At 42.3% G+C, this 288,358-nt stretch overlaps 6 protein-coding genes across 11 annotated transcripts; 2 read left to right on the top strand and 4 right to left on the bottom strand.

Annotated features, from left to right (window-relative positions):
- Positions 1–67,385: 67,385 nt before the first annotated feature.
- On the bottom strand, positions 67,386–151,946 carry LOC139573969 (2-oxoisovalerate dehydrogenase subunit beta, mitochondrial-like). The gene is made up of 11 exons (XM_071397994.1): positions 151,712–151,946; positions 141,760–141,837; positions 141,534–141,602; positions 138,871–139,004; positions 133,593–133,748; positions 132,418–132,526; positions 126,383–126,480; positions 124,837–124,947; positions 86,970–87,056; positions 70,210–70,371; positions 67,386–67,859 (listed from the first exon to the last, which is right to left on the bottom strand). Exons 1-10 carry the CDS (start codon positions 151,905–151,907, stop codon positions 70,231–70,233), a joined length of 1,179 nt encoding a protein of 392 aa, XP_071254095.1. The 5' UTR covers positions 151,908–151,946; the 3' UTR covers positions 67,386–67,859; positions 70,210–70,230.
- Positions 151,947–161,807: 9,861 nt separating this feature from the next.
- On the bottom strand, positions 161,808–185,243 carry LOC139573966 (dual specificity protein kinase Ttk-like). Of its 4 annotated transcripts, none has more exons than XM_071397988.1 (27): positions 185,155–185,243; positions 184,710–184,815; positions 182,957–183,179; positions 182,316–182,422; positions 181,669–181,812; positions 179,656–179,799; positions 169,389–169,532; positions 168,941–169,052; positions 168,737–168,821; positions 168,091–168,197; positions 167,922–168,003; positions 167,618–167,726; positions 167,201–167,423; positions 166,981–167,087; positions 166,720–166,863; positions 166,329–166,495; positions 165,979–166,118; positions 165,389–165,521; positions 165,098–165,190; positions 164,716–164,873; positions 163,800–163,951; positions 163,552–163,676; positions 163,367–163,441; positions 163,034–163,210; positions 162,821–162,920; positions 162,636–162,721; positions 161,808–162,552 (listed from the first exon to the last, which is right to left on the bottom strand). In XM_071397988.1, the coding sequence occupies exons 2-27, from the start codon at positions 184,798–184,800 to the stop codon at positions 162,466–162,468; spliced, it is 3,315 nt and encodes a 1,104-aa protein (XP_071254089.1). In that variant the 5' UTR covers positions 184,801–184,815; positions 185,155–185,243; the 3' UTR covers positions 161,808–162,465. The 4 variants fall into 4 exon arrangements, with proteins under 4 accessions (XP_071254089.1, XP_071254088.1, XP_071254090.1 ...); XM_071397987.1 differs by having other exon boundaries at positions 184,710–184,802; XM_071397989.1 differs by having other exon boundaries at positions 166,353–166,495; positions 184,710–184,802.
- On the bottom strand, positions 171,093–176,144 carry LOC139573968 (dual specificity protein kinase Ttk-like). 2 transcript variants are annotated; one of them, XM_071397991.1, is made up of 13 exons: positions 176,005–176,144; positions 175,614–175,780; positions 175,264–175,403; positions 174,674–174,806; positions 174,383–174,475; positions 174,001–174,158; positions 173,085–173,236; positions 172,837–172,961; positions 172,652–172,726; positions 172,319–172,495; positions 172,106–172,205; positions 171,921–172,006; positions 171,093–171,837 (listed from the first exon to the last, which is right to left on the bottom strand). In XM_071397991.1, the coding sequence occupies exons 1-13, from the start codon at positions 176,066–176,068 to the stop codon at positions 171,751–171,753; spliced, it is 1,557 nt and encodes a 518-aa protein (XP_071254092.1). In that variant the 5' UTR covers positions 176,069–176,144; the 3' UTR covers positions 171,093–171,750. The 2 variants fall into 2 exon arrangements, with proteins under 2 accessions (XP_071254092.1, XP_071254093.1); XM_071397992.1 differs by having other exon boundaries at positions 175,638–175,780.
- Positions 185,244–185,622: 379 nt separating the features above from the next.
- On the top strand, positions 185,623–201,722 carry LOC139573965 (receptor-binding cancer antigen expressed on SiSo cells-like). Its single transcript, XM_071397986.1, has 7 exons — positions 185,623–185,982; positions 189,837–189,931; positions 190,248–190,326; positions 190,563–190,715; positions 191,302–191,409; positions 195,963–196,057; positions 199,583–201,722. Exons 2-7 carry the CDS (start codon positions 189,849–189,851, stop codon positions 199,698–199,700), a joined length of 636 nt encoding a protein of 211 aa, XP_071254087.1. The 5' UTR covers positions 185,623–185,982; positions 189,837–189,848; the 3' UTR covers positions 199,701–201,722.
- A 3,283-nt stretch (positions 201,723–205,005) lies between these two features.
- Positions 205,006–217,824, bottom strand: LOC139573964 (syntabulin-like). Of its 2 annotated transcripts, none has more exons than XM_071397984.1 (8): positions 217,709–217,824; positions 212,750–212,804; positions 212,267–212,444; positions 211,140–211,334; positions 209,179–209,278; positions 208,682–208,825; positions 206,896–207,048; positions 205,006–206,756 (listed from the first exon to the last, which is right to left on the bottom strand). In XM_071397984.1, exons 2-8 carry the CDS (start codon positions 212,771–212,773, stop codon positions 205,634–205,636), a joined length of 1,917 nt encoding a protein of 638 aa, XP_071254085.1. In that variant the 5' UTR covers positions 212,774–212,804; positions 217,709–217,824; the 3' UTR covers positions 205,006–205,633. The 2 variants fall into 2 exon arrangements, with proteins under 2 accessions (XP_071254085.1, XP_071254086.1); XM_071397985.1 differs by having other exon boundaries at positions 211,140–211,280.
- A 9,445-nt stretch (positions 217,825–227,269) lies between these two features.
- On the top strand, positions 227,270–233,577 carry LOC139573963 (growth/differentiation factor 6-A-like). The gene is made up of 2 exons (XM_071397983.1): positions 227,270–227,831; positions 231,922–233,577. The coding sequence occupies exons 1-2, from the start codon at positions 227,480–227,482 to the stop codon at positions 232,812–232,814; spliced, it is 1,245 nt and encodes a 414-aa protein (XP_071254084.1). The 5' UTR covers positions 227,270–227,479; the 3' UTR covers positions 232,815–233,577.
- The last annotated feature ends 54,781 nt before the right edge of the window (positions 233,578–288,358 follow it).

Raw genomic sequence — 288,358 nt, 5'->3', positions numbered from 1 at the left:
AAACTTAATTTAAAGTGCATTTAAAGTGTGATTTTTAGATTTAGTCATATTCTTTAACTTAGATTTGAGATGGAGAGGTGAATCCAACATATAAATGATTAATTTGTATACAAACTGGAATTAAAGCCAGACTAGTGGTTCCTCCTTTAAAAGTTGCATCATGCTACGGCACACCTTGCATGCTGCCGCAGCACGTCATTTAATTCTCAGCCATTTTTTCTGTTACTGCAAGTTATTGCTAAGTTGACTATCAGAGGGCATCTTTGAGAAGCATTTGATAGTATTCCGTATTGGCATTACTGTAAGTCATTGGCACAGATGGAACTATCCAATCGGAAGATACATCTCCTTCAAAATGTTGATATTTGCACAATTCAATATTCAGTTTGTCTACAAGTTAATCATTTAAATGTTTGATTCATGTCTCCATCTCAACCAAAAGTCAAAGTTAAAGAATAGGACATAATCAAATCAAACTTTAAATACACTTTAACTTTAAATAAATGTTGGTTTGATTTAGTCCTATTCTTTAACTTTGACTTTTGGTTGAGATGGAGACGTGAATCAAACATATTTATTATGAACTTGTAGATTAAATTTGAAATTAACCAAATCTTGAAACCATAGGCCTATATGTATTGTATATTTTTTGTTGAACCCTGGGTTGAATTGACACTGGCTGTTGATGACTTTGCAAATGCTCATTCAAGGGTTTTTCTTTATTTTTTACTATTTTCTACATTGTAGAATAAGAGTGAAGACATCAAAACTATGAAATAACACAAATGGAATAATATAGTAACCAAAAAAGTGTTAAACAAATCAAAACATATTTTATATTTGAGATTCTTCACAGTAGCCACCCTTTGCCTTGATGACAGCTTTGCACACTCTTGGCATTCTCTCAACCAGCTTCATGAGGTAGTCACCTGGAAGGCATTTCAATTATCAGGTGTGCTATGTTAAAAGTTAATTTGTGGAATTTCTTTCCTTCTTAATGCGTTTGAGCCAATCAGTTGTGTTGTGGCTAGGTAGCGGTGGTATACAGAAGATAGCCCTATTTGGTAAAAGACCAAGTTCGTATTATGGCAAGAACAGCTCAAATAAGCAAAGAGAAACGACAGTCCATCATTACTTTAAGACATGATGGTCAGTCAATGCGGAAAATTTCAAGAACTGTATTCAAGTGCAGTCGCAAAAACCATCAAGCGCTATGATGAAACTGACTCTCATGAGCACCGCCACAGGAAAGGAAGACCCAGAGTTACCTCTGCTGCAGAGGATACATTCATTAGAGTTACCAGCCTCAGAAATTGCAGCTCAAATAAATGCTTCACAGAGTTCAAGTAATAGACACCTCTCAACATAAACTGTTCAGAGGAGACTGCGTGAATCAGGCTTTCATGGTCAAATTGCTGCCAAGAAACCACAACTAAAGGAGACCAATAAGAAGAAGAGACTTGCTTGGGCTAAGAAACACAAGTAATGGACATTTGACCGGTGTAAATCTGTCCTTTGGTCTGATGAGCCCAAATTTGAGATTTTTGGTTCCAACCGCCGTGTCTTAGTGAGATGCAGAGTAGGTGAACGGATGATCTTCGCATGTGTGGTTCCAACCATGAAGCATGGAGGAGGAGGTGTGATGGTGTGGGGATTCTTTGCTGGTGACACCGTCTGTGATTTATTTAGAATTCAAGCCACACCTAACCAGCATGGCTACCACAGCATTCTGCAGCTATTCGCCATCCCATCTGGTTTGCGCTTAGTAGGACTATCATTTGTTTTTCAACAGGACAATGACCCAAGACACCTCCAGGCTGTGTAAGGGCTATTTGACCATGAAGGAGAGTGATGGAGTGCTGCATCAGATGACCTGGCCTCCACAATCACCGGACCTCAACCCAATTGAGATGGTTTGGGATGAGCTGGACCGCAGAGTGAAGGAAAAGCAGACAAGTCCTCAGCAGATGTGGGAACTCCTTCAAGACTGGAAAAAGCATTCCAGGTGAAGCTGGTTGAGAGAATGCCAAGCGTGTGCAAAGCTGTCCTCAAGGCAAAGGGTGGCTACAATGAAGATTCTAAATTCTTGAATATATTTTGATTTGTTTAACACTTTTTTGTTCACTACATGATTCCATATGTCTTATTTGATAGTTTTGATGTCTTCAGTATTATTCTCCAATGTAGAACATTGTAAAAATAAAGGAAAACTCTTGAATGAGTAGGTGTGTCCAAACTTTTGACTGGTACTGCATGTGACCTTCTCCTCGCTGGGTGAAACGTGTGTGTGTGTGTGTTTGCATGTGTGAATCTGATTACTTTCCCATACAGTGCCTTCAGAATGTATTCATATCCCTCGACTTATTCCACATTTTGTTGTGTTATAGTCTGAATTTAAAATGGATACAATTTAGATTTTGTGTAATTGGCCTACACACAATACCCCATAATATCAAAGTGGAATAATGTTTTTAGAAATTGTTTCAAATTTATAAAAAATTAAAAGCTGAAATGTCTTGAGTCAATAAGTATTCAACCTCTTAGTCATATAATTAGTTGCATGGGCTCACTGTGTGCAATAATAGTGTTTAACAAGATTTTTGAATGACCGACCTTATCTCTGTACCCCACACATGCAATTATCTGTATGGTCTCTCATTCAAGCAGTGAATTTCAAACACAGATTCAACCACAAAGACCAGGGTGTAAGGGCTGACGCCGGACAGGAGAAGCTGGTACGGGGAGTCAGACATTTATTTGGGAACAGATAGAACAAGACAGGAACAGCGTCAGCACACGGGTACACGGACATATGACAAACAATGCAGCAGCGGGGAACAGAGCTGGGGAACTGACAAATATAGGGGAGGTAATAAACAGGTGATTGAGTGAGTCCAGGTGAGTCCAATATTGCTGAAGCACGTGATGAGGGAAGGCAGGTGTGCATAAATGATGGTGGCAGGAGTGTGTAATGCAGGGAAGCCTGGCGCCCATAAGCTCCAGGGGGAAGAGAGGGAGCAGGCGTGACAGTACTCCTCCCCCCTCTAGGGGCGCCACCCGGCGTCCCACCTGTGCGAGCCGGCCGAGACATGGGCGCTGGGCAAGCCGGCTGGGGGTAAACTCCCCACGAACCGGCAGGGGCGTGGGAGCCTGGCGAGCTGGCTGAGGCATAGGAGGCATGAACACCTGTCGATCCCGCTGTGGCGTGGAAGCCCGATGATCCGGCAGAGCATGACGTGGGATGGGAACCTGCCGAGCCAACCGAGGCAAGGAAACCTTTTGAGCCAGCTAGGACATGGAAGCCCGACGAGCTGGCTTAGTCACCCCCGGTTCCATCAGCGGCGGTGGAATCCAAGCCCGACATCACCAACAAAACAGGAAAACTTATGGGCCGGCTGGGCGAACAAGACCTGACGATCCGGCTGAGGCTCGACGTGGGATGGGTGCCTTCCAAGCCAACCGGGGCAAGGAAACCATTCCTTGCCCCGGTTAGGCAAGGGGGAAGAGCGGGAGCAGGCGTGACACAGGGAGGTTTTCCAATGCCTCACAAATACAGTATTGGTAGATGGGTAAAAACTTTAAAAGCAGACATTGAATATCCCTTTGACCATGGTGAAGTTATTAATTACAGTTTGGATGGTGAATCAATACACCTAGTCACTACAAAGATACAGGCGTCCTTCCTAACTCTGAGAGGAAAGAAATTTGAAAGAAGTTCGCTGAGAGGAAAGAAACCACTCAGGGATTTAACCATGAGGCCAGTGGTGATTTTAAAACTGTTACCAAGTTTAATGGCTGTGATAGGAGAAAACTGAGGATAGATCAACAACATTGTAGTTACTAACGTAATTGACAGAGTGAAAAGAAGAAAGTCTGTACAGAACTTGCAATAATCACTTGCACAATGTGATTTTAATGTAATCTCTACTGCAATGCAGGGCATTTGGTTGTGCTATTAGCACAGAGATAACAAATTAAGTTGTTGAATAAATACAAAATATCTGACTTTGTATTCCCATATGAACATTTTTGTGTTTTAAGTAGTTGAAAGCGAAGTGATAACACATTAAGATGACAACTAAACCAAAAATCTGACATTGTTTTTCTATTGGAATTTGGTTGTGCAACAACATTTTGTCTTTTCAGTGGGTGAATAAAGGTTGAAATCTCGTTGACCAATATCTCAACCAAATATTCTTTGAAATGAAGTGGTGTGCCAAGTGGGATGAAGTGTTTTGGCAGCTTGGTGACGTCATCTAGCACGGGGTCTCTGAGCTTGACTTTCACCTCAGAGATCAGCGAGAGTGGTGAGACAGGCTGATGTCTTTTATGTTATGACCCTGCTGTGCTTGGAACCTGACACACTATGACTTCTCCATGACTCTGCTTTCAACAGACCAGAGGACACACACCTGTAAGTCAAACAGCTGTGTTCAACTACCTCTGCACGCTCCAGGGCAGTGCACTCCCTTTGGGCCACATGCTTTCTACACCACCATGTGTGTCACATCTGGTATGCACTTTCTGCTTTTAGCCCACAGAGAGTTGTTGTTATTGACTGTGCACACATTACTAGCAACAGATCAGAGCCATTCTGAAATGGAACTGTCAATATCCATCAGCACATCTCTTGATCTAATCCTCAGAGAGAGAGAGAGAGAGAGAGAGAGAGAGAGAGAGAGAGAGAGAGAGAGAGAGAGAGAGAGAGAGAGAGAGAGAGAGAGAGAGAGAGAGAGAGAGAGAGAGAGAGAGAGAGAGAGAGAGAGAGAGAGAGAGAGAGAGAGAGAGAGAGAGAGAGAGAGAGAGAGATGGCGCCGAAAAGGATGGCTGAAATTTTACATGCCCATAACCATTTGTGCCATTCTTTTTATTTATTTTTAGTTGTTTGTAACTTATTTTTTAAACTTATTTTGTACATAATGTTGCTGTTACCGTCTCTTATGACCGAAAATAACTTCTGGACAAAACTGGGATTACTAACCAAGAACTGGAAGAAGCTTTTTCCTTTAACGAGTCCGACGAGAAAAATATACGGAGGAAAAGAGGACGCAGATCGGACAGCCTTTGGAGAATCTGTAGGCGAGCCAGTAAACTCCCACTGCCATCAATTCTACTTGCTAACATGCAATCATTGGAAAATAAATTGATGATCTACGATTACGATTATCCTACCAATGGGACATTAAAAACTGTAATATCTTATGTTTCTCAGAATTGTGGCTGAACAACGACATGGCTAATATAGAGCTGGATAGATTTTCAATGTACTGGCAGAACAGAGAAGCTACGTCTGATAAGACGAGGGGTGGGGGTGTGTGTATTTTTGTCAATAACAGCTGGTGCGCAATGTCCAATGTTAAAGAAGTCTTGAGGCATTGCTCACCTGAGGTAGAGTACCTTATGATAAGCTGTAGACCACACTATCTACCAAGAGAGTTCTCATCTATATTATTCGTAGCCGTCTATTTACCACCACATACCAATGCTGGCACTAAGACCACACTCAATCAACTCTATAAGGCCATAAGCAAACAAGAAAATACTCACCCAGAAGCGGCGCTCCTAGTGGCAGGGGACTTTAATGCAGGCAAACTTAAATCTGTTTTACCAAATTTTTACCAGCATGTCACATGTGCAACCAAAGGGATAAAACTCTTGACCACCTTTATTACACATACAGAGATCCATACAAAGCTCTCCCCTACCCTCCATTTGGCAAATCTGACCATAATTATATCCTCCTGATTCCTGCTTACAAGAAAAAACTAAAGCAGGAAGTACCAGTGACTCGCTCAATATGGAAGTGGTAAGATGACGCGGATGCTACACTACAGGACTGTTTTGCTAGCACAAACTGGAATATGTTCCTCGATTCAACCAATGGCATTGAGGAGTATACCACCTCAGTCATCGGCTTCATCAATAAGTGCATTGACGACGTCGTCCCCACAATGACCGTGCGTACATATTCCAACCAGAAGCCAGGCAACATCCGCATCGAGCTAAAGGCTAAAGCTGACGCTTTCAAGGAGCGGGACACTCATCTGGACGCCTATAAGAAATCCCGCTATGCCCTCAGACTAACCATCAAACAAGCGAAGCGTCAATACAGGATTAAGATTGAATCCTACTACACCGGCTCTGATGCTCGTCTGATGTGGAAGGGCTTGAAAACTGTTATGGACTACAAAGGGAAACCCAGACGCGAGCTGCCCAGTGATGTGAGCCTACCAGATGAGCTAAATGCCTTTTATGCTTGCTTCGAGGCAAGCAACACTTAAGCATGCACGAGGACACCAGCTGTTCTGGATGACTGTATGTTAACGCTCTCGGTAGTTGATGTTAGCAAGACCTTTAAACAGGTCAACATTCACAAGCCGCGGGGCCAGATGGATTACCAGGACGTGAACTCAAATCATACGCGGACCAACTGTCAAGTGTCTTCACTGACATTTTCAACCTCTCCCTGACTGAGTCTGTAATACCAACATAGTCTCTGTGTCCAATGAAGCGAAGGTAACCTGCCTAAATGATTACCGCCCTGTAGAACTCACGTCGGTAGCCATGAAGTGCTTTGTAGGGCTGGTCATGGCTCACATCAACAGCATCCTCCCGGATACCCTAGTCTCACTACAATTCGCATACCGCCCCAACAGATCCACAGATGACGCAATCTCAATTGCACTCCACACTGCCCTTTCCCACCTGGACAAAAGGAACACCTTTTTGAGAATGCTGTTCATTGACTACAGCTCAGCGTTCAACACCATAGTGCCCACAAAGCTCATCACTAAGCTAAGGACCCTGGGACTCCCAAACACGACTCCAACACCATCATTAAGTTTGCTGATGATGCAACAGTGGTGGGTTTGATCACCGACAACAATGAGACAGCCTATAGGGAGGAGGTCAGAGAACTGGCAGTGTGGTGCAAAGGAGCTGATCGTGGACTACATGAAAAGGCGGGCTGAACAGGCCCCAATTAACATCGACAGGGCTGTAGTGGAGCGGTTCAAGAGTTTCAAGTTCCCTGGTGTCCACATCCACACTACAGAGGGTAGTGCGTACGGCCCCGTACATCACCGGGGCCAAGCTTCCTGCAATCCAGGACCTATATACTAGGCGGTGTCAGAGGAAGCGCATAAAATTGTCGGAGACTCCAGTCACCCAAGTCATAGACTGTTTTTTCTGCTACTGCACGGCAAGCGCCAAGTCTAGGACCAAAAGGCTCCTTAACAGTTTCTACCACCAAGCCATAAGACTGCTGAACAACTAATCAAATGGCTTCTGGACTATTACATTGACTGTTTATTATCTATGCATAGTCACTTCACCCCTACCTACATGTAAAACTTACCTCTAACCTGTACCTCCGCACACTGACTTGGTACCGCTACCCCCTGTATAGACCCTCGTTATTGTTATGCTATTGTGTTACTTCTGATTATTTTTTACTTTCGTTTATTTGGTAAATATTTTCTTAACTCTTCTTGATCTGCGCTGTTGGTTAAGGACTTTAATTAGATTTTACATGTATCTAGTTCAGCCTGGCCCAGATCAAGGTTGAGGATGGAAGACGTCACCCAGCATTAGCGAGTATGTTAAAACAAACTAAATTCAATAAGATTACACAGGGGGAGAGTTACTGCTAGCATGACGTCAACATCAAAGACAGAAAGAGTATGATTAAAAATACAATATCACTGAGGATGAAAAGGGACAGGGGGGTTGCTTGGCGTCACACAACAATTTCTAAGAGAGGATGATATGGATGCCTCGAGGATACAGCAACAGAGAGGAGTAAATAGTCAGTTGCATGTACCTCGCCATATGAAATCTAAGACCATGTGAAAGAATATGGAACGAGAGAGGGAGACGATAAAACATTACACTGAAATCTTTCACGTTTCTTTAGTCGTGGTTCTCCCCATGTTAGCTCTACCCTTGTTGTTGGAATCAGTGTTTGTTAATGTGTATGTTTTTAATAAATACCACAGTGCACCTGGTCCATTATTTTGAGGCATAAAACCTAAAGATAAACAGGACATTTGGGCATCAACCCAATTGATTCCAAATCCATTACTGTAAGCATTTCTGACTTTAATGGGAATTCTGAACACCAGCCCTTGCCTGAATACTATCTGCCTTCCTGCCAGAGCATAAACTGGAAAATCTCCTCTTGGCTTTGAGACGGCCAATAAAATCTGACATCCATCGTCTCCAAATGTTTAGGTATGAGTCACCGCTCAGTGGCTTTGTCTGGATTCTAATATGCCTGTCATAGCGCAGAGACTATTGTGCGTAGGATGCCCTATGGACTATGGAAAGCAAGCTATACTGTGCTGTGTTGCGATTGTGATTGGTAAGACACCGCTTTCCTGAATAACCAGCCAGACCCTTTGATGTGTAAAAGTAACAAACCATATGACCGTTCAATAGGATTTTGCATTTACTGCATTGCCTCAGATAATTATCATACAGTCTATACCAGGGGTCTGCAACATGTGGCTCCGGAGCCACAAGCGGTTCTTTAACTGCCTCTTTATGGCTACATGGCAATCTATAATTGGTAATTCAATGTCATCAATAGACTATAAAAGTAGTAGAAAGAACACAGATCTAATTAGCTCTACTAACACTTAAACCAAATAAAAAAGTATTTAAAAGCAGTTGAAGTGTGTTTATCCCCCTTACTATTCAACACAATTTTGTTTTGCTTCATTTTGAAATGCAGGTGCTTCAATGTATCTCAGTTTATTGCCAGGTTCAACATAGCGTTGATCCATTGAAGCTCACAGAGCACTAGTTTTTGGTGAAAATTAAAAAATATATATATATCTTTCTGCCATTTGGGTCTCTGACCCCAGGTCTGCAACATGAAAGAGTTATGATGTCATGAATTAAACAACACTCTGACCTTTAAAAAGAAAAGCACTACATGTGACCTATGTGATTCCTATAAAACACCTGGCATGCCAACGAAGACTAAACAGTCATCTCTTGCCTCTGGGGATCGGTATACATTTCCGTGGATGAACATGTCATCCAAGAAAATGGGCCAAAACATTGCAATGTAACATTTTGGTGAGCACCCAGGGAAAAACAGAAATCCTAATAATGGATTACATCAACAGGCAAACATATACGCAGCTTTCACTCTGATTAGAGACGCGTTAATGGGAGACCCCAATGGCCTGCTTAAATCACAGAGAGAGTATGAGAGCAATTGTCATCCTTACTCAAACAGCATGGGGCTGAGGGAACAGCAAAGGTAGTCTAATGGTCTAGTCTCGTCTATTCTATAATGCCTAGGAATTGTTCAGCTGCTGCCCTCACAACAAACCCCTAAAGCCATAAAGACAGGATCTGTTCTGTGGTCAGTGGCGATGATACAAGTGTGGGCAGATTTTAGAGTTGTTGGTTGATGGGTGGGAATAAGCAAAAACGTTACCTCAGTGAGACAACACCATAAAAGCGTTGAGACAATCCCATTAACTTCTTCTTAGCAGAAAGAGCCAAAGACAAGAGACAGACGTATCTCCTTGTGCATCTCCAGTGGTTGGACATACAGGACTCTGGGGGAGAGTCGAATGTCTGTCTTCATCCTAACCAGTGCTGTTCAGCATTCACACATCCACCTATCCACCAAGGCTTCTCGCTTTCCAATTCAAGCCGTTTTAAAGAGCAATTTTCTGATTCATAATGACACAATGATTCTTTTTGAGCAGACTGTCTAAATATTGTCGATGGCAAAGTGGAAATTAAATGGAAGATTTGATTTATTTCACCTTTATTTAACCAGGTAGGCCAGTTGAGAACAAGTTCTCATTTACAACTGCGACCTGGCCAAGATAAAGCAAAGCAGTGCGCCAAAAACAACAACACAGAGTTACACATAAACAAACGTACAGTCAATAACACAATAGAAAAATCTATGAACAGTGTGTGCAAATGTGGAAGAGTAAGGGAGGTAAAGGCAATAAATAGGCCATGGAGGCGAAATAATTACAATTTAGCATTAACACTGGAGTGATAGATGTGCAAATGATGATGTGCAAGTAGACATACTGGGGTGCAAAAGAGCAAAAGGATAAGTAACAATATGGGGATGAGGTAGTTGGGTGTGCTATTTACAGATTGTCTGTGTACAGTTACAGTGATCGGTAAGCTGCTCTGACAGCTGATGCTTAAAGTTAAAGAGGGAGATATAAGAATCCAGCTTCAGGGGTTTTTGCAATTCTTTCCAGTCATTGGCAGCAAAGAACTGGAAGGAAAGGCGGCCAAAGGAAGTGTTGGCTTTGGGTGTGACTAGTGAAATATACCTGCTGGAGCGCATGCTACGGGTGGGTGTTGCTATGGTGACCAGTGAGCTGAGATAAGAAGGGATTTACCTAGCATAGACTTATAGATGACCTGGAGGCAGTGGGTTTGGCGATGAATATGTAGTGAGGGCCAGTCAACGAGAGCATACAGGTCGCAGTGGTGGGTAGGATATTGGGCTTTGGTGACAAAACGGATGGCACTGTGATAGACTACATCCAGTTTGCTGAGTAGAGTGTTGGAGGCTATTTTGTAAATTACATCGCCAAAGTCAAGGATCAGTAGGAAAGTCATTTTTACGAGGGTATGTGTGGCAGCATGAGTGAAGGAGGCTTAGTTGCGAAATTGATTCTATATTTCATTTTGGATTGGAGACGCTTAATGTGAGTCTGGAAGGAGAGTTTACAGTCTAACCAGACACCTAGGTATTTGTAGTTGTCCACATATTCTAAGAGTAGTGATGCTAGTCGGGCGAGAGGGTGGAGCAGCAATCGGTTGAAGAGCATGCACTTGGTTTTACTTACATTTAAAAGCAGTTGGAGGCATCGGAAGGAGTGTTGTATGGCATTGAAGCTCATTTGGAGGTTTGTTAGCACAGTGTCCAAAGAAGGGCCAGATGTATACAGAATGGTGTTGTCTGCGTAGAGGTGGATCAGAGTATCCCGGACAACAGGCCCTCCAATTTGACACACTGAACTCTATCTGAGAAGTAGTTGGTGAACCAGGCGAGGCAGTCATTTGAGAAGCCAAGGCTATTGAGTCTAAGAATACGGTGATTGACAGAGTTGCAAGCCTTGGCCAGGTTGATGAAGACGGCTGCACAGTACTGTCTTTTATCGATGGCAGTTATGATATTGTTTAGAACCTTGAGCGTGGCTGAGGTGCACCTATGACCAGATCGTAAACCAGATTGCATAGTGGAGAAGGTACGGTGGGATTCGAAATGGTCGTTAATCTGTTTGTTATCTTCTTATGGCTGCAGGGGCAGTATTGAGTAGCTTGGATGAAAAGGTACCCATTGTTAACGGCCAGCTCCTCAGTCTCAGTTGCTAATATATGCATATTATTATTAGTATTGGATAGAAAACCCTCTAAAGTTTCCAAAACTGTCTGTGAGTTTCCAAAATATTGTCTGTGAGTATAACAGAACTGATATTGCAGGCGAAACCCTGAGGAAAATCCAAACAGGAATGAAAACTCCATGTTCCATAGCCTCCCTTTGCTGGATTTAAAGGGATATGAACTAGATTCCTTTTCCTATCGCTTCCTCAAGGTGTCAACAGTCTTCAGACATAGTTTCAGGCTTTTATTTTTAAAAATTTGCCAGAACGATAACATCTCATCAAGTGGTCACATGAGCTTTGCTCGCGCAACAGAGTTTGAACACACATTGTTTTTCCCTCTCCTACTGTGAAAGACATTTGCGGTTGATATATTATCGATTATATATTTTAAAAACAACCTGAGGATTGATTATAAAAAACGTTTGACATGTTTCTGTGGACATTATGGAAACTATTTGGAATTTTTGTCTGCGTTGTCGTGACCGCTCTTTCCTGTGGATTTCTGAACATAACGCGCCAAACAAACAGAGGTATTTTGGATATAAAAATAATCTTTATGGAACAAAAGGAACATTTGTTGTCTAACTGGGAGTCTCGTGAGTGAAAACATCCGAAGATCATTAAAGGTAAACGATTAATTTGATTGCTTTTCTGAATTTCGTGACCAAGCTACTTGATGCTAAGTGTACTTAATGTTTTGTCGAGCGATCGATAAACTTACACAAACGCTTGGATTGCTTGCGCTGTAAAGCATAATTTCAAAATCTGACACGACAGGTGGATTAACAAAAGGCTAAGCTGTGTTTTCCTATATTGCACTTGTGATTTCATGAATATAAATATTTTTAGTAATATTTATTGAATGTAGCGCTATGCTATTCAGCGGTTGTTGATGACACTTATCCCGTTAACTTGATATGGCTGCAATCCCGTTAACTTGGCTTTTAAAGATTTTAGAAAGGCAGGGCAGGATGGATATTGGTCTATAACAGTTTGGGTCTAGAGTGTCTCCGCCTTTGAAGAGGGGGATGACTAGCTTTCCAATCTTTGGGGATCTCAGACGATACGAAACAGAGGTTGAACATGCTAGTAATAGGGGTTGCAACGATTTCTGCGGATAATTTTAGAAAGAGAGCGTCCAGATTGTCTAGCCCAGCTGATTTGTAGGGATCCAGATTTTGCAGCTCTTTCAGAACATCAGCTGTCTGGATTTGGGTGAAGGAGAAGCGGGGGGGGGGGGGGGGGGGCTTGGGCAAGTTACAGCAGGGGATGCTGAGATGTTGGTCGGGGTAGGGGTAGCCAGGTGGAAAGCATGGCCAGCCGTAGAAAAATGCTTATTGAAATGATCAATTATCGTAGATTCATCGGTGGTGACAATGTTTCCTATCCTCAGTGCAGTGGGCAGCTGGGAGGAGGTGCTCTTATTCTCCATGGACTTTACAGTGTCCCAAAACGTTTTGGAATTAGTGCTACAGGATGCAGATTTCTGTCTGAAAAAGCTAGCTTTCTTAACTGACTGAGTATATTGGTTCCTGACTTCCCTGAAAAGTTGCATAACGCGGGGGCCATTCAATGTTAATGCGGAACGCCACAGGATGTTTTTGTGCTGGTCAAGGGCAGTCAGGTCTGGAGTGAACCAAGGTCTTTATCTGTTGTTAGTTCTACATTTTTTGAATGGGGCATGCTTATTTAAGACGGTGAGGAAAGCACTTTTAAAGAGCAACCAGGCATCCTCTATCGACGGGATGAGGTCAATATCCTTCCAGGATACCCGGGCCAGGTCGATTAGAAAGGCCGATTCACTAAAGTGTTTTAGGGAGCGTTTGACAGTGATGAGGGGTGGTCGTTTGACCGCGAACCCATTACTAACGCAGGCAATGAGGCAATGATCGCTGAGATCCTGGTTGAAGACAGCAGAGGTGTATTTAGAGGGCAAGTTGGTCAGGATGATATCTAAGAGGGTGCCCATGGTTACGGATTTAGGGTTGTACCTGGTAGGTTCCTTGATCATTTTTGTGAGATTGAGGGCATCTAGTTTAGATTATAGGACGGCCGGGGTGTTAAGCATGTCCCAGTTTTGGTCACCTAACAGTATGAACTCTGAAGATAGATGGGGGCAATCAATTCACATATGGTCTATAGGGCACAGCTGGGGGCTGAAGGGGGTCTATAACAAGCGGCAACCGTGAGAGACTTGTTTCTGGAAAGGTGGATTTTTAAAAGTAGAAGCTCAAATTGTTTGGGCACAGACCTGGATATTATGACAGAACTCTGCAGGCTATCTCTGCAGTAGATTGAAACTCCGCCCCTTTGACAGTTCTATCTTGTCGGGAAATGTTATAGTTAGGGATGTAAATGTCAGGATTTTTGGTGGCCTTCCTAAGCCAGGATTCAGACACGGCTAGGACATCCGGGTTGGCGGAGTGTGCTAAAGCAGTGAATAAAACAAACTTAGGGAGGATGCTTCTAATGTTACCATGCATGAACCCAAGGCTTTTACAGTTACAGAAGTCAACAAATGAGAGCGCCTGGGGAATGGGAGTGGAGCTAGGGGATGCAGGGCCTGGGTTAACTTCTACATCACCAGAGGAACAGAGGAGGAGTAGGATAAGGGTAAGGCTAAAGGCCATAAGAACTGGTCATCTAGTGCGTTTGGAACAGAGAGTAAAAGGAGCAGATTTCTGGGCGCGGAAGAATAGATTCAAGGCATAATGTACAGACAAGGGTATGGTAGGATGTGAACACAGTGGAGGTAAAACTAGGCAATGAGTGACGATGAGAGAGGTTTTGTCACTAGAAGCACCATTTAAGCCAGGTGAGGTCACCGCATGTGTAGGGGGTGGAACAAAAGGGCTAGCTAAGGCATATTGAGCAGGGCTGGAGGCTCTACAATGAAATAAGACAATAATCACTAACCAAAACAGCAATAGACAAGGCATATTGATATTAGGGAGAGGCATGTGTAGCCGAGTGATCATAGGGTCCAGTGAGTAGCTAGGCGAGCTGGAGACACGGCGATTCAGACAGCTAGCAGGCCGGGGCTAGCAGATGGGCCTTCGGGGGACGTTGCAACGGGAGAGCCTGTTGAAACCTTCTTGGACGGTTACATCGGCAGACCAGTCGTGATGGATTGGCGGGGCTCATTGTTGGCAGTAAAAGGGTGCAGGTCAATTGGCAACTAGGTATTGTAGCCCAATAATTGGCTGATGGACCTCTTCAGCTAGCCGGGAGATGGGCCTAGCTCGAGGCTAGCTCCAGGCTAACTGGTGCTTGCTTCGGGACAGAGACGTTAGCCAGGAGTAGCCCCTCGGATAGCAGCTAGCTAGCTGCGATGATTCTGTGTACAGGTTCAGAGCTTGCGTTAAGGAATCCGGAGATGTGGTAGAGAAAAAGCAGTCCGATATGCTCTGGGTTGACATCGCGCTGTGCAGACTGGCAGGAATTGACTGGGCTGAGGCTGGCTGATGTCCGAGTTAACAGTGATGACCGCTAGCAGTGGCTAACTGACTACTAGCTAGTTATCTGGCTAGCTTCTGATGGGGGTTCCAGTTCTAAAGTGTAAAAAATAGCAGATCCGTACCACATTAGGTGAGGTGGGTTGCAGGAGAGTATGTTCAGTCAGAAGATGGAAATTGAGATTTAATAAAAATATCAAAAATATATACGAAGAAAAAAAATATATATATATGGGACAATACAAGACAAACAGACGTCCTACTGCTACGCCACCTTGGATTAGAATAGGAGATGGGTCCTGTAGATGAAGGGTCCCGTGTAGCTCAGGTGGTAGAACATGGTGCTTCCCACGGGGGACAAGTACGAAAGTGTATGCACTCACTACTGTAAGTCGCTCTGGATAAGAGTGTCTGCTAAAATTATTTAAAAAATGAAACCCAAAGGAGATCTGAAATTACATCAGTTTTGTGCCCTTTAAGAGCCTGGTGATCCTGGCACCTGTTTAAAGGCCAGCAGAGGTGAGTCTGCTGTCTCCTCCTGGGGGTGCAGAGTGAGATCCTACGAGGACACACAGGTGGTCAAGGACTGGGAACTGGCACCTCTCCCAGCATAATTTGCAACAGAGGCGGAACTGCACTGACGATTTGAATTCACTACTATGAAATCACTGAGAATTCGGCACAAAAACAACTTTTTAGATTTGGGAATTTAGGAAAGACCCTGCCTAACAACCTGCAGAAAACATGGGCAGAGCAGAGGCAGGGGATGACACTCCTCTAAGAGTGGTCTGCTCTGGAAGAAAGCTCATCTCATCTAATCTAATGCAGTGTATTGATTTAGGAATCATGGACCGCGCGTGACTATCTTTTTCGCAAAAGCATACATTTCGGTGGCTTATCAATGGTAACATATTGCGTCTAGTGAGTAATAAACTGGTATAGGAAAACACAGTAGCATGGGAAGATGAATGCTAATGTATCTGTTGCTGCTGTTTAATCACACATCGATATATTCAAAACTTCGCTGTTGGATTCTAATACTGTTGATTGAGAATATAGTGCTTACATAAGACCACTTTTTACCATAGCGAGGTTCTCAGTATAATCAAGAGGTAATGAATCACACTGTGTATGGGCTTACCTGCTAATAGCTTCTGTTTTGTTTCCCAGTTTTCTCCGGAAGTGTAGTGTTGGTGTTAACCTCTTGAAGTTGGGGGCAGAATTTTTATGTTTGGAAAAATAACGTTCCCAATGTAAGCTGCCTATTTCTCAGGCCCAGATGCTAGAATATGCAGATTAGGATAGAAAACTCTAATGTTTCCAAAACTGTCAAAATATTGTCTGTGAGTATAACAGAACTGATTTTGCAGGCGAAAACCTGAGGAAATCCAACCCGGAAGTGCCTCTTATTTTGAAAAATCCCTGTTCCATTGCCTGCCTTTCCTCCATTTAAAGGGATATCAACCAGATTCCTTTTCCAATGGCTTCCACAGTGTGTGAACAGTCTTTACACATAGTTTCAAGCTTTTATTCTGAAAAATGAGCGAGATTTATCAAAACGCGTCAGTGGATAGCCAGATGTCCTTCGATTAGTTCATGCGCGCGAAAGTTGTAGCTCGACATTTTCTTTATCTCTTTTATTGAATAGTTTACCATCCGGTTGAAATATTATCGATTATTTATGTTAAAAACAACCTGAGGATTGATTATAAAAAACGTTTGACATGTTTCTACGAACTTTACGGATACTATTTGGAATTTTCGTCTGCCCTTCCTGACCGCTCGAGCATTTTGATTTCTGAACATAACGCGCCAACCAGGTTTTTGGATATAAAAATTATATTTATCGAACAAAAGGAACATTTATTGTGTAACTGGGAGTCTCGTGAGTGCAAACATCCGAAGATCATCAAAGGTAAGCGATTAATTTTATTGCTTTTCTGACTTTCATGACCAATCTACATTGCTGCTAGCTGTTCGTAATGTTTTGTCTAGTGATCGATAAACTCACAAACGCTTGGATTGCTTTCGCTGTAAAGCATATTTTCTAAATCTGACACGACAGGTGGATTAACAACAAGCTAAACTGTGTTTTGGTATATTGCACTTGTGATTTCATGAAATTAAATATTTGTAGTAATTTTTTTTGAATTTGGCGCTCTGCAATTCAGCGGATGTTTACGAAAATGATCCCGTTAAAGGGATCTGTGAGCCAAGAGGTTTAGGAATGGGCCCTCATGCTGTTTTAGGGTCTTTAATCTCTCCCCATTTCCCTCTCTGCCTCTCCTCTCTGGCTGAGTTTTCTCCAGCCCTCCTCCTGTCACCCTGCTGTGGAGTGATCTTGGCAGAAGCTTGGCAGGTTGATTACAGGGCTAGAAGTACAAGACTGCCTCTATACACAGCAGCACCTCAGTCCTCAAACATACTGTACTCCTCAGTGGAAGTGATGTCTGGGTACACACAGAGGTGTCCCGAACACCAATATCCTTAAACAAGTTCCTCTGCAAGTTACCCAGGAGAGAACCTTGCTGAACATCTTCTTTCATGCTCTAATGTATTGGATTGAAAATTCTCAGAAAAAAATGCTCAGTCCTCATCAGACAACAGGACATGAAATAAAACATTACTATTAAAAACGAATTAAAATGTACAGGTCCTTAAGAACATAATACATTTACCATACAAACTGTAGCCTGCACAGTATGTGTCTGTGATTGGAATAATTTGAGTTATTTCCTCTGTGAGTTACAGTGAACATCATAATCCCAAACCACAGATTATCCCACTCTAGGACTCCCTTCAGCTGATTATCTGATTGGACGTCCTACTGGTGGATATCGGAGCTCAGGCCGCTCTGTGAGTCCAGGGAAAATATTTTTTCTCAGTCTTTCACTCTACAGTTCTCTCTCTCTCTCTCTCACTCACTCGCACGCACGCACGCACGCACGCACGCACGCACGCACGCACACACACACACACACACACACACACACACACACACACACACACACACACACACACACACACGCACACGCACACACACACACACAGTCCTTACTATGAGAAGCCACTGTAGAAACATTTCATTTGTGTCCGCTAACACTGATAAGGTGGAAATCCAAGGCCTTAGCAATGCAGTCAGGAGAAACCTTCGAAAAGAAATCATACGCTAAATTACATTCTTAAATTGTGATCACAGTCGTTGGTGCAGGCAGGGATCTCTCTGCTTGCTCAAAAGTTCTTGGCATATCAGGTTCTATGAAAGTACTAATTTATTACTGGATATTCCACCGGGATCCCTTGTGTGCAGCTATCAATCACTCTGGATGTGTGTATAAAATATATTTGTGTGAGTGTCTGTGGTATTTGTGTTTTAATTCATATTTCTGTGTGTGTGTGTATGTGTGTGTGTGTGTGTGTACGTTATCATGTAAAAATGTGCATGTATGATAGAGTGGAATGCGGCGAGGGTCTTCAGCAAACAAAAAATATTTTGGGGGAATCGACACCGCTGTTGGAAGATGACCTGAATAACCCTTTCCTCTCTTTCTCGGTTTCTCTGTTTCTCTTCATCTCTCTCTCTTCACTTTAATATATTCCATGTAAATATCCTGAAGGGAAGGAAGATTGAAAAGATACTAACGAGAGAGAGAGTGAGATAGAGAGAGGGAGAAAGAGAGAGTGCGAGAGAGAGAAAAAGAGAGAGCGAGGGAGAGAGAGAGAGAGAGAGAGAGAGAGAGAGTGAGATAGGGAGAAAGAGAGAGTGTGAGGCAGAAATAGAATGGTCTAAATGGAAAACCTAACCATTTTGAAAGTCTTTATGCAATAATACTATCAGAAGACTTTACTTTAAACCCTGAAAATAGCCAAGAAAAACTCAGCTCCCTAGAACACACAATTAAAAACAACCAGAACCCAATTGACTACCAAATTACACATGCTGAACTTTCTAAGAAAATACAAATATATAAACCTGGAAAGGCATGTGCCCATGACAGCATCAGGAATGAGCTGCAGGATGCCTTATTCCTGTTTTTTTTAAATTGCTAATATTCATTGGTCAAAACTGAAGTCACATTGTCAAAACTCTTCACACAGCCAACGAAACAGAAGTGTATGTGGACCAAACTGTGAATGATTTTTCATTGCTTTCACACAAAATGCATTCAATGACCCCATTCCCCCCAAAATCCATTAACTCTTTTCTAGTTCATACTCCACCACCTGCAAAACAATATATTTTCAGCACGTTTTCAAATGCTAACACACTGTTTCCAAAACGGTTAAAAACACATTCAAAACAGAATGATGGTAAATGTCAGATTGAAACATATAGAAAATCTCTCCAGAATATTTAATCATTCCAAACACAGCTGATTGCAATTTCAGCTGATAGCCTACCCAAGTTTCCTGTTTTTAGTCTCGTTACCAAACAGACAAAAGAGGACATCTTCGGAATGATTTAGTTTGGAAACATGGATCAAGGAAGACAGGTTGGTGGGGAAAGAAGAGCGGCGGGGAGAGGGAGAATGCGTGGAGGACAAAGGCGAGGAAGGCCAAGAGCGGTGGTCTCTGATGAGATAAGGGCCACAATTATTGACCATGTTGTAAACCATGGTCTCTCTTTGAGAGAGTTTGGTTTTAGGGTGCAACCAAATCTGCAGCGTTCAACAGTTGCATCAATAGTACAAATTTTCCAGCAAAACAACCGGTGAGATGTGCATCCTTCAATGATAATTGAACTACATATTACAGTACAATACAGTATGTTCGCATTTTTACATATACTGACATTTTGAAATAATATATTGATTGTGTTTTTCAGTAGGATCCAAGGGTTGCCTCCCACAGGAGGGAGAGTCAGAATATTATCAGATGCACAGGAAATTCCCATTGTTGAGATGGTAATTGGCAACAATGCAATAAAACGGCGGGAAATTTGGGACAGAGTGCTGGCAGACAATATTACTTTTGGGAATGTGAATACGGTCAGCACAACGACAATTGCCAGAGTCCAAGAGAAACATAAAATGAGGATGAAGCAGTTGTACCCTTTGAGAGAAACGGTGAACGTGTGAAAGAACTCTGGTATCAATATGTCCAGGTAAGATGTCTGTTCAGTAACTTAACAGGGTACATACATAGCTATGCATAATGTAAAGTACTGTACAACTGTGGATTTACTGTATTTTAATGGAGATGGAAGCCAGGCAAACTGCACGTACATTCATCTTTGTGGATGAAGCTGGATTCAATCTAGCAAAAACACGCCGCAGGGGGAAGAAATGTGATTGCACAGAGCGCAACCGTGGATGTCCCCGGCCAGAGAGGAGCTAACATCACAATGTGTGCAGCGCTGTCCAATGATGGTTTGCTGTTACACAAACCACTCATTGGCCCCTACAATACAGAGAGGCTCATTGATTTTCTGGATGACCTGCATAATTGACTTGTGCCAGCGGAGGAGAGAGGGGCAAGAAACTGCCCTACCTTCATTGTTGGGTGGGATAATGTGGCATTCCACCACTCTGCTGCAGTCACAAACTGGTTTGCTGCACATCCCAGGATGGCAGTACTATTCCTGCCTCTATACTCCCCCTTCCTAAACCCCATAGAGGAGTTTCTCTGTGTGGAGGTGGAAGGTTTATGACCACAATCCACATGACTGGATGCCATGATTGCGGGGTGTGGAGACACTTCTCCTGAAGACTGCAATTGTTGGATTAGACATTCCAGAAGATGCTTTTCAAGATGCATCGCCAGAGAAGACATAAGAGGTGATGTTGATGAGAACTTGTGGCCAATGCAGGAGAGAGGGAGAACTAGAACCCTCACAATACTGTACAGTATGAGTGACTATACTATACATGTTGATGTTTTTTTTATTATTATTATTGCAGCCCTGGAATTTCAGGAAATTTTGTTTCAACTTTTTACTTTTCACAAGTAAATTACTATATGCGAAGATATAGAAAAAAAGAAAGGCCATTGAAGCAAATTGCTGCATTGTCACGTTCCTGACCTGTTTTCTCTTGTTTTGAATTTATTTAGTATGGTCAGGGCGTGAGTTGGGTGGGTTGTCTATGTGTTATTTTCTATGTTGGGGCTTTGTGCGTTCGGCCTGGTATGATTCTCAATCAGAGGCAGCTGTCAATCGTTGTCCCTGATTGAGAATCATACTTAGGCAGCCGGGGTTCACGTGTGTGTTTGTATTTCGTGTCAGTGTTCGTGCCACACGGGACTGTCTTTCGGTTTGATTCGCTTTTGTTATTTTGTTTCGTGTAGTGTTCAGTTTATTGTTAATAAATCATGGACACTTTCCACTCTGCGTCTTGGTCCGATCCCTACACCTCCTCTTCGGACGAAGAGGAGGAAATCAGCCGTAACATGCATTTCTGATGCATTCTTGTTACATATACTTTAGTACAGTCAATAAAGTGAAACAGTGTTATTCTTATTCTATAATGAAATACTGATAAATGTGAAAAATCACTCAAACTTCAAAGAGAAGTTAACCATTTATGTAGTGCTCCCTGTTAGAGTTTTTTAGGTCAGTGTGTTATTAGTGACAATGTATGCTTTCTGAGTGAGAATTGTTGCCAGTGTTATGGTCGAACGAGCTTATTTTGAGACATGTATGAAGAGGTTAGAGTGAGTTTTGGAGGTGAGATTAACTGTTTGGCCCAGATTCATGTTGGTAATGCAGACTGTGAAGAGTTTTGAAAAAGTGGATTCAGTATTGACCGATGCTTGTTAGCAATTGAAAATCTTTTTACAACTATTCAACCTGGTTTTGGCGAGTGGCTGCTTCCCTGATTTTTGGAACTAGGGGGCTCATAACCCCATGTATAAAAAAGGTGACAAATTACACCCTATCTATATGGGAATGTGTCACCAGTAACATGAGGAAACTGTTCTGTATTCTCAGTGACCAAACACAGACCTTCACAGAACACTCTCAGCAAAAAAACGAATTGTCTTTCTACCCAAACACATACACACACTAATAAACCAACATGTTCATCAGAAAAGCAGAGGAAAAGTATTTGCATGTTTTGTTAATGCTTTTGATAACATATGGCATGATGGATTATATTACAAAACCCTCCAAAGCGGCATTACAGGTAAAGTATACAGTCTTGGCCAAAAGTTTTGAGAATGACACAAATATAAATTTTCACAAATTGCCTCAGTTTGTATGATGGAAATGTGCATATACTCCAGAATGTTATGAAGAGTGATCAGATGAATTGCAATTAATTGCAAAGTCCCTCTTTGCCATGCAAATGAACTGAATCCCCCAAAAACATTTCCACTGCATTTCAGCCCTGCCACAAAAGGACCAGCTGACATCATGTCAGGGATTCTCTTGTTAACACAGATGTGAGTGTTGACGAGGACAAGGGTGGAGATCACTCTGTCATGCTGATTGAGTTTGAATAACAAACTGGAAGCTTCAAAAGGAAGGTAGTGCTTGGAATCATTGTTCTTCCTCTGTCAACCATGGAAACACATGCCGTCATCATTGCTTTGCACAAAAAAAAGGCTTCACAGGCAAGGATATTGCTGCCAGTATGTCACGATCGTCGTATTGTGGAAGAGAGGAGGACCAAGGCGCAGCGTGATAACAATACATCTTCTTTATTAGAAGACGAAAACGAAACGAAGAACACTATACAAACTAGACAAAACAATAAAACGACAAACGTGAAGCTATAGAACAAATAGTGCTGACACTAAACACTACACATAGACAATCACCCACGAACTACCTAATGAATATGGCTGCCTAAATATGGTTCCCAATCAGAGACAACGATAGACAGCTGTCTCTAATTGAGAACCAACCTAGGCAACCATAGACATACATACACCTAGACTACACACTGCCTGCCCCATTAACATACAAAACCCCTAGACAATACAAAACACATACATCCCCCATGTCACACCCTGACATAACTAAAATAATAAAGAAAACAAAGATAACTAAGGCCAGGGCGTGACACAGTAAGATTGCACCAAAATCAACCATTTATCGGATCATCAAGAACTTCCAGGAGAGCGGTTCAATTGTTGTGAAGGAGGCTTCAGGGCGCCCAAGAAAGTCCAACAAGCGCCAGGACGGTTTCCTAAAGTTGATTCAGCTGCGGGATCGGGGCACCACCAGTACAGAGCTTGCTCAGGAATGGCAGCATGCAGGTGTGAGTGCATCTGCACGCACAGTGAGGCAAAGACTTTTGGAGGATGGCCTGGTGTCAAGAAGGGCAGCAAAGAAGCCACTTTTCTCCAGGAAAAACATCAGGGACAGACTGATATTCTGCAAAAGGTAACAGGGATTGGACTGCTGAGGACTGGGGTAAAGTCATTTTCTCTGATGAATCCCCCTTTCGATTGTTTGGTGCATCCGGTAAAAAGCTTGTCCGAAGAAGACAAGGTGAGAGCTACCATCAGTCCTGTGTCATGCCAACAGTAAAGCATCCTGAGACCATTCATGTGTGGGGTTGCTTCTCAGCCAAGGGAGTGGGCTCACTCACAATTTTGCCTAAGAACACAGCCATGAATAAAGAATGGTACCAACACATCCTCAGAAAGCAACTTCTCCCAACCAACCAGGAACAGTTTGGTGATGAACAATGCCTTTTCCAGCATGATGGAGCACCTTGCCATAAGGCAAAAGTGATAACTAAGTGGCTCGGGGAACAAAACATTGATATTTTGGGTCCATGGCCAGGAAACTCCCCAGTCCTTAATCCCATTGAGAACTTGTGGTCAATCCTCAAGAGACTGGTGGACAAACAAAACCCCACAAATTCTGACAAACTCCAAGCATTGATTATGCAAGAATGGCTGCCATCAGTCAGGACGTGGCCCAGAAGTTAATTGACAGCATGCCAGGGTGGATTGCAGAGGTCTTGAAAAAGAATGGTCAACACTGCAAATATTGACTCTTTGTATCAACTTCATGTAATTGTCAATAAAAGCCTTTGACACTTATGAAATGCTTGTAATTATACTTCAGTATTCCATAGTAACATCTGACAAAAATATCTAAAGACACTGAAGCAGCAAACTTTGTGCAAATTAATATTTGTGTCATTCTCTAAACTTTTGTCCATGACTGTACAACAAATCAATTTACTTAACAAAATAACACAGTTTTTGCACAACGTCGAGGGGTGAGACAAGGGTGCAGTTTAAGTCCAACCCTGTTCAACATCTACATCAATGAAGTAGCAGTGTTGTTGGATCGATCTGCAGCCCCTGAACTCACCCTTAAAGATAAGGATGCCAGATTCCTACTCTGCTCAGATTACCTTGTCCTACTGTCAACAACAGAGCAAGGTCTTCAGGAACAACTTAACATTCTTTGGGAATACATGATCAACTAGGCAATCAACATCAACTTCCAGGAATCAAAGCAGCAGGCACTCCTTCAAATTAGGAAATGCCATGCTTAAACATGCCCAATGGGTTGAACATGCCCAACTACTTGGGACAAAAGAAATGTGCATCTGGTGGATTTGGCCTGGCAGTGAATGCACTAAAAGAAAAAGCCACAAAGCATTAATAGAAATACAATTCTAAAAAATAATTCCTATCCAAATCTGGTGCATAATATTCAATATTTTACCAATTGCTCTACATGGAAGCGAGGATACAACCTGTAATTAAGATTTTAAGCACATACAGAATTCTGCAGAATTATCCTAAATAACTCGAATAATGTACCAAATAATGCATGCAGAGATGAACTCGGAAGATTCCCTTTAATTGTAAATATAAAGAAAAGGACACAGAATTTAGAACCATTTTAAATTAAGCCCCAAAACATCCTTACAATTCAAAGCACTGGAAACCCAACAGTTAAACCCTGAAAAGAGTCCCCTAAGTCAGCAGTTAAAAACACTAAACAACCCGATTATCCAAACACACAGGGAAATCAATGAGATTGTTACAGATATTAAACCTATTTTACAAAATAGAAAATTAAACAAAATCCCAGAATGAACTAAAATGCTATTTGGCCCTCAAAAGAGAATACAAATTGGCAGAACATCTTTACTTTGTCAGAGATACACAACAGAGACAGATCCTGACCAAATACATGCTCATTGACCACCAATTGGCTATAGAAAAAGGGAGACACAAAAAGACATGGCTACCCAAAGAGGAGCGTCTAAGTGGTCACTGCATGACAGAGGAGCAAATATGAAAATGTATGCACTCCCTACTGTAAGTCACTCTGGATAAGAGCATCTGCTTAATGACTAAAATGTAAAAAATGTAAAGGAGGCACAGACAGATGCACTTTTTTCTCTATTGTGAGAAATACTCAAAAATAAGATTTCAAAAATGTATGACATAACGCTGGGAATTATTCTGGGTGAGGGAGAAACCACAAATATAACTGCCAGTTATGTATATGATTGCCATAGCCTGAGGGACATCCCATGGACATTAATTCCCTGAAGTATTTACATTGTATATAACTTTAAAGTAATACATAGTGTAACCATCATACATTTTGTTCTTTATTTATTAGCCTTATTTTATATAATGTTAATTGTATTTAATTAAATGTATCAACTGAAGATCAGACAATACAACAGCAGTAATGTTGCACATGTATACATGATTACACCTGCTTGTCGAACACCTCCTTCCAAAATCATGGGCATTAATATGGAGTTGGTCCCCCATTTGCTGCTATAACAGTCTTCATTCATCTGGGAAGGCTTTTCACTAGATGTTGGAACATTGCTGTGGGGACTTGCTTACATTCAGCCACAAGAGCATTAGTGAGGTTGGGCACTGATGTTGGGCGATCAGGCCTGGCTCGCAGTCGGCATTCCAATTCATCCCAAAGGTGTTCGATGGGGTTGAGGTCAGGGCTCTGTACAGGCCAGTCAAGTTCTTCCACACTGATCTCAACAAACCATTTCTGAATAACCTCACTCTGTGCACAGGAGCATTTTCATGATGAAACAGGCAAGGACCTTCCCCAAACTGTTTCCACAAAGTTGGAATCACAAAATCGTCTAAAATGTCATTGAATGCTGTAGCGTTAAGATTTCCCTTCACTAGAACCAAGGGGCCTAGCTTGAACCATGAAAAACAGCCCCAGAACATTATTCCTCCTCCACCAAACTTTACAGTTGGAACTATGCATTCAAGCAGGTAGCGTTCTCCTGGCATCCGCCAAACCGAGATTCGTCTGTCAGACTACCACATGGTGAAGACTGCCACATGGTAAAGCGTGATTCATCACTCCAGAGAATGCGTTTCAACTGCTCCAGAGTCCAATGGCAGTGAGCTTTACACCACTCCAGCCGATGCTTGGCATTGCCCATTGTTATCTTAGGCTTATGTGGTGCTGCTCGGCCATGGAAACTAATTTCATGAAGCTCCCGATGAACAGTTATTCTGCTGCCGTTGCTTCCAGAGGCAGTTTGGAACACGGTTGTGAGTGTTGTAACCGAGGACAGACAATTTTTACGCGCTACGCGCTTCAGCAATCGGCGGTCCCATTCTGTGAGCTTGTGTGGCCTGCCACTTTGCGATTGAGCTGTTGTTGCTCCTAGACGTTTTCACTTCACAATAACAGCACTTACATTTGACCGGGGCAGCTCTAACAGGGCAGAAATTTGACGAACTGACTTGTTGGATAGGTGGTCCTATGACGGTGCCACGTTGAAAGTTACTGAGCTCTTCAGTAAGGCCAATCTACTGCCAATGTTTCTCTATGGAGATTGCATGGCTGTGTCCTCAATTTTATACACCTGTCAGCTATGGGTGTGGCAGAAAAAGCCGAATCCACTAATTTGAAAGGGTGTCCACATACTTTTGTATATAGAGTGTATATGTACTATTATTACTACTCCTGAATTAACTGTATTTCATTATCCTCATTGCATTGTAGTGTATTTACTGAAATGCTGTACCACTCTACTGCTTTGGCAATATCTACCAATTGTATTTCATGCCAATAAAGCAATCTGAATTTAATTTCAGTGAGAGAGAGAGAATAATGGACAGTGGCACAGCTGTATTTAGTAGCATGTCATACAAGGTAGGTTGAGATGTGGAGATGCTTTCTGATCTTGAAACAGTGCAGAGATAAACATCAAACCAAGACAAACATGATGGATAATAGGGCTTAAGAAGAGATAGCATGCAGCAGTAAAATAACAGGAGTCATAAAAAGAAAGAGAGGAAGGTAGCCTACAGTATGGACAAGATTGAGCATAGCCTAGTCCTGGACTAAGACACATTTTTACTCTAACCCTAAACTTACAGAGTTGCAGTTGATCGTTTGTTGATAGTGTGATCATGTGTAGATCATCTATACGGGACTATTCAAATAAAGTTACCAGCATTTTCCACAAAAAATCTCGGGAAACGGCCCCAAATGTATACTGCAGTCATACATATGTGAGAGAGGAGATGACAGAGGCGTGGGAAAGTTTGTCTTCTCCCTCAATACCTGGAACGTACCAACAGTTGTTTCCCCCCAATCCAGGATTTCACCATTCCTCACCTTTCTTACAACCTCCTAACAGCCACTCTGACTTCTGAGTTGGCATTGCTGGTTAGGGAGGAAGGGTGTAATGTCCAGTAATTGAGTCTTATTAGGAACTAAGTGGTTAGCTAACACCACTCACAGCTGCATTCTGGAGAATGCAACATTGCTTCCTAGAAGCACAGCATTCTTTGAATAACTCCTCAGGGAAAAAGGGAAATAAGCCATTCCCCTAAATATTTACCCTGCTGGGAGATGGCTGGTCCGGGCTAGGCTCTAGGGGTCAGGGGGTCAGTGTTGGACAAGGGTGTGAGGGGCTACGTGAAGAGGGTGCGAGGGCCGTGACCTTCCAGTGTCTATGCCTAGGGTAAATAGCAGGGTGAGTTCAGAGCCCTAATTACCAGCATGTTTATCCCTAAACATCTGGGCTGCCACGCTGTGGGCTGCCACGCTGTGTGCTGTGCGATGGCTTACATTACATTTCCATTATGGAAACTGTCACCACCAAACCAGGGGGCAAACAAATGCTACCAAGCTGTATGGCAAGGGCCCCACTTCACATTAAAATGTTAGTGGGTGAACGTGATCAGACCAAACAATGTTTTAAAAAGGGAAATTGAAGAACGTGTCTCAGCTACGGTATCATTTAACTGCGTCTCCACTTCTTATAGGAAATTAAAACGAAGTGTAGGCGAGTCACATCCCTCCTGCAACTGCTTTATAATCTTGATATAGATCCACCTCAGTCTGAGAGTGGAGACATCTATCACCATCAGGGCTTTTGCTTTCTAAGGAGTCTGCCAAGTGAGCCAAGGGAAATGTCTCACGGGCTCACCCACACGTCCTGTACAAGCCTGCCTTGATGGAGATAACGCTAAAACCAAATCACTATCAGGATGAAGACATGGCTTTCTCACATCAATACCACTATAGATGGATTCTTATTGCCTGTTTATGCTCCAAAGCTGCTATTATTACACTGTAAATCACCATGATCATGTTACAAACGAGGGAGAGGGAGTTTCACTTGGTAAATGAAGAGTCTTGATTACAAACAGACACTATGTAACGGCTTTTGTTGGTGGAAGGAGCGGAGGACCAAAATGCAGCGTGGTACGTATCCATAATATCGTTTAATCGAGAATGAATACAAAAAGAACAAGAGAATAAATGAAAACCGCCACAGTCCCGAATGGTGCAAACACTGAAACGGAAAATAACTACCCACAACCCATAGTGGGAAAACAGGCTACCTAAGTATGATTCTCAATCAGAGACAACGATCGACACCTGCCTCTGATTGAGAACCATACTAGGCCAAACACATAGAAATATAACATACAGAACAAAACATTGAAAAAACAACATAGAATGCCCACCCCAACTCACGCCCTGACTAAACTAAAATAAATACATAAAAAAGGAACTAAGGTCAGAACGTGACACACTATTCATAATTTCTTTTTCAATAGATTTAATTTTGAGTGGATTTTACTTTTCTGATTCAGGGGTCTAGATATGAAAGTGTGTGGTAAGTCTGGCAGCTGATAGATAATTAACAATAAACATAAAACTGCAATCAGTTTCTTTCTCCAAGGAGAGGGTGATAGCCTACATTAGACCTCAGATCTCGTCTGCTGAGCAGGTCTGAATGTATCGACTCTGTAGGCTAAATTAAAAAAATATCTTCTACAGGCATCGTTCCTCCATTGTTCTCCCCTCAGACTTAAATAAAGAGTCTCCCAAAAGCCACATGTCTCTAAGTATGTATTTCTGCTGTTCTAATTAGAGGCTCTCTCTCAGCCGGGCAACGGCCCAGCAACAGGAAGAGTTAAATACACCCAAATGAAAACAAAACTCAACAAATTAAAATTGTAAACATTTTGACAAAAGAAATCACAGGCGAAACCCCAAATAAAACAAGATGGGGATTCTTTTAAATATGTGTGCCTGTAAGACAATGTGTGAGTTGCATTTTTTTAACTGAATTTGTTTCAGGAAGCAGTAAATATAGTTAGACTTAAGGCGATGGAGGTGTCCTGTGCTATGTCCTCAACTGATCTATAGGTTCTAAAAACCGCACTACTCTTTCTACAATCCATTGGAGCCACCGACAATGTCTCCAATTGTTTTCAATTTCTATCTCTTGTTTTACTGACATTCGGATCTAATGAACTGAACAAACTCGGCTGATATGCATTTCCTCTATCGTGATTGTCGGAATGCAAATAAGTGAGCCTATAATGTTGTTACTGAACTGAATTTTATTGGCAAACGGATCTAATGAACTGAATGAAATTGTCTGATATGCCTTTCTTTTGTTGTGATTGACAACTGCCAACTTGCAAAGGGAGCCGATAATGAGCCGCTGTATATGAATATCTGGACATTAAATTTTTTGCGTTTGGCTAGTACAGTTTTTCCGATGATGACAGTGATGAGGATGATGATTGCATTGTTGTTGATATTACTATTATTTCTATCATTATACCTAATTATATTATCGTGTTTATGATTAATACCAATATTAGTATTAATATTATTATTACTAATTGGTGAAGATCACAAGGGAATAATTGTTAGGATCTTGGTAGTGATTGGCTAAGGTGTATGTAAACTTCCGACATCAACTGTACATACAGTTGAAGTCGGAAGTTTACATACACCTTAGCCAAATACATTTAAACTCAGTTTTTCACAATTCCTGACATTTAATCCTAATAAAAATTCCCTGTCTTAGGTCAGTTAGGATCACCACTTTATTTTAAGAATGTGAAATGTCAGAAAAATAGTAGAGAGAATAATTTATTTCAGCTTTTGTTTCTTTCATCACATTCCCAGTGGGTCAGAAGTTTACATACACTCAATTAGTATTTGGTAGCACTGCCTTCAAATTGTTTAACTTGGGTAAAACATTTCGGGTAGCCTTCCACAAGCTTCCCACAATAAGTTGGGCGAATTCTGGCCCATTCCTCCTGACAGAGCGGGTGTAACTGAGTCAGTTTTGTAGGCCTCCTTCCTCGCACACATTTTCTATGGGATTGAGGTCAGGGCTTTGTGATGGCCACTCCAATACCTTGACTTTGTTGTCCTTAAGCCATTTTGCCACAACTTTGGAAGCATGCTTGGGATCATTGTCCATTTGGAAGACCCATTTGCGATTTCCTGACTGATGTCCTGAGATGTTGCTTCAATATATCCACATACTTTTCCTACCTCATAATGCCATCTATTTTGTGAAGTGCACCTGTCCCTCCTGCAGCAAAGCACCCCACAACATGGGGTGCACCCCACAACAAAATATTTTAAGCACATGTTCTCTTTTTAGTGTCCTCCATCTCCACTGAATGATGTTAACTGTAATGACTTTTTTTCTTTATAAAAATTTAAAATTAACAACTGTATATAAAGACTGGTGTGAAGGTCAAATAACATATGAGGAACTTCTTGGTGCAATTAATTCCTTTCAGTCCGGGAAAAACTCCAGGGCTTGATGGCATACCAGTTGAGTTAAATCAAACCTTTTTTGATGTACTCAAAAATCCACTATTAGCATGTGTTAACTACTCCTATAAAAATGATAGATACACAGCAAGGTGGTCTGATTTCACTATTACTGAAATTGGACCCAGGTGGTACAATGGTTCTTCCTGTAAAAGTTGCGTCATACTGCAGCACACCTTGCGGGCTGCTGCAGAATTCTATGGCACGTTATTTATTTGTCAGCCATTGTTGCCATTAATGCTAGTTAGTGCTAGTTTGAACACCAGAGGGCATCTTTGAGAAGCATTTGATAGTCTTTAATATTGGCTGTACTAGAGAATTTAAAACCTTTTTTTGTGTCACGACTTCACCGGCTTTCTAGTCACCACCGATCCATGTTTCAGTTTCATTTTGTTTTTGTCTGTATTACTCACACCTGGTTTCAATTCCCCTATCATGTTCCCTCCTCTGGCATACATTTCTGTTCTGTCCGTGATTGTTTGTGTCGTTAGTGGTTGTTGTAGGTGCATGTGTGTTTGTTATTATTCCTATGTGGAATTTTGCGAGTATTTTGAGTAAACTCCGTTGTTTTACTCAACACCTGTGTCCTGCGCCTGACTCCGCTACATATCTGCACACAATCGCTGACATTTTGCAAGAACATAGTATATGGGATTGATTTTAAGAAATGTTGCTTAGTTAATTTGATTAATATTATGGTGTTTCTATTCCAAGAAAAAAACGAAAAACGAAACCTTAGCTTTTCCGTTAGGAAAACATGGTGCTGTACAACGTGACGGTCAGGAGTAGGCTACAGTACTAAGAGCATAACATTTCCACAGCAATACCCAAATGGAGATTCAGTGAAAATAAAAATCTCATTGACTCATCAAGACCAGTCCCCAAGCTTGTCTCAGAGCAGCGCAAAACTGTGCTGAAATAGTTGACCACACTTGGGTAGGCTATTGCTTCAAATCCTATTGCTTCTAACTTCAATATGTTTTTTAAAATAAATAAGATCTACACCACTTGAAAAAGCACATTACTCAACACTAGTGAGACTCATGTCGCCTACAGTAGGCCTACAGTATATCTAAAAATATTTTTTTCAATGACGTGACTCTCTGCCAATAATTACATTTAGTGGATTGGAGGATTCTAAATTAATATCTAAGGGGTATTTTTCGTTAGGGCAAATCTGATCTGTGAGAATGTCTGAGGGGCTTTTATATTATTCTAAATTAATTAATAATATTAATAATAATCGCTTTGTTCAAAAAATAACTATATTTTGGAGATGATTTTGTTTTCAAATAACCAAAAGTGAGTGATTGTAATTTGAATAAAGACCAAAATAATATTTATAAAGGCCAAAATATATATTTCTCTGTTTTTAGAGGGAGAGAAACCAAATGCCCATATGCCTATTTTTTGGGACAAAGACATCCCGGCCGGCCAAACCCTCCCCTAACCCGGACATGGCTGGGCCAATTGTGCACCACCCTATGGGACTCCCAATCACGGCCGGATGTGATACAGCCTGGATTCAAACCAGGGAGTGTAGTGATGCCTCTTGCATTGAGATGCAGTGCCTTAGACCACTGCGGCAGTCGGGAGCCATGACCAATATATTTTGTCCTGCTAATAGCCCATCCTAGAAACGTTGTTTGCAGAATTCACAGCCTGCTACGTTTGTGAAAAACAGGGTCAATAATAATAACAATACTTTTTCCCCCTTCTACTTGTTAAACGTTCCAATTGATAAAGTTTTTTTAATCAATTAGTATATTTGAGTTTAACCACAATATTTGTTGTATTATTTGTTTTGTCTTTTCTGGTGGATTACACTGAAATTGCAACCAACTTCCTATGGCTTGTTTAAAAAGAACGATATGTTGGAGATGATTTCGTTTACAAACTGCTATGTGTTCCACAATAATTCAATGTTGCCTCCTTTTTCAGGTATCATGGCTTGAGATTTCTTTGACGAAGAAATCATCAAGAGATATACTGGACTCAGAGAGGTGTTTCTGGGATCACATCGTTTCTTTCAAGGTAGGATTATAGCCATATTTTGTTTATGTTTAGGCCTATTTACATGTATATTTCTAGTATAGTACCTAATGTTAGCTGTTAGGCTAAATTCATTTTTTTATTCTCCAAATGCAGACAATGACCCAAACAAAATTGGGGGATTTTCACACCTACAGCAGCTGGGTAATGAAGAGTTGCGTGTCAATTCATAAACCATGTGCCATGGAATCTCTTCCCAACTATTTTGCAATCTAAATTGCACTCCGGAATTTTGCGGTTGCATGAGGTCTTGAGATAGAAATGTAACACTTTAGAGTACTTAAGCATCGAATACATTGCAAATTGGGGGATTGTCACACCTACAGTAGCCGAGCTATGAAGAGTCTATTGTCCTGCTAATAGAAAACATTGTCTGCATGATGGGCTACACCTGCTACAGTACTACGGTACACTTGTGTAAATCTGTTTTCAAAATGCTTTCAGCTGCCCATCACTACTGTAAATAAAAACACAGCATCCTGTTTACATTCTTTATTGTAACCACAATGTCACAAATAATTTGAATCTACCTTTCCAATTACTTTTAGAGTTTGGGATTTACAAAAACCTTAGTGTAACAACAGTTTTAGTAAGTAATATGCTACAGTCCAGTTACAGCTTGTTCTGATCAAGTAGAAACAAAAAAATAAGTGTATTTTTTCATTGTTTATTTAGTGGCACCACAAATGTGAATTTATATTTACAAAACAATTTACGAAACAAAACACATTACAAAATTGCAAAAAATTAAATATTTTAACCTTTACTTAACTAGGCAAGTCAGTTAAAACCTCTACTTAATCACCCTCCCGGATCCGGGATCATCCTCATCAGAAACGCTGACTAGCATAGCCTAGCCTAGCGCCACAGGGATATTCATATAATATAATTTCATGAAATCACAAGTCCAATACAGCAAATGAAAGATAAACATCTTGTGAATCCAGCCAACATTTCCGATTTTTTTAATGTTTTACAGCGAAAACACAATATATATTTATGTTAGCTCACTACAATAGCCAAACACACAACGCCATTTTTTCACCGCAAAGGTAGCTTTCACAAAACCCACAAATAGAGATAAAATGTATCACTAACCTTTGAACAACTTCATCAGATGACAGTCTTATAACCTCATTTTATACAATACATTTATGTTTTGTTTGAAAATGTGCATATTTATAGCTACAAATCCTGGTTTTACATTGTGAATACGGCACCAAAATGCACCAAATTGTCCGGAGAAATTTTGGACAGTCACCTAATCTAACCAAAAAACTCATCATAAACTTTGCTAAAAATACATGTTGTACAGCAAATGAAAGATACACTGGTTCTTAATGCAACCGCTGTGTTAGATTTTAAAAATAACTTTAGTACAAAGTACAGCATGCAATAATCTGAGACAGCGCCCAGCCATTCTCCGCCATGTTGTAGCCAACATATTCCACAAAAATATGAAATAACATCATAAATATTCTCTTACCTTTGATGATCTTCCATCAGAATGTAGTGCAAGGAGTCCTAGTTCCACAATAAATCGTTGTTTTGTTTTAGAATGTCCATTTCTTCTGTCGAATTAGCAACTTTGGCTAGCATGGTGGAGCGCACATGTCCATCAACTCTTGGCGCATGGAACGAAAAATTCCAAAAGTCACAATAAACGTTGAATAAACTGGTCAAACTCAGTTGAAAATCCATCTTTATGATGTTTTTCTCATATGTATCCAATAACGTCCAAGACGGAGCATTTCGTCGGGTCTACCTAAAGCATTGCAGAAAACAATACGGTGCTCTCTGATGCGCAGGAAAATACTGCCAATATGGTGGACCTGTCACTCCAAAAGCTCTCATTCGGTCTCACATCAAGCAAGACAACCCATTCAACATTCTACTGCCTGTTGACATCTAGTGGAAGGCGTATGAAGTGCATACAGATCCATAAATAAAAGGCAATTGAATAGGCAAGGCCTTACACAGAGACCCATTTTCAGAATTTTCACTTCCTGTTTGGAAGTTTGCTGCCAAATGAGTTCTGTTTTACTCACAGATATAATTCAAACAGTTTTAGAAATTTCAGAGTGTTTTCTATCCAATAGTAATAATAATATGCATATCGTATGATCTAGAGCAGAGTACGAGGCCGTTTAATTTGGGCACAATTTTTTCCCAAAGTGAAAACAGCGCCCCCTATTAAGAAGAAGTTTTAAGAACAAATTCTTATTTACAATGATGGCTTACCCGTGCAAAACCCAGATTTTGCTGGACCAATTGTGCGCCGCCCTATGTGACCCCCAATCAGCTGGATCTGATACAGCCTGGATTCAAACCAGGAACTATAGTGATGCCTCTTGCACTGAGATGCAGTGCCTTAGACCGCTGCTCCAATTGGGAGCAATATGACCAATATATATATTTTTTTCTCATTGGACTGGAAACATTGTTTGCAGAGTTCACAATCTCATTTTCAAGTCCTTGTTAAAAAAATTACGATATTTTAGAGATTATTTCATTTTCAAATAACCGAAAGTGAGAGAGAAAAAGGCCATTCTTGAACATGGGGTGAGACATTCTTACTCATTTGTAAATAAAGCCAGTCTGTTATTTAGAATGATTTATTTATGTTTTTAGAGGGTGAGAAATCAAAAGCCAACCGTCGCCACATGGGTCGTGGCCGGCATGGGTTTCGAACAAGCATCTGTAGCAACGCAGTTTGCACTGCGATGCAGTGTCTTAGCGCTACTCGGGAGGCCCCATCCACACATTTTTTTTTATGCTGATCAATTGCCTTGCACAAAGTATCTATTGTCCTGCTAATAGCCCATAATGGCGGTGTACAACATGACCAGTCGGGAGTAGGCTACAGTACTACAGTAAGAGCAAAATAACCCTAGCATTTCCACACCCTAATTGTAGTCTAACCAATACCCAAACTGAGATTCATTGAAAATAAAAATCTCATTGATTTATCAAGACCAGTCCCCATGCTTGTCTTAGAGCAGCACTGTCTTGGCCACTGAATGCTGTCTTTTCCCCCTTCCACTTGCCTCGTCCATTAATTTTGAAAGAGTATTTTCCAGTAAGCATAATAAGTGCTCCAACTCCCCCTTGTGCTGGTCTGGAGCAGTAATGCAGTGACGCAGGGCACAGTACTAAACCACAAATGACCTCTAAGTCCTGCAGCATAATCTTAAAACTTTTAGTTGAGCAACCACTGTAAGTATAAAGATCCAGTCCATTTAAAAAAACTGAAGGCCCTTCACACTTCAATGTTGTGATGCAAAAATCCTCGCAAAATGAAAAAAGTTTTACCGGATATTATTCATCCTGATCAGACAGGTTTTTTATATGGACGATACATTGGAGATAATATAAGATAATTACTTGAAACAATAGAATACTATGAAACATCGAAGAAACCAGGTCTGGTCTTCAAAGCAAATTTTTTAACTTTGAAAAGGCCTTTGATAAAGTACAATTTCTATATAAATGCCTGGACTATTTTAATTTTGGAGAATCTCTTATACAATGGGTAAAAGTTATGTATAGTAACCCCATGTGTAAAATTGTAAAAATGGTTACTTCTCAGAAAGTATTGAACTGTCAAGAGGAGTTAAACAAGGTTGTCCATTGTCTCCGTATCAATTTGTTTTGGCCATCGAAATATTCAAATCAGATCCAACAATAATGTCAAGGGGTTAAAAATCAAGTGCTTACAAACAAAAGTGTCAATATATGCTGATGACTCGAATTCTCTTTTAAGTCCGTAATCTGGATCACTGCGCAGTCTCATTGATGATCTAGATCAGGGGTGTCAAACTCAAATACCCAGTGGGCCAAAATGTAAAACCTGAACAAAGTCGCGGGCCAACATTGAACAAATGAACCTTTTAATATGGACCCAAACAAGTTTTGCTTTAACATTGAATATGGAACAAGCATCGCTTATTACCATACAATATATAATTTAATAGTGGAGACATGCAAAATCGAATTTCAAATGAAAAAACACATCAATGGCATTCATTTATTAAATAAATAAAATTTAAATAAAAATCGTATGCCTCTTTTCTATTTGCAGCCTTCTGATTTAAATACCAAAATAAACTTTTTCCAGATGCGTCGCAGCTCTCATCCACAGCGAGGGAGAACGCAACGAAATCTTTTCCCTTTTCCATCAGCTGGTCATACAGATTGGTGGCAAGATCACATGTGCGATCAGCTACTGTGTTCCTGCTCAGGCTCACGTTTGAAAATGCTTGCTTTTTCTCTGGGCATACGAGGTCACAAACTTTCATCATGCACTTTTTCACGAACTCTCCCTCATTAAAGGGCCGGGCTGATTTTGCGATCTCTGCTGCCACTATATAACTAGCCTTTACAGCAGCCTCACTTTGTGATGTGGCTTTTTTGAACATATTCTGTTGTGAAACCAAACTTCTTTTCATCTCCTCTACTTTCTGGCTCCTTTGAGTCATGTCCATGTCCTTGTATTTGTCATGGTGGTTCGTTTCATAGTGTCGTCTAATGTTGTACTCCTTACTTACAGCCACGTTGACTCCACAAACAAGACAAACAGGTTTGTCTTTTACATATGTAAACAGATATTCTGCCTCCCACTTGTCCAGAAAGCTCCTGTTTTCTGCCTTTCTTTTCGCCATTTTTGGGAAGGGATAGCGCGCTGACAGTTGTAGCGTCTATGTTGCTATGACTACTGTCACAGAGGAGAGGGCGTTTCTGGGTCCTGTCCTGATTGGCGCGCGAAAACAACAGCAGAGCATTATGGGATTCGTAGTATTAGCGGTGAATGCGCTGTATAATACCGGCGGGCCAGCTCTAGTAGTAATTTGGTATTGTCTCGCGGGCCAAATATAATTACCCCACGGGCCAAATTTGGCCCGCGGGCCAGAGTTTGACACCCATGATCTAGATCATTTCTCTAGCTTCTCTGGACCAAAACCTAAATATGATAAGTGTACTATATTACATATTGGATCACTAAAATACACAAAATGTACATTACCCTATAGTTTACCAATAAAATGGTCTGATGGTGAAGTAAACATAATTGGTATTCATATCCCTAAAAAAACAAATGAACACACGACAACACATTTCAATAGAAGTTAGCAAATATAGACAAGACCTTGCAACCACCTGTTTCTTTATGGAAAAACCACACTGATTAACTCTTTAGTCATATCACAGTTTACTTATTTACTTATGGCGTTGCCTACTCCAGACAAATTGTTTTTGAATTATATGAGCAAAAAATATTTCACTTTATTTGAAAAGGTAAGCCAGACAATTAAATGTGCATATTTCTATAATTAATACGAGCTTGGGGGGGTACAATTATTAAATATTGAAGCATCAAACCCCTCGCGAATAGCTTCAGTCATGCAAAAGTTATATTTAAACCAAAACTGGTTCTCCAGTAGATTAATAAGAATGGCTCACTCTTTGTTAAAAAATGCCTAATTGAAAATTAAACATTTTCAATGCACAGTTTCTTCAGAAAGTATTCATACCTCTTGAGTTATTTCACATTTTGTTGTGTTACAGCCTCAATTCAAAATGTATTAAATAGATGTTATTTTCTCACTCATCTACACACAATACCCCATAATGACAAAGGGGCCGATTCCGATTTAGAAATTTAAGCCAACACACTTCTCAATATTTGGTATTCAGACTTACCTTATTCAGTCGCGTAATGGGCTTTGCAGGCGTGGTTACCTTGCAGGAGCTGAATACATTTAATTAAACTGCTGAAAACCCTCCCACTTGCTGGCCAACAGATTTTCACATGAAGTTTTCATTCAATAGTATTTTCAGTACAATAATCTTAAGCCTTCCCTTTAAATATGGTGTACTTTTAAATAGAATTTTGACAACAAACTAAAATACATAGAGAGAACGGGTTCAGAAAATAGGGATCAGTGAAAGAATACCATCTATGCAGCTTAGTCTCTGTTTCAGCACAGACTGGTATATTAAAACATACTCTAATCGTGTAGATTATTTAGGCAAATTTTAGGTTTAGGAAAGTATGTATGAATCATAAAAAAACAGGTTTGGAGAGCCCTTACACGCAAAATATATTGATGAATAAAAATACAGTGGTTTGATTCATCCTGAAAGTTGTCATATTGAAGTTCAATCCATTAAATATTGGATGGTGGGAAAAAAGTGTAGAATAGGGCTGAAGCAGTAGTCATAAATCTACCCTCACTAATGATGGAAATTTATGACAACGTTCCTGTCGTCGTGAACCGTGCGCCAGGCTCCAGGTTTATCCTGTGACGTGTGGAGTTCCATGATGATTCAAAGAGGCTCCGTGTCCCAAATTATTGAACAACATTAGCCTAATATGATCCACTAATGCTAGTGACCCTTAGGAACTACTTACACAGAGGCAACAGAGGAAAGAAAGGTAAACGGAAGAGAATGATTCAAAAAGTAAGCTACAATTTAAAGAGAATGAGCGCTAAAGTGACCGTTACAAATGTATGTGGGTGTTATTGACAGTGGCTCCCAATAATGGCTAATATTTAAGATGATACATATTGTCAAATAAAACAGAGAAAATCCGGGGCATAGGCTATAATTAAAACTAGAGGTCGACCGATTAATCGGAATGGCCGATTAATTAGGGCCGATTTCATAACAATCGGAAATCTGTATTTTTGGACACCTTTTTTTTTACACCTTTATTTAATCTTTATTTAACTAGGCAAGTCAGTTAAGAACACATTCTTATTTTCAATGACGGCCTAGGAACGGTGGGTTAACTGTCTCGTTCAGGGGCAGAATGACAGATTTTTACCTTGTCAGCTCGGGGGATTCAATCTTGCAACCTTACAGTTAACTAGTCAAACGCTCTAACCACCTGATTACATTGCACTCCACGAGGAGCCTGCCTGTTACGCGAATGCAGTAGAAGCCAAGTTAAGTTGCTAGCTAGCATTAAACTTATCTTATAAAAAACTATCAATCAATCAATCATAATCACTAGTTAACTACACATGGTTGATGATATTACTAGTTTATCTAGCGTGTCCTGCGTTGCATATAATCGATGCAGTGCTTATCGTTGCTCCAATGTGTACCTAACCATAAACATCAATGCCTTTCTTAAAATCAATACACAGAAGTACATATTTTTAAACCTGCATATTTAGCTAAAAGAAATCCAGGTTAGCAGGCAATATTAACCAGGTGAAATTGTGTCACTTCTCTTGCGTTCATTGCACGCAGAGTCAGTGTATATGCAACAGTTTGGGCCACCTAATTTACCAGAATTTTACGTAATTATGACATAACATTGAAGGTTGTGCAATGTAACAGGAATATTTAGACTTATGGATGCCACCCGTTAGATAAAATACGGAACGGTTCCGTATTTCACTGAAAGAATAAACGTCTTGTTTTCGAGATGATAGTTTCCGGATTCGACCATATTAATGACCTAAGGCTCGTATTTCTGTGTGTTATTATGTTATAACTAAGTCTATGATTTGATAGAGCAGTCTGACTGAGCAGTGGTAGGCAGCAGCAGGCTCGTAAGCATTCATTCAAACAGCACTTTCCTGCGTTTTGCCAGAAGCTCTTCGCTGTGCTTCAAGCCTATCAACTCCCAAGATTAGGCTGGTGTAACCGATGTGAAATGGCTAGCTAGTTAGCGGGGTGCGCGCTAATAGCGTTTCAAACGTCACTCGCTCTGAGACTTGGAGTAGTTATTCCCCTTGCTCTACATGGGTAACGCTGCTTCGAGGGTGGCTGTTGTCGTTGTGTTCCTGGTTCGAGCCAGGGTAGGAGCGAGGAGAGGGATGGAAGCTATACTGTTACACTGGCAATACTAAAGTGCCTATAAGAATATCCAATAGTCAAAGGTTAATGAAATACAAATGGTATAGAGAGAAATGTTCTGAGCAAGGAACTTAAACGTTAGCTTTCTTACATGGCACATATTGCACTTTTACTTTCTTCTCCAACACTTTGTTTTTGCATTATTTAAACCAAATTGAATATGTTTCATTATTTATTTGAGGCTAAATTGAATTTATTGATGTATTATATTAAGTTAAAATAAGTGTTCATTCAGTATTGTTGTAATTGTCATTATTACAAATACATTTAAAAAAATTGGCCGATTAATCGGTATCGGCTTTTTTTGGTTCTCCAATAATCGGTATCGGTATCGGTAATGGCGTTGAAAAATCATAATCGGTCGACCTCTAATTAAAACATTCTAAAGTGCATACATCAACTTGGCAGGTTAAGCCTTACAGAAGCCTATAGCTTGGGTGTCCACATTTCATCCACACAAATTATGAGGGCACACAATTCAAATTCTGAATAACGGCACAGCTATTTATAGCATATTTTATTGCGGAAAAGGAGGCACAGTACATGTCACGTTGATATGATTTTCTGTATGCTTCCATATGGCTGGTTTCACATTCGTCTCCAGGGATCATTTAAAATAATTAACAATTACTATGTGTATTTACAATCCCCTTCAACAACAAAAATTACTTATTTACCTATCTCTTATCAATAGCTCTTATGCATTTATAAATGACAGTGCATGGAGAATGGGAAAAAATTAAAGATGCTTTTAAACGTATTTTCTTTTTTGGGGGGTGGGGGTGGGTAGATGAGCTTTAATATTGCAGATAGATTTTGGCTTCCATGAATGTAACTATCTGCATAATTTCCATGCCATCATTTATATTTTTTTAATAAATTCGTACATAAAATATATATATTTTTGTACATATTTTCCTTTATTTTCCCCTAACCCTACCACCCCTCCCCTAATTGGAGTAAATTAATGGACAACAACACTTAGGCTTCTACTTCCAGCATATACATACTATATACATTTTCCGTACACAGTATATTTTACAATAGTTATCTTTTGTTTGTTTTTAATCCCATCCTTCAGCAACCCTCAACCCCTCCCATCTACAGTGCATTCCAAAAGTATTCAGACCCCTTGACTTTTTCCATGTTTTGTTACGTTACAGCCTTGATTAAATCATTTATTTCCCTCATTAATCTACACACAATACCCCATAATGACGAAGAGAAAACAGGTTTTAGATGTTTTTTGCAAATGTATAAAAAATTACAAAAACAGAAATACCAAATGCACATAAGTATTCAGACCCTTTGCTATGAGACTTGAAATTGAGCTCAGGTGCATCCTGTTTCCATTGATCATCCCTGAGATGTTTCTACAACTTGATTGGAGTCCACCTGTGCTAAATTCAATTGATTGGACATGATTTGAAAAGGCACACACCTGTCTATATACGGTCCCACAGTTGAAGGTGCATGTCAGAGCAAAAACCAAGCCATGAGGTTGAAGGAATTGTCCGTGGCGCTCCGAGACAGGATTGTGTCGAGGCACAGGTTACCAAAAATGTCTGCAGTATTGAAGGTCCTCAAGAACACAGTGGCCTCCATCATTCTTAAATGGAAGAAGTTTGGAACCACCAAGACTCTTCCTAGAGTTGGCCGCCCGGCCAAACTGAGCAATCGGGGGACATGTGCCTTGGTCAGGGAGGTGACCAACAACCCGATGGTCACTCTATCAGAGCTCCAGAGTTCCTCTGTGGAGGTGGGAGAACAGTCCAGAAGGACAACCATCTCTACAGCACTCCACCAATCAGGCCTTTATGGTAGAGTGGCTAGACGGAAGCCACTTCATGACAGCCCACTTGGAGTTTGCCAAAAGGCACCTAAAGGACTCTTAGACCATGAGAAACAATATGGACTGGTCTGATGAAAGCAAGATTGAACTCTTTGGCCTGAATGCGAAGAGTCACGTCTGGAGGAAACCTGGCGCCATCCCTACAGTGAAGCATGGTGGTGGCAGCATCATGCAGTGGGGACGTTTTTCAGCGGCAGGGACTGGGAGACTAGTCAGGATCAAGGGAAAGATAAACGTACAGTAGCAAAGTACAGAGAGAAATTCCCCAAATACAGGTGTGCCAAACTTAGCATCATACTCAATAATTCTCAAGGCTGTCAAAGGTGCTTCAACAAAGTGCTGAGTAAAGGATCTTAATACTTATGTAAATGTGATATTTCAGGTTTTTTGCTAAGATTTTTTTTTTTAACTGGTTTTGCTTTGTCGTTATGGGGTATTGTGTGTAGCCTGATGAGGAGAAAAACAATGTAATCAATTTTAGAATAAGTCTGTAACTTAACAAACTGTAAAAAAAGTCTGAATACTTTCCAAATGCACTATATCTCTATATCTCTATATTCTATTTGACATCTATTTTTCAGCTGTGCTGTTCCTCAAAAGTTCTGAACCTATATACATTTTACGGACACAGTATATTTTATATTAGGTATCTTGTTATTTTTTCCCACCCTTCAGCTCTACTCAACCTCTCCCATCTATCTCTGAACACTATCCAGTTTAGATTTCTATTTGCTATATATTTTTAAACTGTGCTGTGATGTTTCACAAAGTTCTGAACCTTTCTATTCTCATAGTTTCTACAGATTGTAAATTAAAGATAACATGTTTTTGTAAAAGTATTACTATATTATTAATCGATTGACTGTGACTTGTTAAATCACCCAGCAGTGATTGTTGCAGCATTGGCTTCATGTAAATGGTGCAATTCTTCAGCCATTCCTAAACCTGCGACCAAAAACAAGCAACATACTGTATGGACAGTACCACGTTTTAGAATTCAGCATCATTTTGTGTATCAGTTCATAAACCATGTGCCATGGAATCGATACATTAAAAATCTCTTCCCAACTATTTTGCCATCTATATGGCACAGCTGTCAATTTTTTGGTCCTTAAATGAAACTTTTTCATTCATCACAATTTTCTTTAACCAATTTTGGTCTTTCATCAAATCAAATCAAATTTTATTGGTCACATACACATGGTTAGCAGATGTTAATGCGAGTGTAGCGAAATGCTTGTGCTTCTAGTTGTAACCGTGCAGTAATATCTAACAAGTAATCTAACAATTTCACAACAACTACCATATACACACAAGTGTAAAAGAATGATTAAGAATATGTACATATAAATATATGGATGAGCGATGGCCGAACGGCATAGGCAAGATGCAGTAGATGGTATAGAGTACAGTATATACATATGAGATGAGCAATGTAGGGTATGTAAACATTATATAAAGTGGCATTGTTTAAGTGACTAGTGATACATTTATTACATCCAACTATTCATTATTAATGTGGCTAGAGTTTGAGTCTGTATGTTGGCAGCAGCCACTCAATGTTAGTGATGGCTGATTAACAGTCTGATGGCCTTGAGATAGAAGCTGTTTTTCAGTCTCTCGGTCCCAGCTTTGATGCACCTGTGCCCCCATCCCAAGTTAGACTGTCGTCGCAGTGACTGGCAGACCATCCCTGTCCATCCTCTTTTAAAAGAGCACACAGTGCCACTCAAAGAACAGAAACAGATTAACTGCCAAAAGAATTTCCAACGCCTTCACTTCGAATGTATGGTAACAATTATTTAAAAAAAATATATATATAAAAAAATCTTGCATATCTTAATTTAGTTCCACAATTATCAAATAATATGTATAATAATGTAAGCAGTTCATACGAAGGATTGCTACCTGTAACCAGGATTGGCATGACAAAAAATATATTTTTGGCAAACAATTATTGGGATTCATCCTGTATTGTTCCTAACATCATTACCCCATAGCAACAGATGTAGGATATACACACACACACACACACACACACACACACACACACACACACACACACACACACACACACACACACACACACACACACACACACACACACACACACACACACACACACACACACACACACACACACACACACACACACACACACACACTCCCCACCCTTCCTCCACAAACAACCACAAGCTCAGATGTTCAACAGTTGTTCCATCCCTGAGTCCAACTCAAGAGAAGACTTGATGAGCGAATTCATATACCAGTGGAGGCTGCTGAGGGGAGGTCGGCTTATAATAATGTCTGGAATGGAGCAAATGGAATGGAATTAAACACATGGAAACAATGTATTTGAAGTATTTGATGCCATCCCACCTATTCCACTCCAGTCATTACCACGAGCCCATCCTACCCAATTAGGTGCCACCAACCTCCTGTGGCATATACAGTTGAAGCTGTTTGAGAAGGCATGCAAAATTTAGCAAGAATGGGAAGATTTCATTAACCAATGTCAAGTCCTAGCTGATGGAGCTCAAATACACCCCCCTACCCTGAAACACACACATGCTGGTCCCCCGCTGTGACCATTTTCCCAAGCATCTCTGTGCAGTCAGAACTTTTGATTATTTTGTGCCACCAGGGCCACAATAATGTTCACCCTTTCTGATAGTCTGAGCGTGACCTCCCCCCCATGGGTTACTGCAGCTAGTGTTGCCAGCACTGCCACTACCTAGGTTGGGGCACGCCACCGAAATTCCCACCGGCTAGCTACAAGGTCATCAAGGTTCTCCTTAGCAGCTTTGAGAAATTCCTTGAACATTATGCACTGAGGGGGCAGGGTGGAGTGGGTCACTGTGTTGCTTTAGTGGGTCACTGACCGCGTTTATCTTTCTGTCTTGGCTGTGTGAAGGTGGTGGAATTAAGTCAAAGACTAGGGCTTATATGTAGACACACCTCCGCCACACCTTCATTTCCTAGTTCTCCGCCACAAATGAATAGTGGGAGAATAGCATGTTATTCTCATGTTCAAATTCAGGGTGAGAATATGTATATAGAGAAAAGTGCATAATAAGGGAATGGTGTTCGTTTTACACGTGCTTAACTTGGGTCGGAATCGGGGCACAAAGTGAAAACATGTTTTTAGACATTTTTGCACATTTATTGAAAATCAAGTACACAAATATCTCATTTACATAAGTATTCACACCCTGAGTCAATACATGTTAGAATCCCCTTTGATAGCAATTACAGATGTAAGTCTTTCTGGGTAAGTCTCTAAGAGCTTTGCACACCTGGATTGTACAATATGTATTAATTATTATTCTTTGAAAAATTCTTCAAACTGTCAAGATGGTTGTTTATCGTTGTTAGACAGACATTTTCAAATCTTGACATAGATTTTTAAGCCAATTTAGGCCACCCAGGAACATTCAATGTCATCTTCGTAAGCAACTGCAGTGTACATTTGGCCTTGTGTTTTAGGTTATTGCCCTGATAAAAGGTGAATTTGTCTCCTAGTGTCTGTTGGAAAGCTGGCTGAACCTGGTTTTACTTTACAATTTTGCTTATGCTTAGCTCTATTCTGTTTCTTTTTATCCCCCCAAAAACTCCCTAGTCCATGCCAATGACAAGCATACCCATAACATGATCTAGCCACCACCATGCTTAAAAATATAAAATGTGGTACTATGTTGTGTTAGATTTTCCCAAATCATAACGTTTTGTATTCAGGACATGAAGTTCATTTCTTTGCCACATTTTTTGAAATTTTACTTTAGTGCCTTGTTGCAAACAGGATGCATGTTTTGGAATATTTTTATTCTGTACATACTTCCTTCTTTTCATTCTGTCATTTAGGTTAGTATTATGGAGTAACTACAATGTTGTTGATCCATCCTCAGTTTTCTGCTATCACAGCCATTAAAACGCTGTAACTGTTTTATAGTGGAACACATCAAGGGGTGTGAATACTTCTTAAAGGCACTGTATTGCCTTTTCTAAAACAAGAAAAGTCCAGTGCCTTTAAGAAGCATTCACACCACTTGACTTGTTCCACATTTTGTTGTGTTACAGCCTGAATTTAAAATGGATGAAATTGAGATTTTGTGTCACTGGCCTACACACAATACCCTATAATGTCAAAGTGGAATTATGTTTTTGGAAATGTTGACTAATTCATTTAAAAAAAGTTCATGAATAAAAATTAACAAGTCACAATAAGTTGCATGGACATATTCTGTGTGCAATAATAGTGTTTAACATGATTTTTGAATGACTACCTCATCTCTGTACCCCACACATACAATTATCTGTAAGGTTCCTTAGTCAAGCAGTGAATTTCAAATACAGATTCAACCACAAAGACCAGGGAGGTTTCCCAATGCCTCGCAAAGAAGGGCACCTATTGGAAAATGGGTAAAAATAAAAAAGCAGATTAAAAATCCCTTTGAGCATAGTGAAGTAATTAATTACACTTTGGATGGTGTATCAATACACCCAGTCACTACAAAGATACAGCCATCCTTCCTAACTCTGTTGCCAGAGAGGAAGGAAACCGCTCAAGGATTTCACTATGAGGCCAATGGTGTCTTTAAAACAGTTACAGAGTTTAATGGGTGTGAGAAGAGAAAACTGAGGATGGATCAACAACATTGTAGTTATTCCACAATACTAACCTAATTGACAGAGGGAAAAGAATGCCTGTACAGAATAAAAAAAATCCAAAACATGCATCCTGTTTGCAACAAGGTACTAAAGTAATACTGCTAAATATTTGCAAATCAATTAGCTTTTTGTCCTGAATACCAAGTGTTATGTTTGTGGCAAATCCAATACAACACATTACCGGGTACCACTCTCCTGTCACGCCCTGACCATAGTTTGCTTTGTATGTTTCTATGTTTTGCTTGGTCAGGGTGTGATGTGAGTGGGCATTCTATGTTGTATGTCTAGTTTGTCTGTTTCTATGTGTTTGGCCTGATATGGTTCTCAATCAGATGCAGGTGTCAGTCGTTGTCTCTGATCGGGAGCCATATCTAGGTAGCCTGTTTTGTCATTGTGGGTTGTGGGTGATTGTTCCTGTTCCTGTGTTCCTGTGTCTGTGTTTAACCATACGGGACTGTTTCGTTTTCGTTCGTTTCACTTTGTTGTTTTTGTTCGGTGTTCTATTTCGTTATTAAAATATTGACACTTACCACGCTGCGCATTGGTCCTCCGATCCTTCCTACTACTCCTCCTCAGAAGAGGAGAAAGACGAGCGTTACATCTCCATATTTGCAAGCATAGTGGTGGCTGCATCATGTTATGGGTATGCGTGTAATCGTTAAGGACTGGGGAGTATTTAAGGATAAAAAGAAACAGAATGGAGCCAAGCACAGGCAAACCTGGTTCAGTCTGCTTTCCACCAGACACTTAGAGATGGATTCACCTTTCAGCAGGACAATAACCTAAAACACAAAGCCAAATCTACACTGCAGTTGCTTACGAAGAAAAACAGTGAATGTTCCTTAGTGGCAGAGCTACAGTTTTGAGTAAATCACTTGAAAATATATGGCAAGACCTGAATTTTTTTTCCAGCAATGATCAACAACCGATTTGACACAGCTTGAAGAATGTTGAATAGAATAATGGGCAAATATTGCACAATCCAGGTGTGGAAGCTCTTAGAGACTCACCCAGAAAGATTCACGGCTGTAATCGCTGTCAAAGGGGCTTTTATAAAGTATTCACTCAGCGGTGTGAACACTTATGTGAATTAGATATTTCTGCCTTTCATTTTCAATAAATTTGCAAAAATGTCTTAAAACATGTTTAACTTTGTCATTATGGGGTATTGTGTGTACAAACCTATTTAATCTTTTGTGAATTCAGGCTGACACAGAACAAAATGTGGAATAAATCAAGGGGCATGAATACTTTCTGAAGGCACTTGTATGTCACACGTGCAGTTAACAAAAACATATGGACATTTTTGCTCTGTCCAGAATTGCAACCAACTGATTGCAGCATTACCACAAAAATGGAGGAGGCATGTGGAAGGTGGAGAAGGTAGGAAACTTGTTTGTCTGCCCTTTATTAAAGACCAACATTGGCAAAAATATACCAGTTTCAGGACCAAAAGGTTGTCAGCGGTGCCATACAGTTTGCAAAATAGCTGGGAAGAGTTTTCCAATATTCCGATTCCGTTGCACAGGGTTTATGAACTGTAACACAAAACAACGCTTCATTCAATACGTTTTTTTTCAACAGAATTCTTGCCACCAACAGAATGTTATGTATATGTGGCATACAACCATTGCAGATTTTGCTGCGAAGATACAGGATCATTACAGTAGATCACTTATTCTGGTGTTGCCTCTATGTAGCTTGTTTCTGGTCACAGGTCCAGCAGACGCTTAAAAATCATAACATTTACCTGAAACTAACCCGACAAACAGTACTGTTGGGGGGTTTTGGAAAGCCATAGACAATCAATCAACAATTTAATAACACTCTTAGTAAAAATATGAATCTTTAATGTACAATCTGTAGATAGTATGTGATTAGAAAGTTCAGAATTTATGTTGAGAAATATATGACACAAGGAAAACATATGAGGGTGGTTTACAGAGATAGGTGGGATGGGCTGGTTCTTAAAAGCCCATGATCTATAACAGTTATGACTGAAAATACTATGTATGTAACGGTCGTCTTTCGGTGAGAGAGTGGACCAAAGCGCAGCGTGAAATGTTGACATAATGATGTTTATTAAAGTAAAGACGTAACACGAAAACACTTTAACAAACTACAAAACAAATAAACGATGTAGACAGACCTGGACTTGAGAACTCACAAAATACGAAGAACGCACGAACAGGAACAGACTACATACACGAACGACAAACGAAACAGTCCCGTGTGGTAGACATACAGACACGGAAGACAACCACCCACAAACAAACAGAGTGAAACAGCCTACCTATATATGATTCTCAATCAGAGGAAATGAATAACACCTGTCCCTGATTGAGAACCATATAAGGCTAACAAACAATGAACCTAAACATAGAAACACGCAACATAGAATGCCCACCCCAACTCACGCCCTGACCAACTAAACACATACAAAAATAAGAGAAAACAGGTCAGGAACGTGACATAACCCCCCCCTCAAGGTGCGAACTCCGGACGCACCAGCATAAAGTCTAGGGGAGGGTCTGGGTGGGCATCTGTCCACGGTGGCGGCTCAGGCTCTGGGCGTGGTCCCCACCCCACCATAGTCAATCCCCGCTTTTGTAGCCCCCTCCCAATGACCACCCTCCAAATAAACCCACCTAAATTAAGGGGCATCAGCGGGATAAGGGGCATCAGCGGGATAAGGGGCAGCACCGGGATAAGGGGCAGCTCCGGACTGAGGGACGGCAGCTCCGGACTGAGGGACGGCAGCTCCGGACTGAGGGACGGCAGCTCCGGACTGAGGGACGGCAGCTCCGGACTGAGGGACGGGAGCTCCGGACTGGCTGACGGCTCTGGCTGCTCATGGTTCGCTAACGGCTCTGGCTGCTCATGGCTCGCTGACGGCTCTGGCTGCTCATGGCTCGCTGACGGCTCTGGCTGCTCATGGCTCGCTGACGGCTCTGGCTGCTCATGGCTCGCTGACGGCTCTGGCTGCTCCTGGCTCGCTGACGGCTCTGGCTGCTCATGGCTCGCTGACGGCTCTGGCTGCTCATGGCTCGCTGACGGCTCTGGCTGCTCATGGCTCGCTGACGGCTCTGGCTGCTCATGGCTCGCTGACGGCTCTGGCTGCTCATGGCTCGCTGGCGGCTCTGGCTGCTCATGGCTCGCTGGCGGCTCTGGCTGCTCATGGCTCACTGGCGGCTCTGGCTGCTCATGGCTCACTGGCGGCTCTGGCGGATCCTGGCTCACTGGCGGCTCTGGCGGATCCTGGCTGACTGGCGGCTCTGGCAGATCCTGACTGACGGACGGCTCTGGCGGATCCTGGCTGACTGGCGGCTCTGGCGGATCCTGGCTGACTGGCGGCTCTGGCGGATCCTGGCTGACTGGCGGCTCTGGCGGATCCTGACGGCTCTGGCGGATCCTGGCTGACTGGCGGATCCTGGCTGATTGGCGGCTCTGGCGGATCCTGGCTGACTGGCGGCTCTGGCGGATCCTGGCTGACTGGCGGCTCTGGCGGATCCTGGCTGACTGGCGGCTCTAGCGGATCCTGGCTGACTGGCGGCTCTAGCGGATCCTGGCTGACTGGCGGCTCTAGCGGCTCCTGACTGACGTACGGCTCTGACGGCTCGGGACAGACGGGCGGCTCTAATGGCTCGGGACAGACGGATGGCTCAGATGGCTCGGGGCAGACGGATGGCTCAGATGGCGCTGGGCAGACGGATGGCTCAGATGGCGCTGGGCAGACGGATGGCTCAGATGGCGCTGGGCAGACGGATGGCTCAGATGGCGCTGGGCAGACGGATGGCTCAGATGGCGCTGGGCAGACGGATGGCTCAGATGGCGCTGGGCAGACGGATGGCTCAGATAGCGCTGGGCAGACGGCAGACTCTGGCCGGCTGAGGCACACTGTAGGCCTGGTGCGTGGTACCGGAACTGGAGGTACCGGGCTAAGGACACGGACCATCAGGCTAGTGCGGGGAACAGCAACAGGACGCACAGGAGGCTTGGTGCGTGGTGCCGGAACTGGTGGTACCGGGCTGAAGACACGCACCATAGGGCTAGTGCGTGGAGGAGGAACAGGGCTCTGGAGACGCACAGGAAGCCTGGTGCGTGGTGTAAGCACTGGTGGTACTGGGCTGTGGCGGGGAGGTGGCGCCGGAAACACCGGACCGTGCAGGCGTACTGGCTCCCTTGAGCACTGAGCCTGCCCAACCTTACCTGGTTGTATTCTCCCCGTAGCCCGACCAGTGCGGGGAGGTGGAATAACCCGCACTGGGCTATGTAGGCGAACCGGGGACACCATGCGTAAGGCTGGTGCCATGTATGCCGGCCCGAGGAGACGCACTGGAGACCAGACGCGTTGAGCCGGCTTCATGGCACCTGGCTCAATGACCAATCTAGCCCTGCCAGTGCGGGGAGGTGGAATAACCCGCACCGGGCTATGAACACGTACAGGAGACACCGTGCGCTTTACCGCATAACACGTGTCTGCCCGTACTCTCGCTCTCCACGGTAAGCTCAGGGAGTTGGCGCAGGTCTCCTACCTGACTTCGCCACACTCCCTTGTAGCCCCCCTCCAATACATTTTTGGGCTTGACTCACAGGCTTCCGTGCTAGCCGCGTACCCTCATAACGCCGGTTCCTCTCTCCGGTTGCCTCTGCTCTTCTAATTGCCTCCAGCTGTTCCCATGGGAGGCGATCTCTACCAGCCAGGATCTCCTCCCATGTGTAGCAACCCTTGCCGTCCAAAACATCCTCCCATGTCCATTCCTCCTTCGTGCGCTGTTGCTTTCCTTTTCCCCTCTGCTTGATCCTTTGTTGGTGGGTGGTTCTGTAACGGTCGTCTTTCGGTGAGAGAGTGGACCAAAGCGCAGCGTGAAATGTTGACATAATGATGTTTATTAAAGTAAAGAAGTAACACGAAAACACTTTAACAAACTACAAAACAAATAAACGATGTAGACAGACCTGGACTTGAGAACTCACAAAATACGAAGAACGCACGAACAGGAACAGACTACATACACGAACGACAAACGAAACAGTCCCGTGTGGTAGACATACAGACACGGAAGACAACCACCCACAAACAAACAGAGTGAAACAGCCTACCTATATATGATTCTCAATCAGAGGAAATGAATAACACCTGTCCCTGATTGAGAACCATATAAGGCTAACAAACAATGAACCTAAACATAGAAACACGTAACATAGAATGCCCACCCCAACTCACGCCCTGACCAACTAAACACATACAAAAATAAGAGAAAACAGGTCAGGAACGTGACAATATACGTATAATGTATACCGGATGTGTTTAAGTACTATCTATCCAGATGTAATATATATCAAATATCTATATTTTGCTATGTAACTACTGTGTAAAAAAAAAAGCCATGTAGGCAAAAAGTATGTCGAATGTACATGTAACCAAAAACAAAAAGCTGTATTTTTGTCCTATAATAAACAAACAATTATAAAAGATTCTCCAGTTATTTTACACAAGGCTGCCTCTGGCCATCTCGTTGACATGTGTGACATTATTCGAAGGACAATGTCCCTGACGTAATATGCTACACATACTGTACTAGTGTGTTACATTCCTGTCTCATACTGTCACTGAGTTCTTTAGTAAGAGCGTAATCCCATGCACACATGCATTGTGTCTCCTTTTCCATTTGTATGTGAAAGATCTTTGCAATGCATTGAAGCTAGATCTCTGTATAAACCAGTCATTACTATGAGAATCTTTGTCAAAGAAAACGTGTTGATAGTATTATGACCATTCAGTGTGTTATACTCTCATACAGATGGATCTGTATTTTGAGGGTTGTCCAGCTGGCATTGATTACTTAAACTGATTTCCACACAGTCTACTGACAGACCTCTCCCTGCCCTTGATTTGATGACTTTGTCAAGTCTTGGATGATCCCTTACTTAGGGCAACAAACATGTATATGTCTTATCAATCAAACAACAGCTGTATTTGTCTCCCTGAAAATATGTCATATTTACTCACTATCTTTGCCTTCTCAGAGTTGACAAAATCCTCTAAAGTTTTTCCAAAAGAAGTTCCCTGTGTGGATATTGGCAGGGGGTAATAATGTAATTCTTCCCTCCATCACAAATCTCCAGTCTTTTCTTGGGTCAATCAGTTCCCATCATTCCCAGCTGTATTTGGCAACTCTGTGTCTGCCAGTTTCTGATTCGAGTGTCAGTGTCTCAGGACACTGACCAGGAAAGTGGAATGTTTTTAGTGTTCATACATTTCTCTCCGTCGCTGACCTCAGATAACTCATCCCTCTCTGTTCTCCAAGCAGAAATCACATTCCTTTTAGATCCTTCAGCACCATGATCAGTAAGTTACACCTGACAGATCTGTGGATCGGGAGTAGATCAAGGGGTCTGTCTCTACAAGGGTGTTTGAAAAGTGAAAGTACATACACCAGTGGCAGGAGAATACAAGCCTCATGCCACAAGCCTAGACTGGCAATGTTCTGCAGCGGTGGAAATATGAGACAAAAGCGTAGAAGCAGATTGAGAACAGAGAAATACTTTTTTGAATGCAGAAGAATGCATATGTAGGGTGATTTGGTATAGTGTTAAATTGAATAAAAAGTACAGTGCCTTCGAGAAAATATTTTTCCACATTTTGTTACATGGCATTCTAAAATGGATGAAATAAAAAAAGATCCTCAGCAATCTAAACACAATACCTCATAATGACAAAGTGAAAACAGGTTTTTAGAATTTTTGCAAATGTATTACAAATAAAAAACAGAAATAGCTTATTAACATAAGTATTCAGACCCTTTGCTAAGAGACTCGGAATTGAGCTCAGGTGCATCCTGCTTCCATTGATCCTCCTTGAGATGTTTCCACCTGTGGAAAGTTCAATTGATTGGACATGATTTGTAAAGGCACACACCTGTCTATATAAGATCCCACAGTTGAAGGTGCATGTCAGAGCAAAAACCAAGCCATGAGGTCAAAGGAATTGTCCGTAGAGCTCCGAGACAGGATTGTGTCGAGGCACAGATCTGGGGAAGGGTACCAAAGAAATTCTGCGGCATTGAAGGTCCCCAAGAACACCAGTGGCCTTGTTCATTCAAAGATAAAGATGATTCAAAGGCAAAGATGAACAGAGCAAAGTACAGAGAGATCCTTGATGAAAACCTGCTCCAGAGTGCTCAGGACCTCAGACAGGGGTGAAGGTTCACCTTTCAACATGACAATGACCCTAAGCACACAGCCAAGACAATGCACGATAGGCTTTGGCACATTTTAGAGAGGCCTTTTATTGTCACAAGCACAAGGTGCATCTGTTTATTGATCATGCTGTTTAATCAGCTTCTTGATAAGCCACACCTGTCAGGTGGATGGATTATTTTGGCAAAGGAGGAAAGCTCACTAACAAGGATGTAAACAAATTTGTGCACAACAATGTGAGAGAAATACGCTGATTGGGTATATGGTACATTTCTGAGATCTTTTATTTCAGGTCGTGAAACATGGGACCAACGCTTCACATGTTGCGTTGATATTTTTGTTCAATTTACATCTGTGCATATAAATCATACTCAGATGACTTTGGGTTTAAATTAAAACAAACCCAGTGAGATGGACATCAAAGCTTGGAAGGAGATGAGATAGTCCTCCTCCTCCATTTCATCGTCAACATCTCACGACATCCGACTGCTTCACATGACCTCTAACCTCCACTTGGCCACTCTCAAAAAACCTCTGACTCAGACTGCTGGAATGCATCAACACTGACCATATGCTGGACACTGATGCTCTCGCTACACAATACACACACTACACACACTTTGCAAGGCTTGCTCTGAACATACACTGTATACCCTCCGGACTGCTGGAGAGGGATCGACATTGAGTGTACACTAAACATACCACTCCGATCAAGAGCATAAAACACAAGCTGCAGGTCTTAGTCAACTCCTGCCTCAGACAAATCTTGCGCATATGGTGGCCTGAGTGGATCTCTAATATAGACCTGTGGAAGAAGCCTGCCTCGAGCACCATTAAGGAGCGGAGGTGGAGATGGGTTGGTCACACGGAATCCACAAGGAAAGCGAAGAAGAGGACGTCCAACAATGACCTGGCGCAGGTGTAGACTCAGAACTGAAGAAGATCCGCTTGTCATGGCCTGAGGCAAAGACAGCATCCAAAGACAGGCAACATTAGAAAACTTTAGTACAGGCCTTATGTCCCTCCAGGAATGAGATGGATTAATAAGTAAGTAAGTAAACACCGCTAGTCTGAACACAAACTCCACACACAATACACACACCAGCGATGACCACACTCCACACACTACACAGGGATGTCATAGAAATGTACACTGTAATGCCTCACTCCTAGTCCTAGGTCTATGGTGTGAGGTGTATTTCTTATCATAGGCCACAGAGAGCAATGCTGCTCAGTGTGACTTTATTAGGACCAGTTTGCCAAAACTTCTTGAAAATGTTGTTTACTCACTAAATGCAATGAGTTTCTGTATACACGGTGAACCCAGTGCTGATGCTTCTGGCTAAACCTTTTCAAACGCTATGTTGCCTTTTCAGTACCGCACAGATGGTAGGCATTTCTATCGCATCAACTTTCATACACAATGCTCTTTCCAGGCAAAGCTAAACATTTAGCTTTGTCCTTGGTGTAGAAAGATGTGACACATACACACACGCTCTCTCCCCTCACTACCTCAGAGCCACTGGTGGAAACCAGTGGCTTAAGTGGGCAAGTGTGGAGCATGACATGCAAGGGTGCCTCAATTAGAGTTGGAAATATTTAATTGACACACAAATTAGTGCCACTTACGTCATGAGACTGAGCTGCCCTCGGTCTCAAAGAGCACGTCGTCGTTAGACAAACAATCACCCAGTCAAACGGTCAGCCAAGACAAATGAACTCAGCTGACAGTGTTTTTGAGTCTCCCTAGCAACCATTCATTAGCCCCGTCAGCGGGCATCACAGGACGACACACAAACGGACTATAGCTCAAGAAAGGAAGAACACAGCAGTGGTGGGAAAAGTACCCGATTGTCACATAGTGGCAAGAAAAAGTACGTGAACCCTTTGGAAATACCTGGATTTCTGCATAAATTTGTCAAAAAATTTGATCTGATCTTCATCTAGGTCACAACAATAGACAAACACAGTCTGCTTAAACTCACAAACAATTATACGTTTTCATGTATTTATTGAACACACCGTGTAAACATTCACAGTGCAGGGGGGGGGGGGGGGGGTTTGTGAACCCTTGGATTTAATAACTGGTTGACCCTCCTTTGGCAGCAATAACTTCAACCAAAGGTTTTCTGTAGTTGCGGATCAGACCTGCACAACGGTCAGGAGGAATTTTGGATCATTCCTCTTTACAAAACTGTTTCAGTTCAGCAATATTCTTGGAAAATCTTGTGTGAACTGCTCTCTTGAGGTCATGCCACAGCATCTCAATCGGGTTGAGGTCAGGACTCTGACTGGGCCACTCCAGAAGGCGCATTTTCTTCTGTTGAAGCCATTCTGTTGTTGATTTACTTCTGTGTTTTGGGCCGTTGTCCTGTTGCATCACCAAACTTCTGTTGAGCTTCAATTGGCAGACAAAAAGACTAACATTCTCCTGCAAAATGTCTTGATAAAGTTGGGAATTAATTTTTCAGTTGATGATAGCAAGCTGTCCAGGCCCTGAGGCAGCAAAGCAGCCCCAAACCATGATGATCCCTCCACCATACTTTAGAATTGGGATGAGGTGGTGATGTTAGTGTGCTGTGCCTTTTTTTCTCCACACATAGTGTTGCGTGTTCCTTCCAAACAACTCAACTGTAGTTTCATCTGTCCACAGAATATTTTGCCAGTGGCGCTGAGGAACATCCAGGTGCACTTTTTTTAAACTTCAGACGTGCAGCAATGGTTTTTTTGGACAGCAGTGGCTTCTTCTGTGGTGTCCTCCAATGAACACCATTCTTGTTTAGTGTTTTACATATTGTAGACTTGTCAACAGATGTTAACATGTTCCAGACATTTCTGTAAGTCTTTAGCTGACACTCTAGGATTCTTCTTAACCTCACTGAGCATTATGCGCTGTGCACTTGCAGTCATCTTTGCAGGATGGCCACTCTTAGGGAGAGTAGCAACTTATAGATTTATAGACAATTTGTCTTACCGTGGACTGATGAACGTCAAGGCTTTTAGAGATACTTTTGTAACCGTTTCCAGCTTCATGCAAGTCAACAACTATTAATCTTAGGTCTTCTGAGATCTCTTTTGTTCAAGGCATGGTTCATATCAGGCAATGCTTCTTGTGAATAGCAAACTCACATTTTGTGAGAGTGTTTTATAGGGCAAGGCAGTTCTAACCAACATATCCAATCTCATCTCATTGATTGGACTCCAGGTTAGCGGACTCCTGACTCCAATTAGCTTTCGAGAAGTCATTAGCATAGGGGTTCACATACTTTTTCCAATATAGACAAGAAAAATACCATTTATAAGTTAGATTAGTTTAATCACACTTTGTTTGTCTATTGTTGTGACTTAGATGAAGATCAGATCAAAATTGATGACCAATTTATGCAGAAATCACATACTGTACTTGAGCCACTGTACTTGAGTAAAAGTAAAGATACCTTACTAGAAAATGACTCAAGTAAAAGTGAAAGTCACCGAGTAAAATACTGCTTGAGTAAAAGTCTAAAAGTATTTGGTTTTAAATATACTTAAGTATCACAAGTAAATGTAATTGCTACAATATACTTAAGTATCAAATGTAAAAGTATCAATTATTTCAAATCCCTTATATTAAGCAAACCAGACGGCACAATTAAAAAATATATGTTTTTATTAACTGATAGCCCGGAGCACACTCCAACACTCAATCATGTATAAACAAAGCAAGTGTGTTTATTGAGTCCACTAGATCAAAGGCAGTAGGGATGACCGGGGATGTTCACTTGATAAGTGCGTGAATTGGACAATTTTCCTGTCCTGCTAAGCATTTAAAATGTAACGAGTACTTTTGGGTCAAGGAAAATGTATGGAGTAAAAAGTACATCATTTTCTTTAGGAATGTAGCGAAGTAAAAGTAAAAGTTGTCAAAAATATAATTAGTAAAGTAAAGTACAGATACCCCTCAAAAAACTACTTAAGTATTACTTTAAAGTATTTTTACTCAAGTACTTTACACCACTGGAACACAGTAAAGAGAGAAAGACCGAGACAGACCATTACATGTGTAATGTATGTATTATTAGAGTGTGTGCCCACTGTCTGTGCCCACTGCGTGTGCCCACTGCCCACTGTGTGTGCCCACTGAACCTCTTCTGTTGCTCTGCTCTGCCATCAGTGTCCTATTGGGCTGAGAGCACAAAATGTAGGTGTGTGTGTGTCCGATTTCAGGTAAATATTTGATGAAGTAATGGAAGTTTAAATAATCAGGATAAGGACACACAATAAGTCCCCTGTGACTCTAGTCAACAAACGGAGAATGAGTGTGTGTGTGTGTGTGTCTGGAGGGGAACAGATGAACAGCTGGTTAGTGGGTTTTCTCCTGTCAATGCTCATTTCACTGAGTTGAAATGGATTTGCAATACCTTCAACCCCAAGAGGTTTCAGTCTTGGATCAACATCATAAGCCTATTTGTATCTCCTTAGGGGATGTAATGCCTCCGTGTACGTTGGAGACTGGCATGTGAATTTAACGCTGGAGTTGAAATGGTTGACCTCAAGAAAATATCTTAGCGCTCCAATTCTTTACTATTATATATTAGTAATTGAATAGGATATCAATGTCCACCACATTCTTTGCTTGATCCCAAGGAAACAATAAAACACTTTTTCCCCCCGTTATTCTTCCCGCATCACAATGTTCCCTGAAGCACTGCAACATCATCTGCAACAGCATTGGGAAGATTGAACGAATCATGGGATGGATGGGAATGAGGAAGCTGAAGAAAACAGCAAAATGTCTTGCAGTGTTGAACGTCTGAGAGCTTTGACCAATCAGAACAAGAAATGACTGGAGTCTGAGTTTCCTGAGTTTCCTTCAAGTTCAGCTGTAGTCGGTCTGAATGCACCAACAGGGACGGGGAAAGGGAACGGGGATATCTAATCACTATTGAATGCATTCAAATAAAATGTGTCTTCCACATTTAACCAAACCCCTCTGATTCAGAGAGGTGCGGGGGGGCTGCCTTAATAGAAATCATCAGCGACAGGGGAGCAATTGTTGTTGGGGGTTAAGTGCCTTGTTCAACGGCAGAGCTTTCCACCTTGCTGGCTCAGGGATTCGAACCATTGACCTTTCGGTTACTGGCCTAACGCTCTTAACGCTAGGCTACCTTCCCACAGTCACAGAGGCATCTTACTAAGGCCGAGAAATGGGAAATTAATCAACGTCACAAAGATGCCAATGGTACATGACATGTGATCATCACATCGTATCTTGCGAATACTTTCAATATTGGAAAAGAGTATCAAGCTCTGCAACATTTATTATTAACCAGTCACAATTGTGACAAATTGGCTTCTCGTTAATTATAAATAATACACAGGAGGGACTATAATGCCATTTTGTTATATCAAGTGCAAAGATTTGAACATGTTTCTTGAAGATGAGTTCACCAAATTCAATTAAAGTTGTAATGCAAGACTCACGAGGCCACTGATAGCATGTCTTCAGTGCTTTGTCATTAGAATCTTTTGCATCATGTAAATAAATGCACTATTTTATTGACTTTCTTAGTCAATTCAACATTTCTACTGTATGCATTTGAAACACTCAGCATATTATAAAATATTACAGTGGTCCTTTGACTTTGAATGGGGGTGGTGAAGGCAGAGAGGAAATAGGTGACAGTAAACATTTTGCAGAATTTTGTCATAAGCAATATTTTTATTTTCAATGACACAGCAGTCATATAACACTGTACATGAAAAGCTTGATGTTTTCCCCCGCAGTAAACACAAGTTAGAGTTGAAAAGGGACCACAGTGGATCCTTTCCCCCTTGCAGAGGAGGGATACACTGAACGGTGACCAGCCCGCCCACCGTGTGGTTTCGTGTTTCATGTAAATATAGTGCCTAATGACAGTGTCAGAGCATAGATGCTATTATACCCTTCAAACCAGAGGTCATCTCTGCTGCCTGCCACACCCTAGGGTGGGGCCACCTCACCACCGCGGTTACAGGCCCAGCTTTTGCCCTAACCAAAATGACAGACATTTTATCTTTACATTTTCTCCGGGGTTTCGCAGTCGAGGAGTGCTGAGAATTCTCGACGAAGCGAACATGAGGTTGGCAGAGACTGGGTGATTTAGTGGCATTGTCTTTAACTAATAAAGGTTCAACTTAATAGTTCAACGTTTGTTACTTTCTCAGTTGATTTGGTCGCCTTTGAAGACTAAAACCGCAGCTTCCTGTTGATGTGAACCGCAAGAACTTTATGATAGTTGGTGTTGAGCGATTGCGGAAGAGGTCAAGGCATCCATCTTACTTTGTAGTAATGTTAGAGACATCGTCATTAGTGAATAAAGATATTTATCTCGGCAAAGCCCTGACACTACAATACATCAACTAATGTCCTTCAGAGTTTAAAGTTCAACCTGCTTTTGTCTGATGTCTTTCTAGAATTCTTCACAAAATAAATTGAGGAACAGCAGGCAAAGAAACAACTGCTCTCAACAACACGTCACTCCAATGTGTGGCCTACATCGTTGCAGTCAAAATGACATCCAAAGAACACAGAAAAAGCCAAGAGTGCACATTGACGAGCGGTCACAGTCCTCTCAGATCAAAGTGCAACACATGTTGTGTTCCTGATTAGGCCCACAAGACACTTCCCTGGTGTCCAGATCTCCTCAGCCCAGCTGTCCTGGGCATCATCTGGACAAGGCAGACCAGCTCTGTCCGCTTTATTTGATCTCATATGGCGCTGGCCATGAGGAAAGAATTACTGTACGCCCAGTGCTTGTTAGTGCTGCTTTGATGTACGTTCTACCTTTCTCCTCCAAAGCGTTGCCGATGGTTTGAGTTTTATACTTGGAGAGCAAATTAATCCTTGGGGATGAGGCCTCGTACTGTATATTTGGCCGCGGCCACAACAGGCCGCTCCTTTCATGCACTTAGTCACTGTGTGTAGAGGTTCCATCGTTACAAAGTGTTTGAGATGATTAATCCGAACACACATACTTTTCCACCCCGAAAATGTCAATCTCACATCATCTCAGGATGTTTCATGCATTCTATCAATTAATCTTTCCAAAGGCTCATACTTGACCTGTAGGGGGAAGCTGGCCCTGTTATTGGGGCCATATGTTTCATACTGTACATTAAAGGGATATTTCGGGATTTTGTCAATGAGGCCCTTCATCTACTTCCCATAGTCTTGGATACCATTTTTACGTATCGGTGTCCAGTATGAAGGAAGTTAGAGGTAGTTTTGCAAGCCAATACTAACTGGTGTTAGCGTAATGACTGGAAGTCTACTGTTCCCATAGTGCAATGACTGGAATTCTATCACTAGTTAGCAATTGCACAATCGCTAGAAAGCAAGTTCCTTCAAACTACACGCAGAGACAAATAAATGGTATCCACGAGTTCATTGGACTCTGGGGAAGTAGATAGCGGGCCTCATTGCCGAAATCCCAAACTATCCCTTTAAACCTATCCAGGGCCGGCCAGAACAAATCAGTTGGACGGGAATTTGATTCCCATAGAAGGGCACGTTTTTTTTTCACAGGCTCCTACATTTAAATGGGTTTGATAGTAAAGCTATGTAATTTAACTGTAAAAACTGTTTTACCTTTTAAAGTGGCATGAACACAACCAGTCACTGTCAAACAAATCACTACAAAGAGTAGGTTACCTTTGCACGTTTGTCCAAAATAATTCTAGCATCCGAACAGCGCACTGTGCACCCGCCAACTTTACTTCAGTTCACAAGTGGCTGAAACGACTCTCACTGGAGAAAGCATCCGAGAGAGCGAAACAGCACCTCTCTGCCTTACTATATGTAGCACATGTAATCTGATGATGTTTGGCCAATAAAGTATGACATGCCATACTCTTTTTTTGTCCAGACAGCATCAGCTACATGGACTACACATACTGAGCCAGAAGGGCGCTGTTTTTCTCACTCTAATACTTTATCTGAGATTGATCTGAGTCTTTCTGTCAGTGCGCATCTTGGTCAAAACAATATTAAAATATTTTATTTGGATTGGCAAGGAGGTACGGTAGGTTGGTCCAGGCCTCCTGTGGCCCAACCATAACTCTGGCTCTGAGCCTAGCGATCATCTAATAGACAGAGTGACATGTTTAAGAACCGTGATCACTGACCGATAGTACACAGTTACTGCTCTCAACTAAACATATACAGTGCCTTCGGAAAATATTCAGACCCCTTGACTTTTTCCACATTTTGTTACATTACAGCGTTATTCAAAAATGTACTACACAGTTTTCCCCCTTAATCAATTTACACACAATACCCCATAATGACAAAGCAAAAACACGTTTTTAGAAATTTGCAAATTTGGTAGCATTGCCTTTAAAAATTTTTACTTGGGTAAAATGTTTCGGCTAGCCTTCCACAAGCTTCCCACAATAAATTGGGTGAATTTTGGCACAGTCCTCCTGACAGAGCTGGTGTACCTGAGTCAGGTTTGTAGGCCTCCTCGCTCGCACACGCTTTTTCAGTTCTGCCCACAAATGTTCTATGGGATTGAGGCCAATACCTTGCCTTTGTTGTCCTTAAGCCATTTTGCCACAACTTTGGAAGTATGCTTGTGGTCATTGTCCATTTGGAAGACCCATTTGCAACCAAGCTTTAACTTCCTGACTGATGTCTTGAGATGTTGCTTCAATGTATCCACATAATTGTATTTCTCATGATGCTATCTCGTTTAAAGGCACAGTCAACTTAGTATATGTAAACCTCTGATCCACTGGAATTGTGATACAGTGAATTATAAGTGAAATAATCTGTCTGTAAACATTTGTTGGAAAAATTACTTGTGTCATGCACAAAGTAGATGTCCTAACCGACTTGCCAAAACTATAGTTTGTTAGCAAGAAATTTGTGGAGTGGTTGAAAAACGAGTTTTAATGAGTCCAACCTAAGTGTATGTAAACTTCCGACTTCAACTGTAAGTATTCAGACTGTTTACTCTACTTTGTTGAAGCACCTTCGGCAGCGATTACAGCATTGAGTCTTCTTGGGTATGACGCTACAAGCTTGGCACACCTGTATTTGGGGAGTTTCTCCCATTCTTCTCTGCAGATCCCCTCAAGCTCTGTCACATTGGATGGGGAGCGTTGTTGCATAGCTATTTTCAGCTCTCTCCAGAGATATTCGATCGGGTTCAAGTACGGTCTCTGGCTGGCCCACTCAAGAACCTTCGCCCCAGTCTGAGGTCCTGTGCTCTCTGGAGCAGGCTTTCATCAAAGATCTCTCTGTTGCCACCACCATGTTTCACCGTAAGGATGGTGCCAAGTTTCATCCAGACGTGATGCTTGACATTCAGGCCAAAGAGTTCAATCTTGCTTTCATCAGACCAGAGAATCTTGTTTCTCATGGTCAGAGTCCTTTAGGTGCCTTTTGGCAAACTCCAAGCGGGCTGTCATGAAGTGGCTTCCGTCTAGCCACTCTACCATAAAGGCCTGATTGGTGGAGTGCTGCAGAGATGCTTGTCCTTCTGGAATGATCTCCCATGTCTACAGAGGAACTCTGGAGCTCTGTCAGAGTGACCATCGGGTTCTTGGTCACCTCCTTGACCAAGACCCTTCTCCCCTGATTGCTCAATGGCTCAGTTTGGCCGGGAGGCCAGATCTAGGAAGAGTCTTGGTGGTTCCAAACTTCTTCCATTTAAGAATGATGGAGGCCACTGTGTTCTTGATAACCTTGTCTTGGTAACCTTCCCCAGATCTGTTTCTCGACACAATCCTGTCTTGGAGCCCTGCAGACAATTCCTTTGACCTCATGGCTTGATTTTTGCTCTGACATGCAATGTCAACTGTGGACCTTATATAGACAGGTGCATGCCTTTCCAAATCATGTCCAATCAATTGAATTTTCCACAGGTGGACTCCAATTCAAGTTGTAGAAACATCTCAAGGATGATCAATAGAAACAGGATGCACCGGAGCTCAATTTCGAGTCTCATAGCAAAGGGTCTGAATACTTATGTAAATAAGGTATCTGTTTTGTAATTTTATAAATGTGCAACAATTTCAAAAAAACTGTTTCGCTTTGTCATGATGGGTTATTGTGTGTAGATTGCTGAGGATTTTTATTTCATCCATTTTAGAATATGGCTGGAACGTAACAAAATGTGGAAAAAGTCAAGGGGTCTGAATACTTCCCGAAGGCACTGTACACATAGTATCTACTGCACTCTGAATTGCTATTTTCTACTGAATATTTTGAACAATATAAACCTAAGAGTAAAAATCTAAGAATATAACTAAAATCTTCTTGTGTATGTACATATTATAAAGTATTTTCATGTCAAATTTAAGATTTATGAATCCGTTTTGGCATGGACTTTATTGTATGCATAATTTAAAATACAATCTGTGCATATTACTGTATTGAACAAAAATAAACACAACAAGAAACAATTTCAAAGATTTTACTGAATAACAGTTCATAAGGAAATCAGTCAATTGAAATAAATTAGGCCCTAATCTATGGATTTCACATAACTGGGAATATAGATATGCATCTGTTGGTCACAGATACCTAAAGAAAAAGGTAGGGGTGTGACCACCATTTGCCTCATGCAGCGCGACATCTCCTTCGTATAGAGTTGACCAGGCTGTTGATTGTGTCCTGTGGAATGTTGTCCCACTCCTCTTCAATGGCTGGAACACGCCTTTCGTACACGTCATTCGAGAGCATCTCAAACGTGACTAATGGGTGACATGTCTGGTGAGCATGCAGGCCATGGTAGAACTGGGACATTTTCAGCTTCCTGTAATTGTGTAGATCCTTGGGGCCGTGCATGATCATGCCGAAACCGAAGGTGATGGCGTCGGATGAATGGCACGACAATGGGCCTCAGGATCTCGTCATGGTATCTCTCTGCATTCAAATTGCCATTGATAAAATGCAATTGTGATCGTTGTCTGCAGCTTATGCCTGCTAATACCATATCCCCACCATAGGGGACTCTGTTCACAATGTTGATATATGCAAACCGCTTGCCCACACGACACCATACACTTGGTCTGCAGTTGTGAGGCCGGGTTGGACGTACTGCCAAATTCTCTAAAACAAAGAGAAATTAACATTAAATTCTCTGGCAACAGTTCTGGTGGACATTCCTGCAGTTAGCATGCCAATTGCATGCTCCCTCAAAACTTGAGATATCTGTGGCATTTTAGACCGGCCTCTTATTGTACCCAGCACCTTTGTAATGATCATGCTGTTTAGTCAGCTTCTTGGTCAGGTGGATGGACTATCTTGGCAAAGGAGAAGTGCACACGAACAGGGACGTACGGAACATTTCTGGAATATTTTATTTCAGCTCATGATACATGCCGTCATTAACACTACATGCGTTTATATTTTTGTTCAGTGTAGTTTCATGAATGAGGCCGATTGTATTACTCTGTGGGTGAGACAGAGGAGCACAGGAGGCCCAAAGTGATGCTGCAAGGTGAGATGCTGTTGCAACATGCACCCTGATAAGGGAAGAGAGATAGAAAGGCTGAATACTCGGACTGTATGGGAGTTAACTGTGCACTAGTCTCTCTCTCTCTCTCACTCTGTGTGTGTTGAAGTGTCTGACTCTGAACACCCATGTGTGCAGTTTCAGATTCCCAGGGTACGTAGTAGGAACATGTAAAAGTCATGGGATTCTGTAGCGTTTAATCTAGATACCCTAATAACGATGCCTAGCTCCATCAGTGAGACTGTTCCACCTTCGAAAATCCCATACGCCTCCTTGACGCCCCTTTAATGCTTATCTCTAGTCTCAGGGTCGGAGCTGTGGTTAGACATGTTGATTAAAGTGGGTCAGGCTGTCTACGCGCCCCAGGAGTCTTAAGGTAATTTTTTCATATGAGCATCTGGCTGAGGGTTGGGACATCAGCGAGGATGATTGATAGGGTACTTGAAGACATTGGAGAGCTGATTCAGTCAGCCTTTTCTGTGTTCAATCCGCCACACTCATGTTTACTATCATTTATCAGGGTCATGTTCATTAGGCACCAAGTGTAAGAAAGTGAATTGAAACAGGGAGACTATTTGGACTTGTCCTATAAGAAACTAATTTGGGTTTTAAAACATTTTCCGTTTAGTGCCCTAATGAGCACAAACCAGATGTATTTAACTAGGCAAGTCAGTTAAGAACAAATTCTTATTTACAATGACGGCCTACCCCGTCCAAACCCTAACCTGGACGACGCTGGGCCAATTTTGCGCCGCTCTATGGGACCCAATCACGGCCGGTTGTGATACAGCCTGGAATCGAACCAGGGTCTGCAGTGACACTTCTAGCACAGATGCCTCTGCGCTACTCGAGAGCCCATGGAGGTACTCTACAACAGATTCAGTAGATCTTACTCAAATATTCTCAAAGGTCACCTGTGTAGCTTCATCATAAAAGTGAATGACCAGTATAAAAACTCTATTATCTCAGCTATGAAAACCATCAAGACATTAAAGTGGCAATCAGCAGTTGAAACAATAGTGTACTCCCTGTGTACTCCCTGTTTCACCAAAAAGCTGAGGGATGGGGCTAGAGAAATGTAACCACTCAATTTCATAGGTAGAGCTATGGATGCAAGGACTGACCATCCATGATATAAAAATTATAGTAATCATATTTTGAGGCTATACAGTGTTTGTATACATTGACTGCATTTACAAACATTGGAGTAAGATAAGCTTATATTGATGGTTTTGATGGGTTACGACAGTTGAACTCATGAGACATTTATAAGTTATATTCTTCAAGAATCAACGGGTACATATTAATTTATAAGTAAAAAAATGGATGTAGTTACTTCAGATTGTCCCTTTAAAGAACTGTCAAAACATAATGAGGCTGATGTACCACTGCAAGGACAATTACTTTATTTTCATAAAAAAAACAAAAAACAGGTCCATTATTTTTAGTACAGTCAACTTGATGTGAAACAAAAGTAAGATTAGAAAGGCAAAGAGTCATTCAAAGAGTAAAATCAAACAGGGAAGACTGAGGCAGAGACATATTCAGAGTTCCTATAGAATAACACTTACTGGTACTCACGTTAGTGTTTGTGAAACTGTCTGTGTGGATCTGATTTACCATCGAAGCTAGAAAGCGTACAGTAGTAAGACAGACGACCAAGAGGACACCTATTCCCCATTTACAGAAAAGGTTCCCTAAACCAGAAGTAACAGTCTGTGCTTGCACACGGAGGGCCAAAAGAAACATCTGGATTATGCTTCCTGATTGGATGGCTGACAAAGTGTATTTTTCTGGATAATGTCCATTGGTGAGAACAATGGCGAGAGAGAGCTCTGAGTCCAGGTCCTCCGAGACGTGGCTCTGGGAAGAATAAGGAGAAGAGAAAGGTTCAGTACGTCAGTCCAGATATCATACTTGACATTGCAGAGGGAGAGAGAGAGCGAGAGAAAGGCGGGGGTTGACTCATGTAGAATTCAATTTACCATCCCTTTGGTGACTTCTTCCCAGGCTTATTTTTACAACATGGTGCTCAAAACGACACAGGCAATTAAAAAAAGGGATTAAAAACACAGCCGATCAAGGCGAATGACGACAGCGCTCTCCATTTCACAGTGAATTACTCATCAACGCTGCCACAAATAAAAGATAATCATTTGCACAAACTATAAAAAAAGTTCAATTGGAGTTCAATTGGAGACATGAAGCATAATCATTCAATCTAGACGTCTTGTCAGTCAGCCATAGTGAGATGTTTGAGGACAATTGCAAGCAGCACAGAGATCAGGATTGCGTTCAGTGGGGTGTAATGTTTGATTTTTCAGATAGAAATATATCATGCAGAACTGGTCCTCAGTCATGTCAAATAGGGAATCATGTCAGCTCTACGAAATACAGTGGGAAGAAAATGTATGTGAGAACCCTTTGGAATTACCTGGACTTCTGCATAAATTGGTAATACAATTTGATCTGATCTTCATCTAGGTCACAACAATAGACAAACACAGTCTGCTTAAACTAATAACAGGTTTTCATGTCTTTCTTGAACACACCGCGTAAACAGTGCAAGGTGGAAAAAGTATGCGAACCCTTGGATTTAATAACTGGTTGACCCTTCTTTGGCAGCAATAACCTCAACCAAATGTTTTCTGTAGTTGCGGATCAGACCTGCACAACGGTTAGGAGGAATTTTGGATCTTCCTCTTTACAAAACTGTTTCAGTTCAGCAATATTCTTGGGATGTCTTGTGTGAACTGCTCTCGAGGTCATGCCACAGCATCTCAAATCGGGTTGAGGTCAGGACTCTGACTGGGCCACTCCAGAAGGCGCATTTTCTTCTGTTGAAGCCATTCTGTTGTTGATTTACTTGTGTGTTTTGGGCCGTTGTCCTGTTGCATCACCCAACTTCTGTTGAGCTTCAACTGGCAGAAAGATAGCCTAACATTCTCCTGCAAAATGTCTTGATAAAGTTGGGAATTCATTTTTCGGTTGATGATAGCAAGCTGTCCAGGCCCTGAGGCAGCAAAGCAGCCCAAACCATGATGATCCCTCCACCATACTTTAGAGTTGGGATGAGGTGGTGATGTTAGTGTGCTGTGCCTTTTTTTCTCCACACATAGTGTTGCGTGTTCCTTCCAAACAACTCAACTGTAGTTTCATCTGTCCACAGAATATTTTGCCAGTAGCGCTGGGGAACATCCAGGTGCACTTTTGCAAACTTCAGATGTGCAGCAATGTTTTTTTTTGGACAGCAGTGGCTTCTTCTGTGGTATCCTCCCATGAATACCATTCTTGTTTAGTGTTTTACGTATCGTAGACTTGTCAACAGACGTTAACATGTTCCCAGAGATTTCTGTCTTTAGCAGACACTCTAGGATTCTTCTTAACCTCATTGAGCATTCTGCACAGCTCTTGTAGTCATCTTTGGAGGACGGCCACTCCTAGGGAGAGTAGCAACAGTGCTGAACTTTCTCCATTTGTAGACAATTTGCCTTACCGTGGACTGATAAACGTCAAGGCTTTTAGAGATACTTTTGTAACCCTTTCCAGCTTCATGCAAGTCAACAATTATTCATCTTAGGTCTTCTGAGATCTCTTTTGTTCGAGGCGTGGTTCACATCACGTAATGCTCTTGTGAATAGCAATCTCACATTTTGTGAGTGTTTTTTATAGGGCAAGGCAGCTGTAACCAACATCTCCAATCTCGTCTCATTGATTGGACTCCAGGTTAGTGGACTCCTGACTCCAATTAGCTTTTGGAGAAGTCATTAGCCTAGGGGTTCACATACTTTTTCCAACCTAGACTGTGAATGTTTAAATAATGTATTCAATATAGACAAGACAAATACAATCATGTATGTGTTATTAGTTTAAGCACACTTTGTTTGTCTATTGTTGTGACTTAGATGAAGATCAGATCAAAATTGATGACCAATTTATGCATTTATCCAGGTAATTCCAAAGGGTTCACATAATTTTCTTGCCACTGTACATGTCTATTGGCAACGTTCCAGAACATTGCGACTCCTGAACGCATACCTGATATAAGGCTTCTGATATAATCTACATTGTTCTTTATGAATCATTGTTAAAAAGTGGTTGGAGGTGATTTTTGATTAGATTTACTTTTTGGGGGGGGGGGTTCAAAAAGGTGCACAGTTAAAAACTACAAACCCCAGAGAACAGACACATCCATTTCCAACGTGGTACTCACCTGGGGATCAGTAGTTGGAGATCAGTAGCTGATCAACTTCTTGACAGCGTCAAAGCACTTCCACTTGTCTGGGATGTAGAAGGGTTCGAAGATGTGGGGGAATGGAGTGTCGTAGCCGCAGACTCTAGCGATGGGCGCCTCTAGGTTGAGGAAGCATTCCTCCTGTGGACACACAACAGGTACGTACGTGGTCAGTCTCACTCTCTCAGCAGTCACATCACATCCCTCTGGACATGGATGACAGGCTCTGCTGGTGTTTGGGTATTCGCAACAATTCGTGTTCCTTAGAGCATGCGTGGGAAAAATTTTGCAAGTGGAAATCTGAAAGTATTCGTAGTCAGACATGTTCAAATAGCACCTCCCCGTTTTACTAGGTTTCCATCCTTCTTGTGCCCAAACACGACCCAGTTAATACAACCGTTTAAATCGGACTTTGCATTACACACACAGGGCCAGCATTTTTCTTGACCACATTCCCTAAGTTCTAGACCTCAGCTGAATCTGGTAATGAATGGTGTGGCTGTTGAACAAGTTGAGAAGACAAAACTACTTGGCGTTACCTTAGATTGTAAACCGTCATGGTCAAAACATATAGATTCAATGGTTGTAAAGATGGGGAGAGGTCTGTCCGTAATAAAGAGATGCTCTGCTTTTTTGACACCACACTCCACAATGCAATTCCTGCAGGCTCTAGTTTTGTCTAATCTTGATTATTGTCCAGTCGTGTGGTCCAGTGCTGCAAGGAAATACCTAGTTAAGCTGCAGCTGGCCCAGAACAGAGCGGCACATCTTGCTCTTCATTGTAATCAGAGGGCAAATATAAATACTATGCATGCCAGTCTCTCTTGGCTAAGAGTAGAGAAGAGAGTGACTGCATCACTTATTTTTATAAGCAACATTAATGTGCTGAAAATCCCAAATTGTTTACATAGTCAACTTACACACAGCTCTGATACACACACTTTCCACACCAGACATGCCACCCGGGGTCTTTTCACAGTCCCCAAAATCCAGAACAAATTCAAGAAAGTGTACAGTATTATATAGAGCCATTATTTCGTGGAACTCTGTTTCATCTCACATTGTTCAAATGAACAGCAAACCTGGTTTCAAAAAACAGACGAAGCTACACCTCACGGCACCACGCCTCTCCCCTATTTGACCTAGATAGTTTGTGTGTATGTATTGATATGTAGGCTACGTGTGCTTTAAACATTTTTGATGTAGTTCTGTCCATGAGCTGTTCTTGTCTATTAATGTTCGGTATTATGTCACATTTCATGTGGTCCCCAGGAAGAGTAGCTGCTGCTTTTGCAACAGCTAAATGGGGATCCTATTACAATACCAAACACCAGAATAAACTCCAGGCCCCTGTTCTGTGCTTGACACCGAGACAGTGGAGTGGAATCAGCTTCACTGTCATGGCTGTAGCCACAGTAATGCTAGAAGTGCTTCACTGAAACATTGCCAACAGGTTCAGTGAATTCACTACCCTTAAAAGTTGGAGACAAATGGCTTATTTAAAATCACAGCTCAGAGCTGGCCAACGCACAGCTTGTGTTTTGGCAGCGCTGGAAAACAAGCCATCACTCATGTCTCTATTGGCTTTTGACCTCCTCCCACAGCATCTGAATGCGATGAAGGGGCCAATAGCTTCCACAGGAGAGAAAATTAACCATAAGGTCTTAGTAACTAGCATTCACACACACAGACAGACAGGCTAGCCCTACTCTGTAGACATTGTGTTGTATTTGCATGTTTCTGCAGTAATATGTTTTTAATCTCCTCAAAAACATCTGGCAGGGTTCAGAAGAACGTCAGGCTCCATGAGAAAGCCTTTGTGCGTCTCCGTATTTCACGGACTGTAAAAACACAATAGAGAGCCTGCAGATGCGTGTCGGCTCCACGTCCCCAGTACCATGCCAGGCCCGCGGAGTCTAATTCACAGCTATAGCTTTAGCATTGCCAGCAGCAGCATGTCTCAGGATCCTTTGATATGTTAAAAGGGAATTAGCAGACAGACGAAATGGTCCTCTGGGTTATAAGGGTTTACTGTACCATGAGACGGGAATACATATGCAGTATGTATATGCAGTTCTATTACCACTGTGGTACAACAGAGGTCATAAATCAGTGTTAAAAGCAATTCAGTTTTTTCCAGGTGTTAGGTTCTAAATGAACCTATTAACTCACGGACGATTAGTAAAGCTTAAACCAAGTTAATTCACCCATTAACTTGGTTTGGGTCAAGACAGCTGCACAGACAAAGACATGTTTCTACCAGTGATAGTATATATACACCCCAATTTGGGTGGTTTCCTCCTCCTCTTTAAATATTACATCTTTATTGCTAGGCAAGAAGTTAAGTGATACGGGCCACAAACTGTTCCTTCTCCCTTAAGGTGACCTGACCTCGACCCGCTTCCTCCCTAATCCACAGCTCTCCACCCTTATCAGTGCCTGCCAACATCTGATCGTCTTCCCTGCACTCAGTACATTTCAAATTTAATTGCCTCCACTATATACATTCCTCCAACAGATAATCATTAACTTCTGGTGTAGACCCTCTAGACCGTAGCACTCAATATTTCAATAGAATACCTGATAATTAAAACAGGATTTGATCCCTAAGAAGTTAACGGGATCGATTTGACAACATCCGGTGAAATGGCAGAGCTCCAAATTCAAATTATTAGAAATATTTAACTTTCATGCAATACACCAAATTAAAGCTTTACTTCTTGTTAATCCAGCAACCGTGTCAGATTTCAAAAAGGCTTTATGGCGAATGCAAACCATGCAATTATCTGAGGACAGCACCCCATCAAACAAACACAGACAATCATATTTCATCCCGCCAGGTGCGACACAAAACTCAGGAATAACGATATAATTCGTGCCTTACCTTAGAAGAGCTTATTCTGTTTGCACTCCAATATGTCCCATAAACATCACAAATGGTTCTTTTGTTCGATTAATTCCGTCGTTATATCTCAAATGTCCATTTATTTGGCGCATTTGATCCAGAAAAACACCGATTCCAGCTCGCGCAACATGTCTACAAAATATGTAATAAGTTACCTGTATCTTTGTCCAAACAACTTTAGGTATTTTTTTAACGTAAATAATGGATACATTTAAGACGGGATAAACTGCGTTCAATAGCCGATAAAAACAAAGTGGAGCGAGCTTTCAGGTCGCGTGCCCCTAAAAAAACAGTACACTAGACTCGACCCTCGTTCTGAACAGCCCTACTTCTTCATTACACAAAGGAAAAACATCAACCAATTTCTAAAGACTGTTGACATCCAGTGGAAGCGATAGGAACTGCAAGCAAGTGCCTTAGAAATCTAGATCCCCATAGAAAACGCGTCGAAAAGAGTGACCTAAAAAAAAAAGAAATCCTGGACGGTTTGTCCTCGGGGTTTCGCCTGCCAAATAAGTTCTGTTATACTCACAGACATCATTCAAACAGTTTTAGAAACTTGAGTGTTTTCTATCCAAATCTACTAATGATATGCATATCCTAGCTTCTGGGCAGGTAGTTAGCAGGCAGTTTACTTTGGGCACTAGCCTAGAGAGGTTTAACACTATTCCAAGTTTAGGAGTCAAAACCCAGAATCCATCACAAGTTTACAGTGTGCTCATGTGTATGGCTCATGGCCCACTGTAGTGTATCAAAGGGGGGGTGGGGGTGTCATTACTCAGCCCACAACAGGCAGCCCCGCTCTGCCTCGCTAATTAGTGGTGCTTAGCTTTAATGGATGCCTGCAGTTAGTGCCAGCCAGCATCCCCTCCCCATCCAACCCTACCCCTCCTTGGCCAAGTGAGCCAAACGGCTTCCATGGATAAGTCCTTCTGTCCCCTCCAACAGTCTAGGGCAGAGCTGGGAGACTGGGCATGATGCATTGTATGTATAAGACCATAAGTTCACATTCTATAGTCAAATATATCGATTCACCTAGTTTGAGGCAAGAACATGAATCAATTTAGACTCTGTAAGGTTAAAATCTTATAAGCCCAAAATTAGTTTTCACAGTCTTGAAGAACTTTAATAGCTCTTCAACACTTGGAAGGTGAAGATTTTCTTGACGCAGAACTCTCAGAAAGGACGCTCACAATGTCTGGCAGTGGCATGTATGCCACTAAGGAAAATAAAAACATTTGAGCTGCTAATTATATTCTTTGACCAGTTTTCCTTGCCATGTTGCTCAGTGGAAAGCTATTCCTGGTCATGGGGGCTAGGAGTGTAACAGTGTAAAGACAGACACGTGTGTGGCAGCTGAAAGGGGCCTGCAGTGGACTTCAGTGACAGATTGACAGCACACTTAATCATCAAGATGAAGCTTCAAATTTAAGATGAGTCTGGTCAGGCCTGCATTTTTGTAGAGTTACATCAGACGTGTGATAAATCCTGTCAGACGTTTTGAAAGAATGAAAACATGTAGCATCGGCCATGTAGCCTAGCCCATCTCTCCTAATTTACTGTCACGATAGAGGACCATCAGTGTCTCTAGAGTGCAGAGCATTAAGGGAGAACGTCTCATGAGACAGTCTATGATCCACAGGCAGACAAAGACAGTACTAAAGGCTTTTTCCTGTCAGATTCCAAACTGTAATCTCCTCTAAATACACTTACTTACTGGAAGCAGGAGGAAAGAACAGTCTGGTTGCTTGTCACCACAGCTAAATGGTGATGTGCCACAGAACTCCGATTTCACTCAAATCGCTGTTTATCTTTGGAGAAAACACATCATTATATGCAATCTGACTTAAATGTCTGCATATAAATATGACAAAAATGGAGGACTGCATCTCTCGAGGAGGCAATATTGAAAAATATAAAAATACCAATTGGCGGGGGTTTAGATTTGCAGTTGCGCATTTTGCCTCCGGTCACACGGAAAAAGTGTGTCAGCGACAGCCACAGATTTGGGAATTCAGTCACTCCCGGGTTATACCAATATTACCAAATGGGACTGCCAACAACGACAAATCACACACTGCACTCTGGGCACACACTAGCTGAATCTGTATTGTGACTAGGAATCAACGTGGAGAATACATTGGATTTGAAATAAGTAATCAACCAGCTATATGTTTTGATCTAATTTGAACCAGCGTTGTAAACATTGAAATTAGGGTAAAATGTTCACTTAAATACATTGACTTAACCTGACTAACAGGTTGTTACATTAATCTAATTTCAACATAATCATCAGAACTATGTAATGTTGAAATTGCATTGAAAATGTCATGCAGAAACATAAAAAATATTTTTCATCCTACATTCAATTGGGTGGTTGAAATTTTGTTGAATTTCATGTCATTTTTACATTTTTAGGACTTTTAGTCGACTATTCGATTGTTTGGTTGATAGGCTGTTGGTCAACAAATACTATTTTATATTTAGTCCCAAATATAGTGCCTTTGGAAAGTACTCAGACCCCTTGATTTTTCCCACATTTTGTTAAGTTACAGCCTTATTCTAAAATGGATTAAATAAATAAAAATTCATCAGCAATCTAAACACAATACCCCATATTGACAAAAGCGAAAACAGGTTTTTAGAAATGTTTGCATATTTATAAAAAAGAAAACAGAAATGCCTCATTTACATAAGCATTCAGACCCTTTGCTATGAGACTCGACATTGAGCTCAGGTGCATCCTGTTTCCATTGATCATCCTTGAGATGTTTCTACAACTTGATTGGAGTACAACTGAGGTAAAATAAATTGATTGGACATGATTCAGAAAGGCACACACCTGTCTATATAAAGGTCCCACAGTTGACAGCGCATGTCTAGGCAAAAACGAAGCCATGAGGTCGAAGGAATTGTCCGTAGAGCTCAGAGACAGGGCACAGATCTGGGGAAGGGTACAAAAACATTTCTACAGCATTGAAGGTCCACAAGAACAGAGTGGCCTCCATCATCAAGAAGTTTGGAACCACCAAGACTCTTCCCAGAGTCTTCTCGGGGGAGAAGGGGCTTGGTCAGGGAGGTGACCAAGAACCCGCCGGTCACTCTTACAGAGCTCTAAAGTTCCTCTGTGGAGATGGGAGAACCTTCCAGAAAGACAATCATCTCTGCTGCACTCCACCAATCACACCTTCACGGTAGACTGTCCAGACTGAAGCAACTCCTCAGTAAAAGGCACATGACAGCCCACTTGTAGTTCACCAAAAGGCATCTAAAGACTCTCAGACCATGAGAAACAAGATTCTCTGGTATAATGAAATAGAGATTCAACTCTTTGGCCTGAATGCCAAGCATCACGTCTGGAGGAAACCTGGCACCATCCTTACGGTGAAGCATGGTGGTGGCAGCATCATGCTGTGGGGATGTTTTTCAGTGGCAGGGCTGGGAGACAAGTCAGGATCCAGGCAAAGATGCATCTGAATACGTATAGAAGTAGGCCTAGGCTACCTGGCCTGCGAGCAAATGTAGACCTATAAATGTGCCCAGATCTGGGGATCTGATACTATTTCTGACTGTCTTAACTCACCACCACTGTGGAGCTTCTCAAAGAAATTTTTTCTTTGCCTTTAACAGCAAGTAAACAAAGTCTGTTTTTACATCCATTGAGAATGACAATAGTTCCTCAACGTAGCCTATTTGAAAAATCTTTCCAGCTCTCTCCCTTTCGATAACAACTCAGCATGAAAAGGGGAAGAAAATGTCATGCTCCATAAAATAGGCCTACCTGATTACTTCTTATCTCTTGCGCAAATCTCCTGACACACAGCTGTAGGCTCTCACTGGTGTGGGAAACTGAGGGCCCAGAAAACTTTATTTAATGTTGTAAGTTTGCTAGCACTAGCTTCGGGCTGGACCAAGTTAATAGTTGACACAAATGTTTCAAGTTCCTCGCAGACAGGCCATGTGTAGCCAATATGATTTATAGGATATTTATTTTTAAAATCAGGATATTGGCTACCTGCAGGCTGCTATTTTTACATATTGGCAATAGCAATAGAAAGTTACTTTTAGATTGGTATCTTTTTCATTTAGAATTTTGATTACCGACGTGACATTGATTCAGATATGAAGACTATTATAAATTGAAACTGTTCCACGAAAATGTGCATATAAAAATCATAACTGGCACGCAGATCCGTAGAAATGGTACGATAAATTGGCACTCTACTAGTTAGGATATATTGATCTCTGGCTCCCTCTTTAGTAATTTGTGCATCTTCATTTTTAATTACAACGCTTAAAGGATCAGACAAGCTCAGTAGCCTAGATATAGTTAATTTTATTAAAACATATGAAAAAAAATCACATTTAAACATTTTGACTGATCGATTGGCTGAAAGAACAGACGACTCTCGGTCGACTAAGATTTTTTTTGTTGTTGTCGGGGACAGCCCTAGACATTTTATTTGAACTTGTTTCAATGTTGATAGTAAAATGGTATGTTTGAATCAACATCGTTTCAGTGTCATGCCTCATGAACCTAAACACAGAGGTATATTGAAATAAAATGTGAAGCCAAAATCCAACGATTCCTGCCTGAACATTGACTCCTACTGGTATACGAGGGGCAATGCACTTCAGAGAGAACAAGTCTACCGTCCAGATGATTACCTCTATGTACCCTACTTAGATTTGGAAACAAGCGGTGTTCAATTCAGCGAAGCTACCCTGTCAACACATTTAGACATTGATACACTTCCATACTAATTTGAGTAGACTACCAAAATAACACTGAATAGTTGAAAGTAACTAACTTTTCTTACATAAGTTGTATGTGAAAGTCAATTCGGAGTAAGGTTGAGTTTATGTAGGCTACATTGACATGCCCAATAAAGGACAACATCATTTAGCTAGGTATACTCTCATTCATCCATCTTTGGAAGTTTAGAAATATCTACCATTAGCCCTATAAATAGGATGCCAAATTCATGATACTAATAATAATATTACACTTTACCTTTGGATATGGTCTTTTATGTACGTTATTCATAATATTTATTTAAAACGTCACCCCGTTCACGATAATGGTTTGCTCCGACACACAGTGAGTCACGTGGCCGTGGCTTGCTATACAAAGCAGGCAGACTGGCATTGAGGCATTCAGTTACTGTTGCATTCAAATAGAACATTAGAATGGGCCAAACGGTTCCAGAAACGCCGGTTCCAGTATCTCAGAAACGGCCGGCGTCCTGGGCTTTTCACGTTGATGAGGTCGAGGGAGAATGGCAAGAATCGTGCAAGCTAAGGCAGACCACAAACAGGAAAATAACGGCGAAGTACAACAGAAGTGTGCAGGAAGGCATCTCGGCACGCACAACTTGTCGGTCCTTACCACAGATGATGACCACACCGGTTTCCACTCCTATTAGATAAAAACATGGAGAAGTGGCTCCAGTGGGCGCGCGATCACCAACACTGGACAATTAAGGAGTGGAAAAAAGTAACCTGGTCTAACAAATCCCAGTTCCTGTTGTGTCATGTTGATGGCAAAGTCAGGATTTGGCATAAGCACCATGAGTCCATAGCCCCATCCTGCCAGGTGTCAAACGTACAGGCTGGTGGCGGTGGTGTAATGATGTGTGGAACGTTTTCCTGGCACACGTGAAGTCCCTTGATACCAAATGAACAACGTTTTCATGCCCCAAAGAATTCAGACTGTTATAGAGGCAAAGGGGTGTTCGACCGGTACTAGATGGGTATACCTAATAAGCTGGCCAATGTGTGTGTACTATCCAAGCAGAAGATACTCCTTCAAATTTGATATTTGGTTGTGTTCACAATTCAATATAAAGTTTGTCCAAAAATGAATAATTGATATGTTGGATTCATACCTCCATCTCAACCAATAATCTAAGTTAAAGAATAGCACTAAATCAAATCAAACTTTAATTGCACTCCAAATAAAGTTTGATGTGATTTAGTCCTATTCTCTAACTTAGATTTTTAGTTGAGATGGAGGTATGAATCCAACATAGTAATAACTTGTAGACTACATTTGAAAATCAACCAACCATCCTTCAGACAATATCCAATATCCAAACATAAGTGTATTATTAATATCATGAATTTGGCATCCTATTTATAGGGCTAAATGGTACATTACCAAAAGTATGTGGACACCTGCTCGTCGAACATCTCATTCCAAAATCATGGGCATTAACATGGAATTGGTCCCTCATTTGGGGCTATAACAGCCTTCACTCTTCTGAGAAGGTTTTCCACTAGATGTTGGAACATTGCAGCGGGGACTTGCTTCCATTCAGCCACAAGAGCATGAGTGAGGTTGGGCACTGATGTTGGGCGATTAGGCCTGGCTCACAGTCGGCGTTCCAATTAATCCCAAAAGTGTTTGATGGGGTTGAGGTCATGGCTCTGTGCAGGCCAGTCAAATTCTTCCACACCGATCTCGACTAACCGTTTCTGTTTGTACTTCTCTCTGTGAACTGGGATATTGACATGCTGAAACAGGAAAGGGCCTTCACCAAACTGTTGCCACAAAGTTGGAACCACAGAATCGTCTAGAATGTCATTGAATGCTGTAGCGTTACGATTTCACTTCACTGGAACTACCGAACCATGAAAAACCGCCCCAGACCATTATTCCACCACTAAACTTTACAGTTGGCCCTATGCACTGGGGCAGGTAGCGTTCACCTGGCATCCGCCAAACCCAGATTTGGTCGTTGGACTGCCAGATGGTAAAGAGTGATTCATTGCTCCAGAAAACGAATTTCCAGTGCTCCAGAGTCCAATGGCCGCGAGCTTTACGCCACCCCAGCCAACGCTTGCCATTGTGCATGATCTTAGGCTTGTGTGTGGCTGCTGGGCATGGAAACCCATTTCATGAAGCTCCCAACGAAGTTATTGTACTGACGTTGCATCCAGAAGCAGTTTGGAACTCGGTAGTGAGTGTTGCAACCAAGGACAAGGGTCTGAATACTTATGTAAATAAGATATTTCAGTTTAGTATTTTTTTATACATTTGCAAACATTTCCAAAAACCTGTTTTTGCTTTTTCATTATGGGGTATTGTGTGTAGATTGATGTGGGGGGAAACAAACAATTTAATCCATTTTACAATAAGGCTGTAACGTAACAAAATGTGGAAAAAGTCAAGGGGTCTGAATAGTTTCCGAATGCACTGTGTGGCGCAGCACATAAGAACACATCAGTGAGATCTCACTACTGGGGTGTACTTTCCTCTGCCTAGTCTCTCAGCACCGTTTAATCTGTACCTTTATCAGACTTACATAGGCTCTCCAATGACTGATTATCAACAAACACAGGCCATTTCAACACCGCTCTGAGGTTGACAGCAGCCCATCTATTTATTTTTTTATTTATATTTTATATTTTTTTTTAAATCACTTTTTATTTTACTGGGTTTACAAATAATACATGGTGTGGTCATTTTTTTTTTTTAAGACATCTTGGAAAATCCATTTTGATCTTCAAAGTATTTGTTTACTTCCATGATTCCCATATGAACAATGGTTTCAGAGGGTTCAAAGAGAGCAGCAGTTAATGGGTTCATAAAGACTGGAAGCTTTTAGAGACTGATTAGAGGAGATAATTAAAGACTTCCTGTGTACTAGTACTTTCATATCACTTACTATGCAACTTCCTGGAAGGAAAAATGAGTCACATTCTCTGATCATCCTATTGAAGGTCAAATTTAGGGAAATCCCTTGCAATTTAGATTAAAATCTACCTCTACAGGTAAAGGATGGCCCAGTATGGATGGATTAACACCCAAACTGGCCAAAGAGTGGTTCATGCTAGGCTGTGGCCATTCAACCCATCAATTGTCAAAAAAGAGAACATGGAGCTTGGAGCAATAGCTCATGTCCATACTCTACCACAGCCTGCAGGCTATCCAATTTCACTTCCCTCAGTGTGTGTGTAGCCTAACAGGCCTCTTCCATAAACACATCCCTTTGAAGGAGATTGGTGTATCCTGTGAGGGAAAGAGACGGGGCATCCAGCCATGGTTTTACAGTGGAAGGCGCAGGAAAACAAACCAGCTTTCTTTAAAAATGGCCTAACAGGCAAACAAGGGCTCTGCTTCTGATTCAGAAGGCATGTATGGCAGAAAAACGCAGGCCTTCATCTTTGACCAACCCCAACTGGGCCGGAATGGAAGACGGCCATCTTTGATGTGAGGCCCGGACCAGTAGTACCACAGCTCAGCGATAAGCGCTGGGTTGGAGTTTAATGCTGGACTCCGCGCCATTCCCATTACACACAAATAAAGGAAGGAACTCGCCTGAGCAACCAGAGTGGATGATTCCAACGTATCTGAAAGCTGTGGTAGGTCTACAGCAAAGGTTACGGGACCAGAGGCTGTGTATAAGTAAGCAATAAGGCCCGAGGGGGTGTGGTATATGGCCAATATACCGCGGCTAAGGGCTGTTCTTAGGCACGACAGAACTATTGCTATTATCAACTGGTTACCAACTTAATTAGAGCAGTAAAAACACATGTTTTGTCATACCCGTGGAATACGGTCTGATATACCACAGCCGTCAGCCAATCAGCACTCAGGGCTCAAACCACCCAGTTTATAATCTGGGATTGGTGTTTGCAGTGACTGGGGAGATGCAGCATGAACTGTTCCTTAATAAATAAATACAAATCACATGGAAGCTCTAGTTTTGCTTGTGTATCTCAAGTAAAGCTTCATCCCTAAGTGTACCTCCATGTATAGCGTGAAACAGACTTAAAGCCACAGTGTTGCTTGTAAACACAGCCTCTACTGTACAGTCTAATCCCAGGGGTCTAGCCTATAAATACTATACAGTACCAGTCTTTTATACTCATTCAGGGATTTTCTTTATTTTGACTACTTTCTACATTGTAGAATAATAGTGAAGACATCAAAACTATGGAATAACACTGTAGCACAGCGAGGTCCATGTGTTAATTGTCACAAAGCTGTATGCACAGCAGTATGGGAGAGGCTGCTCAACTTTTCCATGGCACTCTTTGTATCCTTGAGGTCCATTGTAAGTCAGCAGAGAAAGCTCTGATATGAGTAGAGGTCAGCCAATGACAACACCTTTTGTGAGGTGTAGTTAATCCACCGAATGGAAACTTTCAAACCCTTAACGCCGCTGTTCCAAATTTAAAAGAAAGTCAAACTAATCCATAATTGGACCGTGCTTACACTGCCCTGAGGCAGTTGGCTTTGACCCGATTATCCTTTCGTTTCACCCTCCTGTCCAGACATAATACATTGACAAAAGCATTATATATAGCCACTCCTGGAGTCACTTTAAAACATGGAAAGGGGTGGAAAGAGTTTTGCACATGCCTCAAAACCAGATAACAAAACAGCTGAACATTGGGATAAGCCTACTGACGGCCTGATTTCAATTATTTATTCTTCAACAATCCAAATAAAAATAAAAAAAGCTCCAGGGTGGGTAAATCAAGGCATACTCTCAGCCCTGTCACTTCGAAGAAAATCTATTTGCACATTGTTCAAAGTATATTTCACATAAAGAATAGAATAAAAGTTGAGTCCTGGACTCTGACAGTTGAGCATGCACTTTATCAATTGTAACAGTAACCCATACAATACTATAAGCCATTTGTATCACAGGCCTTCATTCCCACCATGTGCCCCTGAATGGGATATTCCAGGCAGAGTCTCTGCTTTTGACTCTGGTGGTGAGGTGTGGTACAGGTCTCCCTCTCTGCTTTTGACTCTGGTGGTGAGGTGTGGTACAGGTCTCCCTCTCTGCTTTTGACTCTGGTGGTGAGGTGTGGTGCAGATCTCCCTCTCTGCTTTTGCCTCTGGTGGTGAGGTGTGGTACAGGTCTCCCTCTCTGCTTTTGACTCTGGTGGTGAGGTGTGGTACAGGTCTCCCTCTCTGCTTTTGACTGGTGGTGAGGTGTGGTACAGGTCTCCCTCTCTGCTTTTGACTCTGGTGGTGAGGTGTGGTGCAGGTCTCCCTCTCTGCTTTTGACTGGTGGTGAGGTGTGGTACAGGTCTCCCTCTCTGCTTTTGACTGGTGGTGAGGTGTGGTACAGGTCTCCCTCTCTGCTTTTGACTGGTGGTGAGGTGTGGTACAGGTCTCCCCCTCTGCTTTTGACTGGTGGTGAGGTGTGGTGCAGGGTCTCCCTCTCTGCTTTTGACTGGTGGTGAGGTGTGGTGCAGGGTCTCCCTCTCTGCTTTTGACTGGTGGTGAGGTGTGGTACAGGTCTCCCTCTCTGCTTTTGACTGGTGGTGAGGTGTGGTACAGGTCTCCCTCTCTGCTTTTGACTCTGGTGGTGAGGTGTGGTACAGGTCTCCCTCTCTGCTTTTGACTCTGGTGGTGAGGTGTGGTACAGGTCTCCCTCTCTGCTTTTGACTCTGGTGGTGAGGTGTGGTGCAGATCTCCCTCTCTGCTTTTGCCTCTGGTGGTGAGGTGTGGTACAGGTCTCCCTCTCTGCTTTTGACTGGTGGTGAGGTGTGGTACAGGTCTCCCTCTCTGCTTTTGACTGGTGGTGAGGTGTGGTACAGGTCTCCCTCTCTGCTTTTGACTGGTGGTGAGGTGTGGTACAGGTCTCCCTCTCTGCTTTTGACTCTGGTGGTGAGGTGTGGTGCAGGGTCTCCCTCTCTGCTTTTGACTGGTGGTGAGGTGTGGTGCAGGGTCTCACTCTCTGCTTTTGACTGGTGGTGAGGTGTGGTACAGGTCTCCCTCTCTGCTCTTGACTCTGGTGGTGAGGTGTGGTACAGGTCTCCCTCTCTGCTCTTGACTCTTGTTAAGTAGTGGTTTAGGTCTCCCTTTCTGGTCGTTCCCTTGAGAGCACTTGATATGTTGTTGTTATGGTAGTTCCCAGAGGCTTGACCCAGGTCCGATAGCTCAGCACCTTTCTACTAAAAGCCCTATTTTTAGCGCCTTTTCCGTTTCATTGCGTTATCAGCGCGGCACCCACGCCACATCCTCGTTATTAGCGGGTGAGTCACCACAGTCCGGCGAGTTGTTGTACTGACCATCACCATTGGGCCATCTGGACAGGGGGCAAGTGGGCCCTCCAGAGCCAGTGCTGTCACGTTGCCAAGGGAACTAGGCCACGAGAGTCTGTGTGTGCCCTGCTCTTGAGGGGGGACAACGTGGCACATGGCCGCAACACCTGGATACACTTAGACATTAGACATGAGGTGCAAGTGCGTGTGATCATTTATTCTGTCAGTAGTGGTTGAGGATTAATTTGGCGCGAGATGAAAGCAGTCTCAACAATACCTCATCATACACAAAGCTCATAAAGCTAATGGCGATACACAACACAAACAAGGTATTAAACGCCATAAACTGTTATATTCACCATATGCTATCTCACATTCAACAATGGTTACCCTCGGGAAACAAAACATGTGAAAACATGGGTATGACTCAGACCATTAATCCTACCGATAAGCAGGTCTGCGGATAACAAAAACACGAGTGACAGCCAGGGAGATGAGAAGGACCAATTCCAGGGCCCTCATCTCAGCGCTGATGCAGACACACAAGGCATCATTCACTTGAGGTAATGCCTACACTGAATAGCATGCCATTATCCGGATACCTTTGAGTGTGGTCTAGGAAGAAAAAACAAAGCGATTGGCAGCCCTGCCGACAAGGTTCATAATCATAACTCAGCTCGTGGAGTTGAAACTGTGGCTTATGCCCTCTCACATTCTCCCTGAAGGGAACACAGCACATACTTTGATCATGCCCTCACCAGGCCAGAGCAGTCTTCACTAGACAGAGGGAGGGAGGGAGGTATGGAGGTAAAAATGGGGTGAGGGAGAGTGGATACACCTCCAGTACAGTCAGTACAGTCCAGTCAGTACAGTCCAGTCCAAGGTTTGAGTATTAGTTTCACCTGGCTAGATCTAATATATATTACTCATTTCAACTGACTAAGTCTACCAAGTTTCAGTATGACATATCTGACACACAGTTGATGTCAGAAGTTTACATGTACCTCAGCCAAAAACATTTAAACGCAGTTTTTCACAATTCCTGACATTTAATCCTAGTAAAAAGTCCGTCTTAGGCCAGTTAGGATCAACACTTTATTTTAAGAATGTGAAATGTCAGAAAAATAGTAGAGAATGATTTCTTTCTTTCATCACATTCCCAGTGAGTCAGAAGTTTCCTTGCACTCAATTAGTATTTGGTAGCATTGCCTTTAAATTGTTTAACTTGGGTCAAACGTTTCAGGTAGCCTTCCACAAGCTTCCTACAATAAGTTGGGTGAATTTTGGCCCATTCCTCCTGACAGAGCTGGTGTACCCGAGTCAGGTTTGTAGGCCTCCTTGCTCACACATGCTTTTTCAGTTCTGCCCACAAATGTTCTATAGGATTGAGGTTAGGGCTTTGTGTTGGCCACTCCAATGCCTTGACTTTGTTGTCCTTAAGCCATTTTTCCACAACTTTGGAAGTATGCTTGGGATCATTGTCCATCTGGAAGACCCATTTGCGACCAAGCTTTAACTTCTTGACTGATGTCTTGAGATGTTGCTTCCATATATCCACAATTTTCCTACCTCATGATGCCATCTATTTTGTGAAGTGCACCAGTCCCTCCTGCAGCAAAACACCCCACAACATGATGCTGCCACCCCCGTGCTTCACGGTTGGGATGGTGTTCTTCGGCTTGCAAGCATCCCCCTTTTTTCTCCAAACATAACAATGGTCATTATGGACAAACAGTTATATTTTTGTTTCATCAGACCAGAGGACATTTCTCCAAAAAATACGATTTTTGTCCCCATGTGCAGTTGCAAACCGTAGTCTGGCTTTTTTATGGCGGTTTAGGAGCAGTGGCTTCTTCCTTGCTGAGCGGCCTTTCAGGTTATGTCGATATAGGACTTGTTTTACTGTGGATATAGATACTTTTGTACCTGTTTCCTCCAGCATCTTCACAAGGTCCTTTGCTGTTGTTCTGGGATTGATTTGCACTTTTCGCACCAAAGTACGATTATCTCTAGGAGACAGAACTCGTCTCCTTCCTGAGCGGTATGACGGCTGCGTGGTCCCATGGTGTTTATACTTGCGTACTATTGTTTGTACAGATGAACGTGGTACCTTCAGGTGTTTTGAAATTGCTCCCAAGGATGAACCAGACTTGTGGAGATCAACACATGTTTTTTCAGAGGTCTTGGCTGATTTCTTTTGATATTCCCATGATGTCAAGCAAAGAGGCATTGAGTTTGAAGGTAGGCCTTGAAATACATCCACAGGTACACCTCCAATTGACTCCAATGGTGTCAATTAGCCTATCAGAAGCTTCTAAAGCCATGACATCATTTTCTGGAATTTTCCAAGCTGTTTAAAGGCACAGTCAACTTAGTGTATGTAAACTTCTGACCCACTGGAATTGTGATACAGTGAATTATAAGTGAAATAATCTGTCTTTAAACAATTTTGGGAAAAATGACATGTGTCATGCACAAAGTAGATGTCCTAACCGACTTGCCAAAACTATAGTTTGCTAACAAGAAATCTGTGGAGTGGTTGAGAAACGAGTTTTAATGACACCACCCTAAGTGTAGGTAAACTTCCGACTTCGACTGTATCTGTCAGTGCCTCTTAAGCTCAGATTTATTGCCTGACCGAGGACACCGACTGACAGATATTTGAATTTCAATTCACATTTCAAACAGAGAAAGTCCAACCCATACATCAATCCACACAGATATAGATACCCTACTGTCTATCTGCAATCCATCCCACATCTGAAGGCCCCCTGGGATTCCAATAGAACCCTCTGCATGCATGACCACACACAAACACACTTACTTGCACTGTGGAGCTGATCTCGGCAGCAAAGCCTCCGGTGATTGGAGCCTCGTGACTGATAAGCAACCGTCCGGTCTTGGCCACCGACTGAAAAACACAACACACACAGTCTGATCAATACAGTGTGACATCACCCATAGACAAAACCTATGGTTACCGTACACATAATGTCTCTCCCCAGCCTGCCTGTGGTGTCTAAGGCAAGCATCGTATTATGGTATCATGACAAATGTACAATGAGTTAGAGGGTGAACGTGATTTGAGTATGCAAATACAGTTTGTAGCATGTTCTAACACAGGGGTTCACAACCTTTAACCCGGGAGGGACCCCTATTTCACATGTGATACATTTGCAGTCAGCCCATGAGTAACAATTCATAACACAATGAATAGCTCCCCGGAGATAATAAATACTCAAAAACACACACACCCTATTCTAACAGAATTTGTGTAGCATATGTGTGTGTGCACAAACGAGTGCAGTATTTTCCATAAGCGCTGGCCTTCGCTTAAAATAGCTTCAGACTCATAGTTAGCCGGATACCTTTTCCACTTAATTTATTAACTAGGCTTTTTTTCATTTAAAAGTTTCAATTCGATAGCCAGAAAAGTCTATATAGCCTTCTCCCAATAGAATGAACGACATGCATCTTCTAATGATAGGACAGGCGCCTGTCAGTCATGACAGGGACACTGCTGGTTTGTCGGTGTGCTGTCTGTCCCCCTCTCGGTATCCGTGTTATTTTTGTGCGCTCTGGTTGGCTGCAGTTGAATTTATTTTCATGGAGGGGAGGAGGGAGATCCCATGGGATGTCCCATGTAATGTAAGTGGTAATGAGTTGAAATCCATGTAATTATTGTTCTGTTTCCCATTCATTTATTTTCTTTCGGCCTGTTTCAAAGGCCTACTATAGCCAGCCACAGAGTTGGGTACAAAGGCCATTTACTGTGGTTTGATTGACGACCGAACTGCAAGTGTTGACTAGTTTATAAAAGGTGTCGCAATGACTGAATAAAGTCAATCTCCTATTTCCCCATGTTATTCATAAAATATACAATGTAGTTATACTGTATGTCCATGGTATCACATCCGGAGAAGTAAACCAAAGATATTGTTTGTATTTTCCTAGGAAAGCCCATGTCGAGACGTGCCAGTGACCCGTCAGTGTAGCCTACTGATGGGTTGTTTGCGAACGAACGGCTCTTTTTGACCGGATCTTTCAGGTGAACGGAACCGAAACGGTGAGAGAGCCGTTCATTGGGCTCCCTCATTTGCATTCTGGTAGGCTACTACTGCTTTTCGGTAATTATCTGCAGATAAATTAGAAAACATTTGATGAAGATGTTGAATCCTCACTGCATGAACAATAGGTAGTGGAGAGAGAGCCTGATTCTGTTCCAAAACATGATAAAAGAAAAGATTGACGGTTATACAAGCTAATGTCATGATATTTACAGTGCCTTCAGAAAGTATTCATACCCCTTGACTTATTCCACATTTTGCTGTGTTACAACATGAATTAAAAATGGATTAAAAGGGATTTTTTTCTGGGTAAGTCTCTATAGTACAATATTTGCCCATTATTCAAGCGCTGTCAAATTGATTGTTGAACATTGCTAGACAACCACTTTCAAGTCTTGCAATAGATTTTCAAGACGATTTAGGTCAAAACTTTAACTTGGCCACTCAGGAACATTCACTGTCTTCTTGGTAAGCAATTTTAGTGTAGATTTGTCCTTGTGTTTTAGGTTATTGTCCTGCTGAAAGGTGAATTAATCTCCCAGTGTCTGATGGAAAGCAGACTGAACCAGTTTTTTCTCTAGGATTTTCCCTGTGCTTAGCACCATTCCATTAATTTTTTTATCCTGAAACTCCCCCAGTCCTTAAAAATTACAAGCATACCCATAACATCACGCAGCCTGCACTATGCTTGAAAATATGGAGAATGGTACTAAGTAATGTGTTGTATTGGATTTGCCCCAAACATAGCACTTTGCATTCAGGCTAGAAAGTGATTTGCTTTGCCACATCTGTACAGGATTCCTTCTTTTCACTCTGTCAATTAGGTTATTATTGTGGAGTAACTACAATGTTGTTGATCCATCCTCAGTTTAATGGGTGTGAGAGGGGAAAACTATAATCGTTTTAAAATCACAATTGGCCTCATGGTGAAATCCCTTAGCGGTTTCCTTCCTCTCCGGCAACTGAGTTAGGAAGGATGACTGTATCTTTGTTGTGACTGAATGTATTGATATACCATCCAAATTGTAATGAATAACTTCACGATGCTCAAAGTGATATTGAATGTCTGCTTTTACTATTCTTACCCATCTACCAATAGGTGCCTTTCTTTGCAAGGCATTGGAAAACCTCCCTGGTATTTGTGGTTGAATCTGTGTTTGAAATTCACTGCTCGACTGAGGGACCTTACAGGTAATTATATGTGTGGGGTACAGAGATGAGAGTCATTGAAAAATCATGTTAAACACTATTATTGCACACAGTCAATTTATTATGACTTGAAGCACATTTTTTACTACTGAACGTATTTAGCCTTGCCATAGCTGACATTTCAGCTTTCACTTTTTATTAATTTGTAAACATTTCAAAAAGCATAATTCCACTTTGACATTATGGGGTATTGTGTGTAGGCCAGTGACACAAAACCTCAATTTAATCCATTTTAAATTCAGGCTGTAACACAACAAAATGTGAAAAAAGTCAAGGGGTGTGAATACTTTCTGAAGGCACTGTATATGGTATTATTAAATATATTGATGAAGGCCTAAAGATTTGATTAAAGTGTAGAAACGAGTAGTCAACTGTTGCATTCGGTCTATCAAAGCCCATTTTTAGCACCCGTTTCATTCATATCTGTAGGTCTATTCCAGTGGAGGCTGATGTGAGGAGCTAAAAATGGATGGGCTCATTGTAATGGCTGGAATGGAATTAATGGAACTGAGTCAAACGTGATTTCCAAAATGTTTGATGTGTTGGATAAAGTTCCATTGATTCCATTCCAGTCATTACAATGAGTCTGTCCTCCTATAGCTCCTCCCACCAGCCTCTGGTCTATTCATGGTTGCTTGACTTTGTATAAAACTGGGAGTGCACAACCTGGCAGGGAGTTTGGTATGTCCATCCCCTGACTTTTTACATTATATTTTTTTTCCCACAGTAAATTACATTTGTACGACTAGTTTTTCTGACTAGATCACTAATCTACCGCCTTACCTCAAAGTCCCACCCACAGTGATTGATTGACAGGTCTGGAACCCTACCAACTGACTCACAAACATCCTGACCTGACAATCCCACCCACAGTGATCGATTGACAGGCCAAACTGCTAAAGGGATAGTTCAACCAATTTACAAAAAGACACATTGGTTTCCTTACCCTGAGTGTCCACAGCAGTAGAGCCAATACTATACATATTTGAAGAACAAACATCATTGTGGCAATTCATATATTGCAGGTCAACTGTAAATATGACTAATCTTAAGAGAAGACAGGATTAATGTTAAAAAAAGGTTCTCTAATTTAGAAAATAGTCATGATCATATAAGCCTAGGCAATATCCAAAACTACTAACACATTGCATTCATACAGTCATACAGTAATTTTTATTTTAAAGTCACGTCTTTCTTCTCAATACCACAACTCATTTTACAAATCTGGGAGGTAAAGTAGTTAAAGTATTCAATAATGTACCTGTTTATTTCAGATGGAATCAAGGCATTATAATGTACCAGAGGCCACCAAAATAGAACTCGTACTGCAAAAGGGGCATACCCCCCCAGCCCAGAAGTCCCTTGCTATGCCATGTACTTAGGGAAAACACTGACCGTGTGTGGGTGGTTAGCGGTGAAGTGCTGAAGGTGCTCTGTAAGGGGAGTGGGCATATCACATACCATTGCTCTGCCATATCACTGTTCACAAGGGGGAATGAGACGGGGGTCTTAAACAGGGGGCTACTTATGTTATTGTGGGGTGACATCACTGTGTAGGGTAGTGTGAAACTCTATGCTATGGAAACATACAGGCTAGCTAAGCGGCGCTTTCATACTCCTAATTTTAAGTCTCTTGTCCTTTCTTTCAGGGACTCTTGTCAATTGTTTCCATAAATTCATCAACCGAATAATTGCTTCTCATCAGAAACTGGGTCAGATCATATTTGGATTACAATTTCATTATCTAATTGACTAGATAAGATACAACCTTTCAAAAACACACGGTTCAAAGTATTGTGCAAATCACACAAAGCTCAACAAAGGACAATATCAGGGGTTGGAACATTTTCAGGGAGCAGAACCAAAAAACTGAAAATATATATATTTTTTTCAAGGAACAGAATCAGAACCTGGAACAAAGGTGAACCATACTGTTCCGGAACAGAACCGTTACTTTAAAAGCTTGGGAACCGCTTAATAAAAGTTATTTCACGTGCCACAACAATGTTTCCAGTCCCACAAAAAAAACCACAACAAAGCGCCTATTCAAAGCCCTCACTCTGTCACTCAGAACATCATTCAAGTGTCTGCCTACAAGCTGAAAATCTTTGCCATTGTGTGTGCATGTACTTTTAGGCTACCTGACCCTCCAAAGCATAGGCTACTGTACAAGCATGATTCAGAAGATAGGGAGAGAGATTTGAAATTAGTTAAGGAGAAGGAGAAGGATTAACTTTTTCAATGCTAGTTAGGGATACTATATGCCTAGATATCACGTTTCACATTGGATTTATTAACTACAAAAAGGTAAGACGTGTTTTTAATTCTGGTGCCGCTCTGCACACACAAGCTTCTTAGCTAGCTAGCTTGCTTAAGCTTGTTAGCTAGCTAGCTCAAAAGGACATTCAAAGTTCCTCCATAGAAGACACTCCTCCTAGACAGAATTCTGTGGGCCTAATTCAAATAATGCATGTCATAACAAGATGCCCCGTTCTTCAAGCTTCTTCTCAGCACTCTCCCCCTCTTTCACCACCCGCAAAATTGCTGTCGCATCTTGCACCATAGTATACGTGTCTGTCCATCATGCATGTAAACAACTAGCTTGCCTGCTCAATCCGCACCGACTGGTTAAGTAATTTAATTAGTTAAATGTTTTAAAAAATCCACAAGTTAAAAAAGGAATGATTTAAAAAGTTACTTTTTTTTGTGGTTCGAACTGGATCAGAACTTTATTTTGCTGGTTGGAACAGTGGAATGGAACAAACAATATGTTTGCATGGCCAGGCTTTGCTTGCATGGCCAGGCTTTGTGTGGTATGGCTGTTGGAGAGCAGTAGGATGTGTTCTTTTGAAATGCTACTGGGGTTTGATTTAAGCTGGTAGGTCACGAGCTGGATGACATGCTGAGAGAGGCTGTTCATCTGGCTTTACTGTAAACCCTACTTTACCGCAGCAGCAGGACGAAGAATAGGTTGCGGTGGAGGAGGAAGATGCAACAGAGCACAACAGACCACAGCGTATAACTAACACTATCGTATAGTCTGATCTCATCCAAACCTCGTCTGTCTCTCCTTAACTCCATCGTCTCCAAATCACATCGCTCTATCCTCAATAGATTATATCCGTACTCTTGATTAGGAGACAAATACCGGTACAGCAATTATAATTGACGGAAGTACAGTTAACTACTCCATCAATCCAGGCTGTAAAAACCTGCTAGTGTTGTGTGGTAGTAATGGATTGGTTCAGCTGAAGTGTTTCTATTGGATCGTACAGCCCTGAGCGAAATTCCTTCTCCGGTTTGGAATGAGAATGTTGTTTCCACAGAGATAATGGACTACACAGACAAAGCTGTGATTCCCTCATTCCCCTATACAAGAGGGTCTACTGCTGGCACGTGACACACTGCAACTAGAACAGACAGGAGGAAAAGTATCACCTGGCTCCTCCACCTTCTAAACCACTTGGCAAGTGAACTCCCAATGTATCACAACATGCCATATCTGCAATACTTTTTTGAGTAAGCACCGCAGCTTATATACAGCTTTATTTTTCATTTGGTATGGAGACTCCTGACGTCACTCAAAACATACCCTAGAAATACGCAACACATGGATATAGAAAGATACAAAACGATAGCTTCATTTGCTTACACCAAAGGATCACAGATACAGTATCAGAACCAAAAGCGTTCTGGGTGTCGCTGATGTTAAAGAGGCTGGTTGAGCGTTTGTTTACGTCGCTGGGGTCCCTGGTTTGGTTGCGACACACTGACTCGGTCAGAGACCACATACTAATATGGGAATCTCACCATGACAGTCTCCAGAGTCAACCTATTGGAAGAATGCCTGCTTTGACAGCCATGTCATTTCTAGGTATGGCACTCCGGTTGAGAGTAGGACTGTCCAATCACTCATATTGTGTGATCAGGAATACATTTTTGTCCCATCCCTTTAAAATAATAATATCAATTATATTTATATCCTTGTCTACTGAGCTTGAGTAACTGACTACCAGGTGAAATACCTTAAAAAAAATACCCTTTTCACATAAACACAGCACCGCAGGCTATATCATTTTGCTATAAAGGGTTGGAAATTGGGAGAACCAGAGGGTAACGGTGCCTGGCTAAAATGTAACGCAGATAGCAAATCAAGGGGTGAGAGAGGGCACCAATATCATGGTGTGACATGTTACGGAATATGACTCACAGGTAGATGAATAAGTGAGGCTACCGCCAAATTCCCGGCAGCTAAAAATGACCCCAGTCCTCCTGCCTGTTGTCACACACGCAAACAGAGAGAGAGAGATTGTTTTTAAATAAGCGTTTCACTTCACCCCTAAACACTAGGGGCTGCCTCTACCTCAGTGCCAGGAGTGGAGCTGCATACCATACTCCAACACAAGCACATTCTTCAGATGCTTCTGACAAAGGCAGCAGCGCTGTTATTTCAATATCGTGAGATAGAATTTCACCCCCCGGGGGCCAGGGAATCGAATGACCCATTTAGTAATCACACTCCAAATGCCTTCTGGATTTTCTACACTAATAGGTGGGACGGTGGTTTGGGAAAGCCTGTCCCTTGCCGACGGGTATTCTGATGTGTGATTGTGACTGTGATTCCAGTGCATGCTGTGATAATAATGGACAAGACAAAATGTAGCTATTCACATCTGGCCCACACAGCAGGAGTATTGCTGAATGTAAAGCAGGGGTGCCCAAAATGTTGGGACTATATGGGCTAAATAGGAATATGAGAACCAGGTGAGGCTTGGGTCAAGATTATGTGAGATCACACTCTTAATAGTCACAAATGTAATAAAAGAAACACTATCAGATTCAAACTGAGGAGTATTCCAGCTCCCAGATCTCTTGCCTCAAATGCTAGATCATACCCAGCAATCTTTTGTCATGAAGAAACTGACATTTTATTGTGAGGTCGACCGTTTAAAGCTACAATCACTGCTTATGTGTTTGGATAAAGATTTTGTGGGACAGACAAAAAACTATGGAGAAGAAACGGCTCATCTCCATCTGATCTCTACTTTTCTCTCAACCTGAAAGAAGACAGATGGACATATTTGAGTCTGTCCATTTTCCTTCTACTTGTTTTGTGTCTTCTACTCGCTCGTGCGCCCGCGTCTTCCGTGCTCGTCTTCCATCCGCCCGCCAGCCCCCCCAGCCGGTCCCCCGCCTGCGTCTTCCGTCTGTCTGCGCCTGCCTGTGTCTTCCGTCTGTCTGCGCCTGTCTGTGTCTTCCGTCTGTCTGCGCCTGCCTGTGTCTTCCGTCTGTCTGCGCCTGCCTGTGTCTTCCGTCTGTCTGCGCCTGCCTGTGTCTTCCGTCTGTCTGCGCCTGCCTGTGTCTTCCGTCTGTCTGCGCCTGCCTGTGTCTTCCGTCTGTCCCACGTCTTCCGCCCTGCCGGTCCCCCGCCTGTCTGCCCGCCTGCGTCTTCAGTCTGTCTAACCGCGCCTTCCGCCCTGCCGGTCCGCCCCCCCCCGCCTATCGGCTGGTCCTCCCCCCACCTGTCGGTCGGTCCGCCCCACGCCTTTTCTTCGTATTCCATTTATCAGTGTCCCGTCTGTCTCGCTCTCGCAGTGTCTGGCACACAACGCTTTTAAAAAAGGGCAAATACCATTGCGGCTGCTGTGAGACGTCAGCTTATTTTTATAATATTTAACTAGGCAAGTCAGTTAAGAACAAATTCTTATTTACAATGACGGCCTAGGAACAGTGGCTTAACTGCCTTGTTCAGGGGCAGAACGACAGATTTTTACCTTGTCAGCTCGGGGATTCAATCTAGCAACCTTTCGGTTACTAGTCCAACGCCCTAACCACTGGGCTACTTGCCGCCCCAAATACTGCTGGCCGCAACACTGGCACTGTCCTACTCACTCATCTCAAATCACTGCCTCACCCAGGGGACAGGGATGGGCCAGACACTTTTCTTGGACACACACAATGACAGTAGTGTACTCATTTACTCAAACATAGTAATTGTGGCGGGACCTTTAACCATGACCTTTCCTCTTCAGAGGAGCCAGTGACCATTTCTCAGTAGCACACTACCTATTTATTTCACTCATCAAAACCATTCTTTCATGTTGGTGAACATGGACCCAATGTCGTAATGTCAAGTTGCCTTATATAGACAGTGGTGGAGCCACGGCAGAGGGCCCAAATATGAGCAGTAGGCTTTTCCCCACATGAGAATTATACGCTTGGAGCAATGAGAGCACACGAACATGCCATGAATATCACTGTACACTCCAGCCTGACAAAAACAGGCATGCATACTGACAGGTGGCTTTCATTGCTACGCGTTATCTACTTGGACAGTGGCATGATGAGTCAATGTGTGTGTGTGTGAGAGAGAAGACAGAGAAGGAGAGGGAGATGAGGAGGAGAGGAAGAGTGGATTAGAGTGTGTGTGATGCGTGTAATCAAGACTCAAGTAGAACTTTCAAAAACCTCTGAGACGATGAGTACGGAGCTAGGAGGCTGCACGATAAATCTCCGCTCCACCTCCTATATGAAAGAGTAACGAGCGAGAAGAGGACGGACATGGGGACGGACATTGGGGAAATATGGAGAAATTAAAATAAGAGGAAAGAAAGCATGAAAGAGGAGAGGGAAAGGAAGGGAAATCTGAGAAAAGCGATGAAAGGCAGAAATGGATGGAGGAGTGTAGAAGGTAGGCAGAGTTGGGTGATGGTGAGAACCCAGAGTCAGTCGGGTGGATGGGGGGGTTGAGCAGAAAAGAGGAGCGCATAGAGAGAGTCAGAGTGGTGTATGGTGGGAAAGAGGTTAATGTCCTCTCTGGAAAATATGGTAGACTTAAAAGAAAGGGATGACAGGGGAGAGAGGAGGGGGAAGGAAGGGAAGGCAGAAAGAAGAGATGACAGAAAGAGGGTGGCAAGAGAGCGTGAGAAAATAGAAATGGAATTGAATGGATGTCCATTGTAGTCATTCTATTTCAATAGGTGGGACAGAGGGGTTAACGTCCACTCTGGGTCTGTCGCGTCGCAGTCCCGGCCTGGGAGTAGGAAGGTCCTGGCCATCGGGTGGCGACAGTGGTGGCTGCACTTTACTGCTCATTGTGCTGCAGGGCTGTCATTAACCCGGGCCCGCTCGCTGGAGAGGGAATGCCATGTTTACAGGCGTTCCCATACACACCCAACATAACGAGCAGCGCTCAGCTTCACTCTACTCTGCCTTGGAGTCCCAGGCCATGCAGCCTACGCTCGTCCCAACCACACTACCACCAGCCAACATGCAGCCAGCTAACCCAGTAGCACAGCCTTCAGGCTTGTGTCCACTCAGTCCAACTCTGCCTCAGGGTCACTGGGTCCACTCATACAGACACGGTTGTAGGCTAAAATTCCTCTTTCGAATAGAAACTTGCCAGGAAATCAATTGTTGCAGTTGAACCTCGACTGACTGACAGTTCTATTATTGCCCAAGACCTGCCAATATTGCAACTCCACACGCTACACCTTTTCTGAGTTCAGTTCAAATCGATTTCATGGCTACTTTGAAAACCTTCAGAAGCCGATATTGATGTCTGCAGGAAAGCAGAATGAAAGAGACACAAAGTACAACCCCAAACTGATCATGGACTCTCCCTCTGTAGGACTGTGTGCAGTCAGAGAAGCGAACAAACACTGCGGTTGAGTGGTATAGAAGAAATCAATGTCTTTCATATTGCCAAAAGTCCAACACAATAAGTTGTATATATTAGGAGAAACATTTTGGAAAATGGACAAGTGAGATCTAGCCTATACTTCACATGGCTAAGAAAGTACATAAATAGCAGGGTTGACAACAAAACCCAGCACACACGCTACACACAAAAAAAACATCCCGGGAGAGTCGCCAGAGCATCTGCAAGAAGCTCCCAGCGTTTCCCCCCAACCCTTCTCTTCCACAGTGCACTCCGTCAAAACCCCGGTACAAGAAGTGAAGATGGTGAACCCTGCAACCAGCGAGGAGTTGTGGCCCCTTTGGGCTTTGAGTCACCCTGCCCACCCAAAAATCACAGCCGCAGGGTCCTAACTCACACCACCGCCTTGAGATCGCAATGACAAATGGTAGTCGCGGCGCAGCTTGGCCTTGTTACTCAGTCCTTTTAAGTGGCGCTGCACGATTAGCGAGAGGGGTGAGTGGGAGGCCAGTTAAAAGCACAGAGAGTGGGAGGAAAACGTTTCAGGCACTGGGCCCTTGTCCAAGCCTGCCTACAGAGAGAGGAGTTAGGACACCAGGGGAGACCTCAGACAGAAATAACTCCCGACATCCCATAAAAGCCCATTACACTACCTTTCTGCCCTTAAACCATAACGCCATCAACAACTCGGAGCACAGGCCATAGGACCTGACGGACAGCTCTGATAGGGCATGAGCAGTGGTCTGTAAACGTTGGGAAATGTAACAAAGGGGGAGTTTAACTTGTGTCATATGATCACGTTCTCTGTAGCCGATGTGAGTAAGACCTTTAAACAGGTTAACATTCTCAAGGCAGCAGGGCCAGACGGATTACCAGGACGCGTGCTCAGAGCATGCGCTGACCAGCTGGAAAGTGTCTTCACTGACATTTTCAACATCTCTCGGACCCAGTCTGTAATACCTACGTATTTCAAGCAAACCACCATAGTCCCTGTGCCTAAGAATGCCAAGGTAACCTGTCTGAATGACTACCGCCTCATAGCACAAAATGTTCTGATAGGTCGGTCATAGCTCACAGTTCCCTCAAAGCTCATTACTAAGCTAAGGACCCTGGGACTAAACACCTCCCTTTGCAACTGGATCCTGGACTTCCTGAGGGGCCGGCTTAACAGCTTCTACCCCCCCAAGCTATGAGACTCCTTAACAGCTAATCAAATGGCTACCTGGACTATTTGCATTGTCCCGTCCCCCACCCCCATTTTTACACTGCTGCTACTCTCTGTTTATTATCTATGCATAATCACTTTACCTCTACCTACATGTACATACCACCTCAATTACCTCAACTAACCTGTGCCCCCTGCACCGGTACCCCCTGTATATAGCCTCGCTACTGCTAATTTTATTGTTGCTCTTTAATTATTTGCTATTTTTCTATTTTCTTATTTATTTTTTACTTTATTTTAGTAAATAGTTGAACAATTAAGGGCTTGTAAGTAAGCATTTCACTGTAAGGTCTATTGTTGTATTCGGCGCATGTGACAAATACAATTTTATTTGAACGTCCCCTGTTAAACAACAGAGCATTCCCTCCCTGTCCCTCTCCCTCTCGCTCTCTCTGAGGCCGTGCTGGACCCTGGATCCCAGTACCATCCTCATGACTAACAACCCTGTCTCTCTCTCACTATTTTTTCCACTCAGGCCTGCTGCTACCAGTCCATGCTCCAAGTTGACCTTAATCTGTCCAGACCCTTATCCAATAGTTTCCTATCGCCGAGTGGAAAACTGACGACCCAGCAGCCCATCAAATGTTTAGTGGCTTACGCTTTCACAGGTTCAATCTCAAGAGAACACCATCAGCCCCTGCTGTAAGTGCTGGTTGTGCCAATTTATGAAAACAAAAACTGGGAAAACACATCAGTGGAGTGGGGAATTGGTGGCTCATTATTGACCAGGCCTATTCTCCATCACTGTGTGTGTGTGCATCTTTCCCAATGTGTGCATCTGTAAGGTGCCAACGGCTGTGCATCACTCACTTGTATACAGTAGGGTTGTCTCACAGCACCCACACTGACTGTATGTCATGTCAACCCTGACCGTAAGCTTCCTCAGTGGCCAGTTAGACCACTTTAGATTCAATCTGCACCACATCCCTGAATTCCTCCAGGAAAAAGTGACTCCAAAGAAAGGATAAAGAGCCCCTTGTTCCTCTCACCCTTTTTTTAATGCCTCTGTGTGGATTTAGCAAATGTAAGCCTGGCCTCCGCTAGAAGGTGACACAGAGAGGAATTCTAGAAATCTCCAGTGCCGAGGAGAGGAATGTAGAACACTGGCTGCAGCCTGGAAAGTCAATGGGAAAGCAGTGTGATTGAGTGATAGAGGAAAATGTGATGAGAGGGAGCCTGAATGAAGAGATGCAGATCAAGAGACCATATTAAATCTCACAGTGTTGAAACAAAGGCAGTAAAAATCTAATCAACAATGGGATTAATATAACACTATGGATAAAACTTTATTTCACCTGAATAAGTCCCTCTAAAAACTCCTCACCCATCCACCACAGGCCTATGCCTCTGGCAGTGTCGGGTTACACCATAATTTCACCAGGCAGCAAGCGATAGAGCCACCACCGAAAAACAACCATGAGTCATTTTCCACTGATATAACCGCCGAAACATCACCACAGTAAGGACACATGACAAAGTTATGACATACTGGCCAATAAGCACGCAACCCCACTAGGCCAGACCAGAGCATGTGTTAATATTGTAATTACAGACATTGGCTTCAACAATAAATATGTAGGAGCCAGCCCCAAAACCACTGGGCTCTTTCTTCGTGTGACATTTTCTCTAGTGATTGTTTCCAGGGCCTTTCGGCCTATGACGAACCAAAGATATTATACAATAAGTGCGACCGAGTAAGGAGATACAGGCTCTAACCTTGGGCCTGCCAGGGGAGAGCATCTGCTAATCATTAGCTGGCAGCTGGATTAGCAAAACAAACTGAAAGCTGGTCACATAACCGGATATCCCAGATCCGCTCAATGTACGTGCATAATGCTCATACTGGACACGGGGCATTTAAACTCAGCTGCTCTTCAGAAGCAAAAAGGATGCAAAGAGAGAAATAACTCAAAAGCTAAAAGACCTATAGGACATAGCCATGACTTTCGGGTTGAAGGCTCCATCAGATTGGCCCTCTCAGGGGCCGGACCCATAGGAATCAAATATCCGGCATGCCAATTCTGACCGTGCACCTGGGACCACAGGTCTCTGAGCAACGGGAGTTGTCACGGGTCCCCGCCTAAAAAACAAAATTATCTCTGTGAACCAAGGTTGCTTGGGCAAACGGGGAGCCACAAGAAATCAAAAACAAGCTCTCCAGGCACAACCAGCTCCACAGGGGGAAATGCGTAAAGGAGGGGCCGAGGATACTGGTGCACCAGTGCATCTGTTTCCAAAGAAGCGCTCAGGTCTTTGAGAGAAACAGACAAAGCGAGCTTCTTCGTGATGTGTAAAGATCTACGTTGGCCCTGCCGAATATTCCACATATCTGGGAGACCACCCAGGGAGAGAGAGGGCCCCCCCTGGATAGAAGATCTGTACAAGAGTTGAGGCAACTGGGGAAGCGAGAGCATGTGCGCACTGCTCCACAGCAAATGGGAAGACCGAGTCCCTCACAGTCTGTTGATGTATGCCACCACCGCCATGAACATTGCCGGTTCTGACCAGCACAAGCCGGCCCGACAAAGGCGGGAGGAAGTGCCTGAGCACCAGATATGATAGGAGCTTTAGGTAATGCATACGCAGTGTACTCCGTGTACGTCGGGCCTACAGGACACCCAAAGATATTGATTTAAGCTGTGGGATGAGACTAGGTGAGCAACTAGCACTCTGCACAGGAAAGGCTACAACAATAGCCCTAGGGGGAGGGCTTCTATCACAGAAACCATCATCCCCAGTAGGCATAGGCACTGGCAAAAAAGCACTGCGTGATGCAGCTTTAATTAGGCTAATCAGAGCCAGAATCTGGACACACCCAAAAGCGTAATTCGTGTGCGAGTCTCACTGGAGAATGGAATGCGGAGAGATTAAGTCTGACAGCTTTTTTCTGGTTTCCTATCAAGCCTAGAGACACAGCTTGAAGAGTACCAGTCAAAAGTTGACACACCTACTCATTCCAGGGTTTTTCTTTATTTTTACTATTTTCTACATTGTAGACATCAAAACTATGAAATAACATATGGAATTATGTAGTACCCCAAAAAAAGTGTTAAACAAATCAAAATATATTTTATATTTGAGATTCTTCAAAGTAGCCACCCTTTGCCTTGATGACCGCTTTGCACACTCTTGGCATTCTCTCAACCAGCTTCATGAGGTAGTCACTTGGAATGCATTTCAATTAACAGGTGTGTCTTAAGTTGTGGAATTTCTTTCCTTCTTAATGCGTTTGAGCCAAATCAGTTGTGTTGTGACATGGTAGGGGTGGTTTACAGAAGGTAGTCATATTTGGTAAAAGACCAAGCCCATATTATGGCAACAAGTTTTGATGTCTCCACTATTATTCTACAATGTAGAAAATAGTACAAATAAAAAGAAAAACCCTTGAATGAGTAGCTGTTTTAAAACTTTTGACCGGTAGTGTACCTCTGCTGCAGAGGATAAGTTCATTAGAGTTAACTGCACCTCCCATTGCAGCCCAAATAAATGCTTCAGAGTTCAAGTAACAGACATCTCACTCATCAACTGTTCAGAGGAGACCACGTGAATCAGGCCTTCATGGTCAAATTGCTGCCAAGAAACCACTTTGTTTAACACTTTTTTGGTTACTACATGATTCCATGTGTTATTTCATAGTGTTGATGTCTTCACTATTAATCTACAATGTAAATAATTGTGCAAATTAAGAAAAACCCTTGAATGAGTAAATGTGTCCAAACTTTAGACTGGTACTGTATGTGTGTGTGTGTGTGTGAGTGTAACACTGTCTAGCCAGTCGACTGTAATAACCGGCGGCTTGTGAGTATTCTGAATTCATAGACTGAGTGCTTTCTGACGACACCTACAGTGCCTTCAGAAAGTATTCATACCCCTTGACTTATTCCACTTTGTTGTGTTACAGCCTGAATTTAAAATATTCAATATTTGTTTTTTACATACATACATACATACATACATACATACATCCCCCCATAATGACAAAGTGAAAATATGTTTTTAGAAATGCTAGAAATACAGAAATATATCATTTACATAAGTATTCACACCCCTGAGTCAGCGATTACAGTTGAGTCTACAAGAGCTTTCAATACCTGGATTAGAGGTCGACCGTTTATGATTTTTCAACGCTGATACCGATCGGACCATTTGTGTGTGTGTGCGCGTGTGCGTGCATGCACGCATACATACACGCATGCATACACACATACATACACACGCATACATATATACACACACACACACACTTGTAATAATGACAATTTAAAAAATACTGAATGAACAAATGAACTTATTTTAACTTAATATAATACATAAATAAAATCAATTTAGTCTCAAATAAATAATGAAACATGTTAAATTTGTTTAAATAATGCAAAAACACAGTGTTGAAGAAGAAAGCAAAAGTGCAATATGTGCCATGTAAAAAAAGCTAACGTTTAAGTTCCTTGCTCCGAACATGAGAACATATTAAAGCCGGTGGTTCCTTTTAACATGAGTCGTCAATACTCCCAGTTAAGAAGTTTTAGGTTGTAGTTATTATAGGAATTATGACGTGTCGATGATTTATATCTATACCATTTGTATTTCATATACCTTTGACTATTGGATGTTCTTATAGGCACTTTATTATTGCCAGCCTAATCTCTGGAGTTGATAGGCTTGAAGGCATAAACAGTGCTGTGCATCAAGCATTGCTAAGAGCTCCTGGCAAACGCTGTAAAGTGCTGTTTGAATGGAATGCTTACGAGCCTGCTGCTGCCTACCACCGCTCAGACTGCTCTATCAAATCAGACTTAATTATAATAAACACACAGAAATACGAGTCTTTGGTCATTAATACTGTAAAATACGGAAACTATCATTTCGAAAACAAAACGTTTATTCTTTCAGTGAAATACGGAACCGTTCTGTATCTTATCGAACTGTAGGCAACCTTAAGTCTAAATGTTGCTGTTACATTGCACAACATTCAATGTTATGTCATAATTATGGAAAATGTTGGCAAATTAATTATGGTCTTTGTTAGAAAGAAATGGTCTTCACACAGTTCGCAACGAGTAAAGCGGCCCAAACTGCTGCATATACCCTGACTCTGCTTGCACTGAACGCAAAAGAAGTGACACAATTGCCCTAGTTTATATGGCCTGCTAAGATTAATTGATTTTAACTAAATATGCAGGGTTAAAAAAAATAACTTCTGTGTATTGATTTTAAGAAAGGCATTGATGTTTATGGTTTGGTACATTTATGCAACAATTGTGCTTTTTTCGCGAATGCGTTTTTGTTAAAATCACCACCCGTTTGGTGAAGTAGGCTGTGATTCGATGAGAAATTAACAGGCACCGCATTGATTATATGCAACATAGGACAAGCTAGTTAACCTAGTAATATCATCAAACATGTGTAGTTAACTAGTGATTATGTGAAGATTGATTGTTATTTATAAGATAAGTTTAATGCTAGCTAGCAACTTACCTTGGCTCCTTGCAGCCACAAGGTCCTTTTGACGCTGCACACACGTAACAGGTGGTCAGCTTGCCACACAGTCTCCTCGTGGATTGCAATGTAATCAGTGTCCAAAAAGGCTGATTACCGATTGTCATGAAAACTTGAAGTCGGCCATGCCGATTAATCGGTCGACCTCTAACCTGGATTGTGCAAAATGTGCCCATTATTCTTTTCAAAATTCTTCAAGATCTGTCAAATTGGTTGTAGATCATAGCTAGACGACAATCTATGGCAAGACCTGAAAATAGTTCAGTAGATTTAAGGTAAAACTGTAACTCGGCCACTCAGGAACATTCACTGTCTTTTGGTAAGCATATATGGTGTAGATTTGGCCTTGTGTTTTAGCTTATTGTCCTGCTGAAAGGGGAGTTTCCTCTAGGATGTTACCTGTGTTTAGCTCCATTTGGTTCATTTTATCTCCTGAAAAACTCCAGTCCTTAACGATCACAAGCATACCGATAACATGATCCAGCCACCACTATGCTTCAAACATATGGAGAGTGGTATTCAGTAATGTGCTGTGTTGGATTTTCCCCAAACATAGCACTTTGTATTCAGGACAAAAAGTGAATTGCTTTGGCACATTTTTTTGCAGTATTACTTTAGTGCCTTGTTGCAAACAGGATGCATGTTTTGGAATATATATATTTCTGTACACACTTCTTTTCACTCCGTCAATTAGGTTTGTATCGTGGAGTAACTACAATGTTGTTGATCCATCCTCAGTTTCCCCTCTCACACCCATTAGCTATGTAATTGAAATCTCTGAGCAGTTTCCTTCCTCTCCGGCAACTGAGTTAGGAAGGACGCCTGTATCTTTGTAGTGACTGGATGTATTAATACACCATCCAAAGTGCAATTAATAACTTCCCCATGCTCAAAGGGATATTCAATGTCTGCTCTTAATTATTATTATTATTTTTTTTTAAACACATCTACCAAAAGGTGCCCTTCTTTGCAAGGCATTGGAAAACCTCCCTGGTATTTGTGGTTGAATCTGTGCCTGAAATTCACTGCTTGACTGAGGGACCTTACAGATAATTGTATGTCTGGGGTACAGAGATAAGGTAGTCATTAAAAGAAAATCATGTTAAACACTATTATTGCACACAGAGTCCATGCAACTTGTGACTTATGCCTACTTCTACTACTGAACTTATTTAGGCTTGCCATAACAAAGGGGTTGAATAATTGACAAGACATTTTAGCTTTTCATTTTTAATTAACTTGTAAAACTGTAAAAAAAAAAATGTAATTCCACTTTTACATTATGTGGTATTGTGTGTAGACCAGTGACACAACATATCAATTCAACCAATTTTAAATTCAGGCTGTAATGTGGAAAAAGTCAAGGGGTGTGAATACATTCTGAAGGCACTGTATTTGGTATTATTAAATATATTTATATTAGGCCTACTGATTTGATTAAAGTGTCGAAATTGGAGTAGTCAACTGTTGCGTTCGGTGTAACAAAGCACATCGCAATTTAATCAATTTTAAATTCTAGCTGTAACAACAAAATGTGGAAAAAGTCAACGGGTATGAATACTTTCTGGACGCACTGTAAGTATAGAACGGGGTAAAGGCTTGACTGTTTTTCCGAACCAGGAAATACCGGCTGCACCAGCCGTCCTGGATCCGACATTAAAAAAAACACTGATTGCCCACGCCTGGAGACGAGAGGATATTACCTTCCTTTAAAACGGGCACTGAATCCACGGAACAGTTGAGGTGACGATCCTGCAGAAGCGTGGGGAACGCGCAACAAATTGTAGCCTGTGCCCAAAATCAAAGTTTAGTCACGTACAAAGATTTGCAGATGTTATCGCAAGGGAAGCGAAATGTTTGTGTTTCTAGCTCCAAAAGTTCAGTAATACAATACACACATAATCCAAAAAGTTAAAAGAAATTAAGAAATATCAGAATGAGCAATGTCCAGAATATAAATATATTCTACCCAGGATAATTACATGATGTTATGTTTGTAAATTGGTTTCCAATTCAGTTTGACTGAGAAACCAATAAAAACTCATCCAGAACATTCCCTATTGATCCCCCACCCTTCCCAATGCCTCCCACTCACATCACTTTGAGGAAGATTTTAACTCGCTTGACCCCAAAAGTTTTCACCATCATTGTAAAGCCCTAGTTATATAGTTGCCTTGACAAAGTCATTTCTGAAGATGATTATATATTTCTTGTGATTAGTGAAATACATTTACATTTGTCCCACATTTCAAGTTAAACCCTGTCAACTGAACACTTGTTTTAATATGGTGAAACTATTCCTTGTTAAGAATTTTTCAAAAGAAACATTGAACATTAATAGTCAAATCATAGTGTAAAAGCAGGTGAGCTGGTTCTACTCTTTTTTGACATTTTCTGGTGTTTTGTGGTATAGAGCATAACGCATCAACCCTGTAACCCATATAGATAGATAGGTGGGCTAGGCATGTTTTAACAAGTCACTTTTTTGTTGAGCTTGCATTCAATTGCCCCTCCCTGTTGCACACATGTTTGCATTCCCTGTCACTAGGGGAGTTATGGCTGATTTAAGATACAATCGTCAACCCTTTTTTGGCACTTTTCTTAAATTTGAGCTCTTGAGATGGGAAAACGTGACTTATGAAGTGGAACGTGCTCTTTACAACAGCATATTAAAATTAGGTGAAATACACCATCATGAGACAAAACCCTGATGCGTCAGTGAAGAGCACTTTTTGCCAGTCCTGTCTGGTCCAGCAACGGTAGGTTGTGCCCATAGTCGACATTGTTGCCAGTGATGTCTGGTGAGGACCTGCCTTACAACAGGCCAACAAGCCCTCAGTCCAGCCTCTCTCAGCTTATTGCGGACAGTCTGAGGACTGATGGAGTGATTGTGCGTTCCTGGTGTAACTCGGGCAGTTGTTGCCATCCTGTACCGGTCCCGCAGGTGTGATGTTCGGATATACCGATCCTGTGCAGGTGTTGTTACACGTGGTCTGCCACTGCGATGACAATCAGCTGTCCGTCCTGTCTCCCTGAAGAGCTGTCTTTGGCGTCTCATAGTACGGACAATGCAAATTATTGCCCTGGCCACATCTGCAGTTCTCATGCCTCCTTGCAGCATGCCTAAGGCACATTTACGCAGATGAGCAGGGACCCTGGGCATCTTTCTTTTGGGTTTTTTCAGAGTCAGTAGAAAGGCCTCTTTAGTGTCCTAAGTTTTCATAACTATGACCTTAATTGCCTACAGCCTGTAAGCTGTTAGTGTGTTAACGACTGTTCCACAGGTGCATGTTAATTAATTGCGTATGGTTCATTGAACAAGCATGGGAAACGGTGTTTAAACACTTTACAATGAAGATCTGAAGTTATTTGGATTTTTAGGAAGTACTTTTGAATTAATTATTTTTTTGCTGCGTTATATATATATATATCTCACACACACACAGTTGAAGTCAGAAGTTTACATACACCTTAGCCAAATACATTTAAAGTCAGTTTTTTTTTTTTTTTTTTTTTTTTACAATTCCTGACATTTAAATCAGAGTAAAAATTCCCCGTCTTAGGTCAGTTAGGATCACCACTTTATTTTAAGAATGTCAGAATAATAGTAGAGAGAATTATTTATTTCAGCTTTTCTTTCATCACATTCCCAGTGGGTCAGAAGTTTACATACCAAATACTAATTGAGTGTAGCATTGCCTTTAAATTGTTTAACTTGGGTCAAACATTTTGGGTAGCCTTCCACAAGTTTCCGAAAATAATTGGGGGAATTTTGGCCCATTCCTCCTGACAGAGCTGGTGTAACTGAGTCAGGTTTGTAGGCCTCCTTGCTCGCACACACTTTTTCAGCTCTGTCCACACATGTTCTATAGGACTGAGGTCAGGGCTTTGTGATGGCAACTCCAATACCTTGACTTGGTTGTCCTTCAGCCATTTTGCCAGAACTTTGGAAGTATGCTTGGGGTCATTGTCCATTTGGAAGACCCAACTGCAACCAAGCTTTAACTTCCTGACTGATATCTTGAGATGTTGCTTCAATATATCCACATAATTCCCCCCCCCCCCTCATGATGCCATCTATTTTGTGAAGTGCACCAGTCCCCCCTGCAGCAAAGCACCCCCACAACATGATTCTGCAACCCCTGTGCTTCACGGATGGGATGGTGTTCTTCGGCTTGCAAGCATCCCCCTTTTTCCTCCAAACATAACAATGGTCATTATGGACAAACAGTTATATTTTTGTTTCATCAGACCAGAGGACATTTCTCCAAAAAGTATGATCTTTGTCCCCATGTGCAGTTGCAAACCGTAGTCTGGCTTTTTATAGCAGTGGCTTCTTCCTTGCTGAGCGGCCCTGTGTCGATATAGGACTTGTTTTTACTGTGGATGTAGATACTTTTGTACCTGTTTCCTCCAGCATCTTCACAAGGTCCTTTGCTGTTGTTCTGGGATTGATTTGCACTTCTCGCACCAAAGTACATTAATCTCTAGGAGACAGAAAGCGTCTCCTTCCTGAGCGGTATGTCGGCTGCGTGGTCCCATGGTGTTAATACTTGCGTACAATTGTTTGTACAGATGAACGTGGTACCTTCAGGCATTTGGAAATTACTCCCAACAATGACCCAGACTTGTGGAGGTCTACAATTTATTTTCAGAGGTCTTGGCTGATTTCTTTAGATTTTCCCATGATGTCAAGCAACGAGGCACTGAGTTTGAAGGTAGGCCTTGAAATAAATCCACAGGTACACCTCCAATTGACTCAAATGATGTCAATTAGCCAATCAGAAGCTTCTAAAGCCGTCACATTTTCAGGAATTTTCCAAGCTGTTTAAAAGGCACAGTCAACTTAGTGTATGTAAACTTCTGACCCACTGGAATTGTGATACAGTGAATTGTAAGTGAAATAATCTGTCTGTAAACGGAAAAATTACTTGTGTCATGCAAAGTAGATGTCCTAACCAACTTGCCAAAACTATAGTTTGTTAACCTCTAACGAGCCTCTACCCCGGGTCCGGGATCACCCCTCACCCCCCCACACACTGATTAGCATAGCTAGCATAGCTTCACAAGTAGATAGTAGCATCTAAATATCATTAAATCACAAGTCCAAGACACCAGATGAAAGATACAGATCTTGTGAATAAAGCCACCATTTCAGATTTTTAAAATGTTTTACAGGGAAGACAAAATATGTAAATCTATTAGCTAAACACGTTAGCAAAATACACCACTTTTCTAACTCCATCAGTTTCTTACTACTTCAGGTGCTATCACCAATTCGGCTAAACTAAGATATTGATAGCCACTAACCAAGAAAAAACCTCTTCAGATGACAGTCTGATAACATATTTATGGTATAGGATAGGTTTTGTTAGAAAAAAGTGCATATTTCAGGTAGAAATCACAGTTTACAATTGCACCTACCATCACAAGACGACTAGAATTACTATAGAGAGCAACGTGTATGACCAATTTACTCTTAATAAAACATTTCATAAGAATAGACAAAGCATAGCAATGGAAAGACCCAGATCTTGTGATTCCAGACAACATTTCAGATTTTCTAAGCGTTTTACAGCGAAAACACAATAAATCGATAAGTTAGCATACCACATGTGAAAACGTTACCAGAGCATCGATTCCAGCCAAAGAGCGCTATAACGTAATCACCGCCAAAATATATTAATTTTTTCACTAACCTTCTCAGAATTCCTCCGATGACACTCCTGTAACATCATTTTACAACATACATATACAGTTTGTTCGAAAATGTGCATATTTAGCCATACAAAACCGTGGTTACACAATGAAAATACTAGGAAATCAAGCCTCAAAATGTCTGACTTCATCTTTCAGAGTGATCTAGTTTAATTGAAAGCTAATCATATACTTGACTAAAAAATACAGGGTTGACAGGAATCGAAAGACAAATTAGTTCTTAATGCAACCGCTGATTTACATTTTTTAAATTATCCTTACTTTTCAATACAGGTTGCGCCAAGCGAAGCTATAGCAAACAAGATGGCGACATAAACGTTTAACATTTATCGACAGAAACACGATTTATCATCATAAATTGTTCTTACTGTGAGCTGTTCTTCCATCAGAATCTTGGGCAAAGAATCCTTTCTTGGGTCGAATCTTCTTTTGGTCGATAGATGTCCTCTGTCCTTCGAAATATCCACTAACGATCGAACGGGACCCCGAAACGTGTCCAAAGTTTCAGAGTGCACAACAAAGAAATTCCTCAAAATCGCACTAAACGGATATAAATTGCTATAAAACGGTTCAAATTAACTACATTATGATGTTTTTAACAACTATAACGACTGAAAACATGACCGGAGAAATATCACTCTCTAAACAACGATTTGGAAGGAGGCAGGTCTGATGTCCATTTTGCGCATGACGCATGCAGGAAGAGAGCGGTACTTCTACGTTTTCGTGTTTTATAGTGGCTCTGATTGCGCAATCGAATCCATTCAAAACGTGATGACGTACTGACACCCAGAGGAAGACGTAGGCAGTGTCGGTTTCTCTATAGCATCTACTGGCACCTTAAAACCGATCCCAGATCAGGGGTAAAAATTTCTGAAATCTGACTCCCTGTCAGGAAAAGTGATGTAGAAGTAGTTCTGTACCACTCAGAGACAAAATTCCAACGGCTATAGAAACTAGAAAGTGTTTTCTATCCAATAATAACAATAATATGCATATTGTACGATCAAGAATTGAGCACGAGGCAGTTTAATTTGGAGACCAAAAAATGCTAATGCGGAACAGCACCCCCTATAGTTGCAAGAATTAACAAGAAATTTGTCGATTTTTTGAAAAATTTGTTATAATCACTCCAACCTAAGCGTATGTAAACTTCCGACTTCAACTGTATACACATATATACACACACCATTCAAAAGTTAGGGGTCACTTAGAAATGTCCTCGATTTTGAAAGAAAATGATTTTTTTTGTCCATTTAAAATAACATCAAATTGATCAGAAATACAGTGTAGACATTGTTAATGTTGTAAATGACTATTGTAGCTGGAAACAGCAGATTTGTTTATGGAATATCTACATAGGCGTACAGAGGCCCATTATACGCAAACCGTCACTCCTGTGTTCCAATGGCACATTGTGTTAGTTAATCCAAGTTTATCATTTTAAAAGGATAATTGGTTATTAGAAAACCCTTTTGCAATTATGTTAGCACAGCTGAAAACTTGTGCTGATTAAAGAAGCAATAAAACTGGCCTTCTTTAGACTAGTTGTGTATCTGGAGCATCAGCATTTCTGGGTTCGATTACAGGCTCAAAATGGCCAGAAACAAACTACTTCCTTCTGAAACTCATCAGTCTATTCTTGTTTTGAGAAATGAAGGCTATTCCGTGCGAGAAGTTGCCAAGAAGCTGAAGATCTCGTACAACTCCCTTCACAGAACAGCACCAACTGGCTCTAACCAGAATAGAAAGAGGAGTGGGAGGCTGCAGTGCACAACTGAGCAAGAGGACAAGTACATTAGAGTGTATAGTTTGAGAAACAGACGCCTCACAAGTCCTCAACAGGCAGCTTCATTAAATAGTACCCACAAAACACCAGTCTCAACGTCAACAGTGAAGAGGCGACTCTGGGATGTTGGCCTTCTATGCAGAGTTCCTCTGTCCAGTGTCTGTTATTTTGCCCATCTTAATCTTTTATTTTTATTGGCCAGTCTGAGATATGGCTTTTTCTTTGCAACTTTGCCTAGAAAATTAGTGGATTTGGCTATTTCAGCCACACCCATTGCTGACAGGTGTATAAAATCGCGCAAACAGGCGTGCAATCTCCATAGACAAAAATTGGCAGTAGAATGGCCTTACCAAAGAACTCAGTGACCTCCAACGTGGCACTGACATCAGATGCCATATTAACAACTCAGTTTGTCAAATTTTTTCCCTACTAGAGCTGCACTGGTCAATTGTTAGTGCTGTTATTGTGAAGTAGAAAAGTCTAGGAACAATAACGGCTCAGCCGCGAAGTGGTAGGGCACACAAGCTCACAGAACAGGACCGCCGAGTGCTGAAGTGTGTAACAATCGCGACCGGGTTCCAAAGTCCCTCTGGAAGCAACGTCACCGCAAGAACTGTTCATCGGGGGCTTCATGAAATGGGTTTCCATGGCATAGCCTATGATCACCATGCGTAATGCCAAGCGTCGGCTGGAGTGGTGTAAAGATCGCCGCCATTGGACTCTGGAGCAGTGGAAACGCGTTCTCTGAAGTGACAAATCACGCTTCACCATGTGGCAGATGCCAGGAGAACGCTACCTGCCCAAATGCATAGTGCCAACTGTATAGTTTGGTGGAAGAGGAATAATGGTATGGGGCTATTTTTCATGGTTCGGGCTAGGCCCCTTGTTCCAGTGAAGGGAAATCTTAATGCTAAAGCATTCAATGACATTCTAGACGATTCTGTGCTTCCCCAAACTGTTGCCACAAAGTTGGAAGGCCCGTTCCTGTTTCAGCATGACAATGCCCCTGTGCACAAAGCGAGGTTCATACAGTAATGGTTTGTCGAGATCCGTGTGGAAGAACTTGACTGGCCTGCACAGAGCCCTGACCTCAACCCCATCGAACACATTTTGGATTAATTGGAACGCAGATTGCAAGCGAGGCCTAATCGCCCAAAGTCAGCGCCCGACCTCACTAATGCTCTTGTGGCTGAATGGAATCAAGTCCCCCAGCAATGATCCTACATCAGTGGAAAGTCTCCCCAGAACAGTGGAGCCTGTTAGACAGCTTCAAGTTCCTCAGTGTCCAAAATCACTAAACTTAAAATGGTCCAAAGGCACACACAGTCGTGAAGGCGCGACAGTGCCTCTCTCTTGTGACATTGTATCCAAAAAACTCCACCAATCCTAAAAAGTGTTTGCATTTCGCATTGCTTCCATCCCAGTTCATGACAAACAAACAGTCTGAACACTCCGTTCCACCGCCGGTACAGTATATTTGCTAGCTTTCTTTGAGTAAGACAGCACTTAGCATGTGAGGCACTTAGCGGGAGAGGTGGGCCAGGTTGGTAAGTGGTAAGTCTTATCTAAAGCAAGTGAACAGGCTCCAGAGCTCCCTATACAGTGAGCAGCACCACTTCCCAGAAACACAGTGCTGGAGAACAGGCCACGCTGCCGAGATTGCATCTGTGCCCCCCCCCCCCCCCCCCCATTCTCATACCATCATCTATTTCTCTCTCAAAACAGACACATCTTCATTTAGCAGAGAGATTGGCGTGTGCAAACACACAAATCTAGTCCTTAGATGACTCTTGCCTCTTATGGGTTAACCAAATGGGTTGCGTCACCACGAGGGCAGAGGCCTAACACTTTGAGTCAGTCTAACTGAAGGGAACACACTTATATTAAGAGGAACCATTTTCTAGGAAGTATACACATTAAATCAAAACAGGAGCCTTATGACCTTTTCACACTACCGCACCAAAAAGGGTAGGCCCCTACCCGTGTCACCAGCGGGCCTGTAGGCAGACAGACCTCTCCACTGTGCATTAGGGATAATTTATATGCTTCATTAAATAGTACCCGCAAAACACCAGTCTCAACGTCAACAGTGAAGAGGTGACTCCGGGATGCTGACCTTCTAGGCAGAGTTCCTCTGTCCAGTGTCTGTGTTCTTTTGCCCATCTTTTCTTTTTATTGGCCAGTCTGAGATATGGCTTTTTCTTTGCAACTTTGCCTAGAAGGCCAGCATCCTGGAGTCACCTCTTCAGTGCTGACGTTAAGACGGGTGTTTTGCGGGTACTATTTAATCAAGCTGCCAGTTGATGACTTGTGAGGTGTCTGTTTCTCAAACTAGACACTCTAATGTACTTGTCCTCTTGCTCAGTTGTGCACCGGGGCCTCCCAATCGTTCTATTCTGGTTAGAGGCAATTTGCGTGGTTCTGTGAAGGGAGTAGTACACAGCGTTGTACGAGATCTTCAGTTTCTTGGACACTTCTCGCATGGAATAGCCTTCATTTCTCAGAACAAGAATAGACTGACAAGTTTCAGAAGAAAGTTATTTGATTCTGGCCATTTTGAGCATGTAATCGCAAATTGCTGATGTTCCAGATACTCAACTAGTCTAAAGGCGGCCAGTTTTATTGCTTCATTAAATCAGCACAACAGTTTTCAGCTGTGCTAACATGATTGCAAAAAGGTTTTCTCTGGATCAATTGGCCTTTTAAAATGATAAACTTGGATTAGCCAACAGAACGTGCCATTGGAACACAGGATTGATGGTTGCTGATAATGGGCCTCTTTACGCCTATGTAGATATTCCATTATAAATCAGCCGTTTCCAGCTACAATAGTCATTTACAATATTAACAATGTCTACACTGCATTTCTGATCAATTTGATGTTATTTTAATGGACAAGAAATGTGCTTTTCTTTCAAAAACAATAACATTTCTAAGTGACCCCTAACTTTTGAACGGTAGTGTAAATTCTAGGCCGATACGGATTTAAGTGATATATTTTCTTGGTCAAGATATGGCCAGAAACCGTACACACAGTCTAACGTCTTCCATTCACTGCTACAAATAAATCAATTGACAGATGGAGTGACGGTAATCCACTATGGATAATATACAGCTTCTGTAGTGACAACCACACCTTTTATATCCACGCCTTTAAGTACCCATGCAACCATGGGGCTTTTAAAATGAAAATGTTCCACTTCCGGTGAACTTTGAATAAACTAATGAAACAGGGTACGGCCAGCCAGCACCTGCCACACTATACCACCTGCCAACACATCTCTGTTACCATGGCAGGTGTTGGCATTTCACACTGAATGCTGACTGCCGGGAACACCAGCCCCTCGGGTAACCAAGTTCAGCAAACACGCTATGCCCACACCGCTCAGAGCAGACAGGGAGAACAGACAGGCTGTTTCATCTTTACACATCCCTTTCTACTTGTCAAATAGGACACACCAGCAGCAATCTCCATCTGTGGCAGCAGTGCTCTGATGTAGCAGAAGGGTGAAGTAGAGGAGTTTCCTCCATGCTGCTCAAAGTCAGAGTGGTCTCAGTTAAGTCTTCACTCTCCTTTACTTTTTGCTCTGCTACAGTGGGTGTTCTGGCTTTTCTTTGGAAAAGTCGTACATATTTCTGGAGAGGAGGAGGGAGACGTGAGCACACACACACATTTCCAGGGGTCATTAAGGGACACCATATGATGTGGAATGTGTGCCGAGGTTGGGGCTGGGGAAATGGGAACGGTGTGTTTTATGGGAGCAGATAGGACTTGCAGATTTCCAAACCAGCATGGACTTGCTGCCTGCGAGGAGGACAAATGCCAAAGCGAATAAATATTGTCTGCGATAACAATAGCGATGTTGAGAGAGGGGAGAGTAAGCAAGTGAGGCCAAGAGAGGTAAAAGAAGTCAAGGAAAAGGGGATATCGATGACCAAGAGAAGGTTAACAGACCATGACCAAGTGTGAGGAGAGATGGGAGACAGGGAAATTTCTAAAATAGCATTTCCCAGCCGTGACTGAAGGGATATGCCCTCTTATTATAATGTCAGCTCCATGGCCCTCTGCTGTGAGAGCAATCCCAGGTGAAATAAGCTAATCTTGACAGTTCATAGCGGAACAACTTATTTCATCAGCGCTTTAGTGACCTTAAAATGAGCCTGAGAAGAATTTTTTTTTATCTTTGAACCCACTGACTCAAGGCAATGAGGACACAACGAAATTAAACAGTACATGAACTCTGCCGTCCAGATACTAAAGAATAGTGCATGAACTTGCTGCAGATGCCTAGCGCACGGACTAGGGCCGGGGTAAAAAACGCCTTTCCAAGTCTCACTGTAAAATCAAACAAATACATACATTTACCATGAATTTCCTCAAATGCATTTTATAGTGGACCTGCGCGCATGGAGCTTGGAACCTCAACGCATGAGCCCGAGCCACATCAAAATAGCTATTTTCAATGGAGAGAGCTGAAGCTATGGATGGAAAGTAAGAAGAGGTTCATTGCAGGGTGAGGGCCTGAGCTCCTCAAGGTCTTCCAGGTCCTAGGCCTTTTGGCTGACGGGTCTGGTTTGTGCGGCATGGGAAGAGCCATCTCCAATCACTGCTAACTGAGCCACCGCTCCATTACTGACTGCACACCCTCAAAAGGCAGTTTCACACTGACCAGATCGGAGTCTGTCCAGGACTGGAAAATGGCTCAATCACTGACTAGGCACTAATACGAATCTGGACTAGTATTGAATATGGACAAGGAGCTGTACAATGTGGTAGAAATGTCTCATCAAAATTAGATTGTCTAAGAGCCAGCTCAAGAGCACTTAAGATGTAGGCCACTCAAAACAACAAGAGACTGAAGGTCTGTCAAAGAGGATGATATGGGTTTTTAAATAAATTACCACACTGGCTTTTGACCCAGGAGCAAGAGAGAGGGAGACTTTCCACATTATATCATTTGAGCCTGTGGGTCTGGCAGGGCCAAACCAGTCATTTTGTTTATCCCTTAAATGAATGACTATTACATTTACTGGACTGCCGCAGACAGCGGGACAAAATACAGTTTCTCTCTCCATTTCTACAGCAATTTCTGTCTATTCCCTTTGTCAACAAGAGACTTGACTGTATATTTAGATCCCTGTGTCGCCGCCGGTTACCACCGGGGTGGATAGCTCCGGGTGGAGGGAACAGGAAACCCGGAGCTATCGTGTTAATGATCACATGTACTAAGAGACACACACGGACACTCATCTATAAAGACCCACCAGGCTCAAAGAGATAAGAAGTGATTGAACTGACTCATATGGACATCGTGGTCAATCTGGGCATGGATGTCCGCTGTTGAAAGACGCTGAGGAGAGATGCAGGAGCCGACTGTGACTCATTCATTTATACGAGGTCCTAATTGAATGTGCGTCCGTGTTTGGATGTGCGTCCATGGACCAACAAGCTGAGCGTGTGTGTACACACACTCTGTCTGCTCATGAGCCTATCAACCCATTTAATGCAAGACGATGTGAGAGCACGTAGGTATTCCTGGAAACGCTGGAGATCAAGCGAACAACCACTGAATTAAACAGCAGATTGAATTCTTTGACATGTACTTGAGGCCAAGAACAGCACTGACAATCGAAATAAATGGATCAGATAATAATACTATTTACTAGCCTCTGATGGTTCCAATTGTGCCCCCCCCTTACCTCAGCATATAGACTGGCACATAATGAATCCTAGGAATTCACAACGGAGACGGCGAAAGCCAACTCAGATGGAACAGGATGAAGATTGAGGTCACAATGCTCTGTGAGTTATTCCTCTGAGCAATCCTTTGATGAAATGTCACATCGCCCCTTTAGTAGCAAAAGATCTAAGGCGAGAGAGGGCTGTGTGACTTGCGTAATTCTGGCCACAGTCATCCTCTGTAAATCTAAAATAGCTGGTCTGTCAGAGGGCTAAGCGGGAGGGTGAGTCAAGAGAAGGAGAGAAGAGGTTTGTGACAATTGTGCCCCAACAAACACTTGTAGGGCCGGGCTGACCCTGAAACAATTTCCAAAAAAACACACAAAAAAGCAGAACTTGTTTCAATAAAATGCTAAATGTAAATGCATGTGGAAATTCCTGCCATAGCTGCCTTGCGTGAATGCCCCAGAGTCTGAAAAAGGCTCAGCATCAGCAGTAGTTCTAGCCACAGAGCCAGGGCAGGCAGGCAGGGGTCACTCAGGGCTAGCCCTCAGTCAGTCCGCAGTCAGTCAGGGTGACCAGTGGCACCAAGGGTTTTCCTCACTCTCCACCTAACCTTTGAATATAGGGCCTACTTTAGGATTGGAAGTGGAGGATTCTGGGTAGTCAGAGGGGTGACAGAAAGAGTAGCGTAAGCACACATAAGGGGTCTGTTTCACATTAGAGATTAAGCAGGGACCTGGACTAGATCACATTTTTAGGTAGAATGAATGATAATTTAGTTTCAGACATATTCCTGGACAGCAGTTCATATGATTTAAAAGGTTCCACTCAGACTCAATAGTCATGGCCTGATGTCTGAAATCCCAGTTACGTCAATGCTAATGAAATAACATTTTTAGTTCTCTGTTACTCTTGGATTTAATCAATATGGGTTAGTGAAACCAACCATAAAAGTGAAATATTTTCCCTATCGTCAGGCAGCTATGCCCCCCCTAAATTTCTGTGCAATGCGAGTACAAATCAGCTTGCTCTTCAAATGCAGATATGGAAAGGTAGACTAGTTTCAAAGGCGACCTTCATGTGCTATACATTGTAGCGCCTAAGGGGACCTACACTGGTCAAAACCTGTAATTCAACCGCTCAGCAGCCAGCACTTCCCAACTAAGACGACAGGGGTATATCACAAAAATAATCCATTATGACACTCAGTGGATGAATACTTGTGTCTAGTCTTCACACCAAGACACACACACACACACAATCATTGCAGAGGCAGACCATTGGCCACAGGTGGGAAATTAAGTATACACTCAGTCAGGGCTGACCATTTGCAATGATGGTACTGAACCATAGGGCATTTGGGTTTTTGTGCGTCGTGACCAAATCTGGCACTGCTAAGACAGACAAATACATTTATATTTTTTTTTTAAACACAGTACTTCAGCATAGCCATTTCTGGGTAACGGAACCCCATTTCCCTGTCCACTAACCCACCTTTCGTGCAAAAAAAGGAGACAATATTCTATTTCATGTCAGGGTTGATTTCAATAGCTGGCCCCACTGTCTGAAAACATCATTTTGAGAGGAATTAGTAGTCTTTACGTAAGCTTTATTTTTTTAAACAGAGATGAAGTTCTTCATGCTTCAGATTTATTAAAAGAAAAAACAAAATATTTTAACGTTGAATTCATGGCAAATCGGGTACAAAGAACATGGGGATTATTTAGCCTGTGGTTAATTCATCCTCTCCAGTTAATTGCATGATTAAAAAGGTTCTCTACTCAACCACAACCATCAAATAATGCCACATGGGTCACATAGGGCAACACACTGAGGCTGAGAGACAACAACACATTCCCAGGCAGTGTTGTCGGCATTTGAATTTCATGGCTATAGGACTGAGTGAGGCCATAACGCCTTATCAAGAGAAAACAGAATAATACGTAATAAGAGAATGAGGAAATAGGAGGCTATAAACTGACAAGGAAAAGGGAAATTAAAAAGGTGTGAGGATGGATAATCCACAACACGTTTAGCTGAAGGAGAGGAGAGAAAACAGTGGAGAGGAAGACAAGTGTTGTTGGCAAGGTGGAGACGGCGGCCTTGCCCCCGAGAACCATAAGCGGTATATAAACACACTAATCAATTTCATAGAGCCGGTTTAATGGAGCGGCCACTGCTGAAAATCACCCCGTTTATTTGAGAAAATTGTCCCTGAACAAGCAGCCCATAACAGACTGTTGCTCACTTCATTTGAAGCGCCCCCGGTGCCAAGACAATAATAATATATGCCATCGATTCCAATTGGGCTCCCTATTAAATTACCGGCCTGTGACCACAATTTTCATCTTGTGCCTTAACTGTCAGTTATAAGATTTACTTGGCAGCGCCAGGCCTCGCAGAGCTTACCAACTGTGTCATGTGCTGCACCAGAGGGACTTTAAAATTGCATGATAAAACAGGCAATATAAAAACCCATCCGGCATCGAGTCCCCAGCGGCTTGCCACGTTCACAACAAAACATTATGTGGCACGTTTGAAGTGGGCCATTTAAAACGCATGGCATTGGCACATCTCGGGAGGTGACAAAATACAGTGCCTTCAGAAAATATTCATAATTCTTGACTTATTCCACATTTTGTTGTGTTAGTCTGAATTCAAAATGTAGATAAATAATAATTATATCTATAGATATAATTATTATTTATATATATATATATATATATCTATCTCTCTCTATTTCCCCCCCTCACCCATCTGCACACAATGCCCCCATAACGACAGTGAAAACATGTTTTCAGACATTTTTGCAAAGGTATTAAAGATTAAATACAAAAATTTGATTTACATAAGTATTCACACCCCTGAGTCAATACTTTGTCTAAGCACCTTTGGCAGTGATTACAGCTGTAAGTCTTTCTGGGTAAGTCTCTAAGAGCTTTTCACACCTGGGTTGTGCAACATTTGCCCATTATTGGTTGTTGATCATTGCAAGAGAGCCATTTTCAGGTCTTGCCATTGATTTTTTTCCCTCTAGGATTTTGCCAGTGCTCAGCTCTATTCCTAATTTTTTTTGCCTGAAACTCCCCAATCCTTAACGATTACAAGCATACCCATAACATGATGCAGCCACCACTATACTTGAAAATATGGAGAGTGGTACTCAGTAATTTGTTACATTGGATTTGCCCCAAACATAACACTTTGTATTCAGGACAAAAAGTGAATTGCATTGCCACATTTTTTGCAGTATTACTTAAGTGCCTTGTTGCAAACAGGATGCATGTTCTGGAATAGTTTTATTCTGTACAGGCATTCTTTTCCCTCTGTCAATTAGGTTAGTATTGTGGAGTAACTACAATGTTGTTGAGTCAACTTCATTTTTCTCCCATCACAGCCATTAAACTCCATAACTGTTTTAAAGTCATCATTGGCCTCAGTGAAATCCCTGAATGGTTTCCTTCCTCTCAGGCAACTGAGTTAGGAAGGATGCCTGTACATTTGTAGTGACTGGGTGTATTGATATGCCATCCAAAGTGTAATTAATAACTTCACCCTGCTCAAAGGGATAGTTAATGCCTAATTCTTCTTCTTTTTTACCCATCTACCAACAGGTGCCCTTCTTTGCAAGGCATTGGAAAACCTCCCTGGTCTGTGGTTGAATCTGTGTTTGAAATGCACTGCTCGACTGAGGGACCTTACAGATAATTGTATGTGTAGGGTACAGAGATGAGGTAGTCATTAAAAAAATGTTTAATGTCCATGCAACTTATCAAGGGACTTGTTAGCAAATCTTTACTCCTGAAGTTATTTAGGCTTGCCATAACAAATGGGCTGTATACATTTCAGCTTTTCATTGTTTTATTAATTTGTTTAAAAAAAAATTAAATAACTTAATTCTACATTATTGGCTATTGTGTGTAGGCCAGTGACAAAAAAATATATAGATATATTTTTTTAAATTCCAGCTGTAATAACAAAATGTGGAAAAGGTCAAGGGGTTGAAATACTTTCTGAAGACACTGTACGTAGGCAAAATATACAGGCCTTGCTTACCTCCTCTCCTCCCATTCCTCTGGGCTTGAATGGACCATAACTTTAAACTCAAGACATCATTAGAATACTTTGAAAGGCTAACAAAACAGTTTCTCTCTTACATTACATAATAACACGAGTGAGTGCTACAGTTACTTTAATCGTGCGGCAAAGTAGAAATACAGCCCTAATGAAATCATACCAGCGGTGGGAGAATGAAGTTGTTATTCAATCAATCATGAACGGCAGAAACTGCACTGTAGAGAAATAAAACATGGTTTCTGTGCCACATTGAAGGGAAATGTAAGTGCTAAATTACACAGTCTACTGCAGGGATCATCAACTACACTGAACAAAAATATAAAGACGCAACATGCAACAATTTAGAAAGATTTTACTGAATTAGTTCAAATATGGAAATGAGTCAATTGAAATAAATAAATTAGGCCCTAATCTATGGCTTTCACATGACTGGGCAGGGGTGCAGCCATCAGTGTGCCTGGGAGGGGATAGGCCCACCCACTGGGGAGCCAATCAACGAGAGTTTTATTAGACAGAAATAATCCTCAGCCATGTTTTTTGTTCCGCCTGAGGAAGTCTGACCATAAATCAGAGACCACTATGATAAAATAAAATGTAAATGTAATGATTACACACCAAATGTGTTTGAGGGATCGCGGGAAAAGAGCAGGAATAGGATTTTGTAGCCTACTGTCCAAGCCATGTCTTCCAATAGTGCAACCGCTGTCGGCATCCAAAGATTATCCAATCTAAATAAAAACGCTAAGGGTAAGGACTACAGCAGTGATGTAGCCTACGGGCTACATATTATTGATATCTACATTTACATTTACATTTAAGTCATTTAGCAGACGCTCTTATCCAGAGCGACTTACAAATTGGTGCATTCACCTTATGATATCCAGTGGAACAACCACTTTACAATAGTGCATCTAACTCTTTTAAGGGGGGGGGGTTAGAAGGATTACTTTATCCTATCCTAGGTATTCCTTAAAGAGGTGGGGTTTCAGGTGTCTCCGGAAGGTGGTGATTGACTCCGCTGACCTGGCGTCGTGAGGGAGTTTGTTCCACCATTGGGGTGCCAGAGCAGCGAACAGTTTTGACTGGGCTGAGCGGGAACTGTACTTCCTCAGAGGTAGGGAGGCGAGCAGGCCAGAGGTGGATGAACGCAGTGCCCTTGTTTGGGTGTAGGGCCTGATCAGAGCCTGAAGGTACGGAGGTGCCGTTCCCCTCACAGCTCCGTAGGCAAGCACCATGGTCTTGTAGCGGATGCGAGCTTCAACTGGAAGCCAGTGGAGAGAGCGGAGGAGCGGGGTGACGTGAGAGAACTTGGGAAAGTTGAACACCAGACGGGCTGCGGCGTTCTGGATGAGTTGTAGGGGTTTAATGGCACAGGCAGGGAGCCCAGCCAACAGCGAGTTGCAGTAATCCAGACGGGAGATGACAAGTGCCTGGATTAGGACCTGCGCCGCTTCCTGCGTGAGGCAGGGTCGTACTCTGCGAATGTTGTAGAGCATGAACCTACAGGAACGGGTCACCGCCTTGATGTTAGTTGAGAACGACAGGGTGTTGTCCAGGATCACGCCAAGGTTCTTAGCACTCTGGGAGGAGGACACAATGGAGTTGTCAACCGTGATGGCGAGATCATGGAACGGGCAGTCCTTCCCCGGGAGGAAGAGCAGCTCCGTCTTGCCGAGGTTCAGCTTGAGGTGGTGATCCGTCATCCACACTGATATGTCTGCCAGACATGCAGAGATGCGATTCACCACCTGGTTATCAGAGGGGGGAAAGGAGAAGATTAATTGTGTGTCGTCTGCATAGCAATGATAGGAGAGACCATGTGAGGATATGACAGAGCCAAGTGACTTGGTGTATAGCGAGAATAGGAGAGGGCCTAGAACAGAGCCCTGGGGGACACCAGTGGTGAGAGCACGTGGTGCGGAGACAGATTCTCGCCACGCCACCTGGTAGGAGCGACCTGTCAGGTAGGACGCAATCCAAGCGTGGGCCGCGCCGGAGATGCCCAGCTCGGAAAGGGTGGAGAGGAGGATCTGATGGTTCACAGTATCAAAGGCAGCCGATAGGTCTAGAAGGATGAGAGCAGAGGAGAGAGAGTTAGCTTTAGCAGTGCGGAGCGCCTCCGTGACACAGAGAAGAGCAGTCTCAGTTGAATGACTAGTCTTGAAACCTGACTGATTTGGATCAAGAAGGTCATTCTGAGAGAGATAGCAGGAGAGCTGGCCAAGGACGGCACGTTCAAGAGTTTTGGAGAGAAAAGAAAGAAGGGATACTGGTCTGTAGTTGTTGACATCGGAGGGATCGAGTGTAGGTTTTTTCAGAAGGGGTGCAACTCTCGCTCTCTTGAAGACGGAAGGGACGTAGCCAGCGGTCAAGGATGAGTTGATGAGCGAGGTGAGGTAAGGGAGAAGGTCTCCATAGCACATTGATGTAAATCACACTGCTGCCCTCTCATCTAGCCATTTGCGCCTTACTTATTGTGGCAATTGTGGATGGCTGTTCACAATTGGATATGTATAAGTCAATGGCTGAATTGAAGAAGTTTAAGCAGCATATCAATCATTTTTGAGGCCAGTGGACAGCCTGTGAAAAATGCGCTCTTGCCTCAGCTGCATACGGCGGATCCCAGCCTATGGAATAAAAAAGTTTCAAAGATTTGGCATGGGATCTCAGATCCGCAAAACCTTGTATAGCTGCACCACTGAGAGCATCTTGACTGGCTTCATTACCGCTTGGTATGGTAACTGCTTGGCATCCGACCGCAAGGCGCTACAGAGGGTAGTGCATATGACCCAGTACATCACTGGGGCCAAGTTCCCTGCCATCCAGGCCCTCTATACCAGGCGGTGTGAGAAGAAGGACCAGGACCAGAGGTGGGGTTTCCGGAGACACCTGAAACCCCACCTCTTTAAGGAATACCTAGGAGAGGAGAAAGTAATCCTTCTAAACCCCCCCCCCCCCCCCTTAAAAGAGTTAGATGCACTATTGTAAAGTGGTTGTTCCACTGGATATCATAAGGTGAATGCACCAATTTGTAAGTCGCTCTGGATAAGAGCGTCTGCTAAATGACTTAAATGTTAAATGTTATACATTTTCAAAGACTCCAGCCACTCAAGACACAGACTTTTCTCTCTGTTACCGCATGGCAAGTGGCACCGATGCACCAAGTCTGGAACCAAAAACGACCCTAAACAACTTCTACTCCAAGCCACAATACTAATCATCTTTCGCACTAACTCTTTTGAATCGTCACATATGCTGCTGCTACCAGCGCTGATTAATTATCCTGCTGCCTAGACACTTTACCCCTACCTATATGTACATATTTACCTCGGAACCACTGCACATCTACTCAGTACGGTTACCCTGTTTATATAGCCAAGTTATTGTTACTCATTTATTCCTTATGCTATAATTGTTTCTATATTTTTCTCTGCATTGTTGGGAAGGGCCTGTAAGTAAGCATTTCACAGTTAGTCTACAAAGGTTGTTTATAAAGCATGTGACAAATACAATTTTATTTTGATTTGACGTTTGAGGCAGTCTTGTCTTCTATTGTCTTAAGGGGAAAGCAATCTAAAAGTAACTGAAAGTAATCAGATTACGTTACTGAGTTTGGGTAATCCAAAAGTTAAGTTACTGCTAATAATTTTGGACAAGTAACTAGTAACTAAAGTATTACATTTAGAAAGTAACCTACCCAACCCTGAGTGTGTGTGTGTGTGTGTGTGTGTGTGTAGGCAAATTATATAGCCTAGCATGCGTCTTACCTTGCAAACAGTCTCAGTGTCCCAAGGCAAGATGGTCTGTAGATCTATGAGTTCGCAAGACACACCCAGCTTCTCCTGAGCCATGTTGGCCACTTCCCTCAGCACATGGATCTGCAAGGCAGGAGTCAGCGATCAAGACCATGTATACCATTCTAATCCAGAATGGATTTTAGAACACTTCATAATACCATCAAGAACCCCTTTTAGAGTCAGCAGAAAACCACTGCACAGCACCCCTTATTAACTTTCAAGTCCGTTTGGACTAATGGAGAAAGTTGCTTGGATAGACTCCATGTTTATTGGCAGATTAGAAAGCTGTCCATTTCCAGATAATGACTGCTGTGCCTGTGAATCACCGGCAATCTAACAGCAGGACATACTGGCTCCATCGTTATCCCTAAACTGTGCATCAGGGCTTTGAGTTCGTCTATGAATGTGTGTGAGGGTTAATGAATAAAATCTATTAATGTGTGGGTCTTGAGTGATAGTCATGAGTCATAAATCAGACCGCCAATTGATAAAAAAGGAACACAGCAATCTATAGGCTTCTAGCCCATATAGACACGGGTCTAGAACAGGCATATTAAAAAGATAAATATTATATTCTGGTGTTAGTCAACCTTGCTAGAGATGACTACTAATATACTGAATATTGCTGAAGCAATGATATAGCCTAGTACTTCTGTCAAGATATGAACAGGTTTAAAGTGTTCAATAAAATGCCAACGGTCCTCTGAAACTTTACAATATAACAGTAGGGATTTTCAGGACTGGCAAAATGAAACTCTGTTACGCTCATTAGCAGACCTTCACGGCAGGTTCTAGGCGCAGTTCCGACCGCTCCACTTGCTGGGAATTGTTTTCTTTTCACTCGTCCATGGAGGGCTGATGGATTACCGGAGTAATGGGGTGGCATTTTAAAAAGCCCCGATTTCGACTACTTGGGTGGATTTTTCGTCTTTGCAAAATGACGGCTTTGAAGGAGTTGATTTCCCAGTCATTCCCGGCCCTCAGGCTTAGACCCCCCTCTGCTCTTCAGCTGTACCTACATTAGTCTCCTTCTCTGGGGGGGTTAAGCCCGTTAAGTGGGTAGCATAATCTTTGTAAGGGGCAAGGACACCAAGAGCGCTATAGAGACCATAATCCTCTGCTCAGGAAAATAAATCAGGGGGACAGGAGTTGAAGACAATGGAAGGCCTTGTGTAGACGTGGACTGTTAACACTGTGCAGCAGCATCGGTCCAGCGGAGACGTCAGTGTAGACACGATAAACCACCAACCCCTGGTGAGAAAGCCCCTGTTGAGAGGCGTGGGCTTGTGATGGAGCTAGGAGGTAATCCATGGCTCGTCCCTGTCGGATTAAGAAATGTCAAAGACCCAAGATGTAACGCGGATGTCCCTACTCTGCCCGCCTCCATGCCATAAACAATGACTTCTGGCTAAGGTCATGACTCATGCACATTCATAAATAGATATTTATGTAGCTCCATCTCCTCTATGGCTCGAGTATGTAGAATCAACCCATTGCTCCTTCTTCCACGTCTCACCTGTGTTCCCCACGCGACCAGAGTGACGTCACTTCCTTCCTGTATTACCTCGGCCTGCGAAAGTGGGATGGTGTAGGCCTCTGTAGGGACCTGCTCCACTGCAAAGCAAACAAAGAAAAAACAAACACGACCTCTATCTCAATTGTTTCAAAACCTGTACTCTCATCTCCTCCCCTTCATCCGCACTGATTGTAAATTAGTTGACAGGTGAAACCCTATGGTGGAAGCGAATCTTGCAGATCAGTGCAGTGAAGGAGAATATATTTTTTTTTAGAATGAGCCCAAGTATCTTATCAGTACGGCCAACATGACCTGGTGCACATACGCAACTAAAGTACTACACACGCTAGGAATATAATTGGGGGTCAATTCCGAACACACATCAATCACTCTGTTATGGCCAACTGTGGTTGCTCTGTCAAACGATGGTCCATAACCACCCGTAGAGCTCAATGATGGAGTGGATGACAAGAAGGGAAATAACCGTCACACTCACAAATGAAAGCCTACAATCTGTGCTTCCAGTTAGGAACAAAGTCTCTGGCCCATTTGAGATGCTTTTTCCAGACCTCATCAATCACAAGGAGCCTTGTGTGCACACCTCTCTATGGTCCTCTGTTGCTATGTTTGTAGAGCATGACACTTGCAACACCAGGGTAATGGGTTCGATTCCCGGGACCACCAATACCTAACATTTCTGCACGCATGACTAAGTCGTTTTGGATAACAGCGTCTGCTGAATGGCATATTATTATTATTAATAAAGAAAATAAATCTATGCGCTAACAATATCTAGTGAACAACTATAGGCCGGTCACCCTGATCAATGTGGACAACAAAACATTTGCGGGACAGGATATAGTTCAAATGCATTCCACACACAAGGGACATTATATTCATGCATCCGACCCTTTGGCACCCTATTTGTAGTAATCTTGGAGCTCCTAAACACTTGGTGGCAAAACAAAACCTGAGGCACCAACATAGCCTATTATGTAGTTATTTGGTAACAACATTACAAAGGTCTTTGGCGCTCATCATACACAACTTTGACCCTGACAAGCAAGATAAGACCTTCAGAAGGTGTGTGTGTGGGTGTTCAGTGGGGAGACGGGTGCTCTTTAAAAGTCTCTTGCAAGGTGACACATGAACTGCAACAGTCACTGGGCGTTCTATTGATACTCAAGGCAGACATTACGGTTTCCGACTCCACTCTACACTTCCTGGAACAGTCGGGATGACTTCCACCCATTCCCCCTCTAGTTAAGAAACAGGCTGCCGACGTCAATTTCAAACGAGTCAAAAGAGCTACCTCTGGCAAGCCTTTTTCCAACCCGATCCTGAAGTCGGTGTGTGTGCTGTTACATGGTTCAAATGAATCATAGATTCACCTATAGGCCACATGGGACATTTATTTACAATTAAATGGCTTCCAGATTTAAATGATGTCAGGGATGAGAGGCTGCTTATTTTGGTTAATCGGTATCTCTCAGAGCAAGTCATCTAATCCTCAGGGCTATTTAGAAAGATGTGGAATTGGAAAAGGAAAATGCACTCTTTCAAAATACCAACTCCAATGATGGAATTTCAAATTATTTCTCTCTCGGAACATCTTGAGATACTTCTAATACGTAAGCATACAGTAAACTACTAAGTTAACCTTACACAGAAAGCCACAATAAGCATCAAGTAAAATCCCACCCCTGCCACAAACGAACAAAACAGTGAACTACTGTTGACTGGAATTCATCAACCTCCTCTGGTGTACATAGCTTGCCCGTTTCAGACCGTGACACAGCAGTCATTTTATAGTAGTAGTGACCGATCTTACTCAAGAAGACCAATGTCAGGCGGTGATAGCCTTTTTCAGTCCCCAATTCACTTAAAGGAAGTCCACTCAACATCCAGCTGTGAGATCATAAGCTCACGTGACAATGGTGATGTATAACAGTCTTCATAAAAACATATTCTCTTAATATTGGGAATCTCTGTCACTAACTAGCCTACATTTAACTACAGTCCTGATAAAGCCAGTGCTTGTGGTTCCATCCCCTCTGGCTTGATGAGAAAAGAAAATGACTGTTTCAATGAAAAACATTACATGACATCATCCAAACAAGCATCGCTCAGAGGGATTAGGACCCGGCACGAGGTAGTGCTTTCTGCGCTTTTCGGAAATTAAAGTAATTCCCTAACTGCTACCAGTTCTGAGAGCCCTGTGTGAAACAGACGAGCGATTGTTGACACCAAGTTCGGGGAAAAAAGGAACAAAATTGAGTCATTTCGCTATGGGAAACATAGCTAGGAGATATTTTCAGAAAAGGAGAGAAATATCCATTAGGTGGTATGCCATGGAACTATTTTAGTCAGACAAGAGTCTATTTCTCCTCAAAGAGACGCACCGAATCTCTCCCTCTCTGACGTAGTTTCATTAAGTCTCACTGAGTCATAGACACTGTACACAATTTGGACCTGCATACCCCACTGTACTTCCAAGTAACTGGGTTTAGTCCATCTGAAAATGAAACAACAAACCTCACAGAAAGAAAGACTTCGGGTTTTGTTGAGGGATATATAAAACGGAGGTGTTATTTCGTTCACATTTTGAGAGACTGAGACAGTAAGTGTCACGGCTCATATGATTTTTACTCCGCTGTAGGAAAAAAAGACTGCTCTTGACTTCCTGAGAAGCATCAAACACAATTTGACATCCAAAATAAAAGGTAAGGAGTGGAAAAATAAATGTGGCAACTGCTTTTCTGTGCCAAGAACATTGCAAAACTGAAACATATCCTTGCAGGCCCTAAAGAGGCAGAAATAAACTTGGTTGTTAAACTATATTACTGTGACTAACAGTACACCTCACCATATTACTGTCCGACTAGAGCTGGTTTTCCCAAAAGGCTGCCCTGCCCAATTCGGCCAGCGGCTGATTTTATTCCCCCCCCCCAAGTCCTTATAGCATAAAGTCTGTAAAATCACCAGGAAAATTGTCTAAAAGTTATTTTAATTTAGGAAGTTCACTACTATTCCCACCCATAAATAGAGAGGCATATGTGATCGTATCGCAATGTAAATCAAGGTTTGAAATGATTGTTTTTGTCAAATACTATTTCTGTTTGGGATTCTTGCGGTCAATAGGCAGTGTATACATTATTTATAACTATGTTCCCTCTCTCCGACCATCCGCTCAAGGATAAAAAAATCAACCCAGGGTTGAATGTAATTGGAGACCTCTGCAGTTGAGGCAATAATACACTTCAGACATGCATAGAAATGGCAGAGGTGCAAAAAGAGTCAACACTGCCACATATCCTATATTCTACAATTTGGAAGCACACACTCACGCTAAGTTAATGACTACATTATAAACTGCACACTGATGACAGCATAGCTTTCCACATTTAGCAGAATGTTGCATAGTGTCACGAACTCCCTGACAGTGCCTCTTACCAGCACCTCACAACCCTTTCAAGTTGCACTCTCCACTCCCCATCCAACCGGGAATGGTGCCTGAAAGTCTATGGGTACCATAAACTGACCTCTCAAACTCTCTCTGACCTGTGTGACCTGGCCCTTATTGGCTGCCAAGCAAGTAGCTAGGGCAGTTGCTAGGGGGCCAAACAACCTTCTGACTCTCCAGGTCTCACACTACACAGTCTCCAAGCAATTGCAGAAAGAGGAGCAAGCTCCTACATCTCAGCCCTGCCCAACAACTGGACTCCTCCATATCTCTGTGGACTTGTGGGATGGTGTCCTATCGTGACTATGTAAATGATATACGATGGTATTGCTCCCTATCCCTAATGTAAAATGTCAGAATAATAGTAGAGAGAATTATTTATTTCAGCTTTTGTTTCTTTCATCACATTCCCAGTGGGTCAGAAGTTTACATACACTCAATTAGTATTTGGTAGCATTGCCTTTAAATTGCTTAACTTGGGTCAAACGTTTCAGGTAGCCTTCCACAAGCTTCCCATAATAAGTTGGGTGAATTTTGGCCCAGTCCTCCTGACAGAGCTGGTGTAACTGAGTCAGGTTTGTAGGCCTCCTTCCTCACACACGTTTTCAGTTCCGCCCACAAAGTTTCTATAGGATTGAGGTCAGGGCTTTGTCATGGCCACTCCAATACCTTGACTTTGTGGTCCTTAAGCCATTTTGCCACAACTTTGGAAGTATGCTTGGCGTCATTTCCATTTGGATGACCCATTTGCAAACAAGCTTTAACTTCCTGACTGATGTCTTGAGATGTTGCTTCAATATATCCAAATAATTTCGTCCCTCATGATGCTATCTATTTTGTGAAGTGCATTAGTCCCTCCTGCAGCAAAGCACCCCAACAACATGAAGCTGCCACCCCCGTGCTTCACGGTTGGGATGGTGTTCTTCGGCCTGCAAGCGTCCCCCTTTTTCCTCCAAACATAACGATGGCCATTATGGGCAAACAGTTCTATTTTTGATTCATCAGAACAGAGGACATTTCTCCAAAAATTATGATCTTTGTCCACATGTGCAGTTGCAAACCGTAGTCAGGCTTTTTAATGGCGGTTTTGGAGTAGTGGCTTCTTCCTTGCTGAGCGGCCTTTCAGGTTATGTCGATACAGGGCTCGTTTTACTGTGGATATAGATATTTTTGTTCCCGTTTCCTCCAGCATCTTCACAAGGTCCTTTTGCTGTTGTTCTGGGATTGATTTGCACTTTTCGCACCAAAGTACGTTCATCTCTAGGAGACAGAACGCGTCTCCTTCCTGAGCGGTATGACAGCTGCGTGGTCCCATGGTGTTTATACTTGCGTACTATTGTTTGTACAGATGACCGTGGTACTTTCAGGCATTTGGAAATTGCTCCCAAGGATGAACCAGACTTGTGGAGGTCTACAATTTTTGGCTGATTTCTTTTGCGTTTCTCATGATGTTAAGCAAAGAGGCATTGAGTTTGAAGGTAGGCCTTGAAATACATCCACAGGTACACCTCCAATTGACTCAAATTATGTCAATTAGCCTATCAGAAGCTTCTAAAGCCATGACATCATTTTCTGGAATTTTCCAAGCTGTTTAAAGGCACAGTCACCTTAGTGTATGCAAACTTTTGACCCACTGGAATTGTGATACAGTGAATGATAAGTGAAATAATATGTCTGTAAACAATTGTTGGAAAAATTGTGTCATCATGCACAAAGTAGATGTCCTAACCGACTTGCCAAAACTATAGTTTAACGAGAAATTTGTGGAGTGGTTGAAAAACAAGTTTTAATGCCTCCAACCTAAGTGTATGTAAACTTCCGACTTCAACTGTATGTTGTTAGATATTACTGCACTGTCAGAGCTAGAAGCACAAGCATTTCGCTACACCCGCAATAACATCTTCTAATCACGTGTATGTGACCAATAGAATTTGATTTGAACACAATCCCAGAAGAGACGCAGGGAAAGACGGACATAAGGCTTGTTTTGGACCGAGTGGTTTTAATACCTGAGAAGAAAAAGAATGTTCTGGGCATGACAACTTTCTAATGCCTTAATCAAAACAATCTCACAACTTAATTGAATGGACTCTTATCACCCAAAGCTGTGTGTGGAAATTACAGGCTTTGTTGAAAAGGATAATAAGAGGTCATTCTGTCGTCGATCCCTGCTCTAAAAGACAAAAAAAACTATGTAGGCCTGAGGCAGGCGCCCGAGGCAGCATGCTGCCAGTCCTGCCAGGGCTAGAGTGGACAGCCAGCCAGAGGACAGGACACAGGCCAGGCCAGAGGCTGTCAGCAGTTTACGGCTCATTTGGACCAGCTGGTTCACACTTGCGATTGAATCTGGTGAACTCACTCACACTCAGTCCAGAGCCAAGCAGCCAGGACATAGTTTGTTTGCTGTTCTGCTACGGCACAACAATAACAAGCCATCTGTCACCAAGGAGACAAAAATGCTGACAGAAGATCATTGAGAATGCTTGAGGAAAGTAAGCATAGACATGTTGTTGTTAACACACCTCGACTACAAAACACACATCACCTGGGTCAGATGGGCTCTTTCACTCACCCGCTGCTCTGTAGAGGATCTTGGGCTCGAAGAATATGCAGGGGTTCTGATCTGCGATGCACGACAGCAGCAGTCCCTTACACTGGACCGGACCTCTGGGTATTACAACCTGGAGTGAAATACATAGATCGTAAATACATAGATAGTATAATATGACCTTTTCCACACTATCGTGCCAACCTGAACTGTACTGGCTCGGACATTTTCTTATAACGTTGTCCTTTTTCAGCACGGTTACAGCAACTATTAAGGCAGTGTACCCAGAACAACAGTACAGCTTGCCTTGACTTAGTAGTGCAAACAGGGTGTATCTGTACCAACACAGACCATACTATTCAACTGGTACGCACACAAACAACCCAGATCCAACCAACGTGCAATTGGGTGGAAAGCAGAAGACGGCTTAACTCTATATCGGAGCTAGACATTTGAGCCTTCTCTCACCCCTTGCAGTGTTTATTACCTTGACCTTTGAAAAAGACAACAGAGGATGTTTACTGAATTGACTATGGCTGTAAAGCGCTAACTGGTGCTGTGGTGCTTGGCTGCGTAGGAGAACTTTAGACTTTTATTCCTTTCATGATGGCGTGGGGGGGTGAATCATATTTGACATTTTTAGCACGCACTCGTTTCCCTCCGAGCGTACGTGCCTTAAATGCCAGCTTAATCACACACGCTCGCTCACAGATCAGCCGGTTGAACCCCAGGTGACAGCACACGGCGTACAGTGAGTCAGGTATTTATTTGAGAGTCTGTGTGCTTAAATTTCCCTTTCATTTCTATGGATGTAAAGCACTATGCAGCATCCAGCAGGGTTTGGAAATGAAGGGAGTGGGTGCATGAATCGGTCAACAGCAATTTGAGGTCGATATTTTTCTACCCTCATCAAATCAACAATCCAAACAGTCCAGCAGGTGTTTTAGCAAGGTACATACACGGAGATTGACTACACCAAAATATGTGTAATAAGTGCAGAGAGAGGTTGGCTAACTGATACAGAGAGAAAGATGTGTGTGCCTAGACCATAAAGACAGGCTCTTTAAGGAAGGGGCAAGCAGTGCAGAAGTAAATAGGTTATAAGGTGCTTTAAGAGTACAGAGTACACGTGAGGTGGAGAAGTGAGTGAGTGGAGGATGGGGGGGGGGGGGGGGGGGCGATAGGGATGAGTGTCTAACCTTGATGCCTGGGCAGTGGGCGAAGAAGGCCTCTGGACTCTGGGAATGGTAGAGCGAGCCGTGGCCCACGCAGCCCCACGGTGCCCGGATGGTGAGGTTCCCGCAGTCAAATAGGTTGCCGGAGCGATAGCGGTACTTGGCTGCTTCGTTTACAATCTGAGGGCAGACAGAGATACAGAAATAATAACATCACCACACATCAAGTTGGTCAGTCACAGCTAGACATTCATAACAATACCTCAGTCTCCCATAACAGAAAGACTTGGACCTCACACGATTTTGTAGGCTCGGCCCTAATTTATGCCCAAGGACCAGAACGCCCTTCCCAACTCCGAGGGGCCAAACCTCTCCAACAGAAACCAGAGAATTGACTACTGAAATGTGTGTAAGATACCAAACATGGCTGCAATAGTGTTATTCTATAAAACAAAGTGTCTTCTGAATAGAACGCTATATGATCTCTATGGTTACTTGCAGTTGTTCATAGTGAACTCTGTCGACACTGTATAAAATTGTACTACCCAGCCCACCCCCAGAAGTGACCCGCTTCCTAGAGGATTTTGGCTGGTTTGATGTGAAATCTTAGTTTTACTACCTTTGGTTAATTCTGTGGATTGGGCAACAACTGAATTTTGAATAGATCTGGTATAAATGGGATGAAGGTCTGTTGTTCTCGCTCTTCTCCTGTATCCTACCCATGGAATAAGGTTGTACAGACATTCTTAATTTGTGAGCTACCCAGGCCCATGCCCTGAGTAGGTCTGATTAGTTCATGCTTTGTTAGTTAACCTTAGGATGTATATGCCTAGAATTATGCTTTGTTAATTTTTTTATTTGTATTTAACCTTTATTTATCTAGGCAGGTCAGTTAAGTACAAATTCTTATTTACAATGACAGCCTACCTGGGAACAGTGGGTTAACTGCCTTGTTCAGGGGCAGAACGACAGATTTTTACCTTGTCAGCTCGGGGATTCGATCTAGCAACCTTTCGGTTACTGGCACAACGCTCTAACCACTAGGCTACCTGCCACCCCGGTATTGCCTTGTAACGTAAGCTTTATGCCTTGTATGTGAATCCATTCATTTTACACAGTTATTAAATAATACTTGCTTATCATGACAATTCCATAATACTTGATTTCACATAGTTTTACTATAATGTTAAATGGCGTCAGATAAACATTTTAATTAGGCCAATTGCATTGTCTTATTACGGGTCACATGTGAGGTATATACACTGAGTGCACAAAATATTGAGAACACCTGCTCTTTCCATGACAGACTGACGAAGTGAATCCAGGTGAAAGCTATGATCGTCCCCTTATTGAGGTCACTTGTTACATCCACTTCAAATCAGTGTAGATGAAGGGGACAAGTTAAAAATATATTTTTAAGCCTCGAGTCATGGATTGTTTATGAATGCCATTCAGAGGGTGAATGGGCAATACAAAACATTTAACCTATTTGGGATAGGGGGCAGTATTTTCATGTCCGGATGAAAAGCGTGCCCAAAGTAAACTGCCTGCTAATCAGGCCCAGAAGCTAGGATATGCATATAATTGGTAGATTTGAATAGAACACTCTAAAGTTTCTAAAACTGTTAAAATAATGTCTGAGTATAACAGAACTTATTTGTCAGGCGAAACCCCGAGGACAAACCATCCAGGAAAAAAAAATTGAGGTCACTGTTTTCTATTGGTTTTCTATGGGAAACTAGATTTATGAGGCACCTGGTTGCAGTTCCTATGGCTTCCACTAGATGTCAGTCATTAGAAATTGGTTGATGTTTCTCCTTTGAGAAATTAAGAAGTGGTTCAGTCTGAGTGTCAAGCCAAGTGGACTCTTTTGTTTGGTGTGCGCGACCTGGAGCTCCCTCCACTTGATTTTATCCGCTATTGAACACAGTATATTCCGTCTTAAATTTTTATTGATTATTTACGTTTTAGGATACCTAAAGTTGGATTAGGAAAGTTGTTTGAAATGTTTGGACCAAGTTTACAGGTAACTTATTAGATCATTTGTAGTCATGTTGGGCGAGTTGGAACCGGTATTTTTCTGAATCAAACATGCCAAATAAATGGACATTTTGGGGATATAAAGAAGGAGTTTATCGAACAAAAATTACCATTTGTGATGTTTCTGGGACATATTGGAGTGTCAACAGAAGAAGATCTTCAAAAGGTAAGGCATGAATTATATAGTTATTTCTGACTTTCGTGTCGCACCTGCTTGGTTGAAATATGTGTTTGAATGATGGGGCGCTGTCCTCAGATAATCGCATGGTTTGCTTTCGCCGTAAAGCCTTTTTGAAATCTGACACGGTGCCTGGATTAACAAGAAGTTAAGCTTTATTTTGGTGTATTGCACTTGTGATTTTATGAAAGTTTAATATTTCTAATAATTTAATTTGAATTTAGCGTTCCGGAATTTCACCGGAACGTCTAGCCATAACAGGTTTTAAGTGCCTCTGAACGGGGTATGATAGTAATTGCCAGGTGCATCGGTTTATGTCAAGAACTGCAATGCAGCTGGGTTTTTCATGCTCAACAGCTTCCCGTGTGTATCAAGAATAGTCCACCACCCAAAGTACATCCAGCCAACTTGACAACTGTGGGAAGCATTGGAGTCAACATGGGCCAGCATACCCTGTGGAACACTTTTGACACCTTGTAGATTCCATGCCCTAACAAATTAGGTCTGCTGAGGGCAACTCAATAAAAAAAAGGTGTTCTTAATGAGTATATATATATACACACACACACACACAATTCAGAAAGTATTCAGACCAATTGACTTTCTCCACATTTTTTCCCCCTCATCAATCTCAAATCAAATTTTATTTGTCACATGCGCCGAAGACAACAGGTGTAGTAGACCTTGAAAGTGAAATGCTTACCTACAAGCCAACAATGTAGTTAAAAAAATAGCTAAGAAAATATTTACTAACTGAAGTTAAAAAAAATATATATATAATAATAATAATAATAAGGCTATATACAGGGGGTACCGGTACTAAGTCAATGTGCGGAGTACAGGTTAGTTGAGGTAATTTGTACATGTAGGTAGGGGTAAAGTGACTATTTATAGATAATAAACAGCAAGTAGCAGCAGTGTAAAAACAAAATGGGTTGTCAATGTAAATAGTCCAGGTGGCTATTTGACACACACAATACCCCATAATGACAAAGCAAAAAGGAGGTTATTTGTTTTGTAAATGTTTTAAAAATAAAACAATTGAAATATGACATTTACATAAGTATTCAGACCCTTTACTCAGTACTTTGTTGAAGCACCTTTGGTAGGGATTACAGCCTTGAGTCTTCTTTGGTATAACGCTACAAGCTTGGCACACCTGTATTTGGGGAGTTTCTCCCATTCTTCTCTGCAGATCCTCTCAAGCTCTGTCAGGTTGGATGGGGAGCGTTGCTGCACAGTTATTTTCAGGTCTCTCCAGCGATGTTCGATCGGGTTCAAGTCCGGGCTCTGGCTGGGCCACTCAAGGACATTCAGAGACTTGTTCCGAAGCCACTCCTGCGCTGTCTTGGCTGTGTACTTAGGGACCTTCAATGCTGCAGAAAGTTTTTGGTACCCTTTCCCAGAAAGCTCGGAGCTCTACGAACAATTCCTTCGACCTCATGGCTTGGTTATTGCTCTGACATGTACTGTAAACTGTGGGACCTTAGTTAGACAGGTGTGTGCCTTTCCAAATCATGTCCAATCAATTGAATGTAACACAGGTGGCCTCCAATCAAGTTGATAAAATATCTCAAGGATGACCAATGGAAACCGGGTGCATTTGAGCACAATCAAGTTGATAAAATATCTCAAGGATGACCAATGGAAACAGGGTGCATTTGAGCACAATTTTGAGTCTCACAGCAAAGGGTCTGAATACTTGTAAAAAAGGTATGTTTTTTAATATATTTTTTTATACATTTGCAAAAATGTCTAAACCTGTTATTGCTTTGTCATTATGGGGTAGTGTGTGTAGATTGAGGAAGGAAAAAAATATTTGATCAATTTTATAATAAGGCTGTAACGTAACAAAATGTTCAAAAAGTGAAGGGGTCTGAGAACTTTCAGAATGCACAGTAAATACTTATATAAAATATTACCACACTATAATTGACCTTTCCCACCACAAAAAACTATTGAAGACCACAGCTTCTAAGGGTTCTTTTAAGTCTGTGGTTAATATATTCAAGCATACTTCATACTTGCCAATACATTCTGACTATCATATAAACAGGTGAAAAACTCCAAGTCTCTAGGAAGCTGATTTCAGAACCATTTCCCCCCCTACGTATTCACGGTTGACAGAACCTGACCCTTCCACTAGTGGTGTCCAAGGCTCTATTTCATCTAATATTCAGGTAGACAATTCTTTCTTGATTTTATGCATCTCTGGGGGCCATTTTGGACTCCCTCGTTTTAATTGAGAGTACAGAGAGAGGAGTGTGTGTGTGTGTGTGTGTGTGTGTGTGTGTGTGTGTGTGTGTGTGTGACACTCAACGTGCCTGGCACTATGTGTATGCAATTTTAGTCTGCAGCAGTCTGAAATATCTCATCATTATCAACATTCAGCGGTTTTTCGGGTTGCCTTGACAAGGGAGGGAAACTCATTGGTCTTTGGGATGTGGATATGCTGCCTGGAAACGAGTGCCAGCATAACAGACAAGGCCGGATAGCGAACCCAGCGCACGCTTTCCAGGTCAGTGCATTAAAGCCCCATTGCTATCTTCTGAGGTAGACTCGCTACCCTAGTGTTTTCTTTGAGCAAATTTTTACAATGAGGGAGGCATATTTCGGGCAGATTTCCGGTGTCAATTTCCGGTCTTTCAAACAACAGCTGTGCTATTTAGAGTGGAAATGCATCAGCAGATAGCATTAAAAGCTAGTGTGTGGTTGGCATCTGGCCAAATTGCACCTCAATTATAATGTTTTGCTTTTTTGACAGCGTCTGAATACAACTTGATTGTGTGGAAGCCTAATCACTTATGAGCAGAGAACGCACTAGGAAAAATATTATATTTACACTAATTACACAAGATTGACATGGATGCAGATGAGGCAGGTGTTTGTTGGTAGGTAAAAACATACGCATGAGTGAAGCAGAAATGGGAAATGGCTCCCAGTAGTCCCTGATCAAATCTGTTCCCGTCGCACAAGAGGCTGGGCTATGACGATAACAAATAAAACCATCTGCGTCAGCAAACAGGCAAACAAGTGACTGAGAAACTACACTTCGTGGCACAGAGTGCAGTCAGACTGGCTCACCTGGTCGAAGGCAGGGTAAATGTAGTCGGCAAACTGAATCTCAGCGATGGCCGTGGCGCCGGCGACTGCCGCACCGATTCCAAATCCCACAATGCCTTGCTCACACAGAGGAGTGTTGAAGACACGGTCTTTACCTGGAGAGAGAAAGAGGGGAGAGGGTTACTCAGTTATCATCTATCAAGGGGACTGATGACGACAAATAACAGCACACCCATATCAACCAAAGGAAAGAGTTAAATGCTGTGCATTGCTGACTAATCACTTCAAAGACATCCACTCATTCCTTTTCAATTAGGGATGAAATCCAAGCAAAATACAGTGTAATAGGGCCAGGGCACATGATGGATGACAAGGTTTGTCAGTCGCCCCCCTACCCAACACTTGCTTCATAAGTGTGTTTAATCATTGCAGTGTCTCCTTAAAATAGCATCCGGACTTAATATAAGTTAAGTGACATTCAGAGAGAGAGAGAGAGAGAGAGAGAGAGAGAGAGGACTCCACCTCAACTGGAGCAAATTAGGCTGTGATGCACTAAAAAGCCCTAGTCTGAATAATAAACAAAAACTATTTTTCCATCCTGCACTCTATAATCTTGACCGGGAGCCACAGGACTGGGGCTCTACATTTTGGGAGGAATGTTATTTTGGTTCCCTTGCTTTGTTTAATTGCCAAGGAGCAAGTATATTCTTTCATTGATCCCTCCGAACCTCTTCTCTGTCCTTACCGCAAGTGCCCACTTCTCATCAAAAACCGGACACCATTAGAGCACTATAAGCCCTCAGAAATGAAGAATTAAGCCAACCTGTCAGTAAAATCAGAATCCTGTGTACTTGTAAAACACAGCCAGAGTATACAACAAATAAATCTGGTGGTCAATGAATGACACAGTGAGCTCCAAATGTATTGGGGACAGTGAGAATGTTTTGTTGTCGTTTTGGCTCTGTAATCCAGAACTTTGTATTTGAAATGATACAATGACTGTGGTGTGAAAGTGCAGACTGTCAGCTTTAATTTGAGGGTATTTTCATCCATATCGGGTGAACCGTTTAGAAATGACAGTGCTTTTTACAGTCCCCCTATTTTAGGGGACCACAAATTCACTTGTGTATTAAAGTAGTCAAAAGTTTAGTATTTGATCCTATATTCCAAGCATGCAATGATTACATCAAGCGTGACTCTACAAACTTGATGGATGCATTTTGTTTGTTTTTGGTTGTGTTACAGATGATGTATTATGTAATTTTGGAGTCACTTCTACATTAATGTGGATGCTACCATGATTACGGATAGGCCTGAATGAATCGTGAATAATGATGAGCGACAATGTTAGACGCACAAATATCATACCCTCAAGACATGCTAACCTCTGACTATTACGATAAGAGGGGAGGTTAGCATTTTTTGCATCTGTCACATTCTCACTCAATGTGGAAGTTCTATTCTTATTTACAATAAAAGTGACTCCAAAATGACACAATACATTATTTACCATTAATTTCAATTGGGCACAAACTAATCTGAAACACGACCAAAACCTACAGCAAATGCATCCAACAAGTTTGTAGAGTCGCAAGCCTGATTTAATCATTGCGTGCCAGGAATATGGGATCAAATACTAAACGTTTGACTACTTTAATACACATAGGTGAATTTGTCCCAATACTTTTGGTTCCACAAGTATTGTGTCACTGTCCAAACACTGTTGGAGCTCACATTTGATGAATATGCACTGCACATGCACATGTTTGAGGCATCTATTAGCTAGTCCTTCATGATAGACTCATTTTCATTTCGGAGAAATAGAAAGACCGAGGTCGAAGTGGCTAGTCGATTCCAGGTGAACGGCGCAGGAGACACTTCCTGTGCGCACGCTACTCAGTGGCGGAGTAATGCATCACTGGGGTGAATGAGTCAGTCAGCCACACAAATAGAGATCAGGACACTTCCCATAAACCTGCATGTGGTATAATGGTAGAGAGAGAAAAGATAAATCCCTCTCCGCCATCTACCTCCCTTAGATGAGATTAAAAATAATGATCCCTAGCAGAAGGTCAACACATCTGACGTCAATGACAACAAAAGAGAGCAGAGAGGGAGACGATTAGGTTTTGGAAAAGCCAATGCACATATATTTCCACCTAGCCAGGGGTGAATCACGACTGGTTTCCACATTATGGAGATGAGGGTAAAGTATTCTACATGATGAGGAGGCAGCACACAAAAGATATAATGGCCATTTTAAAACCTGCACCTTTGTAGCAGCAGTACACCTACACAAGTTAATCCATAATTTCATATTAGGATAATAAAGAGAAGGAATTCAACTGTGCAATGAATAGCCTAACAGTATGCATTGGCATAGCGGACTAAAATGATTACTAGTATATGAAAAAAGTTTCCGTAGAAATGTGTCTCCTTGCAATCAACAATTGTAAGCAAGCACAGCGATGTCAGGACTATCACACACACATGCAAAGTAACACACACAATTTTGGAGTTTTGACCAATAGGTCTATGCACACACACACACTTTTGACCAACAAGCGCATGAAAATGGTCCTCGGCTGCCATCTGGTGGCATCACAATGTCATTAACATTAATCAGCACAAACATACTGATATATTTGTCTAAAATGGTAAGGGGAAAGGATTCAGCCTCTTACCATATTTGTCTCGGAGACCCACGGTACAACGAAATACTCCACCAAAGGCGACATCCTCCCCAAAGATGACTGATACAGATAGCACAGATACAGGTACATCTCATTGATTGACACAGTAATACATAGACCTAATATTTCTAAATTGCATGTCATATTCACACATATCTTTCAAGATATTGATGAATACATGAATACATTAAATGACAATCCAGACCAGTTTTATTACCTGCGGTGGGGTCGCTGGCGAGAGTGTTGTCCAAGGCACTGGTCACAGACTGAAATAAGTTCATCTTTGTAGTGGGGCCTACAAGAAGTTGGGAGAATATTATTGAGCGATTAAAGTGTTTAATTCGTTTAATTCATAAATTGAACTTGTATTTAATTTGAAACTGAATGAATATTGCATTCAGATTTAAAATTCAATTTAGGTTAATATTCAAATTCTATCTTTATATAATCAGTTTCAATATGGTAAATATCGCATTCGTTGTATGTGTACCAAGTTCAAACTATAATTTCCAGTTTTACCAAAGATGTGTATATATATATATATATATATATATATATATATATATATATATATATATATATATTCAACTTCTCAGACACATTTCAAGGTTCTACTCTGACCTTTTACCAGGAACACATGAGCGCCTAAGTTGAAAAATGTAGGCACACAAAAAGTTATTTATGAGAACAATGAAAAATAAAAATTCTAGCCGCACTGGCACTCCCTAAATATTTACTTCAGGATGCACAGCAAAATATTTGGCACATATGCGAGTAAACATGTCACACTTTAGCATTCAGATTGGTTATTTTAAATTAATTTGGAGAACTGAATTTGCAGAGACAACATTCTGGTACTTTGTCAGCAAAGAATGCTAGAAGAGAACAGACAGAATCAAACGCTGTGTTAAATTGGTTTCGGGCAGTTTCTGAAACCAATGTTGCCAATTATTTTAATGATTACTTAAATTGGCAAAGTGAGCACACTTAGGCAGGAAATGCCAACAACGAACAGTGAGCCATTATTACTCATACATAAAAAGACAAATATTGAAAGAAAGCAATATAAGTCGGAATTTTTGTGAAGTTATAGTGTGGGAGAGGTGGAAACAATATTGTCATCGATCAATAATGACAAACCTAGCATTGACAACTTTGATGGAAATATGCTGATGATGGTATTACACTCTACGGCCACTCCTATGTGTCATATCTTTAAATCGAAGCCAAGAGGAAAGTCTTTGTCCTCAGGCCTGGAGGGAAGCCAAAGTTATTCCGCTACCCAAGAGTGTTAAAGCAGCCTTTTCTGGTTAACAGCAGACCTATCAGCTTGCTACCAACTCTCAGCAAACTGTTGGAAAACATCGTGTTTGACCAAATACAATTCCATTTCTCTGCAAACAAATTAACAACTGACTTTCAGCATGCTTAGAGAAAAAGGCACTCAACATGTGCTGCACTGACGAATGACTGAAGATTGGTTGAAAGAAATGTACAATAGGAAGATTGTGGGAGCTGTACTGTTAGATACATTTGAAGTCGGAATTTACATACACCTTTGCCAAATACATTTAAACTCAGTTTCACAATTCCTGACATTTAATCCTAGTAAAAAGTCCCCGTCTAAGGTCAGTTAGGATCACCACTTTATTTTAAGAATGTGAAATGTCAGAATAATAGTAGAGAGAATGATTTATTTCAGCTTTTGTTTCATCACATTCCCAGTTGGCCAGAAGTTTACATACACTCACTTAGTATTTGGTAGCACTTTAAATTTTTAACTTGGGTCAAACGTTTCAGGTAGCCTTCCTCAAGCTTCCCACAATAAGTTGGGTGAATTTTGGCTCAGTCTTCCTGACAGAGCTGGTGTAACTGAGTCAGGTTTGTAGGCCTCCTTGCTCACACATACACACTTTTTCAGTTCCGCTCACAAAGTCTCTATAGGATTGAGGTGAGGGCTTTGTGATGGCCACTCCAATACCTTGACTTTGTTGTCCTTAAGCCATTTTGCCACAACTTTGGAATTATGCTTGTGGTCATTGTCCATTTGGAAGACCAAATTGCAACCAAGCTTTAACTTCCTGACTGATATGTTGAGATGTTGCTTCAATATATCCACATCATTTTCCTACCTCATGATGCCATCTCTTTTTTCAAGTGCACCAGACCCTCCTGTAGCAAAGCACCCCCACAACATGATGCTGCCACCCCCATGCTTCACGGTTGGGATGGTGTTCTTCAGCTTGCCAGCCTCCCCCTTTTTCCTCCAAACATAACGATGGTCATTATGGCCAAACAGTTCTATTTTTGTTTCATCAGACCAGAGGACATTTCTCCAAAAAGTACAATTTTTGTCCCCATGTGCAGTTGCAAACTGTAGTCTGGCTTTTTTTATTTTTTTTAATAGGGGTTTTGGAGCAGTGGCTTCTTCCTTGCTGAGCAGCCTTTCAGGTTTTTGTCGACACAGGACTCGTTTTACTGTGGATATAGATACTTTTGTACCCGTTTCCTCCAGCATCTTCACAAGGTCCTTTGCACTTTTCACACCAAAGTACGTTCATGTCTAGGAGACAGAACGCGTCTCCTTCCTGAGAGGGAAGACGGCTGTGTGGTCCCATGGTGTTTATACTTGCGTACTATTGTTTGTACAGATGAACGTGGTACCTTCAGGCGTTTGGAAATTGCTCCCAAGGATGAACCAGACTTGTGGAGGTCCACAATCTTGCCTGATTTCTTTTGATTTTCCCATGATGTCAAGCAAAGAGGCACTGAGTTTGAAGGTAGGCCTTGAAATACATCCACAGGTACACCTGCAAATGACTCAGACAAATTTTACATAATTTATCAGAAGCTTTTAAAACCAGTACATAATTTTCTGGAATTGTCCAAGCTGTTTAAAGGCACAGTCAACTTAGTGTATGTAAACTTCTGACCCACTGGAATTGTAATAGATTATTTCACTTATAATTCACTGTCTGTAAACTGTTGGAAAAATTACTTGTGTCATACACAAAGTAGATGTCCTAACCGACTTGCCAAAACTATAGTTCGTTAACAAGAAATGTGCGGAGTGGTTGAAAAAAAGAGTTTTAATGACTCCAACCTAAGTGTATGTAAACTTCCGACTTCAACTGTATCATCGCAGCCTTTGATATTGCCAATAACCTGTTGTTGAGAAAACACACAGTACCAGTCAAACATTTGGACACACCTACTCATTCAAGGGTTTTTCTTTATTTTGTACTATTTTCTACATTGTAGAATAGTGAAGACATCAAAACTATGAAATAACACGTGTTAAACAAATCAATATATTTTTTATATTTGAGATTCTTCAAAATAGCCACCCTTTGCCTTGACAGCTTTGCACACTCTTGGCATTCTCTCAACCAGCTTCACCAGGAATGCTTTTCCAAAAGTCTTGAAGGAGTTCCCACATATCCTGAGCACTTGTTGGCTGCTTTTCCTGCACTCCGCGGTCCAACTCATCCCAAATCATCTCAATTCGGTTGAGGCCGGGTGATTGTGCAGGCCAAGTCATCTGATGCAGTACTCCATCACTCTCCTTCTTGGTCAAATAGCCCTGCAAACCAGATGGGATGGCATATCACTGCAGAATGCTGTGGTAGCCAGGATGTTAATTGTGCCTTGAATTCTAAATAAATCACTGACAGTTCATCGGCAAAAGCAACCCCACACGTCACGGTGGGAACCACACATGCGGAGATCATCCGTTCACCTACGCTGCGTCTCACAAAGTGACACAGCGGTTGGAGCCAAAGTTGAAATTTGAGATTTTATCAGACCAAATGACAGATTTCCACCAGTCTAATGTCCATTGCTCGTTTCCTGTCCCAAGCAAGTCTAATCTTATTGGTGTCCTTTAGTAGTGGTTTCTTTGCAGCAATTCGACCATGAAGGCCTGATTCACACAGTCTCCTCTGAACAATTGATGTTGAGGTGTGTCTGTTACTTGAACGCTGTAAAGTATTTATTTAGGCTGCAATTTCTGAGGTGCAGTTAACTCTAATGAACTTATCCTCTACAGCAGAGATAACTCTGGGTCTTTTTTTCCTGTGGCGGTCCTAATGAGAGCCAGTTTCATCATAGGGCTTAATGGTTTTTGCGATTGCACTTGGAGAAACTTTCAAAGTTCTTGACATTTTCCAGATTGACTGACCTTCATGTCTTAAAAGTAATGGACTGTTGTTTCTATTTGCTTATTTGAGCTGTTCTTGCCATAATGTGGACTTGGTCTTTTACCAAATAGGGCTATATTTTGTATACCAACCCTACCTTGTCACAACACAACTAATTGGCTCAATTGCATTAAGAAAATAAATTCCACAAATTAACAAGGCACACCTGTTAATTGAAATGCATTCCAGGTGACTACCTCATGAAGCTGGTTGAGAGAATGCCAAGTGTGTGAAAAGCTGGCAAGGCAAAGGGTGGCTACTATGAAGAATCTCAAATATAAAATATATTTTGATTTGTTTAACACCTTTTAAGTTACTACATGATTCCATGTGTTATTTCATAGTTTTGATGTCTTGACTATTATTCCACAATGTAGAAAAGAGTAAAAATAAAGAAAAACTCTTGAATGAATAGGTGTGTCCAAACTTTTAAATGGTACTGTATGTGTTATGGCTTTTCAGAGCTTTTTTTTTTTTTAAATGGAAGCTTCTCTAATGTCAAACATGTAAAGTGTGGTGTACCGTAGGGCAGCACTCGAGGCCCTCTACCCTTTCTATTTTTAGCAATGACCTGCCACTGGCATTAAACAAAGCATGTGTGTCCACGTATGCTGCTGATTCAACCATATACGCATCAGCAACCCCAGCTAATGAAGCCACTGAAACCCTTAACAAAGAGTTGCAGTCTGTTTTGGAATGGGTGGCCAGAAATAAACTGGTCCTGAACATCTCCAAAAATTAAGAGCATTATATCATTCCCTAAGTTCTAGACCTCAGCTGAATCTGGTAATGAATGGTGAGGCTGTTGAACAAGTTGAGGAGACTAAATTACTTGGTGTTACCTTCGATTGTAAACTGTCATGGTCAAAACAGAGATTCAAAGGTTGTAAAGATTCTGAGAGGTCTGTTCGTAATAAAGAGATGCTCTGCTTTTTTTTGACACCACACTCCACCCACAATGCAATTCCTGCAGGCTCTAGTTTTATCTTGATTATTGTCCAGTCATATGGCCAAGTGCTGCAAAGAAAGAAATGGTTAAGCTGCAGCTGGCACGTCTTGCGCTTCATTGTAATCAGAGGGCTAATATTAATACTATGCTTACCAGTCTCGCTTGGCTAAGAGTTGAGGAAAGACTGACTTCTTGTTTCTTTAAGAAACATTGTGTTGGAAATTCCAAATTGTTTGCGTAGTCAACTTACACACACTTACCCCACCAGATATGCCACCAAGGATATTTTCGCGGTGCCCAGGTCCAGAACAAATTCAAGGAAACGTACAGTATTATACACAGCCATGAGTGCATGGAACTCCCATCTTATACAGCACAAGTGAATAGCAAACCTGGTCTAAAAATAAATTATAATAAAGACACACCTCACGGCACAACGCCTCTCCCCCATGTGACCTACTTGTTGTGTATGTACTGACATGTATGTGTAACAGATAGATACACACACGTTAATGTTTTAAATGTAAATTGTATAGTATTTTTCGTTATGTGTCGAACCCCAGTAAGACTAGCTGTTGCCATTGGTGTCGGCTAATGGGGATCCTAATAAATCAAATCAAAATGTTGAATTGATTTTCTTCCTATGAACTTGACTAGCGTTTGAACCGCTTGGGCTATAAGCTACTATGACCCTATTCCTGAAACCTAAGACACACTGGAACATGGTTGTGCCTTCTGCATTATGGTCACAGAATGGGCAGGACACGTTATAAGGGACTGTGACAAGAGATGTTATTTGGCTCCCAAAACAATTTCTCACGTCATCTGACAATAACACCAGTTCCAATCCAAGTGCCAATGCCGTTTATCAAACTCTAGGCGTTTACATTTGTTGGATGATATGAAAATATAGCTTTTTGGCCACGCAAACCAGTGGTGGGTTTGGGGTCAAAATAAGGATCCATAAGCAGAAAATAACCCTATACCTACTGTAAAGTATGGTGGTTGATCTGATTTTATGGGGCTATTTTGTTTCCACTGATACTGGGGCCCTTGTTAAGGTCAACGGCATCATGAACTTTAACCAGTACCCTAATATTTTTGCCAAAAAAAATGGTTGCCTCTGCAAGGAGGCTGAAACTTGGCCGGAGGTGGATCTTCCAGCAAGTCAATAACCCCAAGTTACCCAAAAAAATTGTTAATTGACCACAAAAATCTACATTTTGCAATGGCCATGTCAGAATATCAAGGATCTGGAAATATTATGTATGGAGTTCTCCAGTCTCATTAAACATTTTAGAAAAAGTCCCAATGCCATCATCCTCACAAGGTGAGGTATTGAAAGGTATATACAAAAATACAAATAAAATAAAATAAAATAAATAATAATATTTAAATAATTTTGACCCATATCTTTAGAAAAAAAATGGTCACTTGTTAAACAAAATCTCTGAGCAATTGTTTCAGTATAAAATAAAAATGTTTTTGTTGTTGAATACAATAAAACGCAGGATTTGTATTATTTTTTTTAGACTATTTTTTTGCTCATCTTGATTAAGGGTGCCAACAATTTTGTACATGACTGACTGGGTTCAAACTCAAGCCTACTGCACAACAACACTTCCTTTGGCAAACAGAAGCAGAAGGTTCTGTGTACTCCAATGAGACTGCAACAGAGGTGGATTAGTGATCCATGCATGTGATGAGCAACATTATTGCCTTTGACCTGAAGGCGTATTAGTTTGACTGATGGGGTTCTAATTCAGGTCTTCTGTACACCACACAATGCAACTTTTCAGGTCTCTAACAAGTTACTCATCACGAAAGTGTCGCAAGTCACAGAACCAATGCCTATGCCTTAGCTCCGCAGGCTAACAAAGTCTTAACCCAGTCAGTCATGTTACCCTTATAATATGTACCCTTGCCAGAGACATGAAACTAAAGGTGTCAGCATACTTCAGTTTGGCTGGAAACGAGTCATCCCTCGTTGAATGGCAACAAAGACTTTACTGAAGAATCCTTACTGTTTCCTGCAGTAAAATAACCTAGTGCCCTCTTGGGTGGAATGTTAATATTTTTCATAATTAAATTTTTCTATGTCTCTATGTCAAACAGTTTCATTATAATTCTGTCTTCTGTGATGTATAAAAGTGTAATATTGGGATACAAACTCAAAATTGAATACATTTCAACTCTATATCTGACATGGTACAGGTGTCTTTTTTAAAGAACATTACCATGTGTGTAAGGTCTATACTTTTGTTTCAAAGTAGATTTGTTTAAGACTACCAATAAACACTGTGTGACCTTGATTGCAGTAAAATTAATAGCCTGATGGGACGCCACACTTCAAATGTTTTGTATATTTTATTGTAAGGGCAGACACATGTCTGAGGCAGAGGTCCTGAGCTCAACTTTCGATATAAGCTGAATTAGGGGGAAGCGGTACTCAAGCAGTGTGTCATCCTTTACATTACCTTCCTCATCTCATCCCTATGGGCTTTAGCTAAGAGGGCTAACACAGTCGTGTGACATCCAGGAACTATTCCTTTCAATCTTTTACCCAGACTTCAGCAGAAATGTAGAGAAGCATATTTAGTTTCTTTAAAATGTAAAAAAAAGAACCACCAGTCAGGAAGATACTACACTGAGCAAAAATCTAAACGCAAAATGTAAAGTGTTAGTTGAAATAAATGCATATATGCACAAAAAGCTTAGTTCTCTCACATTTTGTGCAGAAATGTGTTTACATCCCTGTTAGAGAGCATTTCTCCTTTGCCAAGATAATCCAAAACCGCAGGCTAAGGTTAAATCTAGACTTGGTTTCCTCTATCGAAATTGCTCCTCTTTCACCAAAGCTGCCAAACTAACTCTGATTCAGATGACCATCCTACCCATGCTAGATTACGGAGACGTAATTTATAGAGCGCCAGGTAAGGGTGCTCTAAAGCGGCTAGATGTTCTTTACCATTCAGCCATCGGATTTTCCACCAATGCTCCTTATCGGACACATCACTGCCCTCTCTACTCCTCATCTCTGTATACCTGTCGCAGGACTCACTGGTTGCTGCTTATTTATAAAACCCTCTTATGCCTCACTCCCCACCCTTATCTGATATACCTACAGCAGCACCAGTCCTCCACATACAACACCCGTTCTGCCAGTCACATTCTGCTAAAAGGTCCCCAAAGCACACACATCCCTCCTCGAGATCAACATTAATTCCCGCACTTTGGCTCTTTTCAGTTCACTGCAGCTAGCAAATGGAACGAGCTGGGAAAAAAAAAAAAAAAACTCACTGGACCGTTTTCATTCAAAGAATCACTCATGGACAGTCTTACTGACGGTTGTGGCTGCTTCTTGTCATGTGTGTTTTTTCCTATATTATAATCCCAGCCCCCATCCGCGCAGGAGACCTTTTGACTTTTGTTAGGCCGTCATTGTAAATAAGAATTTGTTCTTAACTGACTTGCCTAGTAAAAAAAAAAAAATGCTTTTATTTAAGGGTGACCTACATTGAAAGGACGGGAAGTGTTGGCTGTGCACTTGACAAGGCCTTCCACATTTAACCATCTAAATATCAAGTTGTTTTATATTCTCAAACTAATAACAGGCCGTTTTAACTCGGAAAACAAACGATCAAAACGTACACAAACCATAATCTTACCTCAGGAATCTAGATGTAATGTTGTCCACGAAGTAGGCTAATTATCTTGACCGCCCCAACAGACACCAAAATGTTCTGTCAATCCTTGAGATAAACATTAATCCCCGCACTTTGGCTGTTGTTAAATTGTGTGCAGTATCACACAAGGTCTTTATCACTTGACTGTCATTCAGAAAATCCTTTCCTGAATCAGCTGATGATGTGCGATAATGTCCCCACTTAACGAAAACTATTTTGAGTAATTCTTGAAAAACCCCTGTTAATGACAGTATCGATTTGTGTTTTATTAATCATATTAAAGTACATCTTGATGTTTGATGCATAGACTTTTTGCAATCACATACATTCATTTTATGTGAGCCTATGAAAACTTCACACCGTAACATTGGGAGATACGAAATGTTACAGTACACTTGATGTCTCCACACACAAAAAAGTGAGTCACAGCAATATCCAGGAATTTCACAGGATCAATGTCAATGTATAATTCAATTGTTAAATGCTTAGTATATGATAACAACAAACAGTATCAAATCACATTTTATGTCACATGCACCGAATACAACAGGTGTAGTAGACCTTATAGTGAAATGCTTACTTACAAGCCCTTAACCAACAATGCAGTTAAGAAAAATATAAGTAAAAAATAAGAAACAAAAGTAACAAATAATTAAAGAGCAGCAGTAAAAATAGTGAGGCTATATACAGGGGGTACCGGTACAGAGTCAATGTGTGGGGCACCGGTTAGTCGAGGTAATATGTGCATGTAGGTAGATGTATCATACATGTAGGAAAGAAAGGTTGTGTTTAATGTCACTCGATTTTAGTCAAATCTGAAGACTCCAAGCACGAGAAAGGGTTTAAACATAGTTAATTCATGAGTTGAATCAACACCTATATTGAATATATCCATGTTCCCCCTTCATATCTTAATGTATTCATATGACGAAAAAAAGAAAATTATTATGAATTACTTTGTAGCAGCTCCAAACAGCTGTCCACTACCAGAAATGCTCACTGGTACCCTAGAAAGAGCCACGTGACGGCCATCTGCATCTGCCAAACAAAAGTCTGGGCATGCAACACAGACAATTTGCCAACAGAAAAAGAAAAGCTGGAATGCAGCTGGAATAACGTTAACCAGCTAGCTAATGTTATCATGTTAGTTAGATAGCTAGCTAACTCATAAAGAAAAAACTGTGCAGACCACAAATTGAATATATTTTCAAATGATCTTTACCTTTTCAGCAAAGATTTTCTTATGTAAGTCGCTCTGGATAAGAGCGTCTGCTAAATGACTTAAATGTAAATGTAATGATAAATTATTTGAGAATGCAAGGGCATTTCACTTACCATACTCTGTGGGGACAGGGTCAGGGTGGTAGGTGAAGTGCGCAGCATTCCTTCTTTGTGTTTTTGTTTTGGATGAGCAATTCGGGGATAACCTCAGCAGAGTCAACCCAAACGAGCTCTGAGCACCGACATTTACATTCGCGATGGAGGCTTTCGAAACTGCACCTTTGAGAAGAAACCGTGCAGCAGCCGCCATTGCTGTTGTGAGTGGACTGAACAGGAAGAAGAGAATAATGACAGCGTCCCTTTTTAGTCGAAAGGGGCTGTGGTTGGTTGAAACAGTGGGTGGTGGAACAGTGGGTTCAGCCTCTTGTCCAATCGACCCTGAAATACTTGAGAGATGTATTTACCCTGGCCCGCGTTGAAGTGTCGGTCACGTCGTCTGGCGAAACCTGGTAGGGAGGAGCGCCTTTCATATCAAACAGTAATCTGCACCGGTCGGTTGATGTTGTCAACAAGGGAGCATGGTATCGTCCAGAAACATACAACATATATTTTCCATAAAATACATGTTTTATGTTTGTTTTATTGGAAGGCAGATAAAGCATTTTTATCAAAAGCAATCACTTTTGCATGGGAAAACACAGAATCCTACTCATTACTACACGTGCTTTTTACATCACTTTTATTTTGAGCCAACTTCGCCGTCGGACAGAGCGGGCACCCGACTCAAACACGGAGGCAGTAATCAACTTTCAGCCGGTGCAAAACACGCCTGCACAGGCGCCAGGGCAAAATTAATCGAGCTCCCTCCTTGACTTTTGTTACGTTCGACATTGCAGCCCACTTTAAAAGCGAGTCGAGACTGACTGATCTACAAATCACCGTGCATCCTAAATAACAACTCAATAGTCTTTGTAGATCAGTAAGTCAGTCACAATTTAACAATGATACATCATGGTTTTGACGCTCTCGAACACAGCCTTTGACTAAGGTCATGAAGTTGTGCCAAAGATTATGGATATACTGTCAAGACAGTCTCTCCGCCCTGGCACTGGGAATCGTTGTCCACAAGCTGTCTAGCTCCCGCCCATCCTTTCTTTGGATTGGTGGATACAATTCAATTCAATTCAATTCAATTGACTTTATTGACATGGCAAGTTATTATTACTTACATTGTCAAAGTATACATATCGAAAAATTTAAATAAAATATATATGTATATATATACACAAAATATATATATATTTATATATAAATAAATGGTGGTACTAACAGCAATACATCTCATCTCAGATACATCTCATTACTGTAAATCTGTTTTTGAATATTCGATGTAAAGTGATGTAATAAGCACGAGGGTTGTTGACGTCAAACACCTATATTCAATGGAGAGAGATGCTCCCTACTTGCCTCATTTAATGAATATGCATAACCATCTCGAGACAACTCGCTTATATTGTTTTTTCTTTCAAAGGTCCCGGGCTGGCACATGTCCTACTTATATCAGTACACTCGTAACAACTTCAGCATTACGAAACTTATATTTGATCAAATAAACTTCACGCAGCAAATAAAACATTTTTTTGTTGTTGACCAAATTCGACAATCTCTGGTTGTGCTAAACAATTACTTTTTTATTGTGGGATGACGAAACTATGTTGTTACCACAGCCACCATCAAACCATAATTAAATTATCACACAAGCCTACCTACTGTAATCGATCACAAACCACAACCTATCTAATGTGATTTTGAATTTTAGACCAAATAATCTTGTAGTCCTATGTAAATCCATGACTCTTGCATTTAACATACTACTCACATAGACCTACACATAATAAACTATAGGCAGGGCCTAATAATAAATACTTAATTTAACTTTAAAAATGATTTAGCTTTTAATTTGGCATGAACACAACCAGTCATGATGTTTTCATCTGATTGTCAAATAAATAACAATGTAGGCTACCTGTGCATGTTCATCCACTCCATGGACAGGGAGAGTTTGTGCACCCATGTAGAAATAAATAGTTTAAAGCATGACAGAGAGGTGGAGGGGGTTCGTTTAATTTGGAAGCGTTTATTTTCATATTTAGCACAGTAAAACATATGTCATGGAAATTCTTACACAGGGACACTCGAAGTCAATCTTAAATGAATCATCCTTTATTCGTCAGCACACTGGAGAGGTTCCAACCAACTTAATGAACCATAGTACACATGTCAATCCCAGCAGTTGTCTTATATTCGGCTATACACAGACAAGTTATATTTGCATGATTTAGCATAATTAATTAATCAATACCGTTTTGTTTCATTCATGTGACTGACCAAAACCGGTTCATAACATGTTTTATTTTTTTTATTTCACCTTTTTTTAACCAGGTAGGCTAGTTGAGAACAAGTTCTCATTTGCAACTGCGACCTGGCCAAGATAAAGCATAGCAATTCGACACATACAACAACACAGAGGTACACATGGAATAAACAAAACATACAGTCAATAATACAGTAGAAAAATAAGTCTATATACAATGTGAGCAAAAGAGGTGAGATAAGGGAGGTAAAGGCAAAAAAGAAGGCCATGGTGGCGAGGTAAATACAATATAGCAAGTAAAACACTGGAATGGTAGATTTGCAGTGGAAGAATGTGCAAAGTAGAAATAGAAATAATGGGGTGCAAAGGAGCAAAATAAATAAATACAGTAGGGGAAGAGATAGCTGTTTGGGCTAAATTATAGATGGGCTATGTACAGGTGCAGTAATCTGTGAGCTGCTCTGACAGCTGGTGCTTAAAGCTAGTGAGGGAGATAAGTGTTTCCAGCATCAGAGATCTTTGCAGTCCGTTCCAGTCATTGGCAGCAGAGAACTGGAAGGAAAGACGACCAAAGGAGGAATTGGCTTTGGGAGTGACCAGTGAGATATACCTGCTGGAGCGCGTGCTACGAGTGGGTGCTGCTATGGTGACCAGTGAGCTGAGATAAGGCGGGGCTTTACCTAGCAGAGACTTGTAGATAACCTGTAGCCAGTGGGTTTGGCGACGAGTATGAAGCGAGTGCCAACCAACGAGAGCATACAGGTCGTAGTGGTGGGTAGTGTATGGGGCTTTGGTGACAAAACGGATGGCACTGTGATAGACTGCATCCAATTTGTTGAGTAGAGTGTTGGAGGCTATTTTATAGATGACATCGCCGAAGTCGAGGATCGGTAGGATGGTCAGTTTTACGAGGGTATGTTTGGCAGCATGAGTGACGGATGCTTTGTTGCGATATAGGAAGCCGATTCTAGATTTAATTTTGGATTGGAGATGCTTAATGTTTTGTCCTTTGTTATGGCAAGCCTAAATAAGTTCAGGAGTAAAAACGTGCGTAACAAGTCACGTTTCATGGACTCACTCTGTGTGCAAAATAGTCTCTGCACTCCACACGTACAATTATCTGTAAGGCCAATCAGTCGAGCAGTGAATTTCAAACACAGATTTAACCCCAAAGATTAGGGAGGTTTTCCAATGCCTCGCAAAGAAGGGAACCTATTGGTTGATGGATAGAAATAAAAAAATCTGACATTGAAAATCCCTTTCAGCATATCTCAGACTGGCCAATAAAAAGACTGGCCTCTTCACTGTTGACGTTGAGACTGGTGTTTTGTGGGTACTATTTAATGAAGCTGCCAGTTGAGGACATGTGAGGTGTCTGTTTCTCAAACTAGACACTCTAATGTACTTGTCCTCTTGCTCAGTTGTGCACCGTGGCCTCCCACTCCTCTTTCTATTCTGGTTAGAGACAGTTTGCTCTGTTCTGTGAAGGGAGTAGTACACATTGTTGTACGAGATCTTCAGTTTCTTGGCAATTTCTCACATGGAATAGCCTTCATTTCTCAGAACAAGAATAGCCTGATGCGTTTTAGAAGAAAGTTATTTGTTTCTGGCCATTTTGAGTCTGTAATCGAACCCAGAAATTCTGATGTTCCAGATACTCAACTAGTCTTAAAAGGCCCGTTTTATTGGTTGTTTAATCAGAACAACAGTTGTCAGCAGTGCTAACATAATTGCAAAAGGGTTTTCTAATGATCAATTAGCCTTTTAAAATGATAAACTTGGATTAGCTAACACAATGTGCCATTGGAAAACAGGAGTGATGGTTGCTGATAGTGAGCCTCTGTACACCTATGTAGCTAATAAAAAATCTGCCGTTTCCAGGTACAATAGTTATTTACAACATTAACAATGTCTACACTGTATTTCTGATCAGTTTGATGTTATTTTAATGGACAAAAAAATAGCTTTTCCCTCAAAAACAAGGACATTTCTAAGTGACCCCAAACTTTTGAACGATAGTGTGTGTGTGTATATATGTATATATATATATATACTGTATATATACAGTACCAGTCAAAAGTTTGTACACATCTAATTATTCAAGGGTTCTTCTTTCTTTTTACAATTTCTACATTGTAGAATAATAGTGAAGACATCAAAACTATGAAATAACACATATGGAATCATGTAGTAACCAAAAAAGTGTTAAACAAATCAAAATATATTTGAGATTCTTCTAAGTAGCCACCATTTGCCTTGATGACAGCTTGGCACACTCTTGGCATTTTCATATTTTTACATTTATTTGCTTTAAGCCCTCCAGGAAGGGGTGGGATGGAGAGGGCTTTTCTGGGGAGGGGAGGTGGGACTGACAAGCCACCCTAGTTGCTGGTGGGGGGGTTATTGAAAGGAGACATGCTGGATGGGTGCGGTTGGGGTAATGGGGTAGCAGGTTGGGGTGGAGGCTCACTTTTTCCCCCTCTCTTTACATACTAAATGTGTGGATAATTTTTGGCTATTGTGCAAGCAATTTTTTAAATTATAATAATTTGTGTATTGTGTATCCCCCCCCCCCCCCCCCCCCCTTCCCTTAATAAGATAATGAAAAAATGAATAAAGATTTGGTCCCAAAACAAAAAAAAGACCCCTTGAGGTCTAGTTTTAAATATTACTTTTTGGGGGGCAGAATTGCTGCGATTACATGTGTTCCCTGTGTGCAATTGCAACACTCTAAATAAACTACAAATATGCAATTCCGTTCTATTGAAATTAATTTTCTTAAATTCATAAATTCATTCCTTAAGACCTGCCCTTAACAAATTAATAATGAATGGTCTTTGTAGTGGTGTTTTTTATAATGGATTTTCACACTTAAATAGTGGTATTTTTTATTTTTTTATTTTATACCTATAGCCTTCAGTTACATAAACGAATGAAAATACCATTGTGTTCTTTGACATACATTTAATTTCATATTCTAATGTTACCTAAGACCTTCATAACCACAATCAAATTATTGTTCCTCCGATAGCATATATGAACATTGCATTCGGAAAGTATTCAGATCACTTGACTTTATCTACATTTTGCTATGGATTAATTAAAACATTTTCCTTATAAATCTACACACAATACCCAAATATTGACAAAGAAAAAACTGTTTAGACATTTTTGCAAATGTATTGATCATGTTTCCATTGATCATCCTTGGTACGTTTCTACAACTTGATTGGAGTCCACCTGTAGTAAATTCAATTGATTGGAATGATTTGGAAAGGCACACACCTGTCTATATACGGTCCCACAGTTGACAGTGCATGTCAGAGCCAGTTGTTGTAGCCTATTACCTGTGAGGCAAATCAGAGCATAAACTGAAATAACTTATTTTATTTCACTTGACTGATGGTAATTTCTCAGCCGAGGGAGGGAGTGCGAGTCGAAGTGGAGAAGAGTGTTTCATGATTTCTAAAAGTGCTGAATAAAAACAGCATTGTAGTGCTGATCATTGCCTCTGAATGTACTGAAACGGTCAATAAGGCCCTCGATTAGATCAATGCAATCAGTGATTGATATAGAGGGGGACTGGAGGCCCTTCATGGAAAAATCACTGATATCAAATGACTTGACACATGCTCCAACATCATCTTCTATACACTGCCTCTTGAAAAAATTGGCCACTTGTTTTTGCTAGCCTTGTGAGTCTAGCTAGCAAACGATGTGTAGCCTACACAGCAATAGCTACTGTTCACTGCACATGGTATAAGTGCGAAGTGACATGTGTCAGAACGTGGCCATTATTCAAAAAATAAGCTGATCGCTTTTAAAATTGTGTTATTGTATTTTCCCTGTAAATAATAACGCAAAATTAAAATGCATTACATAGACCTAAATGAAATAGTTTTAATTTACAGTACCAGATTTTATGTAAGATGTCCTTGAGTGTCCTGAAAGGAATCTGCCAAATAAAATGTATTATTGTCAATATATACCATATATCCCTTTCGTTTTCCCACCCACTCCCCACTGCTTGCTATGAATTTTACCTGACTATAAATGCATGTTTAGGCCAGTAATAGGTGCCGGTACTCATTTATATTTAGGTGCAGGAACTCAATACTTTTGAGATAATATTCTATAGGAGGTGCAGGAACTCTAGCAGAATATAATCTGAGGTGCCTTTACTCAGTTCCAGTGAGCTCCTGCCCAAGTCAAGTACTGTGCTTAGGTAAAAAGACTACTAATGATCCGTTTAAACACACTGCTAACCTTAAAGACCAAAAAGCTCATTTTTGTTTTCATGAATTTTTACAAAAGCCCATTTTGACTTTGTGGCTGTGCTATCTAGTGGAAAACATTCCTGGGTGCAAAAAGGTGGAAAAAAAGAAAGGAATATGTCTGCTGAGGTATTAGAAAATGGTGCATGCAGTATTGTTCCATTTTCATTGCTCTCGCTGATGTGGTGCTGAAATCCTTTGGTTGGTTTTGATACGAATTTGAGACAGCATTATTACCATAGACTGAAATCATCCCATTTTATATTGTCAGAGCAGAAAATGCCTCCTTTCATCCATTCAGCAGCTTCACTTATAATTCATTCAAGACTTCCAGTTATTTGTATCCTACCAGTGCAAGTATTTACATGTTTTTATATACACACATACATACAGTTGAAGTCAGAAGTTTACATACACTTAGGTTGGAGTCATTAAAACACATTTTTCAACCACTCCACAATTTTTTTGTTAACAAACCAGTTTTGGCAAGTCGGTTAGGACATCTGCATTGTGCATGACACAAGTAATTTTTCCAACAATTGTTTACAGACAGATTATTTCACTTAGAATTCACTGTATCACAATTCCAGTGGGTCAGAAGTTCATATACACTAAGTTGACTCTGCCTTTAAAAAGCTTGAAAAATTCCAGAAAATGATGTAATGGCTTTAGAAGCTTCTGATAGGCTAATTGACATCATTTGAGTCAATTGGAGGTGTACCTGTGGATGTATTTCAAGGCCTACCTTCAAACTCAGTGCTTTTTTGCTTGACATCATGGGAAAATCAAAAGAAATCAGCCAACCAAAAATTGTAGACCTCCACAAGTCTTGTTCATCCTTGGGAGCAATTTCCAAACGCCTGAAGGTACCACATTCATCTGTACAAACAATAGTATGCAAGTATAAACACCATGGGACCATGCAGCCGTCATACCGCTCAGCAAGGAGACACGTTCTGTCTCCTAACGATGAACGTACTTTGGTGCAAAAAGTGCAAATCAATCCCAGAACAACAGCAAAGGACCTTGTGAAGATGGAGGAAACGGGTACAAAAGTATCTATATCCAATGTGAGAAACGAGTCCTATATCAACATAACCTGAAAGGCCACTCAGCAAGGAAGAAGCCACTGCTCCAAAACCCCCATAAAAAAGCCAGACTACGGTTTGCAATTGCACATGGGGACAAAGATCGTACTTTTTGGAGAAACGTCCTCTGGTCTGATGAAACAAAAATAGAACTGTTTGGCCATAATGACCATTGTTATGTTTGGAGGAAAAAGGGGGAGGCTTGCAAGTCAAAGAACACCATCCCAACCGTAAAGCACAGGGGTGGCAGCATCATGTTGTGGGGGTGCTTTGCTGCAGAAGGGACTGGTGCACTTCACAAAATAGATGGCAAGGAAAATCATGTGGATATATTGAAGCAACATCAAGACATCAGTCAGGAAGTTAAAGCTTGGTCACAAATGCTTCTTCCAAATGGACAATGACGACAATCATACTTCCAAAGTTGTAGCAAAATGGCTTAAGGACAACAAAGTCAAGGTATTGGAGTGGCCATCACAAATCCCTGACCTCAATCCCATAGAAAATGTTTGGGCAGAACTGAAAAAGCGTGTGCAATCAAGGAGGCCTACAAACCTGACTCAGTTACACCAGCTCTGTCAGGAGGAATGGGCCAAAATTCACCCAACTTATTGTGGGAAGCTTGTGGAAGGCTACCCGAAACGTTTGACCCAAGTTAAACAATTTAAAGGCAGTGCTACCAAATACTAATTGAGTGTATGTAAACTTCTGACCCACTGGGAATGTGATGAAAGAAATGAAAGCTGAAATAAATCATTCTTCCTACTATTATTCTGACATTTCACAATCTTAAAATAAAGTAGTGATTCTAACTGACCTAAGTCCGGGAATTTTTACTAGGAATAAATGTCAGGAATTGTGAAAAACTGAGTTTAAATGTATTTGGCTAAGGTGTATGTAAACTTCCGACTTCAACTGTATATACACATATACACTGCTCAAAAAAATAAAGGGAACACTAAAATAACACATCCTAGATCTGAATGAATGAAATATTCTTATTAAATACTTTTTTCTTTACATAGTTGAATGTGCTGACAACAAAATCACACAAAAATTATCAATGGAAATCAAATTTATCAACCCATGGAGGTCTGGATTTGGAGTCACACTCAAAATTAAAGTGGAAAACCACACTACAGGCTGATCCAACTTTTGTTTTAATGTCCTTAAAACAAGTCAAAATGAGGCTCAGTAGTGTGTGTGGCCTCCACGTGCCTGTATGACCTCCCTACAACGCCTGGGCATGCTCCTGATGAGGTGGCGGATGGTCTCCTGAGGGATCTCCTCCCAGACCTGGACTAAAGCATCCGCCAACTCCTGGACAGTCTATGGTGCAACGTGGCGTTGGTGGATGGAGCAAGACATGATGTCCCAGATGTGCTCAATTGGATTCAGGTCTGGGGAACGGGCGGGCCAGTCCATAGCATCAATGCCTTCCTCTTGCAGGAACTGCTGACACACTCCAGCCACATGAGGTCTAGCATTGTCTTGCATTAGGAGGAACCCAGGGCCAACCGCACCAGCATATGGTCTCACAAGGGGTCTGAGGATCTCATCTCGGTACCTAATGGCAGTCAGGCTACCTCTGGCGAGCACATGGAGGGCTGTGCGGCCCCCCAAAGAAATGCCACGCCACACCATGACTGACCCACCGCCAAACCGGTCATGCTGGAGGATGTTGCAGGCAGCAGAACGTTCTCCACGGCGTCTCCAGACTCTGTCACGTCTGTCACATGTGCTCAGTGTGAACCTGCTTTCATCTGTGAAGAGCACAGGGCGCCAGTGGCGAATTTGCCAATCTTGGTGTTCTCTGGCAAATGCCAAACGTCCTGCACGGTGTTGGGCTGTAAGCACAACCCCCACCTGTGGACGTCGGGCCCTCATACCACCCTCATGGAGTCTGTTTCTGACCGTTTGAGCAGACACATGCACATTTGTGGCCTGCTGGAGGTCATTTTGCAGGGCTCTGGCAGTGCTCCTCCTGCTCCTCCTTGCACAAAGGCGGAGGTAGCGGTCCCGCTGCTGGGTTGTTGCCCTCCTACGGCCTCCTCCACGTCTCCTGATGTACTGGCCTGTCTCCTGGTAGCGCCTCCATGCTCTGGACACTACGCTGACAGACACAGCAAACCTTCTTGCCACAGCTCGCATTGATGTGCCATCCTGGATGAGCTGCACTACCTGAGCCACTTGTGTGGGTTGTAGACTCCGTCTCATGCTACCACTAGAGTGAAAGCACCGCCAGCATTCAAAAGTGACCAAAACATCAGCCAGGAAGCATAGGAACTGAGAAGTGGTCTGTGGTCAACACCTGCAGAACCACTCCTTTATTGGGGGTGTCTTGCTAATTGCCTATAATTTCCACCTGTTGTCTATTCCATTTGCACAGCAGCATGTGAAATTTGTCAATCAGTGTTGCTTCCTAAGTGGACAGTTTGATTTCACAGAAGTGTGATTGACTTGGAGTTACATTGTGTTGTTTAAGTGTTCCCTTTATTTTTTTGAGCAGTGTATATACAACATATAAATAACTACAGATGAAATTGACAGCTGAAAGAAATAAACATCAATAATACAGTTAGCTAGTTCATTTGTTGAGCATTTTTTGTATTTACATGTTTGAGAGTACAGTAAAATGTGCAAAGTAAAGAAACACAAAAAAAGTGTCCATCTTAAAAATAAATAAAAAACAGTGTAGATCCGTATCCTTCAAGATGAGAGCAAGGGGAAGTCATGAAGACATAAGAGAATAAAACATGGAGATGGTAGAGCTCTATAGGGCATTTATGGACCCTGCTTAAAAACGGTTAAAATGCATCCTTCTTTCCTCCCATCCTCGGTGTTATCACTGATCTAACATACTTGGATAGAATAAAAGCAAAGGTTCCACTTCATAGCTTTCACCATTCCAGACATGACAGATCAGTGATTACTTTAAAAAGGGGAAGGAAGTAAGGATACATTTTCAAAGTATTCAAACAGGGCCAGTGTACTACCAAACAGGATGTATTTTTCAGGTTGTGCCGAAGCATGGCATGGGCAGTGTATCTCTTGGGTAAAGCTCAACTTAGGCTAGGAATGGAGTTCTATCTGCTGACCCCTTTGGGGGTTTTTAGGCCATCAGTGGATCATCTACATCTTCCAGTTGAGATGGCTGGATGACTTTACACACCCTGCAGCGTCCAGTTTCCGACCACTGTTGCACATTTTCGCCAAGTTCTGTCGATTGCAGAGAAGACGCCAGTCAGTTAAAGCCAACGACGATAAGACAATTATTATGGGAAATTCCACATTATGCTTACATTAGCAGCCCTGGCAATGCTGTTGGGAGACTGTAAGGCAGCGAGCTCGTTGAGGATCCTCTTCAGATCGTTATTGTCAGGAGGTGCTGAAAGGAGACAGAGAGGCAGACAAAAAGAAATAAAAACACTTGGTATTATGGCAGGTATGAGGTATAAATATGCATAATGTGCGCGCGTTTATGTACCTGGCACAGGTGACTGTTGCTGAGACTGAAGCTTTAGGTATGAATGCTCCAGCAGCCCCGCGATGGAAATCCGCTCTCTTGGGTTTCGTACCAAACACCTCTGGTGGTAGAAAAAAACATAACCCACCAGATCCCATTTATCCATATCATTCACACTAAATCAAAACTCAAACAAAAAAGCCAATACGTAGCAGAATGAATGGAATCACTCACCTTCAACACATCTAGCAGATCCTTCTCTGCAATGTCAGGGAACTCTATCTCATGGGTCGGGTCAATGATGGCGTGTAGCTTGGTGATCTGGTTGGTGATGGTCTGGAATGGAGTCTTCCCATAGGTCATGCAGTACATGATGCAACCAAGGGACCACACATCACCTTTAGTACTAATCTATTAATCAAATCAACAGAGAGATTTATTATACATCATTAAACATGCATCATCTTCCAACATTGATATAAATGAGTCCATATGGAATATTAAAAAGGTTTTTTAAAGTATTAAAAATACATTGTTTTGGATAAGAAGGAAGGGACATCAGCGCACCTTAGAGCTTGCCTTCCCTGGCTGGGATGAAGTGTCTTTGATGGCCTCAGGGGGCATGTAGTTCAAGGTCCCAACCTGTGTTTAGGATTTTTTTTCGTGAAGATCAATATCCTTATTTTGGAAAGCTTCTGGTTATGTATACATACATTGTTAACTACAGTTGGAGATGGGGGTTGTGCTCTTACCTGAGAATCTTTCATAATGCTCGTCACATCAGGCTGGATGCGGTTTGCAATGCCAAAGTCGATCAATTTCAGCGAGGCATTCACAATCACAAAATTGGCTGGCTTCAAGTCACTATGGACAATACCTAAACAAAAAGTAAAAAGGCTTGTTATAGAGACTGCAATGCTTGGGTATGAGGAACTTAGAAAACATAAGGGTTACTGATGAAGAGAGATACAGAGTTTAAGATAGATGGAGAGATAATAACCATGTTTGTGGATGGTCTGGACTGCCTCCAGCATATTCTTCCAGTATAACTTCCTCTCCAGCGGGTTGACAGTTTTACGGTTGCGTAGCCAGGTGCTGAGGTCCAGGTTACCACATTCCATCAGCATGTAGATGTAGCTGTTGGTTATTTCACTGGAATAAAAGAGAACTCGACTGATAAAAAACACTGCTCACTGGGAATCACATGACATGTATAGTGGGATGGAACTGAGGACCACAATCAAAATACGTTGTGTCGGGACCTCCCGAGTGGCACAGCAGTCTAAGGCACTGCATCGCAGTGTTGAGGCGTTACTACAGCCTGGGGATCGATCCCAGGCTGTGTCACAGCCAGACGTGACCGGGAGTCCCATAGGGCGGCAATTAGCCCAGTGTCTTCCGGGTTAGGGGAGGGTTTGGCCAGGGGACTTTCCTTGGCTCATCGCGCTCTAGCGACTCCTTGTGGTGGACGGGCGCCTGCAAGCTGACTTCACTCGTCAGTAGAACTGTTTCCTCTGACATATTGGTGCAGCTGGCTTCCAGGTTAAACGAGCAGGTGTTAAGAAGCAGTGCAGCTTTGCGGGTCATGTTTCGGAGGACGCATGACTCAACCTTCGCCTCTCCCGCTGGAGAGTTGATACAAGATTGATGAGACAAGATCGTAACTACCAATTGGACATCACGAAAATTGTGTAAAAAAATGCATACATTTTGTATTTATTTTTATTTTATACGTTGTATTATCCTTCATCTTTTTTTATATGTAGGCCATGTGTATTTTATTTTTATGTACGTACCAGTACCACAAGTTTTTCTTATGTTTTGGATGTATATGTATGTGTATGCATTTTCATCAAAAAATATAATACATTTATTGCTAGACCCTAGCTGAATAAGTCAGAGTAGTGAACACTCACTAATCATACAGCTTGATGATCTGATCACTGTACTGCTGCAGGCGATTGAGATGCTCTATCTCGTTCTTGTAGCTCTCCACTGTCTGGGCATCAGCCTCCTCCAGGTTCACATACTTCACAGCAAACAGCTGATTACGTTGGTCCAGAACCTGGTACACCTGAAAAGACAGAGAACCTACCATCAAACCAGCTGAAAAAATATCCAATTGGCCATAAAACCACCTGTAGTATTTCCCTGGTATCTTCAGGTTTCAAACAAATTGAAACAGGGAAGTACCATCTTAAATTGTCCAACAAGTAAGTCTGTTTTTTGTTTTCCGTTGCACAATGTTGAGAGCTTTTGTTACATTGTGCCCTAATGAACAAGACAACTAGCCCCTACCTTACTGGATCCACCTCGGCCAATCATCTTCAGGACGAGGAACCGTTTGCCCTTTATCACAATGGACTCGTTTGAGAGAGCAACGGCAGAACCCTGAAGTAACAGACAAGTGCAGAGTCATTCAACCATAGAGTCCACATTTCATTTGACATAGGCCTATAATTTAAACAGCAAACTCACAAAAAAAAAGAACATAACTAGGGCCATGACTTAGTTCCTCCTGCCTGACTGCGTTTTGCCTGTTCAGGTCAAGTGATCAGGGAAATCCCATGGATGGCATTTGTGGTTTACCTGGTGGGTCTGCTGGGCATAGGACACCTGGCTGAGGGGGATGTACGGCTGCTGCTGGGCAGGGACGGCTTTATGGGCTGCTGAGAGAGGGGCCGCATATGGGGAGTTCCTCTTGACCCCAGGGGTAAAGTAACTGAGGAGAGGGGAATTCAAATGTCAAAGAAAGTCCTCTTTTTTTGCATCACTGCTTCCCATCTTTCCTCTGGATTCCAAGACTAAACGCACTCACATATCTCACTACACTGTCTGCCGTGACTGTTACTTACGCCACGTCACAGTATGGATGACGGTCTTAAATTTGCATTATGACAGTTCAGATTTAAATATGATAATTTTTTCACGAGGTAGTTCTCAAAGTAACTTCAGTTCAACTATATTTTTTCTTGAGGGCAGCTTTACTGTAGCTCAACTTCTTGCAATGGGAAGTAATTGGTAGCGTGATAAACCATCTTTTCAGATTAGCTTCCCCAACACTGACAATACCATTTCCTAATATCTCAAGAGCTGAAATAGAATCATTAGATTATGGTGATTAGGATCATTGTACAAGAGCTGTTATGTTAGATACATGTCCTATCCAGCCCCCTCACCTGTTGGCCCTGGTGTCTTTGTAGTTGGGCATCTGGCAGGCGACGGGTGGGTTGAGTCTGGACGGGAGAGGAAGGGATGGGGTGGGTAGAGAGTCCACTAGACGTGGAATGGGCGTGAAATCAGGAGGGGTGTGCTTCTCCTGATGACGACCAAACACACACAAAGTTAAACTCAGGAGGTTAAAATATAAGAACAAAAACAAAAATATAAAAGTGTTAAGAGTGTCAAAACAGAGGCAAAAAGAGAGACAAATGTGGTTTCTAAAACTAAACTAAATTGGAGTTTGATGCCAGCACCTTCCACGTTGATAACATAGTTGTAACCCCAAAAATAAAATAGCAAGCCAAACCTCTGGAGACACGACTCTGCTTACGTGGGCTGGTATTTTCCACCCTGAAGACAGCTCCATGCTAGAGGGTTTGGGCTGTGTCTGGCTCAGAGGTAAACGGGCGGGAATCTCCAGCTCCCTCTCTCTACCATAGTTTGACAGACTCAATGACCCGTGAGACAGCGGCTCTAAAAAAAGAAACACACATAAGGAATCTATTCAACTAAAACTTACATCAGGTTTGCAAGCTTTAAGCTTGAAGCCGTTATCACTTTGTAGGCAGGATGAACAGGGTCATGTTCATTAGGTACCAAACAGGAGAAAACAGAGAGGGACTACGTTTTCCATTCCATGCCCTAATGAACACCACCAAGACATTAAGCATAATTTACAAAATTTAAATGAAACCTACCTGGGAGACTCTCTCGGTCTTCTGCGGGGAGAAACTGGTAATTCCCGGCTTTTAGTTTCTGCATTGCAGTCTCAATTAGTTCAGTGGGCTTTGCGTTCACCTGAAGGGCTTTCTGTAGTATTGACAAGCCTTTCTTGACCTGACCTTTTGGAAGAATATGAACAAAATTCTCTTTAATATCAAAATATAAATGTTCAGTGTCTAAACCATATATTATGCACAATCGTTTATGTAAAATAAAAATAAAAAAGGGCAATCTACCTCGAGCAACCTCAAACTGAGCATGTGCTATGTGCACAAAGGCAAAGCCTTTGCAGTTGGATCTCGCAACGATGAAGTTGTCCCGAGCATCATCTGGGTCATCAATGCTACGGAGGACATTTTTATACAGTCATCAAACCAATTCTAGAACACTGGATAACGTTTGTCAATATATGCAGTTATTTTTTTTATACCCCAAAACATCCTGAAGTACACTCACCCTTTGAGTTCAGCATATCGGACCAGCATCTTGGCATAGCTCTCACTGTTGCTGTACATTACCAATGGCAGTCTGGAGAAGACTCTGGAATAGCAGTCCTTCAGCTTTAGGAGAAGGTTGGTGTCTGTCTGAGGATTGCCCCTCTTCTCCAGCTTGGTCAGATACATCCGGCAAGCCTCAGGGGAGTTGGAACCGATTATCTGGTTTATATTGTCAGTGGTATCTACCATTGAAACAGCAGAGAACATAAACTCAATATGAGTGAGAATACATTTTTCCCCCAAGTTTACCATTCCGTTAGTGAGCACATCTATGAATATGTCGGTGTGCGCCAAGTAATGCTTCTCACTAAACAAGCTTTTTTGCACCGTCAACAACTAGGCCAAAATGGTTTCACTTCAATGTAAAGGTACATACCTTCCATCCTAGTGGCATCTCTCCTATCTTGCCTGTGCAGCAGTGTAGTGGTGGAGTCCACAATTCCCATGTTCTTCCATGGGCGTGGCTCAGGGCTAATGATAGGTGTCTGAGAGAGCAAATCAACAATGATATGACTGTCCAATCAACTCCAGTATTTAAAATAATATTATGTAAGATGTCACTTTACTATGCTCTGCTCTCCATGTTATTGTATATGATTGTAAACAGTTGTCCCGGGCACTAGAAAATTCTTACACAATCTATAATTACAACTGAAAGGTGGGGATTTTCATTCACAAACCTTTAGATTGAGGAAGTCCCCATCTTCAACACGCTTCTTGGCCGAGGACAAGGTAAACATCGCACTTGAACCAGAAGTTTGCCTAAAACAAAGTTCCATTCATCAGTTTAGGCTTTGTAATCCTGTGTGTTCTGATAGTGTTCCCTTGACACTGGTAAAAAATGCTTACCTGGACAAGCTACTTGAGATGAGAGCCTCCCTCTTCACTTGTCTTCCATCACTGTCATCATCATCCATTTCTGAGATAGAGCAGGGGACTACAGGCACTCTCCCTGGCTAGAGGCAGGATAATAAAGAACAGGATATTATTTAAAACCAGAGAAGTGATGGAAAAACGACTTTAAAACTAGGGATGGGAATTGCCAGGAACCTCACGATATGATATTCTCACGATACTTAGGTACCGATACGGTATGTATTGCGATTCTCACGATTTTATATGTATTGTGATTCGATACTGTGATTTAATTGCGATTTGATGTTCCAAACATAACGCTCACTATATGTCTGCTGCAGAGACAAGAGAGAGCCATAATAAAAAACAAGTTTTGATCAGTCATGAAAAAAATGTCTGACAAGATGAGACAAGATGTTGGCTCACTATTTAAAAATAATATGGAGAACAAGCTATAGGATGAAAAGTATCCGAGTTTTGCCGCAGGTACAGCCAACTAGCACTAGCTAACGCTACCTAACAAAAAACAATCGATACTTGTCAAAGTATCGATACAATATTGTCCCAAAAAATATTGCGATATGTAACTATCAATTACCACCATCCCCCCACCCCAACACTACTACTAATAAAAACTAACCATGCCAACGGCTCTCTTTCGTTGAGACCCAGACCTCCAAGCTGGAACCTTGTCCACTTGGGGTCCATTCCGTGGTTCCATTGTTCTAAGAGAATGAGAAGACCAGTGTCAATTGTTTTTCACGAGACAGAATAGAAGAATGTAAAGCAAAACAAAGAGAGAAGCTTGGTTTGAGAACTTGGCACGTAAAAAAACGTATTTTACCCTGAAGAAAAAATACTGGAAAGCTGCAAGTCGCCTGTACCGTCGGAGTTTCCAGAGACTTTGCGAAATTCTGTTTCATTTTTCGCAGAACCATGTGTATTATAAGTTGAGACTGAAAGAAAAATAATTTTGACAAAACATTAAGATAATTAATATACAGTACTAGTACACTAAAGTAGCATAAAAGCTGTGATTGCATAAAAAAAAAAATCTAGGCTGAAGCAGTTAAGAACATATTCTTATTTTCAATGATAGCCTAGGAACTGTGGGTTAACTGCCTTGTTCAGGGGCAGAACAACAGATTTTTACCTTGTCAGCTCAGGGATTCGATCTGGCAACCTTTTGGTTACTAGGCCAATGCTCTAACCACTAGGCTACCTGCCGCCCCGATGGGATTCAGGTTAATACAGATCCCAAATGAGATTGGAAATTGGACATAAAAACAAACCTGGTACATTTTCCTTATCCTCAGAGGAAAGAAGTTCTGCTTTGCACAATGTCAAGTTCTGCATAGCTGCCTCCAGCAGGTCGTTGGGTTTGGCATTCAGTTCAATGGCCCTCTGAAGTATCCAAGTACTTTTCTTTGTGTTGCCTTTTGAGATGGGGGAGTAAAACAATATACACTGCTCAAAAAACTAAAGGGAACACTAAAATAACACATCCTAGATCTGAATGAATGAAATATTCTTATTAAATACTTTTTTCTTTACATAGTTGAATGTGCTGACAACAAAATCACACAAAAATTATCAATGGAAATCAAATTTATCAACCCATGGAGGTCTGGATTTGGAGTCACACTCAAAATTAAAGTGGACAGGCTGATCCAACTTTTGTTTTAATGTCCTTAAAACAAGTCAAAATGAGGCTCAGTAGTGTGTGTGGCCTCCACGTGCCTGTATGACCTCCCTACAACGCCTGGGCATGCTCCTGATGAGGTGGCGGATGGTCTTCTGAGGGATCTCCTCCCAGACCTGGACTAAAGCATCCGCCAACTCCTGGACAGTCTGTGGTGCAACGTGGCGTTGGTGGATGGAGCGAGACATGATGTCCCAGATGTGCTCAATTGGATTCAGGTCTGGGGAACGGGCGGGCCAGTCCATAGCATCAATGCCTTCCTCTTGCAGGAACTGCTGACACACTCCAGCCACATGAGGTCTAGCATTGTCTTGCATTAGGAGGAACCCAGGGCCAACCGCACCAGCATATGGTCTCACAAGGGGTCTGAGGATCTCATCTCGGTACCTAATGGCAGTCAGGCTACCTCTGGCGAGCACATGGAGGGCTGTGCGGCCCCCCAAAGAAATGCCACGCCACACCATGACTGACCCACCGCCAAACCGGTCATGCTGGAGGATGTTGCAGGCAGCAGAACGTTCTCCACGGCGTCTCCAGACTCTGTCACGTCTGTCACATGTGCTCAGTGTGAACCTGCTTTCATCTGTGAAGAGCACAGGGCGCCAGTGGCGAATTTGCCAATCTTGGTGTTCTCTGGCAAATGCCAAACGTCCTGCACGGTGTTGGGCTGTAAGCACAACCCCCACCTGTGGACGTCGGGCCCTCATACCACCCTCATGGAGTCTGTTTCTGACCGTTTGAGCAGACACATGCACATTTGTGGCCTGCTGGAGGTCATTTTGCAGGGCTCTGGCAGTGCTCCTCCTGCTCCTCCTTGCACAAAGGCGGAGGTAGCGGTCCCGCTGCTGGGTTGTTGCCCTCCTACGGCCTCCTCCACGTCTCCTGATGTACTGGCCTGTCTCCTGGTAGCGCCTCCATGCTCTGGACACTACGCTGACAGACACAGCAAACCTTCTTGCCACAGCTCGCATTGATGTGCCATCCTGGATGAGCTGCACTACCTGAGCCACTTGTGTGGGTTGTAGACTCCGTCTCATGCTACCACTAGAGTGAAAGCACCGCCAGCATTCAAAAGTGACCAAAACATCAGCCAGGAAGCATAGGAACTGAGAAGTGGTCTGTGGTCAACACCTGCAGAACCACTCCTTTATTGGGGGTGTCTTGCTAATTGCCTATAATTTCCACCTGTTGTCTATTCCATTTGCACAGCAGCATGTGAAATTTGTCAATCAGTGTTGCTTCCTAAGTGGACAGTTTGATTTCACAGAAGTGTGATTGACTTGGAGTTACATTGTGTTGTTTAAGTGTTCCCTTTATTTTTTTGAGCAGTGTATATACAACATATAAATAACTACAGATGAAATTGACAGCTGAAAGAAATAAACATCAATAATACAGTTAGCTAGTTCATTTGTTGAGCATTTTTTGTATTTACATGTTTGAGAGTACAGTAAAATGTGCAAAGTAAAGAAACACAAAAAAAGTGTCCATCTTAAAAATAAATAAAAAACAGTGTAGATCCGTATCCTTCAAGATGAGAGCAAGGGGAAGTCATGAAGACATAAGAGAATAAAACATGGAGATGGTAGAGCTCTATAGGGCATTTATGGACCCTGCTTAAAAACGGTTAAAATGCATCCTTCTTTCCTCCCATCCTCGGTGTTATCACTGATCTAACATACTTGGATAGAATAAAAGCAAAGGTTCCACTTCATAGCTTTCACCATTCCAGACATGACAGATCAGTGATTACTTTAAAAAGGGGAAGGAAGTAAGGATACATTTTCAAAGTATTCAAACAGGGCCAGTGTACTACCAAACAGGATGTATTTTTCAGGTTGTGCCGAAGCATGGCATGGGCAGTGTATCTCTTGGGTAAAGCTCAACTTAGGCTAGGAATGGAGTTCTATCTGCTGACCCCTTTGGGGGTTTTTAGGCCATCAGTGGATCATCTACATCTTCCAGTTGAGATGGCTGGATGACTTTACACACCCTGCAGCGTCCAGTTTCCGACCACTGTTGCACATTTTCGCCAAGTTCTGTCGATTGCAGAGAAGACGCCAGTCAGTTAAAGCCAACGACGATAAGACAATTATTATGGGAAATTCCACATTATGCTTACATTAGCAGCCCTGGCAATGCTGTTGGGAGACTGTAAGGCAGCGAGCTCGTTGAGGATCCTCTTCAGATCGTTATTGTCAGGAGGTGCTGAAAGGAGACAGAGAGGCAGACAAAAAGAAATAAAAACACTTGGTATTATGGCAGGTATGAGGTATAAATATGCATAATGTGCGCGCGTTTATGTACCTGGCACAGGTGACTGTTGCTGAGACTGAAGCTTTAGGTATGAATGCTCCAGCAGCCCCGCGATGGAAATCCGCTCTCTTGGGTTTCGTACCAAACACCTCTGGTGGTAGAAAAAAACATAACCCACCAGATCCCATTTATCCATATCATTCACACTAAATCAAAACTCAAACAAAAAAGCCAATACGTAGCAGAATGAATGGAATCACTCACCTTCAACACATCTAGCAGATCCTTCTCTGCAATGTCAGGGAACTCTATCTCATGGGTCGGGTCAATGATGGCGTGTAGCTTGGTGATCTGGTTGGTGATGGTCTGGAATGGAGTCTTCCCATAGGTCATGCAGTACATGATGCAACCAAGGGACCACACATCACCTTTAGTACTAATCTATTAATCAAATCAACAGAGAGATTTATTATACATCATTAAACATGCATCATCTTCCAACATTGATATAAATGAGTCCATATGGAATATTAAAAAGTTTTTTTAAAGTATTAAAAATACATTGTTTTGGATAAGAAGGAAGGGACATCAGCGCACCTTAGAGCTTGCCTTCCCTGGCTGGGATGAAGTGTCTTTGATGGCCTCAGGGGGCATGTAGTTCAAGGTCCCAACCTGTGTTTAGGATTTTTTTTCGTGAAGATCAATATCCTTATTTTGGAAAGCTTCTGGTTATGTATACATACATTGTTAACTACAGTTGGAGATGGGGGTTGTGCTCTTACCTGAGAATCTTTCATAATGCTCGTCACATCAGGCTGGATGCGGTTTGCAATGCCAAAGTCGATCAATTTCAGCGAGGCATTCACAATCACAAAATTGGCTGGCTTCAAGTCACTATGGACAATACCTAAACAAAAAGTAAAAAGGCTTGTTATAGAGACTGCAATGCTTGGGTATGAGGAACTTAGAAAACATAAGGGTTACTGATGAAGAGAGATACAGAGTTTAAGATAGATGGAGAGATAATAACCATGTTTGTGGATGGTCTGGACTGCCTCCAGCATATTCTTCCAGTATAACTTCCTCTCCAGCGGGTTGACAGTTTTACGGTTGCGTAGCCAGGTGCTGAGGTCCAGGTTACCACATTCCATCAGCATGTAGATGTAGCTGTTGGTTATTTCACTGGAATAAAAGAGAACTCGACTGATAAAAAACACTGCTCACTGGGAATCACATGACATGTATAGTGGGATGGAACTGAGGACCACAATCAAAATACGTTGTGTCGGGACCTCCCGAGTGGCACAGCAGTCTAAGGCACTGCATCGCAGTGTTGAGGCGTTACTACAGCCTGGGGATCGATCCCAGGCTGTGTCACAGCCAGACGTGACCGGGAGTCCCATAGGGCGGCAATTAGCCCAGTGTCTTCCGGGTTAGGGGAGGGTTTGGCCAGGGGACTTTCCTTGGCTCATCGCGCTCTAGCGACTCCTTGTGGTGGACGGGCGCCTGCAAGCTGACTTCACTCGTCAGTAGAACTGTTTCCTCTGACATATTGGTGCAGCTGGCTTCCAGGTTAAACGAGCAGGTGTTAAGAAGCAGTGCAGCTTTGCGGGTCATGTTTCGGAGGACGCATGACTCAACCTTCGCCTCTCCCGCTGGAGAGTTGATACAAGATTGATGAGACAAGATCGTAACTACCAATTGGACATCACGAAAATTGTGTAAAAAAATGCATACATTTTGTATTTATTTTTATTTTATACGTTGTATTATCCTTCATCTTTTTTTATATGTAGGCCATGTGTATTTTATTTTTATGTACGTACCAGTACCACAAGTTTTTCTTATGTTTTGGATGTATATGTATGTGTATGCATTTTCATCAAAAAATATAATACATTTATTGCTAGACCCTAGCTGAATAAGTCAGAGTAGTGAACACTCACTAATCATACAGCTTGATGATCTGATCACTGTACTGCTGCAGGCGATTGAGATGCTCTATCTCGTTCTTGTAGCTCTCCACTGTCTGGGCATCAGCCTCCTCCAGGTTCACATACTTCACAGCAAACAGCTGATTACGTTGGTCCAGAACCTGGTACACCTGAAAAGACAGAGAACCTACCATCAAACCAGCTGAAAAAATATCCAATTGGCCATAAAACCACCTGTAGTATTTCCCTGGTATCTTCAGGTTTCAAACAAATTGAAACAGGGAAGTACCATCTTAAATTGTCCAACAAGTAAGTCTGTTTTTTGTTTTCCGTTGCACAATGTTGAGAGCTTTTGTTACATTGTGCCCTAATGAACAAGACAACTAGCCCCTACCTTACTGGATCCACCTCGGCCAATCATCTTCAGGACGAGGAACCGTTTGCCCTTTATCACAATGGACTCGTTTGAGAGAGCAACGGCAGAACCCTGAAGTAACAGACAAGTGCAGAGTCATTCAACCATAGAGTCCACATTTCATTTGACATAGGCCTATAATTTAAACAGCAAACTCACAAAAAAAAAGAACATAACTAGGGCCATGACTTAGTTCCTCCTGCCTGACTGCGTTTTGCCTGTTCAGGTCAAGTGATCAGGGAAATCCCATGGATGGCATTTGTGGTTTACCTGGTGGGTCTGCTGGGCATAGGACACCTGGCTGAGGGGGATGTACGGCTGCTGCTGGGCAGGGACGGCTTTATGGGCTGCTGAGAGAGGGGCCGCATATGGGGAGTTCCTCTTGACCCCAGGGGTAAAGTAACTGAGGAGAGGGGAATTCAAATGTCAAAGAAAGTCCTCTTTTTTTGCATCACTGCTTCCCATCTTTCCTCTGGATTCCAAGACTAAACGCACTCACATATCTCACTACACTGTCTGCCGTGACTGTTACTTACGCCACGTCACAGTATGGATGACGGTCTTAAATTTGCATTATGACAGTTCAGATTTAAATATGATAATTTTTTCACGAGGTAGTTCTCAAAGTAACTTCAGTTCAACTATATTTTTTCTTGAGGGCAGCTTTACTGTAGCTCAACTTCTTGCAATGGGAAGTAATTGGTAGCGTGATAAACCATCTTTTCAGATTAGCTTCCCCAACACTGACAATACCATTTCCTAATATCTCAAGAGCTGAAATAGAATCATTAGATTATGGTGATTAGGATCATTGTACAAGAGCTGTTATGTTAGATACATGTCCTATCCAGCCCCCTCACCTGTTGGCCCTGGTGTCTTTGTAGTTGGGCATCTGGCAGGCGACGGGTGGGTTGAGTCTGGACGGGAGAGGAAGGGATGGGGTGGGTAGAGAGTCCACTAGACGTGGAATGGGCGTGAAATCAGGAGGGGTGTGCTTCTCCTGATGACGACCAAACACACACAAAGTTAAACTCAGGAGGTTAAAATATAAGAACAAAAACAAAAATATAAAAGTGTTAAGAGTGTCAAAACAGAGGCAAAAAGAGAGACAAATGTGGTTTCTAAAACTAAACTAAATTGGAGTTTGATGCCAGCACCTTCCACGTTGATAACATAGTTGTAACCCCAAAAATAAAATAGCAAGCCAAACCTCTGGAGACACGACTCTGCTTACGTGGGCTGGTATTTTCCACCCTGAAGACAGCTCCATGCTAGAGGGTTTGGGCTGTGTCTGGCTCAGAGGTAAACGGGCGGGAATCTCCAGCTCCCTCTCTCTACCATAGTTTGACAGACTCAATGACCCGTGAGACAGCGGCTCTAAAAAAAGAAACACACATAAGGAATCTATTCAACTAAAACTTACATCAGGTTTGCAAGCTTTAAGCTTGAAGCCGTTATCACTTTGTAGGCAGGATGAACAGGGTCATGTTCATTAGGTACCAAACAGGAGAAAACAGAGAGGGACTACGTTTTCCATTCCATGCCCTAATGAACACCACCAAGACATTAAGCATAATTTACAAAATTTAAATGAAACCTACCTGGGAGACTCTCTCGGTCTTCTGCGGGGAGAAACTGGTAATTCCCGGCTTTTAGTTTCTGCATTGCAGTCTCAATTAGTTCAGTGGGCTTTGCGTTCACCTGAAGGGCTTTCTGTAGTATTGACAAGCCTTTCTTGACCTGACCTTTTGGAAGAATATGAACAAAATTCTCTTTAATATCAAAATATAAATGTTCAGTGTCTAAACCATGGGTGTCAAACTCTGGCCCGCGGGCCAAATCTGGCCCGCGGGGTAATTATATTTGGCCCGCGAGACAATACCAAATTACTACTAGAGCTGGCCCGCCGGTATTATACAGCGCATTCACCGCTAATACTACGAATCCCTTAATGCTCTGCTGTTGTTTTCGCGCGCCAATCAGGACAGGACCCAGAAACGCCCTCTCCTCTGTGACAGTAGTCATAGCAACATAGACGCTACAACTGTCAGCGCGCTATCCCTTCCCAAAAATGGCGAAAAGAAAGGCAGAAAACAGGAGCTTTCTGGACAAGTGGGAGGCAGAATATCTGTTTACATATGTAAAAGACAAACCTGTTTGTCTTGTTGGTGGAGTCAACGTGGCTGTAAGTAAGGAGTACAACATTAGACGACACTATGAAACGAAACACCATGACAAATACAAGGACCTGGACATGACTCAAAGGAGCCAGAAAGTAGAGGAGATGAAAAGAAGTTTGGTTTCACAACAGAATATGTTCAAAAAAGCCACATCACAAAGTGAGGCTGCTGTAAAGGCTAGTTATATAGTGGCAGCAGAGATCGCAAAATCAGCCCGGCCCTTTAATGGGCTTGAATGGTTGATTGATTTATTATCATTTTATTTGTAAAATTATTAGCCAGTGGAGAAAATGTTTATTTTGGTATTTAAATCAGAAGGCTGCAAATAGAAAAGAGGCATACGATTTTTATTTAAATTTTATTTATTTAATAAATGAATGCCATTGATGTGTTTTTTCATTTGAAATTCGATTTTGCATGTCTCCACTATTAAATTATATATTGTATGGTAATAAGCGATGCTTGTTCCATATTCAATGTTAAAGCAAAACTTGTTTGGGTCCATATTAAAAGGTTCATTTGTTCAATGTTGGCCCGCAACTTTGTTCAGGTTTTACATTTTGGCCCACTGGGTATTTGAGTTTGACACCCCTGGTCTAAACCATATATTATGCACAATCGTTTATGTAAAATAAAAATAAAAAAGGGCAATCTACCTCGAGCAACCTCAAACTGAGCATGTGCTATGTGCACAAAGGCAAAGCCTTTGCAGTTGGATCTCGCAACGATGAAGTTGTCCCGAGCATCATCTGGGTCATCAATGCTACGGAGGACATTTTTATACAGTCATCAAACCAATTCTAGAACACTGGATAACGTTTGTCAATATATGCAGTTATTTTTTTTATACCCCAAAACATCCTGAAGTACACTCACCCTTTGAGTTCAGCATATCGGACCAGCATCTTGGCATAGCTCTCACTGTTGCTGTACATTACCAATGGCAGTCTGGAGAAGACTCTGGAATAGCAGTCCTTCAGCTTTAGGAGAAGGTTGGTGTCTGTCTGAGGATTGCCCCTCTTCTCCAGCTTGGTCAGATACATCCGGCAAGCCTCAGGGGAGTTGGAACCGATTATCTGGTTTATATTGTCAGTGGTATCTACCATTGAAACAGCAGAGAACATAAACTCAATATGAGTGAGAATACATTTTTCCCCCAAGTTTACCATTCCGTTAGTGAGCACATCTATGAATATGTCGGTGTGCGCCAAGTAATGCTTCTCACTAAACAAGCTTTTTTGCACCGTCAACAACTAGGCCAAAATGGTTTCACTTCAATGTAAAGGTACATACCTTCCATCCTAGTGGCATCTCTCCTATCTTGCCTGTGCAGCAGTGTAGTGGTGGAGTCCACAATTCCCATGTTCTTCCATGGGCGTGGCTCAGGGCTAATGATAGGTGTCTGAGAGAGCAAATCAACAATGATATGACTGTCCAATCAACTCCAGTATTTAAAATAATATTATGTAAGATGTCACTTTACTATGCTCTGCTCTCCATGTTATTGTATATGATTGTAAACAGTTGTCCCGGGCACTAGAAAATTCTTACACAATCTATAATTACAACTGAAAGGTGGGGATTTTCATTCACAAACCTTTAGATTGAGGAAGTCCCCATCTTCAACACGCTTCTTGGCCGAGGACAAGGTAAACATCGCACTTGAACCAGAAGTTTGCCTAAAACAAAGTTCCATTCATCAGTTTAGGCTTTGTAATCCTGTGTGTTCTGATAGTGTTCCCTTGACACTGGTAAAAAATGCTTACCTGGACAAGCTACTTGAGATGAGAGCCTCCCTCTTCACTTGTCTTCCATCACTGTCATCATCATCCATTTCTGAGATAGAGCAGGGGACTACAGGCACTCTCCCTGGCTAGAGGCAGGATAATAAAGAACAGGATATTATTTAAAACCAGAGAAGTGATGGAAAAACGACTTTAAAACTAGGGATGGGAATTGCCAGGAACCTCACGATATGATATTCTCACGATACTTAGGTACCGATACGGTATGTATTGCGATTCTCACGATTTTATATGTATTGTGATTCGATACTGTGATTTAATTGCGATTTGATGTTCCAAACATAACGCTCACTATATGTCTGCTGCAGAGACAAGAGAGAGCCATAATAAAAAACAAGTTTTGATCAGTCATGAAAAAAATGTCTGACAAGATGAGACAAGATGTTGGCTCACTATTTAAAAATAATATGGAGAACAAGCTATAGGATGAAAAGTATCCGAGTTTTGCCGCAGGTACAGCCAACTAGCACTAGCTAACGCTACCTAACAAAAAACAATCGATACTTGTCAAAGTATCGATACAATATTGTCCCAAAAAATATTGCGATATGTAACTATCAATTACCACCATCCCCCCACCCCAACACTACTACTAATAAAAACTAACCATGCCAACGGCTCTCTTTCGTTGAGACCCAGACCTCCAAGCTGGAACCTTGTCCACTTGGGGTCCATTCCGTGGTTCCATTGTTCTAAGAGAATGAGAAGACCAGTGTCAATTGTTTTTCACGAGACAGAATAGAAGAATGTAAAGCAAAACAAAGAGAGAAGCTTGGTTTGAGAACTTGGCACTGAAAAAAAAAAAAAAACGTATTTTACCCTGAAGAAAAAATACTGGAAAGCTGCAAGTCGCCTGTACCGTCGGAGTTTCCAGAGACTTTGCGAAATTCTGTTTCATTTTTCGCAGAACCATGTGTATTATAAGTTGAGACTGAAAGAAAAATTATTTTGACAAAACATTAAGATAATTAATATACAGTACTAGTACACTAAAGTAGCATAAAAGCTGTGATTGCATAAAAAAAAAAATCTAGGCTGAAGCAGTTAAGAACATATTCTTATTTTCAATGATAGCCTAGGAACTGTGGGTTAACTGCCTTGTTCAGGGGCAGAACAACAGATTTTTACCTTGTCAGCTCAGGGATTCGATCTGGCAACCTTTTGGTTACTAGGCCAATGCTCTAACCACTAGGCTACCTGCCGCCCCGATGGGATTCAGGTTAATACAGATCCCAAATGAGATTGGAAATTGGACATAAAAACAAACCTGGTACATTTTCCTTATCCTCAGAGGAAAGAAGTTCTGCTTTGCACAATGTCAAGTTCTGCATAGCTGCCTCCAGCAGGTCGTTGGGTTTGGCATTCAGTTCAATGGCCCTCTGAAGTATCCAAGTACTTTTCTTTGTGTTGCCTTTTGAGATGGGGGAGTAAAAAAATATACACTGCTCAAAAAACTAAAGGGAACACTAAAATAACACATCCTAGATCTGAATGAATGAAATATTCTTATTAAATACTTTTTTCTTTACATAGTTGAATGTGCTGACAACAAAATCACACAAAAATTATCAATGGAAATCAAATTTATCAACCCATGGAGGTCTGGATTTGGAGTCACACTCAAAATTAAAGTGGACAGGCTGATCCAACTTTTATGTAATGTCCTTAAAACAAGTCAAAATGAGGCTCAGTAGTGTGTGTGGCCTCCACGTGCCTGTATGACCTCCCTACAACGCCTGGGCATGCTCCTGATGAGGTGGCGGATGGTCTTCTGAGGGATCTCCTCCCAGACCTGGACTAAAGCATCCGCCAACTCCTGGACAGTCTGTGGTGCAACGTGGCGTTGGTGGATGGAGCGAGACATGATGTCCCAGATGTGCTCAATTGGATTCAGGTCTGGGGAACGGGCGGGCCAGTCCATAGCATCAATGCCTTCCTCTTGCAGGAATTGCTGACTCACTCCAGCCACATGAGGTCTAGCATTGTCTTGCATTAGGAGGAACCCAGGGCCAACCGCACCAGCATATGGTCTCACAAGGGGTCTGAGGATCTCATCTCGGTACCTAATGGCAGTCAGGCTACCTCTGGCGAGCACATGGAGGGCTGTGCGGCCCCCCAAAGAAATGCCACCCCACACCATGACTGACCCACCGCCAAACCGGTCATGCTGGAGGATGTTGCAGGCAGCAGAACGTTCTCCACGGCGTCTCCAGACTCTGTCACGTCTGTCACATGTGCTCAGTGTGAACCTGCTTTCATCTGTGAAGAGCACAGGGTGCCAGTGGCGAATTTGCCAATCTCGGTGTTCTCTGGCAAATGCCAAAAGTCCTGCACAGTGTTGGGCTGTAAGCACAACCCCCACCTGTGGACGTCAGGCCCTCATGGAGTCTGTTTCTGACCGTTTGAGCAGACACATGCACATTTGTGGCCTGCTGGAGGTCATTTTGCAGGGCTCTGGCAGTGCTCCTCCTTGCACAAAGGCGGAGGTAGCGGTCCTGCTGCTGGGTTGTTGCCCTCCTACGGCCTCCTCCACGTCTCCTGATGTACTGGCCTGTCTCCTGGTAGTGCCTCCATGCTCTGGACACTACGCTGACAGACACAGCAAACCTTCTTGCCACAGCTCGCATTGATGTGCCATCCTGGATGAGCTGCACTACCTGAGCCACTTGTGTGGGTTGTAGACTCCGTCTCATGCTACCACTAGAGTGAAAGCACCGCCAGCATTCAAAAGTGACCAAAACATCAGCCAGGAAGCATAGGAACTGAGAAGTGGTCTGTGGTCACCACCTGCAGAACCACTCCTTTATTGGGGGTGTCTTGCTAATTGCCTATAATTTCCACCTGTTGTCTATTCCATTTGCACAACAGTATGTGAAATTTATTGTCAATCAGTGTTGCTTCCTAAGTGGACAGTTTGATTTCACAGAAGTGTGATTGACTTGGAGTTACATTGTGTTGTTTAAGTGTTCCCTTTATTTTTTTGAGCAGTGTATATAATAAAAAATAAAAACTTACTGACTAGATTGTTTTATTTATTTAACTAGGCAAGTCAATTAAGAACAAATTCTTATTTACAATGATAGCCTACCGGGAAACAGTGGGTTAACTGCCTTGTTCAGGGGCAGAACGACAGATTTTTACCTTGTCAGCTCAGGGATTCGATCTGGCAACCTTTTGGTTACTAGGCCAATGCTCTAACCACTAGGCTACCTGCCGCCCCGATGGGATTCAGGTTAATACGGATCCCAAATGGGATTGGAAATTGGACATAAAAACAAACCTGGTACATTTTCCTTATCCTCAGAGGAAAGAAGTTCTGCTTTGCGCAATGTCAAGTTCTGCATAGCTGCCTCCAGCAGGTCGTTGGGTTTGGCATTCAGTTCAATGGCCCTCTGAAGTATCCAAGTACTTTTCTTTGTGTTGCCTTTTGAGATGGGGCAGTGAAAAAATATATATAATAAAAAGTAAAAACTTACTGACTAGATTTTTTTATTTATTTAACTAGGCAAGTCAATTAAGAACAAATTCTTATTTACAATGACAGCCTACCAGGAAACAGTGGGTTAACTGCCTTGTTCAGGGGCAGAACGACAGAGTTTTACCTTGTCAGCTCAGGCATTCGATCTAGCAACCTTTCGGTTATTAGGCCAATGCTCTAACCACTAGGCTACCTACCAATAGTACTTTCCTGCAGCAGTATGGAGATTCTGAATGTGAGCTTCACAGATTGGACTGATGCATGCATCGTCAGTAAATAAATAAGATGTTAGAGATACAATAGTTGCTATGGGTGTCTGCGTATTTATCAATATGAGAAAGTTGGTAAATCCATGGAGGTAAAGTTTAGTAAATAACCCAAATTGTGTCATCTTGTGTGTATAAATCATCTACGACAGTCAAGCCTAAGATTGTTGTGCATCTCTCTACCTTGAGACAGTTCAAACTGAGCGTGTGCAATGTGCACAAAAGCAAAATCCTGGCAGTGTGTAGTCGCAACATTGAAGATGCCCTCTGCCCCATTGGTGTCTTGGATTCTGAAAGATATTAAAGGACTCATTTGACAGACCTACACTAAATACTAAAAAGATCTCTTTTCAAAAAGGGTCAATCTGGGATTGGTACATCCATTTTTTGATTTAAACTAGGAAATTAGCCATTGATTTTTGGAAGAAAATACATTTACTAGTATACATTTCTCATGAGCTTAGCTCAACTGTCGTAATTCATCAGAACCCAACATCTAAACTTATTTGTAAACCATGTAACTGTAAACAAAGACTGAATAGCTTCAAAACATGGATAAAACTATCATTTTGAACTAATGGATAGTCCTTGCATCCATGAATTTGAGTGGTTAAATTTCTCTAACCTTATCCCTCAGCTGCTAATCAAAAAGTGTCAGGGTGCACACTTTGTTGTTTTCCCGAATCCCAGATTGCCACTTTAAATATTATTAATACACCCCACACATTGTATTTTTAACTGATGTAGCTAAAGTACAATCACAGAGGAACATGTTGCAAAACAAGGCTCAACCCTCTCATGGAAAATGATCACGGTTCACTCACACATTCAGCTCTGCAAATCTGACCAGCATTCTGGCATAGCTCTCATTTTGGCAGTGTTTTCCCAGTGGCATAGTTGAGAATACACGGGTATAGAAGTCTGTAAGCTTTGTGAGATGACTAGGATCCAAGTGAGGGTCTCCTTTCTTCTCCAAGTACATCAGATATGCGAGACACGTTTCAGGGGAATTTGAGCCAATGGCCTGGTTGATATTATCAGTGTCATCTGCATGAAAATGTGAGGGAAAAAAGACAGTGGGTGACCACTTACAGTACCAATCAAAAGTTGACACACCTAGTCATTCACTGGGTTCTCTTTATTTTTACTATATTGTAGAATAATAGTGAGGACATCAAAACTATGAAATAACACATATGGAATCATGTAGTAACCAAAAGTGTTGAGCAATCAAAATACTTAATATTCTTCAAAGTAGCCACCCTTTGCCTTGATGACAGCTTTGCACACTCTTGGCATTCTCTCAACCAGCTTCATGAGTAATGATTTTCTAACAGTCTTGAAGGAGTTCCCACATATGCTGAGCACTTGTTGGCTGCTTTTCCTTCACTCTGCGATCCAACTCATCCCAAACCATTGAATTGGGTTGAGGCCGGGTGATTGTGGAGGCCAGGTCATCTGATGCAGCACTCCATCACTCTCCTTCTTGGTCAAATAGCCCTTACACAGCCTGTAGGTGTGTTCGGTCATTGTTCTGTTGAGAAACGAATGATAGTCCCACTAAGAGCAAACCAGATGGGATTGCATATCGCTGCAGAATGCTGTGGTAGCCATGCTGGTTATTCTAAATAAATCAGTGTCATCAGCAAAGCACACCCACACCACCTTCTCCATAATTCACGCAATTCATGTGTGGTTCCCACACATGCAGAGATACCTCATTCACCTACTCTGTCTCACAAAGACACAGCAGTTGGAACCAAAAATCTAAAATTTGGACTCATCAGACCAAAGGACAGATTTCCAGCGGTCTAATGTCCAGTGCTCGTGTTTCTTGGCCCTAGCAAGTCTCTTCTTCTTATTGGTGTCCTTTAGTAGTGGTTTCTTTGCAGCAATTCGACCATGAAGGCCTGATTCACGCAGTCTCCTCTGAACAGTTGATGTTGAGATGTGTCTGTTACTTGAACGCTGTAAAGTATTTATTTGGGCTGCAATCTGAGGTGCAGTTAACTCTAATGAACTTATCCTCTGCAGCAGAGGTGACTCGGGGTCTTCCTTTCCTGTAGTGGTCCTCATGAGAGCCAGTTTTTTGCTACTACACTTGAAGAAACTTTCAGTTCTTGAAGTGTTCCGTATTGACTTGTCACAACACAACTGATTGGCTCAAATGCATTAAGGAATGAAATTCAACAAATTAACTTAACAAAGAACACCTGTTAATTGAATTCCAGGTGACTACCTCATGAAGCTGGTTGAGATAATGCCAAGAATGTACAAAGCTGTCATCAAGGCAAAAGTGGCTACTTCAAAGAATCTCAAATATTACATTTTAATTTGTTTAACTCTTTTTTTGGTTACTACATGATTCCATGTGTGATTTCATAGTTTGTCTTCACTATTATTCTACAATGTAGAAAATAGTAAAACATAAAGAAAAACCCTGGAATGAGTAGGTATTCAAACTTTTGACTGGTACTGTATTTGCAAACTCAGTGGTCTTATATATGGGCATATCATTGTGTACAATATATGACGCATTTTGTCTTCGCCATGGAACGAATGAAATCGTGTTATTACCTTCGATTAGATATCTTGTTTTAATTCGGTCGAGCTTCTGACATAACATGGCAAGTTGGTGCTGTCTGTCTGTATGCTCCTCCTCCAACATCTCTGCAGAATGTAGCTAATATGTTGAGGCAGCTAACGTTACTGATTGTAAGCCTAGTTATCTATACACACAAATATGACATCTACGCTATAGGGTGATATATACTTCTGATGTGTGAATCAACAAGCAGAAAACGGACCCTGATGTAAATAACCAGCTCGTTGGGATATGTGTAGCTAAGTTACCGTCCTTAGGTATCTAACCATCTGCATATTGCTTAGCTAATAACGTTAGTTCTATCAAGTTAGCTACGGGTCGTGGCGGAGCACAAAGACGTGCAAGGAAACAAAACTAAAAAGCAATCCAAATCAGTTTTTTTTTTTACACCGTACATCAGATTAAAACGAATCTCACCTTTTCTAAAATGTACTTTCACGTGAAAGAATTATACTTCCCTGCAAAAAAAAAAACGTCTGTCTGTTTATAACACACTTAGTTTAAAAATCACCACTTCCAATTACTTCGTCAGCTCATTGGTCAGTTTGTATGGTTGACTACGCCCCCAAAAATTCGAAATACTCCTCCCACTTCGATGAATATGATTTGTAATTATGCTCCGGGCCTCCGGCCATCTGACCATCCGTTCCAAGGGTTCAATTAGAAATCTTGCGGACCTGAATATAGTTTATGATCCCTGCTATATTGCAATGTGTTAGTGGGCTACGGGGTGCCCTAGTTTTTTGGCCATAATAAATCCATAGTTTGCCTGGATGACATTTATGCTTTTATTAACCAAATACTGTTTTGTTTAGCTTATTACATTTCACATAACAGCTCGTTCAGGGAAGACAAATAAAGCCAAAGTCCTATAATGTGTTCTACCATTGGGGGGCAGAAGACAAATGCATACAAAGCACAGCGATGCTGAGGGTGCCTCTTGCCACGGCTTTAGTTCCACATCATCTCCTCTGTTTCAAGATGGCAGCCATGAGGCTATGAAGCGATAAATGTTTCTGGAATAAATTATGAAAACAGATACTAGGTAGCAGCTGTTAGACACATACGCCTGTGATATGACTGGTATCATTATTGCAAGTGTGGTGTTTCTAGAGTGAGAGTTACAAGGAAAAATACGTTGCATACCGGTATGCTCATTTGCTAAGCTAGCCAAATAAATGAATTCTGGGGACGGCCACATCTGATTCGCCAGCTGTCAGCTAAGCAAGCATATTGATCTGTGCGGTGAGTGTCTGTATTTTAGCTATGAAGACTGTGAACTGTGGCTACCTTTCTATATCCGTTTCAGACAAAAATCTAACTACCTGGACTTGATAAGAATGCCCCGTTCAAGACAACTTGGAACTCAGGGGGAAAAAACGATATACGATAGAAAAAAATAGATCCGAACGGTCATCTAACTCTGGAACTCGGACCTCTTTCCAGAGCACCGATCAGAAGATCACTGACCTAGTGATTTCACCTAGTATGTTTTTGAGTTCTCAGTTGTTTTGAATGGTGCATAAGACGATGCAGCAATAGAGTCCCACAGTGGTGGTGTCACAATACCCACAAAACCTAGAGGTCAAACAGGGAAATGGTTCCAATCGTTTTTCAAACATACATTTTTCCCATATGGGATTTTAGAAACACAAAATAAGGGCTGTGTTTTGTGTATGCTTAACCTGGTGTGATGTTTTGATAACCATGGATATCTCTGACAATGTGTCTTACCAATACATTAAACTATTTACTCTCAGATTCGAATGCTAAGTAGCATCAAAGTAGACATGCAAAACTACAAATCAAATCAAACTTTATTTGCCACATGCGCCAAAGACAACGTGTAGACTTTACTGTAAAATGCTTACTTACAAGCTCTAAACCAACAGTGCAGTTAGAGAAGAACAAAATATTTACCAAGTAGGCTAAAATAAAAAGTAACACAATAAGAATAACAATAACAAGGCTAAATACAGGGGGCACAGGTACCGAGTTAGTGTGCAGGGGTACAGGCTAGTTGAGGTATTCTGTACATGTAGGTGGGGGCGAAGTGACTATGCATAGGTAACAAACAAACAGTGAGTAGCAGTAGTGTACAAGAGGGGGGTGGAGGCTGAATTGTTAAGCAGTCTAATGGCTTGCGGGTAGAAGCTGTTGAGGAGCCTTTTGGTCCTAGACTTGGCGCTCCGGTACCGCTTGCCATGCGGTAGCAGAGAAAACAGTCTATAACTTGGGTGACTGGAGTCTCTGACAAATTTCTGGGCTTTCCTCTGACACCGCCTATTATATAGGTCCTGGATGGCAGGAAGCTTGGCCCCTGTGATGTACTGAGCCATTCGCACTACCCTCTGTAGTGCCTTACGGTCAGATGCCGAGCAGTTGCCATACCAGGTGGTGATGGAACCGATCAGGATGCTCTCGGTGGTGCAGCTGTAGAACCTTTTGAGGATCTGGGGACACATGCCAAATCTTTTCAGTCTCCTGAGGGGGAGAAGGTTTTGTCGTGCCCTCTTCACGACTGTCTTGGTATGTTTGGACCATGATAGTTTGTTGGTGATGTGGACACCAAGGCACTTGAAACTCTTGACCCGCTCCACTTCAGCCCTATCATTGTTGGAGGCCTGTTCGGACCGCCTTTTCCTGTAGTCCACGATCAGCTCCTTTGTCTTGCTCACATTGAGGGAGAGGTTGTTGTCCTGGCACCACACTGCCAGTTCTCTGACCTCCTCCCTATAGGCCGTCTCATCGTTGTCGGTGATCAGGCCTACCACTGTTGTGTCCTCGGCAAACTTAATGATGGTGTTGGAGTCGTGTTTGGCCATGCAGTCGTCAGTGAACAGGGAATACAGGAGGGGACTAAGTACCCGCCCCTGAGGGGCCCCTGTGTTAAGGATTCAGCATGGCAGAGGTGCTGTTGCCTACTCTTACCACCTGGGGTCGGCCCGTCAGGAAGTCCAGGATCCAGTTGCAGGGGGAGGTGTTTAGTCCCAGAGTCCTTAGCTTAGTAATGAGCTTCGTGGGCACTATGGTGTTGAACGCTGAGCTGTAGTCAATGAACAACATTCTCATATAGGTGTTCCTTTTATCCAGGTGAGAAAGGGCAGTGTGGAGTGCGATTGAGATTGCGTCATCTGTGAATCTGTTGTGGCAGTATGCGAATTGGTTTCCACGATGCTGTTGATGTGAGCCATGACCAGCCTTTCAAAGCACTTCATGGCTACCGACGTGAGTGCCACGGGGTGGTAATCATTTAGGCAGGTTACCTTCGTTTCCTTGGGCACAGGGACTATGGTGGTCTGCTTGAAACATGTAGGTATTACATATTCGGTCAGGGAGAGGTTGAAAATGTCAGTGAAAACACTTGATAGTTGGTCCGCGCATGCTTTGAGTACACGTCCTGGTAATCCGTCTGTCCCAGCGGCTTTGTGAATGTTGACCTGTTTAAAGGTTTTGTTCACATCGGCTACCGAGAGCGTTATCACACAGTCATCCAAAACAGCTGGTGCTCTCGTGCATTCTTCAGTGTTGCTTGTCTCGAAGCGAGCATAAAAGGCATTTCGCTCGTCTGGTAGGCTTACGTCACTGGGCAGCTCGCGTCTGGGTTTCCCTTTGTAGTCCGTAATGGTTTTTAAGCCCTGCCACATCTGACGAGCGTCAGAGCCGGTGTAGTAGGATTCAATCTTAATCCTGTATTGACGCTTTGTTTGTCTGAGGGCATAGCGGGATTTCTTATAAGCATCCAGATTAGTTACCCACTCCTTGAAAGTGGCAGCTCTAGCCTTTAGCTCGATGAGGATGTTGCATGTAATCCATGGTTCTGGTTGGGATATGTACGTACAGTCACTGTGGGGACGACGTCCTCGATACACTTATTGATGAAGCCGATGACTGAGGTGGTGTATTCCTCAATGTCATTGGATGAATCCCGGATCGTATTCCAGTCTGTGCTAGCAAAACAGTCTTGTAGTGTAGCATCTGCGTCATCTGACCACTTCCGTATTGAGCGAGACACTGGTACTTCCTGCTTTAGTTTTTGCTTGTTAGCAGGAATCAGGAGGATAGAATTATGGTCAGATTTGCCAAATGGAGGGCGGGGGAGAGCTTTGTATGCATCTCTGTGTGTGGAGTAAAGGTGGTCTTGGATTCCCCCCCCCCTGGTTGAACATGTGACATGCTGGTAATACTGATTTAAGTTTGCCTGCATTAAAGTCCCCGGTCACTAGGAACGCTACTTCTGGGTGAGAATTTTCTTGTTTGCTTATAGCCTTATAGAGTTGGTTGAGAGCGGTCTTAGTGCCAGCTTTGATTTGTGGTTGGGAAATAGACGGCTACGAATAATACAGATAGTGCGGTCGACAGCATATCATAAGGTACTCTTCCTCAGGAGAGCAATACCTCGAGACTTATTTAATCCCTGCAGGCTCCTGCATGTCATCTCCAGCTGAAACCTTTGCTGACAGGCATTGTCCATTTTTTAAACTTGCACAAGACCATTCACAGAATTTCTCATTTAAAGAAATGTAGCCAATTTGTTCATTGCTACATTTAGCTAACATTAGATAGTTAATCCAGAGATTGCTTACCTTTGCCCCGGTTTTAACAGTCATCCAGATCATCATGACATTTGTAGTTCTTTATGATAGCTACATTAGCAGCTATTTAGCGTTTAATTTTTGGTGGGTAAATACAGGCGGATATATTGATGAAAGTCACCTTGTCCTAGAGAGATTTACACGGTTATCAAAACATCACGCCAGGGTAAGCCTACACGAAATACAGTCCTTATTTAAAGTGTTTCTAAAATCCTCTATGGGAAAAATGTATTAATGGTGGAAAAACAATTGGAACCATTTCCCTGTTGGACCACTAGGTTTTATGGGTATTATGACACATACGTGTGTATTCTTTAACTTGCCAGGAGGAAGAAGTAACCTGGAAGAAAATATCTAGCTAACTTTCTAGCTATGCTAATGACAAAAGCTATAACAGCTAGCAAGCTTACTCATTATTAGATCAATGTTGATGACAGTCTTGCTGGAAAATTCTGATTTGTAAATGCAATGGTTTTGCTAACAATGGTATGTCCTCCTTTTTAGCTCAACTTCACCATGGCCATCTCTCAGTTTCGCCTTTTCAAGATTTGCACATGGCTCGCGACCTTCCTTTCATTCTTCAGAAGGTTGATATGCAGGTAAGGAACAACCATTATGTTGAATTGAAAGAGGCAAAACCGATCTAGAGCCCTTTGCCGTGTCAGACTATGTCTGGCATAGATTTTGTCAGATCTGAAAGCCACAGTGTGTAAGATTTCCAGTCATTTTACTTAGTTGAAATGAATGTTAATCTCCTGGAACGTTATTCCTTGAGGACAACCAAATGCATTAGCATAGAAATCAAATCCTATTTGCATGTGAAAATTGCATCCCATGGGATACCTTTGCTCTAAAATGTATGTTTTTGTGGTGGCCCACAGTTTGATGGTAAGCACATTGTGTTTTTTGACATAGATCTGGGAGGTTGCGTAAGCTGAGCGGTGATCAGATATCTCTTCCAACGACGGTTGATTTTTCATCGGTGCCCAAACAGGTCAGTGATATACACGTTTATAAGCTACAGCCCATTATTGCTAACATGAGGCAAGTGCTTAGTCGATTCCCTTTACATCCCTAACAAACCTGTTGTCCTTAATTACATCATCAAGCATTTATTGTGCAACCAACAGTCAGTGTTTACATTATGGCACACTTAAATGCTTTCTCTTTATTTTTGTCATATTATTTTTACAATAAACTTAATTACACCTTTGACCAAACCATGTGCAGCCAGAGATTGAAGAATGGAGCTCGTGGGATGAAGAAGGTCCCACAAGTATCAAGATCGAGGGCGGTAACGGCAACGTGCCACCTCAGCCTGGCGAGGAAGAGGAACCAGACTACTTCAAAGACATGGCTCCCACCATCAGGAAAACACAGAAAGTAGGCTGGGTCTTCATTTAAAGCTGAAATCTGTGTAAAGTGCCACTGTTCGCCCCAGCATCTTTTGTTGTTGTGTTTGTTTAGTTGAAACTCAGGAGAGGAGTGTCCAGCAGCGTGGTGTGATGCTCATGCAATGATGTCCGAGGGGGAAAACATGTTTGTTGTTTGACGTAACTTTTTTGTTGTTGAAATATCCCAAATGGAAGAGGCATTTTCACTAAGTACAGATTCCAGCTTTAAGTGCATTTCTCAACACTAATTGAAGGTAGACTTAGCAATATACATTTACCAAAAGGGAGGAGCAGGGTAATTCCCAACACAAACAAAAATAGTCTAATGGGCGAGGCTGCACTGTTCAACATTTGTTATCATCCAGTTATCACATGGCATGAGAGAGTGAAGAAAACTCCCGTGCACATGCGCTGATGCTTAACAGTATCTGTATTGGTGATGATGAGTGCGGCCTCTTGCCTCACACTCTGTCGACAATATCGCTGGCCACGCTGCTGCTTGTAGTCATGCCGTATCATATTGTTGCGTCTTAGTAATTTTAGCTTGTCTCCTTCTCTCTCTGTCCCCACCCCAGATTGTGCTGAAGAAGAGGGAGCCACTCAACTACTTGGTACCCGACGGCAGTGCGGGCTTCTCCAGCAGACTGGCAGCCACTCAGGACACCTCCTTCATCCAGCCATCTGTGAGTTAGTGTCGCGCTGTCCAATGTACAGTGTCTATAGACAGTTTACAACCCCTTGAACTTTTTCCCACATTTTCCTCCCATAAAATTAAATCTAAAAAGAGATTTAGATTTTGTTCTTCCTACAGAGCTACACAACCTACTCCTCATTTTCAAAGTTATAGAAAATGTTCTAAATTAAGAAAAAACTACTGAAATATCATAATTGGATAAGTCTCCACTCCCCTGTGTTAATACTTGGTGGAAGCACCTTTGGCAGCCATTGCAGCTGTTAATAATTTGGAATAAGATTATACCAACTTTGCATAACTATTAGGGCAAGATATCCATTGTTTTTGTCAAAATTGCTCAAACTCATAACATTTGGCTGTGGATCATTGAGAGACAGCAATATTTAAACTTTGTCTTAGATTTTTTGTAGCAGATTAAAGTCAGGACTGAGACTAGACCACACTGGAACACTCAACACCTCTTGGAAAGAGATTCTGGTGTGTCTTTGGCATTAAAATGTGTGTAATTGTCTCCCTGAAAAAGGTTAAGTATATCTCAGGTTTAGGGTATATATATATATATTTTTTTTTAAATTATTATAACAAATAAAAAAAACTTTATTTAACCAGTTAGGCTAGTTGAGAACAAGTTCTCATTTACAACTGCGACCTGGCCAAGATAAAGCAAAGCAGTGTGACACAGACAACAACACAGAGTTACACATGGAATAAACAATAAACAAGCCAAAAATACAATAAACAAGTCAATGACACAGTAGGGGACAAAATAAAGTTTATATACAGTGTGTGCAAAAGGCATGAGGAGGTAGGCAATAAATAGGCCATAGTAGCGAAGAATTACAATTTAGCAGATTAACACTGGAGTGATAAATGAGCAGATGATGATGTGCAAGTGGAGATACTGGTGTGCAAAAGAGCAGAAAAGTAAATAAAAACAGTGTGGGGATGAGGTAGGTAGATTGGGTGGGCTATTTACAGATGGACTATGTACAGCTGCAGCGATCGGTTAGCTGCTCAGATAGTTGATGTTTAAAGTTGGTGAGGGAAATATAAGTCTACTGCTTCAGCGATTTTTGCAATTTGTTCCAGTCACTGGCAGCAGAGAACTGGAAGGAAAGGTGGCCAAATGAGGTGTTGGTTCTGGGGATGATCAGTGAGATATACCTGCTGGAACGTGAACTACGGGTGGGTGTTGTTATCGTGACCAATTAACTGAGATAAGGCGGAGCTTTACCTAGCATAGATTTATAGATGACCTGAAGCCAGTGGGTCTGGCGACGAATATGTAGTGAGGGCCAGCCGACTAGAGCATACAGGTCGCAGTGGTGGGTGGCATAAGGTGATTTGGTAACAAAACGGATGGCACTGTGATAGTCTGCGTCCAGTTTGCTGAGTAGAGTGTTGGAGGCTATTTTATAGATGACATCGCCGAAGTCGAGGATCGGCAGGATATTCAGTTTTACTAGGGTAAGTTTGGCGGCGTGAGTGAAGGAGGCTTTGTTGCGAAATAGAAAGCCGATTCTAGATTTGATTTTGGATTGGAGATGTTTAATATGAGTCTGGAAGGAGAGTTTACAGTCTAGCCAGATACCTAGGTATTTGTAGTTGTCCACATATTCTAGGTCAGAACCGTCCAGGGTGGTGATGCTAGTCGGGCGGGCGGGTGCAGGCAGCGAACGGTTGAAAAGCATGCATTTGGTTTTACTAGCGTTTAAGAGCAGTTGGAGGCCACGGAAGGAGTGTTGTATGGCATTGAAGCTCATTTGGAGGTTAGTTAGCACAGTGTCCAAGGAAGGGCCAGAAGTATACAGAATGGTGTCGTCTGCATAGAGGTGGATCAGGGAATCGCCCGCAGCAAGAGCGACATCATTGATATATACAGAGAAAAGAGTCGGCCCGAGAATTGAACCCTGTGGTACCCCCACAGAGACTGCCAGAGGTCCGGACAACATGCCCTCCGATTTGACACACTGAACTCTGTCTGCAAAGTAGTTGATGAACCAGGCGAGGCAGTCATTAGAGAAACCAAGGCTATTGAGTCTGCCGATAAGAATACGGTGATTGACAGAGTCGAAAGCCTTGGCCAGGTCGATGAAGACGGCTGCACAGTACTATCTTTTATCGATGGCGGTTATGATATCGTTTAGTACCTTGAGCGTGGCTGAGGTACACCCGTGACCAGCTCGGAAACCGGATTGCACAACGGAGAAGGTACGGTGGGATTCGAAATGGTCAGTGATCTGTTTATTAACTTGGCTTTCGAAGACTTTAGAGAGGCAGGGCAGGATAGATATAGGTCTATAGCAGTTTGAGTCTAGAGTGTCACCCCCTTTGAAGAGGGGGATGACCGCGGCAGCTTTCCAATCTTTAGGGATCTCGGACGATACGAAAGAGAGGTTGAACAGGCTGGTAATAGCGGTTGCAACAATGGCGGCGGATAGTTTTAGAAAGAGCTGATTTGTACGGGTCCAGGTTTTGCATCTGCTATCTGGATTTGGGTGAAGGAGAAGCTGGGGAGGCTCGGGCGAGTAGCTGCGGGGGGGGGCTGTTGGCCGGGGTTGGAGTAGCCAGGAGGAAGGCATGGCCAGGAGGAAGGCATGGCCAGCCGTAGAGAAATGCTGATTGAAATCATGGATTTATCGGTGGTGACCGTGTTACCTAGCCTCAGTGCAGTGGGCAGCTGGGAGGATGTGCTCTTGTTCTCCATGGACTTTACAGTGTCCCAAAACTTTTTGGAGTTAGAGCTACAGGATGCAAATTTATGCTTGAAAAAGCTAGCCTTTGCTTTCCTGACTGACTGCGTGTATTGGTTCCTGACTTCCCTGAACAGTTGCATATCGTCGGGCCTATTCGACGCTATTGCAGTCCGCCACAGGATGTTTTTGTGCTGGTCAAGGGCAGTCAGGTCTGGAGTGAACCAAGGGATATATCTGTTCTTAGTTCTGCATTTTTTGGAAGGGGCATGCTTATCTAAGATGGTGAGCAAATTACCTCTAAAGAACGACCTGGCATCCTCGACTGACGGGATGAGGTCAATATCTTTCCAGGATACCCGGGCCAGGTCGATTAGAAAGGACTGCTCGCAGAAGTGTTTTAGGGTACAGAAGACTGAGTCGGGTTTTCCTCTAACTTTTTGATCCTGACAAAATTCGCAGTCCCTGCCGATGACAAGCATACCCATAACATTATGCTGCCACCACAATACTTGGAAATAGAGAGGGTTTCACTTTGTGTTGTATTGGATTTGAACCAACCCTGTCATTTTTAATATTACTTAACAGCCTTGTTGCAAACAGAGTGGATCATTTGCAGGGGATTTTTTTTTTTTTTTTTCACTTTGTTATACAGGCCAGTAATTTGGAGTGAATGCAATGTTGTTGCGTTCAGTTTCTGAAAACCTAGCCCTGGGATAGACACACTAGAAAGGCTTTCCAAGAGGTGTTGAGTGTTACTGAGTGGTCTAGTCTTAGTCCTGACTTAAATCTGCTTTAAAAAATCAGAGACAAGGTTTGAATATTGCTGTCCATCAAATATTTCCAACCAAATTTGAAGAGCTTGAGAAATTTTAACAAAAACAATGGATATATGTTGCCCTAAGAGTTGTGCAAAGTTGGAAGAATCTTTTTCCAAGTTATTCACAGCTGTAATGGCTGCCGAAGGTGCTTCCACCAAGTATTGACTCAGGGGGGGTGGAGACTTATCCAATTATGATACTTCAGTTTTGCAATTTTTTCTTAATTTGGAAAATGTTCTATAACTTTCATTTCAAAACTGTGGAGTAGGTTGTGTCTAATTTAAGCCCTTCTTACATTTTAAGGCAGCAAAATGTGAAAAAAGAGTTCAAGGGGGTGTTGACTTTCTATAGGCACTGTACCACTCGTCTCTTGTGACAGACTGTTAACATTTATATTATCATCTGTTGGTCTCTGCTGATTCTAAGATGGGGTTGAGGTGATCTCCTTGTACGGTGGATTAGCGTCACTAATTATTTTGATGAATACCGATTTTTGCAGAGGTGGTATTTGAAGTTAGGGTGTTTTTTTTTTTACTTGAATGGTCACTGATAACATCCTAAAATTGTTGTACAGCCTGGTCTTCTAAACATAGGGGGGGCTTTTGAAAGGGGACGTGCTGGGGAGGGGCTTTGAGAGGGGTTGCACTGCTCCATCTGTTTCCAAATTTCGAAACCTCAGCCGCCAAAAGCTGAGAAGCTAGCCAGCACCTGTCCAATATCTTGTTTCAAGGATTACAGACCAGCTCACCACTGCACTATGATGAAGTCTGGGTTTCTTTTCAGTTCACAAATCTCAAAAGTAGTCTGTTTTAGTTGGACCAGTGCTGTGACATTTGTTCATTCCCAGGAGTGCACATTTCCAGGAGTGCACAAGTCCTCCAGGGCCACAGTTCTCTGTATTCAGGTTGAATTAAGGTTTATAGCGGTGTGAAGAATAGTTGCTAATGGAGGTTAGGTCCCACTGCCATCCTATACTGTGTCAGTGGCTGTGTCCTGACTGTATTCCTGTCCTCCTCTCTGTCCCACAGTCTGAGCTTGGAGACATGGATACCTGGCACGAGGATACCAACGCCTGGGAGGATGAGTCGTCAGATGCTGCCTGGGAGGCCGATTTAGTGCTCAGGTGATAGCACTTTCTATTATTATTCTTATTCTTTTTATATTGTCTAAAGCAGGGGTATTCAAATCTTACCCTACAAGGTCTGGAGCCTGCTGGTTTTCTGTTTTACCTGACAATGAATTGCACCTACCTGGTGTCCCAGGTCTAAATAAGTCCCTGATTGGAGGGGAACAATGTGGGGGGGGGGAAGCAGTGGAACTGGTTTAATGTAGTCTGCGCGGGACTGATTGCTTCATCCTGCTCCCACCCACTACCTCATAACTGGTTCTGAACCCAACTGCAAACCTGCAATGTTATTTTAGGCATATGTGATGCAGCTCACTTGCCAGCCATGGTCCCAGCAATTTTGCACCATTAGTGAATATCAAAATGAGCAAAAATAACCCAAAAATAGCCTAGGTTAAATTACCTGAGATTCTCACGTGTCCCATTATATTAAGCTATCGGTATTACTGGGCTGTATCAGCCAATATGCTAGTAGTTTGAAGAGAGCAGAGTTGGAGAGACTTGCACTTTTTCTTGAGCTATTTTCATAGCCTACCTTTTTTATGAGTGGGAAAATTTTCAGACTAAGACAAATATGGGTTATAAATATTTATTTCTAGGCAATGTAGTAAACTATAGCCTAATCATATTCAGGTATTACATTTCCTTGTATAGATAACTGCCAGTGATTCTCCACCCATGCATTGGCAGCCTACTCTATTTCAATGAGACCAAACATATACACTACATGACCAAAAGTATGTGGACACCTGCTCATCGAACATCTCATTCCAAACTCATGGGCATTCATATGGAGCTGCTATAACAGCCTCCACTCTTCTTGGGAGGCTTTCCACTAGATGTTGGAACATTGCTGAGGGGATTTTCTTCCATTCAGCCACAAGCATTAGTGTGGTTGGGCACCAATGTTGGGCGATTAGGCCTGGCTCACAGTCGGCGTTCCAATTCATCCCAAAGGTGTTCAATGGGGTTGAGGTCAGGGTTCTGTGCAGCCCAGTCAAGTTATTCCACACCGATCTCGACAAACCATTTCTGTATGGACCTCGCTTTGTGCACGGGGACATTGTCATGCTGAAACAGGAAAGGGCCTTCCCCAAACTGTTGCCACAAAGTTGGCACCACAAAATCATCTAGAATGGAAATGTATATGGTTATATTACATAAGAACAATGGTGCAACATTAATAAATATGATATTATTTTATAACAAATGCGCTTCCTCCCGTGTTGGATAGCAGTCACTCTCTGCGGTTTTGGAACACATCAGTGCACTGTTGAATTGGCGCCTTTTCCTAGACCATGTTGCTATGTGAGTAATATCAAAGTTAACCAGCATATTGGTGTTGAGAACCAATGGTGAAAAAAGTAACCAATTGTAAAAGATACCTTAATGGCACCGTTTTCATTGTACTTGTTTTATAATTTAAAAAAAATTAAAAGTAGGATAGCCAGGGCACACTCCAACACTCAGACATAATTTACAAACATAGCATGTGTTTAGTGAGCCCGACAGATCAGAGGCAGTGGGATGACCAGGGATGTTCTCTTAATAAGTGCGTGAATTGGTCTATTTCCTGTCCTGCTAAGCATTCAAAACGTAGCAAGTACTTTTGGGTGTCAGGGAAATTGTATGGAGTAAAAAGTACATTATTTTCTTTACGAAGGTGGTGAATTAAAAGTTGTCAAAAATATAAATAGTAAAGTACAGATACCCCCCAAAAACAACTTAAGTTGTACTTTAAAGTATTTTTACTTAAGTACTTTACACCACTGTTGCGAACAATGGGCGGAGGCAGCAACGGAGTTAGGTGATGAGAAAACAACCCATGTCTTAATTTTCTAAGACATCTGAGGAGAGAGGAAACCCCAACTTAATTTGGTCTATAATCAATAGCCTAACTGTTAAATGCACCAAGCCTCACGCAACCAAAACATGTCGGATAAACAATTTCACATTTGTCTGTTTTTATTCTTTGCTATGCTGTAATAAAAGCTTTACACTTTACACAGCGCCTCTGGTATAACGTATTATTTATTTAGTGTTGTTTACACTGTTCCAAATTGTCAGGAAAAATAATATTTATAATAATGACCCTACTTTTTCTTGATCTCCTTCTTATTGTTATTATGATCATCATTATAATAATAAGTAATGTCATTGTCATTAGTAAGCTTACATAACCTCCTTGTAATAACCACCATCGAGCTGTAGGCCTAAAAGCTCATCCTGTTTAGTCTTTATACCGTAACTTACTTAGGCCTGTATTTCAATACTTATATAGGCTACTGTATCGATCAATCATCCATTTGGTCATGTCATCACACAGCTGACGACTCATTCGAGATTTGAAATGCAATCAAGCATTTTTCGTTTTAAAATAAAATAACTGCTGTAAACAATAAATAAACCGTTCCATTTTTGGAAGTTGCAATCACAAATGAATGTGACTGTTTTTAGTCTTTTCTGTAATAAAGGCTTTACAAAAAAAACGTATTTTTGTTGATCTCCAATATTTTCCACAAAAAGTCACATTTATTCCACACATCTGACTTCCCCTTTACCTCCTGAGCAACCATTAAAACATTCCCCCCATTTCGAGTTTATTTGTCCCGTCCTCCGCATCCATTTTGCTGTCACATGTGTTCAGAGTTTGTTATAACCAATTTATTGATGTGATTATGATATGCTATAGGTCAGGCCCTATTGGTCACGTGCATGCGATGCATACATTTGTCACTTAACTAGAGCAAGGGTTGAGGGAATAGGGAATGTTTTTCCTAAACAAGTTAGGGATGTCAGTAACATAACTTTTCAGTCAAAAATGGCTGTAATTATGTTGCAGCTTCAGCAACATGGACAGCGCGATAAACACTGTTGCTGTTCTGTGGTGTTCACTGCAGCAGGGAGGAGAGGGAGACAATGGTTGCAAGTCACACAGTCACTCTCTGTCATTTTTTTTTTTTTACCAGCGCAGCACGTCTGAGCCCGGCCCGACACAATCAAATGCGGTCGTACTCCCTCTAGTCATTTGTGTCTTTTAATTATTTCATCAAATGGCGCACTTAACGCATCAGATAAGCTCAGTGCGTATAGTTGATTTGATTAAAACACATAGGATGTGTCATTTTATGGAAGAATCCACGTTTAGAAATTTTGACTAGACGACTCAAGGTCGACCAATATTTGTTTTAGTTGGGGACAGCCCTTGTTCAATGTGAAACTCCTGTCATGTTCAGTGTCATATTGCTGTCATATAGTTGAGATCTACAAGTTTAGTTGTTATCCAGCAGGTGGCAGTATATTAAGAATGTTCAACACAGCTTCAACATGAGAGAACGGCATTATTTGCACAAAGAAAATTCTGGCTTCAGGGAAACTTGTCTGGCAGTATCTTTTTATGAGTTTTTTTTCTTCTCTCTACCTCTGTGAACCATCCCCTTTGCTCTCTCAAAAAGCTTAGTAATGAGCTTTGTTGCAATCCTTTTAAACTCATACCTTTTGTGTCGTTTCCCTGTCTTCCAGACAACAGAAGATGGCCGAGAGAGAAAAGCGTTCCATGGAACAGCAGAGGAAGAAGATGGAGAAGGAGGTTCAGAGGATGATGAAGAAGGACCAGAAGATTGCTGTCAAGCTCTCGTAACATTTTTTTTTTTTGGAGCACTCATCCCTTGAGCCGGAGGGCAAAAAAAGAAACACTGAGACAAACGTCATCACGCCATCCTCTAGTCATCTCCACACGAAGATCATCTCTACTCCACACAGCTGTCATTAAAAAAAAAAATCTCTGTCCACCAGCCATCATTCGAGGCACGGCTTGGCCAGTGTGATGTTTGTTCAGTGACTGTTGCATTCAGCTATCGGAAGGCACATCATTCCTGGGATGTGTTCATTAGGGCACGCAACGGAAAACGGAAATGAGCATTTCTTATCTGACAAGTCCAGGAAGTCACTCCCTGTATCAGTCCATTTTCTTCTGTTTTGCGCTGAATGAACACTACCCTGATTTAATTGCAGTTCGTGCGACCATACTTTATTGAATCTGAAGGGTTCAGTAAATACTCTGTGCAATGCTCTTTGGTATTGCCCTATGTCAGAGACTTGGTATCAAATGTCACTCTGGCTAAGTATGACTCTGGGTTCAGTAGATAGTTTTGAGTTGTCCATTTGTATTTCCCAGGAATATGTGTAAATATACTGGTACCTATAGTACAAGTGGACTCTCAAAAGAGACTTATTTCTCTGACATTGTCTTATTTATAACATGAAGGACAAAGGTGTGTAAGTCTCACTGGATATCAGTTACATACATCCCTTTGTTGGCTTGGTTATTGTGCTTTTTAATTACGTTTCTCGTCATCATTGTTCGAAAAACATTCTCTCATTGACGTTGCTTGATATTCCTGATGTACTTTTACTGTACAGCCTTCAATATACTGGAATTGCACATTTGAATTGAAGGCTTAAAAAGAAGAGTTTCAAACTGAGGGTGTGGACACTGTCAACGGGATTTGGGAATTTAATTGAGCCTTACTCCAGAGTTAGCTGTGGATTCCTATGGTAATCCTGTGGTTACTGATCTGCCAGGCTCAACATCTTTGACATCTTGAATAGTCAAAACATTTTCCTGCTTGTTCTTATCCCTGCTTTTTAATACACCAAAATAGAAGCGGCAACTCTTTAACGACTTTTGTCTTTGTTATTATGTTGAATGTGTTTTTTTTTTTTTTTTTTACACGTTCAATGTAGCATAACGCATACAAACTCTGTCTCTGTGTTATCTGAGAAAGCTTGGTTATCAGACATGGCCAACTCACATCCTTGATCGGTGATCATAGCAAATAAAAAAAAATGCAAAGCTCTGTGCTCCCCTCCTCTGTAATTTGTGGATGGTTAATAACAGAATCGGTCAATAGATTTCATAAGTTAAAGCCTTTTTGCATTGCCTGGACCAAATAACCTGTTACGTATCAATATGATTTTGGTATGGTCAATCGATGTCGAATCAAGTGGCGCTTTTTGTGATGGAAGTGTGTGAGTGCCCAGCAACCGGTGTATGAGACTGGAATGTCAAGCAGAAGGGTCTAGTTGCCATGGAAACATATATGCAGAGCTGGAGCTGTAGAACTGACATAAGGCATTTGCAATTAAACAGACCTGTTGGATTAGAATAACAATTGATAGTCCCTTTTCTACATTTGTGTTTTCCTGGTACCATCAGTGGGGTATCCTGTATATAATATGGGGATTCTGGCAAAAGTCGTTTTTATATTGAATGTCTAAATGAACGATGCCTTTTAAACATTGTGGTGTTTTCATGGTTATTTTAGGTGGGGCTTTGTGGTAAATGAGGGATTCATTTCTGTTTTTCAGAGAATATTGATATCGATGATATTGATAATAGAGAATATTGATAGTATTATATTGCCCATTGCATGGAACATTGGATCAGGAAGAAAGAGATTGTTAGCCACAGACAATTATGAAAATACTGCTGACCTTTGTCGTTAACCAATATTAGAGTCATGACAGAAACAAAGATACAAAACCAATGAAGCAAGTGAATTTCAAGATTAATCAGCATCAAATCACTTTTGTTATTTTCAGATGTGTGTGATTGAACATGCATTTTTAGTATTGGAATAAAATGTCCTCCCAAGATTCACTCAAGTCATATTATTTCTCTGAACCACCCACGATTTATTGCATGAGGAAAAACTCCCATTATGAATAAACCTTGTACGTGCATGTAGCCCAGTGTCATTAGATATGCTTGTTCTCTAAATAGATTAATAGGGCATTTTAATCTCGTGCAAGGCAAATTCCTTTCAAATGCTTTTCAAATCCAAGGTCAGCCATGTAACATCATCATCACAAATTCACTGTCTCTCAAAAACACTCCCGCTTGACCAAACCACTCAAAGACTGATCATGACCTACTTTTAGGAACGAAATGTCTCACTCATCAGTTTTTCGGGAAGAGTTGGGATTAGACATCTCTGAGGGATAATCTGCTCTGTTCCTGCAGAATTATAATTATTTGTCCATTGTAAAAATGAAATTGTCTCATCTGTGTCAGTAATAGCCATTCTAAGTAAATTATCCACATTTGATCCTGCTGTTATGTTAACCACTACTAGCTCTCTCTGGCACTATCTCAATCCATCTTTCCTTGATTCCTCACATCCGATCGCCTCACCTCCTCAAAATGCATTGGAGAAGGTCAGAGGGGAGGGACCTTGGTCCGTCTCCTCCAATACAATGTAGAAGGATGCGGGGAGATAGGATGCATGGAATCAAAGAAAGACAAATTGAGACAGCCCTGAACTCAGCTAATGCTGCATTTGTAATCAAGTGGGAGGTGGGAATTTACCAGTTGTGAAGTCATAAATAACAGTTGAGAAACGCCGATTGGCTAATGGCCAACAAGCTGAGTAAACCATAAACTAAAAGTTCAGCTATCATGCCTGTAAACAAATTATTTTCAAAAACCAGATTGCCTTTTATAAATAAAGTTTAATTGTATTTAACTGCCAAAAATGCTGTTATCAAGGTAATTTCCTTAGTAGTTGTCAGAGGTCAGCAGGTGAGAGAAATGAGAGCTCAGGATGATAAATGAGTTTCCCACTAGTAATTACCTGTTGGAGGGCCATTCGTACACTTCCCACTGGTTAAGAACGCAGCATGACTCCACCCTCCCTCCCCATATTGATTCAACCTTCTCTTTGCTACCAGGCCTGGTTGCAGAGAGATATTACAGCAGATGGAATGATTCATCAGTCTGCTTGCACTCTAATGAACAGAGGGTCATGGTTATGTAATGGAACATCCCCATATGGCAGTAGGGGAAATGGGTTATTTAGCATCGCATGGGGCTTCTCATTCCAACTCCAGTCTCAATGCATCAGTCTGCCGGTTGATTAGATTTACTTTAATCCTCACACAAACATAGATGTAACGTGACATGTGAAAACATAGTCTGTGTGTGTAAACAGTCTCTGCTGATCTGTGGCGTGACCTTTCTTCAAAGATGGTCGGACTCAGACCCACCATCTTGCAGCTTTGGAAGTTCCACTCTGGCAGGTCTAATGCACTTCCATTGTAAACTGCCCAGGGGACATTGAACACAGCCTGAAAAAGCCATTGCATTTTTTGTTTGATAAACACTGAACAAAAATGTACATGCAACATGTAACACTTTCAAAGATTTTACTGAAAGATTGTACTGAGTTACAGCTCATATTAGGAAATCAGTCAATTGAATAACTGAATTAGTCCCTAATCTATGGATTTCACATGACTGGGAATACAGATATGCATCTGTTGGTCACAGATACCTTTAAAAAAAATGTAGGGTCATGGATCAGAAAACCAGCCAGTATCTGGTTGGCCACCATTTGCCTCATGCAGTACGACACATCTACTTCGAATAGAGTTGATCAGGCTGTTGATTATGGCCTGTGGAATGTTGTCCCACTCCTCTTCAATGGCTGTGTGAAGTTGCTGGATATTGGCGGAACTGGAACACGCTGTCATACACGTCGATCCAGAGCATTCCAAACATGCTCAGCGGGTGACATGTCTGGTGAGTATGCAGGCCATGCGAGAACTGGGACATTTTCAGCTTCCAGGAAATGTGTACAGATCCTTGTGACATGGGGCCGTGATTTATCATGCTGAAACATGAGGTTATGGCGGCAGATGATTGGCACGACAATGGGCTTCAAGTTCTCGTCACGGTATCTCTGTGCATTCGATAAAATGCATTTGTGTTTGTTGCCAGCAGCTTATGCCTGTCCGTACCATAACCCCACCGCCACCATGGGGCACAATGCCAACATGACGCCATACACGCTGCTATCTGCCCAGTACAGTTGAAACCGGGATTCATCCGTGAAGAGCACACTTCTCCAGTGTGCCAGTGGCCATCGAAGGTGAGCATTTACCCACTGAAGTCAGTTACAACGCTGAACTGCAGTCAGGTCAAGACCCTGGTGAGGACGAGACGATCCCGCAGGTGAAGAAGCCGGATGTGGAGGTCCTGGGCGGGCGTGGTTACACATGGTCTGCGGTTGTGAGGCCAGTTGGACGTACTGCCAAATTCTCCACAACTACGGGGTGCCTTATGGTAGAGAAATTAACATTGAATTCTCTGGCAACAGCTCTGGTTGACATTCCTGCAGTCAGCGTGCCAATTGCACACTCCCTCAAAACTTAATGCCACAGATGTGACAAAATTACACATTTGAGTGGCCTTTTGGCCCCAGCAAAAGGTGCACCTGCGTAATGATGCCGTTTAATCAGCTTCTTGATATGCCACACCGGTCAGGTGGATTAATTATTTTGGCAAAGGAGAAATGCTCACTAACAGGGATGCAAACTAATTTGTGCTCAAAAATAAGCTTTTTGTGCATATGGAAAATATCTGGGATCTTATTTCAGCTCATGAAACCAACACTTTACATAGTGTTTCTATTTTTGTTCAGCGTAATATACAAAGGCTCAGACAGATCTGTTTAATTCATGTGAACTTGTTCCGTAGTTAAGAGCTGTTGTGCGGATGCAGAAACATGTGCACTCGTGTTCAATGCCGGGAACATTGTGTTCTGCCGTTTTCAAAGCTGGCCTCAGACATTTGTGTGGCTTTGCAATTAAGGATCCCCTTCTAAGCCTGAGATTGAACAGTAAATCCAAGAAGTCTTTCGTTTAATTTACTCATTCAAATATCCTTCTTGTTGGCATTTAAAGAGAAACTGTGAAAATCACCAATTGAAATTGGCACCCATGAGAAAGACAACACATCTCAATTGGTTGTAGAACAATGAAACAGCACATAACCGTTGTGGACATATGTCATTTAGAATGCATGTTCACTATAAAATGCTTGGGATTAAATAGTCTGCTAAACCCTTGGCACCAGAAAATGCCCAAGAGGAATCAAACATGGATGGGATTATCATGCTTTAATAGTAAATATATTAGGACATTTGATGTTAAGAGTATTACACACAGTAGCTCAGGCACAAACAAGTATGGGTTGTTTTGAAGCGTTGGTCTCATACACCTATCAACAATTTGTTACACATGTACACTCTACTTCTAGGTAGAAAAATAAAGACTAAACGTTCATTAATAAAGCTTTGGCTGCAGGTTTAAGATTATTTTGGAACATAAACCATTACAAACACTTGATCAAACTAACATTCAATTTCATCCCCACCCTCAGAAATCCTAATACTTTCAGAAAAAAAACATGGTTGCTTTAAGTAGGGGTAACTAGTGCCAGCCCAGGACATCAATGATGCATAACCACCTACTCGGATTATACACAATTATGATAAGAGAACAGAGGGAAAATAAATAAAATTAACAAAATCCCTTCACCATAAACAATGACTTCTCACAGCAACAACTGTACACAGTGCAAAGTAAACACGTGGGAAACAAAAGTAATAACTGTAGCATTAATATTCACAAGTGTAGAAAAACTAAAGATCCACAAATACTCTTTGATTAACAGATGTGGAAGTGCCTTAAGTTGAGGGGTCGGGCTGTGCATGCGGGGGTCGGAGACCGTTACACATCTGCCCCATGATGAGTGACGTGACGGAGAGAGTGCAATCCCATGATGCAACAGCCACGGATCAATGCTGCGATGTTGTAGACTGGCGCCGCCCCATCCACGCCATGCCGGGAATACAGCCAGGCCACCGTGGGCAACACTGGTACGGCCACAGCAAAAAGATCAACAAGGAAGCTGCTGCTCCAATAGCTTTTGTTGACCACAGCCATCTCGAGGGCCTTGCAGGGCTCCTCACTGCTCACCTCAAAATCCAGCTCCTCCATGAAGCGCATGGAGACCACCTCAGGGTCTGAGCAACACAGCCCTGAATTACTTAACATGTAAGGGCTCGCTGGCAGAACTGGGATGGGCTGGCAGGAGCTAGGCAGGCTTAAGGTGGACGGGACAGGGGCCAAGTCTGGGCCCTGCTGTGCTGGGATTTCTAGGAGGCTGGTAGAAGCTGGAAGGAGAGCATCTCCAACTGCACCACCATGGAACTTCAGCAGCTGCAGCAGGAGGACGTGCAGGTCAGGAGGGAAGGACACCATCTCAGTCTGAACGGCCTCCACTGGAGCAGGGAAGGGGAGTGTACTGTAGCAGAACGTGTTGGAGGGTGGTGGAGGCAGTGGTGCGATCTTCTCCTCCTCCAGACTGTGGAGTAGAGTGGACACCCCAGGACCAGCCTCTGGGTGGCAGCGTAGCTTACCGCTAGAGTTCACTGCTGTGGACATGAGCACATGCGCCAGGTTGTCGTTGAACAGCAGCCCACCGTCTGCCATCTCCTCCACCGCCTGGTCACCCACCTCCCCCTGTTTATCATTGACAGGGGAGTCACCACAGATGAAGTCCATGGTTGGCTCGTCTTGCAGCGTGGAGCCGCTCTGGGCCAACTCCATGCTGTGCAGTAGGCACTCCAGCTTGCGGTTCTGGATGTTGATGTCGACAAAGTACTTCTGGATGCCCTTGTCCTTCTCCATCAGACTGCTCTTCATGGTCTCCACAACTTGCCGGAGCTGCTTGATCTCATTGCGTGCCTCCTTCAGGGCCAGCTGCGCCTCTACGCGGTGGCACTCCTCCTCGATCCAGTCCTCCCTCATCCTGCCCAGCTGGGACTTGAGCTCCTCGATCTCAGACTCCCTGAGGGAGAAAAGAGAGGGTTAGCTAGTAGTTACAGCTGTGTGGGATTGCAATGTTTTTCTACACTGTAGGTGGAATGTACTCTATGGGATGCATTTAGGAAACAAGCTAAACATGAGATGTTCACTGAGAAGGTAACCTGTCGTGGACTGTGTTCTCCGCTTCCCTCAGCTTGCTCCTCAGGTGGCGAATGGCCACCTCCTTTTGTTGCAGGGGGGTGAGGTACTGCTCTGGATTGGGCGGTCTGAATCCATGCTTGTCCACACAGGAGTGGTAATGTCCGGGGGTCATCCTTATGGGGAGAGGAGACAGGAAATGACACGTTTACCCTGAGTCACATACTGTATGTTCTGCTGGTGAGACACCATATTTTTCTCAACATGGAGGAAGAGGACACCCCATCTATTGTACACACCATCCTGTACTGTGTTCAGTACAACGAGCAGTGCTGAGCCCCATCTACAGGAGGCTCCATCAGTGATGTGGGGAAGGAACTAGGCCATTAAAAAAAATAAGGGATTGGTGCAACTTGCATGACGCAAAACAGCTTGTTTTAGGGAAAAAATAAAACTGCTGGGCAATGTTATTACTTAGTCGATTGTGTCTGACTGGGGATAGCACTGTCAGGACATAAGCTAACCAGCCAGCCGACTTCATACTGCAAGCTGCTAAAATGGCAGGTTGATCAAAAGCTGTCAGGAATGGATAGGGAAACAATGAGGGAAAGCCCAATTTACATTTGCTTGGCTGTAGTTTACAAGGTAAGTGTTTTTGCTTGAGAATTCCCTAAACTGTTTTTAAAATTACTACAAGTACATTAAACTTCAATTATACATGAGCAGCTCTGAAATATCCCTGTGATCAGGCCTAAAGAAGGAATGATGAACCATGTGTCGGAGGATGGATTTGGCTAATATGCAGAGCAGCCCCGCTTACAAACAGGCTTAAAAGCTAGCACTATATCCTAGCAACAACCTGGGACTTGTGCTTTGATGGGAGTCTCTGCAGCCCTGCCAGAAATAGAACAGGCTAGCAGAAAGTAGCGAGAGAACAAGGACGTCACACAAACCCAGCCAGGCAGAAGAGAGCTGAGGGGAACCAGGGGGGGAACAACCTGTAGCAACAGAAATGCAGCCATGGACGTTCTCACGTCCGCATAAGATACATAAGTAGGGATTGTGTTGCATAGGGAATGACTCGCATTAAGCCTGTGGGCTGAATTCAAGAGGGCTCTGGTTAGTTATTTTACAGTCCGAGCAGAAAGGCAAGGTTGAGTTTGTTCGTGCAGTGCTGCTGTCATGGCAGCACAGGAACCCTCAAGTGAATATTCTGCCACATAGCAACACGAGAACCCAGAAGCACTACCACAAAATGTGAGACAGTAAGTGGGGGAAAAAAGAAGGCAGGAATGCAGCCAGGCAAGCCAGTCTGGCTATCGACTGAGTAATGAAATATTCATGACCTCTTCCTCTCCTATAAACCCAAGGTTGACACCCGTGCTCACAGACACAATAACAAAATCCAGACTGTTTGGAAAATCCTATAATCTTGGCATAGCCCAATCCTGACCGATATAATCACCATCTCAGAAAAGGAGATGACAGTCCAGGCATAGAGCCTAATCTACCCACCCTTTCCCCACCTAGTGAATGCCCACCCCTCCCAGAGCAACAGATGCACCATTACAAATGGACTCCTAGCCCCCCTTCTTCCTAGGGCATTCCATGTTGAAATGAAATGATAGAAACATGGTAGTTGCTCTTGTCCTTTGATAGGCGGAATTGCCATATTGCTTTGAGCTATCCAATCATTTCAGATCTAAGCCCTGTCCACATAAGAAATATGGCAAACAAAATACCAGAAGGGGTAACACTGGAGGTTGTTTCTGGAACTGGCCAGTGTATGGGAATGACATGGCTGTTTACCTGGAGGGTATTGTGGGGCTGGAGTTGCTGCTGCTGTTGGATGAGGGGACTGTCCTGTACGGGGCATAGAGCTCTGCATCATGGGATGCTGAGGGGCTCCCTGCCAGCTTGAACATCGGGAGGCTCCTGATGTGGGCACCACGACTGTGGGAAAATACATGCAGTAGTTAGGCAAAGTTAAGGAGATGACATTTGCCACAACAGTCTTGTAATGTTGTCCATTTATCATTGGGAGAGAATTTTTTATTTTATTTTTTAAAGCCAGCGGGGAAAAGATACAGCAATAAAGAAATAGAATAGCTATACTTTTTGAAACAGTTTCCCAGACCCAATGACATTTTTGTTGAAAGTGCATTTTAGTTTAGGATAAGGCTGAATATGGGTCTGGAAAACTGGCCCTTTAAATGTTACACCCACTGGTGGGGTAAGATAATGGTAAAGGAGTGTCTGCTTCTAGAATAGAGGCAGTAGAGAAACAGAGCCACCCCATATATCACCTGCGTGAGGAGATCTTCTTCCCTGTGGAGTTGTGGGCCAGGCTCTCCCCTCTCTTTAGGCTGCCCGTGCTGCTGGAGGAGCTGAAGTCTGCCTCGCTACCTGCAGTCAGACACACTGAGTAGCATCTCTTTCCATTCGATAAAACCATAGTAAAGTGCTCACTGTGAATTTGTGATTAACTAACAACAAAACTGAACCTTCAACGCTGAGTGAGTCAATTGCAGGTACAATGTGCTGCCAACCAATACGTGAAGTCTGACTGTGAACGACTACTAATCAGCCAAATTGAAAAACCTCAGGTCCAACATTAATTATCCAATGAGCAGCCTCTCTGGATTGGAACCTTGCTCAAGCCATTGGGCAGATTCAATTATGTTTGGCAGATTCAATTATGCTGAGCCTCGGGGCACCAGTACATGGCCCGTGACCTGCACGGGCAAAAGGAGTGAGGGAGGAAGTTTCTACCATATTTCTTATACCAGTCAGTTCCTTTCAAATCCATGAAGGGAAGTGAACAAGTGTACACTGTGAGAGGTATTTAGGATGTTGTCATAGGATATTTGTTCACTTCCCTTCATGGATTTGAAAGGAACTGACTGGTATAAGAAATATGGTAGAAACTTCCTCTAGCCCATGCCTAGACCAATCCAATGCTTTTACATTTCTGGGGAATACTGAACGAGTGCAGGAAGAAGGAGATATTATTGGGACGCATACAATGGTTGTGTTCCCCTGCTCAGACATTATATGCATTAATCAATTGTTGCATGACACTTCATCAACTGTGCCTTTGGGCACCAGATTGCTATAACATATGTCATATGATGTGGTTAGCTGATATGTAAAATAGTTATCCAGGCCTTGTAAAAATCTGGCATGCGTCAGCAACGTCTGTGAAGAGGAATGCCAACATTGAGGGGATTCGATTAATCTCAATTGCATACTCATAAAAAAACAAAAAGGTTTTAGCGTCTCGCCTCCTTCTCAAACACCATTGGATGGGAAAGCCAGAGGTCCTGCCACTCTGACTGTCTCCTCCAATGGGTGTTGTGCAATTGAGATTCTCCCATTCTCTCACCAAGCAAATCATTGTTGCTTACCTTCTACTGCTCAAATTACATGAAAATAATACTTTGCAGATTGTGTATACACACAAAGCATGTAGAAATCAGGGTTGGGCTCAATTTGAATTAAAGGCAGTCAATCAATCAATTATTTTAATTTAAAATGCAGACATTTAAAAACTTTTGAAATAAATAGCTTCTACTTTTGAGTTTATTGAGAAGTCATTGAAAGTAAATGCCCTTTTTTCTATTATTGGATTGTGATTTTAGTTTACTTCCTGAATTGACTGCCTTCAATTTGAATTGAGCCCAACCCTGGTCTACAAGAAACCATTTCACATGGTTATTTCATATATATTTTTAATCTGACGTAGATCTATTTTGTAGATCTATTTCAATTGATATATAAACAGAATCAGAATTGAGAGAAAAGCCTAAGATCTACTAGGACAACTTATCTGTCACGCCCTGATCTGTTTCACCTGTCTTTGTGATTGTCTCCACCCACCTCCAGGTATCACCCGTTTTCCCCATTAGTCCCTGGGTATTTATTCCGGTGTTCCCTGCTTGTCAAGTCAACCAGTGTGGTTTTCCATGTGCCTGCTTTTTCTTATCTCGCTTTTGCTAGTCCCCCGGTTTTGACCCCTGCATGCCTTAACTCTGAACTCGCCTGACCATACTGCCTGCCCTGACCTTGAGCCTGCCACTTGTTTATGATATTTTATCTGTCCACAACCATTATTTTGCCTGCCCCTTGGATTATAATAAATATCAGAGACTCGAACCATCTGCCTCCCGTGTCTGCATCTGGGTCTCGCCCTGTGCCCTTATAGTATGTAGGTGCCTCCTAACCCCACCTACAAAAAAAACTGAAGCCATTCCCTGCAGTGGCCTACCTCTGGGCAATGTGGATGATCGCTGCTCCCTCTTGTGCCTCGGCGGTGGTGCGTGCCAATCTGCTATCACCCTCACCCTCTTCACCTTGGTCTTGCACTTGGCAGTGGGCGTGGGGGAGCCATGTGGACTGTTGTCTGACCCTGACAGGGTTTTGGAGGGGGACACAGACTGACTACTGGGGCAGCCAGTGTCATCTATGTAGACAGGTATAGCCAAGAATACGCATGCAGCATGGAACACACAGCAGTCAATCATTAAGAGGGATTGAACCTTGCACTCTGATCTGTTCGTACTGTAACTCATCCAACCAACAGTGTTCATATTACCAACACCACAGCACTGTGTTATGGTAGCAGAAGGGAGGTGAAAGGGGTGTCAAACTTCCATGATGACTTAATATTATTCAATATACATCAATATGTTGTAACCTAATTGTGGTTAGATATAACTGTTGTCAATAAAGAAGCTAGACCTACTACAGCAGGCTAGGTCATTTCTGGAATATTGCCAAGTAATAAGCAAACTTTTATGTTTGACAACTTTGTTGTTTATGGTAAGTTATTAGCCTTTATGTAATTCAGATTTGCTTCAACAGTTGATGTCATCTACAAAAAATATGCTAGTTGATTGAATCAACAGTAATCAACGAGCTTTCATATGATGAGGACTTCTCTTTACCTAATTTGACTTGGCAACTCTCTCAATCTCCAATGCATGACGTGTGTGTGTGTGATAAGATGTGGATTCGGCCTGCTTGGCCAGAATGGCATAACAAAGCTAACATAACAGTGTGTTGGCATGATTTCAGTTTTTTTTTTATGATGAATCCTTGCAGCAGGGATGGACTGGGATCAGAAATCGTCCTGGGCATTTCTAACACACTGGCGGCCATTAATTCTGCACACACAAATTAGATTTAGGAAGGCCCACTGGGCTAAAGATAGACCAGCCCATCTGCCATTGCCAGTACTGCCCTGGCTGCCATCAACAATGTGACAATACTGACAAGTGAAAGCAAATTCCTATTAATTTGATGTTTTCAGATACATTTAGTGAGATTAGAATAACTATTTTTAGACTTTTGTGATGCTCCCTAACCTTGATCTGAAACATGGGAATCACGTACCTGAGCAAAAGCTGATGGTCCGTTTGGAGTTGTCCGAGCTGATGTCACAGTCCTTACCCTCTTCCTCTGAAATGGGTGATTCGGACAAGGGTGACCCTTTCTCATTAGGGTGGAAAGGATGGAGGATCAAGCGTGGGATGCGGCTGCGAGGGCTCTCCTTCCCTGGTGACTTCTTTTCCTGAGAACCATACAGGTATCACAACTATCACAACTCACCACTTTAATTTTTGCCACAAGAACAAATCAAATTCATCCGAGAATCGGTGTGCGCAAATACAACTTTGAGCATTTTGTTTTTGTCTTACTACATTAGCTCTGTCACAGCAGCACAATCGTTAAATAATTATGGTCTACTAATGTGACAGTCTAGATTAGATTATCATTCTATCACTATTATCATTCTCGTGAAATTTTAACAAAAATATGAGTGGAATTGTTAAGATTAAAAATGATAAACTTTCAAAGTGTTGCAATGACACCCACCTCATATTCCTGGAATGGTCCCATTGTGCTTAACGCTGTGTTTTCCCCTTTGGATCTGTGAGAAAAGTAACGGTGAGATGTATTTCTGTCCAAGGCATCCTGACGTGGCACACTGGCACCGAACCATTTACGAACAAGGGCGACTCTCCGAAATCGGTTATGTAAGTAATGTCACCTCCGCCTACGTCCACCCCTGCCTGGCACAGACACTGACCGGACCTCGGTCATTAAACCAGTGAGCCCCACATCAAATATAGGCTACCAGATTGAAAACATATTTGTTTTACTTGAAAATATTTTGCATGTATTTCCTCAAACATGGAACAAAAGCATGAGACCGTTTCTTAAATCCAATAAAACCCAGGCTTACTGTCCTTCACATGCATGTGCCACAGAAAATACAACCTAAAATCCATTATGCGATTATGTATCGATATAATGGAATGATGATTGAAATCTAGTCGTGAATGATGCGGCAGAGAGGAACTGGGTGTGTTTCTAACTCTTCATTTAGAAATAAATGAATAAATTATGTCCCACTAGGTGGAAAGCACACAGCAGCATATTCAAACATCTCAAATAAAATACAATTGTATTTGTCGCATGTGCCGAATACAACCGGTGTAGACATTACAGTGAAATGCTTACTTGCAAGCCGTTAACCAACAATACAGTTTGAAGAAAAACAAGTGTTAAGTAAAAAAAATAGCGAGGCTATATACAGGGTGTACAGGTACAGAGTCAAAGTGCGGGGGCACATCTATTAGAGAGGGGCTGACTAAGGTTTTCCTCAGTGCCATGATTCATCCTGCCAAGAAACATAATATAATTATGACATTTCTTCCTTTTGGGATCCTGTGCCAAATAGCCTTTTTTGCCGTCAAAAAGATGACACCAGAGAGTAACACCGGCAAACCGCTCACAGAATATTGAGATAAGAATGAAGAATAATAGTGCATGGTGTTTTGTGTTTATATTGATTTTCACAGACCTTATACACGTAGTTGACTTCCCCCTCTCCATTTTGACATAGACACACAAAGACATCCAGGCTCCAGTACATGCACAAAAGTGTATGTTTTATTCATGTTTGATAGCTGAATAAATCATGGTTCACCTCATGCCTGACTGCACGTTATAACATCACTCCATTCCTCATCCATTCCCTCTCTCCTGTTGAATGTTGTGCCTCTTAGCATCATCGCTTAAAGGAGTTAGTTATGTAAGTGCGTATGTGTTTGATCTTCTCTTTTTTTATATCATAAAATGACAGAATTGACCCCTAAGGTCTGATTCGTTGTCGCTTTACTGAATCCGGACTTTCCCCCCCATACAGTCCAGATGCTATCTCTTTATTTAGACTGCACGGCACCTAGGATGTTGGTAAATGTAGCTCAGAACATCTGCTGTCCCTGTCCCAAAGCAAACACCCATCTTGAAATGCACTGTGTACCCTGACTTGGGGTACATACCATGTCTTACACTGCGGGTGTATGTTTTCAGGTTTTATACCAGATTTAGTCGTCTAGGTCCTACAGCCCTGATATGAGAACACCCCAAAAGTTCCCCTGAAAGGAGCTCAGCTTTTTGTACCTCTTAAGGCAACTGAGAAGTGTGTCATGAGCATCACAATAAAACAGCAGTACGCCAGCATTTTATGCCTCGATATGTTTTCCTTTTGTTTCTACCCGCCTTTGGATTGCTGGCACACAGCTTCAAAGTGGAATCAGATTAGGCAGCAGGCACCGTCTCAGAGCTACCAACCAAACCATGCCCTAGCAACATACTTAGCAACAGAGGAAAATTACTGCAAGGAAGACACGGGCTAAATGGGGCCAATGAAATTTGCAGACAGTTCTGTGTTCTGCATCTTCCAAGCGTGCAATAGGAGGGTTTTCCTCCTGCAACATAACAAAGGTCAATGTGGTTTACTTCGGGTGTGGCCTAGGGAAGTGTGGGGGGAGTGTTACAACAAGGTCAGGTGTCCTCCCATATGAGCAAGCGCACGTGGGCCGTTGTCTCTGTGCACATCAGCAGCAATCAATGTCAGGGAAATGCAATCAAGTTTGTGCATTGCTATACTCAATAGTTGTTATCGCATAATGTCCATACAGTGTCTCAATGCTGATTGAATCTCAGCAGGGCTTGTAAATATCATGACCCAGGTAGAAGAAAATATCAAAGAAAATGGACTGAAACGGTGAGAGACTACCTGGACTTGTCAAATAAGAAGCACATATTTTCACTTTCTGTTTCAAAATATTTTAAAACATTTCATTTTCCATGCAGGTAAATGTGACCCTGGTGGTCCCTTAGCAGATAGAGACCTGGGTGGAAGGTTGACAGCCTCAGATTCACAGAGAGATGTTTTCATCTAAGCCCATGCATGCTCTCAGTAGATAAGATGCAAAACAACATGATCATCTGCAACAAGCTCTCACAGTCTCACGTCAGAATTAGATGTTCGACCATGTTTCCCAAGCGTTGAAATCTTAAGGTTAGGAATTCATTTTGAATGGTTGAGGTAAGGGGAAAACATCTCAAAAACAACTTTCTATAGCTGGATTTGAACATTCAACCTTTGGCATTAGAGGTAGATGCTTACAACCATCCCCATCCCTGTCTACATCAAAAACATAAACCAACTTGAAACTAACAGCACTCACTGTTGCCCCTTGTGGCTGGTTTCCACATCATCTCCTGACGTCCTCAGACATGGATGGACGTCTAATACTGACTTGTATCACGGGTGACCTGGCTGTGTTGTTCACAATGTTCCTGGCTTTGGTCCTACAGCTGGAACTTATGCAATCAACTGGGTATCAAACCATATGTTCTGCATAACTCAAGACTATGTTAGCCCACCAAGCTAAAGTCTTTGGGAGTTAACATAAATGTTCTGTTCTGCAGGCAAGGTTACTCATCTCTTCTAGTGGTTTGCAGTCGTTTATCGCAATATCAAATCATTTCTGGGTAACAATTTATGTACCTTGCTGTGATTGTTTTAAATTAAAATGGTCCAAAAAAATTGCTTCTTAGTTAACAAAGAGCAATTTCTCAAACAAAAATTTTGCTAGGACTGTCTGGTAGTGATCTGAGTGGGAAGGGGGGACCTGAAATTAGCTTTCATTGGCAGAGAGGTTTGGAACGGTCTTTGTACTTGGTCTATTCACAAATGTAACACCTGGTGGTGTCACCAGTCAGGCCAAAATGCCATCCCACCAAAACAGGCTGACATTTTAGGTGGTCTTTTCAAACAGCTCTTACACTTAAAGGGTGTTATCATAATTTTCACAATTTCACAGTATTTTTCCAACACAGTGTGGAAATATATAAGACCTCTGGGCCTTTAAATAGCTGCACAGATCTACAGGGTATTGCAAGCTCATATTTTAACAAGATAACTAATTTAGTTATGAAAGCCCATTTAGTGGGTATAATGGTTTCATTTAATTCAAGTAGTTTTATTAGTTTTTTGCGTTGCACTTAGACGTAAGGTTATTTCTGAGCTGGGAATTATCTCACGATACTGCGTCCTTAATCTGTTCAATCTGTATTTAGTCTGCCTGCTTGGTTTGAGTGTACACTTTAGGGCAGTCAACTGTATGAAGCATTATATAATCCAATATTTTCCTCTGAGCGGGTTGACATATGGTATGGCACATAATCACACAATCATATATCATATATTTAAAACCATATAAAAACAGAGAACATAAGTTTATTGGACAGGACATATTGTGTATGGTGTGTGTGTGTGTGTGTGTGTGTGTGTGTGTGTGTGTGTGTGTGTGTGTGTGTGTGTGTGTGCGTGTGCGTGTGTGTGTGTGTACATGCAAACGTGTGTGAGCATTCAGGATGATGATAGAAACTATGTGTTTCAAGGTGTCTAATTTTCTGTCTTTTGATAATGTTCACAAAGGAATACATTACAGTTTCTCCAATAAAACCACATCTGAAAATGTCCAGCTCTATATAGTGCTTTGATAGATTTTCCCCAAATCCAACATAGTTTATCCTTATCAACCTGAACCTTATGGTGTGCGTAAATACCCATAAAAGACCCATAACAATGGCAAGGTGTAAAATCTTTCACTTGCTGTTGGTGGTCAATAAAATCCAATTCAGTGCACTCTAAATACACTCTAAATACACAAAATACACATTATTTACAGAGAGAATACAGTCAGCTCACATCAGCCAATTTATGATGGCAAAACGTTACTTAATATCCTTATAATATCTGTTTCTGCAAATGCTGACCATGTTTGTCCATGTATAAATTACAGTATGCGATGTGCTTCATGGTGACTTGAATGAAGGTTATTGTAGTTGTTGTTTTGTTGTTTTTCTTACCTGCTCTGCCCAAGTTTAACATCAAAGGCAGGCCTAATATCAAAAGTTTCCCGCCACATGTATGAATTCTTAAGATTGATGGTTTGTCAATGATTTTAGACCATTCTCACAAAATCCAGCAACGAATGCAAAACATATAGTCTAGCCCATAAACATACTGAAATATAGCTACCAAAACATGTTTTGTCGCTCTTGTAATCCCAGAAGAAAGATATCAATGCATAGGGGGATGGTCGCCCATGGGATTATTTTAACACGCAGTTGAAATCATTGGCGCTGTCCACTGTCTTGTGGTGCTGAATATGATCAAGCGCTGTATGAGTTCAAACTTAACCTGACCATTTTTTCAACCAGCCCCACCTTTAACATTTCGTTAGTGCGCAATAGTTTAACTAAATGACATGTATTTTAAAATCATAATTTCGAATTTAACTAAATACGACAATATGCCGATGGATAGCAAATTGTGATAAGAAATGGGAAAGTAAACAACATCATAGGCGAGCTAGAAATCACAATTACATGCGTATCGTTTTTTCCTATTCCTATTTTTTCCTAAATGTTTTCATCAAGCTATTTACATAAACATATAATTGTACTAGCCTGGATGTTTGGTGATGATTCCCCCAGTTGCAAAGGATGCGGGTGTAGCCTAAATCACGGACACCACAACGAGTCCCTCGTTACTCCAGTGTTCATCACGAGTCTGACTGTCGAGCCCATCCCACTCTGTGTTTTGATATGTGGAAATTACACTGTGCACACAGGATTGGACGAGGATGAAGCTGCTAAACACTCACCAACAGTGACAGCGCGCGCTCGAAGTCAAATATGAATAAAATAATAAAATATGAGTCAAATAATCATGATTGTTCCGTCCTGAAATCGCCTACTTCCGCCTCCCATAGCCTATGTAGAATAATATCAAGGTGTGTGACAACAACAAATGCACGAAATAACAACAAATATCTACATTTTGAAACAATATAGTTCCATCTCAGGCAATGTCAGTATGATTGGGGCGCGGCTTAGAGTTTCCTGTCCATGGTGCTGAAGTCACTGGGCGAGTCCAGGAATTGAGCAGTGGCATCATTAGGCCTTTTTTTTTGACCCAACCGTCAACCTTCTTACATTTCAGTCTGATATGAGTTTCCATAACCACACATCACCTGCCCTATGCAGAATTTATAAGAAAACTTTTATTTTTGTGACATAAATAAACATTACAATATAATGCGCTAGGCAGAAGGCACTGAAAGAAGCCCCTAGAATGACACAGTGCCTGCTGTGATTGATCGAGACTTCACATCGCAGTGGACCACTCACGTTCATTGACCCCTCGCCCACCCTTGCAGCACCAGTTAGATGTCAACGTCATCACTCAGCAAAATGCCTGTCACTCAGTCAGAGTCTGGATATTCAGAAACTTCTTCCGAAAGAGTGCAAGCAGGTTGAGCAGGTTGAGGCAGTAGTGAAGGAGGTGTAGGCGGCAGGACAGTCAAAAAATTCAAGTGCAGCAGCAGCAGCAGAGTTACAGGTTTGTGCAGGGTTTGTGGTAGCTAACTGAATTGTCTCCCTCAGTATAAGGGTTGACTAATGCTAATAAACTAGAATTAGCTCTATGCATCCTTAAGCTATTGGGTGTCAGTCAGAGTTATTTAACAGTATATTTAGTGAATGGGCAAGCAAAGGATGTTGGTGTAAGTCATGATAAACAGTGTTCATTATCAGCTAGTGCATTTGATGGGTTTTGTTTCTGTAGCTAGCTTAGCTGGCTAGACACTTCGGTAGCTACTGGCTGGTTTTCATGGTTCGGGCTAGGCCCCTTAGTTCCAGTGAAGGGAAATATTATGACATTCTAGATGATTCTGTGCTTCCAACTTTGAGGCAATAGTTTGGGGAAAGCCCTTTCCTGTTTCAGCATGACAAAGCAACCGTGCACAAATTGAGGTCCATACAGAAATGGTTTGTCGAGATCGGTGTGGAAGAATTTGACTGGCCTGCACAGAACCCTGACCTCAACCCCATCAAACACACTTGGGATGAATTGGAATGCCGACTGCGAGCCAGGCCTAATCGCCCAACATCAGTGCCCGACCTCACTAATGCTCTTGTGGCTGAATGGAAGCAAGTCCCTGCAGCAATGTTCCAACATTTATCGGAAAGCCTTCCCAGAACAGTGGAGGCTGTTTTAGGAGCAAAGGGGGATATAAAGATACACTCCATTTGAATGATTTTGGAATGAGATGTTCGACGAGCAGGTGTCCACATACTTTTGATAATGCAGTGTACATTTGCCCTTAAATTATGCAATCTAAAACATCTACGATTAGCTGGAGGAAATGACGAAATGAAATGAATAATAGAGGTCTTATAATTTATTCCATACTGCAGGTCCACTTTTTGGCTCATGTATCTTTATATCCATATACAGTGCATTCGGAAAGTATTCAGACCCCTTGACTTTTTCCACATTTTGTACATTACAGCCTTATTCTAAAATACATTAACCCCCCCCCCCCACCCACACAATACCACATCATGACAAAGCAAAAACAGTTTAGACATTTTTGCATATATATAAAAAAATCTCGCATTCTTCTCTGCAGATCCTCTCAAACTCTGTCAGCTTGGATGGGGAGTGTCCCTGCACAGCTATTTTCAAGTCTCTCCACTCTGGCTGGGCACTCAAGGACATTCAGAGACTTGTCCCAAAGCCACTCCTGCATTGTCTTGGCTGTGTGCTTTGGGTCATTGTCCTGTTGGAAGGTGAACTTTTGAGGTCCTGAGTGCTCTGGAGCAGGTTTTCATCAAGGATCTCTGTACTTTGCTCATGTTTCCGTCGATCCTGACTAGTCTCCCAGTCCCTGCCGCTGAAAAACATCCCCGCAGTATGATGCTGCCACCACCATGCTTCACCGTAGGGATGGTGGCAGGTTTCCTCTAGACGTGAGGCTTGGCATTCAGGACAAAAAGTTAAATCTTGGTTTCATCAGATTAGAGAATCTTGTTTCTCATGGTCTGAGAGTCCTTCATGTGCCTTTTGGCAAACTCCAAGTGGGCTGTCATGTGCCTTTTACTGAGGAGTGGCTTCCATCTGGCCGCTGTACCATAAAGGTCTGATTGGTGGAGTGCTGAAGAGATGGTTGTCCTTCTGGAAGGTTCTCCCATCTCCACCGATGAACTCTGGAGCTCTGTCAGAGTGACCATCAGGTTCTTGGTCACCTCCCTGACCAAGGCCCTTCTCCCCCGATTGCTCAGTTTGTTCGGGCGGCCAGCTCTAGGAAGAGTCTTGGTGGTTCCAAACTTATTCCATTGAAGAATGATGGAGGCCATGTGTTCTTGGGGACCTTCAATACTGCAGACATTTGTTGGTACCCTGTGCCTCGAAACAATCCTGTCTCGCATCTCTATGGACAATTCCTTTGGCCTCATGGCTTGGTTTTTGCTCTGACATGCACTGTCAACTGTGAGACCTTATATAGACAGGTGTGTGCCTTTTCAAATCATGTCCAGTCAATTGGATTTACCACAGTTGGACTCCAATCAAGTTGTAGAAATATCTCAAGGATGATCAATAGAAACAGGTTGCACCTGAGCTCAAATATCAAGTCTCATAGCAAAGGGTCTGAATAATATGTAATTAAGTTATTTCTGTTTTGTATTTTTTATACTACATTTGCAAAAATTTCGAAAAAACGGTTTTCACTTTTTCATTATGGGGTATTGTGTGTAGATTGATGAGGACTTTTTTTTATTTAATCCATTTTAGAGTAAGACTGCAACGTAACGTCTGGTGTTCAACTTTCCCAAGTTCTCTCACGTCACCCCGCTCCTCCGCTCTCTCCACTGGCTTCCAGTTGAAGCTCGCATCCGCTACAAGACCATGGTGCTTGCCTACGGAGCTGTGAGGGGAACGGCACCTCCGTACCTTCAGGCTCTGATCAGGCCCTACACCCAAACAAGGGCACTGCGTTCATCCACCTCTGGCCTGCTCGCCTCCCTACCTCTGAGGAAGTACAGTTCCCGCTCAGCCCAGTCAAAACTGTTCGCTGCTCTGGCACCCCAATGGTGGAACAAACTCCCTCACGACGCCAGGTCAGCGGAGTCAATCACCACCTTCCGGAGACACCTGAAACCCCACCTCTTTAAGGAATACCTAGGATAGGATAAAGTAATCCTTCTAACCCCCCCCCCCCCTTAAAAGAGTTAGATGCACTATTGTAAAGTGGTTGTTCCACTGGATATCATAAGGTGAATGCACCAATTTGTAAGTCGCTCTGGATAAGAGCGTCTGCTAAATGACTTAAATGTAAATGTAAATGTAACAACATTTGGAAAAAGGGAAGGGGTCTGAATACTTTCCGAATGCACTGCCTAGGGCAGGGATGGGCAACTCCAGTCCTCGGGGGCCTGATTGTTGTCACACTTTTGCCCCAGGCCCAGTTCACAAACCCGACTCCAATAATCAACTAATCATGATCTTCAGTTCAGAATGCATTTGGTTTAATCAGCTGTGTTTTCTAGGAATGGGGGGAAATTGTGACTCCACTCCGGCCGAAAAGTCAGAAACTATTATTCTCTTGTCAAAATTGACTACACAGTGTAAATAGGATAATTTTGGTCCGAACTGAGTTTTTTGAGACTTGTGGTTGTGACTGCATCACATCGTAAATGAAGGTTGGGTTTCTTTCAATCCTGCCCACATGCCCACAGTTGGCAGTAATCATCAATTCAGAGTGCAGCTGCACGTGACCCAGGTGAGAGAGAGAGAGGGAGAGAGATGTGGGGGTTTTGGCTACTGTGGCATTCGTTCAACAGTTTTGCCTGATTGGTAAGGTCGAGGACTATGTTTGAAGTTGTTCAATGGTTTTTGGAAATACACTGTAGATGTATGTATTCAAGAGTAAAGATTGTTCTAGAGTAGAGAGATCCACAGCAGCAATTGTAATTGAGTACTGGCAGTGTCTGCTGTGACAGGTGGGAAGGTACAAGTTGCCTGACAAATATCAAATCTCTAAATGTTCTAATCTCTCAATATTCATCTCAAAGTGCACAACATTCACACATTTAGCTGTTGCTACATGTTGCTTATTTCTTTTGTGCTGGGGGAGAATGCCCTTAGACCCCCCTACTGGTTTTGGGCTAAGCCCTGAATGCCTTCAAATCAATCTACACACAATACCACATCATGACAAAGCAAAAACGTTTTTTGGACTTTTTTGCAAATATATAAAAAATGTGGCACTCTGGTATCGCTTGCCGTGCGGTAGCAGAGAGAACAATCTATGTGACTGGAGTCTTTGACAATTCTTTAGGCCTTCCTCTGACATTGCTTAGTATAGAGGTCCTGGATGGCAGGAAGCTTGGCCCCAGTGATGTACTGGGCCGTGTGCACTACCCTCTGTAGCGCCTTATGGTCAGATGCCGAGCAGTTGCCATACCAGGCGGTGATGCAACCGGTCAGGATGCTCTCGATGGTGCAGCTTTATAACTTTTTGAGGATCTGGGGACCCATGCCAAATCTTTTCAGTCTCCTGAAGGGGAAAAGGTGTTGTCGTGCCCTCTTCATGACTGTCTTGGTGTGTTTGGACCATGATAGTTTGTTGTTGATGTGGACACCTAGGAACTTGAAACTCTCGACCCGCTCCACTACACCCCTGTTGATGTGAATGGGGGCGTGTTCTGCCCTCCTTTTCCTGTATTTCTTGATCAACTCCTTTGTCTTGCTCACGGTGAGGGAGAGGTTGTTGTCCTAGCACCACACTGCCAGGTGTCTGACCTCCTCCCTATAGGCTGTCTCATCGGTGTTGGTGATCAGGCCTACCACTGTTGGGTTGTCAGCAAACTTAATGATGGTGTTGGAGTCATGCTTGGCCAAGCAGTCGTGGGTGAACAGGGAGTACAGGAGGGGACTAAGCATGCACCCCTGAGGGGCCCCTGTGTTGAGGATTAGCGTGACAGATGTGTTGTTGCCTACCCTTACCACCTGGGGTCAGCCTGTCAGGGAGTCCAGGATCCAGTTGCAGAGGGAGGTGTTGAGTCCCAGGGTCCTTAGCTTAGTGATGAGTTTGTGAGCACTATGGTGTTGAACGCTGAGTGAAGACTGCATAAAGAGCTTCTGTAGTTGTGTTTATCAAATCATGTTTGGCCTAAGCAGATTTCAAATGAAAATATAGCTTTTTCTGAAAATGATATTGAATTAATGTAACTGTTTTAAAATAAAGTAATACAAATACAATAGTACAATCTTATTATCAGTTACAGGTGGGGGGTTTTATGTGCTCTTCCAAAATGTATGGTAAAGCATAAAAACATGAACATTATTTTATTTCTTACAACATGCTAGTCAGCATCACAGACATTCCATCCTCTTACAAAGATAAATAACTGACCATCAGACATTTTCTGTACTTCCACTTTGTATGAAAAAAATATCAAATTTTAGGGTAATTTGAAGCAGTTTTGAAGCTTAGTTTATAGAAAACCATAGTCTTTAGTTCTTCTCTTGAAATGACGTCACAGATTACACCTCTTATCAATTTTACCTTCAGCTAAATTTTTCTCCTGACACAGTGGCTCGTCCCTGTAATCCAAGTCACTGGGAGGCTGAAGTTGGCGAATCGAGTGAGTTGATGAGCTCTGGGCTGTAGTACCCTATGCAGAACGGCTGTCCGCACCAAGTTTGCTCGTGATATGGTGCTCCTGAGGGAGCCCGGGACCACCAGGTCGTCTAAAGAGGGGTACACCGGCCCAGGTCGGAAACGAACCAGGTCAAAGCCCCGGTGGCGTCTAGTAGTGAGTAGACACTGCAGTGCAGCCTTGGCAAGACATCGAAACCCAGTCTTCTTTATCATTTTTTTGTTTTGTATAAAAAACCTGCTTCACGGATGAAAATTCCCTCCACAAAAGATTTAACATACCATGAAAAAAAATGGAACAGTAAACAGTCGAACAAACTCGTCATCAGTTTACTTTATGTTGTTCTTCTGAGCGTTATAGGGCCTACTGACTCCTGAACCAGAATCTGGGTTTATGGGAGACGTTGAATAGAATCGCCATATTCAACGTCTCCTATAAACACAGATTATGGTTCAACTGACTCCTACTGACGAATGCAGTGTATAATGCAGCAGGGCCCGTTGAGAGCAGCATTTATTTGAGTTCAAGGAACTGTCAAAGCTCTCCAAATCCAATGTTCAGATTGCAGATCATCAGAGAGGGGCTGTCAAAAAAATCCAGAGGTGGGGATACTGAGCTGCTTCGCAGCAGTGGCCAGAACATTCAAATGCACTACTGTGATCCATGCCTACTTTTCTCATTTGAAACAGTTGGAATAAAGAAATCACCCTGTCCACGTGTCTTGCAATATTGTCAATACAGAAATTCAGTTATGTCTTTGACTATAATGTGAAAATAATTAATATTTCTCAAGTAACAGTAAGGGTGAATAATTGGCAACATTAATCAATGGATTTAAAGCAAAATATGGGTGATGTGAATGATAGGTCTACGTTTGGTTTGTATTTTCTGTCCATTGTGAATGAAATCCGCATAGAGAAATGATGTGGTTGTGTTCATCAAATCTTGTTTTTGCTTTAGCAAAAGTAAAAATAAATGTTTGCTTTTCCCCAAAAAATATTGCATTTATGTAACTGTTTTAAAATAAACAAATACAAATACAATACTACAATCTCATTGTCGGTTCAAGGTGTTTTTTTGTTTGTTATTGTACTCTTCCACAATGTATGGTAAAGCATAAATGCATTCACCTTACTTTATTTCTTACAACCTTCAGCAGCACAGTTAACCTTACATCATCTTACAAAGAGAATAAAATGACTATCAGAGATTTTCTGTACTCCGACTTTCTATTAAAATATTGTCAAATCTGAGGGTAATTTGAAGCGCTTGAAACCTAGTTTATAGAAAACTATAGTCTTTGGTTCTACTCGTCGACTTTGCAAAGGATTGTAAGCGTTGAAATTACGTCACACACGACTCCCGGTATCACCCCTACCTGCAGCTGAGTTTGGCGCCGGGCGCGGTGGCGCGTGCCTGTAACCCAAGTCACCCAGAGGCTGAGGTTGGCGCTATATGTCGAACGGGTATCCGCACTAAATTCAGTATCGATATAGTACTCATGGGGTAGCCCGGGCCCACCAGATCGTCTACGGTAGGCTGCACTGGCCCAGGTCGGAAAAGAAGCAGCTCAAATCCCCGGATCCGTCCAGTAGTGGGATAGCGCTTGTGAGTAGACTGCAGTGCATCCTTCGCAAGACATCACAATCCAATTTGTATTATTTAAAAATATGCTTTATGGTGAGAATTGCTTCTACAAAATGTTTAGCGGACATTTTTTAAAATCTAAACAGTAACCATACGACCAATTTAATCAGGTGTTCTTCTGAGAACTATACTGGCTCATACTGACGAAAGAAGTGAATTACATAATGCAGCGGGGCTGTTGAGAGCAACATTTATTTGAGGACAAGTAACTGCCAAAGCTCTCCAAACTCAATGTTCAGATTGCAGAGATGAATAACACAATGCAGCCGAGGGAGGCTGTCAAAAAGCCCAGGTCAAGGAGGTGGGGATACTGAGTTGCTTCATAGTAGTGGCCAGAACATTCAAGTAGCCTACCCCTGTGACCAACGGCTACTTAATTGTGTGAGACATTTAAGGCCTATTCTCATTTGAAACATTTGTAATAAAAATACTGACCCTGTCCATGTGTCTTAGAGTAAATTTAATAAAGAGTGAAAGCTCGATGTCAAAGCCACAGACATTAGGAGTGTGGTGGGCAAATGCTGCCCTCTGCTGGAGTGTACTCTTACACAATGGAATACCAAATAATGCCATTTCAACCACTAGCTATTTTATGGACTGATTTAATCACGTTTATTCCTCCACATACCAATTTATAGAAATGCAAATAGACAATGAGTAGGTGTTCTAAAACTTTTGACCGGTAATGTAGATAAAAGCTAAAACTTTACATACTACAAAAAATCAGCATCAGAAATTGATTTTGTGGAGTTTTTTAAAAACAGGTACAGTATTTGGTAGGTGGATCCCCTGGATCCAATCTTACCCAACTGTCATTAGAAATAGGGTCTGCATAGAGATAGGCCATAGTCCTAAACATACACAGAGTAAAGACTACAGCAGACACACAATTAGTGAATGCATCAACACCTGCATGCATCATCAATCCCTGTGAAGTTGTTTCCTGTCTCAAACAATTTGACATCTTATCACTGTGAAGGACCTTGTCTGTTTGTTGACCTACTAACACCACAGTTAGTCAATATGTTACTGACAAGGCCTATGTACGTACACATCTTATCTCTGACTAACCCGTTCAAGAGTGGAGATTTCCACAAGGGATTTTCATTAAGTCCTTTATCTGGAGACATGGTGGCCTTATCATGAACCGAATGGCACATTTTTGAGGATACATTATTATCATGTCTTCATCAAGTGGGCCTAGATATTAAGAGAAGTATGGGTCGTATGATTTTGAAGCCACTTGCAGTTCATGGAAATGCCGTTGGAGGTCGCTAGAGTACAGCAAAAAGAGAGGCTGAACAGCGTAATGAATAGTGTTCTTCTTGCCATATATTTTCTTGAATGGAACATATCCTCTTCGGTACTTTCATAATCCATTGATACCCTCTGGGACATTTACCAGTTTGGTTTACGCACATAAATACAATATATATAACCGAGGTCCTTTGTCTTGAAAAGTCAAAATTGCATATGTGACCTTCGTTAGGGATGTAGAACATCGCCCCAAATAGCTGAACTATTGCTAAGGTGTTTTTAAAGTAAAACAAAATGGCCCCAAAATATTTGCATGTTTGAAATAAATCACTGATCTTCATGTTTTCGTGCATAAAAGTTTATAGGGGGTCTTAGATAATTGGTTACATTCATCAATATGGGCCAATAGGCTACTCTCTCAGTTGGTTTGGAACGTTCCATGACCTCTGCTCTGTTGAAATCTTTGTCCACCTCTTGACCTTTGTCAACGTGTTATTGTATCTTTAAACTTGGCATCCTGTGGCGTTACTTATGGCGGTGAGACACGACTCCTCGGCCTTTGGTGATGTCTCCTCCGTCCCAACGTCCACAGAAAGACTGGGAAAAGTTCTCCAATAAGTAGCCTACATGAGCGTCTGCAAGTGGGCGTGTTTCTCTGTTGATTCAACAGTCTCGGCTCTTGTGTGATGTCGAGGGCGCGAACGCACTTTTCTGGTGAGAAGGGAACGCAGAAGTCTAGCTCTGACGCGCAGTCTATCTTCAGCTCTTGCTGTCTAAAATCGCTTCATTGTGGCGAGGGCTTCGAAACATCTTTGGGACACTACCACCATGGACGCATTTCAAGTACTATCGTTATATTTGTTACTCATCTTCATTTGGAATATACCATGTTTTCAGTCAGCTGCCATCATATCTCCCTCTGTGCCAAGGAGAAACAAGGGAGCCAAGATCCTTCATGATGGACAAATGTCAACCAAATTTCCCAAAGAGATCTTCGCATCTTCTCCTATCTTAAGCCATCACCGAGAAGACTTTAATAAGGACGCAATTGTGCCCCACGATTACATGCTCTCCATATACAGGACGTATTCGGCTGCAGAGAGAATCGGACTAAACGCAAGTTTTTTCCGCTCCTCAAAGTCTGCAAACACCATAACAAGTTTTGTGGACAGAGGAACAGGTTGGTCTCAACTAAAATGACTTAGCTATGTAGGCTACTACCGTTGCATACGACCAAGTGAGAATCTTGCTACAATTGTTCTAGATTTGCACACATCGCTGCAGCCATGGTATGCATTTTTTTAATCAGAAAAAAAATGAGCCCCTTTCACAATAACATAAACTATTAATTTTACAATGGCTCTCTTATTGAACGAAATGCTGGAGTTGCAAGTTGAAATGTGGAAAAATTGTGTTCCGGTTCTACTCTTGACCCACAAAAATAACATAAAATAACCACATCAAAATAGTGTGCTGGCCTAATCAGTCGATGGTGCAGGTTTAGAGGTGATCCAACCTGAATATGTAACAGCTTGAATTGTAAAATGTACTATTAATTCATGCATAAAACGATATTTCACAAGCTAAAGTGCAATTATCTTGTCAGCCTCAACGTTGTTTTAGTTGCACTGGAGCTTTATCACCGTTTATGAGGGACGCATTATGTTTTGTTGTCGCATTCAGTTCTATTTGAGCCCTTGGGACACATTTTAAAGAGCCATAGGAGTACGTCAGTTTTGCAAAGTATAAAGTTATATTAGACTTACATTGACCCCCAGGTTACACGACAATAAAACACTAATTGAGCCCCTATCTAAATGAAGGTAGTAAATCATTCTCTACGGGTCCCCGCGTGCACCAAACCCATCCTGTTCAAACCTTGCCTTGTCGTCAGACTAGACTCAAAACAGGGCCAATTGAGATAATCATAGAAAAAGTTATATTTCCAAAGAACTCGTGCATTCATTTACATATTGGTGTAGAACTCAGTGAACACGGCATACAGGAAATGACAGTTGGCTTGCATCAAGATAGGAATGAACATTTTGTGTTACAGATCGTCATGCCGTCAGTGCAATCTGTATGGCCAACTCTGCAGTTAATAATCGGATATATTAGAATGGGTTAGGGTGGGCTGCAGGTGGTGGGCTGCAGGTGATTAGGGACAGCTAACTCTGTAACCAAGTGATTTGACGGATTTGATTGGACAAACAAAGGCAGATAAACACCGACAAACCGAACACATGTAAGTCAGCTTTATCTTTAGTGGAGAAATACAATCAGTTAACGTCATTGTTGGCATTATTTCCCATCTGTAACATAGAGCTGATTTGGTGAAAAGGCCTCACTTTCCCCCTGATATTGATTTGATGTGTCACTGGCTCTGACCCTTCTCTGGACTCTCTGAGGGTTGCTTAGCATCGAACCGCTGATTGGAGTATTTGAACTCGTGATCTAATTGAGTGTTCATGTCATAACATATCAAACACTGTCTATTCTCCCATAATGACACAGCTCAGCCAATGGCACATCACCAAAAACAAAGGGGGGAAAAATGTAAGAGCACGTCCTTCGCTATGAAGTGGTTAGTATTTTACTCTGTACCTCGCTGTGCGACCGCCACTTTAATTACTGAAAATATGTTTTTATTCCGTTCTCTCAGCACATTAGTGGTTTCTGTTAAGATTCTACCAGGCCCTCGAGTGTTGAGTTGTATTGTATAATAGACTACAACATACTATTTTTTGCACAAAAAGTCCGAAAAGTAATACTCAACGTTCGTGCGTAATATATGCATTTTGCGTTTTTCAGCTATTACGCACAGCTGTTTTTGGAAACACTTGTACGATAGACGACATTTTGGAATAAAACTGAAATGTTCCCCTCTGCAGGTAAAATGAAAACAATTTATGCAAAACAGAATAGGAAACGTCTCTATGTTCGTTATGGTCGCACGGTCAGACAAGAATAAACCAAATGTATGAACATTTCTTTTGGCACTTGAAGTAACTCATTAAAACGCAGATGGTGCTCGCTGGCCTCGGAAGTCACAGCACTAGAAGTCTCTCTCTCTCTTTCGCTCCTCTCCTCTTCGCTCTCTTTCTCAGCCTTTAGAAAGTCGTAGCCTAATACATGGAGGAAAGCGTAACATCAATGTTATATGTTGTCCACAACCTCAGATAATACAACAATAGGCCTAACATAAGTGGTTGACGCCGTATCGTTCATATTTTGGTCAGATAAATATGTAAATTACGCACAGGCAAATGAGGTGAATCGAAATGTGTCTCTTAATTTGTCGAATCATATCTCAAAATCAACAAACTGCATTGTCAAGTTATTTAAAACAGATTCGCGCTGTAACTTAAAGTCAGCATAATCAGGCCAAGCACTTTTGAACCGGGAATGTTGTCGTTGGCAAGAGGAGATGAAATATAAGCGGGGAAGTATTTTAATGAGGATGAGGGGAATTCAGAACTGTTAATTATTTGGTGACCTTGTATACGATTTGTTTGAGGTCTTATAAAAAAAACTTAATGCAGACCATACGTGCAAAGTTACTGAAACAAACACAAGGTTTCACTCTACTTTTACTATTAAACTATGCAGGGTTCACAGAGGGGGGAAAGTATTGGCAACCAAATTCAAATATCTATTTCGAATAAAATCATATTATTTTGAAATATGGCATCTATGTTGGATTTATAGATTAATAGCCTATACACAGGGAGCAATTGTTTAGGCCTAGATCTCGCTACCCGCAAGTGTTGTTTTTATTAAATAAGCTATTTTTTTCAGTGCATGTAATTTGATGGACAAGTGGTAAACGGAATAACATTTGATTGATATTTCCGAAGACCTCTGTTTGATCTGTCTTATGTTGGCCTACTATATTCCTGTTATCGTGAATGCTAAAGGAAATCGCATTTTGTTTTGGGCAACACATTTTTTCATGGTAGCCTTAAAAGTAAAACAGATTCGTTTTTACTTCAGCCTATTTGAGCATTTACCCTATCATGCCTATGTATAATTATATTTGACTGATAAAATATGACGAAAATCTACATGTCTCGTAAGTAATCGAAAAATCTTTAGAAAGCGGTGTTTTAAAAGCTCTAATGTATTTGATGAAACCTTGGGTTTTAGCTATAAAAAACACTGCATACCGCCAGTAAACCCTTAACAGCAGAAATGAACAATATTCTAACTTATATGAGAGCACATTGCCTCGTGGATCTCGAGCAGGGAAAAATATATGAATTGTGTATTGTTCAGTTGAGTGTACAGTAACCTATGTCGCCTTCGGTCGGTTGAGTCTGGCAGAATCCCCTCCCGTCATATCACTAGGCCCCTCGTTTCTATGCTCCACAACTTTGATAATCGTTTCAGAACAAATTTTTCCCAAGCAAAGAATAATTTATAAACTGGTTTGATAAAATATTCACTAATTTAATCGGGCTCTTCGTTTGGTGATGATAGGCCTACATTGAAAAAGCAAAGTATTCTCTGAAGTGATTCATTTGGGGTGTTATTAGAAAACAATAGCCTACATGAACATAAAACAATTATGATAAGATTCAATTGACAATTCAATTGAAGTTTGCTTCCCGAATTTCACATTTCTCCCCATAAGAATTCAAATACATAGGCTATATTTCGAGTCTTATCTAATGATAAAAAATGTACAGCATTTAAAGTACAGGGCAAAATTATAGGATTATAGCCTACTGAACGGTATTTTGCACATCGAAAATGTATACAATCCAGAAGGACAGTGTGGTACAGAGAGAGAGAGAGAGAGAGAGAGAGAGAGAGAAAGAAAGAAAGAGGTAATTGCCAGCTGTTGTATTATGATCATAGGCTTAGCCTACAATATTCAGGCTACTGTCTCAACAATTATATCTTACTAACATGGAAATATAGTTGATTCAAACAGGCGACACCTCATCATATTAGGCATAATGGACAAATCTAAATAATTCATTATTACGGTAGTTGTTCTGCTAAGTTTGCATCTGTTGATTATTGATGTTAAGAGTGAAGATGGTTATTATACAGTACCAACAATTATAATTGTTTCTGCTCAGAAATGACGTGTCAGTCGTAGTTTGTCTCAGCTCGACTTTTGAATGGGCACTGAAAAACAAGAAAGAAGGCCAGTGGATCTGGCCTCTTTGTGAGAATGTGAACCCTCCTACTCCCACTCCCTCTCCTGAACACTGTACACCCTAAGTGAATCTGACTGCAATTATTTCTTTTTTATCTTGCAGACGATCTCTTGCACTCTCCTTTGCGAAGACAAAAGTATCTGTTTGATGTCTCAACCCTTTCAGACAAAGAGGAGTTGGTTGGAGCTGAATTAAGGATATTTAGAAAAGTACCCGGGGATTTGCAAACGTCCCCGACAGGTCTCTATGACATTCAATTACTCTCCTGTCGATCAGAACGGCTACTGGATGCAAGATCCCTTGATCCTCTGGATTCCCGAAAACCAGGATGGGAGGTTTTGGACGTGTGGGAAATGTTTAAAAACAGCCATCACTCTGCCCAGGGGAGCCAGCTTTGTCTCCAGCTCAAGGGCACTCTTGGTAAATCAGAAATGGAAATCGATTTAAAACAGATGGGATTTGACAGAACCGGTCGAACTCAGCAAGAGAAGGCCATCTTGGTGGTTTACACCAGGTCCAAGAAAAGGGAGAACCTGTTCAACGAAATGAAAGAGAAGATCAGGTCTCGCGGATCGGGGAGCAGGTCGGAGGAGGAGAGGGGCCTGCGGTTCAAAGCCAGGCGCCGACGGAGGACTGCATTGAGCAATCGGCATGGGAAAAGACATGGCAAAAAGTCCAAATCTAGATGCAGCAAAAAGGCTCTGCACGTTAATTTCAAAGAGCTAGGGTGGGATGACTGGATCATTGCGCCATTGGATTACGAGGCGTACCACTGTGAGGGCGTGTGCGACTTCCCTTTGAGATCGCACTTAGAGCCAACAAACCATGCCATCATTCAAACTCTCATGAATTCAATGGACCCCAATAGCACACCTCCTAGCTGTTGTGTTCCCACCAAACTCAGTCCCATCAGCATTCTTTACATAGACTCGGGCAACAACGTTGTGTACAAACAGTATGAGGACATGGTGGTAGAGCAGTGTGGCTGCAGGTAGCGTCCTTTTCTTCTGCGTCAGGATATGAAAGCTGTGGCATATCTTAAGCATATAGACCCATGCGTTCTTGCCATATCATGGTGCGCCTAAACTTCACTCAAAAGGGATCCGCGAGAGACATTATTTGTAGTGTAGGCCTATGCAAGCATATTTATTTTGGTCAAATTTAAACTCAGTACAAGCTCACATAGCCTTAGACGTCCAATTGTTGTGTTAAACTAATACCTACTCCTAGCCTACATTTCCGTCCACCTGATATGTTTTTCAAGAGCATAGTCTATTGTTTTGCGAGGCCCGGACATGGATAGACAGGTCGTTATAAACCATTAGTCCGCAGTAGAGGAGTGGGTATCAACATGCTAGTGATATGCTATTATTTGTCATTTTCTGAGCAGACTTGGAATTGTTGGTCTTCCATCAGTGGATTCTGTACGAAATGGGCACAGTGGAATGCACCTGTTCAAACTAGGCCGCATTCACGGGATAGCCCTTGTGCATTGTTGCAGCTCCCTGCAGCGGTCTTGCAAAGAGGACTCATTTGTAGCGGGTGTTTCCAGGCTCACTGCCAGTGTCCAGCTGAAACTATCGAGCTCTTCTGATGCGTTATCAATCGGCCCTAGCACCCCACCCTCTCTCTCCAATCTCTCTCTTTCAAATCTATTTCGCTCTCGCTCTCGCTCTCTCTCGCTCTCTCTCTCTCTCTCTCTCTCTCTCTCTCTCTCTCTCTCTCTCTCTCTCTCTCTCTCTCTCTCTCTCTCTAAAAGGTGAATGTAATCTACCAAACACACAATGGGCTCCGAGGAAAAGAGATAGCGCAGGTATGTCTACAAGAGATTTCCCTGTGCGTCCTGTTTCATCAGAATGGAGTGCGCGCTCGAGTCATCACAGCCCACGGGCAACGAATGCAAGACTAAACGGACGATCCTAAACATGGGCTCCATGGACATAGGCATTCGTATTGTGCCTGCCATTGACAGCTGACTGTATTTCGATGACTTGCTGAAGGCACACTGAGAGGCAGTTGGACCCGGTTGCGCGCAGGAGCACGTGGGGACACCAAAGGCCACGTTAAATAATCAAGACACACATTTGCATCTTCAACGTCTGCATCTTTACTAAAGGCACTTCCACAACTGACTGCGCCAATGTCATGTAGTCAGGACGAACACCTTTTTCTTGATAAGTCGACTGACCAGAAAAGACTCGCAAACGAGATATTTAAATGCACATTAGCTTTGAATGCACTGCTGTTCATTATTTGAGCTGTACATATTTGTATAGTTAAAACTTTACAAGTGCAACTTATGAAGAAATGACAAAAAGGCGTTTCTTTGTAAATGTACATACTTTAAATGCACTCAAATCGTTATAATATCTATTCTATAATAATTTTATTAATTGTGATGTACAGAGTTTCATGATAATCATATATTTCTTACATTGACGAGAGTAATTTAAGCTGTATAAAATTTTTTTGAGGGTGCAAATACCATTATTGATGTCTACCTCATAATTACCTAGGTTCTGAGTTCTGAGGTGCATTCAACTGTGTTAAATTCTTTTTAAATGATATATGAAATTATACATTTATATAGGCCAATATATATATATATATATATATATATATATATATATATATATATATATATATATATATATATATATATAGATTAATGGATATTATTCCACACTATTACTGTACTAATAAAGCGAAGAATAAAACATCCAACACTCTTGTGCATCGGATGACTTAACTCCCCCCTTTAATTTCCCAGAAATCTGTGAGTTGATCCTCTGTGACAGAGAGAAAACATCGTTTTTAGGTGATTTATTACTCTGCTTGTTTCTAATGAAGTTACAGATATGAATCACACTAATTACAGTACCTAACGTTATTGTACATATCATGCTAAATCAAGTGGTCTACATGGATTTGATTTGAATAATGGGAAAAAGTTTGTGCATTTCTTCATGTTGACCAAAATACGAAGTGGGAAGAATGTCTCCTTTGATCATTGGATTATATTAACTATGGAAACATAATCACTTGTTTTACCCTTTCTTTCAGAGCCTGTATATAAGCAGATATGCTGTTTGTTTGTATAGTGTTCTGTTGCTCAACCCTATTCTATGCATATTTCATTAATATCAGTCTTATCGGATCACAATGAATCCATGATGTATTTCCAAATTTTAACCATTAAATGTGCTTGAATTACAAAACTAGCTTTTAGCAAAGCATGGCGTTTTTATTTCTAGCAGGGGATACAGATCATTCTACCCATGTAGGATTATAATTAGGGCTGCTGGTTACAGCACCGAAGCACTTGACTTTGAGAGTTATAGTTGTTTTAGAACTCAGGCAGTAGAACTCAGTGGTGGTGACAATGGAGTTCAGCTTTCTTTAAAAAATGTATGCAATGTAAACAAATCATTCATCTTTATTGGTAGGAGTTGATATACAGTGCCCTCGGAAAGTATTCAGACCCGTTGACTTTTTACACATTTTGTAACTATACAGTCTTATTCTAAAATTGATAACATTATTGTTTTCCCTCATCAATCTACACACAATACCCCATAATGACAAAGCAAAAACAGTTTTTTAGAAATGTTTGCTAATTTATAAAAAATAACATTTCACATTTGCATAAGTATTTAGACCCTTTACTCAGTACTTTGTTGAAGCACCTTTGGCAGCGATTACAGTATCGAGTCTTCTTGGGAATGACGCTACAAGCTTGGCACACCTGTATTTGGATAGTTTCTCCCATTCTTCTCTGCAGATCCTAACAAGCTCTGTCAGGTTGGATGGGGAGCGTTGCTGCACAGCTATTTTCTGGTCCCTCCAGAGATGTTTGATTGGGTTCAAGTCCGGGCTCTGGCTGGGCCACTCAAGGACATTCAGAGACTTGTCCCGAAGCCACTCCAGTGTTGTCTTGGCTGTGATTTGGGTCGTTGTCCTGTTGGAAGATGACCTTCGCCCCATTCAGAGGTCCTGAATGCTCTGGAGCAGGTTTTCATCAAGGATCTCTCTGTACTTTTTTCCATTAATCTTTGCCTCGATCCTGACTAGTCTCCCAGTCCCTGCCGCTGAAAAACATCCCCACAGCATGATGCTGCCACCACCATGCTTCACCATAGGGATCGTGCCAGGTTTACTTCAGACGTGACGCTTGGCATTCAGGCCAAAGAGTTCAATCTTGGTTTCATCAGACCAGAGAATCTTGTTTCTCATGGTCTGAAAGTCTTTAGGTGCCTTTGCCAAACTCCAAGCGGGCTGTCATGTGCCTTTTACTGAAGAGTGGCTTCCATCTGGCCACTCTACCATAAAGGCATGTTTGGTAGAGTGCTGCAGAGATGGTTGTCCTTCTGCATTTTTCTCCCATCTCCACAGAGGAACTCTGGAGCTCTGTCAGAGTGACCATCGGGTTCTTGGTCACCTCCCTGAAAAAAAGGCCATTCTTCCTTGATTGCTCAGTTTGGCCTGGCGGCCAGCACTGGAAGAGTCTTGGTGGTTCCAAACTTCTTCCATTTAAGAATGGTGGAAGCCACTGTGTTCTTGGGGACCTTCAATGCTGCAGAAATGTTTTGGTACCCTTCCCCAGATGTGCCTCTACACAATCCTGTCTCGGAGCTCTACGGACAATTTCTTCGACTTCACGGCTTGGTTTTTTCTCTGACATGCACTGTCAACTGTGGGACCTTACATAGACAGGTGTGTGCTTTCCAAATCATGTCCAATCAATTGAATTTACCACAGATGGACTCCAATTAGTTGTAGAAACATCTGAAGGATGATCAATGGAAACAGGATGCACCTGAGCTCAATTTCGAGTCTCATACAAATAGTCTGAATACTTATGTAAATAAGGTATTGCTGTTAGTTTTTTTAATTAAATTTGCAAACATTTCTAAAAACCTGTTTTCACTTCGTCATTATGGGCTATTGTGTGTAGATTGCTGAGATTTTTTATTTATTTAATCAATTTTAGAATAAGGCTGTAACGTCACAAAATGTGTAAAAAGTCAAGGGGTCTGAATACTTTCTGAATGCACTTTAGGCTATGATTGATCTAATGGTACTGTGTAGGTCATGAACTTATTGGACGTCATAGGGCTCTCTGCTTCAAGCCCACAGGATAATTTAGTGTTTTCACTAACATGTAAACAGACAATGAGTGTTATTGTTCAGTGTTTTGCCGGCTCAGCGCTATGCTAAAACTATGTTAACATGTGGTGGCCATTCAAGTAGAAGGAAATGCATTGACTGTCACTGATATGGTACTGAATGGATGAACCGCAGCTATTTCCCAATGAATTAGCCACCCCCCCTGGGTCAAGTTTACTTAACACTTTAATGTTTCCCAATCTGAGGATGAAAAAAGTTTGAATGCAGGGATTGCTTCCATATAGGCTATCGACCTTGGCCTGGAAACAATTAGGAAATGGCTTTGAAATGTTATACGTTGTCCAGGCTCTTGTACAGTATCATGTCACTCCCCACATGGTTGCTGGGGGAAAGAGAGGACACTAAGTGCACTCTTTAGTTGCCCCTGCAAATGACTGACACAGCAACCACTCCCCTGAGCATAACCAAATGGCCCTTCAGGCAATGTCTGTGTGTCAGCATTGAATAGCATCAGGATGCTATGTGGCTAATGCTAGGTCCACTAGCTAACTCCCCTAAAGTGCAGTGCGTTGGTGATACCCATAGCATGGTGATACCTTACTAGCAGACGTGGAGTACAAGTGGAAAAGAGGAGAGACACAGGTCTGAAAGGAAAGACAATGTGTGTGACAAGTTGACTGCCGTTAGTCAAATGTCCTCTCTGCTCTTACCTTACTTGTGAGATTGCGTACGCTGCTTCTGTGACAAATGAGGGCTTGGAATTTCAATTCCCCTTTACATTTTAGGTCCCTTTATTTTATTGGATACAGTCATTATATCTCTGGTTTGGACGCTGGGTTGATGGAGGATGTTTTGAGAATGGTTGCATGCTGATGAAAAGGAAGGAATGTTTTAGTTTAGGCGTCTCAATCATTCGCTCGTTAGCTTTAATGGTCTCATAAAGAATAACAGGTTCGTCCTCATAGTTGCAGAATTGTCTTAGTCACCAGTATGGCGAAGCCATTTCGAGAGAGTGCTTTGTTTAACATTTCTATCTAATATATTTATTTAACCAATGTTGTATTGGCAAAGGCACAGCTCCTTTTCATCAGAATATGTGGAGAATGTTTAACACAAATAGCCTTGACACCCCACATCTGCGGACCGCCGAGTTGCCTGCCTCTTCATGGTCCATGATGATGCATGATAACAAAGTCAAGATCTACAATGTGTTTCTCCAAACCGTCCGGGAGTCTCTCCAATGTCTAAAAACACAAGTTGGCTCCAATAGAGATAGACATTTCCCCCATACCTAACCCCACTGTTATCAGTGATGTCCTCATAAACTGTGCGGTGAGGAGATAAATCAAACTTAACATTTAGGCTGCAAGCAACTTTCCAGTGAGTATATAGGGAAATGGGCATAGTGAAATATGATATAATTTTTGTTAAGTACGAGAACTCTCATTGGGATTTGTTGAATGGCTGCATTTGGGATGCAGGGAAAGGGAAAGCTTGGACAGTGCAAAGGCCTGAACTCAAACTGTTCATGACACTATTGACGACATCAAATTGGAATTTCTTTATCATGGATTTTCACTGTCTGTTTCTCCTCTCAGAGATTTTTGTTTATCTCTGGAAAGAGATTCCTCCTTATTCCTTTTTTAATTCCTTGCATCTAATAGAGCCTGGCTGGGTTGTGGCTCATTCCCCAACCTCCCCCTTTACCTCACAGGCCAGTGCAAGGTGGTTTCTTTCCCTATTATAGAAAATAAATACTCAGAGCCCCAGAGTGTGTGCGTGCACACACAAATTGTGTTGGTTTAGAGTGTACAAATATATTTGAATGTGAGAGCGAACATGCATGTATATTGTGTAATGTGTGTGTGTGTGTGTCTGTGTGTGTGTCTGTGTGTGTGTGTGTGTGTGTGTGTGTGTGTGTGTGTGTGTGTGTGTGTGTGTGTGTGTGTGTGTGTGTGTGTGTGTGTGTGTGTGTGTGTGTGAGTGTGTGCTGGAGGACAGAAGGACAGCAGCATACACAGATGGGCAGATGAGTGCTGCAGAGTAGCGGCAGATGCCTGGACTGACCCCCACTGACACCCTGCATTGAACCACTGGCCTGCACACAAAGGCAGGGGCAGATCCAAACATTAAATATACTTGCTTGTGCCTTAATGCCAGAGGTCCCATTTTGTCCATATACTTCTTTTCTTCTGAGGCAGACAGTTGAGCGTGTTGAGTGGGATAACCAAGAGGGAATGAGAGAGAAAAGAAGAAATGATTGAACCCTTTTCTATCTATCATGATTTTAACCTTTATATTTCTTTCAACCTGCGATTGACTCACAAGAGACAGTGATGCTGTGAAGAGAGGTGGTTGCCCTTGGCAGCTGCTCACTAAGTAAGAAAAAAAAGGAAAGCACAGGAGTAGCATAACAAAGGACTATGGTGTTCCCCCTGATGGGGCATCTGCTGGGCTTCTTTTTTCTCCAGCCCTGCGGAGGTTAGCCAGGACCCTCTGTGGCCCTATGGTAGCCCACCCTACCCCACCGTCAGGGGTACCATCAGGCCATACGGGGGACAGACTGGCGGACACCTCCACTTCCCTGCAGATCACCTGCTAATTGTATTACATCACACCCTTTGAGGCCCTCTTTACTTTATTATCTATCCTATCTCAATATTCCAAATCAAATTGGAGCATGGATAGATTTTGGCGAGGGGTGCTGTAAATTGGGGTGAGGGAGGGGCTTTTGGAAGACTTGATCCGGAAAGGTTCTAAAACAAAAGCACTGACTGAAGACTCCACCAGAAACAGAATGTCAATTGGGTGATGTTGATTGATCTATATGGGGGCACCTTTCAAGCGCCTGTTTATTTTCTCAAGGAATGTCCCAGAGTGCCCTTTCATCTCTCTTCATCTTGTTGCTACTAACCAGGAGTATGTCTCTGATGGTGAACTGTCTTATTGCCAGGAAAGCAACATTTCCTCAAATTGACAATGTACCAAAGGCTTAAGCACAGGCATTACCGTAGACTATAAGTGAATAGTTGCACCTCACTGAGAGCTTGTCCTGTGTGTGCATATAGATCGTTTTTTTGTGAGGGTCTCTGTGTGTGAGACTGACTAGTGTCTGTGTGTGTTTGTATGTGAATCTGCTCAGTAACTTTGACAATGCTTATGTTTAGGGGCAAAGCCAGCACACGACCTCCCTGTCAAATCATATCTGTGATGGCAACGGGAGTGGTGGTGGGAGGAGGATGATGTTTGGCCAGGGGGCTGGGCATGCCTTTCATTGGTCAAGACCTCAAGCACATACCATAAGGGGAGCTTGTCCAACCCAACAGAGTGATTTGGAAACCATACATCAGGTAGCCATATCAAATCATTTCAACATAGAACATTAACCTGGTTTGATTCGTATTTAGTGAGAACATAGCCCCTGATTAAACCAATGGACCAGATGGGAGAAACAGACAGAGGTCTTTGTTCTGTACTGTAAAACGAGACAGGGAGAAAAACTAACATGGGTCAGGGGCAATGAGGCAGGAAGACTAGGATCTCACTGAGTAGGAGATGGAGGGGCAGGGTGGTGGGGTGTTAGGAATACTTGATGGGCAACTCCACAGCTCTGCAAAGGCAAAGCTTTCACTTAAAAATGGTGCCTGGGGTATCTCAAAAGGTCAGAGCCCAGAACACTAACACACTACATTAATCATGAGCCGTTGCGGCTTACCTGTCTAGCGCTTCAGCCACGCCGTACAGTTAACCTCAATTACGCTTGATTACGAGGTGTGGAAGACACAGCGCCCAGGTCCAGCCTCCAGAGAAGATCAGACATCAATAATGCAGCTTCAGATTGGATGAGCCTGTCTGTTACCAAAGCAACAGGGCAAGGGGAACATACACCAGGTCTTTTACAGTTTGCTAAGGTTCCACACACACACACACACACACACACACACACACACACACACACACACACACACACACACACACACACACACACACACACACACACACACACACACACACACACACACACACACACACACACACACACACACACACACACACACAGAGTCTTTCTAGGTAAAGCTCAGTAAGCATTTGGATTTGGAGTCTTTGGATTCTCCGATAGTGTCTGTTTTATAGCTCTTGTGTCATGTGGTGGTGGGTTGGGTAGCAGGAGAGCACGTACACACACTGCATGGTGTACAAAAGAGAGTAAAAGGCTTCACGCTGTCCCAGCCCCCTCACAGCAATTACCCCATTACGCGTTGGTGGCGGATGGAACTGTTACAGATGTTTTATGACGGGGGCCCTTTTCATTTTGTCTTCCCGATGAGAGACAGATTTATGGTGCAACTCGGTCCTCTATTCAGGAATGCCATCCCCTTCCCACCCCCTTTTCCCTTTTACACACACACACAAGGATGAGAAGTTCCGGAGTTGTTAAGTTTTTGTAGGCTTCTCCCCTAAAGTGGATGAAACATGAAAAAAGAAAAGTGCATATTCAAATTAGGAGTAAGTAAATGTTTCAAGAGCAGTTTTCTCCTCCTACCGGGCTGGCCTATATGGTCACCGAGGTTGTTGGCAGCAGTCTAGAAGACAAATACATGTTTGATGGCCTTTCCAATAGGTAGGCTTCCAGGCTGGCCGACAGCCTCTTTTCACGGGAGGGAGTAAACTGTGGAGACCTCCTCGGAGAGCCCCTGGTCTGTGGACAGATAGCAGGCAGAGAATCAAACCAACTATGACACATTCACACCAAATGTTATTCTGCTGAAAGTAACCATCATAAAAAAAGCGAACAGTAAAGACTGGGTAACTTTTTTTCAACAGTAATCTCTTTGGATTCTCAGTGAAGTGTTTCATGTGCCGAGGTCTCTTGCTGTGGTTTCTTTTCAGAGGCTGTTTTGGTGTGGTTCCCCTGAAGTTGGACTGTGAATCAAATCTACAGTTCAGTAGCTTCTATGCCTTAGCAAAATATTGGCCATAAATTGATGGATGAGCAGCAGTCTAATTACAGGGCTACATACTAAAAAGTCCCCCTCCGAGTCATGGCTACAATTATTTAGGTTTACAAAAGAGACTCTATGGCAGGCAGTTGAGACCCAAAAAGATTTAAAGTGCTGAACCTATTTTACAAGTCATAACCAACACAAGGAGGCATTTTGGAACAGGAGAAGGCTTGTGCATGTCACCAACAGTTTCTCTTTAGCGAACAAACTGTGGAAAGTTGTCAGGTACAAGTCTTTTAACAAACAAGGTCAGCAGAAGAACAGTTGATATTAATCATTTACCAGAGGGAGACAAAGAGGTCTGGCGAGACTAGATAGCCCAGAGGACCCAGAGGCCTTTGTGACCTAAGCACAGGCTCGTCGTGTTACACACAGAGAGACCACAGTGACATTTTTGATGCCGCTCTCCAATCAATCCTATGAGAAAAATTTTGCTGATTGATTTTTCCATTGTGTCATGATATTTGAGATGTCAGGCCTTCGTCGGTCACTGAAAATGTCACCATATGACATTACTCACACAGAAAGACTGCAGCACTGTTGTTCTCAGATCTTCTTTATAGACTGCATAATACCTCAGGATCATTATTACTTTATGTTATGACATCCAACATGGTTCAAATTGTGCATCTATTCAAAGTTGAATTATATGATATGTAGTTGCCATAACTTTAGATTTTTATTTGGATTCATTCCTTAAAATACCACTTTCTACTTAGAGCGACATAAATTATTGTGGTCTTTTATGGCATGAGGAATGTAGTGAGTTTTGTTTGACCAGATGTAACCTTATCAGGTATTCACTCTTTTTTTCTATTCTTGTGTCTCTCACATCTCTTAGCTTAAGCGGGGAAAAAAGAGCTCTCACACAATATTTCTGTTTGCTCTCGTCTGACCTCTTTGTGAACTGCGGTTAAGTGAAAGGCACTTTCAGCGGTGGAATCAAATGGCAGTAACCATATGCCTTTCAACTGATACAAAGGTGGGACAAATGGGGTGGGGGCCGGGGCTTGCATGCTAGGGTGAAAAGGAAAGTGCCGTGCCGTATCTTTTTGTGCTGGTAAAGTGGTGGTGGTGTTGGGGTGCGGGGTGAGGGGGGCGGTAAGGGGCAGTGGTAGCTGGACATGCTGCGGAACAGAAGGAGAGAACAGAAGAGAAGGTCCAACTGAGATGGACATGTTTCATGGACGAGTGCAATGAGAAAACAGTGAGCAAACAGCCTTCCTTTCTCTCTCTCTGTGCAAGTGTGTGTGTCTGTATGTGTGTGTGTGTGTGTGTGTGTGTGTGTGTGCGTGTGTGTGTACATGCGTGCATCAGTGATTGTGTGTGTGTGTGTGTGCGCGTGTGTGTGTACATGCATGCGTCAGTGCTTGTGTGTGTGTGTGTGTGTGTGTGTGTGTGTGTGTGTGTGTGTGTGTGTGTGTGTGTGTGTGTGTGTGTGTGTGTGTGTGTGTGTGTGTGTGTGTGTGTGTGTATTGTGCCTGGTTTCAGTGAAGATGTTCAGAGCTCCAGGTCGGTCTGGATCTGATGTCTGATTTGCTCCACTTGACCCTGTGCTGACTGAGTCCTGACTGACAAATCTCATCCTGCTCTTGAAGACTATGTCTGTGTCAGACTGGGCCAATGACTCACCAACCACCTCGGCATCAAATGGAAGCTAGCTACTCAGTCACAATGCCGCTGTGATACAGAGCAGAGTCTTACGGTTATCTTTAGAGTTTATTTATGGTAAAACACATTGGTGTATGAAGTGCACCACTTGGTGTAGGTACTTTTGTACTTTTGATGTGTATGCGACAAATACAAGTTCTAAGGTGCAGTTGTATTTAGAATGAACTGCCATTTACTTCTCTGATACAATATAATATTTTGATGGCAAAGTGCCTCATGAAACCCTAATGTGATTCAAGCTCAAGAGTCGATACACAGGGTTGATAAACATGCCAAATGAAAAATGATTTGCTACCCCATTACAATACAGCCCTATAATCTGTCTTTCAGTTCCATTATGAAAGGGGGATCAGACATTCTTTGTAGCAGGGGATGTGGAGAACAGGAAGTAGGTTTGTACAGAAGCAACATTAATTCATTCCTCTCTGCACTCTTTGAAGAGCACCAGCAGGAATGACAGGCTAAATGTTTCCAGAGATGTCACATTTCCCCAAAATCTAAAAAGGCTCTTGTGAGCACTCATCCTTTCATGTTTGATCCCTGTGTTGGAGATTGTATGATAAACAGACTGGGGGTGGTTGCTGGGATGTTGGTGGGAGGAGGGGGGCGGGTGTTGGATGGGAATGTACACCATGGTATGGCCCTGCCTGGTCTGCCACAGGATCCAGATGCCTTCGCCAATTAGCTCTTTGTCTATTTCAGAGGGGGCTTGAAATGCAAGTCTGAATTAAGATCTGGAGTTTCTCTTCAACCTTCTAGGATTGCAAGAATATTGCACTGAATCAGATTAATTTGCAACTACTTCCACGTCATCCCACCTTCCCTGCTCTCCCTGGCCTTAAACATGCACACACACACCCCACCCTCTAACAGACGCTGCAGATTTGCTCTACATTAAACCATTAGTTGTGTTAATAAACTGTCACAAGCTGATGTAGAAATATACATGTTAGTAGCTAGGTTTCCATCCAATTGGCGGCCATTTTTTATGCGAATATTCTAAAATCCGCATGAAGAAAATATGCAAAGTGGTGTGTATTCACCAAATGGACTTGTTGCAGATAAAAATCAGTGTGTTATGACATAATGAACGCTAAGTTTTCACATACCGAATTAAAATCTTAAGTTCAATGTGTTTCTATTGCATTTTCGACTATACCTATAGTTTTGTCACAAAACTGTTAAATAGCAAATGTGCCTACTCTGGTTTTGGCACGTGTGCTCTAGTCAACAGCTCACAGTAGGCTGTGCGGGTAGGCTAGCCTACATTAGGAGATTATTATGGATAAGAACGAGAATATTTGTATTTGTCAAAATTGCAGTCAAGCATCGATCATCATGTCACCAGAATAAGACCCTCAACATTTATTGGAAAGGAGCATCAAATTAATCACTGTGCACTTTCACCTCTGAAGTTCATCATAACTTATTTTATCTGTAACCTAATAAACTGCATGTTTTCACAAGTCATCGTGGGTGGACCACACACCATTTCATTGTGTGAATCCAAGTTTACTTCGATATGATGGTTATCGTATCAGTATTTGCGCATAAAGCGTTTCCAACGCCATTTGTCGCATACTTAATTTAACCGGCACAAAAAGATCCCACCATGGTGAACAAACAGGCATTTATGAATTTGGACCGAAACTTGCGGTTTCCATCACAGCTGTACCATTTAAAAAAAAATACGGTATGCCTTTACACACATTAAAATTGTGGATGGAAATGTGGTTAGTGATATGAAAACGCCCAGTGGCGGTCAGTGCCGTTTAAGATGAGGGAGGACTATCATTTTTTTTCATGAAAATTGCCATATTTCTATAACAGCAAATTGGATGACTGTCATTCATATTCCATTCACCCAGCTCAATGTAACATTGATAGGGTTAGGCTACTACATGATACACAAATTTGCCCTATAATCATCATGAGGTTGCTACAACCTAACCTATGAATGAAAGTTTACAATGTAGGTGCAAACAGGTTGAGAGAAAAATTTGTCCAACACTTGCAAACTAGAGTTTCTATTGTATACAACCTTGATCACACGTAAAAACAGGTCACTTTCATAGCAGCCACATTGTAATCCTTCTCGTATCTACACGCTCTCCTCCTCTCACCTTTCACCTTCGCTTGTGGACTTAAATGCACAACACATCAGCTGTACTACATGATTCCATACCTGTTATTTCATAGATTTGATGTCTTCACTATTATTCTACAATGTAGAAAATAGAAAAATATAGAAAACCCTTGAATGAGTAAGTGTTCTAAAACTTTTGACCGGTAGTGTATATCTCTCTCTCTTGCTTCGGTCTTCATTTTTGAGGAACTTAATTTGTTCAAAATTGTTCACCGATGGTCTTTCTCTCTCTTTGAGTCAACTACTCACCTGCAGTACTAGCTAGCTATAGCTTAATCTTTCAGTACTAGATTTATTCTCTGATCCTTTGAATGGGTGGAAAATAGGTCCGTTCATGCTGCAAGAGCTCTAATAGGTTGGAGGACATCCTCTGGAAGTTGTCATATTTACTGTTTTAGTCTATAGCAGGAGGTGTGAACCATGAGCCTCCTGGGTTTTGTATTAAGTCAGTGTACCCAGAGAAGGACGGAAGCTAACTGTCCTCCGGCTACACCATGGTGCTACACGATAGAGTGCTGTTGAGGCTACTGTAGACCTTCATTGCAAAACAGTGTGTTTTAATAAATTATTTGGTAACGTGAACATATTTAGTATAGTTTTATCTAAAAGGTTTCAATATTTTTATTTTTATGAAATTCACTGAGGAGGGTCCTTCACTTCCTCCTCTGAGGAGTCTCCACTGCTTAAGTTGGAATGTAGATATATTTACATTTAACAGTACGTTTTAAAAAGCGACTGAACACACCGATTCCGCATGTGTTTTTCTGCTGATCATCATGAAAAATGTGATTTCAGTCTTCAGAGTATGGTTTGATATGGGTGTGTTATCATACCCTGGCAGTCACTGATGTTTGTGCCTCTTGAGGCACCGTAGCAACAACATAGCCAGCACCACTTCCTGAAAATAGTCAGAATTAATCTAATATAAATCAAGAAACCAGTCATTCATGTTGACGCTTTTACCGAGGAGGTTTTAGTCGTGCAATTTTACATCTAGCTAAGATGTTTGGTGCAGTATTTCTCAAGTAAAAACAATGTGTGACGTGTTGTCTTATGTGAACAAGTCCGAGGTGCAGCCCACTGACCGTGAGACAGACCTGTCCACATTACTCAGTGCCTCAGAAGATAGAGAGCAATCACTGCAGCTGTTTCTCTGTGCATGACAATTCTCCCTAGGCGTTGCCAACATGTGTTACTGGGCAAAAGGGGGCATGATTGTTGTCATACTTGTATCCAACCCAACATTCAAGTGTACCCTTATTTCTTGACTTTTTCCTAACCATCTTGCAAATCTCAGTTTTGGACTATACTGACTTTATGACCAAAATTTGTAGTCAATTTTGACACTAGAATAAATGTTCCTAACTCATATCGATGCCACATAAGCCGTCTTCAACCTGAGAAGTTGGTTCTGTGGTTCAGTTCCCCAACGTCTCAGTCAAGTCGTTAAACCAATAACATGTTCCATTTCATTGTAAAAACAATCTGCTTGTAACAAATTGGGCCAAATGGATTGCATCACAAGCATAACAATGAAAACAATGAAAATGTCAAATAAAACTGATCCACATCCAGCATCTTGATGGAAGAACTTGGCTCTCTGCAGAGAGATGCTAACCGATCTACCAAGTTCAGCAGCAACGCCCGAGTGACAGCAACAGGGTAGTTAGTATCTGATGTATAATACAGTTCTGGGCATTAAAAGCTTGCTTTCTCAAAATGACTTGCTGCAGTAAGGTACAATGTTTTTATGACCAACTCTCTAAATGACGCCAACAATCATTTAACAGCAACACATGGAATATGTTTCTGAATGCGCCTTTAATGGTGCAGTAACGTCCCCTTTGAAACAAATATATGTTGAATGCCTATATTAGAAAAAATATGAAATTCCCTTAAATTGATGGCTTTTTGCAAATCCAATCAGTTTCCCACGTTGATGCAACGTCATCACATAGAATTGTTTTGATTGAAATGACGTGGAAACAATGTTGATTCAACCAGTTTTGGCCCAGTGCAAAGCTCGTTGAGTATTCTGTGCCCCAACACTCTGTTGGTGAACAATAAAAGGCTCTCGGAGAAAACTCCGGAACAGAGGCAGTGAAGTGAATGTAAACTGTATCAAGAAAGAAAAGAGAGAGACAGAGACAAATCTAGCTCTCGTAAAAATAGAACATAAAAATACCAGAACGGTAGTGAAACATCTTGTCATTTTTCTTAATAAAACCCTTAAACAAGCCTGCGTTAATGGGTACGGTTTCATAACACAGGTCCATTTAAATGTCTATGAGTACTATTAAATTGCTCTGGTCATATTTAGGATGCTTAACCGCTCACCTCACAGACCTGATCAATGGAAGTATTGGGTTTCCCTATAAGTAAATACCCCTGAATTTGTAATGTGAGATATGGAGTTCTTATGGGTGACACATTTTGTCACCACAAGCAACTACAACAAATCTATTCAGAAGCAGTATAATTGGTCAAATGGATGGTAGATCACTGGATCACATTTAGTTTTTTTTTCCCATTGGTCTCTCCTAGGAGGAGCAAGTGCACTGTGGCAGAGAGACTGTGGGTGTGTGGAGGAATGGATCTGTCAAAGTAAGGAGGATTGCCTCACTAGTTCACAAACAGCCCAGCAAGAAAACCAAAAAGAACTTGTATCAACATAACCAAAGAATGCCCATGGAAGTTCATATACTACATCCAATTATCACAGTTTATTTGTGCCTGGGTGGGAACGCTTCCCATTGGACAATATCTACACACGCGCAGGCACACACAGATGCCAAAAGAACACATGCCTCCATCCACCTTGGAGAAAGTAGTGGTGGCTGTATTTTCCCAGGGGCTAGCTAGCCATGATGATGGCATAGGCTAAGAGCTCCTGGTGGGTTTGGTATGAGCCATCAGCGAGAAGGGCATTCCAGAGTTCCCGCCAGGCTGACCGGCAGTGGCTGCTCCTCTCGTCCCTCCAAGGCGACGCACCACTACTGCCAGCAGGGTGCCGTCCGACGGGCACATCTCCTTAACATGGGGGGAGGTGGGGGAAAGATGGATGAAGAGAGGGATGGAGAGAGAAAGAAAATATGGGATAGAGAAAGAGAGAGAGAGAGCGAGAGAGAGAGAGAGAGAGATCAGTAGTATGGCCCTCCAATAGCAGCACACTGAGGCGCTTTGCGCGTATGATGAGAGGTCTAATGATGAGACAGAATAATGTGACAGCATATTGTGAAATGTCATTCTAATTGGCAATGATTGATGTAGTTGTTATGTGTGGTGTCTTGCAGCCTGAACCATCATTGCTATTACACAATACAAGGTCACACCCTGAAGAGGATAGACCAGAGGGCCTGTGAGGACTTTGAGATCCATTGTTCGCCATGTCTATTTGGCTTGACTCCCTGACCCCTGGGTGACCCACGTACTTACAGCTTGGGATTTCTATTCAGTGTTTAGTCTTCTCTCCACTTCTGCTGGAAGATGTTGCAATTTGCTACCTCAAACAAAACACAGCAAGCCAAAGAACCATTGCCAAAATGCCACAAGCATTTCAGAATTCTTAGAAAATAACAGTAAACGAACTGACAAAAGCATTGGAGCCATTCAGTTGTGTCAATAAAAGTGTGGATTTATAGACATGTCGATTTTACAACTCTTCAAGTCCGAGGACCAACACTATCCACTTACTGCTGGTTGGCCACGTAAAATGGCTCAAGTGTTTATGTTATGCAGCCAGTGGCTTGTATCTGCTCTCAGTCACAACAGCTAAGGCATGACATGTTTGCCTGGAGGATTCTATGTCGGGTAGAGAAACCATTAACATCAACTTGTGGGAAGTATGGCAAGCAGTGCAGGGTATAAGAGATGCTGCATGTGTGTGTGTGTGTTTGTGTGTGTGTGCGTGAGTGCATGTATGTTTGTGCAAGTTACAATTGTCACATTAGAGCCCTGCTCAGATTGACAGCAAAGGATTTGTTTGGGTATTTACAACATTATGCTTTGTGTGTGTGTGTGTGTGTGTGTGTGTGTGTGTGTGTGTGTGTGTGTGTGTGTGTGTGTGTGTGTGTGTGTGTGTGTGTGTGTGTGTGTGCGTGTGTGCGTGTGCGTGTGCATGTGTGCGTGTGTGTGTGCAGGAGTGCGTGCGTGCAGGAGTGTGTGCATACTGTATGGGAGTGAGTTCGCGAGTTACGAGAGGTGCATTAAATCAAATCAAATCAAGGTTATTGGTCACATATACACTTTAGTGTGTTCAGCGAAATGCTTGTGTTACTAGCTCCTAACAGTTTAGCAGAAATGTCAAACAGTACGCAAATAATAATCAAAAACTAGACATAAGAAATCAGGAACGAGAGCTTTGCTCAGTGCTCAGTGACGGCAATGGATGTTTTTTTTGTTTTTTTTTGACAACATTCAGATTACATATGAAATGTGAAACAGATGCATGCAGATGTTTAGGTATTATCTTATATCATTTAGATTTCTTTCTTCTCCTTCAAAATGAGGTCACATCATTTTTCCCTTTCTTCATCTGACTGCATATAAAAATAAAATTACACAAGTAAAGGAGTAATCAATTGTAAAGTGACTTTCTCCAATATGGCAAATGTTTTTCTTACTGAGGCAGATTCATAGCTCTTATATACTGTACAATATACTCTTTATTTCCCTTGAAAGAAAAAAAAACACTTCACTGTGAAGAGGGATAACTGCATGTTTTTTCCTACACGAACCATATTTTGCTCTTAGCCAATCAGATTATGGGGTGTTTATTCGAGTTTGTGATGTCACGGGAGGGTTTGCAAGAGGTGGGAGAACGGTGAGACTGCAAAGGGGCCGTGGTTGTACTCGGGTGCGTGGGGGTGTGTGTGGGGGTTTTCATCTTAGCCAGGCACTGGGTTGGATAAATAAACCCGGAAACATTAAAAGCCCTTTTCCCCTTGTGCATTAGATTGTGTAAACATACATTTAGAAACTGCTTGTCCTGACACTGTGCTACACACTCTGACGATCGTCTTCCTCCTCGCCATTCACAAGTCACCCTTTATGTTGAGAGTGCCATGGGTCATATGTAAAGCAACACAATATTTATGTGCGCACACACACACACACACACACACACACACACACACACACACACACACACACACACACACACACACACACACACACACACACACACACACACACACACACACACACACACACACACACACACACACACACACACACACACACACACAGTTCTATTTGACTTCTCGTAGAGATCTTGTTAAATTAGGATTGCAAACTACAATTTTAAATTCTGTTTGATTTGCATTTAGATTGCGATTAATCAAAGGCATTTCCGAAGTGCCATATTTGAGTACACAGAAGGCGAAGTTACCACTGTGTACTTTTGAAGAACTACCTGGGTGGGCAGAGAAAACCCTGCACATGGCAGTAGACAACACACAAAGGGATAATGTAATAGAGACAGGTACTAGATTAGGAAAGTTGTTCTGAGATTCTGCGTTAGTACTTAAGTTTTACGGATGGCTTAAAGCATTACACTCACGCACGCACGCACACACACACGCACACGCACACGCACACACACACACACACACACACACACACACACACACACACACACACACACACACACACACACACACACACACACACACACACACACACACACACACACACACACACACACACACACTAACAACTGAACAAATCAATAAATTATCTGTACTAGACCAAGATATTATCCCTCCCCAGTGGGCATGGGTTGTCATTAGCAAACATTTCCTTAACAACATATCCAAGGCATAAAAAAACAAACAACTGTTGTGTGGTGTGGTCTCCCAGTTAAGTAGGTTTACTGGAAACTCCATGTTATTGAAACCCAAAGGTCATAAATCCCATAGACTATGTACTTACTACCTGGATGAGTACGGACCATAGAATGTTGACAAACACAACAATCTTTCTATACTTTTGTATTTGTTGGAGACTGTGTGCATTTACATGCGTGTGTAAACACACGTATGTGTGTGTGTGCGTGTTTGTGTGTGTGAGAGTGTGTGTGTCCATGTGTGTGTATCCGTGGGTGCATATGACCTGCATTATGCCCTTTTCTGTGGTTGGAGAGTCTTCCACGTTTTTGACTCACGATTGGAGCCCTGAGGCAGACAGCAGGGGTTCCAAACTTAGTTTCCTGTAAAAAATACCTCCGCACTCCACATCCTAATTAATCTGAAGGGCATGCCCAAGATCCCTATAAAATCATACAAGACTATACCAATTTCCTGGTAGCTTGCTCGCTACATGTGCTTCTTGTTCTTCAACATAACAGATTCCTTCCCTGCAACCCATACCAGGGAAGATTTATGCCCCCTCTTTTTTTCCATTATCCTTCAGAGTGATTTCGACATTATAACATGATACCAAGAAATTGTATTTTCTGTCCCCTTTACTCTGAAATAAAACATGGAGAATTCATGAAGAGCGACCATCAGACAAACATTGAAAACATGTGGCTCCCGCTGGTTTAATTAAGCAATAAGGCACGAGGGGGTGTGGTATATGCCCAATATACTATGGCTAAGGGCTGTTCTTAGGCACGATGGATCGCGGAGTGCCTGGACACAGCCCTTAGTCGTGGTATATTGGCCACATACCACAAATCCCAGAGGTGATTTGCTATTTATTGCTATTATAAACCGGTTACCAACGTAATTAAAGCAGTACATTTTTTTCGTCATACCCGTTGTATACGGTTTGATATACCACAGCTGTCAGCCAATCAGCAATCAGGGCTCAAACCACCCAGTTTATAATATCAAGTACATATCGAATAAGATTAAATCATTGGATGAAATTGGCAGAGGCATTTCTGTGTGTGTTGTTTGACTGCAAGAATGAGTGTGTCTCTGTATGTATGTGTGTGTCTGTGATAGTGTCTGTCTGTGTGTAGGTATTGAGTTACGGGGGGCCAACAACAGCTTGGCTCTAAAATGTAAAGAAACATACCCTGATTGCCCACATTGCTCCACCCTAACACTCAAAATCAGTCACAAAGCCATCTGTCTGAGACACAACAGATCCCTTATTACAGACATACACACACACATGTATGAACGCACGCACGCACGCACGCACGCACGCACGCACGCACGCACGCACGCACGCACACACAGCCCACTGGGAACACCACATCATTTCAACATGGAGAATTGGTTGATACGTTGATCAATGGAAAGGGAAAGGGAAAGAGGGGATATCTAGTCAGTTGTCCAACTGAATGTATTCAACAGAAATGTGACATTACAACCTATTTTCACAAACTCAAAAAGACAGCCAAAAGTTTGCTTAATTCCAAATGTTTAATCACTATGATTTCAACAATTTAAAAACACATCAAACTTAAAATGTGAATACAATGTCAGATATTGTGTTCATTTATACAACAATTTAATGTGTAATCACTGTGCTTCATCTAATAGCACAACCAAATGACCTGGATTGCAGTAGAGATTACATTAAAGTACATGGTGCAAGTGACCAATGCCGTTGCAGATTATTATAGCATCTGTGAATATTTCCACAGACCTGCGACCTTTGCATGCTATATTGAATACGCCTTCTATGATTACGTGAGAAGACATTTGTTGTTACAGTAACCTCAAAACGTGGCCATGATGTGTTACACATTTTAAGGTTGAATAAATACTGTTATATTAGTTTGTAAGATAGCCTTAACTGTAGGCTACTTACTGTAATATTACAAAGTTAATATTGTGTTTGGCTGTATTTGGCTGACAATTCAATCAAATATCAACATTTAAAGGAGATGTATTTATTGTTTAGATAGTTCTATCTGAGCTACTGGCGTAATCCTGTTCGTTAACTGTAATTTTTGGTTGAGATGGAGAAGTGAGTCCAACATATCATTTGTTAACTTTTCGACAAGTTAATAGGCTACTTACTGTAATGCAAAAGTGATATTGAATATTGTTTGGTTGTCAACGCAACCAAATATCAACATTTGAAGGAGATGTATCTTCTGTTTGGATCGTTCCATCTGTGCCACTGAGTCTGTCTTTAATTCCAGTTTGTCTACAAATGAATAATTCATATGTTGGATTCACATGCACTTTAAATACAGTTTGATTTGATTTAGTCCTATTCTTTAACTTAGATTTTTGGTTGAGATGAAGACTTGAATCCAATACATTTATTATTTAACTTGTCAATTCCATTTGATATCAACCAAAGCTTGAAACCCTAGGCCTAAATCTATTGTCTATTTCTGTTTAATCCTGGGCTGAATTGAAACATTAGCTGTTGAGGACTTCGCAAAGGCTATAAAGGTCTAAATAGCATTATTGATGATACTGTATATGGTGGAACAAGTATGGTTACATTTAATGTGCTCTGTTAAACCTAGCCTTTGGAATGACTTTGACAGCAATAGCACATCTATTAAGTGGAGATTTCTCAACAATAATTCTCACGATAGCAGATAGGTAATAGTCAGTGAAAAACATCAAAGCTAAGCAGGGCTTAGTTAAAACCTTGGATGAGATAGATGTAGATAGCTCAACTCTCCAGTAGGAGGTGCTGCCCAGACTATTTTTGAAATGTTGATATAGTGGGTACTATTTTGAAAATCTGACGTTATTTCAAAGGCACAAATTCAACATATTTTATACATGGTTTGTCTACGTTGAAAGTTGCTTTCCATTACGACATAATCCTGTGGTTGAAATTTCACAAAACAACAGTTTACGGTGACGACTTTTTTCAAATCGAATCTATTTTCCACGTAGATTCCACATCACAATACATTGACAAATGATGGTGAATTTTGGGGTGATTTAACCAGTTTGTGCCCAGTGGGAATTTACTCCTATATCATCATCACGATGTTTTCCTATGGATTCTCACTATAACAGGAACACCTATTCATTCCAGTGATTCATTCAAGCCTGGTGATCAAAGGAGTTTGTGGTGAACTGCACCAACCCAACCAAGCAAAGGAACGTTACACCACCATATGGTACAAGAAAAAATCCAATCCAATGCATTTTCAGAACACAGAAATATACATGAACCTTGACTCATTAGAGAGGGAAAACCAATTGTCTGCAGAACATTGCGGTAATATGTCCAGAATGTTCATCAGGGCCACTGTGGATAAGTGATCAACAGCCGCCCTTTGGTTTGGTTTTATGAAGCTCCAGAATGAATCACCCACATTCAACTGGCCTTTACACAGACCAGGTCCCCTTCCTGGGAATGTGTGTGAGTCACTGCCGGCCAGGGCCGCTCACGGACAACTGTCTATGGCTGGCCTGCGCCTCCTCTCCGTGATCACCCCCCTGAGACCCATTCAATCAAACCCCCATATATTTTCTAATTAACTTTAGCTGATGACTTAATGCAATAGTTGTGTTTTACTGTCTCCTTTATATGTTATTTATCATTCTCTGGGAGTTTGGAGGTCCAGTTACAACGAGACCTTCCCACTCCCCTCCCCTCATACCAGTGGTGTCCAGGCTGTCCTAATCTGTGACCCTGCACCTTCCCACCTCACTGGGTGTCTCCTGAATGACCAGGACATTTTTATTAGCCTTCTGACCAGCAGGCAGGAAAGGGAGAGCAGTTGCCGGACCTTAGCAACAGACTAGCCCGCGAGGAAACAACTGTTGCTCAGGAGAAGTAAAGAGTTTTTACTGTGTGATTGATGAGGGGGCTGAAAGAGTATTGATAAGCAACTATTTGCGGGTGAAGGGGAGAGGGGACCCATAGAACAATGTCTGGGTTGGGCTCAAGGAGAGGAAGTGGACATTTTCAGCAGTAAACTTGTTTTGGTGTGAAATAAGTGTTTGTACACACCTCAGTCAGTTCAGAGGGTCGACATTATTCCTGACTGAGTAAGCATGGTTGCACATTTGCATATTTATTTGTAGTAGTTTCTAATATAAACTTACCTATATGTGCATTATATGCTAGTATTTGATTTGTAGGCCAATCTATACCGAAATGAACAAGTATAACCTACAAGCAAATGGACCCCTACCCAGGCAGATCACCCATGATACAAGTCAGTATTCGATGTCCATCCATGTCTGAGGACGTCAGGAGATTACGTGAAAACTGGCCACTAGGGGCAACAGTGAGAGCTGTTACCTTCAAGTGGGCTTTGGTTTTACTATGGCGTGGTGGACGGGGATGGCGGATGTGTGGGATTATCTGCCTCAGGTTGCATGTTTGAATGCAGCAATAGAAAGTTGTTTTTGATATTTTTGTTTTAAGCCTAACCCAAACTTTAACTCTTACCTTAACCATTCAGAGTTAATGCCTAACCTTAACAATATCGGAGTTAATGCCCAACCTTAAGAATTCGGAGGTAGTGCCTAATCTTAACCTTGGAACGATACAGAAAAGTAACCAAACACTTAGAAATGTATAAAGAAATACAGTATTTGCATGTACTCACGGAAACATAAGTTCTTTTGATTAGCATCTCAAATCTCAATCTGGGTGGCAGGTAGCCTAGCAATTCAGAGTGCTGGGCCTATAACCGAAAGGTCGCTGGTTCAACTCCCTGAGCCAACTAGGTGAAAAATCTGTGGCTGTGCCCGTGAGCAAGGCACTTAACCCTAATTTATCCTGTAAGTCACTCTGGATAAGAGCATCTATTAAATGTAATATCAAATCAACAAGGGGAAAATAGGCAGTCATGTGACCAGAAGTCCTCACTGTAGGAATGTATGTGCTGCTGCTCAGACAACTAAACATTTTACCCTATTGTGTTAGTTAAAATATTTATGATTCTTTGCTTCCAAGTGGTAAAAAGCGCTTTTGTCAAGTGAACAACAAGACAGATATTGGCCATGTTTTAGGATGGTTAGTGAAGGAGACATTTTAGTCGACACTGAATAGGTGGGTATTGTTTGTAGTAGGCCTACTATTTGTTTACTTAAAGGGATACTTTGGGATTATTAACAGCAAATATGTTTCAGAAACAATAAACGTACCCCCGATATTTATTGGACTTTTACACAAGTATTCCCTCCCATCTCAGCCAAATGCCCACCCCCATCTCCTACACACACAAACACACATGCACGCGCAAACGCACACACACACCGGCCACAAAGTGTATGCAATTCTAATGATGGATCGAATATTAAAAGGCTGTTATGTTCCGCGTTACAGTACATGGGTAAGCTTGATGTGAGGGTGAGAGGTGAGGGAGAGGAACACAGAGGGAGGAAATTGAGAACACTGCTTGATTAAAGAGCCCTGGAATATCTAACTTTTGACTGCACAAAGAATCACTTTAACACAATGCTGCCTAGACCTCATATGCCATGCTATTCATGTGTATGAAGGGTACACTGGGGAATGAGAGGTGTAGGGTGGGTGACGGGTCCTCAAATTTGAACTAGAAGTCCTCTATTTCATATCCCTGACACAGATATCTGGGAACGCTGCAGTGAAACCACTAACAGTTATTCTGTGGGGGATATTACTCTGCAGAACGGCAGGGCAGAGAAGGCAACAGGCTACACCTACACTGTGCTATAAAGGTAGACAATTTGCACATGGGCTGAGACATGGGAGAAACTCGTGGATACCATTTTATGTGTCTGTGTACAGTTTGAAGGGAGTTGCTAGCTAGCGCTAGCGCAAATGCTAACTAGTTAGCATTGGCTCACAAAACTACATCTAACTTCCATCATAATGGACACAGATATATAAAAATGATATCTACTAGTTTATCTGACTCTGGGAAAATAAACAAAGAGCATCATTTCCAAAATCCTGAAGTATCCCTTTACGTTTTATACATGACTCTTTGCAAAACAAACCTTTTAATCCTCAGTCCACATTTTGTCGTATTTTCATAGAAAGAACTACCAAAGACAAAGTGCGATGTTCAGGTAAGCCCAATTCTCCCATGTCTCTGCCGATGTGCAAATTGTCTACCTTTATAGCACAGTGTAGGTGTAGTATGTTGCCTTCTCTTCCCTGCCGGTCCTCAGAGTAATATTATACACAGAATAATTACCACCAGTTTCCTTTAGTGGTTTTACTACAACATTCCCAGATGTCTGAGAGGGATATTCTGAAGTAGAGGACTTCCAGGTCAAATTTGAGGACCCGTCACCCACCCTACACCTCTCATTCCCCTGTGTACCCTTCATACACATGAATAGCATGGCATATGAGGTCTGGGCAGCACTGTGTTAAAGGTTAGATATTCCAGAGCTCTTTAATCAAGCAGCGTCCTCAACTTCCTCCCTCTGTGTTCCTCTCCCTCACCTCTCAGAATCACACTAAGCTTACCCATGTACTGTAACGCAGAACATAACAGCCCTTTAATCTTCTGTCCCTCATTAGAATTGCAAATATCTTGTGGTGTGTGTGTGTGTGTGTGTGTGTGTGTGTGTGTGTGTGTGTGTGTGTGTGTGTGTGTGTGTGTGTGTGCGTGTGCATGTGCATGTGCATGTGCATGTTCGTGTGAGTGAGTGAGTGAGTGAGTGAGTGAGTGAGTGTGTGTGTGTGTGTGTGTGTGTGTGTGTGTGTGTGTGTGTGTGTGTGTGTGTGTGTGTGTGTGTGTGTGTGTGTGTGTGTGTGTGTGTGTGTGTGTGTTTGTGTAGGAGATGGGGGAGGGCATTTTGCTGAGAAGGGAGGGAATACTTGTATTACAGCCCAATAAATATCAGGGGTACGTTTATTGGTACTGAAGCATATTTGCCGTTTGTTGGGAAACACTAAACCAAGGAAGGTTCCTGGCGAAGTGGTAGGGTGGTGCTCTTTTCTGGGTTACAGAGAACGCAGAGGAAATTCATTCTGACATTAACAGGCTGCTATAGGAAGTGTTGTTGGATTAAATTAACATGGTGCGGCCCCGCGGGTGGTTGGTGAGGGGGCAGATTTTTTATTTTGGGAGGGGACAGGGGGTATCAGATTCAGGATGAATATGATTTGTCTGTGGTACTGCCGGTGCCAGTCCACAAGCAAGATAATCAGAGCGAGAGAGCCTATTGGTGAACAGGAGGAGATGGCTCAGAGCAAGAGAAGTGCGTTCCATGAGGATGCAGCTGCAATCTCATTCACTATTTGAAATCTTTATTTAATTATGCCCTGGGCACAGGGTGTGCCATTGAATGGAGATGACAGAATCGAAAGGATGAATCACTGACGGACTGACTCCGAGACTTGTTGTTTTGGAGTGGAGGAGAAGAAGGGTATAGGAAGGCGTGGGGGACCTGTAGATATGACATGGGTGACTCCCTTAAAAACTCTCAACTCTTGGCGAGTTGAGGCATTATGTAAGGATGTGCCCAAAGGAGAGGAGATCAGTATGGGCACCTAGCGATTCCCTGCTGTTGGAGAAAACCCAATTCTGAAAAAACCTGCGCTTTGTGAGAACCCTGTGGTGTGATAAATCTCTATGGTGCCGAATGCCGACCCTGTCCGCTGTCTGTTGGTTTCCCCCTAAAATAATTCAGTACAGTTGGCGCCCGTTGTCTCCATGCCACTTCCCCCACGTCCACATATACAGTCGACTCCACGGTCATTTTGTTTCAAATCGATTGTCAAACACTTTGTAAACAACAGGTGTAGACTAACAGTGAAATGCTTACTTCTGGGTCCTTTCCCAACAATGCAGAGTTAAAGAAAGAAAATATATATATTGAAATAGTGACACAGGGAATAAATACATGGTGAATAACAAATCACAATAACAAGTAAAAATACTGTAACATGGCTATATACCGTACAGTGAGTACCAGTAACGGTAAATAACGCACTTTTGTACATCGCGCTGTCCATACATGTGACCTTATTTTAGCACCACAAACGTAATACTTCCAGGTCAACTGTAAAATGAATACCATTGCCAACACAGTCGCTACAGTCCCATTAGTTTTCATTGCAGCCTCGTTTGAATGCCACGGCTGCTCACATGTGTACGGAACGAAGTTAGCTACCGTTACTGAGTCTTTGTAGGTAGGGGTAATGTGACTAGGCAACAGGATAGATAAGAGATAGTAGCAGCAGTGTATGTGGTAAGTGTGTGTATGTGTGTGTGTGTGTGCGTGTGTATGCATGTGTGTGCGTGTTATGTGTGTGTTAGGATGTCAGTGTAAGTATGTGTGAGTGTGTGGGTAGAGTCCAGTGTGTGTGCATAGTCAGTGCAAGAGAGTTAGTGCCAAAAATGGTCAATGCAGGTGGTTTGTGGTTTCAAGGATATAATACACTGTTTAACATATGCCAACAACATACAGTATGTCTCGTGGTTAGATGACTGGCAGGATGATTTGTCCTCTGGTGGATGAGTTGCTCTCTGGTTCTCTGGTGAATTTCCCAGAACATTTCATAGTCAGTTGGCAAATCCAAACGAGACGAGGCTAATAAAGCGAGCATGCTAGTTCTTCAGACTCAGCATCACTTCATACTGATCAATATTAGCCTGCTGTTGACAACATCCCCAGAGGATAGAGGGTCAGTAAACTATCTCTCGCTCACACACACACACGCAAGCACACACACACACACACACACACGCTCACACACTCTCTCTCTCTCTCTCTCTCTCTCTCTCTCTCTCTCTCTCTCTCTCTCTCTCTCTCTCTCTCTCTCTCTCTCTCTCTCTCTCTCTCTCTCTCTCTCTCTCTCTCTCTTTCTCTCTCTCTGTCTCTCTGTACAAACTGTAACTGAAATAGATGAGAGACCAATGTGATCCAAATAGAAAAATCCTGAGCTCCATTGTACTGTACCTTCTGCTTTATTCTTTTACACATCAATTTCATCTATTGAAATATTTTCAGTCTTTCGTTATTTTTCTTTGCTCTGCAGTTGAAGGTGACGTAGCTAAAGGTCATTAGGGGGTGAAATCTGTGTGATTTATTTGTCCAATTAGTAACAACATTTAGACATTCTCCATCACTTTGTGGAATCTCGAAGACTCGCCTAATTTTCCAGCTGAAACATCTTGCATGAAACATCTGCAAGCCAGCTCTTCAAATATTGGCTGACAAAATATGACATTTCATTCCAGACTTACTGCTATTATTTTGTTATTTAATTTCAGACTCACTGCTATGATATTTTGATATGGTGGGGGTGGGGGTGGGTGGGGCGCACTGACCCCTATGATTTACGTGGTCTCCCTTAGAGCCTGTGACTAGGGGAGAAACTCTAGTTTTTTCCTTGTCCTTCTGAATCTTGAGGAAATAAGAAGTGTTTTAGCTCTTTGTCCTTGAAGTAGGGTCACAAAACCTGGAATGTTCAGGAAGGAAGTCACGGAGGCAAGGCTATCTGAAAGAGCCCCACTCATTCTCCCCCTCTCCTCCTCTCTCTGATAAAGGAGAGAGGAGGGGAGCACAGGCACAGGAGGTACCCCATATGAGTGGGGCCATGGGGTGGGGGTTCGGAGGTTGGGTGGAGGGCGGGCGGGTGGGGGTAAACGCTTCTGAGGCAGCCGTCTCCTCATGGCTGTCTCTCATCACGCCATTGACCCCCCAGGAAGCTTTAGATGCTCGGCTGGGTTTATAATTCTCTTATCGAAGCTAATCTCAGAGATAAGGAAGGGGGAGTTGAAAGTGTAAATGGAGCACTGTGGCCCTGGAATCCTGTTGCAGGCCCATTCTTTCTTTACCTGCCTCCTGTGAGATTTGTTAACTGTTTGTGCCTACAGTCCAGCTACCTCTGCTCAGTGAAGTGTGTCCCAGCAGTTTCTTTGTGTGTGTGTGTGTGTGTCTGCAACCCTACGGTGCTGTGTGTGTGTGTGTGTGTGTGTTTGTGTGTGTGTGCATGTGTGTGTGTGAGAGAGAAAAAGAGAGTAAGACAGCTAGTGTGTTGTAGCGTGTGGATGTGTGTGTGTGTGTATCTGTGTGTGTATCTGTGTGTGAGAAAAGTTTTTTTGTGGTTTGTGTGTGCGCATGCATGTGTGTGTGTGGGCGCGCCTGTGTATGCGCCTGTGTGTGTGCCTGTGCATGCGCCTGTGTGTGCGCCTGTGTGTCTGTTTAGTGGATGGGGATGTTTCTCAGGGGGTTCTGTACTGTCAGACACTTCCTGTGTCTGACAGTACAGGGCTGTTGGAGTTTGATTGATGTGGAAAGAGAGAGAGAGAAGAGTCCCCTCAGTCAGCTGGTTCTGAGGCTCAGTTCACTAATCCAAACCAAACCCATAGAGGGTCTGAACCCCGCCCTGTGCAACTGGGTCCTGGACTTCCTGACGGGCCGCCCCCAGGTGGTGAAGGTAGGAAACAACACCTTCACTTCACTGATCCTCAACACAGGGGCCCCACAAGGGTGCGTGCTCAGCCCCTTCCTGTTCTTCCTGTTCACCCATGACTGCGTGGCCACGCACACCTCCAACTCAATCATCAAGTTTGCAGACAACACAACAGTAGTAGGCCTGATTACCAACAATGACGAGACAGCCTACAGGGAGGAGCTGAGGGCCCTGGGAGTGTGGTGCCAGGAAAATAACCTCTCACTCAAAGTAAAAAAACAAAGGACCTGATCGTGGACTTCAGGAAACAGCAGAGGGAGCATTTGCTACAGCGCCTCTTCAACCTCAGGAGGCTGAATAAATTTGGTTTGGCACCTAAAACCCACACAAACTTTTACAGATGCACAATTGAGAGCATCCTGTCGGGCTGTATCACCGCCTGATAAGGCAACTGCACCGTCCACAACCGCAGGGCTCTCCAGAGGGTGGTGCGGTCCGCCCAATGCATCACCAGGGGCAAACTACCTGCCCTCCAGGACACCTACAGCACCCGATGTCACAGGAAGGCCAAAAAGATCTTCAAGGACAACAACCACCCGAGCCACTGCCTGTTCACCCTGTTATCATTCAGTAGGCGAGGTCAGTACAGGTGCATCAAAGCTGGGACTGAGAGATTGAAAAACAGGCCAAAACAGAGGCTGCTGCCCTATTTACATAGACTTGAAATCACTGGCCACTTTAATAATGGAACACTAGTGACTTTAATAATGTTTACATATTTTGCATTACTTATCTCATATGTACAGTTGAAGTCGGAAGTTTACATGCACCTTAGCCAAATACATTTAAACTCAGTTTTTCACAAATCCTGACATTTAATCCTAGTAAAAATTCCCTGTTTAGGTCAGTTTGTCACGTTCGTTGAATGGGGGAGACCAAGGTGCAGCGTGAAGTGAATACATTCTTCTATTTAATAAAGAAGAAACGAAGAACACTTGACAAACTTACAAAACAACAAACGAACGTGACGCTATATATAAACAGTGCAGACACAAGCAACTAACATATAGACAATAACCCACAACACAAAACAGGCTACCTAAATATGGTTCCCAATCAGAGACAACGCAAAACACCTGTCTCTGATTGAGAACCATATCAGGCCAAACACATAGAAATAGACAAACCAGACATACAACATAGAATGCCCACTCAGATCACACCCTGACCAAACAAAACATAAAACATACAAAGCAAACTATGGTCAGGGCGTGACACAGTTAGGATCACCACTTTATTTTAAGAATGTGAAATGTCAGAATAATAGTAGAGAGAATTATTTATTTATTTCATCACATTCCCAGTGGGTCAGAAGTTTACATACACTCAATTAGTATTTGGTAGCATTGCCTTTAAATTTTTAACTTGGGTCAAACATTTCAGGTAGCCTTCCACAAGCTTCCCACAATAAGTTGGGTGAATTTTGGCACATTCCTCCTGACAGAGCTGGTGTAACTGAGTCAGGTTTGTAGGCCTCCTTGCTCGCACACGCTTTTTCAGTTCTGCTCACCAATTTTCTATAGGATTGAGGTCAGGTCTTTGTGATGGCCACTCCAATACCTTGACTTTGTTGTCCTTAAGCCATTTTGCCAGAACTTTGGAAGTATGCTTGGGGTCGTTGTCCATTTGGAAGACCCATTTGCGACCAAGCTTTAACTTCCTGACTGATGTATTGAGATGTTGCTTCAATATATCCACATAATTTTCCTCCTTCATGATGCCATCTATTTTGTGAAGTGCCCAGTCCCTCCTGCAGCAAAACACCCCCACGACATGATGCTGCCACCCCCGTGCTTCACGGTTGGGATGGTGTTCTTCAGCTTGCAAGCCTACCCTTTTTCCTCCAAAGATAACGATGGTCATTATGGCCAAACAGTTGTATTTCTGTTTCATCAGACCAGAGGATATTTCTCCAAAAAGTACGATCTTTGTCCCCATGTGCAGTTGCAAACCGTAGTCTGGCTTTTTTATGGCGGTTTTGGAGCAGTGGCTTCTTCCTTACTGAGTGACCTTTCAGGTTATGTCGATATAGGACACGCTTTACTGTGGATATAGATACTTTGGAACCTGTTTCCTACAGCATCTTCACAAGGTCCTTTGCTGTTGTTCTGGAGTTGATTTGCACTTTTCACACCAAAGTATGTTCATCTCTAGGAGACAGAACGCATCTCCTTCCTGAGCGGTATGACAGCTGCGTGGTCCCATGGTGTTAATACTTGCATACTATTGTTTATACAGATGAACGTGGTACCTTCAGGCATTTGAAATTGCTCCCAAGGATGAACCAGACTTGTGGAAGTCTACAATTTTTTTCCAGAGGTCTTGGCTGATTTCTTTTGATTTTCCCATGATTTCAAGCAAAGAGGCACTGTGTTTGAAGGTAGGCCTTGAAATACATCCACAGGTACACCTCGAATTGACTCAAATTATGTCAATTAGCCTATCTGAAGCTTCTAAAGCCATGACAACCTTTTCTGGAATTTTAGAAGCTGTTTAAAGGCACAGTCAACTTAGTGTATATAATCTTCTGACCCACTGCATTTGTGATACGTTGAATTATAAGTGAAATAATCTGTCTGTAAACAATTGTTGGAAAAATTACTTGTGTCATGCACAAAGTAGCTGTGCCAACCGACTTGCCAAAACTATAGTTTGTTAACAAGAAATTTGTGAAGTGGTTGAAAAACGAGTTTTGATGACTCCAACCTAAGTGTATGTAAACTTCCGACTGTATATACTATATTCTATTCTATTCTAAAGTATTGTAGTCTATGCCGTTCCGACATTGCTCGTCCAACATATTTATATATTCTTAATTCCATTCCTTTACTTTAGATTTGTGTGTATTGTGTGTATTGTTGTGAAATTGTTAGATATTACTGCACAGTTGGAGCTAGAAACACAAGCATTTCGCTACTCCCGCAATAACATCTGCTAAATATTTGTATGTGACCAATACAATTTGATTTGATTTGATATAGCGCCTCAGGAAAGAACTGAGAAAATCTGGCCCAACCAAAGGATTACAAAGCAAAAATAAAATATTTCACCTATTGGAAAGACACCACAAAACATCTAAGCAATCTTCAATGTTCTAAACAGACAGTACATGGTGGCATACTATCTGACCACTGTGATTGATAGAAAACTGAGGAAAACACCGACTAGGTACAGACTCAGTGAGCACAGTCTGGCTATAGTGACCAGTCGTCACATGTAAACCTGGCTGCCCAGGGAGGACAGGCTGTGCTCACTCTGCTCCAGGGGAGAGGTAGAGACAGAGGTGCATTTCCTATTACACCGTGACAAATACGCAGACTTAAGAGAATCCTTCTTTCCTAAAAGTATTATTACGTACAAAGAATTTGAAACTATACAAGAAAATGTTTTATATTTATTGGTTGAAAAGCCAAATATGTGTCCTCCTGCCACAACCTGAGGGACAGCCAGGGAAAAGTGCAATTTAATGTCAATAATATTTCCCATCTTGGTTTTGTTTTGGCTTTCATACCATGTCATGTGGCTTCTCAGTCGTGTTGAGACTGGTCTACTTGTATTGCTTTAATGCAGTATTGTTATTCTCATTAATATTGTTGTATTTCACAGGAACAGAAGCATTTCGGTACACCCGCAATAAATATGTATATGTGACCAATAAAATTTGCCATGTCAATAAAGTCTAATGAATTGAATTGAATTGAGAGAGAGCGAGCAATCGAGCGACCTGTCTTTGTGATTGTCTCCACCCACCTCCAGGTGTCACCGGTTTTCCCCATTAGTCCCCGGTGTATTTATCCCTGTGTTTCCTGGCTCTTTGTGCCAGTTTGTCTTGTTTTGCCAAGTCACCCAGAGGTTTTCCTAGCTCCTATTTTTCCTAGTTGCTGGTTTTTCCTTGTCCTCCTGGTTTTTACCCTTCCCTGTCCTGACGTCGACTCTGCCTGCCTGACCACTCTGCCTGTCCTGACCTCGAGCCTGCCAATCCCCTTGTACTGTTTGGATTCGGACCTGTTCACTGAACCCCTGCCTGTCCTGACCTCGAGCCGGCCTATCGCTTGGTAATGTTTGGACTCTGACCTGGTTTATGAACTCTCGCCTGTCCCCGACCTGCCTTTTGCCTACCCCTTTTGTTATAATAAATATCGGCGCTCAACCATCTGCCTCCTGTGTCTGCATTTGGGTCTTGCCTTTTGCCCTTATAAGTGTCATGTTTGTATATTTTCAGAGATCACTGCTAAAAAGGAGGGTGGTCAGAGGGTATTGGAGGAGGGATTCAACTTGAGATGGAGAGAATGAGGCAGAGTAAGGGGGAGAGAGGAAAAAATGGCTGAAGTTACAGCACCCTCTCCCAGGCATAAATCTTTGTCAGACGAAGCGGATGCAGCTACTGAGGGAAAGTGCTAATTGATCCACAGAAGTCAAGCGGGTCTGAATCAAACCAACAGATGTGTATATGATTCTGTCACCGACAGCGGCCCCATTTTGATGTAGTGTTCTCTCTCTTTACCGCAAACACAATTCTCATGTTTCCTCCCATGTCTTTGTGATGGGGCTTTTGATCATCATTAAGCATTCCATCCAGTAATTCTGTCATTCTGTGATTGCAATTTTTCGTGCAAAATCAACAACTCGCTGCATATTATGTGAGCGCTTACAAATTGGACCAATCACCACAGTCTTTCTGCATAAAACAGTTAAATCATTGCAATATTATTGCATAAAACTGACACATCCCTGACCCATTACTGCATAATATGGTTCAGTCAAGCCACACTCCAACATTTTTCCCTCTTCAGTGCATTTTCATGACAAATTGGACAAATCGTTGCAAATCTCAGAATTGCCCCAGCAAAATCAAGCATTTATGCCTGCAAATATCACATACAATTCTGGCGGGACTGGTTAACCTTCCTGCCCTGGTGTGATTTGTCAGTGCAACCCGTTTCCCATGGCACATGGTTCTGAATCACTGAATGAGCCAGTCCATCACCGGATGACATGGATACTAAATTGGTGTGTTCCTCTTTGGTAATTCATATTTAAAGATGTAATTTAGATGTTCCCGCTTTACGAGGCTTTAATAAGGTTCGATCCTCCCAGAGGCTGCATGAGTCACTCTCAAAATTGATATTTTATTCTTAACCTGATCTGACTGTTATAATAACCTTTGTTTATGTTTTACTAGTTAGTTTTCCATTTTTAACCAGTGTGTATGTAACTGATGCTGTCATCTCTGTATTTTAAGGCTCTTCATTGTTTTTGGTTTTCAACGGCTTTTATCACTCACAAGCTCTGTATGAGGGGTTAGATGTGTGAGTGTCAGGGGGTGGGGAAACGGTGTCACTGGAGCCTCCCATGTTACCTTTTGGGCAATTATATCATGTGTACACTACTTACAAAACTCTCTTGCTGTTGTGGTATGCTAGTGTGTTCTAGTGTGTACCATTAACACAACTCTTTCACTGAGTTATATCTACTCACGCAACTCTCTCAATCTACCATAATAGTATGTACTCCTGACAGTGTGAACTCTCTCAATCTACCATAATAGTATGTACTCCTGACAGTGTGAACTCTCTCAATCTACCATAATAGTATGTACTCCTGACAGTGTGAACTCTCTCAATCTACCATAATAGTATGTACTCCTGACAGTGTGAACTCTCTCAATCTACCATAATAGTATGTACTCCTGACAGTGTGAACGCTCTCAATCTACCATAATAGTATGTACTCCTGACAGTGTGAACTCTCTCAATCTACCATAATAGTATGTACTCCTGACAGTGTGAACTCTCTCAATCTACCATAATAGTATGTACTCCTGACAGTGTGAACTCTCTCAATCTACCATAACAGTATGTACTCCTGACAGTGTGAACTCTCTCAATCTACCATAATAGTATGTACTCCTGACAGTGTGAACTCTCTCAATCTACCATAATAGTATGTACTCCTGACAGTGTGAACTCTCTCAATCTACCATAACAGTATGTACTCCTGACAGTGTGAACTCTCTCAATCTACCATAACAGTATGTACTCCTGACAGTGTGAACTCTCTCAATCTACCATAATAGTATGTACTCCTGACAGTGTGAACTCTCTCAATCTACCATAATAGTATGTACTCCTGACAGTGTGAACTCTCTCAATCTACCATAACAGTATGTACTCCTGACAGTGTGAACTCTCTCAATCTACCATAATAGTATGTACTCCTGACAGTGTGAACTCTCTCAATCTACCATAATAGTATGTACTCCTGACAGTGTGAACTCTCTCAATCTACCATAATAGTATGTACTCCTGACAGTGTGAACTCTCTCAATCTACCATAATAGTATGTACTCCTGACAGTGTGAACTCTCTCAATCTACCATAATAGTATGTACTCCTGACAGTGTGAACTCTCTCAATCTACCATAATAGTATGTACTCCTGACAGTGTGAACTCTCTCAATCTACCATAATAGTATGTACTCCTGACAGTGTGAATTCTCTCAATCTACCATAATAGTATGTACTCCTGACAGTGTGAACTCTCTCAATCTACCATAATAGTATGTACTCCTGACAGTGTGAACTCTCTCAATCTACCATAACAGTATGTACTCCTGACAGTGTGAACTCTCTCAATCTACCATAATAGTATGTACTCCTGACAGTGTGAACTCTCTCAATCTACCATAATAGTATGTACTCCTGACAGTGTGAACTCTCTCAATCTACCATAATAGTATGTACTCCTGACAGTGTGAACTCTCTCAATCTACCATAACAGTATGTACTCCTGACAGTGTGAACTCTGTCAATCTACCATAATAGTATGTACTCCTGACAGTGTGAACTCTCTCAATCTACCATAATAGTATGTACTCCTGACAGTGTGAACTCTCTCAATCTACCATAACAGTATGTACTCCTGACAGTGTGAACTCTCTCAATCTACCATAATAGTATGTACTCCTGACAGTGTGAACTCTCTCAATCTACCATAATAGTATGTACTCCTGACAGTGTGAACTCTCTCAATCTACCATAATAGTATGTACTCCTGACAGTGTGAACTCTCTCAATCTACCATAATAGTATGTACTCCTGACAGTTTGAACTCTCTCAATCTACCATAATAGTATGTACTCCTGACAGTGTGAACTCTCTCAATCTACCATAATAGTATGTACTCCTGACAGTGTGAACTCTCTCAATCTACCATAATAGTATGTACTCCTGACAGTGTGAACTCTCTCAATCTACCATAATAGTATGTACTCCTGACAGTGTGAACTCTCTCAATCTACCATAATAGTATGTACTCCTGACAGTGTGAACTCTCTCAATCTACCATAACAGTATGTACTCCTGACAGTGTGAACTCTCTCAATCTACCATAATAGTATGTACTCCTGACAGTGTGAACTCTCTCAATCTACCATAATAGTATGTACTCCTGACAGTGTGAACTCTCTCAATCTACCATAATAGTATGTACTCCTGACAGTGTGAACTCTCTCAATCTACCATAACAGTATGTACTCCTGACAGTGTGAACTCTGTCAATCTACCATAATAGTATGTACTCCTGACAGTGTGAACTCTCTCAATCTACCATAATAGTATGTACTCCTGACAGTGTGAACTCTCTCAATCTACCATAACAGTATGTACTCCTGACAGTGTGAACTCTCTCAATCTACCATAATAGTATGTACTCCTGACAGTGTGAACTCTCTCAATCTACCATAATAGTATGTACTCCTGACAGTGTGAACTCTCTCAATCTACCATAATAGTATGTACTCCTGACAGTGTGAACTCTCTCAATCTACCATAATAGTATGTACTCCTGACAGTGTGAACTCTCTCAATCTACCATAATAGTATGTACTCCTGACAGTGTGAACTCTCTCAATCTACCATAATAGTATGTACTCCTGACAGTGTGGACTCTCTCACCGTACTGTGTGTGTTTGTCCCTTAGCCCCCCTCTTTTCCCGCCAGCATTTAGCCTGGCCAGATTATAGACCTGGCCTGACTGTGGCATTTCTTGGTTATCACAGGAATAGAGTAATCGCGTGGCATGAGAGGATTCTCCCCTCTAATTATCTCCTGCCAATTTTGACTGGTTTTCTTTTCTCTCTCTCTGCGGTTGCTGTCTCACTCCTTTCATCTCCGTTCCCACCTTATTCTGGACCGGTGTGAATTTGAGGGTATTTGAGGGCTCAATGACCAAATGACATGTCGTCAGAGCTGGGCTTTGACATGCCACTCTCATTATGTAATGAGACTTCGAACCCTCCTGTTTGGTCCTCACAGGCATAGATGGGATGAACGATCCTCCATTCATCCCCAGTGATTCATATCTGACATGGCAAAGCAGACACCTAACGGGACCTCTCCTCTGAGTAGAATATAGGTAACAGTAAAAGTGAACTTGTGAATATATCATTGATGTGCTATCTACATCTATAATTAAATTGCAATCTGTGTCCTCTAAAGGCTTCCCATGAAGTTTAGTTTCGAGGAATAAGCAGTATTTTGGGAGTAGAGCCACTATGTGTTGTGAGGGAAGGGATTTGAGGATGGAAAAGTGGAAGGGTGTTTCATGTTAAGATTGCTTTATTGGTCATTTGCAAGCAAGGTCCAACCAACATTTTACTTCCCCTTTTTAACCCAACCCCTCCAAAAGACACACATGCATGTATTTGGAGAGGTGCGGGGGGCTGCCATACAGGGTGCCTGGGGAGCTGTTCTTTTGAGGGGTCAAGTTCCATACATAAGGGTGCAACTGTTGCTGGCTCGTCTCTCTAACCGCTAGGCTACCTGCTGCTCATATTAGTGACGCTCCCCACTCTGCTTAACTACAGACAGTCTTCTTCTGACCAGTTTTCCCCCTGTCATATACTGTACCTCCAGACTGATTGTTAGCTCACTAGCTGTATGGAGTGTGTGTGTGTGTGTGTGTGTGTGTGTGTGTGTGTGTGTGTGTGTGTGTGTGTGTGTGTGTGTGTGTGTGTGTGTGTGTGTGTGTGTGTGTGTGTGAGTCTTTGTGTGTGTGCATACACGCATATGTGTTCTTGGCGTCTATATGGTCAAGTATCTACATGTTTCCCAGGCTTTCAGGCCAAGCCTAGTCCCCATAGCGAGACCCTTGGGGCCCCAACCCATTTTGAGCTCATACAGTATATGATGAGGCAATGCAGGACCAGGGGAGCCTTGCAGAAGCAGACACTCTTAGTCATAGTGAGTATGACTCTCTCACACACAGACACAGACTGGGGAAATGCCCCAGACTTACTGGCAGACTTTGGACTGGAATCTTCCTGTCCTTTTCTACCATCCATCCCAGCCAGATGTAGTAAACTCTCTAGACCACACAGAGAGACGTGATCATTACGCGACCATGCCTGACACACGCCTCAAGACTCATAGCCAGGGCCTTTACCAGTCCTGTCTGTGCATTGCATTGAGGCCACTTCTGCTAAAGAAGTCCCATAATACTGATGCATGCACTATAATGCTTTCCCCATTCTCCTGCTGATCATTATGGACAGCCTGAGCTTGAGAGAGGGAGATGAGAGGTGTGAAGAGGAAAGGAGAGGAGAAGGGGGAGAGGAGAGGAGAGGAGAGGAGAGGAGAGGAGAGGAGAGGAGAGGAGAGGAGAGGAGAGGAGAGGAGAGGAGAGGAGAGGAGAGGAAAGGAAAGGAAATCTTTGCTGTGGTCTGTCCTCTGACAGGCGGCTTGAGGGACGTGTATCCCTCTCATTAGCTCAACGAGTCCCACGGGGGGCAGACTTAAATCAGATCTTTCCCCCTTCGGTCGGTCTGCAGCAGAGGGGCCTCTGCACCGCCTCACAGCACAGGCACATTCCAGCATAGCCCAGCCCAGCTCAAAGCAATGTAGAGCAGGGCCTGACTCTAACAGCCACGACCACCAGACTGCCTCTCTACATGTGACTGAAGCCAGACTCAGTCCCTGCTCCCAGGAGGCAGGGGGTGGGGGAGAGAGGGGAGAAGGGAGAGTGGGGGTGGGGGGGACCAGGCTTCTCAGAGGATCCCTGGGAGCCACTGCCCTCCAACAAAATGCCACAATTAAGGAAGTGCGTCCTGGATTACATCACAGTTGCCATTTGTAATTGTTGAGGAGTAAAACGGGCTGGGTTTCTAGACAGACGCAGGAGGAAAAAGGAGGTGTTTCTCAGTGGTCCAATTGAATTCTGTGACCCCTGTGTGCATGCATTGTTTTTCAATGTCTGGGCTGATTACACGCCTAGATAAATACTGCTGCTGCAGCTTATTGTACAGTGTAGAGAGACGCAGTCTTTCTCTGTTATGTATTGCACTCTCCCACGAGGGCCTGTGCAGTGCACTGGGCGGTGTCTGACTACATGTCTTCCTAATATCCAAGGTCTTTTACCTTTGAGACCTTTGTACATCTGGTGCACAGGGACTTTGTTAGTCTCTCTCTCCGCGGTGACCTAGGCAGATGATCTGCTCTGCTCTTAATCACATGTCTGTCTTTATAAGCCCCCCTGTCTTATTATGGACATTTCACCGCTGTATTTAGGGGCTATAAATCATCTTTTGTAATATAGGCTCTGTTGGCTCAGAGTGGAGGGGCGCTGATATGAGGCTTCTCAGTTACATCCCAGGGGAGAGGGCAAACACAGCCCTGTCTTCTCTCTGGCCAGGGAAGGCATGGAGCGAGAGGGTGAGATAGAGGGGGGAGGGAGATGGAGAGGGAAGGAGAGAGCGAGAGACAGAGAGACAGAGAGCGCTAGAATGAGAGCGAGACAGTCCTGTCTGTTTGTGACCAGAGGACAAGAGATGGGATCCTATATGATCAAAGAGCAGGTGGGGGTATTGAGTTATGGTTTACTATATCATAATTTATTATGGGATAAACATTTTCATGTGGACTTTTCATATAGTCAGTGCGTGTGTTTAAGGCGTAAGTGCAGGGGGCCTCAGGCCTCCAAATACTAGAAGATAGATAGCTCCACTTCCTGTGAACCTGCTCATGTACATGTGCGTAGCGATAGGTTTTGCTAGGGGGAAAGAAGAGTTTCAGTTCGGAGAGCTGGGGGCGGTAACTGGAATAGTTGTCGTATGGTCAGCTTAGTTCTCCTCCTTATTACTCAAAGGACCATTCCCTCTGGTGATCCAGCCCTTTTCTGTTTGCTTTGTGGAGTGGTTCCATATGGAAGCTCAGTCACACTGGGATATGGCGTCTGTCTCTTGAGACAAGAAGGACAAAACCGAGGACCACAGCTATCTCCGCCGCTCTCCATACATACCCACACCCTACATGTTCTCACGTGCATAAGAACACCAGATCTGGATGTGAATAGCTACTTTGAGGACTGTATTGAACCAGCTGAACTGCCAGATTGGAGGGGCTTGCACTTTTGGGAGTATTCCATTGATTCCATGATGCCAGACAACCTCCATCAAGCACAGCTACAACGTTTGAAAATAAAACAAATACTATTTGAACCCAGGTTTGAAGCTCACATCCTTTGACCAGTTCCACTCTAATCATTGAGGTGGACTAGAGTCTGGTTCCATGTTGCTCTCCCCCTGTCTATTACGGCACTATGCCGTCCCTAGGAATTGCACAGATTTCACTCATAGTTATAATTTCCATAGCAGAAGTAAACGCTTGAAAACAACATAGGCTACACCAGAAAGGGTTAACTAGCAACGCAGGCTGGTTCTGGCGAATGCTTCACAACTGCCTTGCATCACCTGGGAAATGCACTGCACCCGTATTAAAGAGAGCTTATTAACACTTCCTAAGACTAGGGGAATGTTCCCCGCAGTATGGAAAAGGGCTTTTAATAACCTTCCCCACTCCACACATGAAGGGCTCTCTGGGAAAAAAACAGATTTAAACAATTATCAGGCTACTGTACGTCCACAGCACACAAAGATGCGCCCTAAATCACAGTGCTTAAACTGTCCGAGGAAATGAGGCGATACCTCAAGGAAGGAACATATTGTGCATGTTTGCGTCCCAAATGGCACCTTATTCCCAACATAGTGCACTACCTCTGAACAAAGTCTTATGGACCCTGGCCAAAACTAGTGCAATATATAGGGAATAGGGTGCCATTTCAGACGCAGATCATGACATAAGTAATGTCTCTCAGCTCCTCTCTCCTCCTTGCGGTGTAGTGCTGCTCGAGTCAACAGGAACACAGTTTCCTTTCCACCATGTTGGTTCCCACTGGGCACAGACGTCAGTTCAACGTCTAATTTTGATTTACATTTGGTTGAGTTATAAACTAATGGCAATGTAACTTGAAATAAACAAAACATTTCACCGTCATTGGATTTAGGTTCAATTTAGGTTCAAAATCCTTACGTTGAGGACTTTTTGCAAGTCCATTCAGTTTTCCATGTTGATTCAACGTCTTCACATTGCATTTTCTGGTTGAAATTATGTGGAAACAACATTGATTCAACTAGTATTTGCCCAGGGGGTTCTCTGTCTCACTAGGATGTTGCTGTTTATGTGGTTTTCTATGCTAAAGAACAAAATATGTGGTACTTAGTGTACAAAACACTAGGAACACCTCCCTAATATTGAGTTGCACCTACTTTGCCCTCAGACCAGCCTCATTTCATGGGGGCATGGACTTTACAAGGTATCGACAGTGTTCCACAGAGATGCTGGCCCATGTTGACTCCAATGCTTAGCACAGTTGTGTCAAGTTGCTGGATGTCCTTTCGGTGGTGGACCGAAATGACATCAGTCGGAGTGCTGTCGGAGTGCTGCATCAGATGACCTTGCCTCCACAAGCACCCGACCTTAGCCCAATTGAGATGGTTTAGGATGAGTTGGACCGCAGAGTGAAGGAAAAGCAGCCAACAAGTTCTCAACATCTGTGGGAACTCCTTCATGACTGTTGGAAAAGCATTCCAGGTGAAGCTGGTTGAGAGAATGCCAAGAGTGTGCAAAGCTGTCTTCAAGGCAAAGGGTGGCTACTTTGAAGAATCTCAAATATAAAATAGATTTTGATTTGTTTAACAATTTTTGAGTTACTAAATGATTCCATATGTGTTATTTCATAGTTTTGATGAATTTACTATTATTTACTGTACATTCAGTGTATCTTGCTCTATGTTCACGATTAGCCATTGAATACCAAAGCTCATTACTAGGCCAACTGATATATCAGTTCACTGATATTATTGGCCGATATTGGCCTTTTAACGCTATATTGGTTTCAGCCGATAACTCCACTGATATTCAATAAATAGGATGAAAAAAAGGGAATCTCATGCTTATCTGAACCCTAGCAGCCATTCTCACAATGTGTCATTATTTTCACAATGTATGAAATCAACGTTTGAATCATAGTTACTGGACAACTGCTCTATTGGATAACAATTTATGAGAATTAAGTGCGGATAAACAGTATGCAGGCAGACATATTGGTATTGGTATGTTTTGCCCCCCCACCCCAAAAAATCGGAATCGATATCCCACCCCACCCCAAAAACTATATTGGTTGTGCTCTAATAATTACACCCGCACAGACAATACAGTAGGACTGTAACTTGCTCTGTTCAGTAAATGCCAAAATAATGAAAACACTTCACCGACATTGGTTCAATTGCTTGAATTCCATTTAGTTCAGGTTTTTGTCAGCCCAACGCACCATTTCACCAAATCAAATCTTTCACGAGATAAATCAAGTCAAGAACTAAACTCAGCAAAAAAAGAAACGTTCTCTCACTGTCAAATGCGTTTATTTTCAGCAAACTTAACGTGTAAATATTTGTATGAACATAAGATTCAACAACTGAGACATAAAATGAAAAAGTTCCACAGACATGTGACTAACAGAAATGGAATACTGTGTCCCTGAACAAAGGGAGGGTCAGAATCAAAAGTAACAGTCAGTATCTGGTGAGGCCATCAGCTGCATTAAGTACTCCAGTGCATTTCCTCCTCATGGACTGCACCAGATTTTCCAGTTCTTGCTGTGAGATGTTACCCCACTCTTCCACCAAGGCACCTGCAAGTTCTCTGACATTTCTGGGGGGAATGGCCCTAGCCCTCACCCTCCAATCCAACAGGTGCCAGACGTGCTCAATGGGATTGAGATCTGGGCTCTTCGCTGGCCATGGCAGAACACTGACATTCGTGTCTTGCCTGAAATCACGCCCAGAACGAGCAGTATGGCTGGTGGCCTTGTCATGCTGGAGGGTCATGTCAGGATGAGCCTGCAGGAAGGGTACCACATGAGGGAGGAGGATGTCTTCCCTGTAACGCACAGCGTTGAGATTGCCTGCAATGACAACAAGCTCAGTCCAATGATGCTGTGACACACCGCCCCAGACCATGACGGACTCTCCACCTCCAAATCGATCCCGCTCCAGAGTACAGGCCTCGGTGTAATGCTCAATCCTTCGACGATAAAGGCGAATCCGACCATCACCCCTGGTGAGACAAAACCGTGACTCGTCAGTAAAGAGCACTTTTTGCCAGTCCTGTCTGGTCCAGCGACGGAGGGTTTGTGCCCATAGGCGACGTTGTTGCCGGTGATGTCTGGTGAGGACCTGCCTTACAACAGGCCTACAAGCCCTCAGTTCAGCCTCTCTCAGCCTATTGCGTTCCTGGTGTAACTCGGGCAGTTGTTGTTGCCATCCTGTACCTGTCCCGCAGGTATGATGTTCGGATGTGCCGATCATGTGCAGGTGTTGTTACACGTGGTCTGCCACTGCGAGGATGATCAGCTGTCCGGCCTGTCTCCCTGTAGCGTTGTCTTAGGCGTCTCACAGTACGGACATTGCAATTTATTGCCCTGGCCACATCTGCCTGGCCACACCTCATGCCTCTTTGCAGCATGCCTAAGGCACGTTCACACAGATGAGCAGGGACCAAGGGCATCTCTCTTTTGGTGTTTTTCAGAGTCAGTAGAAAGGACTCTTTAGTGTCCTAAGTTTTCATAACGGTGACCTTAATGGCCTACCGTCTGTAAGCTGTTAGCGTCTTAACGACTGTTCCTCAGGTACATGTTCCTTAATTGTTTATGGTTCATTAAACAAGCATGGGAAACAGTGTTTAAACCCTTTACAATGAAGATCAGTGAAGTTATTTGGAATTTTATGAATTATCTTTGAAAGACAGGGACGTTTCTTTTTTTACTGAGTTTATGTGGGACATTGGGCCTGTTTTTTCCATCTTGGTTAGAGATACACGTTTACGCCTGCTCCGTTAGGTTAGGTACACACAGACAGCATATACCAAATGAGAGAGGATTATACACAACACAACAATGAGAGAGAGGGATAGAGTCAGTTCGTGAAAGTATGCCTTATCTACTTTGAGGTAAAATGATTTAGTCAGACAGCTAGCCTAGCTAAGTAGGATGACTAAAGACAGTACAGTATGGGGATCATGGAGATAATGCTGCCTGTCTGTTTGGCTGCTATTGCCTGAGCGGAGATGAGATGATGAATTTAAGGAATGAAAAATAACAAATAATATACACAACTGAAATATGTCATGTTTTAAAAAATTATCGAAAACAAAAACCTTGATTATTATCAAACCGAAACCGAACCGACCTCAAAAAGCATTAATTCGCTCAGCACTAGCAAATGAGGAATACGGAAGTACACTGAACAAAATGTAGACGCAACATATAACAATTTAAAAGATTTTACTGAGTTACAGTTCATATAAGAAAATCAGACAATTGAAATACATTAATTAATTAGGCCCTATTCTATGGATTTCACATGACTGGGAAAACAGATATTCATCTGTTGGTCACTGGTATCATAAAAAAAGTAGGGACGTGGATTAGAAAACCAGTCAGTATCTGGTGTGATCACCATTTGCCTCATGCAGCGCGACACATCTCCTTCGCATAAAGTTGATCAGGCTGTTGATTGTTGCCTGTGGTGATTGTTGCCTGTGGAATGTTGTCCCACTCCCCTTCAATGGCTGTGCGAATTAGCTGGATATTGGCGGGAACTGGAACACGCTGTCGTACACGTTGATCCAGAGCATCCCAAACATGCTCAATGGGTGACATGTCTGGTGAATTTGCAGGCCATGGAAGAACTGGGACATTTTCAGCTTCCAGGATTTGTGTACAGATCCTTGCGACATGGTGGCGTGGTGATGGTGGCGGATGAATACCATGACAATTGGCCTCAGGATCTCGCCACGGTATCTCTGTGCATTCATATTGCCAACGATAAAATGCAATTGTGTTTGTTGTCCATAGCTTGTGCCTGCCCATACCATAACCCCACCGCCACCAGGGGGCGCTCTGTTCACAACATTGACGTCAGCAAACCGCTCGCCCACTGAAGTTGGTTAGACACCAAACTGCAGTCATGTCAAGACACCTTTGAGGACCACGTGCATGCAGATGAGCTTCCTTGAGATGGTTTCTAATAGTTTATGCAGAAATTCTTTGGTTGTGCAAACACACAGTTTCATCAGCTGTCCCGGTGGCTGGTCTCAGACAATCCCACAGGTGAAGAAGCCAGATGGGGAGGTCCTGGGCTGGTATGGTTACACTTGGTCTGCGGTTGTGAGGCCGGTTGGACGTACTGCCAAATTCTCTAAAATTACGTTGGAGGCGGCTTATGGTAGAGAAATGAGCATTAGATGATCTATCAACAGCTCTGGTGGGACATTCCTGCAGTCAGCATGCCAATTGCACGCTCCCTCAAAACTTGAGACATCTATGGCATTGTGCTATATAACAAAACTGCACATTTTAAAGTGGCCTTTTATTGTCCTCAGCACAAGGTGCACCTGTGCTTCTTCATATACCACAACTGTCAGGTGGATGGATTATCTTGGCAAAGGAGAAATGTTCACTAACAGGGATGTAAACAAATTTGTGCACAAATTTAGAGAGAAATACGCTCTTTGTGCATATGGAAAATTTCTGGGATCTTCTATTTCAGCTCATGAAACATGGGACCAACACTACATGTTGTGTTTATATTTTTGTGCATTGTATATTGAAAGCAGTTGCATCCACATAGTTGTGGTTCCTTAGTTAATTAAGTATTTAACATCCCGTCATGATTAGGGTCATGTACTGCATAAAATGGTGGACAGGCCATTCATTTTGGAAATGTTTTGGCTACCATGGCAATGCCCCCATCCACAGGGCATGAATGGTCACAATGGTTTGATGAGCATGAAAACAATGTAAACCATTGAAGCTGATCTGGAGGCTCGTTGTGGTCCAACGCCCTATTAAGACACTTTTTGTTGGTGTTTCCTTTATTTTGGCAGTTACCTGTCTGTTTCCTTTGAGGTTGGGTGAAGGAAAAATAATGACACACTACGCTGATGGACAAGAGCAAATTGACATATCAAGTCACATGACTATACCCGAGCTCAAGCACTTTGCTTATTGTAAGATGTCACATCCAATCAACTCGTCTTGGTAGCCCTGTAATGTGTGTCAATGAAACATTGTTTCCCTTCCTCATTCTGTTCTCTTCACCTCATGTAGGCAACAGCCCTCGGTTTGGGCGTGAAGACTAGGGTTTTGTGGTGGGAACTGGGGTGGGGGGGGGGGTACTGTTGTTAACCCTTGTTTCACACCAGCTGCTCAATGTGGGAGGGTCATAGTTCAGCCTGTTGCAAACTTAATTTATCTCAGGTGTTCTTCATTTCCACACACACACACGCACGCACGCACGCACGCACGCACGCACGCACGCACGCACGCACGCACGCACACCGGGTTGTGACCATGTTTCTGTAATGTAAAGGTCAAATAGGCCTACATTAGTATTTTGTTTCAGCGGTGAGGGAATGCCATGAGAGAAGTCGTCATACATTTTACACTTAAAAAGTAGGCATTCATATATAATCAAAGCTGTGTGTTTACAACTTTATTTATTTGGCAAAACACCAATGGAGAAGAATTAGGTTAGATGTATTTTTAACTGTTTTATGGTTTATGGTTGTTACGTAGAGAGAGAGAGAGAGAGAGAGAGAGAGAGAGAGAGAGAGAGAGAGAGAGAGAGAGAGAGAGAGAGAGAGAGAGAGAGAGAGAGAGAGAGAGAGAGAGAGAGAGAGAGAGAGAGAGAGAGAGAGAGAGAGAGAGAGAGAGAGAGAGAGAGACTTGACAGTTCATGCAGAGTTCTGTTCATGGAATTCCGAACGCATTATGCATCTACACCTACATTTAAATGTGTCCACAGTGTGTCCGGATTCCCTTTTCCCACGCTATGTTCAAATGCCAGTATACATTCTACAAACCGTGGAATAGGTAAAATATGATAATAACACAACCCTAACTGATGGCAGTAGCTAACTACTGTAGCTAACTAGCCAGCTAACTAGCCAGCAAGCTAGCAAGCAACACTAAAGGGATTGCAAACGGTTAGCATAACTCTAGTCACACAAAAAAGAAATGGTCTAAATATTAGCTAGCTGGCTAGCATTTAGAGGCCAGCAAACACGTTCCTCACACACTAGGAATGTATTTCCTGCAACATTATAAGGAAAAGGTGCCTCTCAGTCCCAAAATGCACGTTTTCGGAAGACTTGTGGGAGGTTGCCCACTGTATACACTTTCGGTAGCCTGATTGCATCCAGACTGAGAAGAAATCCACACACAACGCATCCCTCATCACCTCCTGAAGTGGTCAGCCAGATCTGAACATAGTCAGACCAGAAAGTGGATCTTTGCCTGTATTTTCAATGCGATCTTTGTAATTCTGATAGCAGAAGTTGCAGGTAAGTGTCAAGTGTAGAAACGACCAGAGAGAGAGAGAGAGAGAGAGAGAGAGAATGCCGTGGAATATGCGTCAACAGTAACCTTGGGAAAATACTCTGCATTATCATTAACAGCAGACTCGTACATTTCCTCAATGAAAACAATGTACTGAGCAAATGTCAAATTGGCTTTTTACCAAATTACCGTACAACAGACCATGTATTCACCCTACACACCCTAATTGACAACCAAACAAGCCAAAACAAAGGCAAAGTCTTCTCATGCTTTGTTGATTTCAAAAAAGCCTTCGACTCAATTTGGCATGAGGGTCTGCTATACAAATTGATGGAAAGTGGTGTTGGGGGTAAAACATACGACATCATAAAATCCATGTACACAAACAACAAGTGTGCGGTTAAAATTGGCAAAAAACACACACATTTCTTCACACAGGGTCGTGGGGTGAGACAGGGATGCAGCTTAAGCCCCACCCTCTTCAACATATATATCAACGAATTGGCGCGGGCACTAGAACAGTCTGCAGCACCCGGTCTCACCCTACTAGAATCCGAAGTCAAATGTCTACTGTTTGCTGATGATCTGGTGCTTCTGTCACCAACCAAGGAGGGCCTACAGCAGCACCTAGATCTTCTGCACAGATTCTGTCAGACCTGGGCCCTGACAGTAAATCTCAGTAAGACCAAAATAATGGTGTTCCAAAAAATGTCCAGTCGCCAGGACCACAAATTCCATCTAGACACCGTTGCCCTAGAGCACACAAAAAACTATACATACCTCGGCCTAAACATCAGCACCACAGGTAGCTTCCACAGAGCTGTGAACGATCTGAGAGACAAGGCAAGAAGGGCATTCTATGCCATCAAAAGGAACATAAATTTCAACATACCAATTAGGATCTGGCTAAAAATACTTGAATCAGTCATAGAGCCCATTGCCCTTTATGGTTGTGAGGTCTGGGGTCCGCTCACCAACCAAGATTTCACAAAATGGGACAAACACCAAATTGAGACTCTGCATGCAGAATTCTGCAAAAATATCCTCCGTGTACAACGTAGAACACCAAATAATGCATGCAGAGCAGAATTAGGCCGATACCCACTAATTATCAAAATCCAGAAAAGAGCCGTTAAATTCTACAACCACCTAAAAGGAAGCGATTCCCAAACCTTCCATAACAAAGCCATCACCTACAGAGAGATGAACCTGGAGAAGAGTCCCCTAAGCAAGCTGGTCCTAGGGCTCTGTTCACAAACACAAACACACCCCACAGAGCCCCAGGACAACAGCACAATTAGACCCAACCAAATCATGAGAAAACAAAAAGATAATTACTTGACACATTGGAAAGAATTAACAAAAAAACAGAGCAAACTAGAATGCTATTTGGCCCTAAACAGAGAGTATACAGTGGCAGAATACCTAACCACTGTGACTGACCCAAACTTAAGGAAAGCTTTGACTATGTACAGACTCAGTGAGCATAGCCTTGCTATTGAGAAAGGCCGCCGTAGGCAGACATGGCTCTCAAGAGAAGACAGGCTATGTGCTCACTGCCCACAAAATGAGGTGGAAACTGAGCTGCACTTCCTAACCTCCTGCCCAATGTATGACCATATTAGAGAGACATATTTCCCTCAGATTACACAGATCCACAAAGAATTCGAAAACAAATCCAATTTTGATAAACTCCCATATCTACTGGGTGAAATTCCACAGTGTGCCATCACAGCAGCAAGATTTGTGACCTGTTGCCACAAGAAAAGGGCAACCAGTGAAGAACAAACACCATTGTAAATACAACCCATATTTATGTTTATTTATTTTAACTTGTGTGCTTTAACCATTTGTACATTGTTACAACAATAATATGACATTTGTAATGTCTTTATTGTTTTGAAACTTCTGTATGTGTAATGTTTACTGTTCATTTTTATAGTTTATTTGACTTTTGTATATTATCTACCTCACTTGCTTTGGCAATGTTAACACATGTTTCCCATGCCAATAAAGCCCCTTGAATTGAATTGAATTGAATTGAATTGAGAGAGAGAGAGAGAGAGAGAGAGAGAGAGAGAGAGAGAGAGAGAGAGAGAGAGAGAGAGAGAGAGAGAGAGAGAGAGAGAGAGAGAGAGAGAGAGAGAGAGAGAGAGAGAGAGAGAGAGAGAGAGAGAGAGAGAGAGAGAGAGAGAGAGAGAGAGAGAGAGAGAGAGAGCAAGAGAGAGTGCCTGTAAGAGCAAAGGAGTTTGCGGTAGAAAATAGAGAGAGAGAGACTCTGAACGAAAGACAAAAAGAGATAAAGAGTAGAGTTGAATAATTGAAGATAGCGGTTCCATTATCTCACCTCTAATTGGTGATTGATCTAAGGGGGCCCTGGCAGGATCCAGGGGCTTTTTTTCCCATGAAGATTAAAACAAACTGTTTAAAGTTGTTTCAAACAACGCGCTCGCAGGGGGTCAGAGGGCAACCACATAGTATTGGCTAATGGTAGCAAATAATGTCAATCAAGCCAAATGACCCAGTGGTGAGACTTGCGCCTGCCTCTCGCTGGAATGCAAGGAATGAACTCGCCGGGTAAGTGCCTGATTGAGGAACCACAGCACTCAGACAACCCTTTTCTCTCTCTCTCGTTCTTTCTTTTTTTTCTCGTTCTTTCTTTCTTTCTTTCTTTCTTTCTTTCTTTCTTTCTTTCTTTCTTTCTTTCTTTCTTTCTTTCTTTCTTTCTTTCTTTCTCTCTGTGTCTGTACCTTTCTCTCTTTCTCTTTACTTGCTGGATCAGAGGGTCACAGCCTGTGAGCCAAATTTGAGCATATCCATTTATCTCCCTTTTTCTTTCTCAAGCGCTTTCTTGTTGCTGTCACTCTGTCCGTATTCCTTTACTTTGGTTTTCTTGGTGTTCCTTTCCTTCCCCCTCCTTCCATTCGCCTGTGTTGTGAGACAGACAGAACAGAGCTGGAGCGAGTCACAGTTTCACAGCCCTGCCTGTCCTGAGACTGGTCTGTGATTATATGCTTTTTCATGAGACTGAGTTAGTGGATGATGAGCATTAGCTGTAATGGCCATGACTAACCCACACCACCACAGCAGTGGACTCTTTTCATCTGATATCATTGCTGAGGCCATGTCTACTGCGCTGTACTGTACTGTACTGTACTGTACTGTACTGTACTGTACTGTAACTCATTCAAGGTCAAGTCCGTTCAACAGAACACTCCTTTCAAATAAGCGTACATGTCTTCTCTCAAACAAACAACTATAACCATGATAGCTTAGACTTGCTGTGCCTTGTGTGTGTGTGTGTGTGTGGATGATGAATTAATGTGGAACATTACATTTATAATTTATATAGCATGTCCGTCTCCCTATTCCCCTGCAAAGCCAGAGAAGCATGTCCACCATACAGTATATTGCTCGCAAAACAAATGACATCACCCCAAATGGCCAAATTCCATCTAAAGGTCTTTCTATTTATTTTATTTCCCTCAGTTTTCTTATGCATTAGCTCCTTGGAAGGATTCATGGGAGGTAAATCGGAGCAAGACAGATTTTCTTGGCCCAAGTTCTCTCTATAGACCCCCTCTCCCCTCCCCTCTCCTACCTCTCCTCTGTGCAGCACACTCAGATACCCCGTGTTGTTACAGAACCTGCCTCACCCACCCATCTGACCACCCTCCCCCCCTTGCTCCAGTCTTGTAGGGGGCTCAGGGTTTGAGCTGAGGGGCTGAGGAACCCAGGCCGGGCCCAGGCCTACTGCTCCCTGATGGCCTGGGTGGAGGGTGATGTAGAGCCCGGCCGATTGGGAGCGACGGCTCGTGAGCCGTAATCCACACAGAGATGTCAGGGAGCATATCCCACATTCCCACAGTTCAGCAGTAATCACCCTTTGGGCCTGCCACTGCCCCCCTCCTGCCCCACCAGCTCTCAGTCATGCCCCACCCCCTCTGCATAGAACACTCCCACTGGTGCCCCCCAGGCCGCATGACTGCAGGGGTGAAACAGCAGGAGGTGGGGGGTTGAGAGTTGAATATTCTCGTCTCTGAGTTGATCTCCATGATATGGGTATTAACTAATGTTAGCTGATAGATAGATATATCAACCTAAAAGCCTAAAGAATGGCTAGAATTAAGCTTATTTTACACACGTTACGTTATTACCTTCAATCTATCCGAGAATTATCTCGAAATGTCTGGAAGATACCTCAAACAAAAATAACAATGCATTTCTGTCAGGTGACACGTGTGTTAGTAAAAGGGGCGTTGTGTGTTTAGGATGGGCAAGAGAAGGAAGGTAGGTTGACGATTCTCAAAAACAAACCCCAGTAAAAATTCCTCTATGACAAACACACACCAGTCAGTGTTTGAGCAGTTTAACGTCGGCCTTTAGTGCCCTGCTACATGGGAGAGATTTATGTTCTTCCCTGTTAGGACAACCTGCTATGACCGTGTGGGTCAGGGGCGGTCCAGCACGCTCAGCACACAAATAAACCTGCTTCTCTGCCTGCGTGTATGTGCCAGTGAGTGCGTATGCACATGTGTGCGCACACACCTGCGTAAATGTGCATGTGCATACAATCATAAGTCCCATTCCGATGCTTTTAAATGGAAACCTCTGTATGGCAAGGCATTTTGATTCAGTCATATTAAGACGTTTACAGAAAAATTACAAATTACAGAAAGCCAGAATTATACTGCAACAAATACTGGAATGAATTGGTTACAAAATAGTTTGTTTGATGGCATAAGTATAATGTATATACACTGAACAAAAAATATAAACGTGTTGGTCCCATGTTTCATGAGCTGAAATAAAAGATCCAGGAAATGTTCCATACACAAAAAAGGCTTATTTCTCAAAAATGTTGTGCACAAATTTGTATACATCTCTGTTAGTGAGCATTTCTCCTTTGTCAAGATAATCCATCCCCCTGACAGGTGTGGCATATCAAGAAGCTGATTGAACAGTATGATCATTATACAGGTGCACCTTGTGCTGGGAACAAATAAAAGGCCACTCTAAAATGTGCAGATTTGTCACACGACACAATGCCAGAGACGTCTCAAGTTTTAAAGGGAGCGTGCAAATGGCATGCTGACTGCAGGAATGTCCACCAGAGCTGTTGCCAGAGAATGGAATGATAATTTCTCTACCATAAGCTGCCTCCAACATTGTTTTACAGAATTTGGCCGTACGTCCAACCAGCCTCACAACTGCAGACCACATGTATGGCGTTGTGTGGGCAAGCAGTTTGCTGATGTCAACAACAGAGTGCCCCATGGTGGAGGTTGGGTTATGGTATGGGCAGGCATATGGCAATTTGAATGCACAGAGATACTGTGAAGAGTTCCTGAGGCCAATTGTTGTGCCATTCATCCACCGCTATCACCTCATGTTTCAGCATGATCATGCACAGCCCCATGTAGCAAGAATCTGTACACAATTCCTGGAAGCTGAAAATGTCCCAGTTCTTCCATGGCCTGCATACCCACCAAACGTGTCACCCATTGAGCATATTTGGGATCCTCTGGATCGACATGAACAACAGCGTATTCCAGTTCCCGCCAATATCCAGCAACTTCGCACAGCCATTGAAGAGGAGTGGGACAACATTCAACAGGCCACAATCAACAGCCTGATCAACTCTATGTGAAGGAGATGAGACAAATGCTGGTCACACCAGATACTGACTGGTTTTCCGATCCACGTCCCTACCTTTTTTTTCTGGTATCTGTGACCAACAGATGCATATCTGTATTCCCAGTCATGTGAAATCCATAGATTAGGGCCTAATTAATGTATTTCAATTGTCTGATTTCCTTATTTGAACTGTAAACTCATTAAAACCGTTTAAAATTTGTGCATGTTTTTGTTCAATATATATACAATATATAGTATTCTACTGTGTTACCGGTATGTATAATATTATGATATGTGAGTGGTCACCCCTACAAAACTGTATAATAATGCAAGTTTTAGCAACAAAAAATCCCCAGAAAGATATAGAAAAGAAAAAGGATGTTTTTTTTCCTGTGTGGAGGCTACACTGGCTACATCTTGGTTTTTCTATTGTCCACCTTTTATATCTGTGAGAGGCCTTCACATCACCACTAGTGATTGATAGTGTTCCCTGTAAGATTTACATAGCATGATATCTCCCTTGTCATCATGCCACTAAACCCTCTGATGTTTGCCCTTGTCCCTTAACTTTCTCGAAATATCCCGCATTGTTCCAAATGACAAGACGGCTACTACATCACCGTAAGTCACAATGACACTCGAAAGCAAGTATTTTTACAACCTGCAAGCATCAGTGACCAAATCTAAAAGACTGGTTAATTCTGCTGTTGACCTGATTATCTGCCAGTGAATGTGTCTACGAGAGGCAGCCAAGCCTTTTCAACTCAGCAAGGTGCCGGAGAGAGAGGTTAATGAGCTTTAAGCTGCACCGCTATGTATGCTATTCTCTGTCCACCTTTCAAGTCCTAGGTTATTTGGAAGTGGAGGACCCAGACTATAACTCTTGATATTGTCCCGAATCCTCCCGAAAGGCTGGCTCTAGTGTTCAGCTCAGTGTTTCAGCTCAGTGTTTCAGCTCTAGTGTTCAGCTCAGTGTTTCAGCTCAGTGTTTCAGCTCTAGTGTTCAGCTCAGTGTTTCAGCTCTAGTGTTCAGCTCAGTGTTTCAGCTCAGTGTTTCAGCTCTAGTGTTCAGCTCTAGTGTTCAGCTCAGTGTTTCAGCTCAGTGTTTCAGCTCAGTGTTTCAGCTCTAGTGTTCAGCTCAGTGTTTCAGCTCAGTGTTTCAGCTCTAGTGTTCAGCTCTAGTGTTCAGCTCAGTGTTTCAGCTCCACCAGAAGACTGGGAATGAACTTGTATGCTTTTTTTGAACCACACTGTTTAACTATGAAGTGATGTTGACGTGATGGTGAGTTTGGGGTTGTTGCTTTTTTAACGTAAGGAAGAAAATATGTAATAGTTTCCCCGCTAAATCCAGTCGATCATTAAGAAGCCAGCAGTGGGATAGCAGTGGCGAGGGGGGGGGGGGGGGGGGTTCTAAAATCATAAACAGAATTTGTCAATCTAAATTGACCCTGAAAACAATTAAGTCGTAGGGACCATTAAGTATGCATAACCATCATAAAACATGTCCCTGCACCAGGAAAGAAAGGGGGTAAAATCCTGGTCACAGGAAATTAGGTAATAAGGACTACACAGCAAGTCAACCTTTCTTGCTGTTGCACTGTTGCGCTGACCTGAGGCGAGCCAGATGAACTTTATAGGGAGGGGGGGGCAGGAGGAGAAGGGGAGGAGGAGTGTAGAAGGCGGGCGGGTGAAGCACGCTCTCTAATCTTACGCTCAGCCAAGTGAGCTCATGATGCAGGAGGCTTAGCCACTGTAGTGAAAGCAATCTAATGGCCAATGAGTAATCAACACTATTGCCTGTCCCGACTAATATGCCTGTGGCCCACGCTTAGCACTGAGCCAGTGCATTGCTCTCCAGTTCGGGTTCAGCTGTGGCTGACATGGCAGCTTACGAGAACAAAGAGAGACAAAT

The sequence above is a fragment of the Salvelinus alpinus genome, chromosome 4, assembly GCF_045679555.1.
Source record: "Salvelinus alpinus chromosome 4, SLU_Salpinus.1, whole genome shotgun sequence".
In the NCBI taxonomy this organism is placed as follows: domain Eukaryota; kingdom Metazoa; phylum Chordata; class Actinopteri; order Salmoniformes; family Salmonidae; genus Salvelinus; species Salvelinus alpinus.
The sequence above is the reverse complement of the archived record's forward strand: the minus strand, read 5'-3'. Positions and strand labels throughout refer to the sequence as shown.

Bases quoted from the DNA above. Each gene is read 5' to 3' on its own strand.
- LOC139573969 (XM_071397994.1), bottom strand. From the start codon at position 151,907: ATGGCGGCTGCTGCACGGTTTCTTCTCAAAGGTGCAGTTTCGAAAGCC. The intron at 141,838-151,711 runs GTAAGTGAAATG...AACTTCTTGTAG, and splicing joins CCCTGTCCCCACAGAGTATG to GCCCCACTACAAAGATGAAC. The intron at 133,749-138,870 runs GTGAGCCAGTCT...GTCTGCCCTCAG, and splicing joins TTTACCCTGCCTTCGACCAG to ATTGTAAACGAAGCAGCCAA.
- LOC139573968 (XM_071397991.1), bottom strand. From the start codon at position 176,068: ATGCAGAAACTAAAAGCCGGGAATTACCAGTTTCTCCCCGCAGAAGAC. The intron at 172,727-172,836 runs GTAAGAGCACAA...TCCTAAACACAG, and splicing joins GCATTATGAAAGATTCTCAG to GTTGGGACCTTGAACTACAT. The intron at 171,838-171,920 runs GTAAGCATAATG...TGCAATCGACAG, and splicing joins GCATTGCCAGGGCTGCTAAT to AACTTGGCGAAAATGTGCAA.
- LOC139573966 (XM_071397988.1), bottom strand. From the start codon at position 184,800: ATGTTGGAGGAGGAGCATACAGACAGACAGCACCAACTTGCCATGTTA. The intron at 165,191-165,388 runs GTAAACCACAAA...CTGTTACTTCAG, and splicing joins ATGCCCAGCAGACCCACCAG to GGTTCTGCCGTTGCTCTCTC. The intron at 163,677-163,799 runs GTTATTATCTCT...CTTTTTGTTTAG, and splicing joins CCAGACCATCCACAAACATG to GTATTGTCCATAGTGACTTG.
- LOC139573965 (XM_071397986.1), top strand. From the start codon at position 189,849: ATGGCCATCTCTCAGTTTCGCCTTTTCAAGATTTGCACATGGCTCGCG. The intron at 189,932-190,247 runs GTAAGGAACAAC...TTTTTGACATAG, and splicing joins TTCAGAAGGTTGATATGCAG to ATCTGGGAGGTTGCGTAAGC. The intron at 190,327-190,562 runs GTCAGTGATATA...AACCATGTGCAG, and splicing joins TTTCATCGGTGCCCAAACAG to CCAGAGATTGAAGAATGGAG.
- LOC139573964 (XM_071397984.1), bottom strand. From the start codon at position 212,773: ATGGGACCATTCCAGGAATATGAG. The intron at 207,049-208,681 runs GTAAACAGCCAT...TCTCCCCATAAG, and splicing joins AGCCCCACAATACCCTCCAG to GATGACCCCCGGACATTACC. The intron at 206,757-206,895 runs GTTACCTTCTCA...TTTCTCCCTCAG, and splicing joins GAGAACACAGTCCACGACAG to GGAGTCTGAGATCGAGGAGC.
- LOC139573963 (XM_071397983.1), top strand. From the start codon at position 227,480: ATGGACGCATTTCAAGTACTATCGTTATATTTGTTACTCATCTTCATT. The intron at 227,832-231,921 runs GTTGGTCTCAAC...TTTATCTTGCAG, and splicing joins TTTTGTGGACAGAGGAACAG to ACGATCTCTTGCACTCTCCT.